Here is a 242,348-nt window from a genome sequence, read left to right as displayed (position 1 = left end):
TTATTATTTCATAGTTTTGCAGAAAAAACATGATGGTATTATTACAATCACCTAATTATAATGATGAATGGTTTGTATTTTTTATTATGTTTTTAACAATATAGTGTATAGTCATAAATCTTTATAACCATGTTAAATTGTTGATGGACACGCTGTAAGTTTTGATGACACGACTGAAAACATTTGTTAATCAAAATGGTAAATGTCAACTGGGTCCAACCAGGAAATTGTTTTTAATTAACCCCATTGCGTTAAAACGGAAACGATACTTTTACACGTATTTCTACACTTTCATCTGGTTATAGACCGTTAGCGTCACGATGCAGGAGACATAAGCAAGCGTCTGTTGCTAGTTAAGGAAGGCGCAAAAAAAACAAACGTAAAAATGGAGAAACAGGAATGATTTTTTTCTGCTGAATCTGACAGCTCGATTGATTTTAGGCAGTCGAGTTTTTCGATAGCTTTTGTGCCATTGGCATAATAATGGGTTGAATCTTTTTACAACTGTATTTTCAAAAAACAATCATATAGAACATAATCTTAAAAATGTATGATCTAGTTTTTATAAAAAGCTTGGCGGATCCTTTCAAAATAGGCTTTATAAAAGGCATAACTATCCTGTTGCTAGCAACGCACTGAAGCTTACCAATGAATTGGTTAACAAACCAACCCTCCTAGTCCCAACACAGAAGTTATCATCACTAAAAATTATAAAACCCGAAACAGCACTGGTCATTTGTCAGGCCTTGGCTATACGACATGACAAAATTTTTGTATACGGCGTTTCAAATTTGTTGACCAAAAATTAAATCAGCTTTTTCAATGGATTGTTTAAGTATAACGATCAGACTTGTATTTTTATATAGTTTTTGTTTTATTAAATCACGATGCAAACCTGTTTATTTGCATAACTCCAAATGCAATGAAAATAACTTTCATGGTGGGCTGGTTTACATACCTAAGATGTGAACTGATAAGAGCACATTTGAAAATATACCGGACGTTGTTAAAAACTTCTTAAACTGGACTAAAATTACCGGAAGCATCTTATTGGATACGAAAAAAATTTTATTTGCATATTGCAATTTCATAATTTCAACATTGACAAGAAGAATAAAAGAATTGAAAAGTTTCATACTTATCAAAATCAACACAAAAATAGCAATCTAGATGCCATCTAGAGGTTTCGCAGTTTCCGGTTCCTTCCGGTTTAAAAGGATTTCCTCAAGCACATTTTCATCAACTGTCTGCCAATGAAATTTCCTTTGGCAAGAAAATCTAAAATTTCAAGAAAACGGTTTTTTATAACTTAATGAAATTTTGCTGAATTACGCGGGAAGATTTTACTGTATACATCTATTTATGTAATTAGTGTAATTTCAGTTGAAAATCCTTTGTTTTAGTTATGATTTCAATTGTATCGATTCTATCAATTATATCATCTTAATTTTAATGTATACCTTTTAAAAAATGAAATTAATACTTCTAATAAATTGCCCGTATTAAGTTCTGTAAGTGGCTTAGCTCCTAACTTGGATGATTGCCATTGGTAGAACTTTCACGGGGAAAAGTTTGCCAAAAATTCAGTCTTAAATGGTGATGGTGGCGAGGAAAGGTGACGCAACAGTCATATATCTCAGCATCCTACATACGTAATGAAAATGACACGTCTGGAACTTAACTAGCATGTCGTGATTAATTTTAACCAGATTTAAACAACGTAAACGTTAAAGCCATTGAAAAGTTGATTACGGTCCAACCTTTTGCTAGCGTCGTGCTCAGTAACTAGGAAGCCCATGCAAGCTCGCTAATTTGGAACAATCACGTTTCTTGGCAAGGAGTCTATCTCGCATCCTGCAGCTTTCATATATAAGAAACATACAAAGAGCAAGTTTGTCATCAGCAGCATTGTCTGGTGGACAGGACCCAGGCAAATATCGGAGGTTTCATTAATTCTGAAGCATATATTGGCGTCAGGTGTTTTTGCGATTTCTGATACATTAAGAATGAATAAATGAAATCCAGATTTAATATATTGAAGGTAACCAGTGCTTCTGCAATGTGTGTTAAAATCAATAAATTTGTTTGCTATTAACAATAACAATTTTATATATAGAAAAATGAGATTATTAGCTTAAAGTACAAAACCACGGTAACATAGTTAACTGGGCGCAAAAAAATGCAATAAAGACAGCAGCGTTAAGGGTACTGTAGCAAATATTTTCAGACAAAGTTGCGGGGTGGCAAAGTTATTCCTTGGCAAACTGGTAGAAATCAGACCATTTAGAATTCAATAAACGTGATTTGATCGTTTGGATGCAAATTTTTTCAAGAGAAACGTCTGGCTGACTGGCAATGCACGCCAAACCGCGAGATCGATCGTAATTAAAAATGCATTGTTCTAATCTTCCTTAACTGACTTCAAAAGGAAGAGCACTCGCGTTTGTGTCTACTTAAGATTTTTGTAATATTTACAACAAAAGTATGCAAACAATTCTTTTCATGCAGGATCTTAGAGTGACATTGGTAAGTTTTTTCTCCAGAAATTAATACAGTTGTGTACTGTACGTGCAAATCTAACTACCAAGATGAAAACCATCCTTGCTACATTGGCCTTGACTTGCCTCATTCTGGCACCACCACCTTTTGGTAAGCAAACTTTTTTTTAAATTTTCTGTTCAGATTAGCTCGTAATGTAAAGTATAATGGCATTTTTATTGTCTATTTCGAGTTACTGTATATATTTTAATAAAGTAACAATAACATGATATGGCAAACATTTAACGAAACAATATATATTTACATTACCCAATTGGATGTCAGAGAATTGGCAAGTTAAGTTTATACATTTTATCAAAATATTCTTCCACATATATTAATTCCTTTATTTGACCATTTTAATTGTTAGTTTGTCGTCTCTATCTTTGGCGGTTATATTTTCCGAGGTTTTAGCGCCTTATCAGCAAAACAGATAAACATTTCTTGTATCTAATGACGCTTCAGCACTTCAAAATCTGAATAAAAGATGAATCTTGCACGAAACAAAAGTTATTTTAACAAGTTTAAAGAAGCACCAGGGCTTACAAACCAGCCACTATATACTTAACAAACACAAAACGTCTTAAAATATAATCACGGTTTCAAACTATAGTTAAACTTAGCGATTGCTTTTTCAGATATACTAGCTTGTGTATAGCAACTTTATATTGCAGTGTGACTGGATCTTCTGCACAGGCTTCAATTGTAGCTTGTTTATGACAACATAGCTGTACTTATTCGTTGCCAATTACTTGAAATAAAATAAGCCTTTCCGCATCACGAAATTGACAAACATGATTTTTGGTTTCTGCCTTCATTTTTTGTTCAATAACATTTATTTTACACAAGCCATGATTAAACACGCTAGCTGGTAACTTTGTAACGTTTGGTAATCGAAAAAGATTCCTTTTGCTATTAATGAAAACGTTTTCCTTCTATGTAGTGACATCTGCCGATCCTATCGAAAATGAAGTGTTAGGAAATGTCACCCATCATTCGTCCGGTGAATCGCTGACAGACTTCTATCTTGCAAAAATATTGAAAGAGAATCAGATTTCTGCATTTAGTCTTGGGAATTCTTTTATCAACAGGGTGAGGACCTATAAATGAATTGAAAAGAAAGATAAAGCCTCATATCTATCAGCTTGTATGTACCAATCAAAGTTTCCAGCTAGTTTCGGTGTACAACTGCATGTCATGATCAATTTTACAAATTTGTCATATATGACTTATATGTCAGATTGAATAACTTTACTTTAGTTTTAAGCCAATAACAGCAACTGATATATGTTTCTTTTATAGAAATGCGACGAATATTGCCGCAAAAATACGTCACTCAGATCATACAACGGCGATTGTGACAAAAAGCTTTTTACAGGTAAGTTATAACAAAGGGCAGTGATTTACGTGTTTTGATTTGTATTTCTTTTATATATCTGCTTCAGGAGTTATTATCTTGAACATCTTTAATTCTCAACTGTTCTTAAAATTTCAAGGGCATGTTTGTATTTGTTCCAAAGTGTTCGAAGAAACATTAAATTTAAAACTAAAGTTTTAAAATTCATTAATCAAACACTTTTTGTTTGTTTTCAGCTCTGTGCAGATTTTGTCGTCGGGTCAAATGCGGTTCATCAAAAGGGCCTTTACTTTAGATGAGTTTCAAAGTCGGAGCATTTTCAAAACACATTAGCATTTTGATCATTGATATTTCTCACAATTAACCAGGACCAGCTGTTGATGCACTTAAAATGTATAGAAAATGTACTGATAACTTCAAACGGACTGAAGTAAAACCAAACTTATAATAATCGATGGCAAACTTATATTTAATATAAATACATTATTATATAAGTTTATAGTTTGCTTATAACAATTTAGCATGCAATCAGAAAAGTTCGCAATAAAATGCATCAAATGTTTTTGAGCACTTGTCATCATACACCATAAACGGGATTTAATAAAAGACACAAAGGTTCATTTTTCGGCTTTCAATGGAATGTGTTGAGCTAGCGGCATACAGTTGTGTTCCAGCACATTTTAAACCAACCTACGTGTATTGTAAATGTACTCTAACCGACCAGTTTTCAAATATAATGAGCGTGAAAAGAAAGCCATAAGTTTCGATTGAAAACTCGCTAATATTGACCGGCGTGAAGCTAGTTCCCGGTTCCCTGGTTACTTATTTACAATTCAAACGAGTCATTCATAAACTCACTTGCTGCTTGTTGTAAAATTTACAATTGAAAATAAATTCATAAAAATTCAAGTAAATTGGAAAAAAAAATTTTCGCCTTGTCCTTAAGTTAATGTAAATTAAAAAAATACCGAATTTCATGATCATTATATCTTAAAAATTGTCATCGTTTTAGTAATACTAGCAGTATTAGTAGCACTATGTGTTTACTTTAAGGATACGTATGATACAAGAAAAGTAATGAAGGGGTGGACTCAGCAAACCATCACAAATTAAGAACACAAGCGCATTGGACCGAAACCATTTATGCTTTTTCTATAGTTACGTCTTGCATGCGAATTTCGTCACAATTGCCGTTTTCCGTTTCAAAATTGCTTAAAATAATACCACAGGCCCTTAACGAAGACTGCTCTTTGAAGAAGTTGTCCCATTCCGACTTGGAGATGGTTTCGTTATCTCTACCGCAACCTCCGCCATCGTACAAGTCGTCGTCATCAACTGTCCTTGTTAAACAAATATAATCGAGTTCTTTAGGATTAGAGCAGTAGTTCCCAACCTGAAGCCAGCAAAGGTGGTGCAGGGGTACGCGAGTTATACTTTAATTCTTCATAAAGAGTTTATTAAGTCACAATTTTGAAGTCGGAATTCACAAGATAGGAATTATTACGGCCAGCTGTCCGCAGGTAGAAATAGGCTGAGAACCATTGTGTTAGGGCAACAAAGTCTACGACGCGAAAATATAAAATCAAAGGATTTGGTTTGCTTTTAGTTTTAACGAGATACTTCTTGCTTCTTCTTGCTTGTGGAACAAAGTAGTGGTTCCAGAGCTGATAAGCGATAAAATGGTTCAATCTTGTATCAAACAACAAATTCTCAACGTAACCTTTGAAGGTATTTGGTAGTGGCGCAATGTCACGTCGAGTCGATGATTGACGATAACAAAAATCACTCAATTATCTTTCCCTGTGGCGGACTGGAGATAAATTCTAACAGATCTTGGATTTGTAAACAAACCTCGTTATCATAATCTATAACGTTATCAGACTTTCTATTAAACTTTTTTCTATTTTTTCTACACACGCATCCTATAAAAGACTTTCGAAATGCTGTAAAACCATTTGTTACGTCTTGCTACTGTTACTGAGCTCAGCCTGCGCAGAATTACTACGAAAATGGGAAAGAAATTTCTGCCACGGCTGAAGATTGCTATAGTGGGTACTTCGGGCGTCGGGAAGTATTCGTTGAGTCATCAATTTGCAAACGGCTGGATTGCTCCCAGGGATTCTAACGGTAAGTTGGGTGTGATGTAGTTTATTGTGTGACGGCATTTCATCAGGAGAACAGCGCATCCGACAATAATTATACTATCTCTACAGCCCTTACAGTAAAATAAACTCTCGTTTGATGTATGATTTAACATCCCGCGACTTTGTAACGATATTGCAAAGGGTTTTATATTTTTACTATAGTATTTTTTACTTTTTACGTATACGTTTGGGTAAATCTCTGTTTTTGACTTATAATTCACAGAACCCGGTGACAATCCTTCCAAGATCGTCCAACTCGACAATGGGAAATATGACCTCGAAGTTATCGTCTTTCGTGACCTGGACGACGAGAGGTTGAAAGACTGTCAAGGCGTGATGGTCGTTTATTCGGTCGTGGATAAAGCGTCGTTCCAATTCCTCAAGACGACGGCGCTTCAGAAACTTTTCGAAAGCCTCAGGTCGAAGTCTGAAGACGCAAGTAACGACCCAGAAGGGACAAGAAATGACGGGCAGAACCCGGTGAAGACCCCGACAAGAAATCCCGCCCCGGCGGGCCTAAGCATACCGGTGGTGCTTGTGGGCAATAAAGTGGATGAGGCTGAACTGTCCAGAGAAATCGAGCAAGATGTCGGTGATGCATTGTCACGTGACTTGTCGTGCGTTGGCTTCTTTGAGACGGCGGCAACTTGCAACGTTGAAGTTCCCAAAGCTTTCCGTTGTCTTCTGGCGGAAATCACAAAAAACTTAGGCGTGGAGAAGAACAAAAAGCAATCGTTCAAGAAAAAATGTTGCATTATATCTCGAAGGTGCACGAAAAACTTTGACTTATGTTTTCGTTCGTTTTACCGTGTTGTTAACGCACATGGTTGTTATATTGCACGTTTTACATTGTGATGGGCTTTTGCAACGCGAAAGTATTTGTTACATTTAACATTGCGGCTTCGTTTCTATCTGTGTCGGTCCCGCCTTACTGCTCAATAAAAGATCTTTGCTTTCAATCCAAGCTATGCTCTTTGTCTCACTATTGTTTAGCCATTTGCATTAAGCTTCCGCCATTTCACCGGGAAAAATCGCGCATTCCTAACATAAATGTTATGATATTCTGACTTAAATTGTCCTTGGAGGGTTTTAGTGTTACCGGCTTTTTTTAGTGCTGGTTTGAAGGAACCTGCAGTTAACTATAGTATTGTATTTCAAAACGGTAAAAAGTAGGCACGGTAGAATGTCTCGTTCGACAACGGGCAAGGCATAATCACATTTATCAGTTTTTTTATTATGATATCATACCATACCGTTGCTATACTGGATATAAAAGCAGATTTTTAGTTATAATGTATAAACTATTATAACAAGACTTCAGTTGTTCTTTGATCATATAGTTATAACACGTGTGTTAAATAATTAATTTACCAAAATGCAAAGTGTGATAATACATCGAAAACTGGAGATATTTTTGCTAATGCAAAACATTCTGCTGAAATATTCTGAACCCATGCTAAAATGTTTGTAGTTCGACTGCACACCGTACTGCAGATATAACGCATTCTACAGGTCAAGAGGTAGCTGTCCTACTAACAAAAGACGACGATGTAAGTTCAGTTTTGGCTTTTAAGAATTTTTTAATTTTTTGTAATTAATTTTGTTTATACAAACATCTTACCTGACTAAGCAGTTACTTAAAAATTGTTGTATTTGGTAATTGCAAACACAGAGCCCTAAAACGCAAACTATGAGCCATTGACAATTAAATAATTCTTGCTTTTATGGAATCATTTTTTTTTCAGTGCTTTGTCAGGTCTACCGATTCGTCCTTAAATGCAGAACAATATCGTCGAATATTGGACCTTAAATTATTTCACAATCACAAATATTCTTTCACGGTCACAAATATCATTTCATGTGACATTATTCAAATATTATTCCGGTTATTATTCCAGCGTAAGAAAACTGCCAAGTGTTTGTGCGTTTGCTGATATCAGGTCACTATATAGGTCATACTATGTTTTGGGATATATGCTGTTTACAAGATGTGAATGTCGGTCATCGTGTGTCTTGACCTGATAGTCTATTATATGTAAACTTCCACTTATTATTTCATAGTTTTGCAGAAAAAACATGATGGTATTATTACAATCACCTAATTATAATGATGAATGGTTTGTATTTTTTATTATGTTTTTAACAATATAGTGTATAGTCATAAATCTTTGTAACCATGTTAAATTGTTGATGGACACGCTGTAAGTTTTGATGACACGACTGAAAACATTTGTTAATCAAAATGGTAAATGTCAACTGGGTCCAATCAGGAAATTGTTTTTAATTAACCCCATTGCGTTAAAACGGAAACGATACTTTTACACGTATTTCTACACTTTAATCTGGTTATAGACCGTTAGCGTCACGATGCAGGAGACATAAGCAAGCGTCTGTTGCTAGTTACGGAAGGCGCAAAAAAAACAAACGTAAAAATGGAGAAACAGGAATGATTTTTTTCTGCTGAATCTGACAGCTCGATTGATTTTAGGCAGTCGAGTTTTTCGATAGCTTTTGTGCCATTGGCATAATAATGGATTGAATCTTTTTAAAACTGTATTTTCAAAAAACAATCATATAGAACATAATCTTAAAAATGTATGATCTTGTTTTTATAAAAAGCTTGGTGGATCCTTGAAAAATAGGTTTTGTAAAAGGCATAACTATCCAGTTGCCAGAAACGCAATGAAGCTTACCAATAAATTGGTTAACAAACCAACCCTCCTAGTCCCAACACAAAAGTTATCATCACTAAAAAATATAAAACCCGAAACAACACGGGTCATTTGTCAGGCCGTGGCTATACGACGTGACAAAATTTTTGTATACGGCGTTTCAAATTTGTATACCTAAAGTCATATCAGATTTTTCAATGGATTGTTTAAGTATAACGATCAGATTTGTATTTTTATACAATTTTTGTTTTATTAAATCACGATGCAAACCTGTTTAATTACATAGCTAGAAATGCAATGTAAATAACCTTCATGGTGGGCTGGTTTACACCTAAAATGTAAACTGATAAGAGCACATTTGAAAGTATACTGGCCAACAATATTCAACAATATTATTATTACAATTACCGACAATATTCTTCACAACTTGCTAAACTGGACTAAAATTACCGGAATCATCTTATTGGATACGAAACAATATTTTTATTTGAATATTGCAATTTCATAATTTCAACATGGACAAAAAAAGTAAAAGAATTGAAAAGTTTTATACTTATCAATATCAGCACAAAAATAGCAGTCTATATGCCTCTCGGGTTTCGCAGTTTCCGGTTCCTTCCTGTTTAAAAGGATTTCCTGACGCACATTTTCATCAACTGTCTGCCAATCAAATTTCCTTTGGCAAGAAAATCTAAAATTTTAAGAAAACGGTTTTTATAATGAAATTTTGTTGAATTACGCGGGAAGATTTTACTGTATACATCTATTTATGTAATTCCTGCAATTCCTGTTGAAAATCCTTTGTTTTAGTTATGATTTCAATTGTATCGATTCTATCAATTCTATCATCTTAATTTTAATATATACCTTTTAAAAAATGATATTAATACTTCTAATAAATTGCCCGTATTAAGTTCTGTAAGTGACTTAGCTCCTAACTTGGATGATTGCCATAGGTAGAACTTCCATGGGGAGAAGTTTGCCAAAAATTCCGGCTTAAATGGTGATGGTGTCGAGAAAAGGTGACGCAACACTCATACATCTCAGCATCCTACATACGTAATGAAATTGACGGGTCTGGAACTTAACTAGTATGTCGTGATTCTTTTTAACCAGATTTAAACAACGTAAACGTTAAAGCCATTGAAAAGTTAATTACGGTCCAACGGATTGCTAGCGTCGTACTCAGTAACTAGGAAGCGCATGCAAACTCGCTAATTTGGGACAATCACGTTTCTTGGCAAACAGTCTAACTCGCATCCTGCAGCTTTCATACAGTATATAAGAAACATACAAAGAGCAAGTTTGTCATCAGCAGCATTGTCTGGTGGACAGGACCCAGGCAAATATCGAAGATATTCCTTAATTCTGAAGCATATATTGGCGTCAGGTGTTTTTGCGATTTCTGATACCTTAGGAATGAATTAATAAAATCCAGATTTAATATCTTCAAGTTAACCAGTGATTCTGCAATTGCTGTTAAAATCAATAAAATTGTTTGCTGTTAACAATAACAGTTTTAAATATAGAAAAATGAGATTATTAGCTTAAAGTACAAAACCACGTTACATAGTTAATTGGGCGCAAAAAGTGCAATAAAAACAACAGCGTTAAGGGTACTGTAGTTAATATTTTCAGACAAAGTTGCGGGGTGGCAAAGTCATTCCTTGGCAAACTGGTAGAAATCACTCCATTTTATAATTCAATAAACGTGATTTGATCGTTTGGATGCAAATCTTTTCAAGAGAAACGTCTGGCTGACTGGCAATGCACGCCAAACCGCGAGATCGATCGTAATTAAAAATGCGTTGTTCTAATCTTCCTTAACTGACTTCAAAAGGAAGAGCACTCGCGTTTATGTCTACTTAAGATTTTTGTAATATTTACAACAAAAGTATGCAAACAACTCTTTTCATGCAGGATCTTAGAGTGACATTGGTAAGTTTTTTCTCCACAAATTAATACAGTTGTGTACCGTACGTGCAAATCTAACTACCAAGATGAAAGCCATCCTTGCTACATTGGCCTTGATTTGCCTCATTCTTGCACCACCACCTTTTGGTAAGCAAACTTTTTTTAATTTTCTGTTCAGATTAGCTCGTAATGTAAAGTATAATGATCCGTTTAATGTTTATTGCGAGTTACAGTATATATTTTAATAAAGTAACAATAACATGATATGGCAAACACTTTACGAAACAATATATGTTTACATTACCCAATTGGATGTCAGAGAATTGGCAGGTTAAGTTTATACATCTTATCAAAATATTCTTCCACATATATTAATTCCTTTATTTGACTATTTTAATTGTTAGTTTATCGTCTTTATGTTTGGCGGTTAGATTTTCCGATGTTTTAGCACCTTATCAGCAAAACAGATAAACATTTTTGTATCTAATGACGCTTCAGCACTTCAAAATCTGTATAAACGATGAATCTTGCACGAAACAAAAGTTATTTTAACAAGTTAAATGAAGCACCAGAGCTTACAAACCAGCCACTATACTTAACAAACACAAAACGTCATAAGATATAATCACGGTTTCAAACTATAGTTAAACTTAGCGATTGCTTTTTCAGATATAGTGGCTTCTGTATAGCAACTTTATATTGCAGTGTGACTGGATCTTCTGCACAGGCTTCAATTGTAGCTTGTTTATGACAACATAGCTGTACATATTCGTTGCCAATTATTTGAAATAAAATAAGCCTTTCCGCATCACGAAATTGACAAACAGGATTTTTTGTTTCTGCCTTCATTTTTTGTTCAATAACATTTATTTTACACAAGCCATGATTAAACACGCTAGCTGGTAACTTTGTAACGTTTGGTAATCGAAACAGATTCCTTTTGCTGCTAATGAAAACGTTTTCTTTCTATGTAGTGACATCTGCGGAGCCTATCGAAAATGAAGTGTTAGGAAATGTCACCCATCATTCGTCCGGTGAATCGCTGACAGACTTTTATCTCGCAAAAATATTGAAAGAGAATCAGATTTCTGCATTTAGTCTTGGGAATGCTTTTATCAACAGGGTGAGGATCTATAAATGAATTGAAAAGAAAGATAAAACTTCATATCTATCAGCTCGTATGTAGCAATCAAAGTTTCCATTTAGTTTCAGTGTACAACTGCATGTCAAGATCAAAGTCACAAATTTGTCATATATGACTTATATGTCAGATTGAATAACTTTACTTTAGTTTTAAGCCAATAACAACAGCTAAAATATGTTTCTTTTATAGAAATGCGACGAATATTGCCGCAAAAATACGTCACACAGATCATACAACGGCGATTGTGACAAAAAGCTTTTTAAAGGTAAGTTTTACCAAAGGGCAGTGATTTACGTGTTTTGATTTGTATATCTTTTATATATCTGCTTCAGGAGTTATTATCTTGAACATCTTTAATTCTCAAGTGTTCTTAAAATTTCAAGGGCATGTTTGGATTTTTTCCAAACTGTTCTAAAAAACATTATATTTAAAACTAAAGTTTAAAAATTTATTAATCAAACACTTTTTGTTTGTTTTCAGCTCTGTGCAGATTTTGTCGTCGGGTCAAATGCGGTTCATCAAAAGGGCCTTTACTTTAGATGAGTTTCAAAGCCGGAGCATTTTCAAAACACATTAGCATTTGGTCATTGATATTTCTAACAATTAACCAGGGTCAGCTGTTGATGCACTTAAAATGTATAGAAAATGTACTTATAACTTTAAACGGACTGAAGTGAAACAAAACTTATAATAATCGATGGCAAATTTATGTTTAACATAAATACATTATTACATATCGTTTTCTTATAACAATTTTAGCATGCAATCAGAAAAGTTTGCAATAAAATGCATCAAATGTTTATGAGCACTTGTCATCATACACCATAAACGTGATTTAATAAAAGACAGAAAGGGTCATTTTTCGACTTTCAATGGAATGTGTTGAGCTAGCGGCATACAGTTGGGTTCCACTACATTTTAAACCAACCTACATGTATTGTAAATGTACTCTAACCGACCAGTTTTAAAATATAATGAGTGTAGAAAAGAAAGCCATAAGTTTCGATTGAGAACTCGCTAAAGTTGACCGGAGTGAAGCAAGTTCCCGATTCCCTGGTTGCTTATTCACAAATGAAACGAGTCATTCATAAACTCACTTGCTGCTTGTTGTAAAATTTATAATTTAAAATAAATTCATAAAAATTCAAGTAAATTGGAACAAATTTATTTCGCTTGTCCTTAAATTAATGTCAATCAGAAAATATAGATATAACTTATATACCGACTTTCATTATCATTATATCTTAAAAATTGTCATCGTTTTAGTAATAATAGCAGTATTAGTATAGCACTATGTGTTTACTTTAAGGATAGGTATGGTACAAGAAAAATATTACATCTTACTGTTACGAATTTTGTTCCTCAGGAATTGTACGGTTGCTTATCATCGTGTTTTCGTTTGAAGCTTTTTTGCCAATTAGCACCTTTTGGGAGTTTGTTCTTAGCTATTTTGATAACATGATTTGGCACCCTCGTCAAATATAAAGGCAGTGCGCTTTTTGGGGGGGTTGGGGTGGGGGTAGTAGGTATCTGGTTTTGACTAATTAAATGTGACATTTCAAAGATCATCGGTTTGTTTTATTAGCGTGATAACGCTACACAGCATATAGTTACTCATAGTTCAGGGTGTTACGGTTCACCGTAAACGTGAAATTAAACTTGACTTCACGAACGAGAAAATTCTAGTTATATTAAGGTCAGGCTATAAAATGGCACTAAGCGTAGTTTATTATGATATGCCCTCTCAATGACATTACTATGCTTTTGCTGATATATCCAAGAATTTGATTAGTCCGTAAGTAACCAGTAGCCTACTTAAACGTTGTTAATATTTTAGTTTAGATTCGAAAAACACAACTCAACTATTAATTTACCTCTTTCCTTCATCATACTGTACTCAAATTATGTTTATTTAATGTCATATTCTGTAATATCATTTGGTCAGATAGGCAAAAAGCGAGATCACTGTTAAAAGAAGTTTAGTGGAGCATATATACAGTCGTGGAAATGCGGTTCACTTCGTAGAAAATACGCAAGTGAGGAATTTATTGAAATAATTTTATTATATGTAATTACGTAGGTATACACGAGTTTATTAGTTAGTGAAAAGACGTTGGCTTACGAGTTACGACCATTTAACCAATGAAACGAATCTATTTTGAACATAATTTCTTTGAAAATCGAGGCTGTATTGTGTCATAAACATCGACTATTGCAGCGGAAGACGAAGTGCCGACCTGGTTTTGCGCTAACTGCTGATGCTAAAGAAGAGATAGTGACACCAAGTTGACATCTCATTGCGGCAAAATCAACCGCACAAAAGTATAGTCATTGCGGACCTCCCTAATTAAAGCTAATACTATTTTTATTAGTTTACAGTAAAGCGAATTTTTACCCAATTTTAATATCACTTTTTCTGACGTGCCTGTTGTCAACGATTTGAACGTTAAAGTTTTCAGATTTCTTATTCTCGATTTATAAGCGTAAGTGGTGTTTAATCTTAAAAACCGGCATACATCACCGCGTACACCGGCGCCGAAGGTATTCATCATACAGTTAATCAAAATATATGCATTACCAACGACCGGCCATCATACCTTCCAACCTTATATACATGTCAAGTGTTTTGTTTGGAGTGCAATTTACAAGGTGCAATCGTAACGCCCATCAGCTATTCCGACATTCAAGGCTAAATTAGTGCCTTGCTGATACAAGAAGGTATGTGAAACGCTCAAACGATTGAAACGTTTGTACAGCAAGACACGGTGAATATAGTGCTTAAGTTATTGGTTCAATTTATAAAGAACACGATAATCAACGCTCGAAATGTATTTAAGATAAACGTGTTCCGATGATACATATTCCTGTAATGTGACATCTTGAGTGTACAGACAAGAACGAGCTAAAATCCCACTAAAGATTGCAGATAACCAAACACCGAAAACTTACCTGGCACTGTACCAGACATCGTTAAGAAACGTGAAGCTTTTCAGGTTATTCGAAAGGAAACGAATAACCCTTCATCACGACACAGACTGTAACGTTTCCGCTCCTTGCTTATTATGTTAAAAAAATGACGAGAAATCATTTTTTCAATTCCGTGAACTGAAACGCTGCAGGATGTGGTAATGATGTCCTTGTTCTGAAGCTGGAAAAGGCTGGTTTTAACAAATGGAAGTCAATTGCAATTTCATTTTTTAATTTCAGTCTTTGTTTGGCTTATCTTGAAAGTTTAATTTTCTTTGGTTTATCTTTGCTATTGTGGCACAAAGCGGTCTGTTGCATTTCAAAGACGGTTTGTTTTGCTTTACACACTCAATATACCACATTTAGCTCAAATGTATGTCAATCGAAAGCTTGGTTCTCATGAGACCGAGATGTTTCTTATTTCCACATCCCTGATATATTTAGATAGTTTTTCAACAGACACCACTTGGTAGTGCTGTTGTGTTGAATCTGAATTTTTGTATAGCGCTGCATAACTTTGCATATCGTGTCCGTGTGGTAAAACTTATTGGTTTAAATATACTGATGTACAGTAGGTCAATTTGCCAAAAAAACAGAAATGTTAAGAGATTCCCATATCATGTGTGAACATTATTACTAACATTTCACTTTCCTTCCAATGAAAAAATGTTTTGATTAGCGTTTTGGCTTGATTCTCCTGTTTCATGCTTTTGTTCAAAAACATGTGAGTTTGAGACCAAAAACGATCGAGTACCAGTAACGGAAAATCTTCATATTGCATTAATGTTCCAATTTTTGATTAGGTATTAACAGGAGAGTTTAAGAATATGTGGTAACGATTAATCAAAAAATTTAATTAAGCACAGCGGTCGGTTAACGTGCGATTTCTTGATTGGGCAGGGCGCGATTCCAAAATCCGTTTTTTATCAGAAAAGGTCTGTTTTCACGTGCATTATCGTTTAGTCATTTGAGTCCGTTTGCGTCAACAAGCTAATAACTTCCAAAAATGGTTTATCTTCCTCCAAAAGAAATAGGATAACAATATCGCTCGGATAGCAGAATGGCAAGCACATAGGCCAAATCGCAATCACATGTGCAGCTGCGGCCTCTTTCAGTGATCTCCATCACGAACATTACAATTAAGAGCATCACACCAATGCAAATAAAGACGGCTTCCTTGTTCGCTTATTGCTCTTTTGGATTTCTGACAGCTTATTTTTTTATAAAAAAGCTCTGCATATTAATCATTCTTAATTATACAATCAGCTGTCATCAACCAGGCTAATTAGCGTATTGTGCATGCTTATTCCATTATTCTAATCCAGACGTGTCCCAGTTTTCACGATTTGACTGGCACCAAGTAAACCATTTCCAAGTACAGATGCAATCATTGTGTACTTTTGTGATCACGGAAAATTTATGCAAAAGTTTTAAAATTTTTCTTTTTCAACGTTTGGTTGGTCGAACCGTGTAAAGTCCTGTTGAAACGATCAACTGTAAAGACCGATAAAAGGTTGGTTGCTCACAGACTCATTTTATGAAGCGCAATCACGTGTCAATAACAGCATTACTTACCTCTCAAAGCCCATGCATATAAAATAAATGTAAAATGGAAATGTAAACTTGTAAAATGTAAAAGTGTATTGCCACTTTGATTACTTTTGTTACATTAAATTACATTGATTACAATTTTAAGTGATGTTAGAACTGGACAAAAGAGCAAAATTTGACGGAACAATTCTCAGGTAGCATAAGAAATTAAGCATGAATAGTCTATTCACAGGCGTGAATTTGAATGTTGCTTATTAGGCGTGCGTGTAATGTTCATTTTATCGTATTTTCAAGCCTAATATTGAAAAAATTAAAAATCTTTTTTTGAAAACATTATGACATGATCATAAAAAAACCAAGCCCATATTCGGATTCAGCGCCCCGGAATTTACTAAATACAACCTCATTAGTTCTTGAAGTTTTTTAAAGTTGAAATTTTGTTGCACATTGTTATATGCGTCATGAAATATTTCATGCCGTAAAATAATTTGTTCTAGTTTGAGAAAAGTCCAGAAATTGAACGTTTTATACTAAATCTAGTTAATTTCAAAATCTAATACTTCTTAAATAAAAAAAATTCTTATTTCTCCTTAAAAGAAAAATATTTAAATTGAGCATAACCCTGTGGTTTGTTTCAAAACGGTTCTTTCTAATTAACGCACTTGTTGCTTGAAATTTAAATGAGATGTAGCGGTTTAGCGCAGTTTTGTTTATGCGACACTAAAATGTGATCTTTAAATCAGCAAGTATACATGCCATCTCAAAGTTTTAAGCCCAAAAGTAACCATGCATGCCCATGCACCTAGTGACAGAAACAGTTCATGCACAGACAAGTATCCTATGTACTATACAGGCAAATGTTTTTAAGGAAAAATCAATTTCACAAGGGATCGAGAAAAGAAAATAAAAGGCCAGTATTTCACCTCTTTATTCACAAAGGTTTTTCTTCTAAAGTTTGGCTCAATCCGTATATGACCGACTCGCATAAACGTGAAATGAAGTCATATAATTTGGAGCGTCTGTCGGTGACTCATCATCTTTGTCGTGAAGGAGTTGCTAAAGAAGTTCGCTTTAACTTATTTCTAGGAACTACGATCGATTAATGTCTGGCTATTGCTTGCTGGACTTTGTTCAAAAATTTGCTTTCGTCTTGGTGCCAAGTTGATATCGTAAAATCATTTCGTCGTGTATCAGCGTGGGCCAGTGTGTGCTGATGACGTAGTTTATTACGCAAAACTGTTTGCTTAACCTTCTACCAATCACTCAACTAAGATCGAAATGAAGCCAAAATATGCTTTTAAAATTTTGCAAATTACCCAAAGATACAGTGGAAGCTTTTGTTAACTAAAATATAAAACCCGAAGGCGTAACATAATACGGAATCACTTCAGCACTTCTTTTATCAATAACTCTCAATCTGCATTGATTTAGCTCACAAACACCTTCCAGGCAAAAGTCTAGACTTTAGACAACATGATACAGAACATTGCTTCTTATCAAACCAATTTATTTTCAAAATAAGGGAGAAAATATCAATTGACGAAAGTGATTTTCAAGTTTCAGCATTTTTACATTATTGGTAATGTATTACGTAAATGTGATATGGCCAAATACTTCCTTATACTCTATCTACTGACTGTATAAATTAGCCAATTATTGCAGCTTTTTTCTGGAAATGAACAATATATTACGGCACTTTGTAAACGGTATTAAAGTCGGTATTCAATCAGTTTGCTTGAAAAAGTGGAGCGGGTAAAGCAGGAAGAAAAGATATAACAAATTATATTTTTGCACTGGATAAAAAAGCGGTTTCTCTTGGAGAGTGAACAGTTTAATAAGCATACAGGCTTAGGCATGGTTTATAATGCTTGCAAGCAACAGGGTAAGAAATGTTAAAGCAGGTTTTGTTCTAAATTTTGCAGACGTGCAGTACCCATAATAGACCTTAGGTCGGTTATAATATTTGAAAGTTTTGTGAACGATCGAAAGAATGAAGACCTGCGTTATCGTGTTCGCATTTCTCTGCTTTGTCTTGTCAGTCAACGCAGGTGAGTGAGATGGCTGCCAGTTGCAAGCGATTCATCCTTAACCACCTGCATGTATAAACATCTCACTATATGAGACTAATCGACGTCGGTAAAAATTACAACATATAACTTTGCAGTTCCCGCACCACAATTAAACAAAGATTCTGAAACAGAACTCGCAACAACGGCAGCAAATGTTGAAAAACCTACGACTATACCCCGGCCCAAGAAATTTATAGTAAGTCAAAAACGAAAACTAATGCATCATTATTACAAATGAGAGTAAGATTTCGCATGTAATTAAATTGTTCTTTGGTTATTATAACTATAAAGAAATGTATGTAAATTTTTCAAATAATAAGTGCATAATGATTTAAAAAGTTGAAAACTGCATATACACGTTTTGATGAAATTTTTTTATCATACTTTATAGCTCGACTGCACTCCATACTGCAGATACAACGTGTTCAATAAGTCAAGGGATGGCTGCCCTACTGAAAAACTAGGACGATGTAAGTTAGACTTTGGTATTTTAAGTTTTAGTAATATACAGTATTTTTTAATACTTTTTACTATACAAACATGTTACGTTACGATAAAATTACTTAAATATTGTCGTTTTAGATAACTGCAAACATTGCAATAGAATTTACAATTCATTAAATTATCAATAAAATAATCTATATGTTTTAATCGAATACTCATTTATTTTACAGTTCTTTGTCGGGTCTGTCGATACGTCCTTAACTGCAGAACAACATCATCGAAAATCGGACCTTGAATTATTTCACAATCACAAATATCATTTCATGCAATTGATCATTATTTATGTGATTAGGATCTGGCCAGGGTAAAAAATGCCAAATACTTGTGCGTTTGTTTATAATGCGTAACTATATACGTCATACTCGCTATTTTGTGGCTTAACGTTTAAATGTAGCTGAGTGTCCTCAATGAAGCGGCATAATCCGCTATAGATAAATTTCTTGCAAAGATTTGCTAAAAAAAAAATAAAATTATTAAAAGCAATACACAATTTTATAGAAAAACGTTGTAATACTTTTCAATACTTGGTTTGGTTTTGATGTCAGACTAAATATGTTAATTAGGAAAAAATAAACCCCTGGATGTCTGACACCTGACACAGTGTCAATACTAGAATATGGTATTTAATTTTTTTGTTGTTTTATTGCCAGGCGTTTGTAGAAATTTTGAGGAAATATATCTTTATAAGACAAAAAAAATATTATCGTGAAAGCGATGTAACTGTTGACTGATCTACGTATATAAGGTATATATCAACAGATCTGTAGCTTAATAAATTAATGCTATGAATTGATTGATTGAATTGATAAAACACTACACATTTTAATGGTTTGCCCTAAAAAAGAACAGTTAAGTAAATTGGTAAATGCTGACTGGACCCAAATCGGCAAATCGTTTTCAGTCAGCTGCAATTCGTGACAACAGAAACGATAACTTTACACGTATATGTCCGAACACGCTAAACCAGGGGTGGGCAAACTTTTTGTACTGAGGGCCACATTTGAAAAAATGTTGCAGCCGGCGCGCCGCACATTCTCATTACAAAGTAGGAAAATTTACCCGGTGTGTAAATAAACGCATATTCATATTAAACACAATTTTTGTATTCCACACTCAGTTACGTTTAAATCTATGCAATCATCATCACAAAATTTAATGAGACTTGTGCAACTGTTCACAGTTTTACGGTTACGGTAGGCCTACGGTAGCCGCTACCGTAATTGTATTTTATGATCAAACAATTGAATCAAGCAATGCGTGAGAAGTGTATGTTGCAATACATGCGCGACTGACGTGTGTGTGTTTACGCACTGAAAGTGAAGAGAAAAACACACTCGTAAAGGGAATAATATTTTGTCATGTAACCTGTTTAATTAAAACAATAAGTGATGAGTAGGAGTTTCTGCAAGTGCCGGCGGGCCGCAGAAAATGGACCCGCGGGCCGTAGTTTGCCCACCCCTGCGCTAAACTAATTGTACACTGGCACATTGATAACGTCACGTTGCAGGACCTTTACGCACACGTCTATTGATAAGTCAGGAAATATGCCCCAAACAAAAGTATGGACATGCAAAGGGCAAGAAAGATTTCTTACAAGCATCTTTCAGCACGTCTTTTGTCAGTCTTCGTGTTCAGACTCTTTTGCAGCAATTTTATCACGTTGCAAATGACTGGATCATTCCTACATTGCTGCCTGCTCGTTGTTGCATTCTTGAAATCTTTCACCTGTCTGTCCAGGAAGCAGACAACGTATTTTCGACGTTATGCATCGTTGTCTTGAAGTTGTCAACAAGTTTTTTTGCATTACATTTGTACAACGTCAAGATAATGTTCTATATATAGTTTCCAAATGTTATTTCTAGAACGTTAAGTTAAAACTTCCCTGAAACATTATAAAACAAAAAATACTAGGATTTGGCTAAGACGTTTTATTTATTTTCTACGAAAATTATATTTAGCCGTCTTCGAACACTAGTTGTGATTGGCCTACTAATAGCGAAAATGTTTTGCAACATTTATTTGTATAATCACTGTATGTGATTAGTACGACCGAATTCCAGAAAAAGATCCTATTATTATTATTGCTATTAAGATCCTGCTGTTACTATCACAACTCCATATTTATCCCTTCGTCCAACATTAATCCAAAAGACGTGTGGAATGAACGCTTTAAACAATAAAATGTCAGCAGACAATTCATGCAAATGCAAATTTTTTTATCCATTTCGTTGTATGAAGCATGGTTAATCATTGCTATCCTATACACATGCAAAGCATATTATAAACACTTGTACCTTCTTTTCTGAACAAGGGTGTTCTGCACAAAGGTTAAATAGCGGAGAATCTATATGCCAACTCTTACAGGTTTTAAAGAAGAGCTTTCGCTCGATCTCACCTGTGATATCAATGGCGTAAAAAAAAAATACATTATAAAATCAGACCCCTGGCCCTAATACACTTCGGCATGTTGGGATTTTGTAAAAGCGGATAAACGTCTACACAAGACACTATAAAACAAAATCGTATAACATTTGAGAAAATTAATAAAACAACTGGTCTGGATTTATTTGAAAAGATGTCAAATAAATCGAGGCGGTGGAGAAATTTAGAAATATTCCGAGAAACAAGTAAGTAAACATTGTTTGGTATAGAAATACAAAGAATTAACTTTTCCAACAAGCTGTTCCGTATATGAAATTGCCCAATAAGTTCATTTATATGAAACGGGTTTTATCTCCTTTTCAAGTACAGTGAGACCTCGTTAATCCGGACCACTTCGTTTCGTCAAAAAATGTCGGTTTAGCGGGGTATCCGGATTATTGGAAAGTAAAAAATCAATCAATCTTGCAAATGCAGCACCGTGTTCGATACGCAGTATGCACCTTACTCCAATTCTAAGTACCGAGTTTCTGGCTGGACAGCAACTAAAATAAAATTATATTTTTTGTATGATCCGACCCAGTGTCGAACCCCCGAACCACCGTATTAAAGACGAATGCTCTAAGCCAGAAGTGACGAACATGCGGCCGCAAATCGGTTTGACAACCGCTCTTGCATGGCGAAGCATTCCGGCGGGACCAGCAGTCTAGAACTTTCTTAGGCCTGTTTCCAATTTTTGCGCAATGCGATATCAAAAGCTGATAGCACGATTGAGTCGCAGCAGTATGTCTTCAATAGATTGCCGCACTCAACCTATGTAATGTACGTATTTTTTTGCGACCGCGGAAGCGTTGTTTGTTAGTGTTGATGAACAATTTATTTTTTCGTTTCTAAAATACTGTACAGTATTTCATAGTATGACTAAAAAGCTGTGCGGCTTACTCAGCTGTAACTGACAAAGTGGCTTGCCACAACGAATAGGACCGTCACCGCTGCTACAACGTCATTATGCAACGCAACGTAATTATGCGTAGATAATAATCGGCTATTGTTTCGTCAACAAACTAACAATACTGTATTAGGACAATCGTGAATCATTTTCGCTTAACTGTTAATAATCCGGTTTATCGGATTTTATTGCTATTGATTTAGCACATTTGTTCCAAAACTTTTGTGTCGGAGTCGGACAGCGGGGTTTCCGGATTAAAGGGGTAAAATGCATAGGAAGAAATCCGTTCCCGGCAGTTTTGTGTCGGATAGCGGGGATTCCGGTTCATCGGGGTCCGGATTAACAGGTCCCACTGTACTTCAATAACAACAGCAATAAAATAACAAACAATATTTCACATAAACATGCAAACTGCTTAGCAAGTTTTACTGTTGTAAAATGAACTTTCAAAAACCCGTCTCTAAATGGTAAGTAATTTTAATGGCATTTCATGATGTAAGACAGGGGTGACGAACCTGCGGCCCGCCAAACAATTTTGTGCGGCCCACCAAACGATTTGACAAACGCCCATACATGCAAGGCATATAGGACTTATAGGAATTTTAGGGTTGCCATACCGTCCGGAAAATTCCGGACATGTCCAGAATTTAGGGTTAAATTTTGCGTCCGGGAGACCAGCAGTCTTGAACGAAGCGTCCGGTGAGACCAGCAGTCTTGAACTTTCTTTCACCTGTTTCTAATCTTTGCGCAATGCGATATCAAAAGCTGATAGCACAATTGAGTCACAGCAGTATGTCTTCAATAGATTGCCGCACTCAATCGATGTATTTTTTGCGGCCGCGGGAGCAGCTAAAAATCTGCCAAATGAAGCGGTTGTGCTTGAATGCTAATTATTATGCAAAATGTTAAAACAATTGTGCGGCCCGCTTGCTCAGCCGTAACTGACAAAGTGGCCCGCGTCATCGAATAGGTTCGTCACCCCTGATGTAAGAGCATGGTAATAACAAGCATTTTTAATAAGTAGCTTTGACGAGACACTATTTAACAAAGCAAACCATCCTATTGTCTATATATATAAAACTATATATAGACAAAACGTTTTATCCCGCACGGAAACACTCCACGATCACAAGATGTCTTAATTTAGTCGAGAATATATTTTTGTCGTCCGAAACATTTTGTCCCCGCAAAACAACGTTTCGCGACACGCTTGACAACTTCCTTTGCTTTACTTAATTGCTTAAGATTATTTGCATACTGCGACGTTATATGGGGGAAAACACGTTTCTGCGTGTTTCTGCTTATACAGAATGACTGTATATATAGCTCCGAATTTACTGTTTCCAGTTCACTTTAGTTGAGGAGAATTTTCAGAAGAACATTATTATTTTACTTGCTGTTTGCCAATGAAAGTTCTTTAAGTAAAACTTATAGTTTAATTGAATTTTTTTGAGTTTTATTTGGAGAGATTAGATGTCGATTTCATGCAACATGCTGCTTAATTGTAATCTTAATTACCCCAAAAAATTCCGTAATTTTAACAAATCGTAACTAAGTTTTTTAGTTAAACGTTGATCAGTCCATTGCTAAAACTATAGTAGAAACTTTGACATTACTGTCAAAATTCTAAGTAATCTTTAATTCTAAATAAGGGTGGTACAAAACTGAATGAGTGATAGTAATTTACAGAGCCCTGAAAGAGAGACAGCAAAAAAGAGAATTGCGCGTCAAGAGTACAGTGGGAAAATGTTCTCGAAAAGTTTGTGAAAAAGTCATTTCTTGTCTGCCGGATATAAAACAGACTGCGCCAGCATAAACGTGATGGGACATGTTTGCGAGTTTGGATGATAAGTTCACACGAATTAACTGGCTGACTGGTGGCAAGGAAATTACAAAATTGCATTGCAAACTAGAACGCGAGATGACTACATGAAAAAATCATTGTTGTTATATAGATGAGCATGATTGTGTCTGCTTGTGGTTTTTATAAACACTTGAAACGGAAACTTCTTAGATGCCTTTAAAAATTTTGTTTTTACAGGATTTTAGATTGTATAAACTTCTGTGAAAGCTGTTGTTTTAATTGATAAATTTGTAAGCGAAGATATCTCCAACAAGATGAAAACTATCTATTCTTTATTGGCCGTAACTTGTCTCATTTTGGCATCTTTTTCGAGTAAGAAAACATTTTTCTGATTCTTTTCCGAATGAATTAAAATGTAAAATAAGAATATATTCATAAAGTTTAATGTTATGAAATATATAGCAATGACATGATAACACAATAAAGATCATAATGCAACCAATATTTAATATATAAGCCTCATATTTAATTGATTCTTGATTCAAACCTAAGCGTCTTGAACGATGAATCGTTCATTAATATATTGTATATATAGTGCATTTACGTTCGGCATCATTAGGTTTTTCAAGGTTCTGGTGTCTGTTTGGTGTCAGTTGTAGTATATGTTGAAGTTAGCGATCAATTGTAAAATTGGTCTTCTAACCAAATCCTCGGTGATTGGTGATCTTAACTTTGCTCTGGTCAGCAAACTTAGTAATCTTTGCGTTGTTTGTAGTCATTTAAAACTTTCTTTTATTTGATCGTACGACTTCATCGTTGAAAATTTGCTAGAAATAATATATGCGTTTTGCGCCTTAAAATATGTAAACATTTTGTTTTTTTCTCTTAATTCTTTTTGTTAAACTACATTAGGCTTCTTTTATGAATATGCTTTTAATCTATTGTTGCCAGTAATAGAGTTATCTATGAAGCGATGCTATAGTTTGCACGGTGATAACTGATAAGTGATAAGCAAAACAGGTTTTCTTTTGCTGTTAATGAAAACGTTTTCCTTCTATGTAGTGACATCTGCGGAGCCTATCGAAAATGAAGTGTTAGGAAATGTCACCCATCATTCGTCCGGCGAATCGCTACCGGACTTCTATCTCGCACAGATAATAAGAGAGAATCAGATTTCTCCATTTAGTCTTGGGAATTCTTTTATCAACAGGGTGAGAATCTAATTAATTGAAACGAAAGTTAAAAAATATAACAATCAAACGTTTTATTTACTTTCGGTGTAAATCAAGAACAAATAAATGTAAAGCTAAGCAGATGTTGCTTCTTTTTAAACCAATAACAACAACCTGTACCCATGTTTACCTTAAAGAAATGTCAAGAATATTGCCGCAAGAGCACAACAAACCGATCATTCGTCGGCGATTGCAACAAAAAACTTTTTCCAAGTAAGTTATAGCAAAGAGCCAAAAAATTGTACCATACATATAGATGTGATATTTACAGTATGTCTTCTATATTTTTACAACTTTAATTTCCACTTATTTTAACTATTTATTGAATATATCAGCTCTTTCAGAAAAATTTCTTGCAAATCTGTAAAGTTTTCAAATTTTCTAATCAAGCATTTTTTTGTTTGTTTGCAGTCCTGTGCAGGTTCTGTCGTCGAATCAAATGCGTTTCTACAAGCGGACCTTTACTTTAGATGGGTTGAAACACGCTACAGCGTTTGAAAATACATCAGCATTGTGTAAATTAATTTACTTTTTCCATATAACTGCGCCAGTTGTGGGTTAATAAGTATTTCACATATATTTTTTTTATTTTTTTATTTCGTAGTTGATCTTTAATAAAATGTGTTTATCCTTGAACGCATTAAAATAAAAGTTATAATTATCGTTAGCCGGTGATTAATGTTTAATGATTAATAGTTTAATAACCGTATAATCACTAAAATATGAGCAAAAATGTGCATAAAGTTTGACAATTGTTTTTGAGCACAATGTGCATGCCCTGTCATCATATACTTTGAACTGATAACTTAATAAAAGAAACTTGAGGTCTGTTTTCATCATATGTAGTGCTATAAATAATGCAAGTGACATATAGTTGTGGATTTGTGTGCATAATGTCTGTAAAAGTGCTAGAATCGCAGTTGTCGTGGAAGTGTGCCGTTTGCATATATATCTCCTCAATCAATCGATTTATAAAGTTGGACATGAGAGCCGATACAAATAGCTTCCGGAAATGACTGAATAACGTAACGTCTCGCCCACTGATAATCATGACAATTGAAAGCAGTAACGAGTTGCTGCAACTGCATTTCCAGTTAAATTCAATCACGAAACATTGATTAAACATTACTGATAGAACGATTGCACAAGGTTCGCTTGACATGAAAGGTAAGACCAAGGACCATCAAGTGTTGGGTATGCTGGGATTGGCTTGGCATCTAGCATTTTGTCATTCCATAACCTCAGCGGAAAAAACAAACAAAATAGAATAAACACATCCTGTAGAGCAGCAGTGAGCGCTAACTTTAACATTTTGGCTTTATTGATGCTACAGTTCCCATAGGAGTTATTATTCCCACTAACTGCAGAAAGAGGTTGAGATCAATATTATAGGCAATTGTTTTTAGCAATATAAAGATGTGCAATATTCAAAAAGTCCAAAAATTTTAATTTAAATTTACAAGCCTTCACTCATTTGATATTTCAAAGAAATGTAAACAACTAATCTCTACGCGAACATGTGCTGCACCTACTTGTTGCATCCTACTATACTGCGACATTATGTAACACGTCATCCTTTACAATTCTTTTGCACAAGTTGCACAAATGTTTTCGTTTTTTTTGATCGCTTTGTGATCTTGCATTATAAGCATATCTGTACTATTTTATTTACTATTAACGGTGAAAAATGAAATGTCAAACGGGTTTTGCGCTAACTGCTGATACTAAAAAAGAGATTGCGATATCACGTTTGACATATCACTACCAACATGAGCAGTGCAGATGTCACGTCTTCATGAAAAATACATGCGTGAGTAGACATATAGATAGCCGATAATCGTTTTCTCTGGAGTCGTGCAAAAGAATCAGAGCTTCGTATAGATCATGGATGGTTATAATGAAAGTGTAGCCAAACCAGGGAACGAAAACTTGCAAAAATACACAGAGTCTAATAACAGCTTCACGACTGACACTGACCAAGTCATCGTCAAGGGTCAGGCAATCAGGCTCGGGCAGTTAAAAAGACTGCCATGTAGGGAAATACAGCTGTACGATTATAATCTTCAAAACTCGAAGGTTGTAAAATAAATCACCGTCACCGCCTAAAACTCATTGATTCAGTATAAGGGGACAAAAGCCGACAAACAACTGAAAGCCACTTTTTATGAATGAAGCCTAAAGCGCTTATATTTACACTGTAGAACACAAAACGTGACCGTCCTTTGTACCTTCATCGCTCCCGCGTGTTCTCACTCACACAAAATCGTACAGCAGTCATCCTCAGTTGATCACACTTCACGTAAAAAAGTCAGGCGCTTGAGAGAAATTATTGCTTTGGGGTACACAAATAAATACCAGAAAAAACACGCATGCATTCAAAACGCATTTCAACTGTCATGCATAGGGATTATGTTTGAGTATTAGAATAATGCACTGTGAGTATTTTATTACAATTTGTTAGGAAAACGATAACGCAATTGAGGAATCTACTTCTGCTGAATGTAACGGTATAAAACACATATAGGCTACGTATAAGGTGACACGGTGACTATTCATTAAATGCATTAGCTAATGCTACAGTAGTGAAACAAAAACACTTACAATAACTTAATATTACTAAATATTAATTACTGTTACAAAAACAATAGTAACTAAAATATTCGTTACAATTATTCAGTTACTTTTTTAAAACGTAAAGTTAGTTACCGGTCACCCGGTTACTTATTAAGTTACTCATTCCTAATCTTAGAAAGGTTGTTGTTAAAACACTCACTTCAATGTAAAATTATACAAATTTGTGTAAATTTGAATAAGTTCGTATAACATCATAAAAATTCAAATAACTTTAAACCCTTTCAAAAAATGATGGAAATAAAGCTATAAATTCAACTAAATTGATAAATTCAAACAAGATATATTGTATTTCCTAAAGTTTAAAAAAATTATATAAACTCAAATAAGTTTATTCGAACTCATATAAATTTAACTAAATTCAAACAAAGGAATTTAAATAAATGCAAAATAACTTAAAATAATTTCATGAAAATTTATTATTTGATATAAACTCAAATGCATTCTTTGAAAGTTGAAATATCTTTATTTAAAATTTAATAGCTTTTTATAACCTTCAGAAAACTTACATGAAAATCATTTAATTTTGAGTAAATTTGTGCAAAATCGATTAAGTTCATACAAGCTTATATAAATTCAAAAAAAACGAAATTTATGTAAATTCGTGTAAATTCCAAAAAAAATTAAATATTACGAAAACATTAAACAATCTCAAATAATTTCAGACACACGAAGCAGGCTCTTGTAATTCATAAATGTTAAAAAGAATTTTTATAAAATTAAATAAACTTTATAACGTAATCTACTTTTTTTAACATTTTAGTAGATTAACATGTGACATGTTATTTAGGGATTTTTACGTCAAAATTTTTACCCCGCAACTCTATGAATCAGGCAGCTCATTACAGCTGCCGTCGTTTTGATTGTAAAATATCCCCAAAATCAAACATTTCCATTTTTAGGAATAAGTATGTTTTTTCTTACGTAATAGATATGCTAAACTTTCGAATCCAAAAACTTCAGTCGTCTATTTATCTAAAACGTAGACGAAATTGGTTTTGATTCAGACTTACAAAAATAAGTCCTTTCGGAGTTATTTTTAACTCTGTCAAACAAGGTTCTGTTTTACTTTGGAGATGATGTATCTAAATTTACACACTCATCGCTCTAAATTTAGCCTAATCCTGCTATGTTTAGCGCAGCTTGGTTTACGCAACATATAAACATAACCTCCGGATACGCAAGTAGATTAAAAATTTTTTCAAAGTTTTGAAATTTTTAGAGCCACAAGCAACCTTCTCCTTGCAGCACGCACCTCGTGACAGAAACTGATAACGTGCAAAGCGCATGCATATTAGCCTAAGGCTTTTGGCTAAAACTCGTAATGGAGAAATAACCCTGTGGCCGCATGGGTTATGGTTTTTTCCGGGAAATAGCGTTTAAGCTTTCCCGGAAATGCTTATTAAACTATTTCTAGAAAATCAGAGTCTTTTTTAAGAATATGTTCCGCAATAATTGACACTTTTTCGAAAAAATTCTTACATTTTACTTTGCGTGCAAATCTGTACAATTAAGTAACTCTGTTTTTGCAGTTTATGCTGATGCTTGAGGATGACTGTATAGTGTATATTTTCCACTAATGACGCATAACATGAAAAATTTATTCATTATTTTGTAAATACCGTACGTTTTTATTAATCTAAGTGGAATGACTTGGTCACATGGCCAGCAAAGATTTGTCATATATTTTATTTTTATATATTAATTCACTTCCTTCATTCAACATTCGGGAAATATTATTAATATATTATATATATATATTTATATAGATTATTATATATATATTGTATTATAGAAAACATTTTATTTTCGTACTTTAATTGTTTCTATTTATAAAGCAACTTTCACGCAAAACTGAGGAAATAAAACACATGAAGCTAAAGCTCGTTAACTCCGTATTTGAAAGCATTTTTTGCTAAAGTTTACCTCAGGTCATTTCACCAATTCGTGTAAACGTTAAATGAGGTCATAATTAAAAGCGTCTGTCGGTGTCAGATTCATTTTCCTTAAATGGAGGCGACAATTGGCTGCAGTCAATACCTGGAAGGTGGAAACCCATAAAGGAATTGCTAAATTGTTCTATCCCATTTCTGGGAGCTGCGTTCATTTTGTGTCTGACAATTGTTCGTTTAATATTTTTAAGAACCTTTCATCGTGTTGCCAATTAATTAAGATCTTGAAATCATCTCGTCGCCTGTCAATCAAATGTCAGCGTGCGTTGATGGCGAGATTTATTCTATAAATTTTTTTGATTGCGTCACTTTCAATCATCCTGCCAAAACGGAGGTGGAGCCAAACGCTTTTACAGGCTCGAAAATTGTGCAAAATTGCATTTAAGTTTCATTCAACCGACATATACACTCATCCGGAGGCGGTAACATGTATAAAACATTCACTTCATCGCTAGTATTATAAATTGTTTTTATTTTACATTGTTATAACTCAAAAATTCATCTCGATATAGACTTAAGTCCACAAGACATGATATGTAGTAATTCTTACTTTGAAACTAGCCCATCAGTTTCAGAATAGAAGTAAAAGTTGGAGTTGACAAAAAATGGTTTGCAATTTTTAGCCATTTTACGTTATTCTGAGCTTATGTCTCTAAATATCTCGGAAATCATGTCAACATCCATGTATGAACTCTTCTTTATTTTGAACTCCACTATCGCCAATTAATCTGGTTTTTAATATCAACGAGCAATATGTTACGTCACTTTTAAAAACGGTATATATTTGTCGGTCGTTTAATCAGTTTGCTTCAAACGGCTTCGGATCAAAGTCCGTCGTGCTGTAGCAGAAAATGGAGGATATGTAAAACAAGTGGTATTTTTGCTCTGGTATAGAGAAGAGTTTTACTTGTACTTTGTACAATGAGCGTAAAGACTTTTGCATGTGTTACATTACATTTAAGCAATGAATGTGTTTAAACACATTTATCTTACTGTAATACATGTTCGTTTATTAATCTTACAGACTTGACTTTATCGCTTAAGAGTGTTACACAAGACATTAATTATATTACATTCACTATATACAATATATTAATTATTTATTAATGTGCAATTAATACAGTGTATTAATAATGATGTGACCTAATTTGTAGTCTGAGCAATTAGCTTGCCGACTTATGCATGTGTTACACAGTAGTAGCAATGAATGGATTTAACGTAGCGTATGCATTATAGAGAAAGCTATAATAAATGTTAATTTTTTTTTTTAATTTTTCAGACTTCAGACATTAAAACAGCGCTAATAGCGTGCAAAATACTTTGCAAATTTTAGTTTTTTATATTATATTTGAAAGTTTTGTGAACGATCGAAAGAATGAAGACCTGCGTTATCTTGTTCGCATTTCTCTACTTTGTCTTGTCAGTCAACGCAGGTGAGTGAGATGGCTGCCAGTTGCAAGCGATTCATCCTTAACCACCTGCATGTATAAACGTCTCACTATATGAGACTAATCGACATCGGTAAAAATTACAACATATAACTTTGCAGTTCCCGCACCACAAGTAAACAAAGATTCTGAAACAGAACTCGCAACAACGGCAGCAAGTGTTGAAAAATCTACGACTACACCCCGGCCCAAGAAATTCATAGTAAGTCAAAAACAAATACGAAAACGTGCAGTGTATCATATACTGGCAATATTGCACTTATAACATCATCAGACACATATCACTTTAATTTTTTATACTCAATGAAAGTATGAATGTGCGTTAAACTAAGTTTTTGTTCCCTTATAAGTATAAAAAGTTGGTTATAGTTCATCGACAACAAAAAAATATGATTGAAAGTCAAAAAATCGAGATAATTTTGCTGATGCGAAATATTTCGATAAAATTTCACGGTTTACTTTGTAGCTTGACTGCACTCCATACTGTAGATACAACGTACTCACCAAGTCATGGAATAGCTGTCCTGCTAATGACAAAAGACGACAATGTAAGTTATAGTATGTTTTTTTTCACCCGAATAAACAGATGAAGCGCTTCAAGAGACCGATAGCATGTATACAGAAACCAATGCCACAACAATCTTTAAGATATGTTTGTTTCATGCCGGCGTGTTGGTTGTTCATTTCGCTTTTTCGTTTCAAACACCCTGTGAAGGCTAGAATAGGTTTATCCAAGTCGAACCGATAAGCGTCTCGTTTGTTATTTGCAAAATCGTTTTGCACTTTGCCCCACACTCAAAACTGAAAAGGTAGACAAAGCAAGGTGGTGTGTTATACCTTCTTCCAGATTCTGACAGTTTTCATGCACCTTAACCGCGTATATACATGCTGTCTCACTTGAAGCATATAAAATATTTGATCCGGCTGTTTTTTAATTTTGCTATTTATTTTTTTATTCCTATACAAACATGTTGCTCGACTGTGTAGGTATTTGAATGTTGTTGAGCGTTGAGCTAATTGTAAACACAGTACTGCAACTGTGCATTGTGTATAGTGCACTAAAGTATAAACTGCAATCTAGCATCGATAATAAAATACAGTATTTCATGGTTGAATTGAATGCTCATTTATTTTACAGTTCTTTGTCGGATCTGCCGATACGTCCTCAAATGCAGAACAATATCATCGAGAATCGGACCTTAAATTACTTCACGGTCACACACGTTACTTTGTTTAGATCATTATCCATGACTTTATTATTTTTTTACCATCTGACCGGTGAAGGAAAGCTGCCAAGTGTTTGACTATTTTGGTCACTCGACAAAATTGTCATGCATCATATTTTTTGTGATTTAATGTTTAAATTAATTTAAAATAAATTAATTTAAAATTTAATGTTTTTGTTTACTGTAAATAATTATTAAGTGTGAGGTTTAATTTATTTTTGTAAACGCTGCCTATATTTTATTTTCTTGTAGAGTTTTGTAGAAAAATATAATGCAGTTATTAAAAATATACAAAACTTTGTCGAAGAGAGCTTTGTATTATCTTCAAGATTGTATGTTTGGTTTTAACGTCAGAGTGAGCACAGGTTTTTGGAAAAAAGGAAACCGTCAAATGTCAGCCGCTGTACTGTCAAGTTTATAAAGCTGATAAAATATTGCTTTTTTCAGGGCACTTGTAATTTTGAGCAAACGTTTTTATATACGACGCACTATTAACTAAACTTGAAATTCAACTCAAGAAAATCGGTTAAATAGATTGATAAATGCCAACTAGGTCTGGTACTCAAACCGTTTTCAATTGGCCTCCATTACACGGAAACGAAAAATTTTCACGTATTTTCTCTAAGGTCTTAGCTCTTCATAGATTGCTAACGTCACCATGACGATGCAAGATACCGACGCGCATGTTGTTAGTCACACGGATTCCGTAGAAAACAAACATAAAATACAAATCGAGGATTTTGTATGTGATCGTGCTTTTTAGTCGGTTTTGGAACAATTATACGTGATAATTGATTGAATTTTTTTCTATAAGTTATTTTGCAATAACGTCAGTATCTACTGAGATCGACACAATTATAATCATTGTGTAATTTCCGAAAAGATTTTTTCGCCGTCCCTTGCCCCAATATTTACCCATAATGGGGTAAGAAATAAAATGCACAAAACAATAAAATAAAATACTAGCACGCAATATATGTGATTCTTGATTTTGATGATATTTGTTTCGATAATATAATCAGTATAGCTATAAACACGGTTAAATTTTGTCATTAAAAACGCGGCATATCATGACCGTTCTATACTTTTGGATATCTTCGCGACCAGTCAGGTGTTTCATAAAGGTTGTGTCGCCGAGAATCTTTTCCTTTGCGATCAGCAGACCCTGTATTGAAATTTAAACGCGGCCCCTACGACTAGACTTTGCTTCCTCTCAATATCATATCGATAGATTGAAATTAGACACAAACATTAGAAGCAAACAACAACAAAGACAATACATTAAAATCAAACGAGTTTACATGATAGTTTGGAAACAAATGACAATTTAGTCAAGGCTGGTAACTTGTCGTAGCACTTGCTTTTTAACCTTTTTACTGTAAATGTAAACTTAAACTTTGCACGCATTTGTATTCCGTTTTTACGCATTTGACTCACAGATCGAATCATCATGTGACAAGATTACAAACAGGGTCTTAATCAATTTCAAAGCTTTAATTATTAATTCGCTAGCAACAGCAGAAGTTTTAAAGGTCACGTGGTGATGATTAGACTAAAATTTATTAAAGAGATTAAAAATTTAATTAAATCAAGAAAAACTTTCATGCTTGATCGGTCACGGCACGTTTCCTTTATTGCATTTCATCAAAAAACTTTGTTTTCTCGTATACGTGGTCGGTTCTAGTCATTTGAGTTCTCATTACTTTGAAAAACGTCTTTCCATCTTCCAATAGACAGGATCACAAGGTTCTGCTCGATTTCGTAACAAATCGGCAAGCATAGGCCAAAAAGTAAAGCATGCAAAGGCAACTGCATGCGTGCAACTTCATATTGATTCAAATCACGCATTTTGCAATTAAGGGCATCAAACCGAGATAAACAAAAGGGCTTCCTTGTGCACTTATTGCTCTTTTGGATTTCTGACAGCTTTGTTTCAAAAAAAGGAAAACAATTTAGACTGAAGATTTTTAACTACACAACCAACAGTCGCGGCCAACAATCTTGGAATATTTTTGCATGTTTCTTCCATTATATTTATTTTCGCAAATTGGCCGCCTTAATTAAGATATTTTAAAATATTCCAGTAATTATCAAAGACTATGATCACGTGCAATTTTTGCAATGTCATTCAAATGTTTTATTTATTATTATTAAATTACTGGTATGATTCGTATTGATAAGGAATTCTGTATTCTTGGTCACATCTGCCACTGCTGACGTCACACACCGTACCAGCTGGACAAGCAAAGGCAACCGGGTCGAGGTAAGAAGCGGTACACGTATAGAAGGAGCCGCAGTTCCGGAACACTGGTGTGCCGATCTTTACGTTTCCGTGGCTAAATTCTGCAAAAAAACATCAACGTCGCATCATATAAACGTTTAAAAATAACAATTAACAACGCTGCCGGTGCTGGTATTTTCTTTGGTTGCTGTTGTCGCTGAAGCTGCAGATGATGAGAAACTGGTGCTAACAAGAATGTTAGCAACGGTTGTTAACAGGCTCCCTTTTGTGGAAGTTTCCGACCCGACTAGGTTTAAAGAATCGTCCACGATTTGAACATCTAAATAACCGTAGAATTCCTCTTGTTATCCCAGACCCAGACCCAGACCCAGACCCAGACCCAGACCCAGACCCGTATTTTCCGTACCTCAAAAATTTAGATTGTTCCAAGGACACAAACGAAATTCAAAGTAGCTGTTGTGTGGAGTCGTGATCTCAACTTTTACATCGATTTTTTTACCAGGCTGATATTTTCGATATAAGGTATAGAATGGAGAGACTCACAAGGCAAAGCAAGCTGTTGAAAAGGGCTTTTACGGCTGAAAATTTCAGGACATTAATAACGCTAAATGTAAAGCTTAATTATAACTAACGGAGAAATAACCATGAAAATAAATGACGACGAAATCCAAACATTCTCTACCGTATTGCCAAGGCGTGTCTGTGTGTTGCGATGAAATTAGATGACTCATCAGTTGGGCCAAAAATAACCAACTACAGTACTACACCCTTTTACAATTCTAACAAATGCCGCGTGCGAAATTACCATATCAAACCGGAAATGGACCAGACGTCACAATACAGACTAATTGTCCCATTTCCGGTGAAAATTTAAAAAAGTAATGGAACAAAGGCTATCACGACATTTGAAATTGGGGCCTGTCACTTATAAAAGTAAGCATGATCTTTCACGGAAAAACGGATCTTTCAGGGAAAAAAGTTATTTTTGGGGCTCTAAATCAGTTTACATTTTAACAAAATAGCGTAACATATTTATGCAGACTACAGCAAAAATTCTGCACCGATATGGTTTTGTCCCAGTTGGTTAAATCTGCTCTCAACCTTAAACAAAACTGTGTCAATGTATATGTTTACGCCACGACTTTCTTCAACGCTTTGATCAACTTTATATGCTAATACAGCGCCGCCCACAAACATCGCGTAAATAGCCTGTTTTATATTTTATATCATTAATGTGTGCAGTAATTTACGACCACGATTCTTTTCGAACGCACTTACGTTTGATTATTTGTTTCGTATTCATTTACTCACTTCAAAATTTTTCTTCATTTATTTTCAGTGGGCGACAAAAAATAACGTAATAAATAAGTGGTTAATTTATAATACTGTAATGAATATAATGTCAGGAAAATGCTTAGTTCTCGAAAAGCAACAGTTAAAAGAGAATAATGCAAACAATAGCACGTATACATTCAATCCATTTGATGAGACGTCATTTTGAGTGAACGATGTTTCGACGTCGACAGCTTTTATTATACCGACCGGAAATCGACATCGAGTTAACCGAGACCACAAAAGATGTGCTCAGTGCATGTAGGACCGCCTGATTCCGCATTTATAAGTGTAACGGCAAAATTGGCAAATAACTGCAACACAAAAAAAAGTTTTATCATGTCTACTTTATGAAAATGCATTAGCGATAATAGCGATATAATAAGTAAATTAGCGATAATCGTGTACTAGGTTATACATAAGTAACAGCATTACACACTTTACGTGGCGCCTTTCCCTTTTGGTTGTACCTTTACTTTTTACTTCAATTTTATTAAAGTTTAACTTACACGGAAAACGCTGATAAATGCAAGGTGTCAGATAATCCCTAGTGACGCTGCTCATCAAACAATGGCTTGAACAGTCGACCTGGCCATGTAAAATATGATAAGAATGCTTCCCGGCGTTATAGAGGTATTATAATGCAAGTACAGAAAACGATTGAATTACCATAAAGCGGCCGATGGCAACGGGTATAGCAGGATATTTGAATTTGATATCGTCATCCGTTTCTTGGTTGGTTTGCTTTTGTATAGCAACTTGTTGATTCGTGTAACCTGAAACAAATTTAGCATTCAAATTCAAACACAGCTTAAATTCGCCCCAAAAAAGCATAGAAATAAAACGTTCAGAGTTATACACTAAATCATTGAACCACTTACTTGCAGCAGAAGAAGCAAAGCTGGCGATAATGCAGCTGAACAAAAGCACAAATTTCATCTTGCAATGAGTATAAAATAAGAGAGGAAACAAACTTGCTGACATGCAACTTCAACCGGCAAAGCTATACCTTCCGCATTTGATAAAAGAACTATTTACTAAAAGATTGTCTTTTATGAGTCAGAAACATTTACACATAGTTTTAGGTGTCTGATGACAGTATGATAGTTTGATATGTTGCAATTGTCTGTAAGTGGAAACGAATGGCAAGAGACAATGTCTTCGATTGTTATCTCAATATATGCTTGAATAGCAGTAGCTTATACAAATTGCTATAAAGTAATAGAAATGTCGCTTCCACTTGCTGTACGTCATACGGCCTAATTTTCGTGACCTTGCAGTGATGAAAACACAAATCAATCTCATAACCCAATGACTTATGGCGTAAGCATCTCAATTTGGTTGAAAACAGATACAGACGGTCTCATTACGATAGTGATCGAAATGATATCGATCTTTTTTGGATTTTCCCAATTTTTTTGTGATTGACGTTATTAATATAGATAAAATAATTTACAACACTTTATAGAGATAAATATAGATCTGTTCTAACTCCAGTGAATTATGATGTTACAATAAAGCGTCATTAAGCACAGAATAAAATTATGTAAAATTTTTAAAATAGTTTTTGAGTTTAAACTTTTTGTTTGATCTATAACAACTATAACAAAGTATGGAGAATAAATTTCATTTTAAACTAGTTTAAAGGAACATCGGGACAACCTCACAGTGGCCAGTAAAAAACAGACAATTGGCACTCAGCAGTCCTGTGGTGGGCGTGCTTTTTAAATCAGTTCATTTATTTTAACAAACTGATTATTATGCCCTGCAGCTTGTATACCAGTTGCCGCATGGTAATCCGCCACTGCTGGCCAGTAACTGTTTGAATAACGTATAGGGAAAATGGGGAGAAATCCTAACATCTTGGCACTCGATGTTACATGTATGTTGTGAAGGTATATATCGTAAATATTGGGACCACATCACAAGGTTTAGTCGATTGTGAATGTGAGGACGTTTTAAGGCGGTCGTCTTCACATCGTATCATTTAGCCGTAGGTCTGTATTTCAAAAACGGGGCTATTCCACCATTAGCGTATTTAAAGGTGGGTACCATGCCCTACTCCTCATGAACCCAATTTTTTGGGCCATCAAGAGATTTTCACGTCTTCGTTCTTTTTCGTTCATCACATTTCCTTTTTTGTAGTTGTACGTATATTGTACGTGTGAATATGAGAATACATTTCACATAAAGCCACTTTAAAACTGTTTTTGATGCGTTTAAAAGCGGATTTTCTAAAAGTTTTCTTGCATTTGCTGAGGTCTTTATTATCGCCGTAGACTGTAGAACGTTTAGTTCTTGCGTTATGCCAGTGTATCTGTACCAAAGCCTGTAAGTGCAAGTTTGCTGAGCTTTGTAAAAATTTTGCATCCATTTTTGCCTTTTTTTAAGCGTTCTAACGACATTGAAACGTAAAATTGTCGTTGCATTGTCCATCAATAGGCCGTGCACTAATTGCGCATGCAGCTGATGTGATGGCGTAGTCTGTCTCAGTGTCACTGCCAGGTAACATACTGTGACTTGGGATCATAACAAAACGTTTGCACATTCTTCCACAAGTTAAGAAAATACGCAAGTCAGCATGTAACTTCAGGGATAAATACCAGTAGGCTGCATAGGTCATCAAATAATTTTGCAAGTGGTTTCGAAAACCGCAGAAACGCTATTTCTATGCATGCCGTGTATCTTACTTCGCATCTTTTCGTAACACCAACAGCAGCAATACTCATTTCACTACAACAATTCATGAATCATGAGTAAACTGCATCTAGATGAATTAGCTGAGTTGAGGGTTAATGAGGCTGTACATTTTTAAAGTTAACCATTACGGCCACATTTAGTTAGTTATGTTTTGTTTTTACAACATTTTATACACAACAAGCTTTACGTGTTGGAAAAAATGTGGTTTGTTATACCTACTCATTTTCGGTAGCATTTCTACGTATATGTTCCTGCGTAATAATTTAAATCAATTTAAAGTCTTAAGCGACACCTGCGAGCTCGGCAGATGGTGCCAACAAATAGATTTTCAGTTTTTGCCGTATTCCATGTATTTGAGTACAATTAATTTCGCGTTTTGCCAAATTTTTTACGTTTGTTCTGTTAAGCACCTAATTACCACGCTTTTTGAGCTCTTGTGTTAAATGAATCTATTCATTACATTTGTTTCTTTTCGTTTCTTGATTTAGTTCCTTTTATTGTTCGATATGATAGCTATGACTTGGTTGTTGGATAATTTAATATGCAAAGTTGCAAACCCATTGATTTCATGTAAAACAAGCAAAATTTTTATTGTTTCATTTAACACTATTTTTTCATCCAACAACTTATGGTAATGGTAAACAACTCAACATGATTTAAAGTTGCAGCAGCTTACAGGCCACCAATAGTTTTTATTGATTTGGTAGCGTCAAATCGACGCCATTAATTTGGGACTCCCCCTCCTTTTATTTGGATATCTTTCTCAGCAAGTAAGCCGCACAGCAAGTGAAGTAGGCCTAGATGCTACATTTCTCATTTCTTTGAGATTTTTCTGTGAAAACATTCCGTGTGTGAAACAAAGTTTTTGTTTTTTGATATTTGTTTAGGCTAGCCTGTAGCGTAGGCTGATAGGCCTAGTAAAAACCCTAATGCTAATGTTTGATTCTGGTAAGTATTGCCAAATCATATTTAGGGATGAAAGAAATCAAATGCAACGTACATCCACGAAAATTTTGGCTGGGCCAGAAATGCATAGGCTAACAGAACAATATATAAATTTCGCTTATTGCTTTTGCTAATACCGCTTTACCGGATTTTGTATATACCGTATTACATTTGTATGACTCTAAATTATTTCATGAGAGTTATAACGGACCTAAGCAAATTTTGAACTTTTGTAACTGGACCTTTGCTAAAAATAGTTGAGTAGCCCTGATGTAGAAGTAGGCTAGTGAGTACCATAGTACCGTATTTGCTGCTTTATCATCCAGTGTGGAAATTGTCTAGGATAGTAAACAGTTTAAAAGTGTCTTTTGTGAGATTGCAATGGCGATGACGGATAGAAGCAAAGCTCTGCCGAAAATGTCAACGTCATTGGCAAAAACGTTAGGACATCGCAATTTTGACCCAGAGAAATGTAATTGACTGTTGTGTTACTAATATAGTATTTAACTATTATAAATAAATAAACAATACTTAAATATATAATATTTTCACACATTTTTGATAAATATGTTTCGAGACATCTTTATTCTAGTATCTAATACCAAGGTCTTGATATCTGAGTTTTTCTATTATGCACAGATACATAATCGTCTGATTATGTCACCTATAAGTTTCATTTATCTTTGGGAAGATGCTATAATGCTATGCTAATGCTATGCTTTAATGCCTGGTTCAGATAAAATCTTAGAAATTATGTCACTCTTGTTACAGTTGCAAACAGCATTAGTGCACAGTCTGATGGAGACAAAGATTTGCAAGAAAATCGTCAGCGAATACAGGCACTTGGTGATGAGACTGCGCAAATTCTAAAGAAGCAAGTTTATCACAATTACCAGCAATTTATTGACACTGCAAAAGAGATATCATGTACGTAAAATATAGTACTACTTGTTACTACATACCCAGTACTAAATTTCTACTAATTCCTAAAGTGCTTTTTCAAACTTCTCCGCTTTAGAGCAATAGAGTGTGCCATTATTCTGGAATAATTTTCTTTTTTAATCTGATTGCAGTTTTGGAAGGTGAAATGTTTCAGCTAAACCACATTTTAACTGAGCAAAAACATCTCATGGAACAAATGACATCGATGTTTGCATCCAAGGGAAGTGGTAAGAAAATCAGTGATTTTTGTGCCATGAAGTTTATGATCAACAGGCAAGGAATCATGTCCTGATAATTTTGAAGATATTATCATGACTTGCAGATGATCTTGCGAAGGACGATGGGGCAAAGCAGCAAGCTGACAAGGAGCAGGAACAGAGGAAAGTGATGTCAGCTTTGCACAGCAAGTTGGACGGATGTGCTGTAAGTCTGCAGTTTTCTGTAGTCCGTAGTTTCTAGCTATTTAATGAAATTGATTTGAATTGTTCCTGAGATTATGCAAATTTGATGAGACTGTGAAAAACCACATATGAAGTATTAGCAAAAATCATGTGATTATGATTATAAATAGCCTACATGGTTCTACTTATTGCCATGCTGGGATCAAGGAAGAGACCTATCACCTGTTGGCTTTCAACTTTCAATTCAAGTTCTTTGCATAAAAACTTCGACCCAATACACAAGCCCTAGATGAAAGTTTGAATTCACTCTGAAGCCCAATTCATTGCTTTCTTTTGTCCAAAATGTTCTGCAATTTATTGCAGTGCATCGACATATAAACTTACTTACTCGTAAAATATATACTCACTTTTAATCCTTATGCCGTAAATATATCAAGCGTTGTGATTCTGTATAATTGTAGAACATCTTGGAAGTCCCAGAAAGATTCTTGGTGCATGATGGTGACGTCGTGGAGCTGGATACGGATTCTTTCAGTCCCATGGGAAAAATCCATTTATTTCTCTTCAATGATTGGTACTGCGTTACTGATAACATGCTTACCTAACTTATTGATTGCTGAATTAAATATATATTAACTTTATTGTAGTTGAAACACTAACTGTGTCACCATAATTTGGGAAAGTGATTTTTAGACAATAGTTATGCTTATTGATAAATGCATATACAATCTGTATTGATCCACAGTGTTATGGTGACTACTTGGGTACCTGCTAGACGTGGCAGTACTGTTGCAGGAAAATACAAATTTCAAGTTTTGTGGGAATTTGACACTGTAGCGGTTGTTAATGCAAGGGATGTAGGCCGTGAGTACTTTTAAAGATGGTTCATTTCACTGCTTGTATTTCTGATTTGCCGGTTTCTTTTATTGCTTTTATTTTGTGAGATTCATTTTATAAATTTGTTGCATCGATCAGCTAGAGAAACGGGATGCTTAAGTTTTGATGTTATTGTTTTAGTATTTTTGTCTTATTATTATCAAATACTTAATGAGAAGAATTTTTAGAAAAGAAAGTGCCTGCTAAAAGTAAGTTTTGAAAAAATTTGATGCAACATGCAAGTGCATGTGTCTATTTCCCATGCTCGCATTACATACAAAGCAATGGTGTTTGAGTAATTTCTGGTGGGACAATTAACAAATGCTCTGCTGTATTGTTTTTGGCAACCACTGGGTTGTTATATCAAGATTATAGGTTTTAGGATACTGTATTTCTTTGATGTTTATGGATAAATCATGTAAAACACAAAAAAATATTTTCAATTTGTTGTCGTCAAGGAAATCCAGTATCGATATACCCGCAGGAATTTAGCGTAAAAGTTTGCATGCTACATTTTAGAACTTCAGCACGAAGTAGAAATTACAAACTTTTGGTGATGGAAATTTGTTTGTTTTTAATTGGTTCATCAACAAAGTTTAAATTATTAGACATGATAAATATACTCATTGTTATTAGACAGACCCAAATTTACTCATGTTATGGTTGTTATGTGTTATCAGCCACAATGTAATCAGGAAAACACTGTAATTTACACAAACGACTGGATGAATTATCACAATCTGATATCTAATGTTAGATGTATGCAATAGCATGTTGTCTAGTTTATACTTACTAACGCAGCTATAACAGTTTAATGAACACAAAGTATGTTTTTTTAAAAGTAATTATCAATCATCGATAATTTTTTTCCTGTAATTTAGTAATTATACATTGCTTGCCCAAAGAACAGTGCTCTCCACAATCTGTATACTTTTAACTTATATACTGATATGTTGTTTTTCACCAACAAATGTATATATTTTTCCTTCTATAACTATGGAGTTATTAAACATGTAAGAATATTTTGTACATGTTACAGAAATAATAACAACCTTACTAACTAACCAACTAATGTACCATTGTTAAAATTTTAGATTACTTGTACTCTTACTGGCTATATAAATTGGTGATACCACAGGTGTTGGAGTAATGACTTATGCTGCAAATATGTTGTACGATTTGATCTTGAAAATATTTGACTCTACAATTACTTGCTTACAATTGTGACATTGTAGCTTCAAAAACGACAAAAATTTTCTTTTTTCTGCGTATATGCTCTTACTTCTTTACCAGGATATTTGTATTTCACATTGTATCTGTGTCAAAATTAAAATGCAACTTCAGTTTACTCCGGTATAATTTTTAGCTGTGAAGAATGCATTCAAGGTGCTGATGTTCCCGGATGCCAGGATGTTCCAATGCGAAAACGCAAAGGAGAAGGTGTATGAATTGAATTGTTTATGAGTAAATATAGTCCGTTTATGGTTATGAAATGTACTTGCTGTTTGGGTTATCCGTTCTGCAAAATCTTGGAAAATTCCTTTGTGGATTGCAGACAGTAAGCTAGGTTACTTTGTGCTTTTAAAAACTTGGTTTCATGTACTAAGTATACTTTAAACATAAAATCCGAAAATTTACGTTAGTCTTATGTTCAGAGAGAATGGCTTGAGATAATGGATGCAACAAAGCGTGATTTTCTCAACCAAAAAGACAAAAAAGCAGATCCTCCAACCCTTCCGGTTCCCATATCCCCATTGAATGCATATAATCGTAAGCAACATCATATTCCAGGTTGTCTGCTTTATTTATTCACTTGTTAAACTCAACAGTGTAGCCATTACCCCAACCTAGTAAAACACATCAGAAGATGTAGGATTCTGTTCATTTCTTTAAATCTTTTCAAGATGATCATCTGAAATATTTTTTGAAATAGCGTTTGCAGAATTGGAAGTTCCCTCATCCCCAGATCATGCTGTCGCTGATAACTCTTCAACTCAAGATGAAAGACTGCATGTCGACTGGCTCCAAGAAATGCCTGAAGATTTAGACGTGTACATTGCTCAGAGAAACTTTGAGCAAGCCGTTGACTTGATTGGAAAAAGTAGATGTTTTTGCAAATTTAATTTCGCGAAAACAAAAGCAGCTAGCCAGTTAAATATTTTTTCTTTTCTAGCCAAGACGTTTCTAGCAGATATTCCAGATTCACCAGCGAAGTCAGAAGTCGAAACCAAACTTATTAACCGATGTGACCAGTTGGTAGAAGTGTTATCAAGGTATCATTTAACTTTTAGTTGCGCTTATGCAGCAAATTCTGTTTGCTGTGAATGTATAAAGCTTTAATATGAGTTTTTTGTCTTTTAAACTTGTCTGCTCTTTTAAGTTCTACTTCTTTCGTGTTTCTATTTTATCATTTGGAGATATGAGGTCATCTTATTTGTCCTCCAGAGAGCTTCGAACTTCACCTGATCGTAGTTTGAGAGGTGGACCTCGTGTGGTGAGAAGGCCTGTCTTGTTACTGATTAAACTTCAAGAAATTTCAAAGGTAATGCAAGCATGTAGACTTTATCTAATAATTAGAACGGATAATTTTGCTGAATGTGTATTGAATTGACTTTATGTACCTTTTTGCAGACAAAAAGTCATTGTCAAATGCCAGTTACACGTTTGATGTAATATAAGAATAAATAATGCCACGTTTCTGTTACTTTCAGGCCTGTGATTTGTTTTTAACAAATCGAAGTAGTGCAATGGCGTATGCAGTACGTCAGCTCCGGACAGAGGGTTCGTTGTCGTTATACATCAGCAAACTCTGTAAGGTCTTCTTCAGTAATTTAGAGGAAACAGCAAGAGAATTCAGACAGGCTTTTGACAAACTTCAGGGCTGTTATTCATGTAAGTTCGTTTTTTGCTGAACAAGATATCTGTATTGAGGTTGCATTAATTTCAGAAAACTTCATACCTTGGAAGTTAACAACTAAGGGTCGGTCTGCCATTATGAAAGACTTGACACCCTTAAAATACATCTAATTCTTTGCCCACGTTCTTCAACATTTATTTCTACTTCACAGCATTTGTCGTCTGGTCCTGTCAGGAAATTTCTGGGTTTGTTGACATTTTTTCGCAGCAAGTGTTTGGAAGAAATGCCGAGATTACTGAAGTTGCTGAATGTGTGCAAAATGCCCAGGCCCATTGTTCAAAGGTATTCTGGAAATACGATTAGCAATCAGATATTATGTTAAAGTTCTAAGATTTTACTGTATTTATATTTAGCCAACAACTTAATATATCTAGCTCTTTATCTTCACTCAGCTGTTTGCATTATGCAAATTAGTAGCCCCAAAATGGCGCCAAAAGGCATATTTTATTCTTGGGTATGGTTATCTGTTATATCAGTGTTGATTTTGTGCAGCCCGTAAATACTTTCGAAGTTTTAGTACGCCGTATTTTGCAGTGCAAAATTCGCAGTTTGTACAGTAAAATCCATCTGCGCTTTATTTAAATGGGTTGCATTAGCCAAAGTCTGAGATAAATACAACATCATTGAAGTGAAAGTCAATTTGTGATTGTTATGGGTAATGCCGTAATGCTTTTTTACGGCTAACGTCACAGCATTGTGTGGCGATATATACATGCGATAAGTTTAGCATTTTGTTGCAAGCACAGTCATAAACAAGTATAGAAGGTATCAAGGAATGCGTTATTAGTGATGCAGCCAAACATTAAGTCGGATAGAACAGTGGATAAACTCAGTCCTTTGCAAACATTGGAGTTTCTCCTATTCGTTGCCCGCAATATTCTCCTCAAACCTTACTGTGGCCTTTCATGCTCACAGCCTCGGACCACCCTGGGTTATACATCCCGGTTTTTTACTAAAGATAAAAGTTTGATATTCTATATTGCAGCTCCACGGCCTTGGACTTGACTTGAACTTTCAGCTCAACAATCTCTTGATGCCATCCATTCTGTCAGTATTGACCGGTCATAAGCAGAAGATTATTGATGCGACCAAGTTACGAAACTCGGAGGAGGTTTGGAAACCTTCAAACATGGTCACTCCTCAGGTCGTTAAGGTTTTATTTCTTGAAGTAAGTCAATTAAAATTAATACAAATTTACCAGAACTTTACCTGCAGGCGACGGAGAAGTTAATTGACGACATGTTCCGTCTCGGGGTGAAAGATTTCGAAAATTACTGCTACGACGGTTGCTATGTTCGTTTGACCGGTTCTACCATCGCTTTTACGCGAGCAATTGTCAGTCACGTTGACAGCGCTGTAAAGGTGAGGAAAACATCTTATACTAAAGTTGTAAATTTTCAACGTCGATTTACCGCAAAATGCACGAGCAGTTTTTCATTTTTCGCCCTTCCAAGTCCGTTGTCTGCAAGCTTACGACCAAAACTCTATTTTTTATGTATAAGCCAAAAGATTTCCCTAATCTTTCCTAAAATAAAACACAAGGCTTAACCATATAGCAACTGTACAAGAGCTACAGCAACTTGTTAATTAGTCTTTAGTTTGCGCAAATAGTTTAACTGGCAGCATTTGTGAGTGTCGCTTCTGTCAAATTGAAAATATAATTAACCCGTGTAAAGAGTAGTCAGCTCCCTCATCTTTTCACATAAATGTTTTATAATACTAGTTTTTGTGTTCAGATGCTGTTACGAGAAATCGAAATACACATCCTCGCCGGAATTGTGGACATCATGAGGTCATATACAGAGTTCACGGCGGGGTCAATCCGTTCCGAATCCGGCAGGCAGGAGAAAGCGAAATTGATCAGGGAGAACGCCGCTTTTGTTGCAGATTCGCTCATGCCTCTTCTCGAAGCAAAAATACAGGTTAGTTCGTATTATTTGTCAATAACTTGTCAAATACTTTGCTTGTAATGTTCTGGTCGCTAGTTAGTCGGATGTCTTGCGCAGGGCAAAGCGGCGGTATCCATGCATTGGTTTGTAGTGTTGACTGTTTTTGCCATTAATTATTCTCTTGTGTCAGCTATTAAACTAAATATAATAGTATAATATAAACGATCCCAAATAGTGTTGTTTTGTTGCAAAAAAATAGAGGTTTCAGTCGTTATTTTGTTGTTTTTTTTTTAGAAAAAAATTCATCAGTCACCGCGTCAATTCTCTCGTCTGCGTAAAGAATTCATCAAAGAAATATCGTCATAAAAACTAATTCCGAAATTCCATGAATAATTACCCTCGCTTACGTATTAATACTACTTTTGATGAAAACGTAAAATTTAAATCTTTTATTCTTCATTTGTGTTCAGAATTTTTTGGCCCTCTCCTCACAACATCGTGCTGGATAGTTATAACCTAGATATTTTCCTGTACTTAAGTACTCATTTTTCTTTACTCTTGTTATCTGTAGTTTTTAAAACAATCATTGACCTGCAGTTATCTTAACTGTATCAGCCAATAGAGTTATGTAAAGATGGTTGAACTGTATTTGAGCGTTACTGCACATGCTTTGTACCCACCCTACCCCATTATTGTAAGGATGATCGAAATGCGTATTTTGCTTTGCTGTAGTTCCATTATCGATGATTAGCTTTGAATTATCAGCGTGCAATAAATCTGCTATTCTCTTCTTACCCACAGAAAATTTATTTTCACTGAGTTAAACATTTAAGAGAATAAGGGTGTCCTAGCAGATCAAACGACCTTGATTGTATATTACATGCGTTTATTGGGAACTCATATTATAAAAACATTTTCGCCGCAATTTACTTACGAATCACACAGATCAGAGTGGAAGCTCATTAACACGACGCCTGAGGAATTTGCAAAGTTATCGAAAGTCTGATTAACCTGAAATTGGTAAAAGTGGCGGACTGTATAAGCGGCTTTTGCCCTGGCCACATCAGTTACACTTGAGCTATACAAACTTTCAAATTGTAAAGAGTCGAGTTAAGCGAATTACCGGGATTGTTAGAAATCGAGGCATAAATGCTACTCTTGCAAAGCTGTGATGCGGAACCAATTGCACCAATTAACACAAAAATGCTGATCACTGCAAGTACATTTTCTGTCGCTCTTCAGCGAATTCGAGTTTCTTTGGCCCACATGTCTGGATCACTTCCAAATTTTTCCTTTAAAGCCTGGGTTACTTCGTTGAATTGAATAAGAACTTTCTGGAAAATGTGAAATTGCAAACTAATAGAATGTACTGTAAATCAATGATACAAACTCTGATATTCTTCTCGTGGTTGATAATGAAAATGGATTTGAAAAAAACGACTAACAAATATTCATATCATTCGTAGATACTTATAACTAGGAGTGGTCCAAACCCGAATTTTTGGAAAAGTAATTAAAACTCTTTTGCTTTGGCATTGGAGTCGGTCAATAACGAAGCAGGCATCGGACACTGTACCTGTGACAATTCGACGAGTTGACAATTCTGCTGCATCTGTTCTGGTTTACTGGCTCCGGTGATCACAGAAGCAACTCGAGGCTGCGCTATAAGCCACGAGAGGGCAGCATTTGTCATACCGGGAAGGTTGTTTTCTTTACAGATTTTCCGGATCTCAGAAATTGCCTGAAATGTTTCTGTTTCAGCCCCATCTTGACCATGTCGTGAGTGAGGGGTGCTGCATGTAAATTTCCTTGTTCATAAATTGTAGAAACAAACTTGAGTTTTGCAAAACATTTTCTATCTTTTAAAATAATAAATAAAATCTTATCTTATTTCTGGAGAAGTGTTTCTTTAAAACTGATGTCCTCAAAGACAAAAAACAACGTCAGTTGGAAATTAATTCCGTCATCCACTACATTACATCACATCAAAAGAAAGCTCAATTTCCAAAAGCAAACGCACCTGTTGCTCTTGAAGTGTTTCGTTCTCCTCCTTCCCTCAGGTACGCTCGCAACATCCGGGAATTTTCCAGTTAGCAAACCCTGCTGCAAAGGGGAATATGCCAAAATGTCCACATTGTAACGATCACACACATTGGTAACTTCATATTCTATTGCCCGCCACAGCAAATTATATGGAAGCTGAAACAAAATTAGATGAAGAAAGTGAGTCACTAACTGAAGCGTGGAAATAAATAATATCAAGCTATGGATACTGCACAGTCTCAGCTGGGTAAAGAGATAGTAATTTACAGAAAAACCTGAAGTAAACGTTTTTCTTTAACCAAGCATATAAAATTATAAAACATAGAAAAGTCACGTAAAAACAAAAATAAATATCAACTGACAATATTCATTCAATTGATTTATTAGCCGGTAACCTGGTTTGTAACAGAAATTCCACCAGCTTCATGCATTTCTTTAAGGGAAAGTGGGCCAAAATTTGACACAGCATAATATCGTATTTTACCAAGAGATTGCTGTCGCTTCAGTTCTTTTACTGTTTCGTTCATATCAGTAATCATAGTTGACTGGTGTACCTGCAAGACAGCATAAAGAGAAAAATTTCATTAACAGCATGAATATCTGCCAAAATGTGTAGATAATAAGTTGCAACTTACTTGATACAAATCAATGTAATCTGTCTGCAATGCTACTAAGCTTTCATTCAATGACCTTTCAATGTCTTCTGCTCGGTATGCTGCATTATTAGGCTATAAAAATAAAAATTGTAATGGATTGGATTATGTAATGAAGCACGTTATTGGAAGATGGTCACTTCATTTTAAAATTGTTAAAAGCAAGTGGCAACACTTTCTGTTGTCGATCTTGAAATAACTGTAGTATTTTCTGGGCAAAGAAAGTAATATCAAAGTTAATAACGTCACACCACGAAAACAGATAGTCGTAAACCTACCATTCGATTACCAAATTTTGTGGCAACAATTGCGTCTCTCCTTCTGCCTTCCAAAGCTTTACCAAGAACAGTTTCTGAAGCGTGATTATTGTAAGCTTCTGCCGTGTCAAAAAAGTTTACTCCAAGCTCAAAACACTTATCCACAATTGAATATGATGTCTACAGAAAACAAGAAGAAGCAAGTAATATTTTCGTTATTAGGTAGTACAGTACAAGATATCACAAGATCAAGTGTGCAGAAACTTATATCAAGTAATTACTTAACAACAAATGTAACGTAAATACCTTTGGGTCTTGGCCTTCCCAAGTTATGTCACTTTTTCCATCATTGAACTGCCAGCAGCCCAAACAAACTGGTGAAACTTCTAAATCACTGTTGGATAATTTAACCTTTTTCATTGCAATATTGTCCTACACCTTGTGCTTATAACAAAAATACCAACTTGGAACAAAGCAAGCATTGAACTTCAAAATATTTACAGACAAAAACTGTTAACATAAACTTGCTGCCAGTTTCAAACAGCTTTAAAATGGAAGACAATGCACTTAACCTCCAGCTATACTGCTTATATATTACCGAAGTAATCAGCAAATAACAGTTTATCACCAATATAGATGCGATAGTGTTGTTTCAAAAGGTTTTAACAATTTAGTAGCAAAATGGCACAGAGTAATACAAAAATCTTTATGAAAGGGGGAAAACTCCTTTTAAACTTGCCTTAACAGTTCTATCAAAAAGAGTAAAACCACAATACAAACCAGTACCTTTGCTAAAGAATAAATTTTTTAAACTGCAAGTGTTCTTTGCAACACGACACTTTTTAAATGAATTGATCAAATTACTTCCTGTGCCCAGAAATACAGCAGCATGCCACCATAACAATTCCCTTGTGGATTTCATTTAACTCCAAACAAACGTGGGATTTTTGATAAAAGTTATTGAAGATACATTTGCAATTACTGGTAACAAAAGCAACACATCGTTTCATCACAGCAGCAAGTTATGGCACATCAAAAGAAATGTTTCGCAACTCATTTAAGCCATCAGTCAAAATGAAAGTGTTATTTTTTCGTCCATTTGTTCATAACATCATCCCACGGTTCTTCATAGTCATCATCTGTCCATTTGTTAAAATATTTATTCGGAATCAGATATTCCATGTCTGAATCTCGCAATTTTTTCACATATCCCTTCATTTCCTGCAAATATCTGTCCTTGTCTTCATCTGCAAGTATCTGGTATTCCTACAACATACACATGTGGAAGCTCCTATGTATGATTGCTGTTTTTGCCAAAAGAAACACAGTAGAAATATAGACTAAAACATCAGGCAGTTGGTGCAGAAAACGGGTAAGAACTGAAATTATACCATTGTATTAAAAATAACAAATTTATCACAACTACTGAGGCACATATATACTTTTCTGTCTTCCTCATCCATATTTCTCCATTCCACTGCTAGCATGGCCCACTTTGATGTGATCTTCTGTTTTGGGTAAATTGTTGTGGCATCTTGTAATATCCTTGTTTTGATAAACCATGCGTAAGGGTTAAGAGGACGCTTTGGCACGCCCATTGAAACCTTTATCTACTCCAAAGTATATAGAATTGATAAATCTATTGTCTGTTATATTGAAAGAGCATAAACATAAACTACAGCACATTTCACACCATAATTAATACCAATAAAATAAATTTATGTAATTGTGAGCAATATCGAACTCTTAATAACAAGCCATTAAACAAAAAAACATGGAAAGAGGAAAAAACCAAACCAAACCAAATAGTATTTGCAACAAAATACGTATTAAAGATCTATTAGAAACTGACAAATTAGCTTACTTTTTTATCTTTTCTCTTTGCTCGAGCAACGCGCTTTTCCTTGCGCTCCAGCTTAATTTGGTCCCGTTGAAAATCAGACAGATCTTTGACGGCTTCTTTATAATTATCCATGATCTCATTTGCTTTTTCAACATATTTCTGAAAAGATTTTATTAATGGGTTGCAACAGGAAAAGACTCCAAAAAGCTAAATAGGTTCTATATTTTATTTAACTGCATTATTAAAACTTACATTTCTCTCAAACTCAGGAAGCACTTTCCATTCGTTGGCAGCTTTCTTCATAAACAGTTTTCCATTTTCTACAGTTGAGAAAATTAGGTCATGAAAACTTGAAGAAAACGTAATCGTTATTTTACATCCAGTTGAAAATTATTTTAATACCTGCAAATTCTTTATGCTTGTCTAGCAAAAAAAGACCAAAACTTGATGGTGGTCGGACAGGCTTTTGCAAAGTTTCTTGCAGCTTTGAGGTTTGGTGAAACAAACATGCCCTTCTGTACAGAAAGTTTGTACTGTTTTAAAATATAATCTAACCAGTACTGTGGTATCATGCATTAGTTTGTCAGATAACAACCAAAGCAGTCTAAGCTTCTAGTTTATGAAAGCACAATGAGCATATTTTAAGCATAACGCTTTTGTTGACCATACAAAAATTTGTGTATGTAAAAAAGCATCCATCTGAAGAAGTTAAATAAAAAAAGCTTGTATGTGCATTTGTCATGCTTTATGTCATACATTTGCTGAAGGAATATCATAGTAAAATCAATGAAAACACCAAGTTAATACAAAACAAACAACCAAACACTTACGCCAAAGTTGACCTATTCAAAGCAACGCCAGCAAATCTTTGAAGAATCAGTTCCATTCCAACGGCAATTCAGTACTGTAATAAATTTCTATTTCTTTAATTCACTGGTTAAAAATAGCTAAGAAAACAAACATTTCATTTTTTAAATCCACTAATTCTTAAAAACAGTCTCTAAGTATAAAATAATTAAAAGTAGTCATTATAAATGCACTTCCTTAGTTAGCTAATACAAACAAATTTTTTTATCAAACAGTTTTCTTTATGCAGCTCTTGAGTTAAAAACCATATAGAAGAGCAGAAGTTCTATCAAAAAATTCCACTTTTTCAACATAACCAGGTTGGCTTGTAAGGTTAGCTGTTGAAAATAGAAAATCGGGTGGCTGAACAAGGTTTTACATATAAGCATAATCCATAGTGCAATGTGCAGCACACCCACACACGAGACTCGTCAACATGCACGCCGAACTTTTACACATTCACGACGATTCATATGAAACAAACCAGAAAAAGATGGTTGCTTGAATGCAGATTTATAAAAAATAAGAGCTAACTTCATTGCACAACATCACGTTAAAATTTATGTCATTGCATGTACAATTTTTTGTCGAAAACTGCCATACCTTTCAGGTGCCACAATTTTCACTATGAAATTCAGCCGATAGGTTACAAATTTGATGGGGTTAATACAAAATAATTATCAACAGCAACAGTGAACTTGTTGAAATCTGAAGGGAGATTTCGGTTCGGTTCAGAATTAAAAATTGAATGCACAGAAGTTCTGTCCAAGGGTCTATTATACTAGTGCACAACCACAGGATGCCTTTGTATACTAGACCCTAGCTGCTCAAATTGTGATGTCATCTGGTTGTGCGCTCTATACTAGACCCCTGTCCAAGTCATTAAGTGCGGCATTGGAGCTAATGAAAAGCAGTATTTGAGTGCACCTACTCTAAACTCTGCAGTCTGGCTTGTGAGAAGTAGCTGATGTGCACATGGATGGTTAAAATAAAGCCTCACCAATATGAACACTATCCTAGGGATCAGAATCCCATTTCTGTGGCCAAGGTGAGAGCATGGCATCAGGGCCATCAGCTGCACAAAAAGCATGACAATGATGGCGATATTTTAAAATAGCACAACTCAATGGATTTAACATATCATATTTGCATTTACCAACATAAAATCAATTTAAAATTTTCCCTAACTCCTGGATAGCAAATAAGTGGGCATGCTTCTGCAAACATGACATACGAATTGACTATTTCACCATATGTAGGTCACGTAGCTTGTTGTTAAAGATAGGCAATAGGCAATTAGGTTAGAAAAATGGCAGAATGGATATACAGTATGCAAAAGTTGATTTTAGCTGTAAAAGGTTTTATTGGAGTTAGATTTAGGTAAGGTTTAGGTTAATATGTTATAATATTTAAGCTAGGTTGACAACAAACTGAGAAAGATAGCTTCGAAAGCACGATTTTTTCCGGTGAAATAGTGGCAGCCTATAAAATAATAATATAATCAACCAGCACCTAACAACGGATCCCCTTGAAGTTATGATGACAAAAAGTGTTTGCATCAAGGTGCTTTCCCTAAACCGCAAATAAATTTAACGTTTAAAATTTAAATTGTTGTCGTTGGCACAGTACTGCGTAAAAACGCTAAATACCCAGATAAAAGTTAGCTTATCGCAATTGCGCCAATATGTTTTTCTATGCGGTAGCGAAATTAATGCATTTGCCTCCATAAATTTTATGGAATTTTGACACAAAAAATTTTAATGCTAAACTGCATTTAAGAACATACTCAACTGGGGCTGCGGGCTGACAAGTACGCCGTGGGCTGAGTATTGTATTGCATTGATAAACAATACTCATCGTCAAGTGTAAGTCGTGCAAAGACTTGTCTCAGTCCGAGGATAAAGATTTTGGCATTATACCGTCATACGTTCGTTGGTTGTCTGTGAGCGTACTTTCTGTTTGACCATTCTACAAAGAGGTTAGCGCAATCTTTTTCGCTCCTAACAGTCAATGGCGAAAAATAAATAATACAATGCTAATGCGTGATGCAAGTCAAACCTCAAAAAACTGGTTCGGCTTATGCTTATTCGAAACAGAAACATGCGGATAGATCGTTTCATTTGGGGTACCCTTTTTGCATTACCAAGCTAACTACAGATCTGTTAAAAATAATTATGTCATACTTAAGGAAAACAATTTTTACGTTTATGTTTTGCAAAAGTCCAAAATAGCGGAGTAGGAAATCTTTCTCGATCTCTCACGATCTTTAGGAACGCTTTAGCGCAGCTGTGAAAGAAATACTCTAATGCTATAGCATAGGTTTCCTCACCTGCCATCGATATCCATTAGTTAAGCTTCATGCAGGAGACGCACAGAATCGGAGCACAAACCTACACGTTTTTCTCCCTTACAAAAATTCCACCTAATAGTCCAGTGTTCTCCTACATCAACAAGTAAAGTAGTTTTGATTCTGCCACTACTCTGCCCACTTGGGGATGTCAAACATCGCATCTTATGTGCCGTTAGCAGAGGTGGGCAGCCAGTACTTTGAAACTACCATCGGTAACGGTACTTGGCAAAAAATGTACCGACGTTTCCGGTATTGGGTAATATTTTAAAAGTGTAGTTCGGTACTTTTTGTGTAAAAAAAGCTGCTGCCAATGCAATTTTGGCCGTTATTATGCCCTCGGTAAAGGTTACTCCAGATCAAAACATATGTGACGTTAATCGCTTGCAATTTTACTTGTCATTTCTAGATTAAAAAATCAACAGATGCTGAAATTAGTATTAAGGATTAATTAACGTATTTTTGAAAACATACTTGTTAAAATTTTGGAAGTATCACGTGAAAAGTACCGAGTACAGGGACCGACTGAAATTTCTTGAAAAAAGTACCGACGGTATCAGTACTGAAAAAGTACGGGGTACAGTAATTCGGTAGTACTAGTTTAGTAGCGCGGTAATGCCCACCTATGGTCGTTGAAACACTGCCCAAAATATCATGCCTCCGTTTAGTCAGAGAAACGGGATGGATTTTCTCTTTGGGTGGGTTCTGTGGTTTTAAGTAACCAATCGCCTGAAAATTGCGAATAACCTCTCACTGTGATTAGGAATAGTCAGCTTCCACAAGCCTTTGGTCATTGACCTCACGATAGCAACAATCAATAGTTTACAATGAAACATAGTTTTTCAAACACGTAAACGAAAAATAGTCAGCAAACAACGAAGCAAAAAACGCCTACAGTACTATCCCGAAAAGTACTTCAATTTCATGGATAACCACCAGATGTTGCGCAGATGCACTAATTTTGTCAATAGTGAAGCCTTGTGTAAAGCGTTAGATCAACCAGAAAAAATATGTTCGTCAAACAAGGGTCTATGTAATGTTTGTCGAATTCAATCTTGACAATGGTTTAGATATTGTTATCAGCCAATTTTCAACTTTTCAAGTTAGAAAAATTGCAGTGATGACTGCAGCAACTAAAATGTACAAGCAACGAAACCAAAATATAGTTGAAAATTGTCTGAAGGCCCACTTATTGTTGCAAGGGAATAAATCGATCCAAAAACGCAAAAACTTACCACAAGGGACAAGCAAACCACTGTAACTTAATTAAACAAAACAGCTATTGAAATTAACAACTTTTCACCAAAAAACGTTGTTCACCATTCCCCTTGTCAATCATTTTAAAACAGCTACTATTAAAGTACTTTCATACAATGCGATGATTAAACAAACGTTAAATACCATACAATCCGTAATGGTAACCCAAATTAGGTGCATGCAGCTGGTACAGTTTGTTGCAATGCCAAACTTTTAACTTAATAATTGTATATTAAGTGAGTGTATTACTTCCAGGTTTTCCTTCAAAAAATTAACTTTTGTATCCAAAAGAAGCATCCCAAAAGATAATTATCATCATAAAAACAACGCAATTCGTTGCTAATTTGCTGTACAACTTTCAGTACCACTAGGAAACAAGTGTTTGCATGGTGGGTTAGGCATAACATGGATTGCAAGTTGAATAATGCAGATACACTATGTACAGTTATTGCTTTAAGACTTTGAATAGAATTGCCAATAACAGGGTAACACGTAAATCTGGTCCCAACATTAATAAATTTAAAATTGTTCTTTCATTCGGTCGTTGATTCCAACAGAACAGTCCAAGTATCATACAACGAAGCGATTTTTAACTGTTGATCCAGTTTTGCTTATTGTGTCTTCATGGGCCTGAAGAAAGATTTAAGAACTTAAACTAAAATATTCCTTATGGCAAAAGTTGAATTTAAGTTTAAGTTTAAAACAACTAACACCTGCATGGCATTTTGTGTTAATGGAATGTAAGTCATGTTTCAAGTCGGAGTTTACGCTACAGTATGTTTTTACATTCAAACGCACATGTACTGTGCAGCAGAAGTTTAATTTACAGAATTTACAAATTGTACAGTACCCTGTACGCACCTGAAATCCTATTGTCAATTTCTTTGGCAACGTTAATCGCTTTTTGTAAATGTCCCTGAAAATTAAAATTACAATTTTAAAACTTGGTATAACTGCACACATAACCATACAATAAAATACTACTATAAATGCTGGGACCGGTGAGACATGTTTAATATTTTCTTATCTGTAGCAATATTTTAGTGTTATCGTAACTAAAACACAGCAAAACTCACCCAATATTAATAATGCTATTTTTGCTTTTATAATCCGATGTCCATATTGCCGCCTTATCTCCTTTGTTTCTTATTTGCACGACACCACCGTTAACATAATCTGAGTCTTCACCAAATCCTTCCCCGATTAAACAAAGTAACTGATAGAATACATCGGAAATTTATAAGTTTTTGGCTCTTTCACAAGCATCACAACAGATTTAAATAAAATAAGTTTGTATTGCTGCAAGCTATAGTTGTAGTAGAAAACATACAGTTAAAGATTAAAATATCTGCTGTTTCCCTCAAACCAATTTTAAAAGGTTACTTAAAGTTTTCCAATAATCACTTACTGTTTCCAACCATATTTTATCAAGCTCGCTAGTTCTCTGTTGACGATTCAATTGCAACATCCATCTCCCACCCTTTCGGTTTGCCGGGTCTTCCCACATTGGTTGAATACCATCCTGCATGGATATATTGCATGTTTAAGTGCTACGTTAACATATATTAGCGATACACTGTCACAACACGAGCTTGAATCGAACCATACATATCAAACACACGATTTGTTTTTATATTATTATAGATGGTGAAAATTGCAGACTCTAAAGACATCACCTTAAAAAGATTATAATCGCAGCCGGTCTGTAACTTGCTTGATAGTTGTATGTGGTTGTATAACCTTTAAAATTTCAAAAACAATTACAGTTAGTGATAAACGCCTTTATACAGTAACTTTCATCCAATCTATGATTAACAATTAGTTTAAAAGCTTACAAATAGCAACTTTGTATCAAATAAGCCATGTAACCAGTTAATTTACTTTCATCCACGATCTTAAAACATAATAAATATTGATACTTGTGTTGGTATTATGTAAAACTGTACATTTGTAAATATTAAAGTATAGACCAGACGTGGGCAAACTGCGGCTCGCGAGCCGCATGCGGCTCTCCGGCATGTTTTTTGTGGCTCTTCTAGTCGAATCGTAAAATTCCAAAAAATGTAAAGGCTACCAAGAGTACCGTTTATGAAAGTTTCTGTGTAATTTTTCTTTATTTAGGCCAGCATTTCGTTTATGACGTAACACTAGACATCGATTCCGACATTGTTTTCAGGTATAGATTCTATACTCTATGGCAAAGGTTGTCAAAATGCACCTCACCAACATGTTTTTATGGGTCTTTTAGTTAAAAAGTAATATCCCAAAATGACTACTAATAGTATAATAACCAAATTGACAATCATTACTGATTTTGCGGCTCGCTGGTGTTTATATTTTTCCGCAAGTGACTCTTTCATTGAACAAATTTGCCCACCCCTGGTATAGACAGTACATAATTATTTGCAAAAGTTCACATAATAATATTTCCTAAATATTTTGTTACAAAAACATACGCCCAGAAATCTTCGACTGTGTCAAATTTAGTTACAAGTCGAAGGTTGTCTTCCCATTTTTTGGTTCGATCATTCTTGAAAAACCAAAGTGCCCACCTACAAAACAATTATGCATTAAGTATAAATATAGTACTGCAATGCTTGAGCCTGTGAAAAAAGAAACTTTTAGTTAACAAGCGTTTAACAGTTACACTAGTTTGTTTACTAGTTAAAAAGGAAAGCGTTTTCATTGCTATACATATGCCTGGTGGTAAAGCACATTTATTCTCACTTGTGTTGTAGGGGGTGCTTTATGTATTGCGCAAGATCTTCTGTGGGGTCTGGAACCTTAATTTGCTCCACACAGTCGACATCTTTTATCGCGACTACACTTTTGTTTTCATTTATATCAGTCACGGTTTGATCTTCAGTTGACTTCGATTCAGGATCTTTCACAACTGCTTCTTCTGGCTTGTCCACCTTGGACATGATTGTTAAATAATTGTCTAGCCTTCTTCTTTACAAAGCTCTATCAACTTGACTAGTTTTTTAAACAAAATTAGAGATATGGGAGGTGCAAGTGTTTCTCAAAATTTAAGACAATAGCAAGTCCTCCAGCCTACCACTTAAGTTTCTGTAAAAACTAAAATGCATACAATTATTAAAAAGATTGATTGGTCCCAAGAAAAACTTCAGTAGCAAGGCAAGCACCAAGACATGGTTTTGAGTCCACTTTGTAGAACAAGTGCCAGGAGATTATGACACTTTTTATGCATGAAAACACATGATGTGGATTGTGTACAACATAAGATATGAGAATGGCTAGCATTGGAATAGGAGTGTTGTGTCAACAATAAAACTACTTCATTGTGCATTTGTCACACTCTTGAGTTCAGCACCAGCAATGAATCATACTAACTGCACTGTAAGATGTAGTATATATAATGTTAGGAATAAAATATTGGGAACTGCAGATTATCTATTCAAAGAATAAATACAAGAGCCAAGAAATAAGCAATTTGTTTATAAACTGTAAACATTTCGAGTTTATACGGAACTCGTTTTCAACGCAATACAAACGACCTAGACGAACTGATCTATTACTTGTTGTTGGTACATATTACATATCTCAGTATTCAGTTAGTTGTTAACAAGGTAAATACCAATACTATTACCGCAAAAATAGCACAATGACTGGACATAACTTTAATGCAAAGCACCACTGCATATTGTGGGTTTACCTAGGTGCAGTAAGAAAAAACAGAATCATTTGTTTCGGTAGCCAAGTGGTTAGAGAACTGAGATCGCAATAATGTGACCCGTGTTCGATAACCAGGGCAATATCATTGTAATGCTCTTGGTCAAAGCAATAACGACAGTTGCTCAGACTGTTAATTGATTCTGATAAAAATTCTCAAATTCGAGCAAGACAATATAAAAAATCATGATCATGATACCATATTGTACAAAAACAAACAGATTATTATAAATTTGAATTCTAAATGACCAAATTAAAGTGGTAACCCAGGCTGTACTTTTATGTGGTGGTGGCTGTATTTATTTAACGTTTAAGCACCTAGGATAAAGTGCTTAAACGTTAAATAAAACAGATAAAACCAGCAATTTTTCCTAGACAAAACATTTCCCCAGGAACATCCTTGCCAAATTTTTCCACATTCACACTAAATCACAATAAACAATTGTAATTTGGCGTGAACGTATAAACGTTGGACATGAACGTTAGTGAGTCTTGTGTGGGTGGAGTCAAGCTGGCAACAAACCAGGCAAGTATGATTGTTCAAGCGCCAATTCTGAACACCAGAGGGCAATATAAAAAATAGTTTCCTTATTTACTTGATTGTGAGCTATTTTGTATCATAATTATTGCAGCTTGCAATTGAGGGCTGCTAATATTTTTATCTGGCACTATTTTGTTGATTATTGCACACTTTATCAACATATCTCTTTTATCTTTTCTGTATCAGAAGCACTTTGCCTTTATCACAAAATAGATCAACACATGAAAGATCGAGGTGTAATACCAGTTGATTATGGTGAATATGCGCATAGGTTCTCTCGGTTGCTGAGGCTTACCTTATGTTCAATAGTGTTGGATTTTAGTGGGTGTCTTAGTGTCATGGCAACCAAATTTTGGATTATGCATCCAATATTGAGCTCAATGCATGCCCACTAGGCACCCATTAATTTTTAGGGATGGGTCTTCAGTGCACAATGAGGTTGCCAATGTGACTGATGTTTGGATAATGCCATTGTTTATGGTGTGATCTGTGCCAGGCTATTCTCCACACACAGCATGAAAAGATTGTATTAAGAGATGTATTTGGAAACAAATCAAGCAATTGTGACCAGACCATTGGAAAGAAAGAGGTTTTATGAAATGTTAGACTTAAAAAAAATTTGAAATTTTTTGAAGAGTATTCATTTTTACATAGACACCCAATTACATTCGCTAAATACAGTTAAGGGTATTCACTGTTGAAGAATGGCTTATAAACAAGGGTTTGAAGTCGGCTTACAAACAAGGGCAGCTTATATTAACTTTTTAGCACAGTATATTAATGCGGCTTAGAATCGATGCCAGATTACAATTGAGCCAATATGGTATGTTCAAGTGATTTCAAACATACCCTGACAAGCTTATTGAAACTATCTTTTTCTTAATTTTACCAACCAAAGACACTCTCCTTGTCAACATCTAAATAGAATGAGGGAAAGGTGCTACTCCAAAATTTGCACCTATGCATGCATAACTTTTTGTGAAAAACTGCTACACTAATTTTGTTTTTAAAGCCATTGTTTTCATTAGCATCTTAATCAGTCATTTTTGTTGTTTTCAGTACATGAAATGCATGTAGACTCTGTACTTCAAGTCATATAAGTGCAAACATGTGTTAGGCACTTAGAATGTGGTTGTTTTACAAGTGAACATTTATTATGTTAAGTAAAGCACTTTAGCGGCATGTGGAAAATTCTGATTTAGAGCATGATTTCTTTGGTTTTAAAGTTATTTTACTGTAGTATAAAATTTGAAATTTTGCATTTGTATAAAGCAATTCTAAAATATTTGCAACAGGTAAGTATGTAAGTATTCGACAATGTATCATCTCTAGCTTAGATGTTAGGTATGCAGTTTGTTATCATACATCTTATTGAGTAACATCATTATGGTCATCAACAAAGCCAGATGTATGAATATATCATGTGAAAGCGTAGGTCTACAAGAACAAGCTCCAAAATTAAATGCTTTAGCACAGGGGTGGGCAAACTACGGCCCGCGGGCCGCATGCGGCCCGCCGGCACTTGCAGAAACTCCTACTCATCACTTATTGTTTTAATTAAACAGGTTAGAATTAGATGACAAAATATTATTCCCTTTACAAGTGTGTTTTTCTCTTCACTTTCAGTGCGTAATCACACACACGTCAGTCGCGCATGTATTGCAACATGCTTTCAGCAACTAGCCGTACACTTCTCACGCTTTGTTTGATTCAATTGTTTGATCATAAAATACAAATACGGTAGCGGCTACCGTAGGCCTTTGTGATGAAGATTGCGTAGCTTTAAACGTAACTGAGTATGAAATGCAAAAATTGTGTTTAATATGAATATGCGTTTATTTACACACCGGGTAAATTTTCCTACTTTGTAATGAGAGTGTGCGGCCCGCCGGCTGCAAAATTTTTTCTAATGCGGCCCTCAGTACAAAAAGTTTGCCCACCCCTGCTTTAGCACTAACTGATAAAACTATGAAATTAACTGAATATACACTAGGCCTATATATAGTTTTAAAGTTAATCTGGAAATGATTCTAGCCTAAAGCAACAGACTATAAAAAAATCCCACCATTCTACTTTGCGATTGGCCCATCCCTACAAATCTATAACTGGAAAGTTTGGCATTTTTGGAAAAGAAATGAAGAGTACAAAGACAGAAATATACAAATTTTGGGTCTAGTATACAAGTGCACAACCAGATGACATCACTATTTGAGTAGCTGGCATTTAGTATATAGAGATATCCTGTGGCCGTGCACTTGTATACTAGACCCCAGATTTTAGCCTGACAGCGTTCAGTAACGCTTCAATTGTTTTTTATTCATAAGAACTTGGTGTGAAGATTAAAAAGTTTGGCATACTCACGTCAATGAATTTTATTAGTGCAAGTGCCACACATTCCATTGTTGCCTAGGCCTTCGAGGTAGCGTTTTCGATTCTATCCTAGGCTAACTAGTCCTTATATTCAATAAATTATAACCAAGCTAGCGGTACCTTGTGCAAAATAATTAATCGCATAAAAATCATGCTTTCATGACAAGGATAGCAACTAGTCTAACTTCTTGCCTTTGTCATGCAGATTCGTAGCCTTATGGCTACCATACATCAGTTAGTCAGCAGGCTATAGCAAAAAACCGTGTCTGACAATGCTTTGGCCAAGAACAAATTATATTTCCTGCATAAATACTGTTCCTCACCAAGCTTATGTTTTTGTACACTTGGCGTAAAGTAAAATATGAAAACTAGGTTGTTTCTTATTAACACAATGGTTCGCGACGTTGAAGTTTAAAAAACTAACAAAAAGTGTCCTAGCACGTGGCTACGAGTAAATTACTTAAGGCGAAACATGGGTTTCTACATTACTCGTGCGTGTTGAGTCACGTGACCCGGCATGTCAATGTGTCGTCATAGTCTCTTTTGACCAAATAAATAAGTTTTTTCAAGATAGTATTTTTTAAAATATTAATTTAGAAAAAACATTTATATTTGCACAATATTAGGGCGTGCTTTTTTTATTACTTTAAGAGATTTTTCATAATGGCTAAACCTGGAATTTGTCCGCCATCAACCAACTGGTCCACCTCATTAGCGGTGGGATATACTCCAAAAACTGCGGCTTGGATTACAGCAAAAAAAGATTCATGTTATGCTAACCCTAAAGCTGGTGTAAGTTTATCAAAAGTACATTCACACATGAGGCAATTACGGGTTGTTGTTATAACTCTACATGAAAAGGCGGACCTTATCAATAAAGAAATCAAATTACTAACCAAGGTAAGATTTTCGTGTCAAATATCTTTGGCTAGATACATTTTTAAACTCTTATATTATGTAGATAAAAAAAGGAATAGCAAGATGCCTTCACGACATAAACAATGAATTGAGCTCCAAACGCACAGATGCCATGATAAAGCGTCCACGATTTGTAAAAAACAGAATGCGTGAGACTTTGGCGTCGTTCCGAGAGCGAAATGACGACGTCGTGCGAATGGATAGAAAACAAATGTTACACGCGCAAAGAAATCTTAGAAATCAGTACAGTTTGGTGCGAGAAGAGCTCCAGGTACAAAATGAGGTTTACTGGTCGACAAGTTGCTGACACAGTAAAGTTTTCAATCTTTTTTTTCAGAAACTTGCCATCATACAAAAGCAAATCACATATACCATACTAGAACGATCTCGCATATTGAATATGTTTCCGGACATCATCGCGGCATCAATGAAGTATCGAGATGACATGGAGGATATGCAACGTCGAAAAGATTACGTAAGCGATTTAATTTTCACACTTTGCGTCAGATACCAAATTACTGATCTTTAAACAAGCTTTGAAAAGGCGAATGATTTCTTTTCCAATGATGTACGGTATTATAGCAACACATGTTTCAATACGTGTCAAGCAGACCAGGTCTGTACAAAGCTAACTGTACAAAAGAAGAACGAAGAAGGCCAAGTCAGCCCCGTCACAAGACACAACAGCGTGCAAAGAGCGCTAGACCTCAGGTATTTTTCTGTTTCACACTACTGGTCATCGAAACCACAAATGAGCTTAAATACTGTAATAAGCTTTTTGCTAAGATGTTGAGTTATTGATACATATTGCAAAAATTTATGCAATCGCCTTGCTATAGAGCAGTGTTTCTCAACCGCGAGTTCGCGGACTCATTTGAGTCCGCGTAAGGTTTTTGTGAGTCCGCAAGCCCATTAATTTACCGTAGGCCTATATAATTAGGCATAGGTCATAATTTTCGCGACGGTTCTTCGCCTCAAAAAGTAGGTGTCGCAAGAGATACCTTGGCGTGTTGGATAATTTTGGTAATTACGACATCCATTTGTTGGTAATTTAAAATAGTCTGATTAAGAGCCTTGCTTATTTCTTATGTTACGCTAGTGGCAATCCAATTCCTTAATTCTTTTGTTCTATTCTCCTTCTTCCAACTCCTGGCGAGCAAATCACTTCCTTTTTTCTCTTTTTTAAAAGGAGTTCCCAAATGTCAGAGCTTTTTTTGTTTCTTTCCTTCTCTCGCAATGCAATTTCGCCTGCGCATGGCCACTTTTTGAAAGAACAGAAACATGAACTTGTTGATCGCTTTAGCGATGACAAATGGATTGCCAAATTGCTTTTCTTTGTTAATTTTTTCATCCTTGTGAACCAATGGAATGGCTCTATGCATGGAAAAGACAAAACTATTTTAGATGTAAGAGAAAGCATTGATGCGTTTAAAGTTAAAATAAAATTGTGGATACATCGAATGGAAAGTGGGAAGATGACTGCTTTTCCAGCGTTGAACTTATTTTTTGAGGAGAAAAATATTGAGTTGCGCGGTATTTGTCGAATGTTTCTGGAGCACCTCAATACATTTGTTTTTGAGCTGGACTGATATATTCCTTACCTAAATTAAAACAAGATATTTAACTGGGTACGAAGTCCTTTTGAGGTGTCAGCATTAGAGGTGCATTCAGAAATAGACTGCATTTCTGAACAGTTGATTGAACTGCAAGGTCGACAGATGTGGAGAGACAAGTTGAAAACTGTTTCTCTGACTAAATTTTGGGCGAATGTTCTATCAAAGGAACCTAACCTTTCTGACCTCTACAAATAAGCAGCAATAGCTCTTTTTGCGTTTTCCGACTACATAGCCTACTTGTGTGAAGCAGGATTTTCAACTTTAGCTATGCTTAAAACCAAGTGCCGGAACCAACTTCAACTAACTTATTTTTTATTCTTATTACCTGAGTCCGCGAATACTTGTGCTAATGGGAAAATAGTCCGTGGGCCAAAAAGGTTGAGAAACACTGCTATAGAGTATAAGTTAGACTATAGAGGCTCGCTATAGAGCGATACTAATAAATTTTCCCTGTTTAAATTGCCGGGTTTGTAATAACTTATTAAATGTTTGAGTGCAGCGTCCCACAGCGGAAACAATTGCTGTACCGACAGTGAAATCGGAAGTTGCCCTAATGAAACAGCCAAAAATTGCCGAAGGAAACCAAGCAAAGTAAGACGACTTGTACATACGAGATCGTGTGTTGTGCGTCATTTGCAAACACGGTTCGTTCCCTGTCAAATCTCTTTGGTAATTTTGTTTCAGCATGCGAATGCCAAAGCAAGCTTGGGGAAAGGATGAAGACCACTGCTTATGCGAAATTAATGTTGGTGCCTTTACAGCAATGACGTCAGAATGTCACGAGGTTATTATGTCAGTGGAAGAGGTAAAGCATTAGTTACAAACGCTTTTTCCGTAGCTTTTAACCTTTGTCTAATTTTGATAATAATTTCTATTGACAGCAAATAGGTTACACGTTATTTAGTAAGCCTAAACAAGAAACTTCATTCAAGCATATAAAAAATAAAAAGACGAATTTGTTAAAATTTTTATTATATTTTTAAACTTATATAAATTTACTTTATTTTTTTATAAAGTAGCCTAAATAGAAATTAGTTCAATTAAAAATTCTTAATCCTTTTACACATTTTTGAATCATGATTTTTACAACAGGATGCAAGGAATTTAACAGGTGGTTCACTTGAACTGTTAATAAGTAGCTCTGTAACTAAATATAAGTAACCACAAAACCGGTAACTAAAGCCTAAAGTTTTGAATAAGTAACTGAACAAATTCAAAAGCCGGTAACCAAATTCATATCGGTCTTTCAAACGAAAAATTAAAATTTGTGTACACGTCATAACCAGTCTAAACGCAGCCTACGCTTTTTCTAGAAATAGCCTTCTCAAACTAATTTTTTTTGCATAGTCCTATCGTGCATCTCGAGTTCTTCGCAAGACACTCCTAGAAGTGGTGGAGGAGAGTCTTCTTGTTCCATCATCCAGTAAGGAAGCAGAAAAACTGAAAACTTCTCAACATGGGAGATTTTACGGAAATGCATGCGGAGGAAAATGTCCGAAGAAACGGAATATCGCTAAGTGGTTCATGTAATAAATAATTCAAGCAGACATAATTTGTGTATAATGACCACATCGCATACGTTTTTATCTCAGATTAGTGGGATAGGCCAGTTTTAAAAGACAAAGCTGTTGGTTGTAACGGGGGTTGCATTGCAATTGACATCAGTGGTTGAATCAGGAAAGTTTTTTGCGTGATTGCTACATCTTTTCGTATAGGTATATAGTTTGTGATTGGTTAGGCAAAGTGCTGTAGTCAGCCTATTTGAAAATTTTTATTTTCCGGCCGACATTTATAATGTACGGTAGAATAAAACCTTATTGCTCAAATAATCATAGGCAAAATAATTAAAACTCCGTAATAAGAATCCAAATTGAAATATTTGTGCAATACTTCGCCTCTACAGTATAATTAAGACTAATCTAAACTCTTAAAATTGACTGAAAATTACTGAATTGTAGACAAACGTTTGTCTTTAATCTGCTGTCTCTTACGGTGAGGTTATTTTGGTGTAGTTATATTTACCTGTTCTCTACATGGGAAGACATTAGCTTAAGTTTAATTGTCGTTATCATTGGAAAACTAACACACAGCCGACGAGGTTTTCACAAGAACTGCACATATTTACTTGTGGCAGACAAACATATCATCTCCAGTAAGGAACATAATATGAAGATTGCATGAACATCGCAAGTGACAATAAATGCGGTACGGCTTTACAAAATTCTTACACAAAACATTAAATGCTATCAGGGTAACTTATCCAAGCAATGATATTAATAAAATACAGCTACTGATTGTAGAACTAAGTTAACCAAATTTAAATAAAATTAACATACGGCAAACTCAAAATTTAACTGGCTCATATTAATATGAAATGATGTTGCGCAGTAAGAGGTTGCCTGAAATACAAATTACTCACAATCTCAGTGGCTTGCATAAGTATTACAAAATCTAATTGGTCTTAACAATGGTTTAAAAAAGCTACAAGAGTAAGACAGCAATAGAATGATATTATACAGCCATTGGTCAACATAATGTTCAATGAATTTCATCACAGAAGAGTTTCAAGCAAAAAAGCAACATGAAACAGAGAAATGAATATCAAGTACTTTTAACAAACTCCACAATACATACGTGCAATTTATATTTTAAAATTTGAAAATGGTGTATTTTGAAAAAATCGTCCATATTAATATCATATTGGAAAATACACATGGCAACGAAAAACTTAAATTCAAAAGACTTAGATATCTAATTCTATCTTCTACTTATCAGTAAATCAAACTTTTATGTAATAGTTACTGATGTAAATCATTAATCAGTCGTACAAATATAGTATTATTTAGATATACTGTATACTGTAGCCAGCAAAATTATATAATAGGTTGCTAAAGCACCATAAAACAGAAATAGTAGAAAGGTTTTTACTTCAAGTATAGCCGAGACGATACGTAATATTTAATATTGGTTTGGTTTCAAACAGGATAATGCTCTGATTTCAATAAACTAAACTTTAGCTAGAATTAACACAGCTTCTCATCTGTTAATTTTCATAATTCGATACCATCCTAGATAAAAAATATAAATACAGAGTTAATTCTTAAAAATGATAATATCAAAAGATACTAAAGCGAAAGGATTGTATTTACCAGCTTGAACGACATTTTATCTGACTGCTGTGCATTCGCAGATTGTGTGACAGTGTCTTTAGGATCGACTTTAAACGTATCCAAGAACATCTGAGGAATGTTAGGTCCGTAGTATATTTTTGCCGTTTGACCAAGGGACTCAATTCGTCGAAGTTCCAGATACTGCGGTGTTAGCTTGATCTGAAGATGATGTGAACAGAAAATATTCAGTAATTTCCCAAATTGAAATGCCACAAAAGGACGATGATCCATTTTTCAAAAAAAAAAACATCAAATAAAATTGCAGTAATACAAATGAATGTTGATATTATGTAAACACACAGCATTCGCTTCAGCTTCTTTAGAAGCTTTGTAACAGTCTGCATCTGTTCTGGCCTTCATTCGGGCAAGATGAGAAGTATCTGTAAAAGGTTGCTTATATGATGACCGTTAAACAAGTTTGGACAAAGCTGAATCTAAAACTTCTATAGCCAAAGTAAGAAAACCTTCAATTTCAGAAATTCGTTTTTGGGTTTCTTTTTCCATGACTTTTTGCTCATACTGAATTTTGGCAACTTGGGCTACTTTTTCCGCCTCTGGAAAAAATAAACATAAATGTAGAAGAAAGACATGTCCGACTTCTCAGAAAATGTCGGAAATGAAAGTAAAAATTTACCAATGACTGCTTTCTTTCTTTCAGTTTCTGCTTCTTTTTCAACAACTTTTTGCTTTTCGTTGACAATCAGTAATCTTGTTTTCTCAGCTTCCCTAAAAATCATCAAAATGTAAATGATAGTTAAATATAAAACTTTACATACCATCTAAAGAAAGTCTTTGCACAACTTGTGTTAATTTGTGACAAATCACAAAAATTTGCAAATTCAATTAAGCATTCATTTAATACATTGTTAAGTATTAGTATCGGAAACACATATCTACAGAAAGTTGACGGCAAATAGGTAACTAGCTTCACTGACAAATCAGTATACTGACTATTGACTACTGATACTGTAATGCGTAGAGTGTTCTTTAGCACACACATAAGTTCATAATTCTTTCGAATCATCTCTGGAATCTTAGGCTTTGTGACACGAACGGCTTGAACAAAGAGTCCTGGAGCCATTTCTGTTAAATCAACTTGAAGTGCCTTCTTCAAATTCTCATCTATTCGATCTGCAAGTTTATAAAAACGAATTAGATTTAGATATCACATTGGACAATGCTATAGCTATAACAGTTCAATACATGAAGTGAAAATGCGTAACTCAACTTGACTTAAGTCAAAACGTCAGATTACTCAAAAATGTTTTTCTGATCTCCACGGCATAATGGCACCCAATATCAAAAAATGTCCCAAATGCCCACTTTGTTATTGTAACGTAATTAACATCATGATCAGCTTTGTTGATACGTTAATTTTGACAAGTGATTTCTTCACCGATTAGATGAAAAAACTTGAATGTGAACATAATTTAATGGCGCGCCTCTTTAACTAAGTGAAATTAAATTTATCAGAAAAGCTATACAATAAATATGATGGTTTACTGATCACGAAGGTAGATGCTATCACTCGCTCTGAGCTTTGGATATTGGATAACCCAGAGTGGTTCTTCAACTTTGAGTTAATACGTTTCTACTGCATATTCAAAAATGACAAATTCGAAATTGATGCTCAAACAAAGAATACCAGAATTAGAAAACTCACCAAACTTTGCGATATAAACTTCTTGCAAAGTATGAACCGAACAAAATTGGTTAAGCTCATGATGAACTTTGTTGAAGATTAGAGTTCTGTCATAATCTGCTGTGTAATTGTGAACAATTTCATACACAGCAGCACTTGATAAAATATTCACAACTTCAATTTGATCGAAGTAAATCATAACACCTCCACTGCAAAAAACACATAAACCAAAAATGACTACAAAACTATATGAAAGCTGCTAACACAGAAAATTGTATGAAAGTTCCAAGATATACAGCACTACAATTTATATGTACCTGGTACCACATGGAACATTTTTGACTCTATCAGTTTGCAGTGTAGTTTGCACGGTACGGAACGATGTGATAAAAGGCAACATCAGGTGATAGCCTGGTCCAGCAGTAGTTTGTAAAAGAGCACCACCCTAAAATCATTTATAGTGAAGGACTATATATACTTCATAAACTGAAATATAAAACTGAGCATAACTATTTTGTAGTACAGACCTATATTTACATTATGCATATACAGGTAGGCAACAATTGCAAACACTAATATTTACTAATCACTTACCCGGTAGTAAACTGCAATGTGTCCTACACAGCAAAATATATTTTAGACTGCTAAGATTAAAATTTTTTAATTACAAGCAGCAGCCCAATACGTACTATATCAAAGAATTAATTAGGATAACCAGCTATAATACACATACCTTCATCGACCTTGTGCAAAGCAAAATTGACCATGATTCCAAACCCAGCAATAGATATTGCTACAAGAGCAGCAACGTTTGGCATGTTGTCAGCTTGAGGTGAGGGATTCAAACAGTCAACAACATATATATATATATATACTGATATAATAACTAATCAAGTTTCTAGTTGATAATGAACAAAAATTGAATAAATTTCAATAAAACTATATATATACGATGAAAAATCTTTGTTACTTGGCCCATATGCTCATACTGCCATATCAGTCAGATTGGAAAACAGACAACAACAAGAGTTTTCAATGAGAAATCATACATGTAACAGGCTTAAATTTTAACTGGACAACGTACATTGCTACATGAACTCTTTTTTGCTGGCTGCATCCATTTAATTGGCAAAAAATTAAGTTTGTTTTTAAAGTGTTTTTTCTCCACCTTTTACTAGTTCTTGGGATAATTGAAGAATTAATTACCAGCAATGACGATCTTACCTACAAGCAATTTCATTGCCTCATTTCAAATATCAAAACGACTCGTTTCTTAACTACAGCCAAAAGTTAAAATGAAACCCAGCAAAATTGAACTATTAGCAATTTGGGTTGTATTTTAAAATTGGGGAGTCAACTTGGCTTTCTGCCTATACAAACTTTAAATTACAAGGTAAATAAGGCCTCTCTCAGAAAATTCAAAATGACAATAATCGGTGAAATAATAGTAACTTTGTTATATGTTCATTTAAAAGAGTAGGCCCAGGAACAATTTATTAATACATTGAATTTCAATGACTAAAGTCACCAGTCTGTACTCTGCAAGAAATTAAAAGGAAAAATATACGTAACCTATACAACTTCAATTAACTTGATTTTATCCACTGAATTTCGGGACACACAACGTATGCACAATCGAGTATAATGCAGAACTTTAAATCAACCTCGTTCAAAGTTACACAAGCATGGCATAATGATCTTTATTCTTGAACTGAAAAAAGTCTTTGCATAACTCAACCCCGGTTACTGAAATAGACTCTGTGCAAGTTCCGATTGCCAGCCTTATTCTTAGTTTAATGAATGGAGCCGATTGGAAAGGCGTTGTCTTCCACTTGCAACTGTGTAAACATGTTTCTTTTCTTCTGACAAAATTTCATGACACCACGCCAGAAAAAGAGAAAAGCTAAAGCTAATACCAATATGATATCTATGCCAGTGGCATAACGACATTTGCTCATTGGCCACGTCAGATATCTCCAGTGCATCATACAAGTTGTCCTAACAGGCCAGGTCAAAGGCACTACAGCGATATTGCGGAACTGGCTGACTGGGTATTGTGTTGCCGTATCTATAATACGTAATGAAATACCTATAATATAAAATATAGAGCAAAACGGGTTTTGTACCAGAAAATTGAGACAGAACCCAATTTCTGTATCATAGAAATTTTCCAGTCTGCCAGTACAGTAGGGCCGTAACGAACATGGAACACGAACTGTATTTAATTCAAAGCCAACTTTCGAACCAGTCGGTTACGGAGCCGACATAGGCTAGTTCAGCACGACGGGAAGATCTCCGGTGTTCATTTATTTCGATCTCTGACCAGTGGAGTACTGGAGTTCCTAATGCCCTATACCGGAAAGTTTGCTTTCAGTGGGCTGGATGATTAATTACTGGCGCAGAGGGCAACTTTCGGCTCCGGAGAAATCCGGCGCATCGTGCAAACTTTCCAGTGGGGCCTATTTATAATAGTTTCAACTTTCAAGTGAGATCGGAGATCTTCTAATCCATGCTTGTCAAACTCCCGGCACGCGGGCCACATCCGGGCCGCTTTACAATAAAACTTGGCCCGCAATGCTATTTTATACATTGAACTATTTCCGGCCCGCGAGATCATTGTACAGTATAACTTACTTTTTTTATGCAAGAAACAAGATTATAACAAATCGCACAATGCAGCAGCACAACAGTTGCCCCATCATACGATAGAAAAAATCGATTTATTCTAACGCTCGTAATCTGGACTGCTTTTTTCTTTATTGTTTGTTAGTTCTTTAATGCTTTTGCAAGAAGATGAATGAAACATAATGATGTAAGAGAAGAATAACTTAATTAAAAATAGCCCAGTCAAAAATCGTCACAAAAATCAAAACTTTATTTCGTTGGTATTGTTTCGCTGCCTGTTCCAAATCATGTACTCGTGTCACGAAACGTTCAATCAAATTTTATCCTTACGGCCCGAGGCGTTAAATAAGTTTTGAGTTTTGGCCCCTGGTGCGATTGAGTTTGACACCCCTGTAATCTAATCTGAAAGCAAAATCCAAAAGAGATTTGCTAACGCATCGACATCGCGCTATCGACAAATTACTACAGCTACAACCGCTACAATCTACTTTTTATGCTACAAAATACAAGTACTAAATATAATTTTGTACTTAAAAGCATAGGTTATTATGGCCTCGAATACAAATTTTCCAAAGAAAATTAGAGTAAAAAACTACATCAAATTTTTATACTTTTCACTGAAAAAGAAATACCAATAGCAGCTGTACACGTAAACCAACAGTATAAGTCTACGTCACTCATCACATGTCGGCTGGTCGTTTGAAAGAATCACGTGCGATGCAGATGATGACATCCATGGAAAATTGACTTGTAAAACTCATACAATTTGAAATCTTAAACAGTAAGAAAACTGATATTTTAAAAACACAGTGAACATGTGCAAAACCTGAAGAAACGCTTTGGATTTAGATTTTTTGATCTTGATAACGTAGTGGCAGCTGGGGCAAGCGACTAAACGGACTCACTGTAGCCGTACCTCGTTAAAAGTCGAAATGAATAAAACATTACATCAACACTTCCCTCAAGAGTGAAATGTGAAAATGTATTTTAGGTTCGATAATAGGTCATTATAGTTTATTACTGTACACTTTACGTCAGCCCAGTTACTGATGGAAATTACCAGTAGTTGTGCGACTCCATTGCGTCATTAACTGCTGATAGAAGCATTTGAGCAAATACTCGAATAAAAAAAAATACAGTCACAACAGGGAAATATATCAAGTCGTGAAATAAAAATAGTTACGGTCGATTCCAGAAAGTGCTAAAGTTGCTTTGAAGTGCTGGGGTACTTCGCTATACGTCATATAATTACCCCCCAGAATAGGATTTGCTACAGCACTTGTTTTGCAACAAGAGGTTTGTGACGCAGAATACTCTCCGGGATCGATAACTAAAGTAACTTAGATCCGCCTTTCCAAACTCTATAAATAATCATGTTGTGACAAATCTGGTACCATTAGTCGTGGTAGGCAATCAAGGTTCAATCTGCTTGGCTTACTTGAAACAATGCATCCGAGTTTGCAGGCTTGCTTTATTAGGCTTCCGTTATATTATTAACCTTAATACGGTATAAATAATAGTTCTGTTTCAGATTGCGTAATGGTTTGATGACCTTGCATCTTATATATGACTTTATTATGGTATTTTTTATTAAAAGGCAGCAAATAATAAGGTATCACTGAGTAAAAGTTTTGTAAGCCAGTGTAACTTTCAACAAAAATGTTACTCGGTAGAGGAACTGTCGCCTTTGCAATATTTTTAGCACTTTTTGTTACATTTACGGCATCAACTGAAGCATGCACCTTAATGACGTCACCAAATTCGTTCAACTTGGGGGATTTTCTCAATTTGTTTATCGGAGACGATTGCGAACAGCCAAATTTGAAATTTGACAAGAAGTCGGAAAGGTGGGTAGAGGAATGCCCAGATGTCAGTGGATGCCAGTTCGGAAGTGACGACGGAGGTAAGTAGACCTACAGTCACCTTCTTATTCACTACATAAAATGTCCTATAGTCTTAGACAATATAAAAACCTTAAAATTTTAACCAACCATTTGTTTACATTTTGCGCGTTCCGGTTTTTGTGTGAAAAAAGGGCGACAAGCGAATACCCCTTAAAAGGAGTGCGCTCGTGGGACAAGTCCTTTTACATTGAAAAAAGAGAGGCCGCTCCTAAAAAAAGAGCGCGCGCTCGTACTCGTGCATCTCTGCATGTAGACTCTTCAAGAAAGCACAGTATATGATTTTGTTTAGTCTCAATTGCAACTAATTGTGCTACAGATGATGACGTATGTGCATCTTGTCTTCTTGGGCCGGAAGAAGAATGCGGAGATTGGCTTGGAAAGTGCGGAGACGGATTGTTGTGTAATTACGGATCTGTTTTTGCTTGCACTGGAAAGTGTGTTTTGGAGGCAGATTTCAATTCTCGCGAGGAAGGAGAAAAATGCGGCTCCTTCGACGGCCAGTGCGCTAACGACCTCAAGTGCCGGGTTGATTCTGACCCTTTCGCTTTCTTCACTGGTGGAGAGTCAGGTATTGGCGATTGTGGATTGCTTTATTCAATCACATTTCACCCTACCGACCAGAAATGATTTGCGTTGATTGAAAAGTGAAAACTATGTTAAAAAGAAATATCTGTGATAAAAAGCATATATAGGTTTTCAGACGCCCGCATATCTTGCATTTGCAGGCGTGTGCGTAACAGTAGAACAATTTAACTCGCGTGATCTCGGTCAAACCTGTGGTGAGAGTGCTGGAACGTGCAGGGAAGGTCTGGAATGTCAACCGGGCTTCTGTCCATGGGAGCAACCAACTTGTCAATCACCGCGGCATGACAAACCAGAAGAGGTTGACCCTGTGCCTGGGATGTTGGAAAAATTATTTTCGCTAAAAAAGAATCCGGAGAAGGCTGAGAATCGGACCGAACATGATCAGGTGGTGGATGAGCTGATGCCAGATTTCATCCTGGAAGAAATGGCCATCTTGGAGAAGATTCTCGATTCCGAAATCGGCAAGCTGAACGAAACGACTCCAGGCGAAACTATTGAGATTGTCGAAATTTCAGAAAATGGCGACAAGCCTTTCGTGGTTACCATGGAACTGATGAATGACGTCCCCGATGAAATGAATTCAAAGAGTGATGATGACAATGAAGACGAAGAAAATACATCAGATGATCTTCAAAGCGACGCAAACCAAAACGAAAACAAGATAACTCTTGTAGATATTGCGCCGGATGCTGACGTCATTGCAGATGACATGTCAAGTACGTCACAAAACAAGGAACCGTACGTCATAACCCTGATGGATCGAGACTTCAAAGAATCTGACGATTTCCTGCAAGTGTTTGACCACATGTCAAAGTGAAAAAATTTAATGAAGTGTATGTTGTCGCTATGCAGACTGAGGTGAAATAAATCTTTGTATATATGGAAAATCGGCGGAGACTTTTACAGCGCAATCTTTGTGATTTGTCGTCTGTAAATTTTTAAACATTTTACATCCGGTGTAAAGGGGCATGGTAATAAATGGCAGCAGACTAACATGATTTTAAATAGAAAAAAGACCATAAGATTCATGGGAGAAAATAATTTATTTTTCACCGACAATCTGAACAACATGGACATTTAAAGTGCTCTGAAAACAATAAACAGCTTGCATGGTATGACATACTGCAACAGATGGCTTTATAAAATTCTCGGCATCAGATAATTAATGTATGGATGGTACCAACAGTCCAGCAACACGTAACCTTTGCAATACATTGTACCGAGATCAATTGCAAATTAGAACTGTGAAACTTCAAGTAATGTAGTCAAACATGGAAACACTTAATATTGCTCTACAATTTCGAAAAAGAAATACGAACAAGCCAAAAGTTAAATAGGTAAATTGCTATTGATATAACATACAAAAGTGACGTCACTGAGCTGTTACGTCAGAGCGCGGTGACGTCATTGAAATATAAGGCGGTAAGAAAGGCACAAGAGAACAGAAACTTACAACACGCTTAATAGTTTTCGTGCAACATTTATGTTTGGTTAATAACTGCGTGAAGCTGGCTGCCTATTGTGAAGTTATTTATTTATTAACTTAGTTAGTTAGTTATTTGACAGTGACCACCATTTTAGTCTGATTCCTCGGTTAGCGGACTGTTTAACAGAAACTAAAATCCGGAGAGTTTTTAGTACTTTTGGCAACATAACGTTGATTTAATTTTTGGGCAAGTGCCTGATATTTAATGAACCAGAAAATAACCAGCCAATCTCACGCACCAGTAGAACGTACCGGAACACTCGTCGCTAATTAGTCATGACAAGTTCAATACAGAAAAACGTAACACTCTAAAGCATTTTATATGAACAACAATCAAACAAAAAAGTCCAACAATGAAAAAAGGGTTTACTTTTTAAAGTCAACGAAATGTAGTTATAAAAATGCACCGTAAAATACAATATTAGTAGATGGGTTAGCGGCACTTGCAATGACAACAAGCAAAAGTAAGTGTAAGCTTCATACTTAAGGTTAGATGTAACTGGCAACACTACAGAAGCGAGACGATCACTATGGCAGCGACAAGAGCAACGGTCCAAATAATAACTAAAACACACCGCTTTCAGTACAATTTGTTACGAAATTGGTATAACACTACTCGGGGCTTCTTATACAGCTGCGCGGTAGGACTTTGTTCTTGCCTTGGTCTAAGATTGAAATGTTTCTTCTCTTGTCCCCACCGGCAATATCATATGTCGGAACGACTTACTTGGACGCGTGACGTTACCGCTTGATGACGCAGGGACCAGCGTTGCTTTCGTCACAGCATGGTGGACATTGCAGCGACGCGTGTTGCCTCTGGCCGGGTTTTCTTTCGAAAGCTGCGGTGGACAGTGTCCCCACGACGATATGGCTCAGATTTTAAAACTAAGGAGTTAAAAGCATAGATAGGAATAAGACAACCGCGATGCTGCGTGATTGTTCCACAGTAACTATCTATAGCTTTCAACCATAGCCTACGTGTTTAATTTCATCAAAGAGCCGCAAGTTAATATAATTGTTCAGCTAAACTGTCAAAATACGAAGCATAAATGGTGACAGAACTTTATCTTATCGTGTGGATTTCAAAATTTCTTAAGAGTTAAAGCATCCAAAATACCTTATCTCAATGCTTATTACTATAATAATAATAAAGTTGAATGTTTCTACATGTTCGTCGACTTACAGTTAATATTATCTTCGATTGCTCCGTCTTTGCTCTCTATCGCTCCTCGATCCTTCCTCTGTTTGTGACGAAGTTCGTTGATTAGATTCTGCTCTCCGCTCTTCATCTTCTTTTCGTCGTCTTGCCTCTTCGACTTCTTCTTCTGCTTTAACTCCTGCTGCTCCATAGCTCTTCGTTCCTTTTCGGCTCGTTTCTCCTGCAAAGAATGAGACAAGATGATGCCATCCCCACTCCCGTTGGTTCATCCCAAATTTCAGGAGGGTGTTTCATGAAGAACTTATCAGAAGGTGGAATAACTTCAATCTTACATCAGCAATCCTCCAATCGTCCAAATCCTTTTCAGCCTTCTGATAAGCTTTAATGAATCTATCCACCATCGGGAAGAAGGTTTCGGGAGGCATCGTCTTAGGGGTTTCCCCAAAGTACTCGACAACATTCTTGTAAGCTTCCTTGGCTGTTTCGGCATCTTGGAGAACCTGAAAAGTAAGGTTATGTATAGAAATATGAATTGAATGAATTGAAAGATGAATTGAAATATGAATATGAAAAACGAAATTTAGCGCAAGATAAATGAATAAATACCAAGGCCCAGTATAGGCAGGTTAAGATAAGAATTAGAGATTATATCACCAGGATTGTTCCTGGTCAATGTAGCACCGTATTTCTTACTTTAGTCACTTTTTCTTGTGATGATTCAATGAACCCTTCCAAGACTGGATGTTGATGGGTCTCGTATTCATTCCTCGTTAAGTTCATCCCATTTTTAATGGAATTGACGTCTGTGACAATGTTGTCCAGTGAAACTACAAAAGCAATGAAACGTGGTAAGCAAAGTAAAGCAAAAGTTGGTAAGCAAATAAAATAGGGGAAAATTTATTCAGCTAATAACCGCTTAGCGGCATCAAGTGAATAAAAGACTTGTTAATCGTTAACCGAAATAAAAATTTGAAGAACATGAAGAAAATTTGAGGAAAAATTTTTTGTAATCCATCAACCCGTTGCTCTGAAAGCCATTTAATGCTCATTATTTTCCCAACGAACTTAAGAGTCTAGCTTGATATAATTTGCCAATGTAATTAATTTCATCTCGATTATTAAGAATAAACAAGTTTTACATCAAATTAACAATGCGATTGACAATTGATGATTACGGCAGCAAAGCGCCAGCTAACGGTAACGAAAACCAGCTAAATTCCCAAGGCTACTTCATACACACATTTGAAGGGGACTAGTACGGTCTACTCATTACATTTACAGAAAAATTAGCTAAATGGTAAATACATAATATGTTGGAAACTCTTTGATGTTTGCAAACTGAGTCAGCTTGGTAATGCACAAAACTATGAACTTGAGACAAGTTTTTTCTCACCTTTGCAAGCTCTATCGACGTATCTTAGTTCATTATAGAAGTGCTTTATATCAGGGTAATAAGTTTCAATCACGTTCACAATGTAATGCAGAAGGGTTTGCTTTTTGTCCGTAGATTTGGTGTCAATCAACTAAAACGGAAAGCGTTCAATGACCAAGTTAAAAGTGTTTCTACAATACAAAGGTATACGCAAAATGCTTCCCAAACAAACGATGAAAAATATTTTACAAGAATTACAGCTACCAAAGTAAAAATTAGACTGTGCATTAATTATATTACAAATTATGCTTTTGCAAAACTACAGTAGTTAATACCAAAAAAGAAATATTCATACTAAGCACGTACGGCGTCGAGACTTTGAAGCTTGAACCCATACACGGCACCTCTTTTGGCGCTGTTCATGTAGTTGCCAACAGCAAGAATTATCTCGAGAACTCTCTTCAAATTTGACGAGGATTTGATGGACATGGACGCCGCGATAACTGCCGCAATTTGTGGTGTCAAAGTCATGACGCTGTCGTTGAAATTTCCAAGGAAAATCATGATGTTAAGTCGCTGTTGTAATCTCTCGACTCGGCCAAACTAAACAATAACAGCTAATAATAAATTGTTCAAATCAAGCGCGTTGGACGAAGATAAATTGTGAAGAAAAACGCTGATTATTTCCGAACACTATTTGCGTTCATTGATGGTAAGAACAGTGTCTTAAAACATGCAAAAATTGTTTTGTAGGACTAAATATACACGTACAATGCTAAAAATATGTGTATGTGCAATTTTGTAAAATTAGTCGTACATTGAACAACAAACATTGTAAGACCATTAACAATTTACCAGCCACATAAACTTGTCTTCTGCTGCGAGGGCGTCAAATGACTTTCCTGATTTTTCATAATCTTTAAAAGCTTTTAACTCCATCTCGTTTGGGATGAACCGCGGCAACATTTCAACATATTCGAGGGGCAAGGTGGAGAGGTCGTAACTATACACGGAGCGGCAGATTTCGTCTGTACTTGAGCCGATCTTGCGAAGGGTAATGGCTAGAAATCAAAGACGGTGATAAAATTAAATGTAACACGTTACAGGTATAGTTTTGAATTATAGCTTAACAGTACTTTATTATAGTGGCAACCATAGGAGGTACCGATGTAAGTACCAGATAAACGTACTTAAACAGAAAGAGTAAAGTGAAAGGTCTGGTGTGCCATTTCAAAGGCATGGGAAGCACAAATATTCAGATGTTGATTCAACAGGGAGGCAAAATGACAATGAGTCTATAGCATTTTCCCGAAAAACAATTTCCATGAATGATAATATCCTGCATGACCTTATCCCGAAAGCCACGAATCCCACAAAAATCTTGAATCTATGCAATGCTCATGGTTGGGAGTATGAATTCAGCCAGGAATTTAATATTGAAAAAAAATGTATTTCGGGGAAGGGGCTAGCTGGTTACGCCATAAAAAAGACTAAAAGCCAAAATAAGTCTAAAATCTAATCAGATTTCATTTGAAAATAAGCAATATATCACAAAATTAATAATACAATAGCTTATATGGACTACATTTTGCGTTGACCTCAGGGCAGTGCAGGCTAAAACAGTCACTCAAGTTAATTCAATTCTTAAGGCAACGAGTATTATTTAAGTTATTCGTGCATAATTTTTCTTTATTTTGGTTGTTTACACTTTTCAGAACGCATTACTAATAGTTTTTTTGTTATCAGTGCAAGTGACTGATTTACTCGCAATGAAAATTTATTTATTTGATGATGTTTTTAAAACGCCTACTCTTGAAAGTTTAGAAAATAGCAACAAAGACTTACAAAGATTTCTGGCTCTGTTCACGTCAATAATGGATGCTCCTCTCCTCTGCTGAGCTTCAGCGATCTTCAGCAATCTGGCACGATCCGCTTCCGTATCCTGAGCTCTCGTTTTAAACATCTCCTCAAACGCTCCCAAATCAAGCTGTTATAAAGCAGGAGAAAAGTTCAACTCTTAAGCGCAGTGAAGAAAAAAAAATGATAACTTGGGGTATTTGAAACAGACTTGTTGTACCAAATTACTGCCGTTAGCAAAACAAAAAATGAAAACTACAAGAAGAAATGCATTTTGTTGAGTTTAAATTAACCACAAATCCTGTAGAAGATTTTCACTTATTCAAACAAATTTCCAACCTCGTTGAGAACAGAATCATCATCCAAGTCGTTAAATATTGTCCCGGCAACTTGGTTTGGTTTAAGGGCACTCCAGTTAAGCACGGGCAAGCGATACTTTGTATGATGTCGTTGCTTCGCTTTAAGACCGCCTGGAAGATTCCCAGGAAAGTTGGGCACACCTGGCACGCCTGAATTTAAAAAAAAAAGTTAAATTTTGAGAAGGTGCTAATTATGAAATCGGCTTATCATGTTTGGAACAGTATATTCACAAAAAATGTTCGGGTATAGAAATACAGAAGAAAATTTTAATACTGCTAATTGATAAACTGAAACAGAACTTTGTGTTGGCATGTTATATAATTGCACATGTGACGTGACATGCACATATTATGAGGTGACCGCATGCAGAAGATACGACAGCGCATTTGATCTTAAATAGTATCTAACTTTGCTGGGTAATCGACGATTTTGCACAAAAAAACAACTTTTTAACATTGGACTAAGAGGGCATGCAAAATAAAACACAAGATGCAACTGAGACCATTGTATAAAAATGAATTTCATAAAATGGAATTAAGACATGTGGACAAAAAACAATAAGTCATGCTAGAATCCGCACAACCACACATCTGTGCTTACGTGTGTTTTCTTTCTTTCCTGAATCAAGTGCATGATGATGAAAATAAATGAACATAAAACTTGAACTCAAAAATGAATTACATATAATTAGAAGAACGTGCCAATGAAAAAAACTCACAATCGTCCAAACAAATAAACTATCAGCAAGTAATTAAAATTTTTTAAAACAAAATTAAATGAATTTAACAGCTATTTTATTAGCACTGCTGGGTGCACACCAACTAAATATTTTCTCACCTCCCACTGGGGGTGGAGGGGGTACTCCAGGTGGTGGTGGTGGCGGAGGAGGTGGAGGAGAAGGTCCTCCAAGGGATAAATCTCCACCTCCACCGCTGGTGCCGCCACCAATGAGAGGAGGCGGGGTGGGAATGGATGGCATTTTACCGGAACTTTGTATGGCGTCCTGAGTGCATGAAATGAATAAAAAAAATGAAAGTGATAGCACAACAAATAATATTTTTTAAACAAGTTGCTGAAAAAGTATAAACAAACCAACTTTTTTCATACTAAGCTTATTTAAAACGATTTGTTATTTATTAATTATTAAAGTTATTTTTTGTTGACAACAGCTTACTTTTGTTTTCACTTTTATTCCTCCTACATTATCAGGTGGTTCATTACCAGGCAGCCCTGGCATTGGGGGAAGCCCCTTCAAAGGTGTTTTGTCACCCAGAGCGGGTGCATTGCCCAGATGATTGCGTTGTTGTAGCAATTGCTTGTTGCTTGCATCAAATGCTGCCTAAATTAAAAGTAGAAACATTTTAGTCCTTTCCACAAACCTGATTGTAGCTCATCGTGCTTTTTTAAAACGTCTTAATCATTTTATGGTACGTAAAATAGACCATTTATCGCAAGCCATTAATATTACAATTACTGTGTGCAAAATAACAATGATATAAGAAAACAACAAGCGCAAGCACATTGCAGGGTCACCACACCAAAATGTTTTTGGGAAAAAACAATTTACGCACCAAAAGCCACTGAATTTAATTATCTGCATAATGCACTGTTACAGTCAAGCATTGACCCTGATATCCACAAAGAACAGCCGAAAGCCTTATTAAAAGCTTTTCAAGTAAGGACATGCTTTCAAAGCAAAGGATGGTAAACTTTACAGCTTTAAGGTTGGATTGAATAGATTTAGGAAGTCTGCCAATATCCACCAAACAACAATACTGAGTTGCACTGTTTCAAACAAAAGATGGGAAGTACAGCTTGGACAATTTTGTCTTTGACGATCCATGAAACCAGATGCAAAACACAACGGACAATACCAAGTAACGACAAAAAAGATGACATGCAACAGAAAACAAAATGCAACCTGAGAGTCGCACAGCTCATCTTCCCAAATAGTTGGAAGATCGGAAATTAATTTCTCTTTCAGTGATGTATCAGAGAAAGAGTTACACTTCATCACTGCATTGCTTTGACCAATTGGTGGTAAAACCAGATGGCTGTTTTGCCATTGATCTGATAGGGGGGAGACACCAAACCAACTTTCCTCAACATCATTTACTACTTTACTCAGTTTATCTGTCATATCTTGCTGCAGTTTTTCAGAGAGTTCTGCAGCTGCTGGTTTTTTCACATTAGCATGAGCCCTTGTCACAACACTATCCCCTATGTTAGGAAGAACCGCAAATTTTGTTGCAGTAAGCTTGCTACTGTTGGATGCAGAGGATACCTCACTACTCTGTGAAGTGCCCTGATAGACACATTGATCGGAAGATTTATTTGAAGAAAGAAGGAGATTTGAATCATTGTCAATCTTTTCTGTGATGGCCCAAGGTGGAGGAGGGAAGTCAGGTTTCAGGTCATCATCTTTTAAGACGGCTGGAAGGCCGTGGAGGAAGCTGAAATCCGGATCAATCAAAAATGAATTGTCGATTCTGAGAAAGGGGTCTTTAACTGTAAAATCAGTTCGATCTTCCAAGAACATCTGTGGATCAGGAGCACCTCCAGATCTCAACTGCGTTTTATAGCTTCCATTCTTATTTGCATTAAATGGTGGCTCCCAGAGAAACACATTATCAGATGAAACTTCACCACTGCTGTGGGCGCTTATCGTGAACGATGCAAGTGATGATGATGATGAAAGCCGATTATTTTTTTGCCATTCACCAGCCTGATAAAAATGCTTAAAATGTCTGATAGGATCAGACTCCATAAAATGAGTAAAATTCCACATACTCACGGGGTCACCAAAATCAGCCGATTCTTCAGTCGGATCGTTTTCATCTCCAGGCTAGTCCACGTAAGCATTAATCAAAACATTTCATCAACACAACAGTTTGCATCAAATGAATAAAACAAACAAGATCACATTTGTTGAAAGTACAACCCAGTGTACAGCATAGTGCAAGTGGTACTTAGTTGTTATAGTACTGATTTCAAAAGAAAAATTGTACAAGCAAAGTCTTTATAGCAACATCTAAAAGTATACTATTACACACCATATAAACAAATCAGCCAAAAGCCACCAGGGTCAGCTAAGCTAGTTCATTCAATCAATATGGATTTACAAATGTTCACACTTGGGTGCAAGGTGCAATTGCTTAAAACTTTCAACTTAAAGCCCCTAAAATCATGCAGCAGTTTTTTGGTCAAACTTACTTGTGAAAAACCACCAGCGGGAATGTAGCCTGTTTTCTATAACAATCATACATTACAAATAAATAACTTTAGCATTTCCATACTTATAAGGTTTTCATTAAATAATAAACAGCTTTTGGAAAATATCTCCTTTAAAGATAGTAATAGGCTGACAAAAATAAAAATACTTGTATGTGCAATGACCATCCAATTGACTTTTTAAAACTATTAAAAAGAAAAAATTACTGTTTTATGCCATAAACATTTGCAATGTCAGGACAAAATCAAATCTGTTCACATTCAGGGAAACTTAGTAGCAGTAGTCATAAATATGTCAGATGGAAATTTTGCATAAGTACCCCAATGGCAAATCAATATTACATCACTGTGGCATTATGCTTTACATTAGGTTTTCAGTTACTCAAGGGAATACCTTTATAGCAGTGAGTTCACTCATGTTCGATGAAAGTTGCTTTTCCAGTTGAACGATTTTTGTCATATTCTCATATTCTTGTTCTTGAAACTTTTCGTTTAACTAATGAGAACAAAAAATTGACATTACAAAGAAACCTTTGCTTTTTAAAATTAACATAATCCCTGTAAGGACCAAAGACTGATTTTGATTCATAGAAAATTGTTTAAACAGTTTGCTTTTTGACACACAACGTCCTCGATTTTGTGCTTGGGGTCATTAAAAGTTCATAGTTACATCTAAGAGTTGTTCCTCAAGGTGCTCGACTCTTTCCAAAGCAGTGACTTTCATCTCAGAATCTTCAAGAAGTGTTGAAACGTCAAACATGTTGTCGAGGTAAGCCTGGATTTGAACCTTTAACCTGTCGCTTTCCGTATTTCTTAAGTCCTGTGAAATTTTGGGAAGTGGTAACCAAGCATCTACCTTTCAACTTGGCAATAGATCGTTTATGATAGAGTGGATAAAAGCTGGTCACCAACCTCAAGAAACATGTCAAGTCCAAGCAAAGTGAATTCATGTTGTAGGTGAACACGAAAATTCATATCTTCAACGGAATGTACAACAATATTTATGAACTGCATACATGAAACCTGAAAATATGTTTAATTAAAATGGTAACCAAAAAGGAAGCAGGATACCGATATAGTTGATAGAAAGAAATGACGCATCACTGCCAACACATTGCTATGCATCAAAGTGCCATCCAAAAAATACCGGTCAAAGTCAAACTTGTGTTCAGCAAAGTATGTTACAAATTGTGCAGCAAACACTAAAAGATTCGTGGACAACAAAACCGTATGCTCAGCTAAACTACTTTAATTACTCATCATTAGTCAAGAAGAGCTCACCATAAAATCGATGTTGTCTGCCTCTGTTTTAAAGTAAAACATAAGGCGAGTGAACCGCCGCGGTTCAGTGCAGATTGCCTTAAAATAATCAAACGCTCGTAGAATGATGTCATGTCCACCACGCACCAAACAAACAGCGGCTAATAGTTCCAGCACAAGTGACTTGGTCCTAAAAGATTTCGCAACAATTTGCATTTTAAAATTATGCAGCAATTATGCAAATTATGCACTAACATTTTAGAATGTTCTAGCAATACATTATAACAAAAGGTATTCAATATTTTACAAAGAGTTCATGTAAGTTCAACCTCAAACTTCGGTTGTTGAGGCTGAGGGCAATCTCATTGATGCATTGCGGATGTGCCATGACAAGATTAAAGCCGTACTGGTAGTTCATGATCGCTCGCAAGCATGTTATGCAAACATGCACATCATCTCTGCAGAAAGTGAAAGAATATGCAAAAAACAAAAATTTAATTGCTGTCATTTACTTCATTTAATTACTAGCTATCATTGGCTTGTCTGTCTGAAATAAAAAGTTACAATATAAGTGTAAGGTAGCTTGCTAAGAATAGAAAATTCAGGTAATTCACCAGTTTAATTATATCCTTGGTTAAATTTACCTGTCTATGATTGTTCTTGAATTTTTGAGTGTTCTGCGGTTGGGCAAGGTTTGAGCTCGTGAGACTGACGACACCCCTGAACTGCCTCTTAAGCTCATTGTGCTGATACTTAAGTCACCGGTGCTCCCAAGATTCAGTGACTTGTTTGGTGATGACGAAGAAGAAGTTGAGTCACGACCATACCTTAAAATTGTGCAACATTGTTGAGAAAAATAACAAACTTTTGAGTATCGAGTATAAGGTTTTCTTCACTTAATTTGCACAAACGATCAGATGCTAAAAAGGTATGCCAGTCAAAGGTAAATTTTAAAGAATGTGGTACCAGCTACTTTGGAAATTGCAATATAAATGATACTTACACCATTGCATACTGTGCAAAGGCAAGGTAGTCAACCAACACGTCAAGCCCTTTGTTGTCTTCGTTTAAAAACTCTCGTACCCATCTAATGAATATAGATAATATTGGTTAACATATTAAAATACAGGAGTATCCTATTCATATGCATTGTAAAGAATGCATCTAAAGGTATGAAAACCATTTAGTGGTGTATGATTTTAGGGTGCCCGAAATCCAATTTCAGCTGAATGGATTGTCACTGGGCACCCAGTGGCCCGTGTAGTCACATCAAACACAAGTCACTTCATTTAAACTACAAAACAATAGCATGTGACACAGTCTGATTGTTGCCATTACATAACTTCTAAATACCAGGAACAAAACAGAAGGAATTAAAACAAAAAAGGCAGAAATACAAGAATTAAAAATCTTTTTAAAAGATCCCTTCGAAATTGGAACTATGTAGTATGTCTGCATTATCAGTTGTGATAGTTAGTTTTCACACAAATAGCGAGTTGTTGTTAACTGCAATTTCACAGTCCAATAGTTTCACACATTGGGCATAAAAAATTTTTCAGGGGGCACTCAGCTTTCAAGAGCTTGGGTACCAGTGGGTGTCCACTTAAGAAGTTTAAGGATATTCCCTACTCTGGGAATGGGAAAATCAGCTTTTCACAAGACAAACTCATTATTTATACACTGCATTTCAACCATTAACGTTTGCATAATGCATTTTACTGATTTGCAAGTAATTGAATATTCATGGGGGGAGCTATTAAATGCACACAGTACTACGACTACTGCTCAAGAAGGGATTAAGTAAGCAAAGAGATTATGATCTAAAAAAGCTTTTAAAGTAAATCCTGCAGTGACTAGAACATACAACGTACATAAAAGTAGGGATAAAAAATCTAAGATAACAGATCGCCTATTGACATGAAAAGTAACATGATCTCTATTGTTTGCGCAAGGTTGGTTGAATGTGATACAGCTTTATGATAAAAAACCTACAATCTCATTCCCTACAAGTTGTCAAACAAAGCCCGATGTAATCTACAATTGACTCTGCACTGACAAGAAGTCAGTGACCACTTGGAAACGTACAAACTACAAGCACGTTTGTGTGTATGCTTAACTATGTTGTCAACACACGGTAGAAGATTCCACACGTATAAACGAAATATTGATCAATAGTACCCTATATGATTTGTCCGTAATGAAATTTCCAGATCACGAAGGGTTTTTGTTGATTGGGCAATCCTTTTCCTAAATCTTTTTCTTCTGAGAGTTGGATCAAGGTAGCTTTGGAGAGCATCAATGTAGTGTGATGGAGGATGCTTTACTTCCACTTTATCCTGCAATAAAAAAGCAAAAAAAAAATTAAAAAGGACAGTTGTTATGTACAAGTCAACAATAAACCCAATAATACATAAAATTAATAACTGTACAGGTATGTACAGGTACTGATGAACATTTGAAATCAATGCATTAATAAATTATAGATATATATACATGGCACAACATTTATTTCCTTGCAATCAGCCATTAACGAGTGCAGTATTAGCAGTGTCCACATCATTCCTAGCATGTGTAATTAGGGTAATTGCTAATCGCACATATGTGTTTATTGGGAAGGATCAAATTACGTGGAATCGTGACGTGGGATAAATCGTGACGTGGGATAAAACATATGGAATAAATGCATTTCATCTTTGCTGCATTTATAAATCTTCTTAAATAATAATACACATCACTGTTAAATCTATTCATGAAACATTTATAATGCTATATACACTGGTAACTGTAGCCACTGTGATTAGATGACCACTCTTCAAAAATATAGAAATACTTTTAAAAGATCAACCATTTTTTACAACTAACTCCTCAAAATATACCACAACTTTAATTCAAAACCATTTCTGGGTTTATGACCTAACCTTATAAGAACCCAGTAACAAATTTTCCAGAAATGCTAGCACACCACGAAATGCCATGACATTTGATGTTTCATTCTACTTAATTATACAATTGGGCTAACATGCTTTGCAGGTCAAAAAACATATCTGTCAGCATAATGATATTGATAGACATAAACCTTGAATGCACTCTAAAAAACAACAATGTTCAAAATTTTGACATCAAAATTACTTAAATGCTAAGCTTTCAATATAAATTTTATAATTTTATTTATATATATATAGTATAATCATATATTGTATGTGTACTATATCTATGATATGATATAGTAAATACTAAATAGGCCTACATATTAAACACAGTGAAATTGTCTGAGAACCTTGCCCAATATAGAGTATAAAATACAAAATGCAACAACTAACAAAATGACATACAGGCTTACAGCCAACCAGAACAAAAACAATAACTGCCACAAGCACTGCTTCTAAATGCGTGTTTGTGTACATACATATAGTAACGACACACCAGTTGTTTAAAACACTTGTTTCATAAATAAATAAATAGCAAAACCTTGCAACCAGCATGACATCTGTTGCTGCTGTAAATAAAACATTTCATATGCATATATGAAAGTAACCTGCCTTTTTCTTTGTGCCAATTTTACCATTTTAAGTTACAATTCATGAAACAATCACTAGATAATCAAGTTTGTAGTTGCAATGAGAACAGAGTAGCAACAACGATTGAAGCAAGCTGCTATAAATTTGTTACTTATGTACTGTATATCATGTACATAACTGGGCAACATAAGACAAAAATACCAGTTGTCCAGTACAATTGCTAGTAAGTTAATCTAGCAGCTTTATTTGAGAAATGTTAAACCCTCATATAATGCTTATATCAACCTACAACAGTTTTAGCAATATTAAGTTTTGCAGGTTTAAGAGATATGAACAATAAAGTAAAATGTGGAACCACTCAAAATTTTGGGTGTATGATTGATGCATAAAAAACACATTAAAATGCCATAAAATTTGTCCAACCTAAGGTTTTGTTTTGGCCAGTGGGATGAGTTTTAGCTAAGACGATGTAAAAAAGTGGTGAAGAGATTAAAATAAATCAGACACTTACTTGGTCACAAATCAACTCCCATTTCTTTGTGTTATCATATTTGTTCAAGACTTTAACTTTATCTGGAGGTAGGTTCATGGAGGCCTGCATAAATATAAATGGTTACTGACTAACTTTATAAAAGATCGTTTTTAAATAACTAATGAAGTACATATGCATACGATGCTTACATGTTTGTTTTGAAAAATGAAAAACTTAACCCACTCACCAGAACTTTTTCAAATCTCTCATCAAGCTCATTTGTATCTGGCATAGGGAGCCTAAGTGGGACATTTCGAGATCTGTAATCGTTGATTCTTCCACTTTCAGCATTTCCCATCTTGCTTTTTTAAATAAATTAAATCCTTTTAACTGATTTTTCTTCTGTGCATTGATGACTTCCAGAATAAAGTTAGCAATAAATGGCTTTTTGCAATCAAGCTGTTTCAGAGCATCTGACCAGGATTTTCATTTACAAAAAAATACAATAAACTAATGCACTCACAGCATTGTATAAAATCCTATTCATTTACATTGACCTAGGCTCTGAAAATTACATAACATAACATGACAAATATTTTACTTATATGCCACATTTAACTGTGGCTGTGATTAATTTCATTTGACCTTTACTATAAAACTTATAAAACCAAACCCTTTACACTATAATCCAATCTACTGGCAATGCGTCTGGTTTTAAATAGGCTACAGCTACAGGTCAGACCGTCTAGTGCTAAACAACGACCACTTTAAATATGTAGAAAAAACAAGTTAACTAGCAGACTTCATTAAATAAATCAGCCAACGTAAAATATCCAAATAAATCGTTTCACACATGACGAATATTTTTTCTCCAAGTTATTTATACAGTTTTACATCACGCAATATTAGCGGAGTATAATAATCAGTGATCTTGTGTCAACGGCCCACGCCTTGCTAATCTTGAACGTGCCTTTAATGACATCTTCATTTAAAGAAATTATCGTTTTATTACGAGCAGTGAGGCCCCGACGTTCAATTGTTTAAGATAATGAGGTAGTCCTATAACAAGGTACGGCAAGTCGGCAAAATATCGGCATAGCCCGAAGCACAATCAACAATTTGACGAACTGCCAACAACTTTCTCAAAACGCCCATGTTAAGTTAGGCAGCGACACGACTTTCGTTTAATGGACTTTGTGATATCCGTCATCCAAATGATTACTTTGAAAATGCTATACATATTTTCTGAAGCCCTGCTATCATATCAGACCAACAGCTAAAACCAATTAAACTGCGATTGCATTAGTTGTCGATGTGTAGTCTATTTGGCCATGATATAACTAAACCCCTACGCATCGAAATTTACTGTATAAGCCGCGACAATTGTCTTAGTGAGCGTATCAAGATATAACATCAAACTTACAATGTTGTAACCACGAAAATAACTTCACAGATTTGCCTCCAACAGATATATCTTTCGTAACAACTAACAAACACGAAACTGAATGCAAACTATCTGCAGAGAATACGCCTATCGCAATGCGGGCAAATTACCTTCTTTTAACTAGTTCACGTTGCATACACAAATAAATTTGCTTCCACCGCAATTTTGACTGGATGCACGATAGGGTTAATTGCTACAACCGCAACGTTTCACGAATGTTCACTTGTTTATTACTATCTTTTATAAAGATTAATTCTCCAGCACACGGCGCGTAATATGCAAACAAAAGCGTTGTGGTTTCGCTTTCCTTTTATAAGGTTATCTAACGGTTGCGGAAGTGGTAATGTAAATGATGACATTGTTAACTTAAACGACAATACCACGTTGAATTACCCAAAACTACTAGCTATTTACTTAAACAATTGGTATGAATTTTCTGCTCAAAGACGTCTTCGGCAAAAACTCAAAAGTAAACTGTAAGATATATTAGTGCTATAATGCAACCTATAAGCTAGCATGCTAACAACGATGCATCATTGCACCGAGTTTCTCATGGAAATAGCTGAGACATCATTGAATTGAATGCAGACCGTGTAATTCCGCATCACCGTTCGAGCAGAAATTTCTACTCTGTCTTGATCATGACAACATAGCTGTGTGATTGACGTAATGTTTTAAGTCACACACGGCAGACGCTTCGAGTGCACTGTAACAATAGGTTAACTATGCCAAGAATGCAAACGGCACAATTTTGTCCAAAATAGGGCAGTAATGTTTACTAAAAATGATTTCAGAGCAGCAAGCTAAAGAAAGTTTTTACGAGAATCGCATTTGACTGTTTGTCAAATGACGTAATCATTGCAAAATCGTTGCCAAATACTTGAGTCAGAGTTGTTGTTAGTGTCGCGACAACGAGTTCAAGTGGTCGGATAATTGTCGTGCTTACTCGTTGAATCTCTGTTTCGAGAAGGTTTATTCAAACCTCTTTAAATGATGACAGCGTCACAGATCTTGTTTTCACTTTTGATATTTGTCGATAAAAAGACGTACTACACGAGAAAACCCCCTGCTTGGCTTTGAGTGACAAAAATGGCAGGACTTCAACATTCATCAATCGTCATAAATGATACCGGTTGTCAAACCTACGGGGGTTCAGAAACGATAAAAGTTAGTTTATTAGCAGTTAATGACTGCAGAAACTACGCAAATATACACTTGATAGTTAGTTGGTCGTAATTTAACCCAGTATTTTGTTACAGCGCTCTCAATAACGCCCTCGGCAAACCGAACCAGCTGTACCTAACCTAGTAAAAATAAGAACCAGAAAACCTGTTTTGCTCGCTTACCATACACTTGCCATATTCGTGTCGGAGAACGGAACTAAATTCATCATGGAGTGGTGAAAGTCGGCTACACGACCCTTCGCACATACTTGTAATGAAAACTATCATCATCTCCCTTTTTATACCCAACTGACAACGCAATTCATAAAAACTATGGACTTGAATGTACACTACTAATTTCTGAACATGTAAAATCAAAACAATGTTAAGTCCGCGTATATGATTTTTTCAAACGCCATTTTTTAAAATTTTTGTTATTATTACTGAGCCCTAACAATGCTAAGGAACTGCCGCGCTGTATTTCGCGACATAAACCTTTTCTATGAATTAAGATACGAACCTACCGAAAAACTTCTTCTCAACGACTCAACCACGTTTTGAAACATTTACAATCGGTATGACGTAATCTCATGTTTGCAAATTCAGCGATGAAACCTTTTGCGGAAAGGTTTTATTGTGAGCGCCAAGCCTGTAACCTCCATGTAGGACGAAGTGTGTCATCAATATCGGCGCGTTTTTTCAGACAGGGTTAGTTTTGTTCCACTGTTAGGAGAAAATAACATTGTTTGTAGGAGTTTCTGGAATAAATCATTCATACGTAGGTGGAAGAGGGACGGTTTGGAAAGTTTACTTTGGAATTATAGTGGTAGTCGACAAGTTGCAAATATATCTAAGATTGCATGTATGTTAATATTCGTACATCACTAAATTAAAAATTACTGTGACTAAAACTATAGTTTGGCAAAATTCGTATTTGATAAATAACTTACGCTGTCATGAGTTCCATGTACAGTACTGCACTTGTTATCAAATTAAAGGTTTCACTTGTGAAATGAAAATTAACTCTTTTTTTTATCAAATAAATACCCCTTTGAATAAACAAATCTTACCAGCCCAGAAAGCAACAAGTTAGCTGGATAATATTTTCAAACAGCAAACTGTTTAAGAGAGATTTTTTTCTATCCTTAAATAAATTAGTAAATTTATCGCCAAGCCTTTACAGTACCATTAAAATAATAATAAATCTTAAATGCCACATACAATGTATGACATATTCATTTACCTTCACTAATTTAAAAAATCTTCCCTTGGTATCAACTATCAATAATGGAATTCCATGAACACAATTCAGAAACTTCAATTTGGTGATATTCTGGAATCAATGCAGTCTCAAAAGGACTACATATTTAGAGAGTAGGCTACCTAAAGTACTGTGCCTGTATCAAATTCGAAAGTACAACCCACTTCAAAGAAATCAAGGTACAATCGTAACTGTTCTAAATGCTGAAAAATTTTACCTTCTAATTCATGTTGTGCTAACAGCAACGAAAAGTACAGTGCACAAAAATGCTTAGACACAATTACACATTAATGTACACAGTTTGACTTACCCAATCTTTACATTAATTGAAAATTGAGTGCACAGAAATTCTGCCAAAGTCATTAAGTGCAAAATAACACACCTTGAGTGTACTGTAGAACTGAAGCTCATGAAACGCAGTATTGAGTGGGCCTATGCCAAACTCTGTAGTAGGGCTCAGATGAAGAAACATCATCAGAGACATTTCATTCAAAAAATGTATTTCAAGTCGTTAAAGTCGACTGAAGTCATTATCACACACTCCGCCTTACACTACAAAAATGCCAGTTAAACACCTATTAGCTATCTGCGCCTATATATATTGTATGTAGGCTGCATTTCATTAAAGTACAAGGCTGATAGAGTACAGCTTTAAACCAGAATAAGGCATCTTGAACTCTTTTATCATAATAGTCATGTCACTTGCTTCTGTTTAGTAAACGTTGTAAACAGTTCCAAATTCGAGCAAGGCTGTAAAAAACTAAAAAATAGAACAAATTTATAATGAACAACGCAAGAGGAGGAGACATTGCTTCAAGTAGTGCAAAAGAACTCCTCACCCTGCAGATAACAGGATAAATATTCTAATGCCATGCCATAAGCCATGTGGGAAAGAAACTTACAGCACTCATACCGTACTGTATATTTATATAGCCTGTAAACTCGATTTCCAAACAATATCTAAACGCAGGCGGGATCTAGCCTAGTGCAGAAGTGCACTGTAACCAGATGACGTGACTATTTGAGTAGCTAGTATACAAAGGCATCCTGTGGCTGTGTACTTGTAAACTAGGCCCCGCAGGCGCGGGCTATACATAGGCTATCTGTATCGTCATCTATATAGCCTAGTATACTGTAGGCTACTGTACAGTGCTAACAGGCTAAACCTAGAATAAGCATATTTCAACTACATCATTAAAGTCCATAAACTTTAATAGGGCTATATCCGACCGGGTTATCAACCAATAAACCTTGCATCATAGTAAAGTTTATACCAAGTCTGCAATCTGCATATAGCAGGTGTCGGCTTCTTCTTTTTGAGCATTTTAGTTGGCAGCAGCGTTGTTGCATCTCTTTCATGCAACATTGTTGCACATGCCTATAGCTTCTTGTCCTTCCTAAGTTCCTACATATGTCTACTTGCATGGGCTATATAGGCATACCAATATGCCACCAGCACAACGTTAAATAGGTTTGAAATTCACGCTTCAAAAATTGTGTGGGCAATTGGTACTTTGGAAACATACTGTAATTCGCCTTTTACTGCTACCTTGCGGCACTCAAAATTAATTACTATTCAACTCGGTAGCGCTATGAAGCAAAATTTTCTAATAAAACCTGAAAAATGGTTTCAAAAGAACATCAAACTCTGTCTCTGTTTCCAAATCAATTATTAAGGCTCAAGAGTCGATTAAGTACAAGTAACCAAAATATTCCTAAATTATTTTAAGGATTATTATTTCTCAGATTAACTTCGTCTTTCCTGCAGTGTCAACGCTGCCAATACAGCAATGTTAATCTGTGACTTCTAATAAGCAACTATAATTGAGAAAGTTTTATTACAAGAACAATACATCTCAAAAGCTTTGTTGAAAGCCATAGTACATTACACACTATAATCATTTAAATATTGCTAAAGCAGAAATGACAAGAACAATTTCTAAAACGTGGATCTAACAAATTTAAACGAAGTTCATATTCTTTAGCAGATTTAGTGCTTCCGTCTTCTGGTAAAGAACTCCGGTAAGAATAACTTCACAGGTTTCAAATAAGGTGTTTATTAATATAACATACAAAACCTAAAAAGTTTGTTCAATCAGGTAAAAATGCTTGCTCCTTCTGACAACTTAGAAAACAAGCCAACTGATTTTAGACTGCAGAAATACTTGTCATTGTTTATCAGATTGTAAAAGAAAACAAAGTGCAGTGGGTGTTTCAGGTGGGATGTTGCACATTTGAAAGAAAAAAAGTAATTTCTGCGGGAAAATTTTCCTTTGTGTCTCTCATGCAGGAAGTTGTGGTAACCCAAATTCATCAACCGCCACTCCTTCCTAAAAGCAAAATCATTAATGAAACATACAGCTTAAAAATCACAGCCTCACTGAGAAAGGGTTGGGCTGTTGGCATTTGGTACTTTTAGCAATTAATTTTGAATTTGGTTGAACCTGGTTGGCAGGAAGGGATTCCCCAAGTTCATTGGATGGAGCGTTAGGAGCAGCAACTTCATCATCAAGCATTGAATCTTCAAACATATCATCACCAAGAGCATCCAATTCTGAAAAAATGACAACCTTTGTATATTGAGTGGAAACTTAAATGTTTCTAAACAAAATCAGTGCAAAATACACATTGGCCATATCAACCCTGTTGACTGCCCAAACCAATAACTTTATGCACATTAAAAGTCACTGACAAAAATCCTGACAACTATAAGTTCCTTAAAAATGAAGAAAAGCACTCCGTAAGGTTACTTGCGAAGGTTGGTTAATCTACTGTTAAGGTTATTATGATTAGCATACACAATTTATCTCTGTCTATTTGGGAAATATTATACATTCAAATGCTGCAAGTTATTTGTCATTATGTGAGGTTCTCCAACGTATAGCAGGTCGCTACAAAGCAACATAAAATCTTCCCATACAGTGACAACTCACCAGCATCAAGATCAGCTTCATCAAGATCTGGCATCCCATATGATCTACCAAGTGCATCTTGTACTTCGTCTGCCATCTCCAGCATATCTTCCATATCATCTTGCAAGTCCTGAAACGAAGCAAAGTGATCTACTACCAACACATCATATTTATTTGAAATAGGATATCACTTATGAGATTTAATTACTCCAAAATACAATTTCATGGAGTTGTAGTTTTCAACGCTCAGCTAATAACAAAACGCTATGCAAATAAGGAACATGGTTTGGTTGTTTATATATTTAGTTGTTTAGAACAAGGCTATTTAGTTTACAGATACACACACTTGAATTCAAACTATTACAATTCACTAGTTACATGTTTCATGGTAATCATACTTCAATTTTATTAATATCAATTTTCTTATGTTCTTTCTTCATCTGTTTAAGACCCGTCTTCATAGCAGCCACTGTAGTCTGAGTATCTTTCATTGTTTGTATGGAGTAGTTAGTTTGTTCCATGTTGAAACTCTGTTGCATCATGTTGTCCCTTTGCGACTCATACCTTAATGTTTTCAAGACATTAACAACTTGCAAGTAAGTTATTATCCCATTAATCTTATTCCATTTCATGAAGTACAATATTTACACCTAAATGCTAAATTTGAATGTTATCTATAAAATCTAGATTAGAGATAATTCAAAGGCCTGAGCTTGCCTCTTCTTCTGTCGCAGAACCATAAGAGCTTTCTGCTTCACTGCATTTTTGGCGGGACCGTTACGCATTTTCTTCATCTGATTCTTGTATTTAAGAAGATCTGCATCAAGTTTTGCGACTTTCTTCTCAACAGAGTCAGTTCTATCATCAATCTGCCAATAAAATCAGTGAATATTACCAATAAAAAACAAATTTCAAGAAAATATCCACACGCAGTCTGTAAAATATTATTTAATAACTTACACCAGAAATACAATCTGTAAGATTAGGAGGTGGTTGTTTCGCTTTTGATCTTCCAAAAATGCGATCCATTTTGAAGCAGTGAAAACAAATTATAACACAAAAAGATTTACAAGGAATTTTCTTTCGACTTGATAACAGAAATCAAAAAAGTGTAAATGTGCTTGAAGAAAGAACTAGCACTATAAATTTATACTGCATAATTCAAGCTGCAAGCCTTAAGGTTAATGTCAAGTACAAAAGACACTGACAGTGCAACTTTAATAAACCCAACAATACCACTATGCTAATAACTTGCATGTTATAACACAAATAAGACTTCATTTAGGCTATGTTTTGCTTATTAACTGCAGAACTACCATTACTGATAAGCAGAGATGGGCACGAACGTGCTCCTATTTTACGACTATCCGATTGCCGCTCTTTCTTTTTCACAAACAACACTTTGGAAGTTTCATAAAAAATGAAATTAAATTGGAAATCTAAATATTTTTTGACTGCTGTGAGACTAATTTTAAGCTGTGAATAAAGGAAGACATTTTTGAGACTAACTTAAGGCAATTTACATGTAACCACCTGACGTGAAGATGGTGATAATAGGGCACATACCTTTGATTTGCTAAAAAGAGCGGGAGTGGCAAAAAGAGCGCTCTTTTCTTAGCGAGGAGTAACACTCTTATTTTTGGCAAGGAACAGGAGCAACGCTCTTTTGAAAAGAGCGTTGCCCAGCTATGCTGAGAAGCAAAATTACATTTAATGGATAACCAACTGCCTGGACTAACTGGATAACAAAAGCTGCCAATTCCTTGAAGATGCAAAACATGCACAATGACAGAACACAGGTCAGCTTATGGGCCATTCCCAAATTGCTAATTTTTAATTCTGCTTGTAACCTATACCCCGACTGCTAAGTCATGCAGTTTTCAACGAGAAAACATGGGTGCAAAGACTCATATTTTGGTGCAATGGCATGCACTCCCTACAGGAAAGTTGGTATGATGTGTCGAATGTCTTCTACACAACAAGTTGGCGTATGTGCCAATAGAATCAGCATTTTGTTCATATTTTTAAACTTGTAGATGTTGGTGTGGCACAAACTTTGGTGGCAAATTTATTAGCGAATATACCAGATGGACTAAATGCAAACTTTCTAATAGGGCATGCAATGAAGCTTCAGTTCTCTGTTTACTTATTTTAAATTGGTGAACAAACAACCGATTTTGCCTGGCTTGCCTTCTATAAATTGGTATGAGGAGGGTGTAACAGTTTGGTGTGCAGGTAGTTTACAAGTATAAGTAAGTGTATAAGTTGAGTGTAATACGTGGTTGTGCCACACTTCCACTATGAGCCTATACTGGAATAGTGTAAAAACTTGTCAGTCCAACATAAATTGTCATGGCAATTTACCCCGACATTTTGAAGGTCAAAAAAGTGAATACATACACACCTAAGATATCAGATGTATGTTTAATATAGCTTCCATATTCCGGGTTCATTGTAATCCTGCACTTGTAATAATTTCTAAATACTCAATCTGGATATATGGAAGTGCAAAAACAGACCACATATTTTTCACAAATAAACGCTGTAACTAAAAGGTTTTAACTAAAAAAGCAGAATATACTGTATCTTGTATCAAAACGATAGCATTCTAAGGGTTAACTTTTATTAACTCGACATCAGCTTGCTTTATGAGGTTTACTATGAAAATGTGATAGATAAAACTTATACTGACATACCATTTCTTCCGGGGGAAACTTTGTTAATAAAATAATATTCTGTGTAGCACAGCAAACAGGAAGTTACCTAACTGAAACTAAAGAACCATTAAAGCTTAAGTTAGCACACCGACAAATGTGATAGAGCCGAAGGTACGCTCATGCACTCTCAGTTGAAGATGAACTAACCAGCAGGCCTAGCCACCAGCCTGATGGTCTTTTTTAGTTTTACTCTCAAATATCAGGATCGAGTACTGAGGGTTACTACGTAATAATTTCTTTTCTATTATCTCAGAACTCCTTTCCATTCGGCCTTCAAATCGGTACAAAAGTACAAGACACCCCACCAGACCAACTTTTCGCAACTAGGCCTAACTGTTTCGTACGGAAAATAAACATTATTGATCAACCAAGCATACAATCACTAGAAATAAAATTCACGTGATGTGATGACAAATTGCTACGTCACTCTGCGCGTGATCGGCGTAGAAAACAGTTTTAATGAAACGCACTTGTGATTATGGCGACGCAAAATACCAGATCAAATCAAACATTTTACTTAATTTTTGAAGTATGGGTCACATCCGCACATGACATGTGACGAATTGAAACCTTTGTGTTTGGCGGGATTAGACAAGAAAGATAACGATCGATACTTCCTATCAGACCCCAGAAGATTCGCCATAATCAAACCCCGTTCGGTCATAGACATAACACCAGCTGGAGTTCAACATGAACCAACTATATCTCGATTATAAAAGAAAATGTTAAACAGTTTGTTGCCCTATGTTGAACCATTTTCGTTTTTCTCACTCTACGGTTGGACCAATGCAACGTTTGAACACTAAATTTCAACAATGAAAATACGTCTTCAACAAGAATCCAATAGGTAAACAAATGGGACCTTAGGAATCGAGAGGTACTGTACTGAAAAACATCAATACAGTCATTTTAATTTCAATCGGGTTACGCAGTATAAAAAGAAAAAGCAATCAGAGTTAACTTTTAATAACTGAAGCTAGCTTTTCCAAGCATTAGTTTATTTCATCTGATTTATGATGGCAAAAAATTTGCCATGATAAAAATTAAATTTGACTTAAACTTCAAATTGGCTGCCAGGCTTAATTTAAGGAATCTTCATAATCTTACTCGTTTATCTTATGCAAAATTTTTGTATCATGCAGACATGTATTTCTGATGCAGATGCAGACATGCAGTAATACATTGTAGTTACGAATTGTATGTTTGAGGTGTATTTCTCTAAATTTTTATAATGTAAGTTATGATAATATCTCCGAAAGTTTTCTTGGATTTGGTGGTTGTGCTAACCATTATTCATTTTTATCATTTTGGTACCTTGTATGTTTAAGCCCTTGGGTTTTACTGCTTTTTCCCACTCATTGTTTGCTTGTCGTTTTGTTATTTCATCATACTATAGTGGTTAGCATTTTATTTTTTGTTCTCCCTCAGACAATAATAAAAATTAATAGGCTATATATTGTATACAGTATATCAAGACAAATTGTTACCGAATTTGGAAAAAGCTAATTTGGTGAACGGCTAGCCGGGTACACAGTTGATATTTTCTTACCATGCTAAATGGCAGCCAGTGAAGTAGACACTTATTTTACTGGCTGTCGTTTACCAAAGTAGGAAAATATGAACACAATAAACAACAATTAAGCTATAGTCAGTGGATTAAAATGTATGCTAATTTTGAACTTAAAACAACCTACTAATTTTTCTAAATTGTAAATTAGCTAAAAACTAATCCCTTCTGAACCAAACTCTCACTTTTTATAATTAAATTACTAAGCTAGACTGCATTATACAAATTACTGCAAATTACTAGCTGCAAATTGAAATAAATGCTATTTTTCAACTTAAAATTACATTGTTTTTTCCAAAGTCTTAATTAATTTAAAGCTAATCCCCTCTTGACCAAACTCTCACCTCTCAAGACTAAATTAGATCAAAAATAAATTCGGACAAAAAAAATCAAACAATAGCAAGATTTAAACCAGAAGTCTCCAACATACGAGCCCCATCATTAACCACTACGCAACCACATTGCTTTCTTCCCCTGTGTAAAACGAGAATTATAAACCCATCAGTAAAACCTGCAGGTTACGGTTGTATGATTCAGCAACTGGAAACAGAAGTCGATTACATCTTCCTAAGATTAGCATTGGTGTGCATTCTTGCTGTACAAACTCGGGCTAATCAACAACGCCCTTCCTTAGTGCTATGGCCACCAGAAACCGGGCTCTTGCCCAGGATGGGGTTTCTGCTACGATGGGTTGCTTTTCCCATCCATTGATGTACAGCACTGAAACAATTTTCATTCATCAGCTGCTTGAACACACGACCTGCTTGTCTGCTTAATTTTCGCTTTTTCAAATTAATGTTTTATGGATTTAACTAATTATAGGTTTAGTAGTCGTGCTAGTTGTTACCAGCAAATGTCAAAGTTATTTCTCTTGAGCATGCTTTAGTTTCAGCCTTTTCGGTTTTGTCACTTTTTCCTGTTCATTTACCCGTGTTAGTAACAACTGACTTGATTTTTTGTCTCCACCGCGCTTTTGGCGAAAATTTGGAGAATTTGGAGCTGTTCACTTGGACCGCTGAACAGAAGCAAGCGTCAGTCGTACCTTGCTTAAGGGTATTGCAATGGTAGCACAACTGGGAATTTAACCTGGCTCACAAATTTACGAGTCAGGCACACCAACCACACCGAGCCAGTTGGAGCATCTGTGAATCTTATCATAAGATTTAAACTATGTCACATAATCTTAATCTGGGATTGTAAATTTCCATGTATTGTGTATTAGTTTGTCAAATTAAATTTGTTATGTTTGTACAGAATATCTTTTTGTTAAAATATATTGTTTTGTCGGTTAAAGGTTGTTAATCCCAGTATGTGAACTGCACTGGTGCCATTGAAATGGTCTATTTATGTCAGATATTGGCTGATGTTCTTTCTGCTTATGTTCTAATCTGTTAACGGAGTAGACGTTATTGGAAATGGATGGCAGTGATTTTATTTATCTCAATCATGCGTCATGCACAATGAAAAAAATACAAGAACATTTGCAAAACCAGCAACTATGTGATGTTGTCATTATTGGTAAGTTTAAAGGTGGATACACACTTCAAGCCAAGTGTTGTTTACGTGTTTCCAAGTTGTGTATTTGTAAGCATGTTTAGGAAATGTTATTAGGTATTTAGGTATGATGTTTTTACAAGCGAGTATTGGGTTGTGTTTTCATTGCATTATTGAAACTGCCAAAATTAAACTTATTTTGAAACAGGAATGTCTGAGCACTTCTGATTTTTCTAACTTATGGCAAATTACTTTTTCATGATGCAATGCATATCAGTTTCACTGAGTAGCTTAAGGCAATGGAGTGGATAAATCGGTGTATCACATCTTTATTTTATGCAGCTGGGCCAAAGCGGATACCTGCACATCGCTTGGTTTTGTCATCGGTATCCGACTACTTTAAGGCAATGTTCAACAATGATGTGCGAGAGTCTCATGAAGAAGAAGTGACAATCAGTGATGTTGATGCAGATGCTCTTGAAAAGATCATTTCATATATGTACACAGGTAGAATGCGGTAAACAGAATTAGTATTTTTAGACATTTTCTTGGAGCCAAGTGCGAAGATAAACAAATACCTTGTATATTTTACTTGAATTATTTTTTTGCTTTTTTTCCTGAATCAGGAAGACTGGAAATGAGTGAAGAAAATGTGGAGAGAGTTCTATCAACTGCCAATATGTTGCAACTGCATCCAGTTGTTGATGCTGGCTGTAACTTTTTGATGAAACAACTTCATCCGTCAAACTGTCTTGGGATACGAGCATTTGCAGATCTACAAAGCTGTCATCGCCTTTACAAAGAAGCTCACGTGTATACCATGGTTTGTAGTTCTTTATCATTTGTGTTCCATGCAACCAGACAAAACTTTTTATCCAGATGTTTACTCTACATTAAACAAGATGTGATTTTTAGACTCTGTATATAGACTACTCTAGGCATAATGTTTATGATCTATGATTTGCAGTATTTTATTTCAACATTTTAGGAGCATTTCACTGATGTCATGCGAAATCAGGAGTTTGTTATGCTTCACTTTAATCAGGTGCACGACTTTCCATTATCGTCGTTGTTAGTTACCAGTAATGAATTTATTCTGTCATGGTGGTCAATGTTTAATGTCTGTAGAATATAATATAATGACTTCATCTGGATAAACATTGCATAATGCTGTTTTACTGATGTCCAGGTATGTGAGTTAGTGGGAAGCGATGATGTTAATGTTCCAAGCGAAATGACTCTATTTGAAGCCTTACTTATCTGGGTGAAGCATTCAGAAGCAGAGCGAAAACAGCACATGCCTGAGTTGCTGTCACACATTCGACTAACTCACATGAGCAAAGAAGTGAGTCATGCGGTCATTAAACAGTATTTTTATGGCTTTTTCCCATTTCAGACGTAAAAAGGATCTTGCTAGAGTATTATATGCCCAGAGAATGTTTCTGCATGGTTGGTGTGTACTGCAACTTCTGCTTAGTTTCTGTTTTTTTTTTCTGTTGCAGTTTCTTGCTGATAGAGTACAGACAAATTCCCTAATTAACCAGAACTTACCATGTGAACACCAGATTATTGCTGCAATGAGTTACCATATGCTTCCTGCGAGGCGTCCTTGTTTAAAACCACCAAGAAAATCAACGATGGGTCATCTATATGCCATTGGTGGTATGGACAATTCCAAAGGTATATACTGTAATTGTGCATTATCTTTCAAGATAATAAAGAAATCCAAAGGGTATACCCAATAGCTTAATTCAAAAGGTAATTAAAAATTTTTTTTCATTATTTTTGATTAAAAAACGATCATTTACTTACTATGATAGTGCAGTGGATGTCGATGTGCAGGGCAAGGTTTCAATTTCATACATCGCCCTTTTGCAAAGCTTCCCCTATTTAACCACAGCATCTTTTCCAATCTCATTAGAATTGATTTGGTTGTTTAAAATTTATACTGATGGTTCATTATGTCTGACAGTATGGTTTTTGTTTTATGTATTTAGTTTTAATGAAATTATCAGCGATGTAAGTTAAACTATCTGACTAAATGGAAGTCTTTCGATGGCAATGCGAGAATCTTCATCCCTAGGTTGCTTGGCACTTATTACCTTTCCTTCCCATGTGTTTGTTTCACTTTGTTCATTGTTCATATCAGACTAAACTTGGCTTCTTGACCTGTGTAAAGCAACACAGTAAAATAATTTATTGGTATTCAGCTGGAGAACAGGTCTTGCTGCTGCTGTTTCTTTCTACATTTTAGCCTTGTTGATTAACTAATTGCTTTTTGCACCACCAGCTGGATTCTCATGTAAGTGTTTGTATGTGTGACAAGTGGATGGAGCATGTCACCAACCTGAACCTGACTGCATGCCGTGCAGCTGTTTTCGTTCATTAGTATTACAGTGTTCTGTTATGAGTCATATAACACAGAAATTACTGCTTCATTTAAAGGAAACTTTGATATATTGTTCACAGTTCATTTGAACGTGATGTTGTAGATGGAGATAACATATTTATGTGTGTGTGTGACCACATTGCACTTGCTAATCGTTTTCCTAAGTACTATGTCCCGTTTTTGTCTTAGGGATCAAAATGTATCTTTGCTTAATTTGTTTCTGTCTAAAGGTGTGCCTGCTCAGATTTAATGTAAACCTGGTAAAATTTATCACCATGTTGTGTAATTGGTAAATACACTGGAATAGTAGTTTACAGATATGACATTAAATACAGTTTAATGCTTAGCATGTTGGTTTAAAACGATGTATATATTATATATATAATGTTTTAATGATTTTGTTTGATCAAAGTGTAATCGGATATGTTGTGTACTTAAGGTTTTTTTTCAAAAAATTAACGACAACATAGAACTACTTGTTACCACTATGTGCTAAGCATTAGTACTTGGACTACTTAGACTTAGACTACTTTGAGTCACAGTTTTCACATGGGTTCACTAACTCACTGAGGTTTAATTATCACCGCTTAGGTTATGAATTATGATTCAACCGCATTGAATTGAGAGTTTCCATTGTGTTTAACAAGCATCACAGTTGTACTCAAAATTGTGCTAATAAGTTAATAGTAATAGCTTATCATTTAGACATAGCTAAATTCACGACAGATGTTTGAAAAGGACTAAAACATTACAGTTCAGCTATTCTAAATCATCACCAAGTTTTAGCTTTACAGTGCAATAATAAAGTCAATTTAAAAACACAGGTGCGACCAGCATTGAACGTTATGATGTCCGCATCAATCAGTGGACCCAGATCGCCCAAATGACTGGCAGACGACTGCAGTTCGGAGTAGCGGTTCTGGAAGACAAGCTATATGTTGTCGGTGGCAGAGATGGTCTCAAAACTCTGAACTCGGTTGAATGTTTTAACTCCAGAACAAAGACCTGGAGTGTTATGCCTCCTGTAGCAACACATCGACACGGGTTGGGTGAGCAGCAGGTTTCAAGTTCTACCAAGCAACGTTTAACATTCGTATCAGCAGCTTCTTGAATGACATTGAAAACAGTGTGATAATTTGAGACAACTAATGCTGTCTGTACACATAGTTTTCAATAGGTTTTGTCAATAGTTATGTTGCAATGATAAAATGACTGAAAGTCTTCCATTGAAATCTACAGGAGTTGCAGTTTTGAGTGGCCCCATGTATGCCGTAGGAGGTCATGATGGCTGGAGCTATCTCAACACCGTTGAGAGATGGGACCCGCAAGCAAGAGCGTGGAACTATGTTGCACCCATGTCCGTATCTAGAAGCACGGTTGGCGTCGCAGTTTTGTTTGACAAGTAAGAATGTTTATGGAAGGGTACGTTACATCAGTACTCAATGAGCGATTGCTTTTATTTCTCAACCCCAAACGTGTTCAACGAGCAGTCGTTTTTCTTATCTTAAATTTCAACCAGTTTTCATAAACACCTTGAAATAATACTTATGTTCACATATCTTTTCTCTTTGTAGGCTTTATGCAGTCGGTGGTAGAGACGGCAGTTCCTGTCTGCGCTCTGTGGAGTGTTTTGACCCCCACACAAACAAGTGGACAAACTGTGCCCCCATGTCAAAGCGCAGGGGCGGGGTCGGTGTTGGTGTATGTGGCGCTCATCTCTATGCAATTGGGGGCCATGACGCACCTGCCAGTAACCAGATGTCTAAGTTGTCTGAGAGTGTGGAACGGTAAGGACCATATATCTCTGTTTACAGTTTACTAATGGCACTGTAAATGCCTATGCCCTATAGTATAGCTTTGCTCAATATCGATAGGTGGTGATAAATAATAACGACGGAATTTCTTTTCTAGATACAGTCCCAAGACTGACCAGTGGACCATTGTGGCTTCCATGAGTGTCCCAAGGGATGCAGTTGGTATTTGCGTCCTTGGTGGACACCTGTATGCTTGTGGTGGCTACGATGGTGAGTAACTAACATGTGCAAAGCACTAAGGAGTGTATAACAATACTGTAGTATTTTAGATTATTTACATTTTGCAACCGTCTTTTTTTAAGTTTCCAAGCCACATTTTTATTTCAGGGCAGTCCTACTTATCAACGTGTGAATCCTACGACCCGCAATCAAACGAATGGACGAAGGTCGCACCTCTCAACACGGGAAGAGCTGGAGCCGTTGTAGTCCATGTGCGCAACCTGCTATAGGCTATTGATGATCTTCGTCTGTAGTCAGTACCACCCAAGTTAGTGCGGCTTGCTGCTTGGATGTTTTTATTCACTTGTGAGTTTCGCTTCCAACTTCGTTTCCATTCTTCTAATTGCTGTACCATCACGTAAACACAAGTTCTGTTTTTCACCCGCATGTGGAAACGGTGTTCGTCTTCATATAGTTTTACTTTGTCACCCTGCAACTGCAAACGATGTTTATTATCGCTTCGGGCACGTTCGAGTTCTCACTTTTTTACGATCGAATTATGTTATCTCGTTGTAAATAGTTTCATTGTGTTCTATGGCAATTCTTTTTTGTCTCTAATACGCAGTCTGTTCACTTGGAAATTTGTGTTTGCTTCGTATGGCTCTTAGCTCGTTTTTCATTCCGCTGTCAAACTATTACATTCGCTGTGCGAAACGGATGCGTTTGTATCGAAGTGCATTTAAATTGCAATACAAGGCCATATGCTATCTTTGCGATCGTATTGCCGATTATGAAAGCTGAAAGTTAGACACAACGAAGTGGAAGAATTTAGAAAGGTCTCCGAAACACTAGACTAGATCCTAAACCAGAGTATGGTAATTTAAATGGAGGTGATGCAAATTACGACGAAACCGTTTCTACAGTGACCATAAAACTAACAGTTAATGTTGGAAAATACGAAGTTATACTTCAACAGAGTTGCTTCCGGTAATTCAAGTAAGGAAGTCTCCAATACAAACCACGCAACAATAGCGTTTCCAAAGCAGTACAGTTTTGGCTACTTTTTTATCCCATGCCGAAGAACAGTGCTGAAGGGCCACACGCAAACTGATTTTGCGTATCACAAATCTTTGCCGGAAGTGCTGCTGCTCTCGAGCAAGCTACCTCACTTTGCTGTACAAGCATGTTGAAATGCGTGGTTCAATATGGTCAGAAAACAGCAAGCAGCAATTGGAATTGGGAAGGTAAAACTTTTAGTGTTTATAGTCGAGTCAGAGCTTACACACAAAAAGAGAAAGGAGACATGTCAAATGTTTGCTCAAATGCTCGACGAGGTTAAAATGAAAGAGGTTTATTTTTCGGCCATTTTCGTTTTAACTTTCATTGTTATTATATTTACTTTTTCGCTCGGTCTGTTGTATCGAAGACCTTGCAGACGTTGAGTGTTAGTTTAAGACTAGAAGTAAAGGTAACTGAATCCATATAAGCTAAGCTATATGATCTTCAAAATGACCTCCGGGAAGTTTAGCAAAAGTTTTTGCCTCTACCACTGTAATAATGGACTAATAGTGAAAGAAGGAAGAACATTGAGTTTCATTTCGAAATTTCCTTAGCAAAAGCGATTTTCATTGTTTCTTTACAATAGCTTATTTGCATGAACACAGCGAAATCATAACTTATTTCTTTCTTATACGAATGGACAACGTTTTATTGTTAGACATGTCTGGTGAAAAAATGTACATAGCACATCTCATAAGTATGTTGTGCTACATCTTGGCGTGTAATGGCAGCCTAAGCGACGGCACAGTAAACACGAAGAATCACGAGTATTGCGTGATTGGTGCTGGGCCCGCTGGCTTGCAAATGGGTTACTTTCTTGAACGAGCGTCAAGGGATTACGTCATTTACGAGAAAGGTAACCTATGCTCTTTAATTATTATTCATCATGGTCTACTAGTTACTTAATTATGTTCATCAAATTACTCAAAAACTGTTACTTAATAGAAATATTTTTCATTGTTTGAATTTAGGGTCAAGTGCAGGAACGTTTTACAAGAAATACCCGATTCACCGCAAGCTGATCAGCATAAATAAAAGATTTACTGGAAAAACCAACAAAGAATTTAATTTAAGGCACGATTGGAATTCTTTGATCAGTGATGATGAATCTCTGAAGTTTACAAAATATTCCAAAGTAAGCACGAACTACCTTTTCTTGACTAGACATCCTAAATATGTTTGCAAGTTGTCTTATCTTATATTGCAGCGAATATTGCCACATGTTTTGTTGTTACATTCTTACAAGTTTTATTGTTTTTGTAATAGCTAAATTGCCTTGATGTTTTAGGAATTTTTTCCCGATGCAGACGTTCTTGTCAAGTATCTTAACGACTTCGCTACAAAACTCAAACTTAACGTACAGTACAACACGGCTGTTGGTGGGATTAAAAAGATATCCAACGGTACCTTGTTTCACATGTCGGACCAGTTGAGCAACCAGTACATTTGCAAATACTTGATAATTGCAACTGGAATTTCAAAGCCAAACATTCCTAAATTTGAAGGTAACTGATTTGACTACGGGACGCTTACCAGAAAAATAGTTCTGGGCTTGTCGTAGTAAGACACATTGCACAGCCTTCAAATATATTCTCAGCACCGTGACGAACGCGAAATGGAACCATTCCAGATAAGAAATTTAGATTTATATGCCATCATTGCTAACTATTTCGTTTGCACGGTGTTGTGAAATGTAACCTCACACTGGCGCTTTAAGCTACGTACTTCATAAAGATATTTTTAGTCTTAATCTGTAAAATGAGTTAATAAGAAATAAAACAAACAGAAATTGTAGGCTAATAAATTACAAAAAAAGAAACGTTTTTTGATTTTTTGATTTTACTTCAAAAAACTATTTTCAGGTTCTGAACTGGTGCAGGGATACGAAGATCTCTCGCTCGATCTCGATGAATATGAAGGTCAGAGCGTCCTTATACTTGGAAGAGGGAACTCAGCGTTTGAAGTTGCCCAGCACATAATGCCATCGACGAATGTTATTCACATGCTGGCCAGGTCGCGAGTTAAGTTGGCGTGGGCAACGCATTATGTAGGTGATCTAAGGGCAGTGAATAACGGTTTGCTGGACACTTATCAACTCAAGTCACTTGATGGTATTTTCGAAGGTATAAGCTTGCAACGAAAATCAGATTTGTTTTGTAAACAATTAAACGCTAAAATTTCTACCATATTTGCAAAATCAACATAGGCCTACTCTACTTCATACAACTGTCTATATCTGCAACATATATGCGATTTCGAATTACGTGTAACTGCGCATTTGTTCTTTCATCATTTTTTATTATACATCAGGTTTTTACTCGTATATGACTGCATACAAACATATAGCGAATGTGTACGCAACGGATGTTCCTAAAACGGGACTTTTCATTTAACAGGTGATGTAGAAGACCTACCTGTTCGACGAAGTGATTTAGACGGAAGACTTTATATTGACCAACCGGGTGATGCCGATATCATACCCGGTGGAAAAAATCTTGAAGGTTTGTGTAAAAGAAAACTCTGGTAAAATAACTCTTGTAAGGTGGGGGGGGGATCGTAACCCTCTGTAAAAAGATTTTAGTACAACAAAGATAAACAATTTTTAATGCTTTTCTACTGTTAGATTTGGATAATGACGCAACAAGAGAAGGATATGACCGCATAATTCGGTGCCTCGGTTTCAACTTTGACGACTCGATCTTTCATCCAAATTTTACAATTAGCAGAGCAGGGAAAGGAAGGCGAAAAAAATATCCTAAAATATCCCATTTCTATGGATCAACCGATTATCCAAACTTGTATTTTGCCGGTATCGTAGCTGACCTAGTTTACAAGCTGTCCGTCACACCATTTAAGAAAATGCCTGAAAGGTTTTAAAAATGGGTTTCTAGGTACCAACACCCACTCTTTGGACCTGAGGAAATCAGCTGGTGCATTCATCCATGGCTACAGATATACAGCACGCACGCTGCACCGGATTCTGGAATGGGTAAACCACGGGATAAAGTGGCCCCACGTACATTTTACTAACCTTCAAGATCTGACACCACACATCATTAAACGAATGAGCGAGGTTAGACATGTAGTGTACAGCAGTACTGTCAGCAGTGTTAATACGATGACTGTAAAGACAACAAAAATTCCGTACTGGAATTTTTTTACTTTCCACTTCTTATGGCATAATGAGCTACTGCAAATAACACTTGTAAATAAACACACAGAAAAACTTTGGTTATAAGATACATATATGTTATACACAGGGGTCGGATATTTATCAAATGTTTGGAGTGTTGTGTGATGTTGTGCTTTATAACAAAAACAAAACTGAGGCGACATATTTGGAAGCGTTTCCTTGTTCACTTGCTCCCAAAATCAAAACAACTTCTGGACATGAAGCAGATCATGCTTTTATGATGATCGCTCTTGAGTATGGTAAAAATTTCTCCGGTCCCGGAAAAGATCCGTTTAACGAGGAAAGGGTTACATCTATTCCATCAGAAGCTCACAGGAGCAATTTCCTTCATCCTATTTTGTATCACTACGATCGGCGAATAACGATAGCAGACCAAGTCACAAGGCCCAAAAAGTGGATCCTCCCAGTTCCGGATCGGATCCACCACGTACTGGAGGACTTCACGACCAAGTTTGATGGACACGAAACTCACATCCTCGGAGTTAGGCGTTTTATAGAAATGAACACCGGACAAGATTTACGTTTTTTCTTCGCCGAGCAATGCTTTATGCTTGCCCTGACCACCACGTCCCTGCCGTTGGGTTGTCGCCCACAAGTGAAACAACCTTCGTCACAGTTGGTGGCCACGAATCCCTCTCTGAGGGCTCATCTGGATAAGATGCCGCCGCATTTTCTTCCACTCCGTGTGTTCCCTTCAGACGGGTAGATCGATATTGCGTATTTGATAATTTGAGGTTCAGTTCAGGAATCTTCCGCTAACTTGGTTTTTTTAAAGTGGGCATGAACGTGTGAGGCCGCAAAATTGAAGATCAAAATTTAAAAATTGGTGTAGCTTACTTTTGTATGTTTTTGTCAAAATTTTTGCTCAGTTTAATTTAATGTTTGTACTTTCTGCAGTAACAGCTGGAATTACGTATATTTTGAAATATTGTTGAGAAAAATAAAAACACGTATCTTTCCCCAAACAAAAACATATCCCAGGCGTAGCATATAGTGCTGTTTACTGCCATTCAAAGCAAACGTTTTATATATTGGTGTAAAATCAACAGTGCATTAAATTTTTATTGAAGCAGATGATAACACATCAAAATCACATCTTTTCCTGCAATTGGTGAAGTCAGCTGTCTTAACATACTTAAAGTTCAGTATTATTAACATGACTCGTAAGAAATTAACAAAAACTCATGTCGTAACAACGCATTCTTTGCACACAGTATTTAAGTTACAACGCTTCACTTATTTCACATAACGCATGATTTGTTTAAAAAGAATTGCATAAATAACTATGCTTGTAGCACAAATCTTTTTCAACTTCAAGCAAATTTGCAGCATTGTAGAAATCACAATTATGAAGGTGCAGTTGTCAAATGTTAAAAGCCTACTTTCCAATCAGATGAATTAAAATTGCTCAATTGCTTTTCTTTTCACTTGAAGAATCACCCTTGAGTGCCTTCTTTCTCTGGGCGAACATGTGGCAATAAAGCTGGGGGAAAACTGTTCGAAAGCAAATTAAATATTATTTACAATTAACACTGAGAGTTATGCTTTGAGTAAGTTGCGTTAATACTGGGTACAATGTTAGACATATATATGAAAAAATCAATCATCATTGAAAAGTTTCTATTATAATCAGGGTTGCCATACCGTCCTTATTTTAAAGGTACGTGTCTTAGAAAGTATGATTGTCCTTTTTTTTCTAAGAAATGTCCTTATTTTCACTTGCTTCCTTATTTTCGTTCTTATTTTTAGGGCAGAGGTTCGTATTTTGGGCATTTTGACACCTTCAGTATACCATTTTGTATCACAGAGATACCAAAATTAAGAACATTTTTGAGGAACATTGGTTGCTTTCTCTTGTTGTGCACTGTTTAAGGTGGTATTCATCTTTCGCTTCCTAGTCGTGCTTATTTTTGAGTTGAGACCAATGGCAACTCTGATTATAATGCTATTTCAAATATTCAATGCGTAAGTTACAACTTACATATTAGGTAGATAGGAAAGGTGCACATTAAAACAATATGATAATCCACAGCAAAGTTAAACACATTAGGTAGTCTGATTGAATACAATCCACTTTCGCGGACTGGTTCCAAGCTGTTGTAAATTGTCAACGTTTCACCCTATTAAAAACATTAAGTGTAGGCTCCAAGTTATATATGAATAAGGAGGATTCGTAAATCTAGCTTAATTGCTTTTAAGATATTAACACGAAAGTCAGCAATACCAAGCCGTTAAATTAAAATTATCAATGATAGAAATTAAAAATTCTGTCCCTACCGTTACTCCAAGGGGATAAAGGATGATGAAAAGAGTATATCTGCAAAGTTTCAACAGAAATAACTTTGAAAATTAATTTTTTAAATCAATCCCGGAAAGGTTTCGTCAGCAAAAAATATTGCGACAACATAATGTTAAGGTAAAAACCTCACATCCCAGGGAATGAAAGGAATGCATTTTTTGCAAATTATAATAGAAACTTAAAGCTAAATTGTTCAGTTTATTCAATGCCTAAAAATATAAGAAAGTTTAAGCAATACTGTACATAACAAGTAATAACGCAAACTTTCAATGTACCAAAAAATAGAAGGGCATCTACCTCAACCAAAGAATAAACCTGGGTGTGATTCCTAAAAGAATGAACGTGTAGAACAAATATCGAATGATCTCAGTAATAGTCCAAGCAATAAGCAGCATTGGAACACCAATGTTATCTTGAACCTAAATGTTAAATACATTCTAACTGTATATTCTCATGTATCGGCCTGTGGGATCACATCATACAAATATAATTTATGCCATAAAGGGCAAAGAATCTACATAGGAAAATACAAATTGCAATATGCTAAGTCTATCAGCGTGTATGTTACCTCCACTACAGGCCAAATAACTGCCCATACGATACCGACTCTTGAAAAGACTTGCAGAAAAGTGAAGATGGCATTTGATCTTACTAACCCCACAATAGCATGCAAGATCTGCAGAAAAAGTTTTTAATTGAAATAAGAGAAAATTTTAATAAATAAAAAATATTGCAATGCACTGTGGCATTCTACCTCCAATATAGCAGAAGTTTGAAAGAACAAAAGCTGTCTTTCCACTTGATGATATAACCCCTTGTTTGTACCATGTTTAATGAAATGATTGACAATTCCAATACCAATGACAGACCACCTGCATTAAATGTCAAGTATATGTAACTATTCGAGCTAGACACCATTTGATCAAACAGAGTACTGCAGCTGTAATCGATGTAAAACAAACACCTCAACAAAACTAAATTTCAAAATTGACATGCACATTTAAAACAAACCTTAGAAGCCAAAACAATGCATTCACACATGTATGTTTTATTCAATACACAATGCATACGTTCAAATGCATACAAATTGCGTAAATCGAAACATTCATTAGACAATTTACTATTAACTAGTAAACTGCTTCATACTAGTTATTGGTATTCGAGTTAATTAATGAAAACATTACAACAAAAACATAAAAGTATCAGTAAACGACGCCAACTAACGAAATTTCATTAACATTGACAAGCAATTAAAGTTTGAAAGAAGTCCAACATCACAACATACAAATGCAATTGGGTTATAAGATAAGCCGAAGAAGCAATAATCAATAGCAGCCATAATATATGCCATAGAGAGAGAGAGAGAGAAATGCTCCTTTTGTATTGAGTGTGGGTAAAACTCTGTTTGTATAATATTTCACTTACCCTGCAGTCATTGCAACATTATACAAGATTAACCAAGCTTGGGCCACTGGGTTAGTTTTTTTAGCATTAGATGACATTTTAAATTCTATTTCCAATGATCTGTTAAAACATACATTTGCAAATACTGTAAAAAGTTGACATCCCACTGTTCAAATACTATCACTTTAAATCAACCCAACGTAAAACGTTGGGTTCGAATTTTTCGCAGGCAAAAACGTTCAAATTTTGTCACATTTGTAGACAATTGCAACATGTAATGTTCCACTGTTCCAAATCTGCTGTTTTTACGTTAACTATTCAACTGTCTGACTTGTTTCTTGCCACTGTTAGAATATGCTACTAACTCAAAAATAAGAGAACAGGTTTTGGCACCACACCATTCGTCCTGCAAGGACCAAACGAAAATCTTTTCATATCGCGTAAAGTAAAATAAAGAAATTGACTGCTATGAAATATGGGATAATTTATTTGAAAATAGTCTCGAAGGTTTCATTTTCCAATGAAAAAATGTTCGTTTTTTTAATGAAAAATCGTTTTGGAGATGAAAAAGTGTCTAACAAAGTTCTAACAAAACGTTTCCGTATTTGACCTTCACGAATAAGTGGTTGAAGATTTTATGAAGTAAATTTTAAATGCGTTGGGGAAACACCTAAAACGATTTCTAACAGCGTGAACTGTGGTCAAAGATGAAATGAGGTGAACTGTAAGCGAGATCAATTCACTTCAGTGTTGCTATTAAGTTAACGCCAAAATGGTGAAATACAAATGAATCACAACAGTATTTTTTACAGAAACCAGATTACCTTAGTCCAGTCCTCCATCCATTTGTAAAATAATTTTGGATCCGAATGGTATGGTTTGATGATAATCTTTATCCTCGGACTGAAGAAGGTTTTTGCACAAATTAAAACCTGGCGATGATTCCTCATCGCTCGAGTTCCGGATATCGAGTTAAACTTTGTACAAGTTCAGATTGCCACAGATTTTTTATATCGTATTGCCCGAATTTAGAACTGTTAACCTGAACAGGAGCAAGCTTCCTTAATGCCTTGCCCTTGGGCGTTAGAATGTTAGCGCCACTGGGTATCGAACACGAAGCACTCATTATTGCGAACCCCACCTCACGAGCTTTGTCCGCTCGGCTACAGATCAGACAATCAGATTGGATGTGATTTTTTGCAAACCTAGATACGGATTATATAATCCTTTTTCTTTTGTGGTTTGCCAAAAGATCCGAATTTGTACTTCCACATGTCAAATTCGTTCCCATATTCTCTCCTGCAATGTTTACGCTGTGGTGTACTTGTTTGCTTGTATATAGGCTTACCATACGTCCCGTTTTAGCCGGGAAAGTCCCTCTTTTTAAGGCTTTGTCTCGGCGTCCCGCTCAGTCAACCCAAAGTCCCGCTTTGGCATTTAGTCAGCCAACATTGCCCCACACTACACGAATATTAGCATGCTGTGATAGGTCTGCTTAGCCAACTTGCTGAAGAGTGATGCTCGATGCGTGTTCTTGTTTCGTGGTGTTAAATGTGAAAGTAATTGTTACGTCATTGTAACGGGTAATTGGTCCAGTAGTGAGTTTATTGTTAGCGCATTCGCTAGTTCAGTAATAGTAGGCTAGTAGAAGGTGATCTTTTTGCAGTTAGGTTATGGCAAGAACTTATCTCGTTCCGGTACTTGTTTGCATTTCCTTCTGCAAAAACCATTTGAATGTGAAAGCCCTTACCACCTGCAAAATTAACACTGACTTTTCCTGCTGTGATTTGTATGAGAAAATAAAGTCGAATAAAGACTTCTTGAAGAAAGTATTTTCTACAGAAAAGTATGATTGGACGATTATGTAAATTTACAAATGCTTGAACATTGTTTTGTTTCTTAGTAAAATGAATTATTTTAGTTTTTCTTGGTGTCTTACTACTTTAGTTGTCCCTGACGATACGAATCCAAAATAGTTGCATACTCCTAGTAAAATATGAACCACATTTATCTGATAGGGTTCGTTGTTCTGAAGCGTCCCACTTTTCAATCACAAAAATATGGTATGCCTACTTGTATATAGAACATTTTTTGTTACAAAACAGTTCATATCGTGACTAGTTAACAGGTTATTTTTATTTGGTGTGGAGAAACGTCTGTAAAGAGCGTCTGGGAGACTCTAGTCTACGAAGTAAGCCTACGTCTAATAAAGCGACCACTATTTTGAAACACGAATTGTGATGAAAATCACATGAAGTTTTTTTTCGGCAAACAAACGCCCTTTCTAGTGCTCGCTTCAATTATATCTACAAGCAAAGCAATTTTTGCCAGAAGTTCTTTTGCAAATTTACCACTTGTATGACGCGTTTGCTTATGACGTTACCATACAGTAGGTGGGCAGTACGGCGCTACTATAGCCTAGTACCGAATTACTTTTTTCAAGAAATTTCCGTCGGTCCCGGTACTCGGTACTTTTCACGTGATTATTTCAAAATTTTCACAATTAAGTTTTTAAAAATACATGTTAATTAATCCTTAATACCAATTTTAGCATCTGTTGATCTTTATTAATCCAGAAATGACAAGTAAAGTTTCAAACGAGTAACGTCACATATGTTTTGACCTGGAATAACCTTTACCGGGAGCATAATAGCGGCAAACATTGCACTTGCGGCAGTATCTTTTACACAAAAAGTACCGGTACCGAACTACATTATTAAAATAGTCCCGAATACCGGAACCGTCAGTATAATTTTTACCAAATACCGGTACCGTTACCAACGTTGCTTTTAAAGTACCGACTGTCCACCTCTGGACGTTACGACATATAACCAACATGCTTGGCGATCAATGCTTTGCCAACTACTTCAGAAAAGGTCTAGTTCAGTGTGCTTACTGAAAACTTGAAAAGTTTTCTTTGTTATGAAGTCTACTTGTAATAGCACTAGCCCCTCACTTTTGGTTAGCTAATTTCTTGTATGCTGTGCCTAGTATATTTTTTACTAAATTAATCAATGCGAATCAATTTATAGCAAAATGGCCCAAAAATGGAACAAAGCATAGAAAATCTGTTTACTTTTATTGTCAAAACGCAGCAGCTGTCATTTCATGCATATTGCCAATGACATTTCTTCAAATATCAAGGTTTTATTTACTGCTTTTTTTCTGTGTATAACTGCAAATTAGCTAAGTGGCTTCATAAATGTCAGAATGTTAAACAAACATGTCATACACCACAAATAACTAAGATAAGTAAAAACAATAATATTCACAAAACAATAGAAGACAAAAAGCAAGTAATAGTAGCAATGCTGATGTTTGGAGTGAAAATAGTAAAAAAGCAAAACAAAATAAATGACAGGATTGCAATAAAGGCCGGCAGCACATAACCCGCACGAAACAAAACCTCCAACAACCATCATGGTATGGCCAAATAAAGTTCATATTGTGTTTGTGCAATAGAATGCTGGCGGTTTAATCAACATAAACGTATGGCATTGTACAAAATATGGCCAAATCCTGAGTAACATCATTAATTAACTTCACAAAGAAAACTTTGGATTTGAAGTATGCCACATAGCCTACCATACTGCATAATATATGCGCAAATATGCTAGTCCCAGTTGGTCAGCATAAAAATATAAAAAGTAAACACATGCGCAGTAGTGTGCACTATACGTGGCAGCTTGCAGTAAACATCAAAGTTAAACAAAATAGAAATAACAAGGTAAGATAACAAACTTATTAAATGAGTTAAGCTAAAAGTCCAGCTGATGAAAAGAAATAAAAGAACGAGTTACTTGATCGTTTTTGGAAAGAAATGACATTCAGTAGATGAAAACAATTAATGATGTGAGAATAAATCGGCTTAAAAGTCAAGGCAAATGTGAAATATAAACAATATTAAATATTTGCACTATTTGATACATCTAACATCATGTTATTTCTGTAAAATGATGTGGCGAGGAAACTGCAGAAGCATAAGAAGTAATTAATACTACATTAGAGCAGTCAGCTAGTCACGACAGAAAGTAATAGTACCTTCTTTAAGTCTACATTAACACCTCCAGCAGCCTGGACTTGCTTCTTTTACAGGGGAATTGGCCTGAAATGCCTGTCAAATATGAAACTAGTTATATCAATAAATAGACTAATTATTTACTAATATTAATAGCAATAGGGATTAATAGTACTGACAGACCTTAGTAAACTTAATCATTTTTGGATACCCAATATGTAACTGTCTTTTCTCAGCCAATCATTGCTCAACATATTAGAATTGATCACAATAATAGAATAAAACTCATTCTTATATATATATTGAAAGTCAGTGGCCCCAATAGATGAGCTAGTTGTGGTATTGCATGAAGAAAATTAGCAGCAAATATTTGTTAAAACGAGACTGGCCAATATTTTAACAGTTTGTTAACACCACTCTGCTACTTAAGCATGAAAACCTATTTACATGTATGATAGCTCTGGTAAATATATACATCTTGTTAATAGAAGATAAATATCTTCTGACTGTTCCATTCATGTTCGTTATAATGTACCTTGAGCTAATGAGGTTTAACCTAAGAATGATTGTCAGAAATAAAGTTACTTAATGTCATAAAAATTTGGACACAACAGAGTAGAGTTAAGAGCAGCTTTTACTGCGTGAATGAAGAGCATACAACAATTTATTCCTTGCTATTGTGTGTATATGCAGGAATCACCAACCTTAAATTTTTTCCTGAGTGCCTGCGTAAAAGCAGGAGTTAAACCATCTCCAGTGGTGTGCTCTAGATCTCGCTTGACTAGTGGAGTGCCTCCAGGACTACGCACAACATTTGTTTTCTTCAGTTTCTTTATGAAGTGTAACAATAATATAAGTTGTTGGTTATCATAAATAAGCCATTAAGATACTTATCACAACCATTTGCAAGTTGACAAAAACGAAATGTCACCACAAAGATGAGGTTTTACATGAGATAATTTTGGTGTTTTAAGAATGTGTTGTTCATTGTCTCCAACGTGACTAGGTTGTCTTCGTTTAAGCTGTATATTCTGCAGGTCCTTCAGTGTAACAAGCTGCGATGATTGCTACAAAACAGAAGATCTTTGTTATATTTGATACAGTAGATAAGCAAGCACAAAGCAACAACCCAAAACAAGATTAATATGCATAAATTGCATATACACCATAAGCATTGCACTTTACAACAAATTGCTAAAGAACTTGCAAAATGAGTTACATTATACCTGCAAATTGCTTCTTTTAGACGACAAACTCTTCTTCAATTTAATACTTTTCAGATCACATGCAGTGATGGCGGGGGATTTAGGAACAGTGCTCTATCAAGGTATCAAATATAAGTGTGAGTTAGGGGCAAGTTCTAAAACATGCTAGCCTTAAATCAGAGAGCAGTTGTCAGTAAATATACTGGTGAAAGGATTTGTAACAATATGCAGTCATGAAGCAGTTATTGCCATAAGCAGCAAAATACACAAATTCATTGCTTACTAATGACGAGGATGGCGGTTCTTATTACGTCGCAATAAAAGAAACAATAGGGATGAATCAGTTATTTTATTGAAGTATGAATAGAATGCTTCACAGTGACAGACAAGTAGAGTAACAGGTATGATTATAGCGTACTTAAGTGTATAACATGAACATTTTGCGTTATATAAGCCTAAATTAGCTTACCTACAGTACACAGCTCAGTGTTGGCTTTAGGCTAGCCCGGTACTGGTAACTATGGTAAAGACAAGAATGCTTTACCAGTTTATGTACTGTCATCTGTAACATTCCTAGGCTGAAAACAACCATTACCTGCTACTAATCACCTACCTGTGGAGACATATTCTATCCAAAAAACTTCAGCTAGCCTACCATACCTAATACATATCCCTATCATCAGGCATATTGTTTTTATATTGTGATATCGTACTGACCACCCTTTCTGTCATAATAGGACGCCAAATTTATGATACAATTTTGGCAATCCAGTAACTGCTTATCCACTACATATTATAAAGATCGTTTCACCAGTATATTTAATGACAACTAGTCTTTGATTTAAGACCAATATGTTTTTGTACCTGCTCCTCACTTTAAGACATATGTATGTTACTTATCCGTAACAAGAATATTTAAAACGCTATTTAACCTTTGATGTTGGAAGAGCAACCTTTGCAGGAGGAGCAACAGGTGGAGGCGGTGGGGGAGGAGGAGGAGGAGGTGCACACGGCGGTGCAACAATTAAGCTGATCTTCTTTTCAAGTTCTTTCTGAATCAATTTAATCTGTTTAGACATCTTTTGCACTTTATTTTCAAGATCCTCAATTCGTTGGTTGATAAAGGACTCATTCTTAAAGCTTTCAGTGAAAGTTTTTTGCTTGTGGTTGCCAAATAAGGCAGAAATGATAAAGCACAAAAAATTCCAAAGTCTCCTAAAGACAGAAAGACTTTTTTGGCTGCATTCTGCTTTTGTAATGGGCTGATTGTTTAAATGTTGTTTATTTCCAACTCTAAAACAAAAAAATTAATGTCAATGTAAACAGAATATGGTACATTTACGGAATTAACATAACAATTGCACAAAAACATTAAAAAAATGACACTTACTTTCCAAACCTTTTTCTATGCTTCAGGTGTCGACTTTTAAGTCTTGATTTCATTATGCTAGACAGATACAAGACAGGCACTGTAGTGTAATAGCACTCTACAACAAACAACTAATAAGTTAACCTGCATAAACTAAATACCATAAAGAAAAAGATCTTTTACCCAAGATACACCAAATACAAGAAGTACAGAAATTAGGTTTACTAAAATAAAACCAAGCTTATCAAGTTTTAATGCAGATGCTTTCTGTAAACCTAATAACATTTAATATTCCAGATCAAGGGTTTTTGGGTCTCTTTTACTTTTGCATTCCAATATCAAGATTGAGTGTACTTATTTCGTCGTAATTTCTTTTCTATTACCTCATAACTCCTTTCCATTCAGGCTTTCAAATTGGAGTGCAAGAGTACAAGAGATCAGTTTTCAATCTTTTTAACACAAATCAATTCTTCATCATTGTTGGTTCTCTCCACTTAGCCAAGTGGTTCTCAAAGTATGGGTCGCGACCCAAACAAGAGTCACGAAGAGTCAAAGAATGGGTCGCACCAAGGCGATGCAAACCTGTGTTTGTAATGAAATACATTGTTCTATAGCAGGGGTGGGCAAATGTATTCAATGGAAGAGCCATTTGCAGAAAATACAAGTACCAGAGAGCCTCAAAATTATTTCAATACAAAAACGGTAAATAATGCAAGTTCAGCAATAATAAAAACGAAACGCATAGTTTTCTTCCCACTCTAGATTAAAACCTCTGTTTCCATCTTCACATTTTCGTTTTTTGCTAGCATTAGATGTCATCGTGTACGTTTTGCAATGTATTTAAGTAGACTAAATTGAGCTAAAGCTTACTGTCTTAGCAATGAAATTGCGTTGACTTGCTGTTAACTAACTCTTCGGATTCTATGTCTAGTGTTACGTCATAAACGAAATGCTGGCCTAAATAAAGAAAAAGAGAAAAACGTTCATAAACGGTACTCTTGGTAGCCTTTACAATTTTTTTGGAATTTCACGATTCGACTAGAAGAGCCACAAAAACCATGCCAGCGAGCCGCAGTTTGCCCACCACTGTTCTATAGTAAGTGGATTACATTGCCAGGGCTTTTTTTTGTGTGTTTGTCCGTAGTGTAGGCCCATAAATACTTGAAAAAGGAGTAGATTGCTAACATTGCAAAGAACTTAGCAACTTAAGCTACTGCAAAAAAATCATCCATACAATCGTTATTTTTTCGTGTTAAAATACTTAAACTTGGGTCGCGAGATGTTCACCAAACTTGGATTTGGGTCGCACTAAAAAAAAGTTTGGGAACCGCTGACTTAGTCTTTAGCTGTTTGATGTATCAGTACATTATAATGACAGATAAGCGATCCTTCAAACATAAAAAATCCAGTCCTTCAGGGCTGAGAAGTCTAGCACAAAAAAACTGAAACCGTATGGTGCGATTTTATCTTATTAGCTCAGCGGTGATACCTCAATGTTCGAGCTCCAGTTACCGAGCTTACCTTTTCGTATTCCACAAATTTGGTACTGTTTAGTCCCATAGTCATAGTGTAAAGCATATAGCTTAGGAACTGTACCCTCCAACTGGAAAGTACGTCAGTTTCCAAACTTTGGTACTGCCAGCATACTTTTATCTAGATAGATTACCTATAAATTACCTTTATCTTTAAACTTATAAATCAACCTATGTTGCCAGTACTTTTGAAGTTGGCGGTCAATCGGCCTCATCGACATCTTTCATACGGCAATAGTTACCAAAGCAGTATAATCATGATCCATAAGATTATATTTAAATAGAATATACAAGTTAAAAACTCAAATTTTGTTAATAGATAAGCCTTAAAAATTACTTTTTCAATTTATTTAGTTTCTTTATCGTAGTTCAAACAAACGTTGCAAACATTTGCATAAAGTTTTAACTCAATTTTTGTTATAAAATGGATTTTGAAGTCAATAACGTCATTTCAAACGTAAAATTAAAATCTTGCATTTACCAAGATACATTAAGTATTTTACGAAACCCAATCCTATTTTACAATGATATCAATTCTCTTATGATCTTACTAATTGAATTGTTGTGCGTTTTTTCCGGCGCCCTGAGCGAATTGTTCATTAGTAGTAACGACCACGCGCCACATATGGTTTGGTATGATAAATAATCCTTATCCTTCAATGAGGAAAGTTTGTGCACGACTTAAACCCGACGATGATTCCTCATTATTCGAGTTAACTTAGCCTGTTAGCCACATACCGCTAATGGACTTTAGTCTAAATCTTCAAGGACGGAGCATGGAGGGCGTTTGCTACCCGAAATGAGTTTTTTTTTGCAAATAAAAGCGCATGCTACACACAGAACATATGGGCAGTATTTTTTCAAATGCATGCTTAAGTGTTTATTATCTTTTGAGTGATTTATCATTCTTAAAGAGTCAGTGAGTCAATCTCGTCAGAGTATAGCACAGTATTTCTAATATTAAAATAATTGTTTGCTTAATACGTTAATAAAGTATTGCTCAATAATGGTGTAATGTGGCGCGTAATAGTGTCGGCACATCGAAGTACCCTTACTATAATAATTGCAACTGTTTTAGATATTTTATTGATTAACCAATAATTGTTAATAACACCATATAAGTACTGTAACTAAATGGATAATACATTGGCATTACACAAATACCCTTACGCTCCTAGTCTTATTTCGTCAACGTTGATGTTACACGCCATGTTTTAGTTTGCGCGCCTTGTCGCAAGTGCGTCTCCTTGTGTTAATGGGTTGATGCAAGATGCCACGCACATGTGTTTTGCATTTTCGTTTAGATTGTAGAGTTATGTAATCTTACAAAAAGTAGGACGCACATATTAAAGGTAACAGTTTTTAAGGATTTTCAGTAAAGATGGTGATTGCTGACGTAAAGAAGAACAAACCCGTCCGGTGGAATAAGAACAAAAAAAAGAATTGGAGAAAGAAAATCAGTGTTTCGGCAATAGAAGATGCCTTAGACAAAAAGAGATTGGCTGAACGAACTGGTGGTCCCTTGGATGAAAAACTCGATAAAGAACTGTTTTCTATCGAAAAGCATACTTCACCAGTAAGTAATGTAAAACGAAAGCGAGAAAGATGCCTAATGGTGGATAAAATTATTTCACCGAACACATGTATCCCAAAATCTATTTCAAAATCAAATGTGGCCAAAATCAGAAGGCAGAAACAACGACGTGAAAAGATAATCGAATTGAAAGCATGCTCAAAGCAAAAGAGTAATAAAGCTGCTACTTCAAATGTTGTAACAGATATTCCTTTGGACATATGGAGCAGAGATCCTGTGAATCTCAGAAATGATGTGTTTCATCAAACTGAAATAGCAAAGCACACAAACAATGTAATAGGAAAAGCACAAGTAAAACGTCCAGACCACTTGCTTAAAAGGCCATATCCTGATAATGTAGCAGTAAATGTTGCTCACCCTGGAGCATCATATAATCCGTCTCTGGATGCACATCAAGAGCTTTTACGCAAGGAAAACAAAAGAGAAATACTAAAGATACGTGCTGAAGAAAAAATAGAAAGAGCTGTGTCAGTTGATCCAACAAAAATTGCAACTGTTGAAACTGCAAGTGCTGAATTATTGGAGGGATTGTTTGATGGTGTTGAAAACAAAGAAGAGAATGAAAACAGTGACCAGGATGAGGCAATGGAACTTATTGTCTGCAAAGCAAAACGTCAAAAGACACTGAAAACAAGGAAAAAGGAAGCGATCCGTAAACAGGAATTGCGTGAAAAAGAAACAGAATGGGCCGATAAACTGAGAGAAAATCAGGTTTTCTCTGCCAAAGGTATCCTGAAAGAAATTCGAGACAAGGATGAGAAAATTAAACATAAGATGGCAATGAAAAGTACAAGAAATATACGACCTACACTTTCTGCAACAAAATATAAAGAACCAGATCATGACTTGCAACTAAGCACTGAAATTAAGGGTTCTTTGCGTAAATTGAAGCCCGAAGGAGACATTTTATTTGACCGATACAAAAGTTTACAAAGGAGATGTATAATAGAACCTCGTCAGAAATTTAAAGCTCCCAGAAGAAAATATAGAGTGAAATACCAAGAAAAGCGGTCTTTTCGAGAAATAGAACTGTAGTTTGCATCACTATTTTATTTGGTAATGGTATTTCGTCAAAGTGATTTTATATGAAATGATTCATTCAATGTGAATAACTAAACTTGCTTTTCATATAAAAACTAAATTGTGATTAGAGTTTTCAGTGTTTACCATGGCTTCAAAGTTGTTGGTTAGAGTTTAAAAAGCAAATGTATTTTCATTTCATTGCAAAGTGGACCATTATCTAAGTGAATTTAATTGTATTTGACACAAAACTCTCAACCTGGATTTTGAACTTGTAATATAATGCTTGTAATTTGTTTTCAGGAATACTTTATGTGTTAAAGTTAAATAATCACACATATACCAAGTGAAAATGGCATCACTGTTGAAAAATTTAGGTAGCTGTCATTACTCCAATCGAGGATGCATTTCAAACATATTTGGATTTGTGAGATCATTTCAAACTAATGAAACCAGTTATCAAAAGCCAAAGACTGGAATCCTTCTTTTGAATATGGGTGGGCCAGAAACTGTAGGTGGTGTATATGATTTCCTGCTACGACTGTTCTCTGATCCCGATCTAATTCCTTTACCTGCACGTAGTCGACTTGCACCATTTATTGCTAGGCGAAGAACTCCAAAAATCGAGGCTCAGTATGCTGAAATAGGTGGAGGATCACCGATCAAAAAGTGGACCGACCTCCAAGGCAAAGGCATGGTAAAGCTTTTAGATGAAATAAGCCCAGAAACTGCTCCACATAAACATTACATTGGCTTTCGATATGTTCCCACTTTAACTGAAGTTGCTCTGGACCAAATGAAGACAGATGGTGTAGAAAGGGCTGTGGCATTCACACAATATCCTCAGTACAGCTGCTCTACAACAGGTAGCAGCTTGAATGCTATTTTAAGACATTATAAGAAAAACTCCGATGACGCCAAATTGATGAACTGGAGTGTCATTGATAGATGGCCCACCCACGCCGGCTTGGTTGATGCATTTTCAGAGAGAATAATAGCTGGTTTAAAAAAATTTCCTGAAAGTGTAAGAGACAAGGTGATTATACTCTTCTCTGCACACTCATTGCCAATGTCAGTGGTGAACCGTGGAGACCCATATCCGGCCGAGGTAGCAGCAACAGTGAGTCGTGTCATGGACAAAATAGGACACACTAATTCATACAGGTTGGTTTGGCAGTCAAAAGTTGGGCCTATGCCCTGGCTTGGTGCACAGACAGATGATTCAATTAAAGGTCTTTCAGAAAAAGGTTTTAAAAACCTTCTTCTAGTACCAATTGCTTTTACAAGTGACCACATTGAAACGCTGTATGAACTAGACAAAGAATATATTGAAGAACTAGGTAAGGAGGCTGGTGTTGAAAACATCCACAGAGCTGAGTCACTAAATGACAGTCCGATATTTATCAAAGCGATGGCTGACGTAGTGAAATCACATTTGGATAGTGGGACTGTGTGTACTCAGCAGTTGCCACTCCGATGCCCTATGTGTGTTAATGAGGCATGTGGTCACATGAGGAATTTCTTTGTAAATGGTGTGATATAAAATTGTAAATTTACAATATATCATGTTAAATCTATATTGCAATACCCTGTTTATATAATTAGAATATAATTTTTAGTTGTGCCATGTCTGAGCCTGAAGATGTTTACTTTGTAAATATAAAAACATTTATTGAAAACATATGGCTTCTGTTTATGGTATTACTTTGGCGCTAGGATTGCTTGAAAAAATTCTTTGCTGTACATATAGAAAATTTGAGGTGTCTACTGTATGCACAAGCAACTGTACCTAGTAAACACAGCACTTCTGCAGAATATATACATTGAAGCTGTTCCTAAGTTACACTTTTACAGTATATTAAAACATTATCTTAGTGTCATTTTATATTATGTTACTAATCTATTTATAAAAGGCTTAAAATTCTTATCGTTTGATGTTTCTTTCTTGCTCTGAAAGGTTTGTATAATGATAATAAAAAGTCAGGACATAATAAATCAAGTTTTTCTTTTAAAAGCAGTCTGTTGGTCAATAAGCTTTCTGGATTGTCATGGTTTGAACAAGGGTGTTATTACATGAAGGTAAGTAGTCAAAAGAAGCAACTAAACTACTTTTCCTATGGGATTTCAAGTTGCTGTGAATACAACTGAGTTGAACAACAAATACTCAAATGTCAGCATTGGGCTTTTAGCCCCAGGCATTTCAACACACATAGCTATCATTCCGATGTCATTCATTGTTTTCTGCTCAGATCCTAGTGGTTTTATTTATTTACCAACGCATTTGTTTCATGTTGTAAAATTTATTGAGGTAACAGTGATTGAAATGTACAAAAAATTTCATTATCCAACACAATCAATTGCAATTTGCATACCGTATTTACTTGATTGTAAGCCGCATGTGATAGTGTTAAAAATTTAATGTAAGCCGCCCTTGATTGTAAGCTGCATGTGATAGTGTTAAAAATTTAATGTAAGCCGCTCTTGAATGTAAGCCGCATATACCAACTGTTTACACGCAAAGCTGAAACTGTTTAAAGGTTTATTTTAACTTTCACGCTCATTATTGTCATTGTCATCATCATCGATAATGTCAACGAGATTACCGACATTTTAAAATGCACGTCACAACTTCACAATTGTCGGTATCAGACAACGCAGTACGGCAAAACATCTAATCTATGGCAAAGTCGACAAGGAAAAAGGCAAAAAGAAAAAATGTAAGCCGCCTTTGATTGTAAGCCGCCTTTGATTGTAAGCCGCCTTTGATTGTAAGCCGCCCTTGAATTTAAGCCGCAAACATGATGAAAAAAAAAACTTTGTAAGCCGCGGCTTACAATCAAGTAAATACGGTAACTGAGAAAGATTACAAAGACCAATTTGTTTCATTTATTAATATGTCATACAAAAGTTCAGGGTTAACTAATGTAGCACTTATAACTGTAGTGGCTTGGGTGGCATTTTTTTATAACATTACACCATTTCTTGCAAAGTATCTTCCAACTTGTGGGTGACATTAATGAATATGTTTCTTTTTACTTTACAAATTTTTACAAAAAATGGTGTAAAGCTATTAGAAAACGCCACCAAAGCCATTGCCACTGCATAATAACTTTTATTCAGTTACAAATGGTAACCTTAATCATCCAATTCCTGTGTAGGTATTTCCCCCCTAGTGTCCTTGATTTGTTAAATCTAAACATGTCCCTCCAAAAAGATATCATTCATTAACTTATTGCACAGAAGTCATCTAAAATGATTATATTTTTGTTGGCAGGCGGAAACTAAAAAGATTGTATGCGACATCACAAGGATTGATCAAAATAATCAATTAGGTTATTTTTACATCACAGACACTTGACAGGATAAATTTGGGTCGACGTCATGTTACTGTCTCTGGCGCAAAACTGAAAGTTTGTGAAACCTGCGCATGCTGCACCTATGCAAAAATAAAAAACTATATCAGAAATGGCAATATGGTTGTTACATCAGTGATAAATGGTGATCAGCTACAACACTTTCAGTTATTAAAATTGCTGATTTATTCAACTCTATTGAGGGTAAACTATTTCTTAATTGCTTCCTTTCCACATCTTGCAGAAGAAAGCTGGATGTCTGACACAAAATGGACTCAGTGGTTAGTTCTGGCCAAATTAAACTTAGTTCTTCATTGAAGATCGCTATATTTTGCTTGGTTGGCTGAGCCTTTATTGACAAATCTTCATGGTTTCACTCATCTGATGATGTTAAGAAAATACACAACAAAACCAAAATTCTTAAAAGCTTACCGAACTTTCCATCTTTCGTCACAGCAACAACACCTCCATTAAACGTCGGATACTTCTTTAGGATTCGTTTTATGGAATCCTCTGCAGCTATTGTTGGGGATTCCCCTCGTCTGAGAGATTCCACAACCTGGGTTGGAATAATAGATGACTTGGAAAAATGAAGTGACAAGTTTGAAATACAGGCTAGCAAAATATAACCTGATATGCTGGTAAAAATCGCATCATAACGTCACCATCTCCTGTGGCAACAGCAGCACCGATGTCATCATCAGCATATGCACCAGCTCCAGCAATGGGGGAATCACCTACTCGACTAAAGTATCATTCAGCATGGGCATGAGTTTTAATTCCAAACACTGCACATGATAAGCATTTGTGATTTTTACCCTGGAACTTTGTGCGTTAAGCCATTTGTAGACGTCCCAACGACAATGTTTCCTTTGCTATTGATTGCTACCATGCCTATGGTGTCATGATTCTTCTCATTAATGCCAAGTGTAAGACGAGAAGTGTAGAGATGCTGATTTCTATCAGGGTTAGGTGTATATGGACCACAATGCTTAAATGGATCTGGAGTAACATTGCTTCTAAAATTCGGCTGACAATTGTTATTTTTCCAGTCTTTCCAGATCTAAATATAGGTCACTTTGTAAAGGGTAAAAACAATGAAATTTTTTATGTTCAAACTTGCATGCTGTACAAGGTTTCCTGGAACATATAAAGTTTTTGCATTAAGTTTTCAAAAAACCGACTTTGGTTTAGATGAATTAAATCATTTTATTTGCTTTCTGAGGTACCAAACAGTTACTTGTTACATTACAGGTTACTTTTCTGGTTAAAATAAATGTTAGTAAATATTTTAGCAAAAAATGATTTGGACAGTCACAAAGATTAACGTTCTATGTCATATCTCAGTATGAATTTTAAGCGTTGGTTAAATTTAAAGCAACCAGTGATGTGACAACAGTGGTGCAGCTTTACATTTCACCACTAATATCACCATGCAGTGTCGGCAGGGGTGTAGTAGAGTGGGAACGGCGTTCTCACAATTTTTTCTTACGGGAAGTGCTGTTGGAAATTTTGTTGTTGAAAATGGTTGGGGGTTCCCAAACTTGGCTATTATTTAAAAAAATATGCGTTCCCACATTTCCTTTTTCAGCAGTACACCCCTGACTGTCGGCCTAGCATATCTCAAAGTGCAATAGAAGCAAATTTTTGTAAAATTGGCACCTTTTTCGAAAGAATACAATGGAAATTTCAAAATTGACATTTAAGAAATAGTACAATACCATTCAAACATTTAGTGCATTACCATACCATACAACAATTTGAAAAAACATATGAATTAAAGTCATAAATAACCTGAAGCGAGCTATTAGTTTCCAGAGTCTCTTCTCTAAATCCCATTTCGACAGCAAATTTTGTTGCCAATTCTCCAACCAATAAAGTTTGTTCAGTGTTTTCAAGCACACGACGTGCAACTCCAACTGCATTTTTCACATTTCGAAGGCAGCCTACTGCACCAACATTCATGGTAGTGCTGAAATGATCATAAAATAAAAACGTTCACCTTGACACAGGCATTTCTAAACTTATAAGCCAGATGACTGCTACTATCTCCAAAATTCATTAGCCTAAACGAAACTAAGATATGCTATGTATATATTTAAGTGGGTGCATGCAACTAACATCAAAACTGTTTAGTCTTACCCATCCATAATCATAGCATCTAAAGTTGTTTCTCCATTCTCATCAGGGGATCCCCCAAATCCAACCGAGCCATCGCACTGATCAATTTCGCATTGAGTACAGCCTTTCTCAACGGCACTTATCGGAGAAGAAGCTGCAACAAGTTCCTTCCAAGCTAAATGCATAGAAAGCCACTTCTGTTTCATAATATCTCCGAAAAACACAATTTCTGCTTTTGATCTATCATTAATGCATTTATTTTCATAATCACTGGTACCTGCATCTGTTGCTTTGGGCCATGGCCATGTGTTTATCACGAGAGGTGGTTTTGCTTCAACTACACTAAACATTACAAGCACCTTGATCAGATATAAAAGCTGTATGTGAGTTGAAAAAATCATTTCTATAAGAAATATGTACAATCTAAGGGATCAAATGATTTAAAAATTAAGTAAATATAGTCAAAAAAATCTCTATATTATGTTTATGATAATGTATAAAACCCAACCAATATGAGACAATAATCACTACAAATTATTACACCGCAGTTATACACAAACGTTACGTAGTCAACCATTGGTTCTCAATATCAAATAACATAGAAGTATAAGTAGTTACACGAACTTTTCATCTGAGCAGAAGAAGTGATTAATTCCAAACAAATGTTTAGATTAACATGCACACATTATAAATACTTGACCAATGACTATTACATACACATTTAACTAAATTTTTTCTACAAACCCTGCACTTTTAATTCACAAAAACAATTATCATTTCCTATTCATGAAAGGTTTCATAAATTCAATATAAGCATTTTTCTGTGGTGCAGCAGTTGGTATAAAATGCCCACCAGTGTGGCGCACAATGGTTTTATTGGTAAAAGCATCTAATAAATCATCACTCATTTCTTTTTGAATGACTTGATCTGTGTCACCAATAACATGTAATGATGGAATGGTTATCGGTACTTCGTAGTAGCATTTATGTTGGCTTTGTCTGCTTTTAAACCCAGCAAAAAATACAGCAAATTTTAAATTTTGAAAACGTTCATCCCCTTTCTCTTTTAAAGAACAAATGATTGAAAGCAGACAAGCACCTTGGCTGAAGGCAATGATACCATCAAACGGTCCATCTTGTTTCAAAATCTGACATACTGTTTCCAAAGACTCCTTGAATCCAACACAGCAGTCTGTGACATCTTGCGCCACATAAAGCTTATTTTCAGTTGAAAACCACCATCCAGTTTGCTTTGAATTTTCTTCATCATTATCAGCGCTAGGAATGACGTTTGGCGCTGTAATGTAAACTAATTGGCAATATTTCTTTAAAATCTTTCTGAGGGCACCAGTCTTGTCTCTAAATATCTTTTCCGTCTGCCTATAGCCATGTAAGCACAAGACTTTCAATAAACCGTCACAGGACATAACTGTAAAAAGTATCAAAAGCAGAGCTATGGCAAATTAATGAAAAATTTTTTTCCAATCTGTTGCCAATCCATAAACTATCACGTGAAGTTTAGCAAGAAAAACAAAATAATATGTTAGACTGAAATACAGTGATACCTCGTTAATCCGGACCACTTTGTTTCGTCATAAAATGTCGGTTCAGCGAGGTATCTGGATTATCGGAAAGCGAAAAATCAATCAAGCTTGCAAATGTAGCACCGTGTTCAAAATGCAGTATGCACCTTACTTCAATTCAAAGTACCGAGTTTATAATGACATTTCAGACATTATTATGCGTAGATAATTGGCAATTGTCAACTATTTACTGTATCTAGGACAATCGTGAATCATTTTCGCTTCACTCTTAATACTTAATATCGGTTTATCGGATTTTTTTCCTATTGATTTAGTTAGCACATTTGTTCCAAAACTTTTTTGTCGGAGTCGGACAGCGGGGTTTCCGGATTAAAGGGGTAAAATGCATAGGAAGAAATCCGTTCCCGGCAGTTTTGTGTCGGATAGCGGGGATTCCTGTTGTTCGGGGTTCGGATTAACGAGGTCTCACTGTATAAAACAACGATTAAAACTGGAATCTAAACAAAACAGCTTTCTCTAGTGGCCAAGCTGCCAAATGAAGCGCAATTCTTGTGGCTTATATAACTTCATTTATGCTTTGTGTTTTTACATCAAACGTAAAACAAAAATCCCCGTTTCAGTTCCGGGGATACACCTAAAATGATCTTTAAGCTATCTTGCGACCTATCATTTCATCAATTCATCATCTGCCATGAATTAAATGAAGAAAGTTTACACATACTGGCTTTGCAAACTACAATCAGTATCAGGCAAACGTGTTGGAAACTCGCGCCGTCCCTAGTAAAGTTAAACAACCCACAGTTTGGGAACGTCTGATACAAGCAAATCATAGCATAAAACCTCAATCGAGGGTGATGGGCGATGGCACCCAACGGGATTGTATCCAACGTAATTCCACTCACACAGGACTGTACTTACAAGGATTTGCACCCACACAAAATTGCAATTGCACCAACACGAAATCAGAGGCGTACCTAGGCTTTTCAGTGCTCGGGAACAGAGAAAGTATGTTGAGAACAGAGTCAGTTGCTACCTCACCTGTCAAGATATATGAGTAAAACGAGAACCGAATGGGTGAACTATCTAAAATGCGCGAAGCGCAAATTGGGTTTTTACATCTCAAAAAAATTGCTTTAAATAAATGTATTTCAACTTTGCAATGATGTATAGAACTATTGTGTGTTTGTGTAACGCCATATACAACGATTTTGATGCCGTGTAACCTTCTGCGTGAAAAATTATAAGTTACACGCATTCGTGTAGGCTACCTTCAAAATTTAAATTATGAGTCCAGGGTTGCCGTCTGGTGAGCAGTGACTGACGAGACTCCGCAGTGGGCCTGCATGAATACATACGTGTCCTGCAGGATATAATGGAAGTTATTCAGTTCCTTCGTTTGTTATCTGCGCGCATGTAGGCCTATACAGAAAGGAAACGAAAGCTAATGTAATCGAACACTTTGACGAAGCTGTAAGTTGTCAGGAGACCTAATTAATGGACAACGTTAGATCTACTTTCATGATCGTTTCTTATGACCATACACTGTTTAAAAAAATTATTGGCTGCTAAAGCAGGAACTCCCGACTGGACTTTAAGTGCTTTTGCCGATAAACAATGAGTTATATTAAAAATCTGGTTTTAAAAGCTTGCATTTTAGTGGAGAGTTGAGTGAGGACTTTGTTAGGTCAGTGTTGCAAACCTACAACAGAGCACAAACTAGAGCCTCATAGAGGTGTGCCTAGTTCAAAAATATCGGATTAGTGAGAATACGAATAATAAATATTGATATTTATGCAAATAGGAATCTGTCAATTTTACCCATTGTCCTTCATCAAATGTGCTTGACGAGCAAAGAAATTCATACTTGAAATTTTTGCTCCAATCATCAATGATAGAAATTAACTTGAATCTTGCATATAGGTAGGCCTATACCTACAAAATTATGGTAAAACCTTACCGTTTCTAAAGCTGACCAAATAACCAAAAGCTGTTTTACTCAATTGCTTTAGGCCTATACAAAAACGGATTCAATTTGAATCTGCATGCAAGATTTGTATACTTGGGGATCAGAAAACAAACTGGTCGATATTCGGGCGTAATCTCAGAATTCGTGTTCGATTTGGTATAACTTAGGCTACAGCGCAAAAACAGACAAAACGTAAACCTCAGCTAAAACCTTTTCTTCGCAGTTATTTATCTTTAATAAAATTTATAATTTGTTATGCAATATTTTAGGTGATTTCAGTGCCACCGTCCCTCAGGTCTCAGCCAAGTTATCAAAACTAAACACGTAGGTTATGCCGAAGATATGAAACGACGTGCACTACTATCGAGTGGTCTCTATTTTACTCAATTAAACCAACACGTTTTTGTGGTTTCATGAAAACGTATTGACTTAATAGAATGAAATAGTGACAAGGAAGTTCCGCCTTATAACACTAACCTATATTAAGGTTGCCATACGTCAGGATTTTCCCTGACATGTCAGGGAGTTTAGTGTCCAAATCTGCGTCAGGCAGAAATGCTAAAATGTACTTAAAAGTCCGGGATTTTTTAAAATTGTATTTTGCTCCAAGTTTTTCTAGGTTGCCACCTTTTTTCAAACTTTTTCTAGGTCGCGAACATTTTCAGCTCGTCAAAACTGTCTGCAACTCGTTTATGACGTAAGTTGTTTAGCCTACTACCTTTTAAGATAAGATTTAAGATTTTTTAGAAAGAGATAAGATGACCATTGAGAGAATGAAAGGAATTTTAACACTTTAGTACAATCATGTCTTGTTTAGAATTTTATGTGTTTTTTTAAGTCCAACAAGAGCTTGTTGAAAAAAATCAGATCTTGTGAAAATCAAATTTTGTGCTAATTTTCATTTTCATAAATGTTACTGTATAGAAGAAAATTTGCATTCGTGTATTGCAATGCAACGTTTCTTTGCTGTTTTGTATTGTTTCGTGTTTATCCTTCTTTCACAAAAAAAGCAATGGCGGCAATGCACTTTGGTAATAATCTAAAGTTGGTCAATGCAACTGAAGTAAATTTGTCAGGGATTGTGCATTATCAAATATGGTAATCCTAGCCTATATACCCCTTTGCCTACTTAGCCAATAGCAAAAGTGAAACAATCTGACATGAATCACGGTAGTTGCATCGCATGGCTTTCCATTGCCTTCTTGGTACGCGTTTCGGCAACGGAAGGCATTGTCGAAACTCTTGGTCAAAGAGTTTACCCACATGTAGGCGATGATGATATGTGTATTGACGACTCTACCAGCGCTGACGGGGGGATCCTGGCACAAGCTAGGTTGGTCGTCGATCTTGCTACAAATTAAGCTGAAAAGTATCATTTTCCAAATACTTTCTTTCTGATGTGATGAACAGGACACAATTTTTCTTATTTACTATACTTCAGATTTAACTATCCTTGGGGAATTGCGTATGACGAACAGACATGGAATGTATACGTTGCTGATTGTGGTTGTGCGGATACTTCTAAAGAAAATGATAAAATCCGACGCATAAACCTTAAAGAAAAAACGGTTTCTACTGTATCTGGGTCGTCCCAAGGGTAAGGTCAAAAACGGTCACCTACAAAGCTATCTGAGCAACTCAGGATAGCCATGCAAATCGCCTATTTGTTGAAACTTCAGATTCAGTTGAAATTTCAGATTCGAAGATGGCAATGGTGAAGTGGCGAAGTTTGCTCACACAGCCGGCATGGCTCTTGATTCAGTAAACAAGAAAATGTATATAGCCGATAGCGGAAATGACGTCATACGAGCAATGGATCTAAAAAATTATGAAGTATCTACTTACGCTGGCAAAGGTCGTGAAAAAGGATTTCTTGATGGCATCGTAAATTCTGCCAGGTATTTGGTAAAGTGTTTGCGTTTTCGTTTAACGGGCAAGCAATATTTTTCTTGCACTGTGCTTACTGTTTTGCATTTAAATAAAAATAATGTTTGTATAAGGTTTGACAATCCACAACAACTTGAACTTCACAAATCAACTAAAAGACTCTACATCGCTGACACAGATAACCACGCCATCAGGGTGATCAACATGACCGGTGCCGTTCACGTCGTACGAACAATCACAGGTGGACCAACGCAAATCGGCTATTTGGATGGTTCCCTAACTGAGGCGAAATGGCAACATCCTACCGGGATGGCTTATGACCTAAAAAATGACATTCTTTACGTTTCCGATCACTACAACCACGTCATAAGAAAGATAAACTTTCAAAAAGGTTATGTGACCACTATTGCTGGCACTGGTAAAGCGGGTTCACTGGATTCAAGGTAGGTTCGCTTAAAGGAAAAAGTTAGGCTGTTGTACTGTATTTTAGCGCTCTTAAAAGTATTGAAAAAAGGTCATCTTGTAACTATTCATTTATTGGCTTATTGCGATGTTTTAGTATCTCAGGCGGTGTATTTCTCAATTACCCGGAGGGTCTGGCGTATGATGGTCGATACAACGTACTGTACGTTGCGGAATTCGGAAACAATTGCATTCGCATGGTGAACCTAACCAACATGAGCCTACGTGTTCTGGCCGGTAACAAATTGGGAACACGAGACGCGATAGGAAGAGACGCTCAGTTCTATCACCCGACCTGTTTGACCCTTGATCGGGCTAACATGTTGTTATACGTTACTGACCAGTACAATCACCGAGTAAGGACTGTGACGACATTGGGCAATACCAAGCAGGCCGATTCGAAAAACATGGTTTTCAAGCATCTCGGGCACGTCGACGCCTACCGGGATTACTATGTTCACCACGGCACGACCCTTTTAACAAGTCTATACCTCCTGGTGGCTTTATTGTTTGTCTTCTTGCTGCTTTGTTGTGCGAGGCATCGATACGGAATCAGGGCGTTTGCAATGAAACTTGCAGGATATCAGAGACTGAACAAACACCAGAGATTCGTCTGATTCGTGCATCTTCAGCGCTTTTCTCGTGCTTTGCAATGGAACGTCTTGCCCATTTTATAGTTGATGTCAGGTTTTTTTCGAACAGGTCTTGATATGCTAATTTATTGGTTTCCACGTACAAGTGCAGCCTGTAATTAACTACTGTAATTGTGTCACGATTGGTGAAAAGTAGTACTAAACTGAACAAACACATTAAAACTTCATGATTTCCCGGTTGTTCCAGTCTATTTCAACCAAAAGCTCTTGCTGTAAAGATTGTCTCCAAATGAATTATAACCAGTATAACATCAAAGATGAAAGCATAACAAACCCGTTTTTAGTATTTTATTCGAAGAGTTACTTTTGCACTTCACCGCGCGTTTGGTCGAAAATGGGCAGTAATTCAAAAATGGTCAAGAAAACGATAAAATTTGTAAAATAAACCGATAAAATCGTAGTGACAACACAGTTAGTTTAAAATAAAACGAAAAGACTGAAAAAACTCCATTGGCAAAAACATCAAGTTTATACATAATTTCAAAAAGTATAAGAATTAGCGAGGAAGACCATTTCAGATGATGTCATTGAAAATAAAAGCGCCTTCTACAAAAATCAACCAGAGAAAGTCACCCGAATACAATTGCTACAGGCAGTCGATGTTGAAAATTAATAGTTTTAAGTGACGAGCCATAATTACAACGTAACAATCACAACTGGATACGTGAGCGTTATGAAAATTATCGCCACATAAAAGCCGAACAGCGATTGTCTCACAGAAAAATGCAGTTAATTATATCAGACGATGTTGACATCACACCACTAACATTACAAGAGCGACGGAACTATAAAACGTTAGCGCTCACTGGTTGATAAACTGCAGCAGAAAAAAAAAACGAAAAAACGGTTCCAAAACAAAGTTAAAAACAGAAATGTAGAGAAGGTGACATGACTACTTACATTGGAAGTGTCGATTTGGAGAAGTAAACAGAACAAAAATGTAAGTCATTGACTTACCCAAACACACAAGGACAACAAAAAGCAGAACACGGGCACAATGATATACGAGCTGTAGGTTATGGCAAAACATGCTTGACATTGCACACTTAGTAAAGGACAAACTTGCAGATACGCAACATGCAAAACAAAATATACAAATTTAAATATTAATCTCTGTTAAGTTTAGCCGATAGCTCAGTCTGCAGCCTTTCCACCGTCACCACGCGCAAACACTTTAGTTCCCAATACACAATCTATGGTTCCCCTTTTACATTTTTTTAGTATTACATGCTGTGGTTTAACGGCAAGCCAACCACAAACCAAGCAAAAACCGGCAAGCAGTATCAGTTTAATATACACCTACGACAACACTATGACATAAGTCACATAATTCACTTGCTAGGTCGCGGCCTAATTCAACACGTTATACCGTAAAGCTTTCTTTCAGCAACAGAACCGGACCTGACATAAGTTATGGACAATCGTTATACAGCAGTTTCTTTGTGATATAATTCCTTAAGGCAACTTGTGGGTTTCATGATAAATAAAAAGCAGTACTGCAATGATATCAGTTAAAAACGTTGTCTGATTACAAGACAAAAACAAGACATGGTAATTAGTTATGCTAACAAGTGCAAAGCAAATTCTTTCGACAAATGCAAGTGGGCAAGTGATAAAAAACGTTTAAAACGGCTTTGGTAAGACAACAACATTTTCAATTCAAGCTATTATCACTACTGAAGTAAACTACTGTGGTATAAATGTTAAGGCAAGATGTTCACAAAATATGTAGATAGGTGCATAGCAGCTAGAAACAGACGAGAAAGCGGACAAGAATTCTGTCAGAAAATTATTGCCAACATGCTTGAAATGTTGTTTTTCGTATTAGGAAGTTTTGCGCACATTGTTAACAAATTATGAATTGCGTCAGATCACACACGCTCTGTGTATCGAACAGGAAATGACGAGGAACACATACACACAACCATAGTCCATATAACACCACACTCAACCCAACCATGATTAAAGCATCTTTGCAATCGAAATTTTCAGACTCTTCGGGTTACACGCACTTGATAGGTAGCCGGGTTCTCAATGTTTTTTAGTCTTCCCTGTCACCAAACATAAACGATCGCGTCCATCCATATAAAGTTTTGATAATGTCAATGGTGTCAGCGTGTATGAATCACAATCGGCTATGTGGGGTACGCTATTTTTGGATTCTGAAATTAAACTACTTCCAGCAGTAACCAATACTTGATTGCACTCAATAAAACAGTAAACTAAACACTAACGAACACATATAACATAAAAACATTACACAATCAAAAAGTATATTAAAATACAGTATTCAATATACTGCGTTGTCAGTTTAGCAGCAAATAAGCAATGGCCAAGCAAAGCCATAACAATGGGAGTTATAAAAACCGTTTCATTGCAGATATTCAAAATTATTTAACTTTAACATCTCTCATAATACACCTTCATCAATAAGTTCATTCAATCTCAAAGCAATCTTGCTGAGATGTGGGCGATATTTGCTGTCAGGCTCAAAAAGTGATTCAAGAAATTCAGTATCTCCAAGGGCGTCAAACACTGAGTTGATTCGATCTTTCGACTTGGGTGTGAGGTGGGATGCTACAAGCTGCTGGAGAATGGCCCGTTGTTCGTTGATTTGTTTGGACAGGACATATTTATCGAAGGTGAAGTCAACCTCGTAGAAACTGACTATGGTCATTGCTGTCATTTTGGTTTTCTGTTGCATTTTATCCGCCAGCTTCAACTCATCACAGGTGAACTGATCATTTCTCTGTAAAACAGCGACCTTGATCATGACTTTAATGAGGTTCTTCACCAACTTTTCGGTTTCTTTTTTGTTGCCAGTCCGTAACTTGTTGATCTTGCAAAACTCATCCAAAATGTCAGCGGTTTTCTCATCTATGAGCATTTTGGTCAAGTTTTTTGAAGCCATTTTGCCCAGGATCTTCTTTTGGGCTTTCAATGCTAAATCTTTTGATTGGACTTCGTCACCCATTTTAGGTCAATTAAGCACAAAAATTTTAGGCAAAGCTGGAAAATTTGTAGCTGAATAGATATATATTCAGCCAAACTATTAATGACTAACACCACCTAAATACTGAAATAGAAAATAGAACAGAGTTAACATGTAACTGTAAATGGCAAGTTTGTTATACGTATGATACCTTTTGTAGACCTTTTAAAGATTCTTACAATCCTTCAAATAACTACATGCCCAGGAAATGTTAATGTGTGTTTTCTATGGAAACTAAACACTTAAACAAAGCTCCCCAGTCAAGGATATAATGCTAACAACAAATATGTTGTCTACATGTAAGCATAATTATGTAGTTTCAGTACGTTATCTAAGTTATTTTAAGGCAAACTCAAACAATTATAGAGTACACAGAGTAAACACGCACACTTAGCACAATGTAAAGGTTTCACTGCTGGGAAACAAAACCAGCCCTTTCCGCTAGGCTATTAATTTCACTCTCAATTTGCCCAATCAACAAGACACTCTTAGATTATAACAGAGTTGCATATACAGGAAACTAAAATGTCAGTTTGATGTTGCTTGTTGACTCAAAATGGATAATAGTTCACAACGATGACAAGACACACTGCTTGCTTTTAGGCGCAGAAGGCCGTATGATGCTAAATAAATAAATAAGTTAGAGGATGATTATAGTACTGTAGTGGGGAATAATACAACGAAGTAAACATTCAACAAGACATTAACCGACTATGACATTTGTTCCAATTCCTTTATTGGGTATATAACACATTTATTGTTATATTCGTTTTACTGCACATGTCGTATTTTTCACTAACTAGCATATAAGACACCACTTGTACATATAAATAGCAATTAACTACATTGAGGTATCATTCAAAGCTGTATGAAGATTTTCTAAACACAAAATAATCGTGTTTTCAGTCAACTCACTCCATATTCAGCAAGTTTTCAATACCAAAAAATCCCACAGTATGAAATCTAATTAAATATTGATTTTACACATCACTGATAATGTTGGTAGCTATTTGCATGACGTTCAAATACAAAACTTGCATGTAAATGCTTTATTTTGACTATGACATTTCTAAATTTCAAAAGAAAACAACCCAATTAAAGTGCTGCTAAGTCGATACAAAAGTTAACTTCTAGTCATGTAACTTCCTAGTTCCTACCACAGCACCTTCAAATTACAACAACGTAGTAATAGCATATTATGAAAGTATGAGATCCTGTTATGACTAATGCGATGCATCATATATTGTTTTTAGGAATTGAATAGCCAATGAGTAGCATGCCATGTATCTCAGTACAAGCTATGCATTTTTAAGTGTATAGTACAAAACCAGATCAAATTATCGGTGTGTTTGTGAGATTAGTTTTGTGTTTCATAGTGATAGTGTTAAAATGTTAATTTTATTGCAAATAAACCTGCATCTAAAAACCAGGAAACTGTTAAGCAAGATCGGCGAAAGCAATGAGGTCACTGACAAGAAATCTTTTTTTAAATCCTTTTGTTTTGTGATTACATCATACTTATTTACATAACATTTCCATAATTAGTATGGCATTTTTTACTTATTTCTAGGGTCAAGCAAAACATGACCAAATCTGCTCATACATAAACATTTCTGGTATATAATTTAATACTGACAAAAATTGCCATGTCGTTTAACTTGTGCTTTGGGTGTATTACAACTTGTAACTAGATTCACTGCAGCTACTACAACAGAAATTCAATAACCAAACCACTAAACAAATCTTAAAAATATGTATTGGTTTTTTGTCGATTTGATGGTGTAATGGAAAAGTTATGCTTTGAAATTACACATTCCAAGTTTGATACTTAGTGTCCTACACCATTGAAATACCCTTGAGTGAACAACACTGACCTAGTTGCTCCTGTTCAGTGATCCTGTGGGGTTAAGTTCGGCATTCACAATTGCTATTGTATGAGCTTATGTCCGATGATGAATGGAAGTTGGGGTTAGAGTTGAGCAGCCAAAGGGTAGTGCTGTCATCCAAAACTTGCCAATCATGTGTTTTGTAAGGATGATAAGCATAGTAGATGGAGAAGTCACATTTGATATGGTTTGCAATTTGCTTCTCTGTCGAGTTTGTGTCACATGCACGTAGGCTGCCTCAGTTATAACCACTCAAAATTTGTTGAGAGTTGTGTGGCCATAGTGGAAAGTGTGCTACCTATGAGATTCATCAACGTACACGATGAATTTTTTTATCTTCATGCCAATTTATAATAAAAGTTGGTTGTTTGTACACCAATTCATAATAAATAAGCAAAGAATTGAGGCTATGATGCACGTCATCACGCCGAAATTTGCGTCTTTGCATGCATGATTTTTCGTTGAAAAAAGCTGTACTTTGCCTATCAACGCCTGTATGCAGGTGGTTAAACTGTATTTATGCCATCTTAATTCTTAGGCCAAAGGATATAGTTTTGTTGGGTGGGAATCAAAAAGAAAAATGAAGCACGACTTTCCAGCTACTCTAGTACTCCATGTTCCATTTACAGGTTTATATTTAATCCAATATGTCTGTAGACTGTGATAAATTTCTTGTGTCCTTATGGCGAAATTTGCACTATTGACTATGGGAAATAAACACTTTCATAACCCCACTTTTTGTTTTCATTGATTTGAAAATGTAATGAGTACGGACTACACATACTGGAAAGTATAGCAGTTTTCGACAAGAAATTGTGCAAGCAAAAACGCAAATTTTGGCATGACAACATGCACCGGAGACTTATTTCTTTGTTTATTTATTTATTATAAATTGGTGCTTAAACAACTAGCTTTTTAGTTGGTTTATTAAAAATCGGCGGGAAGATAAAAAATTTGGCATGCGCGTTGATAAATCTGGTGCGTGTAGCTGCCAAACCTTTTCACCATGGCCTACTACTGACTATTCTTACCAGCACATTTAGAAAGCCTGAAATTGAAAACAGTGTTTCGCAATTCCCACTTGGCCTGATTTCTTCCTTTCAGCCTTTTAGGCCTAGTGAGATCCGATATTGAGTCTACTATACAAGTGTACAACCACATGAAGCCTTTGGTTGTGCACTTGAACAATAGGTTAGACCCCCGATATTTAAGCTATTTAATTGTTTACTTCTTTCCTAATTTTATAACAGATGTTTTAACTTTCGGCTAGCCTATATAATACGTCACGTAGCTTCTGTTATGTGAAATAAAGTTAAATTTCTTTCAAACAATTTTCCTTTACTTAAACCAAAAAAATAATAAGTACTTAATAATCTTTGCTCAAACTCTCTGAAGCATAAACCATTTTTCCTATTAGCGTATCTGGCCTATCATCCGTTTTAAAAACTTTCCTAACCTGATTCCACATTCCACAACAGTCTGGGTTTTAAGGGTTCATGTACAACAACGGGCGACACAAAAGTTTGTTGCTGGGGTTGCACATCTGTGTTCTGGCTATAATTGACTGAAAAAGATTGACTAAACTAAAAAGAAAGATAAAAAATGTAAATTTTTTAAAAGGCATAAAATTCTTTTACAACGTACATTTTCTGGTGCTAATAAATTGATCTGACCCAATAGCTTACTTTTCGCCTCCTAAAGTCGCACCATACTTTTCACTTATTTACATTCAATAGCGAAAAACAAACGGTAGAACAATTTTCACCTCGAAGGGATTCGGGAATCTGCCGACAGACCTATACGTAAATTGCTATTGTAGACAAATATATTGGATTTGGAATAAGTTTTTCAAAATTATCTTTTCACAACTTAGCAATAACGTAACATAAAGCTTTTGGATTTGACTTTTCAATTTTCCTGTACAATCATCATGTTTCTTAGTACTGTGCCCCCATGAAACGAAGGGAGGTAGGGTGCATTTTTTAAACACTTGGTCAAAATTTTCCGCATTATCCACTCTGCTTAAAAATCAAGGAAAAGATTTAATTTTGAAGCCTCAAAAACCTCGTTTTAAAATGCTTTTAAATGAAATGTGTATTCATTTTTCACATGCAATGGCTGCAATTTAAAGTGTAGTCTACAATTTTTTAACCGCCGTATATAACGATTTTTTTTTGATACGGCGTATACTCGCTTATTAGCCAGCATGATTTCTGGTAGGCTTATAGGAAGTTATAGCCGATAAGATGTCAAAAACAAGAAAATGCAATGATAGAGAATGAAAAAAGGTGCTTATAGACAAACAAATTTGGTTTGTGAGTTGGGCCATTGCTCAATTTTTACTCTATACGCTAGTGTGCTTACACCATTAAGCGCTTGTAAAACGTTTATAAATGGCTACGTTTTATGCAAGCGAAATAAAAGTATTATTGTAATTTCAAAAACAGTTTTAAATTTTTGCCAAAGCAATTACGTTTACTCATCGAACTTAACTCTTGTTTCTTTTGTCGGCTGCATTCCTAAAGCTAATAACTTGTAGCTTTTGATAAAATCTTGGAATATATCCGCAATAATACAAAAAACATTGGATTAAATTTATGAACTGATTGGCTTCCAGGCGGTTGTGCTAATTGATCCAATTTGTTTTCTCCGTCACAGCAAGAAAATTAAAACAGAAAAAAACACGTTTGTGATTTCTGAAAACAAGTTAGGTTCACCACGATGACTTAAAATTCCAACACGGCACAAAAATCAACTTTTATTCATCCACTTGCTTTTCTTATATCACATGAAGGCAAACATTTAGCAGTTGAAAAAATAAGACATCTGTCCGGCTTTTTCCTTTAAAACTACTGCATCAAACAAATATCGTCATAGCCTTTGAACATTCATTTGTAACAAAGTGTATGTAACACAATCCGACGTTTACAATCAATCAATTATTTTATTTTTCGCCAAATGAACAGGAAAAATTGACAAAGCCGAAAAAGCTTAAAACGTGTTCAAGAGAAATAACGTTGATATTTGCTGGTAACATCTAGCACGGCCACTAAACCTATAATTAGTTAAATCCATAAAACATATAAGTTGAAAAAGCGAAAATTAAGCAGACGAGCAGGTGGTGTGTTCAAGCAACTGATGAATGAAAATTGCTTCAGTGTTGTACATCAGAGGATGGAAAAAGAAACCCACCGTAAAAGAACTACCATCTTGGGCAAGAGCCCGGTTTCTGGTGATCATAGCACTAACGAAGAGCGTTGTTGATTAGCCCGAGTTTGTACATCAAGAATGCACACCAATGATAATCTTTGGAAGATGTGATGACAATACTGCTCGTTTCAAGACAGAAACTTCTCTGGTACATCGACAATGATGTACGGGCATCGAAAATGATGTACGGACATGGACAATGATGTCCATAATCATTCTACATGCTGGGACAATGCACTACTCAATGCCAGATTTATGTTTTCTGAACGCTTTTCTAGTTCGATGCAACAAAACCTTAATAGGATATATCTACAAACACAACATGCGTCAATAAGCAAACTCTATTTAAAATTACCCCTTAATATGTGTTTGGACAAAAGAAAGAAATTTTTTTTTTATGTTGCTTACTTAATCTATTTAACAATGCAAATATTGACACGAGTCAATTCAAGACTTTTTGGTAATTTTCAAGGTAAGGAATCAAGTCAAGCCAATTGTTTTTGAAAAAAGATGACTCAAGTCATTAATACACGGGTGGAATAATTTAGACAGTAATAGAGTAGGCTAATAGTGGAAATCTATCTTGGCCAAGGGCATTACAACAGTAGCGCTTCCAGGTATCGAACACGAACCACATTACAGCGAGCTTAACACTCTAACCACTTGACTACTGAGCCGAATCAAATACAGATTTGAGGAAAACTGACCTCTTCCTGAAATTGACCTGAAAACGCAATTTCATGACTGACGTCTTTTGCAGCCATAAAAATTCTGTATCTACATATATATTTGATGTCTATGTGCACAACTCCAGAAACAGAGATCGCAAATTTCTTTTTCGACAAGTCAACGAGGGGCTGGTAAGGTTTATTTTGCACTTTTGTAAATTATCTTTCAAGTTGAAAACATTCTGCCAGTTAATCTGTAGGATATGCTACACGTACGCTGTATCCAATATATAAAGGTTATCGTTGTTTTACTGGCAAATATCAGGCGTTTGAAACTGTTTGTTAACAAAGTTAGAAGTTACCGGCCAGACTGAATCAATATGGCACGTGCACTTCGGATAATTTTTTGTGTGCAAAACAGTTCGCACGGCACACCTTTACACCAATTGGTTACAATTGCCATGCAATATACGTTATTCGGCATTTATCGGATATATTTTTGAACTGTTTTCATAAATTTGTGGATTATAGACCCTTTCCGAGTAGTTGTCTGGGTGGCAAGATTTTTTGATTGCCCATACTCAAAATAAAAACTGTCAACCCACTTTAATTCTGTTTTAAATTGAAAGTGTTTTTGGCATGGGATTGTAACGATATAACTCAGTTAAATAACATACAAATTTCTTTACACCAGGATGTCAAATTAAAACTGAACCTTTAAACCGGTTTAAGCAGATGTTTTTTTTACCGAAGTATAGAAATATGAATACGTTAAAAAGCGATTATACTAGTTAGTGAATTGAAATGTATGCTGATTTCAACTTAGAACCATGTACTAATTTTTCCAAGGTGTAAATTAACCTAAAACTAATCCCCCCAGGCCCAACTGTCACTTCTTTTGAATAAATTACCAAGCTAGGCTAGACTGCGAATTAAAATAAATGCTTTTTTTAACTAAAAATTGCATTTTTTTCTACAGACTAAGTTAATTTAGAAGTAATCCCGTCTGACCCAAACTTTCATGGTTAAGTTAAAAATAAATTGAAACTAAACAAAGAAATAAAACAATAGAATAGAATTAAACTCGAGGCCTCTAGAATGCAAGCCGAAACGTTAACCACTACGCTGCCACAATGTCTGCTTTTCGCTTTATGGAATGAGAATAATAAAGCCATAGGCAAAAATCTATGGGTTACTGTATTGTGATTATGCAACTTTAGTGCACAGATACGATGAAATAATCACTTCGCAATATGTGTGGTAGTTCTTATTTTACAGCAGTTTCAATCCTATGCATTAGATTTGATTGATGTGACGTCTAGATATGTGGTCAGCGAAGCCTACGACGTAAAATGCTTAAGAGTTTATGTGTAATTACAGTAATCCAGTTCATATTTACAGCTAGTCCAATTTTTACACTTTGGTTGAAATGCCAGGCAAAATATCACCTGTATCGCGCTGAAGATACCATGCAAACTTTTACTCATTTCACGCTGGCCATGTAACGTTACCTAATTTCGAACAAAACCATTGTGTATGATTCAATTACTGTAAAAGAAAAAGTAGGCAACATTTGTTTGTTATTTTTTCTTTGCTGTGTTAAATAATTCATATGCTACTTTTTTGAGCTAAATCTTTGCAAGTTGTTGCCCAGTTTCTATTGTCAAGTCTAGGTGATTTAAAAACCTTGTTACCCCAAACAGGATGGTGGCTGTAACTGAAAGTGTAAAGTATAAAGTTATTCTAGAAGTATAAAGATCCAAAATTGTTTCGGTAACCTACTTAAGCATGGTAAAATAAATTTTAGTAGTGCTCACTCGCTGGACTGTAAACTAAAGCATTTTTTGACAAGATCTTAGAGTTTGCTAGGTGTAGGAGAAAAAATTGAGAAGATGCAGTTTTGAAGTTTCTAATGAAAGGCCTATAGCACCCTTTTTTGGTACTATAAGTGTAATCTCTGAAAAAAGATCTATCTTGAGACCTCTCTAAATACCGCTAGAGAACTAACAGACAATGATGGAAACAAATTGTAACATTTACCAAGTCCAAGTCTTGACACATGCCAAGTCACAAACTAGTCACTATTTATTTTTTGTTTTAGGTCAGTAATAGATGGCTTTCTGAATACTCATAATGTAAATATAAGCATAAAATCTAATTTTATCCATTTGTGATGCTTTTGCACATACCATAGAATATATTGCTTAGCCTAGTGGTTTTTGAATGAGTTCTTTCACATATATAAAAACTGATTCTACAATGATTTTGAAACAGCTTGTTAACCGCTAGTCTTTTCCGCAAACTTATTTCACCTTTAATCTCTTAAATTTACAAATACTTGCAAAAGTACTTTGTGATACATTTGGAGGAGCTTTGTCTTAAAGTGATACATTTATTAGATTTACAAAAATATAGGAAAGAATAATAAATGCCAAAATAGTTTAGTATGCTGGAAGTTTCATTTGCTACTCTGATAGTGATTGTAACACATACTTAGTTTACTTAGAAGCATTTGACATTGTAAAATTTATAAGATTCCTTTAAACTTGATTTTACTTGCAGATCCAAGATGGCGGTCATTCACGACATGGTTGTTGGTCTTAACAAAGGCCACAAAGTTACAAAAAATCCACAGAAACCTCGTCAGAGCCGACGAAGAGGGGTACGTTTGTCCTGTGTTATTAACTTAAAAAAGCTTTGATTTAAATTTCCGGTTAAAATGTATTTAATGCGAGATTGATTTTAGAGACTCACAAAGAAGAGCAAGTTTGTGCGTGACCTTGTCCGTGAAGTGACAGGATTCGCACCTTACGAACGTAGATGTATTGAATTGCTTAGAATTGGCAAAGATAAGCGTGCATTAAGATTCTGCAAGAAGAGGGTGAGCATTACATTATTTTCATCTCTGTTGTCCTGTGCTGGTGTGTGGCGTCATTGTAATGTACTTACTACCTTTTCATATTCTTAGCTTGGATCTCACATCCGTGCCAAGAGGAAGAGGGAAGAGATGCAGGCTGCTATCCAAGCCCAAAGAAAAGCACAAAAATAAATTTGCTCTTGTTTTTGTGGTAATACATTTTCAAGCAAACAGATGTGTTGTATATTTAGAAACAATCTAGGAGGTTTATGAAGCAGCCAAACTTCAATTAACGGAAATGTAAAATGTATGCAAATTATTCCATTAAGATGCAAGTTTTTATATAACATATCAACTATACAATATATGATACATCATAATTCATAACACTACTGCTGTCTTCCCAATAAGAAAATTAGAACGCTCGTAAGGTCAACTTGTACACACTCATCAACACGAGTTGAGAGTATCATTCAAAGTTTAAAACTTCAGGTTGTCCATCTAAGTTGCCATTCTCAACATTATCTGATTGGAATTGATGCAGTTCCTTAAACGCTGAATATAAGCTAAACAGCACATGCAGTGACTGTATTCTGCTTGCATGCACAGGAATGTCTAGTATGGAACAAACTATATCCACATATGATTGTAAGGAGCAATTCAATTGCGCTGTAGGAAGTTCAGATTGTGACAACAACCCCTCCATTTCTGGAGGCCATTCTTGCATTAGATCATCAATGTCTGGCATGCGCTTTTTGTAATGAACATTTTGCGGTGGTTTGGATCTATGTAACTCCTCCATGCTTTCAACCCATGTGTCAATTGCCTTTGGATTGCGATCTGCATCCTTTACACTCCGCACCTGCATTGCACGCACCCCTGATGTCTTGGATATGCTCCGAAGCTGCAGGTCCAACACAGTGGGATCTGACTGTTTTGCACAAGGTTCATCCAAAACAGACAGGCCGAGAGTACTTTCTTTGTTATCTGGCCGAGGTACTTTCAAAAATGCATCGATATCACCAACAGCGGGTATATAGTCTGGATTAAATGGTTTCAGTTTATGTTCAAGGTCAATTGTTTGAGGTGTATATCTTGTGATGTATTGAAATAGCTCTTTGATCTCCTGACTTACTGTCAGATGATCATAATCTGCAGGATCGTAAGCACCTTCAATTGCACCAGCATTGTCATCATCATCCTCAGTTGATGAGGAATCATCATCCTCTTCTGAGTCTTCTTCACTAAAACTATTTTGCCCTGTGCCACCAAGGGATTGTTGTGCCTTGTCGTCTGGGCCCAATTCTTTTCTATGTGTAGAAAATTCTTTCATACTTAAATCATCAGACGGGCTTGGCTCTGAAGCCATAATGCGTTCAGGTTCTCCACGACCAACTGAACGATCAGATGAAAGACCCAAAGGGGCTGGAGATTTTCTTGGACTTGGACTATACACACTAGCAACTTCCTCAGAATCGTTAACTTCTAAACTTTCGTCGTAATGTTGATTTATCACCAGTTTTGTCTCATCCCCAGAAGCTGCCATGTGCAACCAATTTCAACTTGTTAGAAATACTTTACTATCTTCGCTCTGTTATTCAATACTATTAAAAGAAATTATAATACAACAAATTTATTATAACTCGATAAAGTATAATTACAGCTTATAACAATGATTGGATCAAGGTACGGTATAAGAAAAGACATGTGTGTATGTTTTCTGGGGATAAAAGCATTGTTGGAGATGCCTTAGGCAGTCGTATATGCTAAAATTTTGCTTTATCCATGATTTTGTTGGACCCTAAGTAATGGTTAAAAAAGTGTGTTAGACCAATCAGAGGCCAGCATGGCCGGTGTTGTTTTTTTAGCAATTTCACTTTACAATAAAATAAACAAACAAATTAGGCCTTTTTACAAGCATACATGGTGCCTTAAGTTTTAAAAAACAGCTCTGTACTCTATACAACAGAATTAACAGTTAACACCATTTAAATCAGAAAGAAAATTCACAATCACAACTAAAGGTATTCTAAGAAACATATCACTGTTCCTTGGCCAGACAGATATAACATGTGGTGTGAAATCGATGGACAAAAAACCTCATCACAATAAATCGTAACAGCTGAGTAGAGTTCAAACAACAAAATAAACTTGAGTTCTGCCAATCATAAATATCCAACAAACACCAGAGAGCTTGTTAAATGTCTTTCCTTTCAATGATATGAGGTTATATTCAATATTATTGCCACAGTTCTATTAAATTTAGTATGTTTACACGCAACTTTGGCATCTCAGTTGAGTGGACCAAGTAGGACTAACGATCCAACAGGCATAACAAAGCACGTCTAACCAACACTCCCAAGATCTCATTTAAAAGTGCCATGCTGTTCAGCCTGGTTCACTACACTATGATCAACATTCCGTAAATTATTGTTGTTTCAATATCCCAGACTGAAAAGTATCACACACATTTTGATAAAAATCATTTGTGAGGAGATACAAACTTTGGCGTGCGCCTAAGCTTCAATCTTTTGTCTAGTCATTATAAATTGGCCTTCAAACACTCAACCAACAAGGATGTTTTGGTTGTTTAAATATATAGCGTGCGTTCTGTACCAGGGATAAAACGGAAGAGCAAAGTGAGTTTGCAGTTGCTATGGTTGTGCTAAGACGTGAATGGGCTATGAGCTTACTAACATGGAATGCACCTTGGAATGAATGCCATGGTTAGCATGACTGGCTCGTACACTTGTAAGCCGAGTACAATTCTAGGGTGGAGTACCGTTGTAATAACTGTGCGCGAGGCATTTAAACAAGCTTGTTTCTGTTCAGTGGTCTTGGTTAACTGCTCCAAATTCGGAAAATATATTTACGAAGTGACTATTTCACCGGCGTCCGTATACCAAACTTGCTGAATCATAATATGGTGACCGGCAGATCTTTGCTGATGGGTTTATCACTCTCGTTTTATACGATGAAAGAAAGCAATATGGTAGCTTAGTGCTTGGTGATGGGGTTCGTATGTTGAAGGTCTCGGGTTCGAATCTTGTTATTGCTTGACTTTTTTTGTCTAAATTTTCTTTTGATCTGATTTATTCATGAAAGGTGAGAGTCTGGGTCGAAAAAGATTAGTTTCAATTAATATAAACTTTGGAAAAAAATATGATTTTAGGTTGAGAAACAGTTTTTATTTTAATTAGCAGCCTAGCTTAGTAATTTAATCAAGAGAAGTGAGAGTTTAGGTCAGTGGGGATTAGGTTAAGGTTAATTTACACTTTGGATAGGTTAGCACGTCATTTGAGAAATTGAAAGTTAAAAATAAGTATACATTAAGTAAGTTAAGTTGAAAATTAGCATACATTTCAATTCACTGACTAGCGTAATTGCCGTTTATCGTATTCAAAATTTCCTACTTCGGTGAACGAAAACCAGTAAAATAAGTGCCTACTTCACCGGCCGCCGTTTAGCGAAGTAAGAAAAATATCAATTGTGTAACCGACTAGCCGTTTACTGAAGTAGCTTTTTCAAAATTCGGCAACCGGTGAAATGAACGCTGCCATATACATAAAACTCGACTGGAAAGTATGACAATTTTTCTTTTAAATCGGGATGGTGAGTAAAATATTCGGCATGTATGTCAATAAATCGCACATCTGCAGGCACCACACTTTCCACCATGCCAAGTACCTTCAGAGAGTTGGTAACCTATATAGGAAATTGTTAAATTCAGAAATTTGAAACTTTTAAATGCCATGGACTATTCTAACATCATATAGCCCAAGGAGTCTAGTGCAGAAGTGCACAACCAAATGATGTCACAATTTGATGAGCTGGGTTCTAGGCAATATGGAATGTACGATTTTTATGCGCCAGACAGCATAATTTTAAAAGACTGGTGTGCACCAGTAGGTAACCAAAAGTATGCGCTAGTGTGCACCAAAAATTGCTGTTTGGGAATTACTTAGCTTACATCGTAGCTTTTTGACCGATTTTGTGCACAATACTTTCTTTCCGAACAAGGGTTCTAGCATACAAATGTACCCTGTGGTTGTGCAATTCTGTACTTGACCCGAAGCCTAGCCTCAGAGCTTAGGGCCAATCCTAATTCTTTGTCAATCATTTAAAAATACCATTTGACTTATAAGTCAGTCTGCCTGAGCCTACATACCGCGGCTAATCTACAAAAAGCCAGACTGCGTTCTTTGCATACTGCAGAGAAAAATTTCGATTTTTTGTTATGCGCGGTTGATCAACGTATTTATTGGTTTCGTAAGAAAATTACACAGATGTACCGATATGGCGGTACAGTACGGCAGACTGCTAGGGGTTATCTCCCCAATGGAAAGGAGTCAAGTTTTCAATAAGTACTCATGAATAGCCATTTACACTGATAATCTGAATGAATAATACCACAGAGCCAATACCTGCGCTATACAGTACACTAAACAATATCATTTGACACCAACCAACGTAAAAAAAGTTCCTGAAATTAATCAGTTGGAATTTGTAATGTTCTGATCTTTTGTATGTTGGAGACTACATTACCATAGAAACGCTTTATAGAAATCAAATTCACTATTAAAATTAGTATTATTTTGTCTTAGCACAGGACAACTGAGAAAGGTATTTGACAAATTAAGGTCGGCCATGATTCCTTACTGTTCTTGCCCTGATTAAGGAGCTTAAATGTGTGCATCTTTAATGGATTCGTTTTTAAGTTTTTTTGTGTCCTCATAGAATTAAACTTGCTTATTGTTTGATCTGAAATCAAGCACGTTAGGCTTGGGCCTTAAATTTACCTCAATTTATATTTCACAACATGACATAGTTTTATTTCGCCTATAGCTCTCAAGCTTGTAAGATCCAAACAACATTGTTGAATATTGCGCAAATGCTGTACGCGATAACCAGGCCCGTATCTAGCTTGGGGGCAGAAGAAGATACGGGGAACTGGGGAAGTGATCCATATGTGATCGGCAAGTCAGTCTTCAAATTCAGACGTCAGTGTCGAAATTGAGGTCAATTGAAATCAATGTGAGGTGATAACTAGTATAAACTGATGTCTACGTTGATATTGTAAAAGCCATTGCTTCTGTAAATTGAAGCATGGGTCGAAATTGGAAAGGTCACAACTTGTTTAAACTGAAGCCTGTGTTGATGTTACAAATAGGGCTTTGGAGCAGGCGTAAATGTTAAATTGCTCAATGAAGACAAAACATTTATTTCTGCCCAAAGAAGTGTTCAAAATCCATTCGTACGAAGGAATAATATTGCCTCTATCAAGTCTTTTTTCATCGGGCATCTTAAATCTTATGGAATACATCGGAGCCGGAGCTATTTTTTGAACTGGCTCTAGCTCCTGCTCCAGCTCCATTTGAATTTCACGTAGAGCTTCGGCTCCGGCTCCAGCTCCAGCTCCGTTGAAAATGTATGGCTTTTGGGCTCCGGCTCCGGGTCCAAAGCCCTGGTTACAAAAGTTATGGGTTCTATAGCGACGGAGCTCGCCTTCCACTTGATAATATCCTACGAGATGCGACCGACTTACACCCAATGGTAGTCAAAGTAGCCACATAAGTTAATTCAGTAGAAGAATTATCACTACGAAAAAACCTACTCCACTACAAATAGAAGTATTATTGTTAGTTATATCGTAAGGTGTTATTTGTAATATAGTTCAATGTTATCGCTATAGTGTGTATACGCTATAGTCGACATATCCTCACATCAAAACTTAGTTCAAGAGAACGTATAAGAAGCACGATTTCCCAATGGCAATAAATACTCTACTTATTATCGGATTGTCACTGTTTGTCTTTTATTTACTTGTTGGGACCTCAATACCCTGCCCTCTTCTGGCTACAGAAACGGCTTTTTAAATTTCTTTTGTGCGGTTTTATTTAACTATCAATTTGTAGTGTAGGCTACTTAAAGGTTTTCATTACCACTGTAATCAAAACTAAGTTACCGCAGGCCTACTTCATATATTTTATTTCGGTTGTTGATATCACTGTCTTCAATGTTAGTGAGCATGTCCTTTACATCTCCCAATACTTTTTGTTATTTGTAATATTTTGTATAAATTCGTTAAACGAAGTGAACTATTTTGTGGGTTTGGTGGCCACGCTATGACAAATTAAGGTTCGTTTGTGTATTGCTTGTGTGAAGTATTACACAACAAACTCATCTGTCATAATGACCGCGTATGCTGGCGGTAATTGTTAGAATATGAGCGAGGACGATTGATGGTTGATGATTTGTTTTACTTCTGCTTCGATGATATGAGTTCTCATTTCTCAAACGACGTGACTATGCTGTTAGTTGCTTAATTCGAAAACGGTAAAAAGGGAAGATTGCAAACATTACAACAGTTTTTATATGTGGCACACCAGTTCAATCGAGGTAATTTATCTGACGTCATTTAGGAGAATTCAAATCCGGTCAACAACTGAATTGCAAGATCTCAAAATAAAATTTAAACATTTCAAAAAACAACTCGTGACTCGTGACGTAATCGTCACAACGCTAACCTACCATCATATAGCCCAATTGTATTATTGCTATGTTGCATGTTTTAAGATTTTCGGCTTTGCCACTTTTTCCTGTTCGTGGGCTTGTGTTTTATTGTGCTATAACTATAATGGTTAGCATCGTAACTTTCGCTCTGCACAATTAAGGACGAAAAATAAACAATACAATACAATCTCAATGAAGTTACTTTGCTCCGAAGTGCTCGCCATCCTGACCGCTGGCGACAGGGCACCACGTTCAGTTACCGAAAAAGTTAGTGTTTTCCTTCTTCATTGTTCCTATTAGTATTAGTCGATAGTTGTCTTTTAGACAAGAGTCAAACAAACGCTCTCTAGGCTAGAGACGTCTCTTGAGTCTCCACATGAAGATGTGACTGCGCTACGGCTGCGGTTTTCCAATAAAATCTGAAAATGAACTCAACTTAGCTTCAGTTGTGGACCAGGAACAGCTTGACAACATGTATGGACTACATATAGATAGCATAAGGTCTTTTTATTCGTTATAAAAGTTAAATGGAAATATCCCAAGTAAACGTGCAGATGATTGCACTGTTTGTCTTAACTTATGTTATTCGGACTTAATTTACCTGCCGAATTAATGATCTGACTCCGTGGTTGCGTGCGGTTAGAATGCTCTAACCTTACGTCTACTAACCGCAAGTTCTTACGATTAACAGATACCGTTTATCGGAAGCAATCCTTTATTGTAGGAACTATACAGGTTCCGAATATAATACAATCACAAACTTAGCATTCACCACGTAAAACAAGTCTAATGAATTACATTTAACACGACTAACGTAATACGTTCGTACGATTCTCTATCTCTGTCTGCGCCGTTACTCGCGTATCAGTTCGAGTTTATAAAGCGGACCGATGTGAACGGAAATATTCAACACAATATACACGAACATTTCAGAATGTGTGAACGATAAAAACAAAGCGTTGGCAATGGGAACTACATTCAGTTAAAACTAGGATGTTATGAAACCACCTGGTAACGCACTAAACGGCGTTTTCACATAAAGTTATTTAGAGCAAGTTTCCAAATATTACATCACGATTGCAGTTTTATCAAGTTGCAGCTGCAGCCAAATTGCATCTGCAGCCAAATATTAAATGCTAGCTGCAGTTTTATCAATGAACAATGTTTCAATAATTAAATGGCGCATATGTTTCCACAATTGATATTGTGATAAATATATCACTTAATATAATATAAAATTGTGTACGACATAGAATTCTCGTCTATCGAATCAGCGAAGCATAACACTGCGTGACGTAATCGATGCTTCCCTCTTACTGTGCGTGCATTTTGATTCATTCAGTCCCTTTTGGTTTCTACGTTCAACGCCGCAACGTGTCTTTATGCTGTTGCTGTCACAGTGTTCTATCTTGATGTATTCGTTCAAAGAAGCTTCAAATATAATCAGATTATACAGTAGTCATTCCTGCGTCATTATTGCTGAAGTCTATCAAAGTTCACTGTTAAGTAATACACAAGGAAACAGACTTTGTAGTGTAAGTGGGTAAACCTTACAGGTTAAGGGACCATAAACCACTTTTCATTACAATATAATGGTATTGGAAGCGGCTCCCAGGCCGCTACAAACGTAAATTATTTGAAGTTTAAATTTAAGAGTGAGTAACTTAAACAGGTTCCAGAAAAATGTATATATAGTAATACATTTGTCAACTGTACCGATGGGAAGCGCAAAAAGGTATTGTTGGTAGTCACAAAGACCTAGATTTAGGTGAATCTCCAATTGGGTTTTTGTTGCCTTTATTATTTGATATGTTTAATTTAAGTGTTGTACAGTAGGCTACGTTTCGAGATCATGACACCTAACATCAATAATGCGGTTCGCTGTAAAGTGTAAACACTAGTTGTCTGAACGTGTCATGTAAATATGGCTCGTGAAAATGATCGGTGAGAATGGTGCGTAATAACATCTTAATAAAATGAAAAAGACATCTAATTTTTATTGAGATTATTTGACCCTATATAGGTCACGCAACCTGTTGTAAAACATAGGCGGTTAGGCTAAAAAAAATTGACCCAAACACGTCACTCAAATAAAAAATTTGAACAAAACAGGTGGTTCAAATGTGTCACGAACCTGGCTTAGATACGTAACGTGGCATAAAAGAATTTTAGTCAAACACGTAGCTGCCACAACTGTGGCTCAGATGCGCCATGTTGATGATTCGCATTTGTTATTAACTTTTTACCATAACAATCAATTCAGCACACTTTTATCCAGATCAGAAAATTGCCTTTATATGAGAATAAGTAATTCAAATAAGAATATTGTTTGCTGGTGGAATTGTTATTTCATCTCGCTGTACTGATAGTATTTTATTTTTTGTTCCCCACAATTGACAATTACGAATAGTAAACAATATAATACTATACCACCCTGCCTCTCTAAATCACTTACCAGCAACTCCGTGACGTCACCAGTAGCAGGGTGCTACTGCTATACCAATCAGCAAACAAGTCACATCTCCAATTGCAGGGTACTACTCAAGAACAGCAGGCTGCAATTGGTCACGTCACAAGAAATTTTTAACATGTGCTCAGTTAAAATTTCTATTGTACAAATAGGTGGTAAGCGAATTCCTTTCTATGCCCAGAAGCCTGGGTTTACCAACGTTTAATTTTGTTAATACCAGTGAAATCCTGGTATGGCGACTATACTATATGGATATGTGTAATTCAAAAAATTTATACCATTTCTAATAAACCAATCATTGTTTTTCTCTTCTGAAGTGTATCTCAATGTGAAACATGGATTTTAGCTTTTAATTATAAACTGATGTGAAGCACTTCTTAAAATCCAAGCAAGTCCTTCGGAGCAAAATATGACGGTGATCCCTGACAGACTGTTGAATGATGTTCACCTTTCATTATCAACCAAAAGGACCAAGTCTGTAAATATTAAAGGCAAATATGCTTATTATCATTACTGTTGTGATGATATTGATGACAGAGGCTGGGGTTGTGGATATAGAACTCTGCAAACCATTTCCAGTTGGATTTTTTACAATTGCAGAAATAGTAGCAAGTCCAACCAAATATCTGTACCATCAATTCTTGATATTCAAAGAGCCCTTGTAGCCATGGAAGATAAAACAAAAACATTTATAGGATCAAAGGAATGGATAGGCTCATTCGAGATATGCATTTGTATAGACTATTTTTATGATGCTTCCTGCAAGCTTCATCACATTCCAGCTGGTGAAGTAATTAACGCAATAAACATTTTAAAAAAACACTTTACAGAAAACAGCAGTCCGGTTATGATGGGAGGCGATACTGATGCATCTTCAAAATGTATACTAGGTGTTGCTGGAGAATATGAAGAAGATTATGAAATTCTTATTTTAGATCCTCACTGCTGTGCTACCGAAATTTCATTAGAAAATCTAGAAAAGCAAAAGTGGATTGCATGGCACAGTATACACTCATTAAGCCGAACATCTTTTTATAATTTGTGTCTTCCACAAGTCAAGCAAAAATAATAACTGCAAACTAATAAAAGTAAACACAATGTAAAATGTTTTCCATCGTTTATAGAATAAACATACTATGGAATATATATGTCTCATTATCATAGGGAATCATTAAGTGCAAATTAACCTTGAAGATGTGGATAGATAACATCATAAATAAAAGATTTATAATGTAATAATAACTTTAGTTGTTTTGTTATTGGACTATTTTGATTTGTCTAATCTGAATGAATTTAGGCAACATAAAAATACTAATAATTATTATCATTGGTACACTACTATGGGCATGTCAAACTGCCCAATGTTTGTGGGCCACATTTCAGTACATTATGTGACAAGGCCGTATCGCTTTGACTTGTATTTAATTGTTAACGTAACTCTTTTTTGCTCAAGAAAATATTAATCGCAATATTGTTGAAACTTAAACATATTTATGATGTTGAAAATACAAAGCAGCTGGTGCTTTATAGGACAACCATGATGGCAACTAGGCTTATATTTATAGACAATAGTATCACAGTGGTCATGTTTTCATAGATTAAACACAGCACACCAGGCTAGAGCTAAACAATCATTTTTACAACCGCATAGTGTATGTTTATGCCAAGTTTACTGCAGTTGTCCAGTGAAATTTTTAACCCAAACGTTTTTGTACAATATTAATTAATGAAATCTGGCCAGTAACTTTGAAAATGGTGTTGAATACAGTACATTTTTCAATAAGACAACAAAAATAGAAACTTGTTGACGCTGCACTGTATATCAAAGCAATTATTTTAGAAATTTGATTAAACAGATATGGAGCTTTTGAAAATACCTTCCTTTACTTTACTAAAGTTTTATAATTGAGAAAATTAAAGCATTCCTTGCATTGCTTCAACAATATATTTTGCATATCCTACAGCATACTTGGTACATGCATAGGAAATATTTATACCGTTATACGCCAACCAAAATGTTAAGATCAATATAAATGTTTATTACGACTTGAACATTAATGATGTAACTAAACTAGCAAAAATTCACTGTTACAAGATATACTCAACTTTATCTCAGTCTGTAAGCTTGTTGCAAGTTCTTCAGACTTTCCTCCGATGTGTTTTCAAGATTCGATTGAACACTGGCAAATACTTCCTCTAACTGTTTTCTTTCTTCCCCACTTAAGAAATCAAGTTCCAGTGAAAACCTTTTTGATTTGGTCATAATGTCCAAAATGTCTATGACTTTTTCCATATGAGTTGTAATGGCTGAGCATTTGTAAATAACATTTAAAATTTCACCAACTGGACATTCTAGATTCAAGCAATTTTGCAACAACATCCTTTCAATTCTCAAGAGATAATTCCATTTATCGCTATAAGTGGTACAAGTTCTCTTCCATGTTTTAAAAAAGTCTTGACTGTTTTTCGGGAGTTGTAGGTTAGTTGTAGAAGGATTGTTTTTGGCTTTAGCCCCTGTATCGCTAGCTGAGTTATTTGAAACTGGGTTCCATTTTTGGTAGTTCATTCCTCCAAGCTTATCGTGTCTTCCCAATGGTTTTATGTGTGATGCTGCAACAATATCTCTGAATTCATCATAGCTTCTCACTTTCTGATTTATTGCTCTAAACTTGGCGTCATTTTCGCGTTGGTATCTATCATCATGGGCAACAGCATTGCCAATTTCTTTTTCAAGCATTTTGAAATCAATGTCGTCATTAAAGTTATTCATGTTGCACATCAAAACAAGAGCATCTACACAGTAACTATAAATTATTGGGCTTAGTAGCGGAGTGGTTAAGATGCTGGTTCACAAAAATATTCCTATATTCAAAACCCAATGGAACTACCACTGTAATGCTCTTAGGCAAGGCATTAAAAATACATCTGTTCAGTGATTACAGTTCCAAATACAGATAACAGAAACCAAAAAACATGTATAAATTTAAATCAGAACTTGTACAAGCTGTTGACTAGCTTTTTAACCAGCGGTAGTTAACATGTTCTTAAAGTGGTTACATATGATTACAGTCATACAATGGCTGTTTAAATTGCAATAGAGTAATGCTGTATTACGACCATTGCACATGAGTGCTTGTACTATATTTTACCGTAAAACGATACCAAAGTCGAACTGCCAATATGCATTGTTATATGATCGAATTGACCCTATTTCACTAACGTCCGATATCGTATGGTTTGAGGTTCGACTCAGACCAATATTTAGTTATTTTTTTCAAATTTATTTTTCATGTAAATTAGTCACTAGAGGTAAGAGTTTCGGTTCGTAGGATTATTTGTAGTTTAATTTACAGTTTTTAAATCATAATATGTGGTTCTAAGTTGAAAACTAGTATACATTTCAATTCACAGACTAGCCTAATTATGGGTTAATGTATTGGCATATATCCACTTTGGTAACCGGTGGTTAGTAAAATAGCCTTAGAAGTGTCTGCTTCACCGGCCGCCAGTTACTTTTAAAAGTAAGAAACCACTAATTGCATAGCTAGTTTGTCATTTACTAAAGTTGGTTTTATCAATTTCAGTAACCCGCAGCTGGTGAAATAGAAGCTGACTTATGTATTTTGTAAAAACATGGTATGATAATGTTAATCCTCAGACTGAGGAAAGTCTTTGCATGACTTCAACACCCAGCGATGATTCCTCATCGCTCAAGCCCTGGTTACCGAGTTAGCCTTTTGTGCAAGTACCGATTGCCACACAATATCTATTGTGAAGTATTGGTGATCGAAAAATATTTTGTCACCAAACACAAGATGGCCAGGGGCTGACTGTAACTCGGAAAAGGTGTATTACCCCCTACAGCCGGACTGCAAAGTATGGCTGTTTTCAGCAAGATCTTGGGTGCGCCAAACAACAAAATATGACAAGCGCAAAAATGCTCAGACGCAATAGAAGTGCACACTTAGGTGTGGAATTCCACAGTAATATATATGGTTTGAAATATGACATATTCAATCTTTAAATTCATTATATTTTTTGCCTTCTATGTGGTGGACGAAAAATCGTGCTGACACAGGTAGTCGCAAACATATTGGCAGTTATAACAATAATTTCAACCAATTTGACAGACGAATTTAGCAAAGGTTCAGGGGAAAAACGTGCGTTGCGAAATAATACGAGAATGTAAAAAAGTTACTGGTGTCAGCACGGCCACCAAGTTTTAAAAAACTTAATTTAAACACATAAATATAAAATAAACGTAAAGTTCATAGTTTGGCAATTAAATCAATCAATCGAAAAATGGGTGCACAGAAATCCTGTCCAAGTGATTAAGTGCAAAATAATGCACTTCATGACCTTAAGTGCGGCAGTGAAGCTTTGGAAAAGCATATTTAGTGCACCTATTGCCTATACCAAACTCAGGTCTAATATGCAAGTGCTCAAACAGATGACGTCACATTTTGAGTAGCTGGGCCCTGGTATACGCCAGTATGGAATGTAAGTTTTTTGTGAATCGGACAGCGTAATTTTGAAAGACTGGTGTGCACCAGCAGGCAACAAAAAGTGAGCACCACATGTCCCTACTTCGGAGTTAATTACCTTACAAAATAGCTTTTTACTTGCCGGACATGTCCGGTGCGCAACGCTTTCTTTCCATACAACCACAGGATGCCTTTGTATACTCCCGCGGGAGTAACTCCCCAAACTCTGCAGTCTGGTCCTACAGTATTTTAACTACCGTCTACTAGCCCACCATGTACAAGTCTGTTCAAGTTGGATCGAATTTTTCATAGTAATAAAGCATGGTATGGTTTATTTTTCGAATTTAAATGTGCGGAGCGAAAGTTAGGATGCTAACCGTTGTAGTTACAGCACAATAAAACACATGCTCACGGACAATTAAGTAGCAAGAAAAAGTTTTCCGTGTTTTTCAATTACGTAGTTTTAAATCTGCATAGGCAGATAGGCACAAATATTTGGGCGGAGGTGAGGAAAGTGCAATACGAAGAGAACCTGCGGTGCTTTTAAAGCTTTACGGTTACTAAGCAGGTCATAAACATCGTACATACAAAAGTCTTTCCATAAACTCTATTAGATTTCTATGATCTTTATTGTATACAGTATAAATACAGTGTGCTAAAGCATATCTTTTAATATACTATGGTATAAATATATGTATATGTTTACGATTTCTATCAACCAAGTTAGAGTTTAAAGATATCTTATATTTTTACCTGACATGCGTAATGAAATTGATTATTTTAAATGACAAACTTCTTTTAACAAATCGTTTAGACAGAAATTAAATAAAATTGTCGAAATCGTGACGATGACATGTTGCCAACCGTCACACTGCTTTTATTCCTGCACTGTCAAGTTAAAACCCCTCAAGAGATGAAACTAATGGAATTTCACTGTACTTGTAATCTTAAGATAGGTTGTGTGGCTGTGGATAACTTAATTTATGTTCCACGTCCTGACAGCAGAGCTCTACTGGTGCAAACACAACCTGCTGTTCATTGCACCACCAACAGTAGCCTGTTAATTTTAGAACAGCAAACAAAAGCATTGTTACTTGGGTGTTACTCGAACAATCACAGTTTGCTGTTCGTTAAGTCTTGAACTGCAGCCTAGCGTTACAATTACCAATAGCAGTCTGTCAATTACCTGTAATGCTTACAGTTTGTATATAACAAGGATGATCAAGATGAAAAATATAACATACGCTTTCCTCGCCCACACAACTTATCTTTAAATATGGTCTTTTTAAAAAAAATCCACCTCAGCTGCTCACTTTGTTGAAAATCTAAACTGCTATTGATTAGGTCACGAACAGCGGCCTGGTGTTACGTCACCAGCAGCAGCCGGGCGGTCAAGAAGCAGCACGCGATAGCAGGGCGCAATCGGAAAACAGCAGGGTGCAACGCCCGCTCTTTCGGTTACGACCCCGCCTCTATTTTATATCTATTGACCAGCCGCATCTTAGGTTAGTGTTAGACTATAGCTATACTAAAGGCTACCTAACAAACCTGCATGTGCATTGTGCACAGTAAGTGATTGCTGATTGATTTGTCTCTGACCTACAATGACAATGTAATAAACGAGTAATTATCAAATGAACATCAAATTCATACTATTTGATAGCATTTTTTAAAGTCCATTTTCAAGAAATGACAAGAGTTTTCTAGGTTCCGATGTGGTTTGTCTCAAAACAAAAATGGATGCAGCAACAGCCACAAATTTTCTTAATATGTTTGAGGTAGGCTGGTAGGTATATACTGTGTCTGTAGATATGTAGGCTAATTTGCACCAAAATGTATTGGCTTGGCCTCGAACTGTTGCTGATGTATGGTACATAGACTGTAAAGTTTGGCTTGTGCAGAGAATGCATTTCTTGCACAAAAAGTTGATCAGCACAAAGTTTCCTGTTTGTAAACTTAGGTACGCTATGGCGAAGGTAGAGCGGGTGCGTTGTTCCGTTGCTGACTCCTGACTCAGAAGGCTGTTATTTCTGTTCACTGTCTCCTTCGCTCATATATTAAAATGAATGAACACGAGGTTCTGAGTTTAACCTTTACTCAAACTCATGTCCTGCGCGCAGGCAGTGCAAAACGGAATGGGGCGGTAAAACGAACGAGCAGTACCGAAATCGACACGTGCTGGGAGCATCGCGAGGGTGCCAACCAGTGACAAACCAAACAAAACACCCAACGGCCGCTACAACGCAACATTACAAAGTGTTTTAAAAACTAGTGTGCATGACAAAGTCTTATTTTGTATTTGAAATAGTGTACCTTTATGGAATTTTGTCTGCACGAAATATTATGTTACTACAAGGTTGCAAAGCATGTGTTGTAACTTGTAACATTTTTTCAGCTAAACTCTTAATCGCCGTTTACAATGAAAATAACTCTTGAGTAAGAAAGGAAACTTGTCCAATAGCAAACAACACTAAAAACTGTTGCTCCAAAAAAACGGAAAACATGATCATTATACAGAGCAAATTTACAAAAATACAATAATTTACAATAATATCGGGCATCGGATATTTTCATGTCTTCCTGGCACTCACGTCATTGTCGATGTATGCATATTCAAACAAACTGATCAAACCATCTGACTGGACATGAGTGACGTATCTGATTATCTTCTATTTCCACTCACAACCGACTTATTTACAACCGACTCACCGATTCTTATCGCATACACCTGAACTCTGGTCCCATTGATAGAGTTCATTTTAGTGGGGTTTTTCTTCTTCCATCCAAACACACAGGTCGGTTCCATCTTGACGGTGGCACAACGCTTATGTCCTGCCAAACTATCAGCGTAACTTTTGTTTTATATTAAATGTGTTTAAATTGCGTGTTTTTGTGTTAAATTTTGTTTCGATAGTATGTTTGAAATTTGGGCTTGGTGGCCGTGCTGACGCTAATAACTTTTTTACATTCTCCTAATGGTCCGTAATGTACGTTTTTGCCCTTGAGGCCTTGTCCCCTTTCCCACATCCAATTTGTGGAAATTATTGTCAATAACTACCAATATGTTTGCGACCACCTTCGTCAGTACAATTTTTTCGTCCCTCACATTGAAGTCGAAAAAGAAAATGAATAATGAACTAATCGAAACAGATAAACTGAAAGACATACTTAAATATACAAATATTACGATGTGTTTGCTAAAAAAAACACAGCAATTCAATCTAGACTACTACCTTTTGTAATTCAAGCGAATAATTTTGTAGAAGAAAGCATTTCTTTTTCTGCGTAGCTGTCTGTTGTTTGTTTGGTTGTGATTTTTATACTAATCTGTTCGGATGCGACTAGAAAGCAGAAATTCTAGATGAGGAAACAGTCCCCAAACTCGACAAAAAATGCACTCTGGATGATAATTATAGCCTATTCCACATCAGAACTTGACAATGCTTAAGATTTTTTTACTTGACATCATATTTAGACTCTGCAATGCCCTTACGTTCAAGATATTGAGCTATCATATCTTTCTGAGCTTCTTCTTACTCCAAGTCGGCATCGGACTAGAATACTATGTTGGTTGTTTTCAAGGTAAGCTTATGATATACAAAGTGTATACTGTATATATCAAGGGGCAAGTTAATGTTTCCTTTAGACTTTTTTAAATTGGTAAGCTATTGGGCTTATTATATGTATTTTATATATTTGTGTCTTATGTTTATTCATATTTTTGCGTGTATACATGTTTACTGATATGTGTATTATTTTTCAAAACTGTGGTATCACATAAGTTCCGGTAATACTTTTCTTATTAGCATTGATCCTGACTTAGAAAATATGATAGACTCGTGTAATGTCAACCAAGGAGGTTTCATGAGCTCCCATGAAATAGATAGCAAAATTCAACTTCTTACAGGAATTGCTTCTGATTTATGTTTATGCATACAAGATGATTTTGATCTAATAAGGGTAATGCTTTAACAAAACATGAAATTATTGATAGGTTATTATATAAATTAATTAGTCAAACTTAGTTCATAATTGAGAAATTCTTTGTATGTTGCACAGAGAATAAATCGTTTTTAATAAATTTGTCAGCTATAGCATACAAGTATGTAATAGATTTTTAAGGTGTTTATTTAGCAAGTAAACCTAACAGCAAACTGCTAGTAACATTATTTATATTTTTAGGGTAAGGCAACTGCACGAAAACAAATAGCTTTCTGGGGAAATCTGCTATCTGTTGCAGCCAACATTTCTGATCACAATAAAGGTTTACATTTTATCTATGCTGATGTTATTTATGTTAATCATTTATTTTGGATTGAAATGTCTGTACATATGCTGATAACTTCCTTGTTATGAATGTCGAAAGGGCTACCTTTGTTTTTAACTTGTTAGAGCAATTATATGAGCATGACAATGAAATCTGCACGTTTTCGAAAGCTGTCTTAAGAACATGTGACATTAGCACTGTGTTGTCTTTGTCATTGCAACTTCTGTCCTGCTCCGTTCAAAGAGAGATTAGTGTTACATTGAAGACTATAAAGACTAGCAAGTATAACTTATATGTTTTAAAATCCATTCAGTTTTTGGTGCCGATTTTTAAGTTTAGTAATATTTTAACCCTATATATATGTATACACAAAACAAACTCTATAATGTTTTAATCACCACTTAGTGAAACATTTTGATTAGTGATTGGTATTCTGGCCTGATTGAATCTTACGAAAGTTCTTTGGTTTTAGGTCAATATCGGTTATTGCTACTGAAGATGTTGTAAACACAATTTCTAAACTTGAAAGTCAACTATCTAGGCAGAAAGACAACATCACAAAACTATTAAAAGAGGTGAGTTTTGAGAAAGAAGTTTTTGCAGAAATTTTTTGTTGATTCATATTTTTCTTCACAATTTTATTTTTGTTTGTGTAGTTATATAGTCAACATGAACTACAACTGTACCTTCAGCTGTTTGTGATCAACCTGAATTAGTTCAAGATTTTTTGTTGCTTTACATTAAATGCTACTATTTTCTAAAGTGGCGTGTACAATAAATAATTTTTATGAAATCAAATTGTAGAATAGTTGCCTCTAACTCCAATAAACCGTTTAATTCAATTTCGGTAGAACACTCTTTGAGCTAAAAAATCTAGCCATTGATACAATGTTCATACTCACATTATATCAACAATTTAAGATTTACGTACAGCTTCTTGGTACATACTGTTGAGTTTCAAGAACTTACCCTGTCTGAATTGTAATGTGTAAACAGATTATTTAGGTGAAATAGTATGATTGTTGTTAACAGAACAACAATACAATTCTCTATCAACAATTTCTAAACTGCTTTGAGGTACCAACTGCTTGCCACTGCATATTTAGTTTAACATAAAAATAAAGTGGCATGCGCCGACCACAATGAAAGTAGCATACATCTGTGTATAGCTTGTCACCGAGGCTTTTACCACCTTTGTCGCATGGTTTGCTAAGAAAGTCAATAAGATGTTTTTGAAATTCGAAGACTTGATAAATCATATGCTTGCCTAATTGGCTCACATGTTTTCTTCAAAGTTACAGATTACAAGTCAAAGATTTAAAAATAATCTTACAATCATATTTGGATTTCAGGAATTCAGTTCTAAAACAACTACATTAATTAACAATACAACAACTAATGCATTAATTATATTGTACCTCATGATCCAATTCAATGGCCATGGTATGGCTTTAAAGGTTTATATGACAGTACTTTAAAAGACATACTCGCTATTATACAACTTAGTGGCTGCTCGACTCATGCCCCGACATCTAGTTTGGGTGGCTGAGTATCATCATTTGTATCATTTGATGATGACGATTTAATTTAAAATTTGTTTTTGTGTTGATGTTTCATATATATACCGTAAAACCTCTATTTCACCGCCATGGCGCTCTATTTTTCAACTCTTGTTTAAAAGTGGCGTTCTATTAGAGGTGACGTTCAATTAGAGGTTGGCGCTCTATTTTACTGCTGCTTATTGTAACGTGATACTGCATTGTTACTACCGGTATGTTGGTTGGTATCTTTTAAATGGCTGCTTTAACTGCTAGATTGTGAAAACATAATCAATTGTATAATTATCAGTAGAGACCTGCTAATACAATTCCGCCGCTAAAAGTGGTGTTCTATTAGAGGTGGCGTTCAATTAGAGGGAGGCGCTCTATTTTTCTACCCTTCTTTAAAAGTGGCGTTCAAATAGAGGTGGCGGTGAAATAGAGGTTTTACGGTAGTTATTAAGGTATATATTAAAACAATATGCTTGTGGTGATGATAGGTTTGTAATTAAGTAGGCATGATTTTCCTGATCTTGCTTGTTTTATTTTGCAGTATTCTTATAAAGACTTTGCTGCTGACGAGACTTCTAAAACAGATAAGCTCAACCGCTCATTGAGAGTAGTTCTCAATGATTTGTGTCAGCTACAAACTACTTTTCTACAAACCCATGAAAACTTTTTTCAACCATACTGTGACAAAACTCCAGTAACCTTCAACAAATTTGGGCAAACACTACACAAAGTGAACTGCCAGTTAAAATCATATTTGCAGGTACGGAAGCCTTGCTTAGTTTTATTTTTTATATTTCATGTATTTCTGCTCATCATGTGGTATGAATGAGGTTTTGTTTCAGTTAATCGACACCCTGAAGAATATTAAGGAAACTAATGAAGAAATCAGCAACCCTCATTCTGCTTTTCAGGTTCAATTTAATATGCTTTGTTGAAGTAATAAGCTTTGTAGTTATTTCGTTTGCTCTGATTCATAAGACATGATTGTCATTCAACATGAGAACAAATATTAGAAGAAGTTTCTGAAAATGAGTTGCATTGTTTATTGACTTCAATGTTTTTTCTTCATCGTTTTTAAGAGGGAAGCTTGGGTAGTTATTGGATCAACTTCTCGAGGCTGACAACTGACGTGAGTCATGTGGAACTTCCAGGGACCCCAGTGGTAACTTAATCATTGCTCGTGCTTTTGCACAGGCAGTTAAAGAAGATGTGTACTGTGAACTTCACAACTCACACAGTTCTAGTTACACAATTTCACAGTGTGAAGTATATTTAGCGTTTGTAATGTGGCCACTAAGAACTTTGAAAAGATGTTGTTAGATTGTTTTTAAAAAATGTTCTCTTGCTCGTACAAAAGTTTGTTGCTTGTTTGGCAATTTTGTTTTGTTTGTTGTCAGAATGAAGAACGTTTTAATACTTAATGATGATCAAATTAGGAGTAAAGAAAAAACTGTGAACATTCGACTTCAAATACTGATGAAAAAGTTTCACCTTTCAGTGTATTTAAGTGCCTATAGCCTACTTTATTTAACATTCACTTTCACGTATTTGCATTACGAATCGTTTCATTGAAAACTCTGGTTCTTGAGACGTAATCTGTGAATAGTTCTATAGTACTTGAGTTACTCATTACGCCAGATACGCAGTATTGTGGAAATTTTGCATTGAAAAATAGAATATCGATCGATGAAAGTGGTTAAAAGATACAATTCTGAACATTCGAAAATTCAGGACACGTCGGCTATTGACAGGATAGGTTTCAGACAACAATAAACAGTATGAGATTGATAATTATAATTGTAATTAGTACTGTAGTTTTATCGGTTCACAGTGAATGTCGCCGGGATAAGGCAAAAGCGAAAAGTTGTGACATACGACAGCCCTTACTATAAAATATGATTATATCAATATCATACCGTTTAAATGGCAAGGGTTGATGGTGTTAGCCAAGAAAGGCCATAATGAACAAAAACTCAAAACCATTTATTCATTACAAGAAAGGTGCAAAGTTTCAAACCGTTTCTGTACATGGATATGGCGCAGCTGAGCCATGAACTCAGTATTACAGGTGTGCAAATCGGGGTCGAATGAAAAACGCGTAGCAATGCCGATGTTTGTGGTAAAGCGAAATGTCGGCTAGTCTAGTACATGTTTGCCGTTTACACTGCTTGCTGGGTTAGATTAAATAAATAGGCTAGAGCTAGATATTCAGTTTAGTCATATAGCTTACTGTACTTAAGACTGTAAAAAACTGTTTTCTGCTCAACCTGATCAGCCGAAATGGTCCTTTATGATTGCGAAATTTTCAATACCGCTACACCGTATTTAATTCAATTATCTGGTTTGATGAACAACTTTTTGCACAAGGAATTTGGATAATGCTGTTTTATACCATTATTATTAATTTGGGTGGTAAGTACTCTATTTCATTAGTGAGTACACTTGTTAAGGAATTATTCCAAGTAATATAATAGGTTCAAAATTATTAGATTTCGCGCAATGTGCATGCGGTTATACAAAACGTATTTTTAGGATTATTGTCTCAGTAATGCACTGATATTAAAACAATCAAATTATCATTACCAATCCAAAAATTATTTTTAGATTATCTTTAATGATTTAGTTGTAGCCTAGCATGATGATTAGCTAAACTGAAGAATATGGCCGATTTTGGCTAGAAATCTTGCTTGCATTGACTAACATTGTACTGTAGCATGAATTACCAGTATAGATTACACAACCTACTTTCTGTAGTTTGGCCTGTTAGGCCAAGTTATAAGTTTATTAGTAGTTGAAACCTTGTTGAATAGTTAAATAACTTCATTGTTAAACATTTAATTTGGAATTAGAAGCCAGTGAAAGACAAACAGAAATATGATGGGCATGTGGCTTTGTTGATTTTAAACTTGAATTTTCTATATGTATGTTATGTAGCATTATAGCATGTATAATTTATATGAGAATTGGGCTGCTTGTATGATATCTATCTATATATATTTATTTGCTAAAATGTGTCATATATGTTACTGGAGATAATGTTGCATAATTATACTTCCACAGCTAAGTGGGTCTCGTATTCAAGTGCATAACCACAGGATACTTTTGTATACTAGACCCCCGCTACTCAAATTGTGACATCATCTGGCTGTGCACTTGTATACTAGACCCAACTATGAATTCAACTAATATCATTTATCTTAATGATGCGCTTATATATATATATATATATATAGTTGACACAATGTAGTAATTTTTCTGAAATGTGCTTTGAGGATGATATGCGAATATTGTCTACTTACTTGTTGATATCAGTTAATAAGCTTGCAATGACTAATATGCATAACTAAAGTTTAGGTCTAGTGCACAATCAAATGAAATCTCAATTTGTATAGCTGTGGCCTAGTACACAAGTGCATCCTGTGGATGTACACTTCTACACTAGACCCTAAATATTTTACTACCATACGATATGAAAAAATGCCTTATATAAAGGTTAAATTTGTTTAGAGGTATTAAAATGGTACTGGAAATGTAGCTAATACCTGAAAGTGTGCTAAACATGTTGTAGCACTAGCCGTAAAGGAAAACCTGAGTATTTACTACTGTATTTAGCCCACATTGCTTTTAACATGCATTCCTGCATAAGTTTGTACCATAGTTGACAGATTAATTATTATTTATGTGAATCCACAGAGTTTACTAACAAAAGTGCATTTTTGTTCTTAGAAGTGTCCAATTATTTTAAACATGAAATTTACTTCACATAATTTAAAAAATTGACTTTTGGTCAAACAATTATATAATATATATAATAAAATTACATTACATACACATTACATTTATACAACTATCAAGTGAAAAAGTATATGGCAAAAAGCAGTTGTAACTAAAGAAATCTTTTGAACGGGAATTTAAAAACCAACATACAAATCGAAAAATTTTATGACAAAGCTGTCATAAAAAATGCAAAAATTGACCACAAAATAGGTGGATCTGAAAGTAGCTAAAAAACATGGTTTATTTAAATACTTTTCCTAATAAATATAAATTAGAATCAACTTTGAGTTTATCTTAATAAATATATAAAAACACAATTGATATCTGATGTGAATTTTGTCATTTGTTGATTTTAAATGTACCAGAATGAGCATAGATAATTATCGAATATTTTTGTTGTAAACACTGCAAATCATATCAGATACAGAAGTTTTGATTTATTTCATAGAATGTGGTGAGCTAGTATGATAGAACCAATGAAGTACTGGTAAAGAATTTATTTTATCTCTCTGTTTAAGGATATTATAATGTTTTATTAAAATGTCTTCATCACCAAACATGGTAGCATCGATTAGCTGTGATTTTTGCATGAATTTTTTTCATAAAAAACTGGTCAGAAAATGTCTGTGGTAGCTTGCATTTAAGCCAGTGGTGCACTACCTCATATGGGATTGAATAGTTTACGTCATATCCGGCTTTACGATCGTGATATACAAGGTATAAATTTTCTGTCATGCCGATTACATGCATGTCATGAACCATGTTAATAGTCATGCAATAACTGCTTGAAGTGAAGTGATTGAATTAGGTGGGCTGTCATATCCTGTTAGTAGACTTTACCTCTTGGGAAGTCATTAAATGATTTCACAAATGTTGGCTGCATGACGTGTGTGTCAGAGTAATTTAATACTGGTATTTTAAGATGTATACTGATATGTCAAGAATTTATATGCATTTAAAATGTTGGTGAAATGCAGAGGTTTCAGAAATGTAGGAAGCAGTTGTTGGAGAAACCTAGCCTAATCATAAAATAATATCATTTTTTGTAATTATCATCTACGCTTTTTAAGCTAAGAAGTATGTTATGTATGGGTGAATTAAAGGTTACATTTCAGTTCTTTGTACGTTATGACTGTTGGGAAATGAGTTTGTTTGCTCAAAACAAACTTTAAGTGCAATTTAATGTAAATATAGTTCAATAAATAATGAGTCGTGTATTTGTCATTTTCAAATGACGCAAATAATGACTAGTTCGGAATAATTAATGCTGAACAATCATTTTAGAAGCTATTTGTAAACTGTCTGAGTGCAGTTATGGTAGGTATGTTGGTGAGAGAATACATACGGTTTGCATTTGCTGAGTATTGTTTATATTTATGCTCACGCTATTAATGCACCTATTCAGATTAGTCAAAATAATCTTTCTTGTTATATTTAACATGTTTTTGGTGTATAATGTACACAGAATATTTGTGGCTTAGGAAACTATTAAATTGAAATCATAAAACAATGGCAAATGTCGGCAGTGACTCGTGGTTGGAGCAGGAGCTTGCTGAACTTGATGAAGCGGAACAATTTATTCAGCAGACCATGTCAAATTTTTTACCAACTGGGAAAGCAAGCAGCAATTCAAAAGGTACGTTTATTAAATTAAGATTATTTTACATAGTGAGTTGGGATGGTGAAAGTTGCACTTGGTGCAAGTAAAAACGTGACAAGTTTAAAGGAATCCAAATTGATTCAAAACTATTGAGCTAAGGCTAACATTGCTGGAAAAATAAATTTTTAGTGATCTATTCCCACAATCAAAAATCAAGTTACTACTCATTAATTTGAAAATTTGGCTTGCAAAATAGAGTTATCCAACCAACAGAATGTTGGTACCAGATTGAAATATGTCAAAAGATTCATGCCTACTTGAATTACTTAGGCGTCTGGAACATGAATTGTGTAAATTATGTCTTAAATGCAAGTTTAACATGAATCAATCATAAAAGGCAATTTGATTAGCAATTGAATTGCTTTTTGGCAATCCGGAATCGTTAACGTTATGCTGTTCACTGTAGCATTAAAATAAAGCTGTTTGATCTTTTGGCGTTTTACTGCTTAAACATGCCTCTGGCTATAACGTTTTTATGAGCTTGACAAGGTCGTATAATATGAAGACTTACTGAATTAATTACATACAATTGGTTTTCATTCAATCAAGATTCTCTGTATTACTGTATACAAAGCAGTTGGTAATGTTGCCAATTGTTGCTTATCTTTTGAATAACATTTTTCGCATAAGTTTAGACTTGGCGTTGGGAAGTTAATATTACGGCAGAGAATTTATGAGTTGAACGGTTGAATGAGGCTTCCTGTCTCGGGTCTCACTAATTGTGTCAATAAATGAGGTTCAGCAGACGTCTGGGTGATCTGATGCACTCTGCCGTTAGGTGGCAGTAAGGCGTGTTAAATGATGAAGCTCAACCATTTATGATTTACCACGGTTTCTCTGTTGAACATCCCAGTATTAAGATATTTAGGATACTGAGTGTACCAGTAATCTCAGACAGCGATCTACTCTCGTAAATATTCACTAAAACGATGGAATGTTATTTTGCTGAAGTATTCTATCGCTATCTAACAGTGGTGTTTATATATCTTTTATGGCCAAATACCAATAGTCTAAAGCTCTGAACTAATCTACAACGGCCAGGGAAAAGTGGTTTGGTGTTTAGGAGCTTTGTGATGTTTCAGCAGTTTTCGACATGACTTGTGACTCGTTGTTAAGGAGTGGAGCATGAACAGTACTTTAGTTTCCCATCGGGTCAACTAAATTGTTTACTTTTTCGCGGTCTATTATGCATTCCAAATATTTCAAAAATTTCCTCTTTGCAAACAACGGCCGTTAGCTTGCGCAACCCCTCCCCTACAAGTTAATTTGGAGTTTCAGAACTTCTTAGGCCAATTAATTGACAACTCTTTAAAGCTTCCCTTCAAAGATTAACCAACTCCGTCTGGTCGTCTGCCGATGTAAACAATTAGACAAGTGGTCCTTGAGTTAAGACACAGTAACGAATGGAATCTTTTGGTCGCCGATTGACAGGCTTTGTTCTATTCTGGTCAGGCTCGTGTTTTGCGGGGAGCGAAATGTCATTACGAAGTATGGGAGTTACCGCCGAAGAATGTTCTTCTTTGTAGAAAATTGCTGATAATTGTAACCGCCTCTTTTTATACGGGTCGAGCGTAATTTTACACGCAACTCTCGATTTTTTCGATCCCAGTAGAAAGAGAGGGTTATTTGTTGTTAGGCAAACTTTACACAGCCAGCTCTTGAAAGACAGAGGTTCAAGATATATGATAAGCGATTTTGGCTTTCAAGCTTTTGAACTAACAAAATGCCAATGCTATAGGAAGCGCTTCTGCGCTATTCTATTTAGTCTTTTGGTCTACTTAATTATTGAAGTTCGCTATCACAGGCAGTGATTGTCTTGTATTGTAGTCGAGCATAAGGATAATTCATACATACAGCCAGTTGAAATCTACGCAATTTGTAGATCCTAAACTAGATTCAATTAAATTGAATGGCTACTACCGTTGACTGCGATTTTAACCGCATAAAATATAAAAATTAATCGTGCGAATTGGAACAAAATTTAGTCATATTTTTTGGCTAGGGAAGAATGTCGCGGTAAATAAGTAAAATGTTATAAAGACAGACCTCGCATATCAACCTTTTCAAGTTTGTTGAAATTTTAATGAAATACCGCTCTCCGGCTGAAAAAGTGGATTCACAATTGTAAAATATGGCCTAGTGCTAGTGGGCGCGATACCTTGTTCTTTTACGTATGATTTTCTCCCACTTCAAACGGCAGTTTTGTTTACCTGTTTTAGTTCTAAAGATGGACAACCCTGAGACAAAGAACTAGCCCTTACGATTATTATCAAGAAAGTCTCAACCACAGCAAGGCTTGTTTTACCATCCAAACAGACAGTCATGTCGTTCTGGCTCTAGTTACCCATTTGTTGTTGGGGCGCTTATGGCAACGTTTGCTCTGATTTGTACAGTTACCACGACCGCGGAACTCGCTTTAAAATCATAAATCAGACTTATTTGGGATTCCCGTTGCTTTGTCAGCTGCGTTCTGTTTGATACTGTCGTGATGTTTGCGCTTGTGAGATGTTCGCCTACGACAGTGTCGCAATTTCGCCCGTTAGTCAGAGCATGAAAGAATGTAATTATTTTAGATTTTCGCGTATCAAACATCGTCATTATACTATTATGAGGTTTTTCGACTGCTTTTGAATTTACCCCGCAGGCTTGTTTGTGGTCACACCAATCGTTTCACACAGAGGATTATATTAATCCTTCAAGATATCACTCAATTCGAATCGAACAAGTTTCTCAGCAAACAAGCAAATAATCATTTCTAATCGTCTGGGTTGTTTTATCGCCCGCTTTTTGGGGTGTAAGATTATTTAAAAACGAAATATTCATCCTTTTATGAAGAAAATGTTCGTGGAATAATACTGGGTTCATTTGTTTAGTGCAACAATGTCACTTGACAAAATTTTAAATCCTGATGTCGGAAAGGATTTCGTTGTTGTAGTACTTATAATAATTGGATGTTTGTTTATGTAAGATTTAGTCGCAGTGCAAAACCAAAATAATCGAATTCAAGCAGTTAAAATCCAAAATACGTGATAAAGACATGGCTAACCCGCCAAAGATTTGAGCGATAACAACGTAATTGTAAAACACCGGGATAGAATGAATAAGGCATGCTCTACCCTTTTAAGTCGCTTTTATTCCTAGTGCCCTGTCATCGTTGTCTGCAGCCACTGTCATTTGCCCTTTGTTCAAAATTCCATCTCTCTTATAAGTTAAGCGATAAGGTGATAACGGTCTTCCCCAGACGTGATTACTTTTTCATTCCGGAAATATCTGCACGTGCTGAAAAATTATTGTGTTTCCTTTGACGTTATGACATGATATATTACACATGGCGTATTACGTATAACATTACTTGCAGGATATCTCGATTTAGACGTTAGTTTTGGGATTTTGTGTAGTCACAAAGGTCAAACCGTTTTTGGTTCGACCTGTCATCTGCACGCCTTATGTAAACGTTTACTCTCTACGTAAATCCTCACCAAAAATAATTCGAAACGAGTTTAGATTTTCTTCTTAGAATTGGGTAGGAATTCCGGGTCGTCCTCACAATAATACGCACGTGAGATGGTGATTGATTTTAAAGAAAAGAACTTTAGAGCAATAATCAAGCTGTGTTGTCATTTAGTTGAGAGCATGTGACGAGTTGGAGAAAGTATAACCTCGAAGCCAAAAAGAAACAAGTGCCGTGATTTTTAGTTGACTTACTTTTGCTTCCAGATGAGTTGTAGGACTTACGTTCGTTGTCTTTGGTGGAACCATGTAGGAAACGAAGTTGGTCGTTAAATTAGGAAACGCTTTTTGAATATCAATCCACCATCGCCATGATGTTTTGCAAACACTGCGTTTGATAGAAAATGAACGGTAAACCTCTTTTAACGATTAACTATGCAAACAGTAACGAAGCGTCTTTCTGTCTGTCAACTCTGATTCAGGTAGTTTGGGCGTTATATACGGGGATAATTGCGATGTATCAGTTGGCAACCCATTTTTTCGTTATGTAGGTTTAGAAACACTCGAAATCGCGCGACAGCAAAATCAATAGCATCTTCCCAAAGCGGTTACACACTGGTAAAAGGTGTGGATTGAAAGATTTGGAAGACGTGTTAGCTGCTGCGGCAACCGCTTTACGCTGCGGTCTGTCCGGCAAAGAAGATATTTGTATTAAATCGTGCATAGTTGCAAGTGCAGTTCACCCAATGTCTTGTGCTGTGTTGGTTGCTGGTTAGAAATTTCCAGTGCATTTTAAGGCACATGTGTCAGCGCAATGCTTTGCTTTGTGCAGCGGTTTTTGGTTGATTAGTTAGGATTTGTGCGTGTTTGCGTTTTGCAGATATTTGTTGAATTTTTTTCATCCGTCATTAAACATATTTTAAGCATTTCGACGGGTATAAAGATAGCATACTGTACTATAGCAGAGATATAGCAAATTTCTGCAATCGGCTACTTTGTGTTTACAGGTAAACAGTTAATCGAATTGCAAAAACACGGAAACAGTACCGGATATGTAGGCATAACTACCATTGTTTGAGTTTTACCGCGGAAGTAATACTTATGCTTCTGCCGGTGTATGAAAGGAGTTGCAGACAGGTATTTAGATGCGCTATATATAATTAGATGCACCGGCCACAGATTTGCTTGTCTCAAATCGGCTTTGAGACCAGAACCAAACCAGTCGTAAACTCGCGTAGTTGTTTTCACAGGCAGAGCTTTGTAACGGTCTAGTAATCGCACTAAAACGGTAGAACGTCCTAGAAATATAGTATTTATTTCTCGAACGCTGTGAAAACGCCGATAAACGCTATAAATTTTACTCTTGCAAGTAGAGTATGTTTAGGTGTTGTTATCCAAATTACCGAGTATGGTTGGGTAAGAGCTGTATGTATAGGAAACAGTTAAAAGGAGTTTTAACTAAGGAATGAATACGGTCTATTCACTCTATTGTCAGATAAGGAAAGTGAAAAATCAAACCTTCGCAGCGGGTTAGTAGAAGGGTAAGACAGCGAACGGCAGTGAAAAGCCATTGGGAAAATTCATTGAATGAAATTCACCATTTAGCAAAACTGTCTGAAAGGATTTGTAACACATCTGAAATAGCATTAAAATGCACAGTATGTTGGAAGGTTGATTTCCTTTCCATGTTAGGGGTCCTTGTGGATCTAAATTAGCTTTTAATGTTCAACCTAGTTTATTGCTACAAGTCTGACAGCCATATCTGGTCATGGAAAACGTGGAAGATTATGTCGCACACTTAGTAACGAATCACTTGATCCATATCACGTGATTACCTTTTCCTGATTTCCCGGTACGCTGTCTCATACAGATTTACCTTTTGTGATCTTCCGAGAAATGGACGATCATTGATTTTAAAGCATTTTACCGTTTTATAGAGCATAGATTTGTTTAGTGCAGGGGTCGGCAACCTTTTGCACTTAAAGAGCCATTTTAACCGATATTCCACAAAATAAAAATCACTGGGAGCCGCAAAACTATTTTCACAATAAAACGAAAACGACACTCTGTAACAAAACTGTCATTTGTCGCATTTATAAAAGCAGTTAATTCAGTAAGATTTAATTAATGTGATTTAATTAATGTGATTACTATAATGTGCTCAGTGAGATAAAGACGCGAGTGTTCTTCTGTTTGTTTCTACTGTAGCAATAAAATTAATAAGAGCCGCATCAGAAGGATGAAAGAGCCGCATGCGGCTCCGGAGCCGCAGGTTGCCGACCCCTGGTTTAGTGCATGTGAAGCGATTATTTCGAAGGGATTTATATAACGCTGTGTGATAATGGAAAGACCGTTGAGCACGTCGCGTGAGTTTGTCTCTGACAATTGACAGTTTAATTTCGTTAAATTCCTCTTCTAAGGACGATTTAAATAACACTTTTGCAATTTATTTACGCGAAACTAGTCACGTTATCAAGCACTAGTCACGTTTTGAAGCAGGCAGTGTTCCATTAGCTGCGACGCATGGTTGCAACTGGCTTGCTGTGGATTTCACATCCATTGCCAGTCGCCAACGTCTGATATGCCACTATCACTGACATTGGTATATTGTCCGCTTGTTTGGGCAGAATTTCTTTATAGTGTAAAACAGCAGCAAATCGCACCAGTGGTGAAATTTCACTGGCAAAGAACAGCTAAAAGGTCAGTTTGAGGCGGTAAAACGCAGGGATTTTTTTGGCATTTTGAGTTCAGAAGAAAGTCTTTTATAATTCGGAGATGCGTTTTTATATATGACCAACAGAATAATTTCATTTGCTGAAATAAGTTTAAAATGGCTTGGATAATTCCATCAAAGTTTTAAGTGCAGGTATCTTTGCCTACTAAACTAACTACACTGTTGATCATATTCATATCTTGATAATGTAATACCTTGATAAATTTCCCATATTAATATAATTTCTTAAATGAAAATAGAATGGACGCTACATAATACAACTTGAACGCATAGCCTGCAGTGCATCTTGCATAGCTTACATTGTGTTAAATAGTCGAAAAAATTCATGATTGCGTGATAGATACAATTAAATTTTGTGCAAAGTACTTAGGAGCAGTCTATTTATAACATTTCAAGTATATTTGGAACGGAAAACGGTACTTATCGTTTCATGCAGAGTTTGCTTAGAGCCTTAGACGTTTGAGTAATTGATGAATTGAACAGATTGAGCTACCTGCCCAGCACAAACTTAAGTACGGTTAGCTATACCTGGAAATCTTCAACGCTGAGTGCAAACAAAGCGGTCATACTTCTTTTTTTGCTTTGTTTACATTCTTTTGTTTTGCGCCTTTGTGTGCTGGAGTATGGCAAAGTGTGCAACATAGTTTCCATAATACAGTGTTACAAAATTTTGTGCAAATTAATTTGTACTAGGGTCAAGAGTTTTGGATAACAGTTATTTTTAATATGCTGTTTTGCAATTATCCCAATTACTGCATCTTTCACCCTCCTGAGTATTTTACACGTCGTTATTGTATGAATATTATCTAAGTTATACTTGTCAACAGAGTTTAAGTTATTCAAATATTTATAATATTTAACATTATCTGAGTGTTGACATCAAGCTAAGGGCCTTGTGCTCTACTCCCAAATTCTTCAAGTCTTATTAAATATAAAAAATGCTCAAATTTAAGGTGAGTGCTGAGCAATATATTGATGTTATTTTTTTCATAATATAGCTACTGCAGAAGTGAAGGGATATGATCTCAAACCGGCTGGCCAATCCACCCAAGTAAGATCGCTCTTTTCTGAATGGTGGTGTGCATGTTATGATATGGAACGATGCCATTATAATCTAATATTGAATGAATACCGACGACCACGGGATATATTGTTATTAGCAGTATAGTCATAATAGTTTAATATGTTTTAATATAACTCGGTATACCGAATTCCATTTGAACTCTTTATTATATCCCAATTCAACAAGAATCTAATTCTTGCCAGTTTGCTTTGTATAAAAAAGTCCAGTTTGCAACTCAAGCAATTTCAGTTATGAAACTACTTTCCAATAGATTAAGAAGAGTTTTGTGAATGCATTATGTAGTAGCTGCCATATGTTGTCGTGTAGTCCGTGACCGATAGGAATTCTTTTTAAGCCTGTAGTTGCAGGCCGTGTTTTATTACTTGTAATATACAGTATTTCGAATGGCAACGAACATTTTACAGACATGTACAACGAAATTAATGTTTCTTTGCCCTACAGTTGGCTTAACGCAAATTCAGTGTGTAATGTCATTTTTGATAAGTGCATGATCGTGCACATATGAACATACTTAATGATACGTAGCCCACTAGCGTAGGTAATAATTATCTTTTTATAACCCGTGGCCATGTGCGCAAAAGTTTAAAAGCATAATTGCTATGCGCGACTGCGTACCTGTTAGAGGCAATGCTTTATGAAGTATTATCTAGGACCAAAAATTTCTTTTTTCGAGTACGATCTTTTATCTTTGAAAAACACTTGGTTATGGTTGCTCCATCTCATGAAACAATATAACCTATGATTGAACACGTTCTTTGCATTCTTTGACTTCCTTAGTTATATAAAGCCACGAAAAAGTTAGTAAACACTTGAAACATATGCCATCAGAAGTTGAGTACACAGTTTTTACTCGATAATTTCATGAACTGTTGGTTGTCTAGTTTTAAGCCGCTAACCTTATTTTCCTATGTGTTCTTGCTGGTTTGCAATTTAGCGCATGCCTGTTCCTTTGTCTGTCAAGGTTAAGTATGGCATGCTTTGAGAGGTATCAAGTTATACCTTGCGTTGACTTTTCTTCAGCTGTGCGCTTGCGGTATATATTCCGTTAGTTTCTACGGCTGTGCTTCTCAACCCCTGGGTCGCGACCCAAAAGTGGGTCGCCGTCGCCAATTAAACTAGTCCACAAAGCCGTTCGATAACTGAGTACCTTACTCTATTGTTGTCTATTAATTGCATATTGACTGTTTGTTGACATCATACTGCATTGTTGCGTAAACACAAGTGAACAAGCATGGTGATCATTATTTGCTGTGAGACTTTAGATTAGCTACGTTCGAGTCAAGGCTACATATTTGTTAATACCCAATTTTTGGGTTAAAACATTGGGTCGCCTCAGCATCGCTATTAATTTACGTTTAATATTTGGATCGCTGCAAAAAAAGATTGAGAAGCACTGTTCTACGGCATGGTGAGCGCATGACGTTTTGAAGACAACTTACGCCTTTTCGTGGACACAGCGTTGTCTTTCCAATAACCGCAAGTCGGCGCTGTACACAGTTCTTGTTAGCTGCTTCATATATGACGTTTAAGGTTATGCCATTGAGCGAGTTACTATAGCGCCCTAAGGTTACCATATATGGCCTGGCTTATCTGCCTGATACGTTACGGACAATGATCTATTTGTTTCAGCAAGCGAAATAAGCTGCGCGGTTAATAGAGCAACCCATCAATAGTGAAATGTTGATGGCATACAATTCAAAGTACAAGAAATTAGGTGTGCGCTTTTGAATCTGCATAAAGTCAGCTCGCCACCAGAAAATCTATTAACCAATAATTTTGTTGCTGAAAATAACCAATTAATAACGGTCAATAGCAATAACACCGTTTATCACGAATTGCCATAATATCAGCTTCTAACTACTCCATAATACGCCGTTTTACGTGAAAATTCACACCCTGTGTATCCCGTTGTTTTTAATGTTTTGTAAGCCGATCCTGAATTACACTAATGTTTTCGCTTGATTGAGATTTAGTTATTCGCGTAAATGCGCAAGTAGTGTGACGTCACAATACGTTCATCGTCATGGACAAGACCGCACCGCGGAATTTGAGTATAGATGACGACTTTTCCGAAACGCCGACGAAGTGTTTGCGAGACAAGGCCATATTTGGTGCCTAGACAAGTACGGCATCGGGCTATATAAGTGCGGCCTGTAGTAAATAGCGGGCGGTGTTGTCATATTTCTGATAGCTCGAAAAACAACGGTACGAGTTAAATTACGTTTGAAGACTTGAATTACGAGCATTTTGTCAAGGATGTTATGGTGACATGTCGTGGTTTTAGAGTGACAGGCTTCCAACTATTGAAATGCGTAAAATAGCTTAATTTCCAGTATGGCAGCGAGCTGTTCATATTATGTCGCACAGTTCTCTGTATTTCAGATACAATTGAATGCAGTTTTTGTTTTTAACGAATTATATTCAAATATATATTCGCAGTGCAGCGCTTTTCCCGCTCAAAACACTTTATATGGTTGAGAACCCGCACTTAAGTGCAAAGTGTTTTGGTGAAAAGTGCCAGCATATCATTACGTAATCAATATAATTGTGGTTTATGGGCTGAAATGGCCACAGTTCGTGACAGATTTAATTTAAAGGCAACCTTTGCAGAGCTCAGTTAGGGAGGCTGTGACGCCTGAACATGTCGACTTTTAAGTTGTGGTCAGTGTTAATAAAATTATATCTTTAATTGTAAGTGAAGTTGCGTTTATATTTGATCAGGTGGTGCAGCCTAAGTCCCCGACTGATGTCGATAAGTTGACAAACCAGCTGATAGCTGGACTAGATACTGGAAAAGACAAGGACACAGGACACTACGACAACTTCAGCTTGCCGCCTCCACCCGACTTGGATGATTTGATCCTTCCGCAGGTTGTTAGAGTAAACTTCTGTGCAACAGCGCTATGTGAAACACATTATTCTGTATTTGTGATAAATTTATACCTTACCAGTGGTTATTTAATTAATTTAATAACTTTAAGAAGGGCAGTTTATATTGCTTGAGAGATTTAGTTGGATGCCGTAAGTTGTGTTGATTATGAAATCACTACAAGAGTTTGTGGACATAGTTGGAATATTACACAAGACTAATTTTTCAGCAAAAGGAGCCAAAAAGCCCGGATCTACCACCTCCACCACCTCCTCTTAGCACTTATCCTGCTCCTGTTCCTGCACTTGCACCACAGCAGGTATATATATATATATATATGGAATGATCTCTTTGTATTTTAATGCTTTTTTGAGTTATGTGTAGTAAACCACCCCAGGTTTGTGACAAATAATTTTTCTTTTCACAGTTTAAATGCATTGTTTTCTTATCTGGATTATGTCTGTGTTTCTTTTGATATTACGTTAATATAGATGAACGTTTGACAACATTTTTCTGTACTAGCCTAAGATGGATACCATGTCCAAACCTGCACCCCCGCCAGTTCTGCCCAAACCTTCAAAATCAACACCACTTCAACCCCAAAGGAGCAGTGTGACCATTGTAAGTAACACATCTTTGCATAGAAAATGGTATTGTTAAAAATTTAGCAATCTATTGTCAGTTTGCAGTAGTTTTTGTGCGGAGTAAGTCACATTATTTGTGTTGTTTTTCTCTCTTGGCATTGTAGCAGCTCAATAAAAAGTCACCGACAACAAAACCAGTCTCACAACCGCCTCCTGTTGCACCTGCTCCCACTTCGGCTCCTGTTGCACCAGCTTTCACCCCGGCTCCTGTTGCACCAGTTTCCACTCCGGCTCCTGCTCCGCCGGCAAGCAAGAGCGCTCCTGCTCCTGGGATACCAAAAGACGTCAAGAAGAATTCTGAAGAAGAGCTTGATTTCCTTACAAACAACTTGCTTTCGAATATGGACAACCCTAAAGTAACCATTCAATCAATCTTAAACTCTTATTATATCCAGCTAACTTTGTTTATCTTATTTTTTGTTTTGTAACATAATTTGCTTATTTCGGAAGTGGCTAGTTTAATTTTCTTGCGTACTCATTAGTCTCACAAGCTCTTAACTCGCTAGGACGAAGATTTCTATGGATATTGTGGCAAATGTAATGGTGTCGTTGAAGGTGAAAAAGTCGGCTGCAAGGCGCTGGACAATGTCTACCACATTACCTGCTTTAGATGCGTTGCTTGCAGTAAGTTAAATATCAATATTTGTTGCACATTTCATTTCTTTGAACATAAAGTTGTCTAGTAGAGGACGGGAATGTTAATTGTTCAGCTGCTCTATAGGTCGTCCACTGCACGGGGAACCTTTCTACGCGGTTGAGAAGAACGCATACTGCGAGCCCTGCTACATCGCCTCGCTTCAAAAGTGCACAGTTTGCTTGCTGACCATCACAGACAGGGTAAATGTCTGAAATCATTTCAGAGGCATACATTGTTTGGGCAAAGACATTGTTTGTTATTTACATGGCCATTGTTTTGTTCAGATCCTGCGTGCAACGGGCAAACCATATCATCCTGCCTGTTTCAAGTGCACCGTCTGTGAGACGAGTCTGGATGGAGTCCCATTCACACTGGATGATGACAACAAGATCTATTGCGTGGAGGACTACCATCAGTAAGTAGTGGGGCCTCTGAAACTGAATTTTGCATTCGATGGGCTTAAAGCTGATATTGTTTGTAATGAGTTGGTATTTTATGTGAATTTGTTAGTATTAATATTTAATTTTAAAATTATATAATATATTTAATTAGTTGATATTTTATGTGAAAACATGACGTCACTAAATTGGAGTAAATGCTCTAATTCGTCAACACACAAACTGAGCGTGACTTGTTTTGTATCATGGTTGATGGTCGACGAACAAGACAGGCATTTCATTCGGCTTTGTTAAGGCTCGCAATGACCCAACACCGCTATAGTGCCCGTTGTAGGCCTGTTTGAATTTTTCCAAGAGTTAAATTTCTTAGCTTGTTTTCCGTTTATCAATTTTTGATGTTTATTGCAGGAAATATGCTCCTCGATGCTCACTCTGTCATCTTCCCATATTACCGGAACCAGGAAAAGAAGAAACCGTGAGAATAATTGCTCTGGATCGCAGTTTCCATGTCAATTGCTACAAATGCGAGGTAACTTCGTGATCAAATTGAACTGTTCAATAATCTCGTCATTCAATGTGATGTGAACCGGTAATGTCGATGAAATTGTGTTTCATAAACTCGTCACTTTTGTTTCTGTAGAAATGCCAAGTTCAGTTATCGTCTGAGCAAGGATGCTTTCCATTGGATGACCACATCTTCTGTCGGGATTGCAACACCTACATGGTGCAGCAACTGGCCGCTTAGGACTTTCATTTTAAATTTAGCGCCGCAGACTACATGCTTATGCTAACGTCTAATGTCACCAACTGCGTCATACATACGCTGTAGATTGTTGTATTCGCCGCTGTACTATTTCGTCACGTGTGTGGCACACGTCAGCTTTGTACCACAGACACCAGCAGTGCCGAAGTTGGTCAAGTGTATGCCAAGTGCAGCAGAGATCAAAGTGACTTACTCTCCGTGCACCTAGTTTGATCTTTGAGTGTATATTACGAGCCTGCACCAAACTTTAACAGTTTTTGGTGCGTTTATGAGCTAATGTTCTCCATACACCCCACCCAAGTAAATACTGCATGCGGTGCTTTCATTGTACCTTTACCGAGAATTTTAATATCATTTAAATGATTTTATTTTAATCTTTTAAACGAGTTTTAATGAACAAACAACTATTTTTCTCGTTTTAGAGCACTTAACCACATTTTGTCATTCATTTTAACCTTGGCAATTAACTGAGCATTGTATTTTCGATTTAATTATTCCAAGTGATAGCGAAGTGCACTTAACATGTCATCATATCAGTACAAATGTGTCATAGAATTCTACCAGATCTAACTAACAGCATTCATCGTCTTCGAAACGTTCTATTGCAGACGTAGATATTTTCAGCCTACATGTAATCATACTATGTACGTTTGCTTTTGTACGTTATTTAAATCGAGCTGCTGTTATAGCGCGGAATTGAAAAAATTGCAGCATAACTTTCCAAGGTGGTGACCCCTTTATCTTGCTTTTCAATTTTACGCAATGCATTGATTTTTGATTGATTCATTGATTTTGATTGATTCATTGATTTTTATTGATCGGCGTATACCGAAGGTCAACGTTCAAGGATGACTTCAATCAAACTTCAATTACCGACGCTTTGATCCTATTTGATCAGAATTTCCTTGACATGTCTTATAACCAGCCCCTTTTGCCGTCGGCATGCGTAATTTATGAGCTCATAGCCTTATTTCATGACATGCTTTATTTAGTTGCCGTTGGTGAAAATGTCGCCTTGCTATAAGTATAACATTAGCAGCAGTTTAATGCGATACAATTTATGTCGTTTTAATTCTTTTAAGATGTAATTGTAGGATACTGTTTTATCACCAGTCCATTTTCCGCAGCAAAGACACATTTTTAAGAGTTTCTTATTTGTCGCCAAATGTGTCCTCAGTTCTTTAGGTTGCACACTTACCAGCGTTGCCATATGCTTTTTGCACCGAATAATGCTTGAATTGTTTCTAATTTGCGCCGTGCTTTGTGTGGGGCTTTGGATATTTCCACAATCGTTTACGCTCACAGTATTCATCCTATTTATACATACGCTATTAGTGATTTTCCTTGCTTATTGTTGTAATCTTTTTATTACGTTCAGACCTGTCTGCCAAAACGCGGTGTTTTACGGTTATATGTACATTTGCTTGCATTGTGTATGTTCATTGAACAGAACATTGTGATGAGTATGACTAATCGGCATTGTGTGAACTGTAAAGCCTTGAAATAAATCTTCTTGTAGTTATTGTTGGCGTCGTAGGCGTAGAAGGACGTTCCAAAACACTGGATGCACGCCGATTACTGACGCATCTCCACAAAACGTCATCTTCCTTGGAGAAGTGTTTTTTAAAGAGGTTATCATCACACAAGTCCAAATAAACTTAGCTTGTGCGATTTAGAATCATACAACATGCTGGCAATGATAAAGTTATTCTGTATTTACTTATCAGCCGATTGTCGATGTCAGCTTGTTAATAACGCTCTTTTGCCTGAAAAGCACATTGAAAAAAGCTGTTAAAAATCAGTAAAATTCTTTTCCGCATGACGGCAGTACAAAACCATACCAACCGTCAAAAAGCAGAAAAGTCGATGCATTACATCAGAAAAGGAAGGAAATCAATGCATAAAACGTGACAAAAATTTCCGGATTAATAGGAAGAGTGTGCTTGGGCACCCATCATAACAAACAACGACTCATTATTCCGCAAACAAATAATATATTTAGCAAGCGTTGGGCTTATACAGTGGTGACATAAGATTTTACAAGCCCAAAAGCTGACTTTTAATCCCACATAAAAGCTATTTATTTCCATTAAAAGTTTTTAACGCTATGTTATTGATTATGATTGCAACAAAGATGTTTTAGAAAACCTTTCATTACACAAACCTTAACGTTCTATACAAAATATGAGGATTTCCGGAGTCAGGAAAGTTTATTTCATGAAATATGGGTAAAGTTAACGAAGTGACTATTTTACCGTATGTTTTTCACGCAGCTTGTTGTTAAAAATAGGCTGTTAGGTGTAGATGAATGGGTATGCAAAATGTTGATTTTTGCTGTTTAAGGTTTTACTGGAGTTAGATTTAAATTAGAAGGTAGAGTTAGGTTAACTTTAGGTTACTATGCCATAATATTTAAGTTGGTTTAACAAGAAACTGTAAAAATAGCTTCGAACGCACGATTTTTCTGGTGAAATAATAGCAGCCCTAAGTTAATGCAATATTTTCGTTAATGTGACAGCCAAGCAACTGGCTATTTTTCGAACTAAACTAAAACTTTTCATCTGAACTTATAAATTGGACATGTTTTAACACGCTTACGTCGAGTCATCTGGCCTGCATATTTACCTTGATATTTACAATGTGACAACAACAAGCAATAGGGAATGGCGAATTTGGGGGCGTGTCGAAGAGTGACGACCTTCGAAAGGAGAAAAGAAAACAGCACGTCTGAGTAAGAACGTGCTGACGTAGAAAAGGTTAGTTCAAATGGAGTTATTTTTGTCACCGTTGATAATGGCATAGTATGAATTACTTTCAAGGTCGCCGACACAAAGCACATGCTTCTACCAGTCATCTGACGAAACCTAGCTGTAAACTAATGCCAACATCATCACACGCAACATATCTCACTTAGGATAAAGACCAACTGTCTGTTCTATATTTGCTCCAGTAATGTTTACGCCGTGACTTGAAAACGAAACTGGTATTCTTTTGGATTGATTAATCAATTTCGTCAAGCATTATTTCATCATGCATCATTCGCATTCCTAAACTTGGATATCGAATCGAAGCATATTTAAGGCAATACGTCATTCTGACGTCACGCTCACATGTCACATTACCGAAATCGATTGAAATTGCCCACGCCCTACTGAAAGCAAACAATCAAAAAGGGAATTCCAAGGAACAGTGAATTCCGGGAAGTAGCCTATATGGCGTATATAATACAGAATGGCTAAATTTCTATTACGTTGATAGTTTCTATTTCATTGATGGCTGGGTAATTTTAACTGCTGTGTTGGTTGATGCCTGTATGGTGTTTATGAAACTTTTCGTGAGAGCTTGTGATAGCTGTTTACTATTTATCTTTACAGCATTTCCTTTGTAGATGATAAACAAAAACGTTCTGCGGAAGTAATGCTTCTTTACTTCCGTCGGGTTACGTGCATTTACACACCTGTCAAACTGATTGTGTGAAGATTTTGTATTATATGGATTAACTGTAAGCGTGTTTTGATTCGAAGAATTGTTACAGTTTGCACGCAAGAAATAAACCGCCACGACTCTCTTTTAAAAATACTAAAAACAGACTATTCTCATGCTAAAGATTGTAGGCTAATTGACCCTATCGCTGAACTCAGCCGGTTTGAACTTTAGTGTAATACTAAGTAACAATATGGTAGCCTGAATCAGTTACTGATACCTGTCGCACTATTCTGTAACCCAGTGGGTTGCGCAGAAACCTACAGAGTTATCGACTGTTCCTCAAAAGATATACCTGTACCAATATTTGGGTAATTATGATTTGTAAAAATAACGATAACCGAATTATTCAGCTCTATCCAAATCGCATCACGACTGAGAAACTTGTTTAAGTTGTACTCGTACTGGGCCAGAAATATCGTATCATTTATTTTTTCGTTAGTCGTCGTGGTATAAGTAGAGTTAATAGTATGACATGTCGTACGTTATACTGTTTATTAGCTAAAAACTTTAGTGTGTGTTTCGACGAGTTCTACAAACTCGAATAATGTTGAAGAAAGTAAATATTAGTAAAAAAACGCCTTCTACACGCCTCTGCAATAAATAGCCGTCCGCCATGTGTACGTGGCAGGAGTATCGTATGGACTCGATTGGTTGAAATAAAAGGCGTGGGCCTAGCCTATTCAGGTGTGAGCGTGCTCAATGTAGAAAACTACTGAGTATGGAATCGACCAAGTAGTGAAGATTTAACTTGAAACTAGTCTTAGTAGGCTATTTTAAAAAATAGAATCTTTATAACCTGTTTTCTGCAAACTGAATTATAATTACATTAACGTGGTATAAGATTTCTGTCATACGTTTACTTATTTACCGGTACTGAATTTAATCTTTATATTTCTTGAACTTTATAGCGTACTGTATACATCGCTAAAAAAATAAAACAACTTATTTGAAGTGACTTTACTGAAAATTACCTACCTCGAATATTTACACGGATATTGAAACGAGTTGTCTGCGTATTCACATATTGCTGTTGAATTATTTCATCAATTATTGTTGAAATTGGCTGAGCTAAAACTAAAAATGGGTGAAGGCTTGGTAGAAGACAATTCAGTAAGTTCAATTTACTTTTTATTCTATACCACGCTGGAAAGTTTGCAGTGTACAGTTGATTTACTTTACTTTATACTTAAACATTTGGTGAAAAATAAATCATTCAATACTTTGCAAACTTTTTACAGTAACAATTTATTTTTGATCGTGTACATGGAAAAAATAATTTTAAAGATTTAGCTTACATGTAGATAATAATTGTTCCATTATATAACATATGAAAGGTTATTTCCCTCGTTATGTGTGTACTCCCCATATCTTAAATTGCTGTATGGCATTACATGATGCTGGACAAACAAGATTTGAAACTCTGTTGTTTACATGGGAACATCTTCTCTTTCCCCTACAAGATTACTTGTATATAATTACAAGTAGCATGCAAATCTGAAATTTTCTGCTCAGTTTCCAAACTTTACACAAAGATAAACTGACGCCAAAAACAATGCTGCTTGTAGTATAAAATTTTGAGTTGCGCTATCAGTTGTTGCTAAAATTCATCTTTTTCATGTAGGCATAACACAGAGCTGGGCTAAAATTTATAAGTTATTACCTGGTTGAACTTATTAAGAAAATTAATTTCACTTGTGGTACTCTACCGGGACTCTTATCTATTTTGTTGCGTTCTTGACTCAGCTTTCTTGTTTTTCAAGCTAATATTGACACAACATATTGTGCATACATGTGCACGTAGCTATCATCTAAATATTTATTTAGTTATTTAATTGGTTGATTGGTTAATATTTATTTTACATACATAATAGGCCTAATTCTTATATCGTTTTTTTTGTGTATTTATGCAGAAGCCAAAAGCAACTTTTCCACTTATTATGGGGGTCGCGATGGCTGTTATTGGGTCTGCTTTTCAATATGGATACAATATTGCAGTTGTTAATGCACCTGCAGATGTAAGATTGAGTGTTGTTTCATATTTTTTCTCAATGCAAATGACTTTCACTTTTTTCGTTGCCTTATTGTTCTCATATATTTAGGAAATTAAAGATTATTTCTTTGGTCCATTAAAACAATGTGAAAATGTGACCATCATTGATTTGAATGCCACCACTGCACCCTGTGTTGTAAGTATTTTGTAGTTTTTGCTAAAAAGATGTTGATTACTCGTACTAAAATCAAATTAACGTATGTTCACAAAATGAACAAAACTTGTGGGACATAAACATATATATAGTTGCAGTATTGACATGACAATTTTTTTCAAAAATCATACATTTGCACAATTTTAGGTGAATAAAGACCACAAATCTTATCGGGAAAATATGTACTCATTAGCAGTAGCAGCATTCCCTTTTGCTGGTATGATAGGTTCCCTATTAGTGGGCCCAGTTGTAGCAAAGTTTGGCAGGTTAGTTACATTTTTGCAAAGTTGTGAAGCAAACTCACCAGTGATACAATGTCTGCAGGACATTATACATAAATAAATAATTAATCAACAGTAGGTTTGCAATGATTGATGGTGTCTTTTACTTCCGCAGCTACTGTACGTAATGTGTGACTTTCTCACGTATCTTTTTGATTATGTAATGATTGTTTCTTCTTTAGTAATGTTTAATAATAATAATAATAATAAATGAAATATGCGAAGCATACATACATTAGGATGTTTCATTTTTTCACCATTTTGGAATTTAAAAAAGCTTGGGGTCTCCCTAGGCGGTATTTTGGGCACAATGAAAGAATCTAAACTTCTTTTTGATTTATGATGTCATTTTGAGGTTGCACCCCCTTGTTTGAAGTTTCAGTGGAAGTACATTGTTCTAATTTGGCGATATCTCATAAATTCCAAAATGGTGAAAAAATGAAACATCCTAATACATATTGTTTGCATGTTTTTATTATGTTTTCTTTCCAGGCTTGGTGGTTTAATGATCAACAACCTCATTTCAGTTCTTTCTGCTATTTGTTTGGGAGCAGCTAAGCCAGCTGGAAGTTTTGCCTTAATTGTCATCGGAAGATTTCTCATTGGAGTTTTTGCTGGTCAGTTTTATCGTACTTTGGTTTGTTTACTATGAATTGGAGAACACATTTATCCGATAATTGCTTGTCTAAGCAACCCTTAGGTCATCATTTCATTGTACCATCACCTTATCTCTTACATAACTCATTCTGTTTATCATGTATTTTCTTGAATGCATAATTGAAATTCTATCCAAGAGTTTATGTTTGTTCTAACTTACTTCTGTTACATGATTCAGATGGAGTTGTGTTTGTGATAGAGGGTAAATACGGTAGTGATCTGCGCTCTACTAAATTTTTATTATATCGATGGCCTGTATTGTCTGTTTGTCCTTGAAATACCTCCTGTGGTTGTGGTTCCTGCTTTTTATTAAAATAAAGTTCTTCAACAGCCAACAATTCCCTTCACGCACTCAAGGAGTAAGGGACATGTCCTTTGTGTTGAAACATAATAGCTTGAATTATTGTTTTAGTTATATATATTTGAGGCGTGTTGTAAATCTTTGCTATTGGTCTTCAATAATAATCTTCATAGTACTTTCCTTTTAGTTATGAATACATTATAATAAGCATTGTATTGATTAATTATTATTAACAAACCATTTTAAAAATATCAATTTAATAGGTTTTGTAAAAAGCTGTAGTTTGGTGTATTCTTTTGGTTTTAGTTGTTTTTTTTCGCAGATAGCAATCTGCAAACATCACGGTGTTGTTGTTAAAAGCCAAATGTGCTGAGTTGTTTGTACAGTTTTGTCTATTTCTTTTCTTTTGTTAGTTTATTGTAAAACAGACAACAATTCTTCAGAACAGGCAATGTTGTGTTATAGGTTTGGCAACTGGTGTGGTCCCAATGTACATAGGAGAGATATCACCAAAGGAATGGCGTGGTGCTATTGGTGTTTTAAATCAACTTCTCATCACTATTGGAATCCTGGTGGCTCAAGTAAAATTCTTTGTTTTTTGTTAAAAATTTTTTGCTTTTACAATAAACCTAATTCGTGCCCTTCATAGCTAACATGCTTCAGATTTATACATACACATTACCCTTTTTCAGACCACTTAACTACAAATATGTGGTTGCATAAATTTAATACGTTCAAATATATTAGTTTTATCCTTGATTAAAATAAAAGTTTACCTGTGACAGTACTTATGTTTATTGCGACCAATCGGTAATCACAGATTTCAATCATTCCCACTTTAACCTACCAAATCTTTTTACCATTAGATATACCGAATGCTATATATTGATTATTTTACTTTCTTTGAAACCCCATTGGTCCATTTTACAGTTATTTGGATTGCAAAGTGTGCTGGGCACACCAGATCTTTGGCCATTCCTCCTCGCTTTTACGTGTGTGCCATCGATTCTGCAATCAGCATGCTTTCCATTCATGCCTAAAAGCCCTAGGTTCCTTCTTATAGATCAGCAAAAAGAGGATGAAGCCAGAAATAGTAACAAAGATAATTTTATACTATAAACCTCACTGGACCATTTTTTTTATGGCTGGTAAGAGAGCTGTAACTAAGATTTTATGTTTCTTTACAGCGCTAGTGAAGTTGCGTGGAACTGACAATGTTATGACTGAGATGGAAGAGATGAGGACAGAGGCAGCTGAACAAGAGGCAGCCGGAGCACTTTCCATTCCACAGTTGTTCCGTGAACGCACAGTGCGTTGGCAATTAATCACCATTTTGCTTATGATGGTCGCCCAACAACTTTCTGGCATTAACGCTGTAAGTTTCTGCATTTTAATTCAAACTTACTGTGTATACATTTGTTCCGTACATCTCTTATATACCCGGCTTTCATCTTTGTTCATCTCACATCTTTTGTTTTTAACATTCAGTAGTTATTCTTGTGGGGAATGATGCAGGTTAAGACACACCATGTTGATTCTGACTCATTTCCTTAATTTTTTGCATAAATTCATAACAAATAAAGACTTACGAAGGGCAATATGATATTTTTACACAACAAAATTTTTCTGTGATCGGATTGGCTGTATTTGTGGGTGTGTGTGGGGCGCAAAAATGTGGGCTTGACAGGATATCAATTGTACTCCTTAATTAGAAACCAAAAATGTAAACTGGACATTTTACCGGTTGAGCCAGATTTTTTGAAATTCCGTTGTGACGTTGATGCCCTTTATGAATGATTTAAGGCTGAGAAAATTTTCTTGTAGGACTTGTTTCTCTGATAATGACTTGATAATATGAATCATACATGTAAGTCATGCTTTGATCCTAAGCTATGCCAAACATAACAATATTAATACAATAGTTACAGAAACATGTGCGGCTATGCAGCAACTCTGTTCTTTTGGACATAGCGTGAAAGGCATGGCTACTGATGAAATGGCATATTGCAGTTAATAAATCTCATAATACTATGCGGCTGATCTGGAAACTGTAAATGAACATGAAAACATGACAGCATACTTGTCTACGTTAACCACATATTTGTTAAGATAACTACTGTCCCACTTAAAATACATAGCCTGAAGACATTAGTCTTGTTTGTAGTGCTAGAGTTAAAATGAGCTGGTGTTGGATGGTATTTAAGTCTTACCACTCCCTGATGCCTTGTTATTATTTTTCTTCTCCAAAGTAGTTGTCAGTTCTTTGAAGCAATTGGCCACTTTTCATAGAACTTAGCTGACACCTTGCTTTTTGATTGCTGATTTATGGATAACAGCCTGTAATTTAAGTTGGTATATACAAAACTTATGTCTTGCTAGACACTAAAATCGATGTAGAACGCACACATCAATTGAAATTGCATGGTCCACTTCATATTTAATCGGATTTATGCTTAACAAATTACCCAGAACTTTTGTCCTAAAATGAACTTAAGAGTTCTTTTTGATCAATAATAGGTTTTCTTCTACTCTAACAAAATTTTTGATGCCGCTGGTATTCCGAAGGGAAATCCGCAAGACATGGCCTCAGTTGCAGTGGGTTCTGTAAATGTGCTTATGACCATTATCTCGGTGGGTTTTTATTGTTTGTGGATTTGTTTAGTGTTTGTAGTAAATGTGAAAGTTTCTTTCATTAATTATTTTTAAAAATCCACTTCAAAGGTTGCCATAATTGAACGTACTGGCAGAAAAGCACTGATGGTGTGGGGATTTGGTCAAATGATTTTCTGGTGTCTTGCTCTCACCATCATTTTAAATCTTCTTGTGATCACGGTAAGATAGGCCTTAGAATGAGACATTCCTCATTTTTTCCGTGTTTAGTTTTTTAAACAGTATTTTGCTCTGTAGAAAATTGCATGGATATCTTATTTGAGCATCGCTTGTGTTATTGGATACATCGTTGGATTTGCTATTGGCCCAGGCAAGATTACACATGTGATTGAAATATGTTTAATTAATACTGTTTGGTATTAATTGTTGTATAACGGCTAAACATTTAAAAAGAAATTCCAGTTCAGGCTCAGTAGTGTTTATCAGAGTAATACAATAATAACGACAACAATTTTAGTATATCATAAGAAAGTAGAGTCCATAGCAACACTATTATACTAACACCGAAACTTCACGAACTTCCACAGGACCTATTCCATGGCTTATCACCGCCGAGTTATTTAGACAAGCTGCCCGTCCCCCAGCATTTATGGTCGCCTGCTTAGTCAACTGGACGTGTAACTTTATCGTAGGGATCAGCTTTCCATCTGTCGCTGTAAGTCTTGCCGAGATTTTATACAAAGTTGTTGATTACGTCCTGTCTCAAAGGAAGCAGATGTAGAGTATTTTCTTGTGTTGGGTATTGAGTGGTTAGCGGCGCCCATTATTGATGATGGAGTCTACAAACTCATTGAGATGTTTACAATAATCCTGAGATATTTACTCTACAGGATTTTACTGGACCTTACGTATTCATCGGTTTTATGGCAGTCTGCATTTTCATTACTGTTTTCCTCGCAATAGTAATGCCCGAAACAAAAGGCAAAACTTTCCAAGAAATCAGCAACTTGTTTGCCAAGCGGTGAGTAATTAAAACCTGTACCATGACTGTTTTCAACGAAACATGTAAATGATTCAATCATTTCCAGGTTTCGGGCTATTTGATTATAATGTGTTTGAATCATACAACCCTTTGTTTAGTTTCCGAGTCAGATCTTAAAGCGCGCTTAATTTTTGTAGAAACAAAGTTCCTGGAAGGGCCAGCGTGACACGTGACCAATCTCAAAAAATCCCGCTTAAATCGATGGAAAACCACGTGGAGGAGCAGGTCTAACGGTCACTCAATCGTAGTAGCGCTGAGGTCTATACCATATCGGATTACTGTACTAACGTATTTCACTATTTATATACTGGTCAATTAAAAACGGCCGACTTCCGTACTTTTAAAACAACAGACATTTCATGAATGTTTTGTTTGGGCATTTGCCATGCTTTTTCATGTACACAATTTTTTTTGTTTTGAAATGGCTGCAGTCTTTTATACTTTTTTTGAACACAAATTCGTTAAGATTACCTACAGTAAACTCGAGTATACGCCTTTGTTTACACCTCGCCCTTATAACAAGTTTTCCACGTCATGTAAATTCGTTCCATAAGGTACACGATTGAAAGCTTTACCTTGTGAAAAGATATAGTGCACTTGCAGTCAACAGCACATTACAAAACGGGGAATATTGCATTTTACAGTCGTGATTATTATTGTAGGGTTTTATAGTGCATTGATGCGCCATTTATCATTACGATTGTGCAGTTATTTTTAAGTTACTGTTTAAGTTGAGTTACTTTTTAAGTTAAGTTTCTGTTTAAGTAATTGCGTTTTATGCTCACTGAAATGTTTTATTTTGGTATAAACTGTAATTTTTGCAAGACATAAAATTTACCGGTTCGTTATTTATTAATGTAAACCTCAATTTTTTGTCTGATGCGGCGGTAAAGTGTGAAATTATATGAACCAAAACGCTACATTGCTTGGTCTAAGACCGGCGATGCGGTTTTGCTTGTAGAAATTGTAAATAGTGTGTGTATTATTGTATAGTGATATAGTGTGTAATTGGTGCTATGTATTATATTTATACAGTGTGCTTAACAAAACCTTTCAAGAAAGCATGCCGCTTTCATTTTCTGCCAGTGGTAGAGTCCTGGTGTCGCTAAGGCATTGGAAATCATTTACAATAAAGATTTCTAAGAACTAAGCTCGGTCCTATTGATTGCCAAACGTTTCCTGGTTCTAATCAAATGCCCGAAACAGTCACAATACGCAATTACTCTGGAATTCTATAGTTCACAGCTTGTTTCCTATTTCATAAGAACTGACAAGCGATGTTTGTGCGCTGCAGAATCTGGTTCTGAGAAGTCCCGAGGGTTCGCTTTTTGCCGTATTGTATTATTTTTGTTAAATGTCGTATCGTATTAAGCGACCATTATCAAAAGATATGATTTTCCGCTCTTTCATTTTTCAGCGCGGATGAATTTAATCTGGTCAAAATTGTTGTTGATTATTTCTTAGGAACTACAGCAGTGATTGGTAGGCTCACATTTACGCTGATATTAAATTTTCTCTGTGAAAATCCGGTGCTTTTAAGTTCCACAGTCATATACTCCCACTGTGTATTGACTCTGGTTTGTTTTCGCATTTTCCCACGTCAATGTAACACAGACCGGTTCCAGTCGAGTAAAAACGAAAATAAATATGCGAAGCGTCGAATACTTCGCTATTTCTACTGTGCATCATATTTTCGAGCTTCTTTTCATTTCGATCCCCGGGGTAATACCCGACAACACCATAAAAATATCAAACTGCGGTTAATTTGACACCAACTATATCATATTGCTATAAACAGCGTCATGGACGGCAGCTTTGCGTCTTTCTCCATTCTTAATCGTACGGACATGTTACGTCGATGACCTACTTATCATCCCCATGTTCTGAAAACGACTTCGCGCCAATGTGTTTATGACGTCAAACCCTGAGTAACAAACCTCTCGGCGCAATTAGTGTTCAGTACCTTTGGAATGTCTTTAAGTTCTGTTTACTTTGTTATGCTCGCAGATACATTCCAATTCTAAAACATTAGGTTAAACACTGCGTATAGAGTAGACCTACATTCAAAAAAAATAGCAGTTTGTGCACATTTATTATAATGCTTCTGATACTACAAATATCAATACGTTGAAATAATAATAGACGACATAGGATTTGCCAGTACGTTGGTGAGAGTGAAGCATGAAAATCATTTTGAAAAATATAATTTGGTTCAACTATACAGGTTATAACCCGTATACAGAAGCACGTCATTGCAAATTAAATGATATGAACAAAAAAGACTTGCTACATAACTGATATTGCAGATTACATTAATTTGCCTATAAGCGATATACAAACAATAATATCTCAATAGCTGGAACTAAAAACTGCACGTCTCCGCATTTTCAAAGTTTAAACAACAAAGTTACTTCTAAGTGCTCGATTTTCAAGCTAAATCACTAATCAATGGGCGATGTCGCAGTTACCGCATTGTGACGAATTCTTCGGACGAGGTAGGATGGATGGCAACACAGTTGTCGAAGTCGGCCTTTGTGGCGCCCATCTTTATAGCCACGCCGAATCCTTGAAGCATCTCATCGCAACCAACACCTTGCATATGCAGACCAATGACCTGGATATGTTACAACATAGCGATATAGAAAAGATAATGGACTATAGATATTAATCTGTGTATGTGTGTGTGTTGTGGATATTTGCTAGATTATATTCATGTTTTTGAAGGGCATTGAACAGATCGAGTGTCAAGGAACGCACTGATTGATCGTTAGGAACGCGGTAGAGATGTGTCGTGAAATACTATCAAATTTAAACAAAGTATTTGGGCCTTTTGTTACAAGAAGCGGCAAATAAAAGGACGCCCTAAGAGTAAACACAGTGCCAGGGCAAGACAAAAGTTTGTTGTTTACCTTTTCGGTCGGAAGTAAGCACACGAGTTTCATGAGACATTTTTCCTTCCTCTGTGTCATTGCATAGTACATTGGGGTGAACGAGGCTTTATAGATTTTGATATTTTTGTCGCCATGCTGCTTTCGCGCCTCCTCTAAGAAAATAAAGGAACACTGCTGAATGAAAGACCTAGCGCAAACAGATCCTTATTTTGATATCAAGCCAAAGAGATGGTCGAAAGTGAATCCCCAGAGAAAAAGCTTGATGACATGCTATTTTGGAATGTATTACATACTAATAAATACTACGTAACCATAAGAAAAGTTACCCTCAGTGAATCCGATAGTTCCTATTGGTGGATGACTGAAGACAACGGTTGGAATATTCTCGTAACTCAACTTCAGATTCGTCTCATTGTTGAACAATCTGTGCGCCAACCGACGGCCGGCAGCTATGGCGACTAAAAAGAACAAGAAAATCTGTTGACTTTCGAGCAACAAATGGGCATAAAGTACCTTAAATTGTGCAAAGTTTACACGCCAGATTCCAATTAAGAATAGTATTGGCGCACAAAGTAAACTGATACCTGGCGTGAGTAATTGTTTTCCTTGCACATCGCCAACACTGTACACGCCGGGGACTGTTGTGTTTTGAAATTCGTCTACTTTTATATTTCCTTTCGCGTCTAATTCAACACCCTGTGTTGAAGAAATGTACAATGATGACGTAAAACAATTGGAAAAACGCACAGTAGTGAGGACCTTGAACTTACCACTTTGTCTAGTCCGATGTTGGTGTTTGGATTGCGACCAATTGCCCAAATCAAACACTCGACATCATTCACGACAAGTGTGCACGCGTCGCCATCTGGTGGCGAGCTTAATATGGTGACAGACAGCTTTCCAGAAGAATCCTTGACAACTTGTTTTACCTACGTAATATGTATGAATAAGCAGAACATTTAATACGATTTAGTCGAGGATTAAAGTAAAACTGAACAATTAAAAATGGAAAAAGATTATTTTATGAATTGTAGAGTTATTTGCGCTCACGTGCGAAAATTTGTCGACTGCGATTCCAGCATTTTGCATTTCAAGAGTGACGTTTTCACTGATCGCTGAATCAAAGTTGCGCAGAGCTTGGTGTCGTCTTATCACGAGTCTTGTTTCAGAGCCAAGTGCATTCAATATTCCGGCAAGCTCCACAGCAATGTAGCCAGCTCCTACTACGACCGTTTTTCTGGAAAAAGCACAACAGGTTGTAAATGCATCGCGTCCAACGTACATCATGCAAAATAAATACTCGAATCAATTTAATTATTTGTCATTGTATACAAGTTTATTAAGTAATGAAAATTATATGATTTGCAAATTACACGTAATGCGGAGAGCATTACAGAAAACACTTGCATCAGACTGCAGTTGTAGTTAAAAAACGTTTTCAGTCAAAACAACACAACAGTATTCTGCAATGTGCATTATAAAATATCTGTCGGTCCTTACTTTGGCAAATCTTCTAGGTCAAAAAATCCATCGCTTGTAATTCCTAAGGATGCACCTGGTATCTCTTCCTCTGATGGGAAAAGCGCATAACCACCTGCACATAGAATTTATAAAATATAATTGTTTGAAACATGTGTGTTAGAATGAGTTGATGGATGTTCATAACATAACACACATATATATAAGGTGTGTTTAAAAAAATTACGGAGTTTTGGGCTTAAAAACACATTTGAAAATTTTTTTTATCGCCCTCAAACTATCCCTTTAAGTGTTAACTCATAACACTTAAAGTCGTAACGGCAAAATATAGAGCTTTAAGTAACAAAATCAATTACTCTGCTAAAAAATTGCACTCCTCTGAAAAAATATCAACCAGGCTAATTTGGAGATAGCATTGGGCTCGTGACATTACAACAACCAATGTAACGTAACACACAGTGCGACTTCAGGAAAACTTTGAAGTTAAATTCATCGACTTGACTTGAGTCACAATTTTAATCTGACTCGACTTGATTCGAGTCAGAAAAAACTGGCTTTGTTAGAACACTGGTTTCTACAAGTGCTACTAGCACATTTGAAACATTTTCTACGGAATGCTACATGAAGTTTCAATATTTCACTGTTAGATTGCATTCAAAAACTTACCAGTTGCGATCAAAATATTTGGAGCAGAATATCTCTTTCCAGCAACCGATATCACAGGATAAGGGGATTTTTCTCCTGTGAAAACCCCATGGCCTTGGATGTGGGAAACTTGAGCCTAGAAATTTATAATTTAATTCAAACCACTTCAAACACGTTAATTGTTGATTAAATGAATATGATTAAGAATTAAATTCACTTAAACGAGGCATGACTTGCAGGATAATCGTGGTATGCACTAAATGAACACGACTTCTGCAGACAGGAAACGCGAGCTCATGCTGAATAAAAGCAGAATATGTGCCCACTTCCCAGCAGAACAGATCAACTGTTCTATCTTACATAGCGTTTACAGCAATAAGAAATCAACTAAATGTAATATTTTTTTTCCATTTACCTTTTCCAGATTTGCTGCATAGATGCCATTGAGTCTTTTTATGTACGCGTCCCTTTTTTCTTTAATTGTTCTAGAGAGAAAGCAATTTTAAAATATGAACATTTAGTATAAACTAGTAAGCTTTAATAAAATTATTTATCTACTTGCAGTTTGTTTACTTTCAGCAACTTTGTGGTATTTCAAAAACATTTCAACACTACCTACTCTTTATGAACATTTGTTCATCATGACATAGGATTAAAAAGCGGCACACCTAACATTTTATTTTTATAATTTCTGTGTTGAATATTATTGTCAAAGTTTGGTGATAAAATAAATATATAGTACAGCCCTGGGGCTATAAAATTTAAAATTTTCATTATGACCAAGCAAAATTAATCAAATGAATATGATTTTATCATAGATACCATATTTATTGTGGCGCATGATTTGCAAAAACCGTTAAATGTTAATGAAAGCATTAAAAATTATCCCTAGATTTGCCAACTTTTTCAGTCAGGACTCACAAACTTACAAACTGCAATTTAAAAATGGGTCATTAGCTACAAAAAAGCAATATAAGTGTGTCTTACTTCCATGTGAAAGTAACAGGCTGTGGTACTGTAAAACCATAGTCAGCGTGATCATGCAAACTTTCAGCATGACTTGCAGTGTAAAACATAACCTTCTTTGGAACGCAGCCAACATTTACCTGCAACAAGAATTATGACATAAATAAGGCTCAGGTGGTAATCTAGTTTGCCAACCGCTAAACTTTATGGTAAAACTATAGCAAGTTTACACCTTTTTAGTAAACTTTAATATCCAATATGCAAATTATGCGAAGCAAAATCCACCACATCAACCCTACTAACAACAAAATGTTAAAATGCCCTTAAAATCGTCAAGTCAAGCCTTAAAAACGTCAAGTTTTTAAGGGCTTGCATTGTAACTATGGCAGTATGATTTACCCAAACATCATCTTGATAATTTTCATTTCAATCTAATACCATAATTTTTAACTCAAAAGAAGAAATCTTTAAAAATCTGAAATTACTTATGTGAAAAAGAATCTTAAGTACGAAAAAATGAATGGAAAAGACCGAAAAGTATGGAAGTTTTCAATAACATATCATGTGCACGAAGGTTAAAACCTTTAATGAAATGACAAGATTTTCTTTGTAACTTATATGTTAATTTATGATGAAACAGCACTCAAACAACCAACTTTGCCTTCTATGTTTACAATTTCGCATGAGCATGAAAAAATTTCGCTAGCGAATTGATGAGTCTTATGGGTGCACTTTCCATCAGATGATAAGCAGAAAAAATGTCAACTATGATATTTCGATACTACAAGTACTATACTGCTAATGCTTCACATTACACCATGCCAAATTTAACAAGGCTTCTACTGTAGTTATTCACCAGATTGCAGAGTATGGCCATTTTCAGAAAGATGAGTGCACTAAACAACCAAAAATGACAAGTGCAGAGCGCAAAAACGCTCAGAAGCAATGGAAATGAGCACATAGGTGTGCAATTACACAGTGCTGTACACAGTTTCACTTATTCAATCTTTAAATCAATTGAAAATTGAGCGCACAGGAGTTAAGTGCAAAATAACACACTTTAAGTGCAGCACTAAAGCTCACATATTGAGTTTGTTTATACGCCAAACTCTGGTCTGGGTTATTTGAGCAATAGAATGGAAGTTATAACAACTCTTGATGAGAAATCTTTAGTAGCTTAGAGAGACAAAATTTTGGCACAATAGACTGCACTGCAGGGTCAAAGTACAAAATAAATTGGCATTCAAACAAAGACTTTGCTTATTTTTTTATTTTAAATCAATATGTAATTCAGAATTTTGGCATGTACATTGGTAATTAATAAGTGTTGTATATCTGCCACACATTTCACTATGGAGGTTAAACAAATTTGTTATGAATCCATGATGTGAGAACCTCAACATTATATGATATTTCAACCAGAAATTAAATTAAGTCAAATGAAACTGGTATGCCTACTTTTATGTAACATGCAATGAGGTTGCAATGGCTAGAACAATTTACAGTTTAAAATTAATAATCTATATTACTTAGTACAATACCTCTATAGTTTCAGACATTCATACATGTCATTAAACCATCCTTCATATCACAAGTACATTAAGCATGGACAAGTATAAAAATGAAACTTTCATTTTCCTTAAATAATATGAAATAATACAACCACTATCAAACAAGGGGTCTCTCAAACAGCTTGCACAGGTGCACAACCAGTTGTCACAATTTGAGTAAATGGAGCCTAGTATACAAATGCACCCTGTGGTTGTGTCTTTCTGCAAGGTAGACCCCAAAGAGGACTAAATTTCAAAATAATGGATATGTAAACAATTTATTTTGCAGAGAACTACTTACGCAGGTTCCACCCAATCTTCCATGCTCGATAATGGCAGCAGAAATGCCAAATTCTGTTGCCCTTCTCGCACTTGCTATGCCGCCAGATCCAGCTCCCAAAACTAAATAATCGACAGTTGTGATGTCCTTGCTTGATTGCATTGCACTTCGAGATATGTGTCCGCTAATAACACGAATACGTCCAAGCAACTTTCCAATCGAAGCCTGCATTCAGTGAGCAAAATCACAATTGTCACACAAACTTTGCAAAATCTGAAATGCAGAAAAAATTGCTGACTCACAATCACGCGGCATTGTTTGTGGTGATGCTTGCTGCCCTCAAACGACAAAGACAACAAGCCGCATAGTCAACGCTAACAGTAGGTTTGTAATGCATACTGTATAACTCTCCAGTTTATCGCGACTCGTAGTAATTGCCTTTGTTGTACAGTTGCAAGTTTGTACAAGTTAATTTCTTATTCATAAGTCTCTGTCATCACTGCACATCATAATCACATTAAATAGAAAATGTTTGTTTGCATTTAGTTGGTCCACTATGGTTTACAAATGCAAATGAACCAAAAATAACGAACAGGCTTGGGTAAACCAAAGTATGGGGTTTTATAGTGAAGTTACGCATTTTGTACAGCAAGTTATGTCTGTGATGCATAAACATAATTTTGAAAATCAAGCTTTTTTTAACCGGATTCCAACAAAATAATGTAAAAGCACACGATTAAAGTGCACAAATGCTATGATGATTGCGTGAGGGCGCAGTAAACGGCTAAAGGGTAAACACATTTATACTGTCTGTTGTGGTGAATAAACTTTAGAAGGTGCATTGCTCACCTCGTGTTTATCTGATTGGAAGTACTTTGTGCTTAGCAAGGCTTGCCGCTTGCTACTTTGTTTAGCATTTACAGCTTAGCATATCGCTTTATTTTCACAAAAAAGACTGGGTATGCGAATAAACGTTATGATTAAAGAAAGAAAAAATGTATCTAGGGAAGCTCGAGAAATAGTGGTACAGCATGTGAGTTACCAGTGGATCCAGATATGAGAAGCCGAGCTTCGATAGTACAAATATCACAGCACAAATAAGAGCTGAAAACGATTGAAAATATTGTTCCAAATCGGGTGAATTAAAAAAATCTTCCCAATATGAATCCTTGAAAATGGGAAGTGTTATGATGTAAGCTATTGCTGTGACGTAATTATACTATCAAGATACTTTATGTTAATGCAGGCGATCAATATTAGAATTGATATCGTTAAATTGCATCATGCAACCAAGTACGAATTAAGACAACCTTCAGCTAAACACGGTGTAATGGAATGGTTGTCCATTGCAGGGCTTCCCAAACTTTTTTGCTCGCGACCCCTTTCAAACTTCTGAAGTTTTCCGCGACCCTTCACCTTTAAATTGATTAGCAGCGCGAAATATACATTAGTCATTAGTGACATTAAGTGAGATGCAAAGACTGAATTCAAGCAACCAGTACTCAAAGCCTACTTACTACTTTACACATATGTAGGCTACTGGAAACAAAAAAGCAAACACATTTATTCTGTGTGATTGGTGCGACTGCTTTCTGCTACAAAGCAAGTCCAGCCGTGGCTCAATATATGTTAATGCTGGTCTCAAGGCGGTTTCAATGTTGATTAGGCTGGAACGATATTTTGTTTTGATTGTATTTTGTACTTCGTGTAAAATTGGTATACGCTCTGCGACCCCTGAAGTTCGTTACGCGACCCCCAGTTTGGGAAGCCCTGGTCTATTGTACCGTAACCTGTAAGGTTTAATCACTTCACTACAATGTTTGGTTGTCGAATTGTTTATTGCGCTCGATGTTATATGAGTCTCATAAGGTCGTTGTCTACTTTTGTCAACCTTAGACTTAATTGTTCACCTTAACGAATTATTGATTTGTGAAGGTGACAACAAAGTTGTCTAATTCGACACTGAACTTCTTCAAATTGAATACAACAGTAGTTTGCACAAGAATGACAACTGTATATACTGATTATATTGAAGCTTCTTTGAACGAATACATTTAGATAAAACATTGGCACAGCAGCTACAGCAAAATGCTACTGTGCTATTTTCTTAATACACGAATTGAATGAATGACTGTGACTGAATCACGTAACATAGGCATGCACAACAATGTCACGACTAAACAATGAACACGAAGTAATGACTACACTAGGCGATACAATATTCAATCAAAAACAAAAACAATGAGCAAGAAATAGGATATCACTTGACACAGAAACACAATGCTTTAGCTTCTTTGAGCAGATTCACGTTTGATGAAGGCGATTTCCGTAAACAAAACTCTATACAATGTAATATTTCCTTATGCTCACAACGGTAACAAATATATAATATTTTTGAAGAAATACTTAAATACCAGTGGATAGCCAAGCGGCGGATAGATCGATACTGCATAGGCTAAATGGTCTAATCCAGGGATGTCCAACCTTTTATTATAGTGGGCCGCATTGTCACTTGAAATAATTGAATGGGCCGCAAAACCTATTAAATTTTAAGAAAAATCGGTACATGAAGTACATACGTTTGTAGTGAAAATGACTAGCGGGCCGCACAAAAATCTCAGGTGGGCCGCACTGCGGCCCGCGGGCCGCAGGTTGGACATCCCTGGTCTAATGTAAGACAGAAAGTTAGACACGTTTCGCTAGTAAATCATTTAACCGCTGGCACAAAACGTAGGCCTATTGTAATTCCAAGGGTAGCTTTTATTTTGTTGACTGAGATATATGTGTATAGGCTAATCTAACGTCGTCTACCGCACAACCTCATCGTTTTTTATACGGTTGGTTATGTTGTTTGTTTGTTGTTGTTGTTTGCCAACGTGACAACGACCAAAATGAATGCAAAATGTAACTAAAGGGCAGACGTCCGTTGTTACAGGTAAGCATGATATCAAAGAATAATGGATAAATTTATTTTCCGAGACAACATGACTGCGGAAACTTTGCGGGAAACGCAACATGCACTAGATCACAAAGCGAGTTCATTGTATTACAACACAATTCCTTAAAATTTTCTATCTAAAGTACAAAGCTGTATCTTACTCTTTTGTATTCTATCCGGGAAGGGAGCGCATAACACATTGAATTAGATTATTACTTCATTTAAAATTGCGCCTATCGTCGGCTACAAATGCATTCAAGGGGTCGGAGTGAAAACAGAAGAAAAAACCTTTTTCAACAAAGCTCGTTCAGTGTCTGTTGCAAGGGTGTGGAAAAATACGAAGGTAGGTGAGAAAGACCAAGTAGATAATGACCATTTAGGAGTGCGCTGCCCTTTACGATTGAAAAAACAGACCAAAGAGTTAGACCAGTCGTTTTTAACCTTTTATTCTTCGTAGGCCCCCTGTTCACCAATAAATATTTTAGATTGCTAATTGCAAAACACTTTTTGCTTCATTGCTGCATGTGCAATGGCTTTCGCGCCGCTAATTTTTCAGAACAAGCACAAGCAACAAAACGTGAAAACGTTGTGTCCTGCTTTGGATCGCCTTCCCCTGCTGCTACACTACAGCTCAAGCTCAAGCTCAAGTTCACTAGTGAGGCATCTGCACGTGGCTCCCGGATAACACGTTGAATTTTAAAAGACAATACAGTAATGCAATTGACGTTTATTAGTCATTTCAACTTGGTTTAGAAACTGGGGAAACGCACAAAACACACATTCACACAATTAATATGAATTCATCCATTTATATGCAGGATAAATAACAGGTTCATTAACGCAATGAAAATACGTTTTCTATAAACTCAAACATTCACACAACTAAATTGCATTCATCACTTGAGTTGTTTTACTTGGTGTAAAGAAACCGAAGTATCAAACCGTCGAGTTATGCGAACCCTAATAAAACTAACTGGAGAACACATTAAATGTAGCCTACATAGGCTTAATTCTGCGGGAATCGAAAAAAATATGTCTCATTGGGCCAAGCTGACGAACTAAACGAAGCTCTATTACAGGCCAGTTATACTGTATTCTTTTATACTTGATTAGCCGGTGCACATTGCACACATATGTTGGTGCAAGGTTGTTAGTGTTGGTGCATATCAGCCATTTAAAATCAAATTACGCTATCCGGTACGCAGAGTTGATTTATTCCATACTGGCCTACTAAGTCTGCGGGCCAACATAGCGTAAGGTTTCAAGAAAATGTACCGTTTAAACTTTAAACATACCGACATGTTTGATAAATACTGTGTGTTTATGGCATATATGAAGATACCTATTACTACTAGTGCGAGTGTGAATGGTCATGGCTAGCTATAGTGCTTAGCATATGCTTACCTTTTCAGGAAAAATCAGGCTATAGGTGTGCTTCTGTGTAGAGTTGTGCTAACAAATAATGTATAGCAATGTAAGGCAGTTGTACCAGCAGTCCAGGACGTCAGAATAATCTTTAAGCTACTTATGCGTTTGTTTGTGAAGACTAAAGACAGTGAACTATGCCGATTCTCACTGCATTTTTTGTGTTTTAGAGTTATCAATTTTTCTAAATTTTGTTTGAAGCATTTCACTGGGCCTTATAATGTATTAAATTTCATGATCAGTTGTTTTGCTCTCATACTTTAACATGCACCCGTTTAGTGATGCTGCATCTGTTTTTTCTGGGAAAAGTATGTGGCATAATACGTGGTTGAAGTTTTAGGACATTTATATAGTTTGTACAAAATAATTGCTTATTCATCAGCCTATTTAATCACTGCACGTTACAGTGGGTCCACTACAATTTACAAAACGCAAATAAACTAAAAGTAACCAACCGGTTCATAAAAGCATGTGGGGGTTCATAGGGAAGTTACACAATTTGTGAAAATAAATATATCTGCAATACATAGGCTAAATACAACTTTTTCGTCAGTGAGCAAGGAAACGAATATAAAAGCGCACGATCAAAGTGCGCAAAACCTTAATCGATTGCGTGAGGGCGTAGCGAACAGTTAAAAGGTAAACACATTTCGTACCGTCTATTGTGGTGAGGATGCGTTGCTCATCTCATGTTTATCAGATTGGAAGTATTTTGCATCGAAAATATAGGTTACGACGCACTAAGGATTTAAAGTTGTGCAGTTGTGCTCAAAGACCACCCACCATCCAGATCCAAGTACGTGACCCAGCATGGAAATGTAGACGCGTCTAGCATATGGCTTCCAGAAAATGTTTTCAATGTCTGTCACAGTTAAAGAAGACTGTTCGGCTTTGCTTCCAAGAATGAGTATTGGATGATATTCAGTTTCAGGCGGATTTCCCGCCTGCCAGCAAATTTCTGAACCGTATGTCATTTGTGGTGAAGGGGCGATTGTTTTGCTGTTAGATGGGGGATTGATGAATAAAACTAACTTCCTACGCGTTGCGTTGTTTTTGCTTGATTAATTTCTTCATTTAAAATTAAACGTATTTTTTATATAGGGTAAATAACTTAAAGCTTACCTGAGCCACTTCAAGTCAAAACAAGTTAGCCTATAAATTTTTAAAGCTAGAATTATTTTCATTTGTTCTGGTTAATTTTAAATAATCTTTGTATTCGTCATTAGTTCAGACAGTATAGCGTCATTAGCTGTTTTTAATCGGACCAACTGAATCAAATTTGTTTGATTACGTTTCACCAAAGCTGCAAGCCGGAGGCCACGTTAAGGCAATCCTGAAAGTTTAGCAGCAATTCAAATGATGAAGCTCTTAATTTGTTTGATTTTAATTTCTAACGGCATGATAACCATGCAGCAGGAGCCAGGTGGGCAGTTAGATTTCTCTGCTTTTACTTATCACGATTTTAATTTTTCAAAGCGCGAACAAACACCGGTACTTAGACAAAATTTCTTTTCCAGCAAGTGACTTTGAACATGAGGGTTGTTTCAGCTATTCCAAGGATTTCATGTACAATGTCGACCCAGGAACTGGACACAAACGTTTGGCTACAGCGGCTGATGCGAGAAGCGACGAAGCAGCTAAAACCTCTTGCTTTGACGTTGCAAACACGCACCATATTAAATATTTCGGAATCCATAACAAAACCTGCCTGGTTCAGTTGTCCGATAAAACAAGGTATAGGCCTATATAGTTATTTTGGAAATGGAATAAAAATTAGTTACTTTCATGCAGACGTTATCAACGTTGACTGGCTCGATGTTCTTTGTAGATTTGACAAAAATGGTGAAGATTATTCCTGTGTTAATGGAGTGGGAGGGCGTACTGGCGTTGATATCTACAGGAACCTTCAGTACGGTAAAAAAGTTTTCGTAAAAGCGACATTATAAGTAAAAGCGTCCAAGTATAGAACTAACAGTGGTGCAAAATTGGTTATGTTTTATCTCTTTTCTGTTGAACGTGTATAAAAATTACACACTATTCACAACAAGGTTTTCTTGTTTTTAGACCCTACATCCGTGGAGCAGCCCATCAAAGGTATTTGTATGACATAACTTTTGCATGATGGGAGGTATAAGTTGTTGACAGGAAGACCGGTTCGTAATATACTTCCGCCCAAAAATATTGCGTCAGACCCACACATCCTGCAAAGAATCCTTTTTGTTTATTTTGCCCGGACTCTGGGCACCAATTGTTTAGCTAGAGATTAATTTTTTGTATTCGTTACCAAAAGCATGTATGACAATTAATCTTTACTACGTCACATCCTGGGTTTAAATGTGATTAATTGGGGGTTAATTAATCAAATACAGGCTGTAACTTAACAAGGACGATCTTTTGGTTACAGTTAGACTCTGGTTGTAAACAAAACAGCCCCGTTAACAACACTGGGTTATAACAGACTAATATTCATAAACCTAATTGATCAGTCTTAAATTCAAATTAAATTAACTTTTGCAGGCAATCACGAAGGCAAAGAGTACACTATCCTAATGTATCCCGCTTTAAACTTTGAACACGCTAATATCTTATGCGAGCAAGAAGCAGAAGAGTTGGCTCAACTTGAATCATTGAATGAAATCGAGTTTTCAAAGACTTTGTTCCAAAACGTAGCTGATTGGAGAAAGAAAACATTCTGGGTCGGAGCGAGCCGAGACCAGGGTAAGATATTTGATTTTTTTTCGATATTTTACGGTAACCTGAAATATTTTATTTCTATTTCCTTTCAGGAAGTAGATTCTATTGGGGAAAGACCAAAGTTGCTCCAGTCTATTTGACTGGAACCGATCAAAACTGGGCAGACAATCAACCCGTAGCAGCAAGCGGCAACAACACCAACTGTGTTGCCATATCTGGTTTAGATAACCTGAAGTGGATCGCCGACGACTGTGGGTCTTTCAGTAATTATCCACTCTGTGAACAGTTTTATCATCACCATGATGACGGTGGGTAATGAGTATTGACAATTACTTGTGTAAAGATGCCGTATAAAGTTAACATCATGCACGTTTTAAGCTTCCCGACTTTGCTACTTTTATCCTGTTCGTTGAGTGTTTGTAACCTGCGAGCATAGGCTATATCTTGTAACGCTTTGCTACAAAAATAAGGCTATAGCATTACTTATTTTCGCTCGCCATAGTCAATGGCGAAAAAATAAACGAAACTATAAAGCTTAAAATAACAGGAAAAATGTTTTCATTTTAAAACAAAAATAAAGATGATGAAACTCAAGGTGTTGTTTTGGATCAAGGCGACCCAAATGTTGATGAAGAAATAGAAAATAAGGACAATACCGGGTTGGGAACCATCGATTGTCCTCTAGGGCAAGTTGCAAACACCGATGGAAACTGCATTGACGGTACAAATCTGTCTGAAGTTTTAAGTAAAAACTTGACTATTTTTCCAGGGCTTAAAGTACCAATCGATACCTGTCTATCTACTGCTGGTTCATGAACATTCAAAAAAACTTGTTCCAAATTTATGTTACAGAACCAGGCGCCGCATCACAAGACATTCAAGCCGGCGATGCCGCTGTGCAGTCGTCTCAGCAAGATCCTTCGAGCCAGTGCTCTCCAGGCTATCGCCTCTCAAAGTATGGCGGTTGCATCGGTTAGTTGCGTTCACAATACAATTGTAATATGCTTTATTTGGATCGTATATTACAGCTCGTTTTGTCGTTTGTTCAGATATTGACGAATGCGCCGGGAATCCTTGCGGATATGGCTGGTGCGAAAATGCACCAGGATCATACAAATGTGTTTGTTGGCGTGGTGTGAGATGGGATGCTACAAAGTAAAGAATCAGTTTCTTGTTTGGTCGACTTTGCCATGTCATTACTTCCATTTTGTGTTAGGCTTGGTCATTTCTTGTGTCTAATCCAAAATGTTGTCATTGTCAGTACTAAATTTGAGTTTGCTGATTTACCTGCGTTTTTCCGGTTTAGAAAAACTTGCGTTGACATCAACGAATGCGACGATCCGACCTCTTGTGTCGGAGGCTCTTGTGAAAACTTTATGAGGACCTACGCTTGTCGATGCCCGCGAGGGTATCACTTGAATCACGCCAATACAACTTGTGTCGGTAATATACTGTCAATTTCTCAAATCTGTTTTGTTTTTGTGTTGTTTTTCCATGCAAATTCCATGTCACAATGTTACACATGTTAGACACCGACGAGTGTGCGAATCACGAAGACATCTGCCACATAAACGCAAGATGCATTAACTTGGCCGGCGGTTATAGGTGTGAGTGTATGAAGCAATTTATTGGAGACGGTATCACCGACTGCAGGCGTAAGTATACCCAACAAGCATGGGGAAAACTATCAGTAGCTTTCGTAAGCTGAACAAATTTCAAGTGTTGTAATCAAGATTAAATATATCCTGTCACGTTTATCCCAGGAAATATCCGTTTATACTTCCCCCGTTACCTGTTATGTGTCACGCAACGCACTGTTACTCGTCTGTAGACCTCATAGCTTCCTGTTTTTCATAACCTGTTTGGAGTTAAATGTTTTTTTGCAGTCTCAGCCCTTGCAAGATCGAGTTTTCAAGTCACCTGTCATCCTAATTTGATGAAGATCAAAGTCGAGCCCTGGGTCATTCAAGTCTACGGTTTGCTTACCTTGAGAGACACAAAATGTGAGGGCGTTAAAAAAACAATTGGAAATAGTGAATACTGGGTGTTTTCAATCAGACATTTTTTGGCCGACTGCGAAAATATGATACAGGTAAAGCTATTCCGCAAGCATTTTCATAGTACTGAATTATTTACTTTGATTTTACAGATACAGCCTACCTCGCTAAATCTATTTATTTAATTCATGCACTTTACTGAAGCACACGTTACGATTCAGCAATAACTTATCAATTCAGTTCTTTTTCTGTTGACCACATTAAAACTAAAACTTATATGATTGTACATTCATTGAACCCTATTTGACTTAATATTTTTAACAATGGTTTCCATATTATCAAATTCATAGAAAAATGAAACGCATTTCATCTACTCAAACGTCCTCACCAACAAGAAATCAATCAGCAATGGTGGTGGTGTGTCATCTGGCAATACTCTAGAAGCGCGCTGGAGCTGCGCGTTTAAATCTAAGAACTTGCCGACCACATTGCAGAGTGGTCATGAAATAGCGTGAGTGAATGAATATACAGTGCCTAACTTTATCACAACTGATAAGCACTACTCGGTTGTCAAATTAGACTTTTTCATTGAAGATACCAACAAATGCTTTTTGTAACGGAACAAACCTCAAACCCACAATAATGCTTCGTATGTTCAATGCAGTTTTATTTTGCAGGGGCGTTGGGTTTGTAAACTTTCACTATGGACAACCCAACCGTAATGGCGTATTTGAAGGACCCTACAGAGCTCCGATGAGGATACCAGAAGGTGGAGACGTAGTTGACGGGAGTCCAACTGTTTATCCTGATCTTTTGGACGCTGCTATGGGCCCTTCTAACTACAGTTTAGATGGGGAAGTACCAGACGATTTTGTACCGGAGAGAGCTCCCGTTCTGGAAGGAGTTGAAATTGCCGGAATGCCCATTTTACCCCCGGTTACTCTGCCAAATGGCACAGTGGTTATTCCCGGTAAAAACTACCCCTTACCGAAATTTATAAGTGACCTGCTTCCAGATATCGACAGGGATGAACAACCCGGCATTAGAGTGCTAGATGCATCGTGAGTTAGCTGTTTAATTTTTCTTCAAACGTTACTTCTTCTCCGCAAAAGCTAATTTATTTTGCAAAGTTTTACAACAGGATAAAAATTTTTATTGTCTTGTAATAACGTCTATCCATATTCGACCAGGTCACATGATCTTAACAAGCTGGATGGAGTAGGGAAGTATTTAATTTACATGTGGCCTTACACTGATGAAACCTACCTGCATATTGAAAGAAAAACAATATACAAAACCCGTGACGTTCTGCACATTCGGGTATGAACCATTTAGCGCTTTGAAATGTTTTCGTATAATCAGGAAACCGCAACTCAATCAAAGCTGAATATGGTCGACGCTGTAGTTGGCAACAAAACTAATGGAAACCATGGCTATACGGTGCCACTATTCATCATACATTCATTCATTCAAACTATTCATCATTCGTAAGCTTGTGCATGTTACATTTGCAGGCATTTGTTAGTACTACGGATACCCGGATCTCTGTAATAGCAACCAACTGCTGGGGAACACCTCTCAGTAACCCATCTAGCTTGCCCTCGATACAGCTAATATCGAATGGGTTCGTACAGAAACATGCAGTGCACAATATTTTGTAGCGATTTTACCAGAACGCAGTATTAATCATACTGTTTTTATCTCCAGTGATTTGTTGATTTGATGTGATTTGGTTTTATGAAATTTTATTTATCGATATTTTTCTTCCAGTTGTGCCGTCCCAGATGTACTGCAAAACTCGATCGAGGTCTTCAGTAACGGAGAATCGAGGGCCGCAGACTTTAAGACACAAATTTTTAAATTTAAAGGCCACAACACAACCTTCATACACTGCCGTGTTGACCTATGCGATCTCTCCAAACACGACTGCCGCCCGGTATGTCAGAATGACCGTCTCAGGTGACAAAAACTGCGCTTTACTATTTTTAACATTTGCCTGTTTTGATTAGCGATGCTCTGAGACGCTCAATCGCCGAAAACGACGATCAGTTGACATGGAGGTCGAAAAAACATTGTTTGAACTTAGCAATAACAGTCTGGGTCACGAAAGAATCACAATTGGCCCGTTCTACATCAACTACCACGAAGGTAAACTTCTCCAGCAATGAGTGTTGTAACAACACGCAACACTGTTGTTAAGACTATTGATCATTAACTTAAAGCTATGACATCGCTCGGTCAATTGTTACGTTATTCTATTGATTCCATTATGCAGACGAAACCGGTGCAGAAGAGCAACAGAATTCGCCATTGATAATCGTGATTCCAATCGTAGCCTCCGTTGCTCTCATTGTTATTGTTGGAATAATTGTTTTGGGCTGCGTGCGCTGCCGCGCGATGAAGCAGGAGAGAGCTCCCAAGAGAAGGGTCGCTAAAGTGCACGAGGAAAATCTTCTTGCATAGAAATCGAAGGACTGTTTTGTGAATTTTTGAATCTTTGCTTTTGTCGTGTTTGTAAATTGCTATTGTTTACTAAAGAAGGTTCATGGTTTTCAAGGGTATTACTTTTGTGTTAACGTTATTCTACTGTACATAAGACGGGAAAATCCTCTAACGTCGGTTTGAAAAATAATGCAAACGCAAACTAAAACCTGTTTTAGGGAAAAAAGTTTAAAGAATGAGTAAAAGAGGTTTAATAAAAACACAATGAAAGTGCTTTATTGTTTAATTGTTTCCACTTTCTTCTGCTCCGTACGCTTTGTTAACTGCTGTTGTAACTTGTAAGTATATGTTTTGCTGCACAAATGTTTTTTGTCAAATAAAAATCTGACAATTCCTTGTTGGTATGATTATTTTGTCAGATTTATTTGTGAAATGATTTTGAGGATCATTCATGTTCATTTCCGACTCATTTTTATGAATAAATGATTTTTTGGTCAAGTACCAAGACTTTTGTCTATGCAGTTAACAACATATGTTAACAAGTTTAGTGTCTTCCTAACTCATTCTTTGCCTTGTACTTTATTGCCTTTCAGGCCAAAGTCCGAATGCTTTATTTACCTGCTCCATTCTAACAAAAGAAATTTACAGAAAATACAGAACACGCGTCTCAGGTAGAAAGCCGGGCAAAACAAATATTTAGAAAATACACCAGGATATAAAAGTCAGCCACATAAAACGAAAAAGTTTGAAACTCACTCAACACCTTCACACCCTTGTAATCCCCCTCACAGTTTCCCCTTCCAAAAATACCTAACAAAAAATCACTTAGAAGGGGAGCGGCGGTTTTTTTAGCCAATCATGCAGTTTAAAACCGTTTGCGCAATTATGATGTAATGTGAATATTTTTTCTCCAACTTGAGACAACTGTCAATATAGTCTTCAATGTTAAGCCAACTATTAATCACACAATAAATCGAATGCAATATACATTGAAATTACTAGTGGTCAGCTCAAAACCTTATACAAGAGAGATATGAAGCAATGATCAAACGCTCATAGCAATTCACAACAAAAAGCATGTTAAGATATTTTAAAAGATGAAGCATATATATGCAATAGCTCATTCTTATGGAGAACCAAATCATTCTACCATTTTTGTAAACTACAACGTCCTGTATGTCTAGCTTTAGTTAAGACCGGCGTGAAGCTGATTATTATCTGGCAAACTATTCAATATCGGTAAATATTCTTATCATTTAAAAATAAATGAATAAGTAGAGAGATAACATGTAACCAATTTCATCTCCAAACAAGTAACTGATGAAGAAACTACTTGAAAAATTACCAGATTCTTATTTTGATCAAGTAACGAGAGAATCGGTAACCAGCTTCACGCTAGTTTGGAAGTGCAGGATGTCATGCACTTTATAATAGCGATTTGGCTCGCCTGCGGTCGCTAAATAGCTAACGACCATTGATATGTGGCCAAACCAGTGGTTATATAATAAAGGAAGTTGTGTGTTTTTTATGTTGTTGATTTGCACAGGCTCAATGGCTACATCACACTAGAGATGAATGAACAGTTTTCTGATAATCGTCTGAATCCGAATCGCTTCGAGATTCCACATCACTCAGCAAGTGCTGCTCACTGTCGCGTGTACTTTCTTCCATTTCTGATGAATTGTTCAACGCGTTCACTTCGCGGTCTTGCATGGTTCTGTGCTGTTGGTGGAAATTAAAAAATCTGGCATATTCTTCACTGTCTTGCTTAATTTTAAATACATTCATTTCACTCGATGTTCAATCTTTTACAGCCCATCATTTATGTTCAACTGAAACAACTTAATATTAATAAGTATACGAAATAGATATTTACCTCTAATCGCGAATGCACACTTCCGTTGTAAGCTGTCTTTGGTGCGGTTTCTTGAGTTTCTCGAGTGGGTTCAAATCGTCTTATCTTTGATTTTACGCTTTGTCGGGTACAACTGGGTGGGTATTGGCAATCGGATGATAACCGATAATTCGGGCTCTGAAACAGCTCACTGGATGCGCTCCTCCTGTCTGATGCGGAAGACACGTCTGTGGAAGTTGAACAGGAGGACATTTGCTGGTATCTGGAAGCTGGCCTCCCGCGAATTTCCCTCATCACGGGAATTTCAGGAGCGGATTGAGAACCTGGGCCACCTTGTAACCTACAATTGTGCGGAGACATATTAGGAGTACTGGCGGCGTTGATAGATCCATTGGATCCGACGATCATATGTGTGCTCTGACTTTGAATGTTGTAATTTGTTTGTGTTTCACTGCGGTTGTTACTTCTTCTCCCTCTCATAGTAAAGTAAAAACGACCCCACAAAGCTGGTCGATTGTCTGTAGAAGTGGCAGGGGCAGCACTGTGTTTGGTTACAGAGTAATGAAATGTCATAGTTCTATCGCTGTTAGTGGTTTGCATGACCAAAAAATTATTAGAAATAGCAACTTCTATTGAACGCACCTGGCCCGCTCTTATCAAAACGTGCTCTCTGTCGATAACAACACAAGGGCTGGGACGATTAGATTGCCCATTACATTGCAAGTTTAAGTAGAAGTCATCACCCAGAGACATGGAGAAAGTTTCGTAAGGAATGATAATCTTTCCCCCGTGAAGGGGATTAATTTTTGAAAATGTTTCATTGCTATCCATAACATACCAAGTGATGCTTTTTTCCTTATCGGACAGATGCTCTTCAAATCCTACCGATATTAAGTCTTTCCTTAAATTACTACTTTGTGCTGTTTCAGGCTGTGCTACGTAGTCAGAAAAGTGCTTTAGCTTAAACGAAAATTTTTTGTCTTTAGTAAGACTGCAGTTGGAACCCTTCAATTTCTGCCACGCATCCTTTTCACCGTTTTCTCGCACAAAAACCGTTAACGAAACAGGGGGAGAATCGCTTACAGGCCGATAGCATGTGTCAGCAGTTATCGTACAGGGTTTTCGGAACTCAAGCCCCGCAGGCTGGCAACGTAAAGCTTTAGATATGGCGAAGAAATTCTTGTCATCATGGTATATATCCTTGCCCGGCAAAGTTTGCAGTCGAATATTGGTTACTTTGGCAAGTGAGCCAGGAGGAAATTCAACAGTAAAGCAGTCACATTTCAGTATGCCACCAGCTGGTCCTATTTTTGATTCTGAAAAATGTTCATTCTGGCTTGAAGGTGTTGAAAACTGATTGATATGATTAACAGCATTTTCCGAAGAACACTGTGTGGGTATGCTTTCATTTTCGTTCAGGGCTGCGTCCGGTTCAGAAACACATATTTTTGTATTTGCCTTCATGGTGTTTTGTATTTTCAGACGATATCGTCTAACAATGTAGCACACTACAAATCCCCCAAAAAGGAGCGAAAGGAGTGCCGCAACTATGACCAGAGTCCGATGGTAACCAATTGCACCGTTTGTTACAGCGGTTGTTGTAGCTTCAGCAAAGCGCGCTAAATTTAAAAAGAACTACGCTTAATTGTTTTATGCATGCATGGGTTACAGAAAATAGAAAAGTAAAGGGTAAATTGCAATTTTGGATTAACCGTATAGAGGCCTACTACGTTAAAGAGCATAACAACTAACAAAAATACTGCAATGTACAGTTTAAAGCCAATATCTAATAATACCAACCAGTGCTAGTATTGGTGGATTGCCTGAAATTGATTGTAAAAACGAGTATCTCTATGACGATATAACTTATTTCGATTTTGGAGCCATAAACGTCACATCAGACAAGTAATTATAGGCTAAGCTACAGGGATATAGGCAAAGTAAGCTATGGATATAGGCAAACGTCAGCTTAGAAGTTTTACACAAAGCGCAGATCCTACCTGAGCTTGCTGTTTGCATCTTGAGTGTTATTTTGGCGATATTGAATTAGCGCTGGTAAACGTTTGATAAGTTCTTCGAATATTCTGTTTTCTGCATGTTGAATGTTTCGCTTCAACTTTACGCTGAAATAAATTTATTTTAATTCAATTTTTTTAAAACCCTTTCTTGTTACAAGTTTTCTTCCGAGTAATCTTCCAACCCTGTTAACAACACACGGTATATTACTATTATGGGTGAATATAAAGCACACTTCAATGTTGTTAATCATTACCCTAGTCAGGTGGGAAGTTTGACGATTGTTTGATTTGAGTATGAATGTTTTAGTCTATTACTATTCGTTATGTTGCAATCACCAAGCGCCAGTAGCCAAAGTGATGTCTACTTAAGAAAGCAGAACTCATCAGATCGAATATACAGTTTTTTCGAAATAAATGTTTATTTTATTATTACCAAAAGTTTTTCTACAAACATGAAATTTTGCAATGTGTTTGGTAGTTGCGAAAACGCAAACAGACTCTGGGCTCAGTGCTTGCACTACGTAGTTCGGTTGCTCTCTAGTGACGAATCAAATCTGCCGTACTGCAACGTAAGTCTGCTTTGTGTGTGTACGAAAATAGTGGTCAGACGATTCAACCCCGGACGATTCAACCTGCGGACGATTCAACCCAGGACCATTCAACCTAGGACGATTCAACCCCAGGACGATTCAACCCACGGACGATTCAACCCATGTACGATTCAACTCAGGACGATTCAACCCGCGAACTTTTCAACTCGGGACGATTCAACCCAATGACATTTCAACCCACGGACGATTCAACCCACGGACCTTTCAACCCACGGACGATTCAACCCGCGGACGATTCAACCCACGGACCTTTCAACCCGCGGACGATTCAACTCACGGACCTTTCAACCTAGGACGATTCAACCCACGGACCTTTTACGTACTTATGGCTTAGGTTATCACCAAGTTACTTTGCAGCCAATTGTAAGCTTAATATTGGACAGTCTAGACTTTAGAGTTAAGCCATCCTGAATAAGCCTGTACGTCGTGGTTAACGGTTATAGACAGGGTTGCCATACCGTCTTTATTTCTTTATATATTTTCTAAGGTCTGTGTCTTAGAAAAAATTTTGGTCTTTTTTTCTAAGAAACATCCGTATTTTTACTGGCGTCTTTATCTTTGTCTTATTTCTGGGGCAGAGGTTCCTATTTTGGGCATTTTGACACCTTTAGTATACCATTTTGTACTAAAGGTATATCAAAACTGAGAACATGCAAAAAATGTCTCTTTTTTTTGGACCATTGATTGCCTTCTCCTCTTGTGCACTGTTTAAGGTAGCATCCTTCTTTCGTTTCCTAGTCGTCTTTACTTTTGAGTCCAGACCGATGGCAGTCCTGGCTATAGATATACATCAGTAGTTCAAGCCGGCTATCAAAAAGACGAGCTCGTTGTTTCCCAATAGCAACATTGTCGTTTAAGGTTTCTACTGTGATTACGTAGAATTTAAAGTCCGCTAGATTATGTAACTTACTCATTTTCCGGAGAATGTCGATAATAATCTGATGATCTGCGAACAGTATGATGTGACGAAGCATTACGATTTGTGTGGGTACATTTCCGCTTCGTGTGGCATGTTCTTGAAAACATCCTCCATCTGTCCCGTTTATTGCCACATCTTAAGTACTTTTCTATGATGTTGTCTTCGTGCAACGGTTTCTTTTCGCGCATACACCTTTCTTGACTGCTCATTTTGGAATATAGTAACATCAAATGATGTTAAACCTGAGCATATTAGTACCTATAACACAGTTTCCTAGCTGTATCCATTGTATTGTTTGTGATGTAATAATCAGAACATAAAAATATCAGTCTCAAATGTACAAAGAGCAGAAAGTATATGACAGATTGCGTTCATGATTATTGCCAAGCTTGGGGTTTATTTATTTCCAACAACGTACCGCGACACATGAAAGCTATGACGGTGTACAACGTGTTGCCTGACTTTTCTTACTTTGACATTATTGAATAGTCAGGATCAATCTCTGCTAGGCAACGCTAGGTAGCATAAAATAGGTGAGAAATGTGCCTGTTTTTAGGTACTTATGTACTGTAGAGTAGGATTTTATAGCTTAGAACGTCTCAAGCTATACTTGTTCAAACAAACAATGGTGACAGTGCCCGCAAAGGGTGTGACAAATTATGAAGATTCGATTTTTTGCGGCTGCAAAATTGATATTGGTGTAAATCCGGATCTAAACTGTTAACTTTGCCGATCTCGCTAGCACAAAATTACAGTCACCACGGTATCGTGGCCACACTTAACTACCCATGAGCATGTTTTAGTGGTGGCTTTTCACACGGTTTAGTTGTAATTATTAACTTCCTATTCTATAATTATTAACGCCTGATTATCATTTGTAATCAAAAGACCGTTCTATCAATTAAGTATGGTTACAATTCAGTTATCCACAATTACGAAACAAACCAAAACATTCTTTAACCTCAATCATATAGGTTACCACTGAAACATTAAAGTTTTGCTACTTGTAAAATGAAGAATTCGACTGATGCTTCATATGCGGATGGAAAAGGTCGACTGGCAGCTGTTCAAAAGCAGCCAGTTCAAGTATTTTTGGTTGTCACAATATTCAAGGGCTGCAGTTAGGCTGTATAGGTGAATACCAAAAAGAAATATCGAACCAAAACCGAAACTTTTATTATTCAATCATATTGCATCCAAACCAAATCACGCGCAAATTCCAACTGATAATTGCGGCAAAAGCTGTCAAATATGACAAGGTGCTGGAGAGAGAGAATCATCAAGAAGTATGCGGCTTGTCTTTGTCACCGCCTTCTACCCTTGAACTTCTGTTTTTGCAAGTTGGGGGCCGAGACTTTAACCTTACCTGGCATATTTCTCGAAAGATCGTGATCCTGAACAGAAAAACACCTTTTTGTAGCTATTTTGGGAATTACTCACACAATCATTGTATTTGGCAACAGCATTGCCGATGCGTCGCAGTACGTAAATCATAACGTGACTAAACGGCACCTTGACGCTGCGAAAATGGTCTTTTTCTTGCTGTGTTGTATCACGAGATATCTGGAACATGTTGAGTGCGGTCTTTGCAGCTGTTGAAAATCATGAAGAAGCTTAGAAAATTACGTGAACGATTCCTTGATGGTGGGTGCGGAAAGTTAAATGCTTTTAGATATTTTACAAAGTTATACATCACTATATGTACCTTTTCCCTTCTTTCCGGTACCCGGTGTTAACTTAACCTTGAACCTACAAATTCAAAAACATACAATCAATTCATAATGCAGCATAAACAGCGCGCAAGGTTTCAAATTTTGAGCTACTTTTGCGGTTTCGGACGAAGCCTTCAAGGTAAGCCGGGGTTAATAACTAAGTACCGGGTGGCTCCGTCATCTTCGACAGCCTTGCCTCCGGCTACTTGACAAAGCCGCTTAAAAACATGCTGACCGCGGTGCTGTATGCAACTACAGAGATGACCCGGATAATGAAATTTGAGCAGGAAAATTACAAGCTGGGTTATCTTACTTGTAATTTTGCATGGTATTGTACGGAGCGCAAACCGGTATCGCAAAAAGAAGGAGATCGTCGGCGGCGGGTATGCCGGTTAAGGTATCTAGTATGTCATCAACTTGAGTGACAGTTAAGTGCTCTGCCTTCAGCACTAATTCCTTTTCTTCGTCAGAATTGGCATTGGCTTCGCCTGACAGAGTTAAAAACCAAGCGTGTAAACAATTGATGTTTCGACTGACACCTACCATAGGCTATATACCATAGCCTGTATTGTTGGCACGTGTTTCAAGCCTAGTTTTGAAATACAGCACCCAACAAAACAAATATTTTTAGACAAACAAACATATTCAATATTGGGAGCGAGTTGATAAACAATCTCTCGTGAAAATCAATCCTTAAAATTGTTTATACCTTGTGCAATATTTTCTCGTTGTTGATGAACCTTTTTTTCATGCTGAGGACCTGTCAGCAAACGATGATTTAATCATAATGTATTCTATACTATTATACTGTACATCCCAATTAAAAAAGATTAAGAAGAAAGTTGTGTGTAGAAACACAACAGAAAATGCTACCTGGAGGTTTCTTTTTGACTTCGGGCTCTTTACTTTTCCCTTTTTTGTCTTTGTTTTTCGGTGCTTTGGCCGACTGTAGAAAAGATCGGCATTTAATAAACAGCATATACAGTAGTTTAGTTATGCTGTCAGTTATTTACGATATTTCTTTCTATTTTCATCATCTTAGAAGGTAGCATGACATATACCTGCAAGATTTCCATCATCAACTTTTTGTCCTCTTCGTCTTGGTCTTTGTATTTTTCTTTTATCTTCTTAAGTTTGTTCTGCGCGAAGTAACGTAAAATATCTGATGTGCAAAAAACCTGAACCCGGTAACAGTAACAAACAGTTCCTCACACTCTCCCAATCACGATATCACTGGTACTATTACCTTTTTCCCTCTTTTAGCCACGTTTTGCTCAGGCTGCTGTTCGATTGAAACCTGCAATAAACATACATGGAAAATAAATCAACATTACAAGTAAAATATCAAGACATTTTGCCGTCAGCTGCTAAAAAAATAAAACCTCTTTTTGGTGGGTTAATTTGGGTCGTGGTTCCTGCGAGGAAGCTGGAGGTTGAGCTGTTTCCTGATGTTGTGTTTTGCGCATCTTTTTTTGCTCACGCCTCTGTTTCGCTGATAGTTTAGGTTTTGACGAATTTTCATTTGCCTAAGCCAATAAACTATTTAGAATTTTTTTACATGTAGTTGTCGCTATACGAAAATAACATTTCTTATAATAAGCCAGACAAGAATTGTGTTTAAGCCATCATCACACATCACCTTTTCAACTTTGAACGGCACCGGAACATCATCACCAAGATAAACAACAGTTTCATCGTCTTTTTCATCCTGATAAAAATGCATCAAATTAAATAGAACCTGCTCTCTTTAGGTAGTGATAATTTTGATCACGTGTAGTAGTTTGGTAATAGACACGTTTGTATTAGTAGATACCGTATTCTCCTGAGTTGCAAGTTGGTAACGGTCATCAGTTTCGTATTGTAGTTTAACTATAGTGTCGGGATAGTCAAAGCTGACAATGGAGCCTTTTGCGGGATCAGTCTGAGCTGTCACTTTAACATCTTTAATTCCAGTAGCATCAGAATTATCCTTGAGAGAATGTTCCTCATTTTGAAGTTCATCCAATGCGTTATCCGTTATCTTTTCAGTGCTGCTTTCATTTCTGTGATCTGCAACAGTTTTTATCGCTTGATCAATATCCTCCTCTTGAGGTACTGTCTTTCCTAATGGAGTTTTAACTTCCAAAATCTCATGTTTGCCATCTTTGTCTTCTTCATCTTGCGATAAAATTTCTGAAAATTCCCAGGAGAACAATTTTTCAGCTGAAATTTCTAGCAATCTCTTTACACAAAGATATTGGTTAAGACATGCAAACAATTATACGGTTGTATATCATCTGAGTGACAGTTCATTTGAGTGACATAATTATGACATAAATTATTCATTAGAGCTGGGGTTCTTAACCTTTTTATAGTCGTGGCCCACTTTCAATGCTGATCACCTAAGTTTTGGACCTGGACCTGGAGTTTTGGGCAAAATCATATAAATCATTATCACTTAAATCATATAATTTGATCAAACAACAATGCTAATTTGGACGTTACAAAATTGTCACCAACTAAATAAAACTAAAATTTTCACCAACTTTATAATTTTCCAAATAGCTCTGTGGCCCACCTCAAAATGCTCCTGTGGCCCATGGCCCACCGGTTAAGAACCCATGCATTAGAGTGACATAATTAACCCTAACCCTAACCCATTACTGTAGTTTGAACAGTACTTACCAATGTGTCACTCAAATGAACTGTCACTCAGTTGATCAACTACCTAATTATTCATGGGCTATCTTCTACAGAGGTTGAGATCAAAGCAACTTACCTAACTCTTCTGATGCATCATCAGCAATGGTGGATTCCTCTTCAGCTTGTCTTATTCTTCTTTCATTTTTGTGTTTCCACACACAAGTTTCATCCACCTGTAAAAATAAACTACTCTTAGCTGGAGCAAATCGTAACCTCAATAAACATCGCTTCTGTGGCTCATCTATTACGTAGGATCTCTTATCTTATGCTAAATGCAATAAGACGGAATATTTCTGTATGAACTTGACACCTTACTTTGAAGAGAAAGCCAAATCCATATACAAGATACGAAGGTGGTAAAAAATTTTTCTTTCCTGGAAGAAATATATAATTGACAAAATCATGACCATCAGCCAGCATATATAAAATCATATTATATTTCTTATATTTAATCATATCATTCAATCAAATCAAAATTGAAATTGTATCAAAAGTCAATAAAATCGTTACCAGCAGAAAAGAAGGAAAAGCCAAAATAATCACCTCGTATTAAAAAGCTACCGGTGGTTAGGTATTCACCACTAGGGGCAGTTTTTGACACCTGGTCACGAAATACCCACCAAGCACTGGTAACAACCTTTGCGTCCCAAGCAGCACTGTGACATATTGCCATTGTTCCTGCTTCATTTAATGTCTTTGGTGGAACTGGAGCGCCTAGAAAAGGTTAGAATGTTAAAATCAGAATTGTTTGTACAATTCAGACAGCAGCCAGCAAAATTTTTTACTTGCCAATTACCTGACGGGTTCTTGATAATGCAACTGGTAGCGCCATGTAAATCAGCATGCACATAAATGTCATCTGCGCACAGATATAATTTGTCATGATAACTTTACAACAATAACTCTGCTAAGCATGTTGATCACAACCTAAGCTGTTACACTCAGTAGAACCTGAACATTATTATGGTTGCTTCATACCTGGACCGAAGTACTTCTTCACCAGGATTTCATTTTGCTGAGCGTCCCTCCCCCCAATAACCAAATAATTTTCTGATGAGATAAACCATAGAAATTTCTCGAACCAGAATACTCTGAAAATAGTAAGTGAAGCCAGTTTTGACACAAAGATTGCTGTTAATGAAGCCCAAGTTTATGTCACTTCAATGTGAACACTGACTTTCTTGCTTTTTGAATATTCTGAACTGTTGCTGCTTCCTTTAAGGTCTGTTTTGTTTTCTTCTCAGCCGACTTGAAAGCCTACAAGATTTAAAATAAGTCAATCTCATTACTTGGCTCTCATGGGAAAGAAAACCAACAAATTTTCAGTTAAATACGAATCATAGTAACATAATATATACAGAACAGATGTTCATGATTGTGCTAAAGCACTCTGCAGTGAATCCTGAAAAAATTAACTCATACAATAGCTCGAATTATTTTTAACTCAATAGCCTTTAAACAGCAAAGACAAAAGAAGTAATTTTAGCTGCGTCTACTTTTGAAGAAGCATCAATGGTTCTTTGCTCTTTCTGTGCCGCATGCCTCTTCTTGTTGTAATATCTCTGTGCATTAGCATATGCTGACAAGGACAAATCAATGTCCACTTTATGAGGTTTGCTTTTAGGCTTCTGTGGTTGTTCAGCTGCTTCTTCATCGGAGCTATCCAAGAAGTCTGAATCATCGTCATCATCATCAAAACCTGGTTCACTGTTATAAAAGAAGTTCGGGCATGTTTCTAATTTATTTATTTGAACGTAATTACATGACAAATTATATTAAATAGTTTTAAGCTTCAAAAATCACTGGACAGAAGACTTAAGCAGCACATGCACAGGTGTAGTATACTTTACTGGTTAGTGATTAATTCAGCTATATAATAACATTACCTATACTGATTTACGTAACTGCAGTCAAAAGCACAAAGCTATTTGATAAATCGTCAGCCAAATTTAAAAAAAAAACAATTTCCAACAAACAGGTCAAAATATTTGAATTAATGTCTGTAACTTTAATACAGTTTTGGAGATCTGCAAAAATTCTTAAGTTATTTACATTCTATGATAGTCTCAATTTACCAGTTGAACAAAACACACCTCAGTGCCATAACCATAGAGTTTGTTTCAAGCTTCAAGCTTTTGATTGCCTTTGCAACTGGATCACCTCTCACTTGGGCATCGGCCACTAAATCTCGAATCTCGTTCCAATCAACTTGATTTGCTATTGCACTGCATATAACTTTGATGGCTTGGTCAACCTGACAAGGTGAAAAATTTAGGTAATCTAAAGGTCAAAATTTATCACACTGCAATTTGCTGTAACCAAAGCTTGTGCTTTTCTTAAAATGTGTACTAAGGTTCAAGATAAATTACATTGATAAACAAGAATTTTATATTAGGACGAACTTAGCGACATCATTATGCAGTATGAACATACCAAATCCAAATTGGCTTCGATGATAAAAGCTTTCTGCTTATCTACATCCTGTTCCTTCCTCAAGCCTTCGAGTCTGGTTTCATGATCTCGTCGAACATTTTCTAACTTCTTCATGGCGGCTCGCTCCTTCTGTAGCGCTTTCATGTCACTTTTTTGAGACTCAAGAGAACCATAGAAGTCATCAACAGCCTAAAGAGATAGCACTGTTACAATCACATGTATCAATATACAAGAACGTGATGCCAAAATATAAAATCAGAAGGTTAAAAAATGCACATTTCTGACCCTATTTAGATAAAGTACCAGTGAGTATCTTAAATATGTACTAAGATATATCGCATGCCTTGTTAAAAGAGTCAACTTTCAAATGAGGGCCTGTTTTGTGCTGTTCAAATAGGAACGGATGGAACTCAATGTTTGTCAGAAGCTCTCCCTCTGACCTTTTTTCAGCTTTTTGAATTATGCAACCCTGTGAACAGAAATATATATTAGATGTTGATCATATTGTGTTAAAAATACACATGCTTCAGCATTCTATATGAGTAGGCTATATATAGTATATATATGCAGTGTAGGGAAATGCATTCACTTGGCATTGTCCTGTTTTTGCTTTTTCAATGCAATCTTCTGCTTCACTTAAAGCAGCATGGAGTTTAGAAACATCTACAAAAAGCAGTTCATTACAAAAAACAGGTTTCACATTAACTCATTTTTTATTACAACTAATGTTGACCTCATTTTAAAAAGTACTTTATAAATAGATTCAACCAGATTAAACTAGATTTTTCTGGTAGGGATAGCTAAAACTGAGCCCAAAAAGATAAAATTTGACATCCTGTGTTTAAACGGATATGAACTGTAATATCCCACGGAGTTTTAGTGAGTGCCTAAAAGAAACTGAACAAAAACCAAGATGTATGATAGTAAACTCATTTTTCTTAACCTAAACCAAAAAATAACCCTTAAAGAAAACTCTAAAAGTAAGTAACAGTATTTGGAAATATGCATTATTGGAAATATTATTCTTCCAGCAATATGTTGAAATAATCAATCTATATTCCATTTGAACCAAAACAAAACAGTTTATGCCAAACGTGGATGAAGCTGAAAGTATGCTAGACTAAATGTCAGCATGCAAATCTAAACTTAACACGGTATTTTTGTTTGGCTATTGAATGTAATAAGGGATTCCAAGTGAATTTAATCCTGGTCAACTTAAACCCAGCAACCTGATCTGGTCAACTCACAGCAAGTGAGTATTTTGCTGTAGGGTAAGTTAGTCTCCTGGGAAGTCTTGCAATAAAGTAAAGTTTGTTTAACTGTTAAACTGCATTTAACACTTAGTTGTTCGTATAAACATTTTGTATTAAAATTTGTTAGAATGCTTACCTGCGTTAAATCAACTTTCAACTCAAGCTAAGAAAAATTAAGCCTTGAACATAAGTTACTGGTACATTAAGAATCAAATTTTACTGTGATGGCAAAAAGATTAGTTACAACTTTGGATATCCTGTACATTTGATAATGGACATCACTTGGTGAATTAAATACGATACCAGCTGTTAAAGCATCAAGTTGTTATGTTTCTATTTATCCATTATCCCAGATGAGATCATGTATGTAACATATTAAGACCAATTTCTAGCCTAAACTGTGGGGAGTGACAGTGACGTTTGTGATAACAATCAAAATTGATAGCTAAAACTTTAAAAAAATCACACATTTTGCTCTATATGAAAATAATATTTACCATGCTTAAGAAACAAGTGATCGTGATGAAAAACATAAAAAGAAAAAAATCAATTGCAAATATTGCCAAAAAAACGCTGAAGGAAAGATGTTTCCTAAACAGGCCTTTTACTGTTGAGTACTGATTATTACAGTGCAAAAGCATTGTCATTACAATCCTTACTGAAATAAAAGTAGTTTTTCAATCAGAGCAATATCTCAACTTTGTGTTTTAGCAGGATTTTACCAACCACAATTTAATTCACTGAAAATGAACCAGCTGGGGTTGAGTTCACCAAGGTTAAGCTGTCGGATGATAAAATAATCAACCACCATAATAGTTAGCATATCTTAGAGAACCGGTAAACTAAAGTTTCGTAAAACCTAAACCAGATACAAACTGTTTTAAACCATACGATAAACCATTAGCAAAGTACCATAAAGATCAAAGCAGCAACTTACCATTTGGAATGTTTAAATCTTTAAGTTTAACATTTATTGAATAGCCAGCAACAGCCAAACAATGATCTATGCAAGGTGCTCCATAGGCTGTAATTCAAAAAAATTATTCTCATTTCAATTAATTTCGCTCTTTAATGGAATAAAGTAAAACATGTGCTAATTGTAAAACTGACTTTCAACATTAAGTCACCATGTAAACGACTGAGTAAATGTTTCAATAGCTCTTACGTAAATGAGGGTTGAGTATTCTTTTCAGAACATGGTCTGGGTTTGCTTGTTGCAAGATTTCATTTATTCTGTCACATTAAAAATTGGACATTGGGCATTTTTGTATAAATAAATATGTACTGTACATACAATTCAAAATCAACAACAATGTTAACCTGTCTTCACTAATCAGTGTCTCTACTGGCCGAGCTGTATGCTTGGGATAAGGTTCATGTACAGCAAATTTCACATCGTCATTTTCCTGAAAAAATTGTGGACACGCAAAAAGTGATTAAACAATCACAAACCCTATTCTACTTTCAAGCAAACCTGCTTTGTTGTCTCGTTCCCCTTATTCACAACATCCTTGCGAAATCTCAAGAGATTTAGAATGATATACTGATAATCTGTTAGCGCGATGTTTCCCTAGAAAAACAAAATAAATGATTCAGACCATGTTGCAGACTGCACACACAATAAACTTTTTTCCAGCTGAAATGTATCTGCAAATAAACAGATGAATGATTTGATTAGATTTACCCTGTCGTATAGTTCAAGTATGACATGATATGCAGCTTCATCTGATCCAAACTGAAAATCAACTATTCTATCCATGCCTAGCTGTGTAACAGACACAAGTCTCCGTCCACGTAGATGCTTTCTAAGCTAATAAAATGAATAGGCAGTCTTTGACTTTGTTAGAAAAAATGATAAACACAGCAAAACTCTCCTAATTCGAATTCGTTTAAAATGGCAATTTGTTTACTTCATCACATTTTGTCGGTGACAACAGAATTGTGTACATTCTAACTTGCTACAGTTTCTTTAATAAAGCAATTTTATCATGGGCTATGCACAAATGTGAGCATATACAAGTAATCTATATTTAAAGACAAGTCAAGTGATAAACACGTTTTATCTTTTGTGTTGTTAGTGAACATATTTTGATTGTGTGAATAAGCGTGTAAATATACTGTATAAATTATTAGAAGATGCATGAACTCATTTAAATTGCAAGTTTAAATTAAATGATTTGATGCATGACTCATTTTAATGAATGCAAGTGTTTTGCATTTTTGTGTCTTCTGGTTTTATCTGTTTGCATGTTGTGGCAGTTTGCTTAAATTAGCATTTATTTGTATCCTCCTCAAGGTGATAAATTAGGTAATATGTACTGCATATATTTTAATATAAAGCAAGAAATATACACAGGAGTCACCAGTTATCACATTCCAATGCCGGTACCTGATACATTTGCAAAACTATAAGAAACAATTATTGTTTAATCAACCTCAATATTTTAACAATTTAACAATAATTTATGATAATTAATAATTTAATCAATCTTTATTTCTAAACAATAACCTTAACAGAAAACCCAGATGGCATAGGATTTTTGGGCCAGTCAAAATCAGACAAGTGCATTCTTGTTCCAGACTCAACCAGCAGCATTATTTTTTCATCAGTTCTAATAAATTCACGTCAATAAAATTGATCAAAATAGAAGCAGTTGCTATTCAATAAACGTAGACCACACTACACATTTAAATGCTAAAGTATGAGCACACTAAGTATGTTACCTCGTTAACTTGAACAAATAAGTCTTGTGATCAATATCATAAACGTTGACCAGTCTCATGCCAGAAGCTCTGAAAATCATTAAATCTGTTACATTGCAAATTAATAAATATTCATCTATAATTATATCCAACATCTATATCGGCGAATAATGTCTGTAACTGTTAATAACACTTACAATAACATAGTAAATTTACAATAACTATTGAATTAAGGATTTAGAGAGCAAGGCGCATGTTCCACTTTTCATGTGTCCTTTGTTCATTTCAATTTTTGTCACAACTTACGGAAAGCATAAATATTTGTTAACACTAAAGTTTGAGATAACAACAGCAATGGAAAATAATGAACTAGACATTATACATATAACTATGGGGAGAAATGTGGCAAGCCTTCGAGCCAAAACATGCTTTGTGAAAATACATATATACACAACTTATAACTTACAAACTTGTGCAGCTATATGTGATTAACTAAAATAAAAGACTGTTGATAGAGACAATAGTGTACCGTTAGCAAATATAGCAACCTAAGAATAATGCAGTTATCCCTAAACCTTAATTCTTGATAATTTAACTTGGTACCAAGTGATGCTAGTGTAATAACAGTATAACGTCTTTACGCAAAGCAATAAAATTGCCTGCTCCTGTTCAGTAGTGATGCTGAAAATTGTAAAATTCGAATCTAATTTTTTCAATCTAGCATATGAAAATGCATTTAAGTATCTCTTTATCGGAAATAAGCTTTATAACCATCGCTTGCTCCAGCGGCGAGAAATCATTACTGACTTTTCTTTGGCACATTGGAAAGTTTGTTAAGTGCACAAAGGATTAAAATTAATTGCGCTTATAATGGCCGTTGTTGTTATGTCTTTTAACGGGATATTTCTGACCCAAAAACGGCAAAATTTCCAATCTGGGTCATACCATACACGTATCATAGCACTAAAAAGTGTGGACGCACAAAAATCATCAACAGCACGCGAAACTTTTGATTTTCACACTGATTTATAACAAACAAACAAGGAAAGGCATATTGCTGAATGCCAATTTATAATAAATAAACAAAGAATTGAGGTTCCAGCACATGCTGTCCAGCCAAAATCTGCATGTTTGCATGCACGATTTGTTGTGAAAAACTGCAACATTTTTCAGTCGTAGACTGACAGCATATTTAGACAAACTTACCTTTTATTTATTTCTGGAAGAATTGCACATATATCCAACGTGCTAAATCGAGTCTTCATGCTTAAAAGTCCAGTTTGATGGTTTTACATAAAAGTACTGACTTAAGAAATAATTTATATCTACGTTCATATAAACAAATTGGGCAGACTCAGACTTATCTTGATACACGTAACACCGCTTAAGTATCTGTATCTTCCATCTGGATCACCGATATTGGTGCGACTGCTTAGCCTACAAGCTCTTGGCCTTTGGAGTATATTAGAATGCGCTTATAAAGACCACAGATAATACGACCCACTTTATACAAATATTTTGTTACAGTCCGGAATTATGCCAATAATAATACTCTCCGTTTTTATTAAGACCAGTTTTCGGACAACAATAGCACTTTCTCAGATTACTCTCTCAATTTTTCGTGTCAGTTATGCCACATGCATTCTAAATTCACCTATTGACATCGACTTTCATGTTGGATGTTGCTGTATAATGTTACAAAATAAATGATAAATTCAATGTTTTTTTTCATTTTGTGCATAACTGTATCGATCCTGGTGGGACTGAATGGTACTGCAACAGTTAATCATGACCAAAATGATCTGGTCCCAAGGTGGTCATAAAGCAATTGTATTTCCTAATTTGGTATTAATATTAGACCTGAACAGAGACGAGTACCAGCCTATCAACCGAGTACGTGATGCCTACAAGATTTTAATTTGAAGTGCAGTAAAAATTATTTGAAAATGGTTAAAACATTTCATCTATTTCCTGAAGAACTTATACAACATGTTGTAGGGTATTTCCCAAATGTGATAGCCATGAACATCACACCCATTTGAACTTTTACTCGAAATAACGGAAATCAATGCAGTTACACGCTATGCAGCACATTCCAGAGACAATTTGTACGGTCAATGTGCAATTAAAGAACACTGTACCTATACTTTTTAAGCTTTCGTTTTTGCAAAACACAAATAGTGGTTTAAAACTTAAATAAAATGTATCTTTCAATAGCCTTTAAAGTATTGCGTGAAGCGAAAGTATACGCCCACTAGTGTTACATTAAATAAAACATGTCTGCCAGTTTATTATATACATATAAATATCTTACAAGAAGTTCAATTTGTTTCAAATGTGAGAAATTAGCTGCAGTTTAACTGCGCAATGATTTGTGACACTTGAAGTTACAACCAATTACACCAAATGTGAGTTGGGGATATGACGTTTTGCTACCAGATAACCATGCAGTTCATAAATATACAAATACACATTTTGGTTGCACAAATCACATAATACAATTTTAGATGTTAAGTAAAGAAAACGTAAACATTATCATTTTAAACATATTATTGGCTGGCTGCAATGGGTGTCTTGTATGAATTGTGAGAAGCAAGCATTTTCTTCAACTCTGCAATGGCCAACCCTGGATTCAAGCCCTGTAGAGCGAGAATGGTATAAAGTCGACGTTAGGAGCTACAATAAGGCATTTCAACAAAAAGCTAACAGTGGTATATTGCAAGTATCAATACAAGCTACTGCACTGAAAACATGACTTTTCAAAATCTAAAAGACACCCTGACCTTTGGACAAGTCTTTGTACAATTCATAATAGTGTGACATTTGTATAACGAAAATGGGTCATTTAGCTTGTCTAAACGCTCGCTTGTGTACTCATCTCGGCTGTCAATAATCCATCGATAAGCCTGAAATGCAATCCCGACCAAATTAGTATATAACTATCTCAATTTTTATACGTAATGTGTTCATATATGATTTGTTAAGTGTCACATGCAGAGATTTCCAATACTGACCTGCATGAGCACTGCTGGACCTAGATATTTATCTGAACTCCACCAGTAGCTTGGACAAGAAGTTGAACAACATGCACAAAGAATGCACTCATACAACCCATCCAGTTTTTGCCTGCAAAATGTAAAGGTGGTTATTTGGACAGGTCAGCAGTATTCTGTTAACATTATGAATGAAATAAAACACTTTCATTGGTAAGTAACGTAACATGTAAACCAAAAAAAATACATTTTCTCCATCTTGGGTTATCTTGATTAAAGTAAAATAATTTATGCCAAGGTGAATCATAACAACGTAAAGTAGTTGGCTATTCAACTGTAAAACAGAATATAAATGCTTGCCTGTCTTCAACTGACTGGTAGTTTTCAACACCCAGCTTAGTGGAATCTTTTTGCTTTAGGAAAGGTTCTATTGAGCGATACTGGGCATAAAAATTATTCATGTCCTGCAAAAAATATTTCAAAGCTAGTAGAATTGGTATTGATAAACATTACATAAATAACTGTATGGAAAACTACATGTTTCTTTTTAGGGCTAAACAGCTCACCGGCACCAAATCTTTCACAACATACATATGAGGAAGCGGATAAATCCTTGTACTCTTCTTTGGATTGGGATCAATTCGCCTAAGAACATAATTTAAGTTAACAAGCAAATTACATCACATTACACATTAAAAATATATTACATTTTCAAAATATATCTGATAAACTTTTATTAAAACTTTCACATTGATGTTATTAATCACACTAATCTATGACATTCATAACTTACGAAAGACAAGCCAAAGTGTTAATTCCACCAATATTCATGGCACAAGAGCCGCAAATACCTTCCCGGCATGATCGACGAAAGGCTAATGTTGGATCCTGTTCATTTTTTATTTTAATCAGCGCATCCAGAACCATAGGACCACAACTGCAATGATGGATATTAAGGTTTGTAAATAACACACTTAAACATAAAAATATTTGCATCATCATAGTGTTTCACAATCAGTCTGGTGGTGCAATCTGCAATTTTTCCATACAAAAAAGTGGTTCGGTAGTAAAACTCACTCATCCAAATCAACTTCGTATTTCTGCATAACTGGTAATGATTTTCCTTCAGGATTCCATCTGTAAACTGAAAATGTTTTCAACCGTGGTTCCCGCCCTGTGTTTGGGGCAGCTGCATTTGCTGAACATCTCACCACCTGCAAAGAATGATCACACTTGAGAAAAACATAAAGCACTTAACTATTATATAGCTAAAAGGTTTACTGGTCTTGTCTGTTAGCCCAGGTAAACATGTTGTACATCATGTTACTTCAGTCCTTCAACAGTTTTAAAATTTAATAGTAATAATTAGTATTCAAAAGAAACCCATTTAAATACTACACTGTATTATACAATATAAAACGGTATACCACTTAACTAACCTGTTTTCCAATGGAACCAAAGTTTAATCTCTGACCGGATTTTCGTAACACTGTACGAGAAATACCAAACCCAGATGCCATTTTAATATCAAATATATAAAAACACAAGCTTTTGTTTTCACAACATAGGGCTTAAGTCATGGCAGATAGAAAAGAAGAAAACAATGCATTATCAGTACATATAAGCTTAAGCTAGATCGATGTAACTTGGTAAAATCTCCAGAAAAATCAGAGATGAAGTTAGATATAGATAAAAATCACATCTTGGTGCAACTATATTGTGTTACTGAAACCACGGTAACTACAAATTCACTTTCCTATACTTTTTTCCCATTGTTTAATCGAAGAAGAACACATTTCCTCATTTTTTTAGAGATTACAGTTAGCATAGTACGTCTGTGGATACTCATTATGTCATATGAAGGCCAAACTGATCTTCAGCGATATCGCATCAGATTGGAAAGTTTGCTGTTTTGAGGTGAGAAATACCCAGTACAATTTAAATGAAACAATAACCGTTACATGCGCAATTAAATTTTATCCCTCACACTCTTAGCAAACTTTCCAATCTATAGGTATCGCATGCAATGCACTCCACTCTGGGACTGATAGATGATCCTTTCATTATTATGCTTACTATTAACTGTGTATAATTCTGGGCAAATTCAAACTCCAGGTTTTACAACATTTCCTATGTATAGGACAATTAGCTTAACCTTTCAACCAGTGGTGGAATTCAGCCGGTTCGTGCGAGCCGGTTCTTGGAATTTTAATGACCTCCGCGAACCGACTGTTAACAAGCGTATGTATAGGCCTACGTGTAGCCCTATATCGACCCCCGCGTCAATATGGCATGCTGCTATCCTAGTGAGAGAACCGGATGTTAAAATATTTTAATCTCACAACAGCTTTCAACCCATTAGCTTATTACGGTACCACTAACCGGTATGAGCCAAATACCTGCCAAACTGTACTAAAGCCCACCAACAGCTTATAACAGTGTAAACTATACGGTAAGCTAAACGACTAGGCTACTGGATTAGGTATAGGCAACACTAGACCTTAAAAGCTTCGAAAAGTACATTTATCTTTTAAAGGCTGTAAACTGGCATAGGCTAGTTGTAAGCGAGCTGTGTTTAAATAAAGAATGATTGTAAATGAAGTCAATGTTTGATCAAACCTTACCTCAGAAATAGCCTAAGACCTTGCAGTTGCAGTTGCATAACAAGCTGTGACATCAAGATTTAGGATTAAGCCTAGCTTGTCAACACTTTTCAGGGTGACCAAAGAAAGCAATTTACAAACAATTGAACTCTGCTTTTAGACTGTGCAATATGATGTTTATGAAATTACATAACTTCGGTTGACGTAACAGTGGCCTCAGTACAGTGTGAATGTACAATGGATAAAATTACAGACGGTGAGTTAGCGACCCTTAATGTATGCTATTGAAAAGAACCATACTGGTATTTTAAACGCTATTTAACATCTTTGTTAAAAAAGAATCTTTGTTTTTACAGTTGACTGTAAATTTTTTACTCTAAATATTATAACAAGCCTTTTGGGCTGTTAACATTCCGAGTACTACAGTATTTTGTTACTTAAACATCGGAGTGTATGACGGTTGAATAAAAATAAACAACATAAAACATGGCGAACAACTTAGAGAATTCATAAATTTGAACAAATGAATCAACAGTTAAACTGATTGTAGTAAAAACTTGTAGAAACTCTGAAATTTATTTTATTTAGAATTTCTTTTAAAACTATAAACCTACTCAAGGGTTACGTGATAGTCTAATCATGGTCTAATTCTAATGCATATCCTCCGAGGTCAACGTGAGATAACAGACCAGTTTCTGAGTTTCGAATGTTTATATTTTCGTACGGCTCTAGGTCGATTCTACCATCGGACGATTCAACCCGCGGACGATTCACCTCCCGGACGATTCAACTCCCATTCGATTCAAACCGCGGACGATTCAATCCGAGGACGATTCGACCCCCGGACGATTAAGCCCGCGGACGATTCAACTCAGGAAGATTCAACCCGCGGACGATTCAACCCAGGACCATTCAACCTAGGACGATTCAACCCATTTACAAAAACGTCTACGCAGTTCGTTATCAGGCACGGATGCCGCTTTTACCACTATACCAATACACATCTTGTGTTGAAATAAAAACAATTTTATGTACCGTGTTGTAACTAGTAGGCCTGCTTAGCGAAAAACAAATAAAGCCTACACGTCGATTAAAAGTCAAACCTTAGAAACAACTGTTTGTTAATGGAAATGAAGATTTCCCGCAAAAAAGTTTGAATCGGGAAATCGAACATTTTGAGAGTAGTATAAGTCGCTTGTCTCCAGTCAATTTATTATTTTGAAAATTAACGAATAGCCTTTCGTATAGCAGAAAGAGGGATTCTGTGTGCTATAATTCTGCTTATTTCGTTGTGGTTAGTTTGAAGTTTGTACCTGAAGAAAATACGGTAGAATTGCAATGGTACCATAACCTACTGTATGACTACTATTTCGTATGCGGGGAACCACTAAAAAAACTTTGCAGGCCTGCAATATATTGTATATAACAGGCCATGCAAAATAGTAGCATACCTAACTAAGTATAAAGATCAAAATTTTCCCTATACCGGAACAATTCAAATACATAAAAGTAAAACAAGTCAAACATGAGCCTGAGATTTGTCAGTATAATTGATTTCAATCTTTAAGGATAGTTTTGAGTGTTTGAGATGATTTAGCAATAATCCTTAAAAAAAGAAAAAGAAAGTAGTAAACTTACGTATTACAGTAATTATACTGTAAGTTAATTTTTATTATCCCGGCGTTGTTGTTGTCGAATGTTGTCGAATAAACAATTTCAGTTTTATTATCGGACCCCATACAACGGCATTTTTTTTGACATTTTGCAGAAAAGCTAAGGGCAGGTGCAAGGATTTTTTGGCAGAACACAAGAAAAAGTCGAAATCAAATTCACATAAAAATAACGAAGCAAGCTGCCGTTTGGACCTCTGTGAGATTTTACGAAGATGGCTGGGCGCGATTGTCTGTATGATAAGCTGGAGCGAATTGCTAAACATCGTCTTGCGTTTGAGGTATATACTAGACTACTAGAGTAAAGACTATATACTCGTTACACAATCTCTTGTTGCTATCCTTAGCCCGATTAAGCTTATTATCGAGATTCTCCGCGAACAAGCAAACAAAATCAACAGCTTTGAAATTTTAAGCCTATTATACATGAAGTCGTATATCCAATTGATTAAAAATCTGCTTTTGCTGTAGATAAGATTATGTTGTAAATCAATAACATAATAATGCATATTTGAGCAAAGTGAAATCTATTTCAACCACACGTTGATTTTTCATTGGTTGCGAAATTATTATGGGTCGAAAATTTTGAAGAAATATTGCAATCTAAATTGCTTTGAAATTTTAGTGGCTTCGGCAAAACTTTTTTTTATCTTATTATTGTATTTATCGGTACCAGGCGTTGTAAAGTTTGTTGCTATACTGTGCAGAAATTTAAAAATGTTAGAAATTGCCCTGGGGTTTGCTAAATTATAATAAGATAATATCTGCGGTAGAGGTTTTCTCAAAACTCATTAAATATTAGATTAAAGTCGACGGCTTATACAAAACAAATGATTGAAGTGTTCGATTAGCTTTTACACAGCATCGTTATGCACACGTATAGCAGATATAAGCTAGATAAAGGCCTAGTATCAACTAACAATATACAATTCAAACCAGCTCGCATTTAGCTCCTTTTTTCATTTATTGTTTCATAAAAACAGGGTGTACTGATGCAACATTAATGTTTCAGAAATAACATAAAAGGAAAGACAAAGAATCACATGTATAGCCTCCAATAGCATAAGTTAAATAAAAATAGCCGCGAGCTTTGCAAAAACCAAATTACTCACTCAGAATTTTGTCAGAAATAATAGGACTGGATTGGATATTAAAATATTTATCGTTACAAAAACATTCCCAATCATACAAAATCAAGTACGAGGTGGGTGAGCTTATACTGTTTTCTTTCTTATCAAAAGATGGGATTTTGGATAGATTTTTCACAACGTATTAGAAAAATTGGTCGCTTTTGTCTGTCCCGAACTCTTGGAAATGTATTTTTGCGTACACTCTTCAACACATGTATATTATTTCTAAAGAGTGCATGAAAATGTTCAAGCAAAACCAGCTGGTCAGAGAATAACAAATAATCTTGAAAGACTCAGCGTGGTGATTTTACTGCCTTTATAATAAAGAGACAATTGCAGCATTGTCAGATAACCAAATTCAGTCGAGGTCGAATATGTAATAAACAGTTCAATAAAAGGCCTAGTTTTTTGATATTAATTTTTAAATAAAATTTCTAATGATATTAAAAGACTACGCTCAATCTCGTGTATAAGATACTTGAAGGTCGAAGCTTCTACAGTAACCTGGCCATTATAGTTTCTAAAGTTCTGGCGAAAAAATTCATAGTGCAAGATTTATACCTAAACTTTCTTTATTCATCAACACATAAATAAGCAAATAAAGCCGAATAGAAGTTTCTCGACTTCGAGCCCAATACAAGAGTTTGTTATAGAAAAGTATATATGAAACAGTAATGGATTAGCACTGTAAAATGCATGCTTGTTAATCAAAACCTTTCGCTTTACCGGAAGATTTAATAACAAAGGCCTGAAAATTGTCTAGAAACGATTAAGCGAGAAAAAAATTGATTGCAATTAAAAAAAACTTGATTAAAAAATTGTAATAATTTCAAGCTCGTCTTGTTCAATAGCATTGATTTATGTACGGATCTATCCACGCTTTTATAATTTGATTTCAAACTATATACCAATATCAGTCAGCCAGCGACATTTTAAGCTACGTATTATATTATAGCATATACTTTTGATTTTTTACATGTGGTAAATACTACCAACTTAACTCAAACCTGTTCGGCTATATGCTTATTAAAGTTTTTCCGTGTGCTGAATTTCAACATAAAATTCGGCGAAAAAAACACCTTAATTTCGTGTCAGTTTCTATAATTACGGTACCTGATTTGTGAAGTCTTTGAACAGGATTTTGGAATCGGAAGAGGTTGCGTGAGAACTCGTACGGGATTCCATTGAACTAAGGCGACCATGCTGACTGTGAATGAACGTATGAATGTAAACACACTGTAGATCCACTATAGGTAGCAAATGTTGATAACTGTGTGAGCTTAATTTAACCATTCATTCGGATAAATTACCAGTCAAAAATTCTTATAAACTAATTGTTAACATATAATTTAGTGTATTAATAAACACGAATACTGTATGAACATACGGTAATTGTCAATACAAAAACGACAAAATAGCATGAAAACAAGTACAGAAAACTGACATTATACGTGACGTCCTGGCTTATGCCGGGCGCTAAGCTAGTACTGGCCGGAAGGTATAATTGGTTAGTTACCGGTTGCTGAAAATTAATCAAGTCAATTGCAATAAAACTTGTGGTTGACAACACGTTAGCACTACGTCAGTCTCAAGCCGTGAGTGTAAAACTGTGGTCG

The 242,348-nt window shown here is 35.9% G+C and overlaps 38 protein-coding genes across 50 annotated transcripts; 20 read left to right on the top strand and 18 right to left on the bottom strand.

The window, feature by feature from the left end:
• The first annotated feature begins 2,488 nt into the window (after positions 1-2,488).
• Positions 2,489-4,515, top strand: LOC143465486 (uncharacterized). Its single transcript, XM_076963812.1, has 4 exons — positions 2,489-2,649; positions 3,482-3,630; positions 3,841-3,916; positions 4,132-4,515. Exons 1-4 carry the CDS (start codon positions 2,589-2,591, stop codon positions 4,188-4,190), a joined length of 345 nt encoding a protein of 114 aa, XP_076819927.1. The 5' UTR covers positions 2,489-2,588; the 3' UTR covers positions 4,191-4,515.
• A 1,357-nt stretch (positions 4,516-5,872) lies between these two features.
• On the top strand, positions 5,873-7,815 carry LOC143466193 (ras-related protein Rap-1-like). The gene is made up of 3 exons (XM_076964829.1): positions 5,873-6,022; positions 6,263-6,806; positions 7,785-7,815. Exons 1-3 carry the CDS (start codon positions 5,905-5,907, stop codon positions 7,813-7,815), a joined length of 693 nt encoding a protein of 230 aa, XP_076820944.1. The 5' UTR covers positions 5,873-5,904.
• Positions 7,816-10,635: 2,820 nt separating this feature from the next.
• LOC143465487 (uncharacterized) lies at positions 10,636-12,549 on the top strand. The gene is made up of 4 exons (XM_076963813.1): positions 10,636-10,772; positions 11,600-11,748; positions 11,959-12,034; positions 12,250-12,549. The coding sequence occupies exons 1-4, from the start codon at positions 10,712-10,714 to the stop codon at positions 12,306-12,308; spliced, it is 345 nt and encodes a 114-aa protein (XP_076819928.1). The 5' UTR covers positions 10,636-10,711; the 3' UTR covers positions 12,309-12,549.
• A 5,332-nt stretch (positions 12,550-17,881) lies between these two features.
• Positions 17,882-19,654, top strand: LOC143465491 (uncharacterized). Of its 2 annotated transcripts, none has more exons than XM_076963818.1 (4): positions 17,882-18,335; positions 18,488-18,552; positions 18,748-18,826; positions 19,031-19,654. In XM_076963818.1, the coding sequence occupies exons 1-4, from the start codon at positions 18,278-18,280 to the stop codon at positions 19,093-19,095; spliced, it is 267 nt and encodes an 88-aa protein (XP_076819933.1). In that variant the 5' UTR covers positions 17,882-18,277; the 3' UTR covers positions 19,096-19,654. The 2 variants fall into 2 exon arrangements, with proteins under 2 accessions (XP_076819933.1, XP_076819932.1); XM_076963817.1 differs by having other exon boundaries at positions 17,916-18,335; positions 18,452-18,552.
• Positions 19,655-24,208: 4,554 nt separating this feature from the next.
• On the top strand, positions 24,209-26,060 carry LOC143465488 (uncharacterized). The gene is made up of 4 exons (XM_076963814.1): positions 24,209-24,364; positions 25,055-25,203; positions 25,362-25,437; positions 25,636-26,060. The coding sequence occupies exons 1-4, from the start codon at positions 24,307-24,309 to the stop codon at positions 25,692-25,694; spliced, it is 342 nt and encodes a 113-aa protein (XP_076819929.1). The 5' UTR covers positions 24,209-24,306; the 3' UTR covers positions 25,695-26,060.
• A 5,060-nt stretch (positions 26,061-31,120) lies between these two features.
• On the top strand, positions 31,121-35,195 carry LOC143466192 (uncharacterized). The gene is made up of 4 exons (XM_076964828.1): positions 31,121-31,240; positions 31,357-31,457; positions 31,722-31,803; positions 35,077-35,195. The coding sequence occupies exons 1-4, from the start codon at positions 31,183-31,185 to the stop codon at positions 35,193-35,195; spliced, it is 360 nt and encodes a 119-aa protein (XP_076820943.1). The 5' UTR covers positions 31,121-31,182.
• An 874-nt stretch (positions 35,196-36,069) lies between these two features.
• Positions 36,070-37,064, bottom strand: LOC143465747 (uncharacterized). Its single transcript, XM_076964207.1, has 4 exons — positions 36,937-37,064; positions 36,725-36,831; positions 36,565-36,643; positions 36,070-36,369 (listed from the first exon to the last, which is right to left on the bottom strand). Exons 1-4 carry the CDS (start codon positions 37,037-37,039, stop codon positions 36,308-36,310), a joined length of 351 nt encoding a protein of 116 aa, XP_076820322.1. The 5' UTR covers positions 37,040-37,064; the 3' UTR covers positions 36,070-36,307.
• Positions 37,065-40,007: 2,943 nt separating this feature from the next.
• Positions 40,008-47,519, top strand: LOC143464949 (exocyst complex component 8-like). Of its 2 annotated transcripts, XM_076963018.1 has the most exons (18): positions 40,008-40,172; positions 40,472-40,627; positions 40,774-40,869; positions 40,965-41,065; positions 41,505-41,617; positions 41,789-41,907; positions 42,108-42,128; positions 43,286-43,359; positions 43,575-43,689; positions 43,853-44,020; positions 44,093-44,192; positions 44,365-44,461; positions 44,631-44,811; positions 44,988-45,118; positions 45,822-45,980; positions 46,052-46,198; positions 46,573-46,758; positions 47,020-47,519. In XM_076963018.1, exons 1-18 carry the CDS (start codon positions 40,082-40,084, stop codon positions 47,089-47,091), a joined length of 2,127 nt encoding a protein of 708 aa, XP_076819133.1. In that variant the 5' UTR covers positions 40,008-40,081; the 3' UTR covers positions 47,092-47,519. The 2 variants fall into 2 exon arrangements, with proteins under 2 accessions (XP_076819133.1, XP_076819134.1); XM_076963019.1 differs by lacking the exon at positions 42,108-42,128.
• A 71-nt stretch (positions 47,520-47,590) lies between these two features.
• Positions 47,591-50,127, bottom strand: LOC143464951 (putative oxidoreductase YqkF). Its single transcript, XM_076963020.1, has 7 exons — positions 49,985-50,127; positions 49,700-49,858; positions 49,404-49,496; positions 49,164-49,322; positions 48,746-48,924; positions 48,302-48,518; positions 47,591-48,059 (listed from the first exon to the last, which is right to left on the bottom strand). The coding sequence occupies exons 1-7, from the start codon at positions 50,096-50,098 to the stop codon at positions 47,964-47,966; spliced, it is 1,017 nt and encodes a 338-aa protein (XP_076819135.1). The 5' UTR covers positions 50,099-50,127; the 3' UTR covers positions 47,591-47,963.
• LOC143464952 (transcription factor A, mitochondrial-like) lies at positions 50,123-53,833 on the bottom strand. 2 transcript variants are annotated; one of them, XM_076963021.1, is made up of 7 exons: positions 53,368-53,833; positions 52,352-52,425; positions 51,924-52,036; positions 51,774-51,841; positions 51,543-51,680; positions 51,121-51,288; positions 50,123-50,944 (listed from the first exon to the last, which is right to left on the bottom strand). In XM_076963021.1, exons 2-7 carry the CDS (start codon positions 52,405-52,407, stop codon positions 50,762-50,764), a joined length of 726 nt encoding a protein of 241 aa, XP_076819136.1. In that variant the 5' UTR covers positions 52,408-52,425; positions 53,368-53,833; the 3' UTR covers positions 50,123-50,761. The 2 variants fall into 2 exon arrangements, with proteins under 2 accessions (XP_076819136.1, XP_076819137.1); XM_076963022.1 differs by lacking the exon at positions 53,368-53,833 and adding an exon at positions 53,299-53,317.
• Positions 53,834-55,535: 1,702 nt separating this feature from the next.
• LOC143465714 (eukaryotic translation initiation factor 4E-like) lies at positions 55,536-59,068 on the bottom strand. The gene is made up of 7 exons (XM_076964160.1): positions 58,699-59,068; positions 58,428-58,523; positions 57,648-57,711; positions 57,380-57,493; positions 57,048-57,187; positions 56,833-56,887; positions 55,536-56,601 (listed from the first exon to the last, which is right to left on the bottom strand). Exons 1-7 carry the CDS (start codon positions 58,893-58,895, stop codon positions 56,542-56,544), a joined length of 726 nt encoding a protein of 241 aa, XP_076820275.1. The 5' UTR covers positions 58,896-59,068; the 3' UTR covers positions 55,536-56,541.
• Positions 59,069-63,177: 4,109 nt separating this feature from the next.
• LOC143465275 (uncharacterized) lies at positions 63,178-66,655 on the top strand. The gene is made up of 7 exons (XM_076963492.1): positions 63,178-63,475; positions 63,537-63,764; positions 63,831-63,968; positions 64,076-64,204; positions 65,609-65,700; positions 65,794-65,914; positions 66,457-66,655. The coding sequence occupies exons 1-7, from the start codon at positions 63,239-63,241 to the stop codon at positions 66,637-66,639; spliced, it is 1,128 nt and encodes a 375-aa protein (XP_076819607.1). The 5' UTR covers positions 63,178-63,238; the 3' UTR covers positions 66,640-66,655.
• A 494-nt stretch (positions 66,656-67,149) lies between these two features.
• On the bottom strand, positions 67,150-70,815 carry LOC143465706 (erlin-2-B-like). Its single transcript, XM_076964140.1, has 10 exons — positions 70,655-70,815; positions 70,516-70,538; positions 70,239-70,366; positions 69,943-70,130; positions 69,278-69,410; positions 68,914-69,005; positions 68,744-68,833; positions 68,580-68,659; positions 68,259-68,438; positions 67,150-68,177 (listed from the first exon to the last, which is right to left on the bottom strand). Exons 1-10 carry the CDS (start codon positions 70,737-70,739, stop codon positions 68,160-68,162), a joined length of 1,017 nt encoding a protein of 338 aa, XP_076820255.1. The 5' UTR covers positions 70,740-70,815; the 3' UTR covers positions 67,150-68,159.
• A 3,331-nt stretch (positions 70,816-74,146) lies between these two features.
• On the top strand, positions 74,147-75,987 carry LOC143464792 (uncharacterized). The gene is made up of 3 exons (XM_076962783.1): positions 74,147-74,449; positions 74,767-75,018; positions 75,176-75,987. Exons 1-3 carry the CDS (start codon positions 74,206-74,208, stop codon positions 75,850-75,852), a joined length of 1,173 nt encoding a protein of 390 aa, XP_076818898.1. The 5' UTR covers positions 74,147-74,205; the 3' UTR covers positions 75,853-75,987.
• A 72-nt stretch (positions 75,988-76,059) lies between these two features.
• LOC143464791 (formin-like protein 2) lies at positions 76,060-90,331 on the bottom strand. Of its 3 annotated transcripts, XM_076962780.1 has the most exons (23): positions 89,998-90,331; positions 89,790-89,873; positions 87,939-88,096; positions 86,764-86,847; positions 86,405-86,587; positions 86,090-86,218; positions 85,782-85,950; positions 85,413-85,523; positions 85,171-85,320; positions 84,895-84,996; positions 84,483-84,518; positions 82,444-82,608; positions 82,107-82,272; positions 81,870-81,887; positions 81,249-81,418; positions 80,898-81,039; positions 79,908-80,113; positions 79,419-79,655; positions 79,074-79,203; positions 78,374-78,507; positions 78,013-78,180; positions 77,705-77,900; positions 76,060-77,406 (listed from the first exon to the last, which is right to left on the bottom strand). In XM_076962780.1, the coding sequence occupies exons 1-23, from the start codon at positions 90,106-90,108 to the stop codon at positions 77,300-77,302; spliced, it is 3,156 nt and encodes a 1,051-aa protein (XP_076818895.1). In that variant the 5' UTR covers positions 90,109-90,331; the 3' UTR covers positions 76,060-77,299. The 3 variants fall into 3 exon arrangements, with proteins under 3 accessions (XP_076818895.1, XP_076818896.1, XP_076818897.1); XM_076962781.1 differs by lacking the exon at positions 81,870-81,887; XM_076962782.1 differs by lacking the exon at positions 84,483-84,518.
• Positions 90,332-95,437: 5,106 nt separating this feature from the next.
• On the bottom strand, positions 95,438-97,719 carry LOC143464721 (charged multivesicular body protein 5-like). The gene is made up of 6 exons (XM_076962658.1): positions 97,491-97,719; positions 97,248-97,399; positions 96,929-97,094; positions 96,552-96,660; positions 96,063-96,172; positions 95,438-95,948 (listed from the first exon to the last, which is right to left on the bottom strand). The coding sequence occupies exons 1-6, from the start codon at positions 97,557-97,559 to the stop codon at positions 95,901-95,903; spliced, it is 654 nt and encodes a 217-aa protein (XP_076818773.1). The 5' UTR covers positions 97,560-97,719; the 3' UTR covers positions 95,438-95,900.
• A 4,324-nt stretch (positions 97,720-102,043) lies between these two features.
• Positions 102,044-107,437, top strand: LOC143464720 (kelch-like protein 5). Its single transcript, XM_076962657.1, has 11 exons — positions 102,044-102,332; positions 102,651-102,815; positions 102,935-103,131; positions 103,297-103,353; positions 103,498-103,653; positions 103,811-103,988; positions 105,522-105,746; positions 105,937-106,099; positions 106,272-106,484; positions 106,609-106,721; positions 106,839-107,437. The coding sequence occupies exons 1-11, from the start codon at positions 102,230-102,232 to the stop codon at positions 106,958-106,960; spliced, it is 1,692 nt and encodes a 563-aa protein (XP_076818772.1). The 5' UTR covers positions 102,044-102,229; the 3' UTR covers positions 106,961-107,437.
• A 500-nt stretch (positions 107,438-107,937) lies between these two features.
• LOC143465565 (FAD-dependent oxidoreductase domain-containing protein 2-like) lies at positions 107,938-111,891 on the top strand. The gene is made up of 8 exons (XM_076963933.1): positions 107,938-108,585; positions 108,701-108,864; positions 109,018-109,234; positions 109,592-109,852; positions 110,126-110,230; positions 110,353-110,538; positions 110,621-110,802; positions 110,990-111,891. The coding sequence occupies exons 1-8, from the start codon at positions 108,366-108,368 to the stop codon at positions 111,626-111,628; spliced, it is 1,974 nt and encodes a 657-aa protein (XP_076820048.1). The 5' UTR covers positions 107,938-108,365; the 3' UTR covers positions 111,629-111,891.
• Positions 111,892-111,953: 62 nt separating this feature from the next.
• Positions 111,954-114,785, bottom strand: LOC143465566 (very-long-chain (3R)-3-hydroxyacyl-CoA dehydratase 2-like). Its single transcript, XM_076963934.1, has 7 exons — positions 114,647-114,785; positions 113,976-114,093; positions 113,790-113,897; positions 113,519-113,640; positions 113,200-113,239; positions 112,904-113,042; positions 111,954-112,416 (listed from the first exon to the last, which is right to left on the bottom strand). Exons 1-7 carry the CDS (start codon positions 114,721-114,723, stop codon positions 112,331-112,333), a joined length of 690 nt encoding a protein of 229 aa, XP_076820049.1. The 5' UTR covers positions 114,724-114,785; the 3' UTR covers positions 111,954-112,330.
• Positions 114,786-117,869: 3,084 nt separating this feature from the next.
• LOC143466057 (uncharacterized) lies at positions 117,870-122,906 on the bottom strand. Of its 2 annotated transcripts, XM_076964648.1 has the most exons (8): positions 122,739-122,906; positions 121,601-121,799; positions 121,239-121,335; positions 120,781-121,141; positions 119,870-119,962; positions 119,594-119,710; positions 119,348-119,473; positions 117,870-118,739 (listed from the first exon to the last, which is right to left on the bottom strand). In XM_076964648.1, exons 3-8 carry the CDS (start codon positions 121,289-121,291, stop codon positions 118,683-118,685), a joined length of 807 nt encoding a protein of 268 aa, XP_076820763.1. In that variant the 5' UTR covers positions 121,292-121,335; positions 121,601-121,799; positions 122,739-122,906; the 3' UTR covers positions 117,870-118,682. The 2 variants fall into 2 exon arrangements, with proteins under 2 accessions (XP_076820763.1, XP_076820761.1); XM_076964646.1 differs by lacking the exon at positions 121,601-121,799.
• A 1,084-nt stretch (positions 122,907-123,990) lies between these two features.
• Positions 123,991-125,669, top strand: LOC143465595 (ribosome biogenesis protein NOP53-like). Its single transcript, XM_076963978.1, has one exon. The coding sequence runs from the start codon at positions 124,131-124,133 to the stop codon at positions 125,376-125,378; it is 1,248 nt and encodes a 415-aa protein (XP_076820093.1). The 5' UTR covers positions 123,991-124,130; the 3' UTR covers positions 125,379-125,669.
• Positions 125,670-125,714: 45 nt separating this feature from the next.
• Positions 125,715-127,358, top strand: LOC143465596 (ferrochelatase, mitochondrial-like). Its single transcript, XM_076963979.1, has one exon. The coding sequence runs from the start codon at positions 125,716-125,718 to the stop codon at positions 126,904-126,906; it is 1,191 nt and encodes a 396-aa protein (XP_076820094.1). The 5' UTR covers position 125,715; the 3' UTR covers positions 126,907-127,358.
• Positions 127,359-128,409: 1,051 nt separating this feature from the next.
• LOC143465592 (N(4)-(Beta-N-acetylglucosaminyl)-L-asparaginase-like) lies at positions 128,410-132,059 on the bottom strand. Its single transcript, XM_076963973.1, has 8 exons — positions 131,937-132,059; positions 131,115-131,196; positions 130,859-131,012; positions 130,511-130,688; positions 129,535-129,779; positions 129,347-129,461; positions 129,149-129,275; positions 128,410-128,799 (listed from the first exon to the last, which is right to left on the bottom strand). The coding sequence occupies exons 1-8, from the start codon at positions 131,970-131,972 to the stop codon at positions 128,708-128,710; spliced, it is 1,029 nt and encodes a 342-aa protein (XP_076820088.1). The 5' UTR covers positions 131,973-132,059; the 3' UTR covers positions 128,410-128,707.
• On the bottom strand, positions 131,197-134,373 carry LOC143465593 (esterase OVCA2-like). Of its 2 annotated transcripts, XM_076963975.1 has the most exons (3): positions 134,200-134,373; positions 133,650-133,741; positions 132,270-133,419 (listed from the first exon to the last, which is right to left on the bottom strand). In XM_076963975.1, exons 1-3 carry the CDS (start codon positions 134,265-134,267, stop codon positions 133,280-133,282), a joined length of 300 nt encoding a protein of 99 aa, XP_076820090.1. In that variant the 5' UTR covers positions 134,268-134,373; the 3' UTR covers positions 132,270-133,279. The 2 variants fall into 2 exon arrangements, with proteins under 2 accessions (XP_076820089.1, XP_076820090.1); XM_076963974.1 differs by lacking the exon at positions 134,200-134,373 and having other exon boundaries at positions 131,197-133,419; positions 133,650-134,193.
• Positions 134,374-134,532: 159 nt separating this feature from the next.
• Positions 134,533-137,529, top strand: LOC143465591 (NHL repeat-containing protein 2-like). Its single transcript, XM_076963972.1, has 7 exons — positions 134,533-134,671; positions 134,996-135,044; positions 135,481-135,680; positions 135,789-135,944; positions 136,045-136,245; positions 136,348-136,677; positions 136,794-137,529. The coding sequence occupies exons 3-7, from the start codon at positions 135,508-135,510 to the stop codon at positions 137,311-137,313; spliced, it is 1,380 nt and encodes a 459-aa protein (XP_076820087.1). The 5' UTR covers positions 134,533-134,671; positions 134,996-135,044; positions 135,481-135,507; the 3' UTR covers positions 137,314-137,529.
• A 93-nt stretch (positions 137,530-137,622) lies between these two features.
• On the bottom strand, positions 137,623-140,447 carry LOC143465594 (tumor necrosis factor alpha-induced protein 8-like). Its single transcript, XM_076963977.1, has one exon. The coding sequence runs from the start codon at positions 140,321-140,323 to the stop codon at positions 139,760-139,762; it is 564 nt and encodes a 187-aa protein (XP_076820092.1). The 5' UTR covers positions 140,324-140,447; the 3' UTR covers positions 137,623-139,759.
• A 5,795-nt stretch (positions 140,448-146,242) lies between these two features.
• On the top strand, positions 146,243-149,195 carry LOC143465549 (large ribosomal subunit protein eL36-like). The gene is made up of 4 exons (XM_076963901.1): positions 146,243-146,297; positions 148,668-148,767; positions 148,852-148,986; positions 149,074-149,195. Exons 2-4 carry the CDS (start codon positions 148,675-148,677, stop codon positions 149,152-149,154), a joined length of 309 nt encoding a protein of 102 aa, XP_076820016.1. The 5' UTR covers positions 146,243-146,297; positions 148,668-148,674; the 3' UTR covers positions 149,155-149,195.
• Positions 149,196-149,197: 2 nt separating this feature from the next.
• On the bottom strand, positions 149,198-150,592 carry LOC143465548 (intraflagellar transport protein 46 homolog). The gene has a single exon (XM_076963900.1). It carries the CDS (start codon positions 150,506-150,508, stop codon positions 149,432-149,434), a length of 1,077 nt encoding a protein of 358 aa, XP_076820015.1. The 5' UTR covers positions 150,509-150,592; the 3' UTR covers positions 149,198-149,431.
• Positions 150,593-158,037: 7,445 nt separating this feature from the next.
• LOC143465603 (ufm1-specific protease 1-like) lies at positions 158,038-159,472 on the top strand. Its single transcript, XM_076963986.1, has one exon. The coding sequence runs from the start codon at positions 158,355-158,357 to the stop codon at positions 159,012-159,014; it is 660 nt and encodes a 219-aa protein (XP_076820101.1). The 5' UTR covers positions 158,038-158,354; the 3' UTR covers positions 159,015-159,472.
• A 399-nt stretch (positions 159,473-159,871) lies between these two features.
• LOC143465602 (dynein axonemal assembly factor 19-like) lies at positions 159,872-160,988 on the bottom strand. Its single transcript, XM_076963985.1, has one exon. It carries the CDS (start codon positions 160,722-160,724, stop codon positions 160,053-160,055), a length of 672 nt encoding a protein of 223 aa, XP_076820100.1. The 5' UTR covers positions 160,725-160,988; the 3' UTR covers positions 159,872-160,052.
• Positions 160,989-163,923: 2,935 nt separating this feature from the next.
• On the top strand, positions 163,924-169,938 carry LOC143466288 (HAUS augmin-like complex subunit 7). The gene is made up of 9 exons (XM_076964950.1): positions 163,924-164,207; positions 165,905-166,011; positions 166,236-166,389; positions 166,612-166,693; positions 166,822-166,978; positions 167,169-167,271; positions 168,788-169,006; positions 169,089-169,157; positions 169,326-169,938. Exons 1-9 carry the CDS (start codon positions 164,166-164,168, stop codon positions 169,365-169,367), a joined length of 975 nt encoding a protein of 324 aa, XP_076821065.1. The 5' UTR covers positions 163,924-164,165; the 3' UTR covers positions 169,368-169,938.
• A 3,533-nt stretch (positions 169,939-173,471) lies between these two features.
• On the top strand, positions 173,472-187,784 carry LOC143466286 (lipoma-preferred partner homolog). 3 transcript variants are annotated; one of them, XM_076964948.1, is made up of 11 exons: positions 173,472-173,659; positions 180,866-180,918; positions 183,673-183,822; positions 184,050-184,139; positions 184,343-184,441; positions 184,572-184,820; positions 184,971-185,088; positions 185,186-185,301; positions 185,386-185,516; positions 185,908-186,028; positions 186,140-187,784. In XM_076964948.1, the coding sequence occupies exons 1-11, from the start codon at positions 173,533-173,535 to the stop codon at positions 186,242-186,244; spliced, it is 1,359 nt and encodes a 452-aa protein (XP_076821063.1). In that variant the 5' UTR covers positions 173,472-173,532; the 3' UTR covers positions 186,245-187,784. The 3 variants fall into 3 exon arrangements, with proteins under 3 accessions (XP_076821063.1, XP_076821062.1, XP_076821064.1); XM_076964947.1 differs by having other exon boundaries at positions 173,473-173,659; positions 184,569-184,820; XM_076964949.1 differs by lacking the exons at positions 173,472-173,659; positions 180,866-180,918 and adding an exon at positions 180,678-180,820 and having other exon boundaries at positions 184,569-184,820.
• A 2,849-nt stretch (positions 187,785-190,633) lies between these two features.
• LOC143465043 (solute carrier family 2, facilitated glucose transporter member 5-like) lies at positions 190,634-198,286 on the top strand. The gene is made up of 14 exons (XM_076963171.1): positions 190,634-190,858; positions 191,659-191,763; positions 191,848-191,934; positions 192,100-192,218; positions 192,726-192,850; positions 193,657-193,772; positions 194,122-194,284; positions 194,379-194,566; positions 195,709-195,822; positions 195,913-196,023; positions 196,099-196,171; positions 196,389-196,516; positions 196,692-196,822; positions 196,981-198,286. The coding sequence occupies exons 1-14, from the start codon at positions 190,829-190,831 to the stop codon at positions 197,072-197,074; spliced, it is 1,584 nt and encodes a 527-aa protein (XP_076819286.1). The 5' UTR covers positions 190,634-190,828; the 3' UTR covers positions 197,075-198,286.
• Positions 198,287-198,916: 630 nt separating this feature from the next.
• Positions 198,917-204,935, bottom strand: LOC143465831 (glutathione reductase-like). The gene is made up of 11 exons (XM_076964328.1): positions 204,676-204,935; positions 202,846-202,964; positions 202,274-202,343; positions 201,880-201,994; positions 201,235-201,328; positions 200,785-200,971; positions 200,505-200,663; positions 200,319-200,430; positions 200,061-200,192; positions 199,753-199,886; positions 198,917-199,457 (listed from the first exon to the last, which is right to left on the bottom strand). Exons 1-11 carry the CDS (start codon positions 204,883-204,885, stop codon positions 199,308-199,310), a joined length of 1,482 nt encoding a protein of 493 aa, XP_076820443.1. The 5' UTR covers positions 204,886-204,935; the 3' UTR covers positions 198,917-199,307.
• A 4,500-nt stretch (positions 204,936-209,435) lies between these two features.
• On the top strand, positions 209,436-216,546 carry LOC143464889 (uncharacterized). 2 transcript variants are annotated; one of them, XM_076962929.1, is made up of 19 exons: positions 209,436-210,440; positions 210,535-210,751; positions 210,846-210,931; positions 211,082-211,111; positions 211,535-211,735; positions 211,804-212,019; positions 212,325-212,432; positions 212,564-212,683; positions 212,761-212,866; positions 213,018-213,154; positions 213,241-213,366; positions 213,598-213,803; positions 214,059-214,219; positions 214,386-214,769; positions 214,899-215,028; positions 215,223-215,332; positions 215,479-215,644; positions 215,718-215,856; positions 215,984-216,546. In XM_076962929.1, exons 1-19 carry the CDS (start codon positions 210,374-210,376, stop codon positions 216,169-216,171), a joined length of 2,898 nt encoding a protein of 965 aa, XP_076819044.1. In that variant the 5' UTR covers positions 209,436-210,373; the 3' UTR covers positions 216,172-216,546. The 2 variants fall into 2 exon arrangements, with proteins under 2 accessions (XP_076819044.1, XP_076819043.1); XM_076962928.1 differs by having other exon boundaries at positions 209,441-210,440; positions 212,292-212,432.
• Positions 216,547-216,737: 191 nt separating this feature from the next.
• On the bottom strand, positions 216,738-220,249 carry LOC143464890 (uncharacterized). Its single transcript, XM_076962930.1, has 3 exons — positions 220,006-220,249; positions 218,027-219,624; positions 216,738-217,872 (listed from the first exon to the last, which is right to left on the bottom strand). Exons 1-3 carry the CDS (start codon positions 220,022-220,024, stop codon positions 217,711-217,713), a joined length of 1,779 nt encoding a protein of 592 aa, XP_076819045.1. The 5' UTR covers positions 220,025-220,249; the 3' UTR covers positions 216,738-217,710.
• A 2,458-nt stretch (positions 220,250-222,707) lies between these two features.
• LOC143464820 (ribosome quality control complex subunit NEMF-like) lies at positions 222,708-234,224 on the bottom strand. Of its 2 annotated transcripts, XM_076962825.1 has the most exons (30): positions 233,543-234,224; positions 232,358-232,426; positions 232,143-232,245; positions 231,318-231,443; positions 231,108-231,203; positions 230,954-231,039; positions 230,799-230,866; positions 230,571-230,657; positions 228,970-229,043; positions 228,724-228,849; positions 228,381-228,569; positions 228,041-228,201; positions 227,444-227,654; positions 227,125-227,204; positions 226,926-227,038; positions 226,744-226,806; positions 226,491-226,661; positions 226,263-226,321; positions 226,024-226,120; positions 225,079-225,437; positions 224,905-224,973; positions 224,648-224,791; positions 224,512-224,562; positions 224,327-224,404; positions 224,139-224,211; positions 223,975-224,025; positions 223,579-223,753; positions 223,259-223,302; positions 223,066-223,145; positions 222,708-222,947 (listed from the first exon to the last, which is right to left on the bottom strand). In XM_076962825.1, the coding sequence occupies exons 1-30, from the start codon at positions 233,599-233,601 to the stop codon at positions 222,858-222,860; spliced, it is 3,252 nt and encodes a 1,083-aa protein (XP_076818940.1). In that variant the 5' UTR covers positions 233,602-234,224; the 3' UTR covers positions 222,708-222,857. The 2 variants fall into 2 exon arrangements, with proteins under 2 accessions (XP_076818940.1, XP_076818942.1); XM_076962827.1 differs by lacking the exons at positions 228,970-229,043; positions 230,571-230,657; positions 230,799-230,866; ... (1 more) ...; positions 231,108-231,203; positions 231,318-231,443.
• Positions 234,225-234,364: 140 nt separating this feature from the next.
• LOC143464821 (succinate dehydrogenase [ubiquinone] iron-sulfur subunit-like) lies at positions 234,365-236,928 on the bottom strand. 2 transcript variants are annotated; one of them, XM_076962828.1, is made up of 8 exons: positions 236,769-236,928; positions 236,407-236,561; positions 236,123-236,266; positions 235,896-235,974; positions 235,690-235,793; positions 235,351-235,462; positions 235,120-235,242; positions 234,365-234,975 (listed from the first exon to the last, which is right to left on the bottom strand). In XM_076962828.1, exons 1-8 carry the CDS (start codon positions 236,847-236,849, stop codon positions 234,886-234,888), a joined length of 888 nt encoding a protein of 295 aa, XP_076818943.1. In that variant the 5' UTR covers positions 236,850-236,928; the 3' UTR covers positions 234,365-234,885. The 2 variants fall into 2 exon arrangements, with proteins under 2 accessions (XP_076818943.1, XP_076818944.1); XM_076962829.1 differs by having other exon boundaries at positions 236,407-236,543; positions 236,769-236,924.
• Positions 236,929-242,348: the final 5,420 nt, after the last annotated feature.

The sequence above is a fragment of the Clavelina lepadiformis genome, chromosome 7 (genome assembly GCF_947623445.1).
Source record: "Clavelina lepadiformis chromosome 7, kaClaLepa1.1, whole genome shotgun sequence".
NCBI lineage: Eukaryota > Metazoa > Chordata > Ascidiacea > Aplousobranchia > Clavelinidae > Clavelina > Clavelina lepadiformis.
Note: the sequence above shows the minus strand (reverse complement) of the source record. Positions and strands in the feature narration are given on the sequence as shown.

Bases quoted from the DNA above. Each gene is read 5' to 3' on its own strand.
- LOC143466057 (XM_076964648.1), bottom strand. From the start codon at position 121,291: ATGAAATCAAGACTTAAAAGTCGACACCTGAAGCATAGAAAAAGGTTT. The intron at 119,963-120,780 runs GTTAAATAGCGT...ATACCTTGATAG, and splicing joins TTGCTCTTCCAACATCAAAG to AGCACTGTTCCTAAATCCCC. The intron at 118,740-119,347 runs GTTGGTGATTCC...CATATTTGACAG, and splicing joins CACTCAGGAAAAAATTTAAG to GCATTTCAGGCCAATTCCCC.
- LOC143465566 (XM_076963934.1), bottom strand. From the start codon at position 114,723: ATGTCATCTAATGCTAAAAAAACTAACCCAGTGGCCCAAGCTTGGTTA. The intron at 113,898-113,975 runs GTAGAATGCCAC...CTTTTTCTGCAG, and splicing joins AAACTTCTGCTATATTGGAG to ATCTTGCATGCTATTGTGGG. The intron at 113,641-113,789 runs GTAACATACACG...TTTAACATTTAG, and splicing joins TTATTTGGCCTGTAGTGGAG to GTTCAAGATAACATTGGTGT.
- LOC143466192 (XM_076964828.1), top strand. From the start codon at position 31,183: ATGAAGACCTGCGTTATCTTGTTCGCATTTCTCTACTTTGTCTTGTCA. The intron at 31,241-31,356 runs GTGAGTGAGATG...ATAACTTTGCAG, and splicing joins TGTCTTGTCAGTCAACGCAG to TTCCCGCACCACAAGTAAAC. The intron at 31,804-35,076 runs GTAAGTTATAGT...TTGTTATCCCAG, and splicing joins TAATGACAAAAGACGACAAT to ACCCAGACCCAGACCCAGAC.
- LOC143465565 (XM_076963933.1), top strand. From the start codon at position 108,366: ATGGACAACGTTTTATTGTTAGACATGTCTGGTGAAAAAATGTACATA. The intron at 109,235-109,591 runs GTAACTGATTTG...AACTATTTTCAG, and splicing joins AAACATTCCTAAATTTGAAG to GTTCTGAACTGGTGCAGGGA. The intron at 109,853-110,125 runs GTATAAGCTTGC...TTCATTTAACAG, and splicing joins ACTTGATGGTATTTTCGAAG to GTGATGTAGAAGACCTACCT.
- LOC143465594 (XM_076963977.1), bottom strand. From the start codon at position 140,323: ATGGGTGACGAAGTCCAATCAAAAGATTTAGCATTGAAAGCCCAAAAG.
- LOC143465602 (XM_076963985.1), bottom strand. From the start codon at position 160,724: ATGTGCAACATGAATAACTTTAATGACGACATTGATTTCAAAATGCTT.
- LOC143465592 (XM_076963973.1), bottom strand. From the start codon at position 131,972: ATGGACCGTTTGATGGTATCATTGCCTTCAGCCAAG. The intron at 131,197-131,936 runs GTGCTTGTCTGC...TATCTGATCAAG, and splicing joins TATCATTGCCTTCAGCCAAG to GTGCTTGTAATGTTTAGTGT. The intron at 129,780-130,510 runs GTTATTTATGAC...ACCTATATTTAG, and splicing joins AAACTAATAGCTCGCTTCAG to ATCTGGAAAGACTGGAAAAA.
- LOC143464821 (XM_076962828.1), bottom strand. From the start codon at position 236,849: ATGGCATCTGGGTTTGGTATTTCTCGTACAGTGTTACGAAAATCCGGT. The intron at 236,267-236,406 runs GTGAGTTTTACT...CCATCATTGCAG, and splicing joins TACGAAGTTGATTTGGATGA to TTGTGGTCCTATGGTTCTGG. The intron at 235,243-235,350 runs GTCAGTATTGGA...ATTGCATTTCAG, and splicing joins GTCCAGCAGTGCTCATGCAG to GCTTATCGATGGATTATTGA.
- LOC143465549 (XM_076963901.1), top strand. From the start codon at position 148,675: ATGGCGGTCATTCACGACATGGTTGTTGGTCTTAACAAAGGCCACAAA. The intron at 148,768-148,851 runs GTACGTTTGTCC...GATTGATTTTAG, and splicing joins GTCAGAGCCGACGAAGAGGG to AGACTCACAAAGAAGAGCAA. The intron at 148,987-149,073 runs GTGAGCATTACA...TCATATTCTTAG, and splicing joins TAAGATTCTGCAAGAAGAGG to CTTGGATCTCACATCCGTGC.
- LOC143465596 (XM_076963979.1), top strand. From the start codon at position 125,716: ATGGCATCACTGTTGAAAAATTTAGGTAGCTGTCATTACTCCAATCGA.
- LOC143464820 (XM_076962825.1), bottom strand. From the start codon at position 233,601: ATGAAGACTCGATTTAGCACGTTGGATATATGTGCAATTCTTCCAGAA. The intron at 226,662-226,743 runs GTAATTGGCAAG...AACCTTTTCTAG, and splicing joins CATTATCAAGAACCCGTCAG to GCGCTCCAGTTCCACCAAAG. The intron at 222,948-223,065 runs GTGCCGTTTAGT...TTTTCTGTTCAG, and splicing joins ACCATTTTCGCAGCGTCAAG to GATCACGATCTTTCGAGAAA.
- LOC143464889 (XM_076962928.1), top strand. From the start codon at position 210,374: ATGATGAAGCTCTTAATTTGTTTGATTTTAATTTCTAACGGCATGATA. The intron at 210,932-211,081 runs GTAAAAAAGTTT...TCTTGTTTTTAG, and splicing joins CTACAGGAACCTTCAGTACG to ACCCTACATCCGTGGAGCAG. The intron at 213,367-213,597 runs GTAAGTATACCC...GTTTTTTTGCAG, and splicing joins CGGTATCACCGACTGCAGGC to TCTCAGCCCTTGCAAGATCG.
- LOC143465714 (XM_076964160.1), bottom strand. From the start codon at position 58,895: ATGTCCAAGGTGGACAAGCCAGAAGAAGCAGTTGTGAAAGATCCTGAA. The intron at 57,494-57,647 runs GTGATGTCTTTA...ATATCCATGCAG, and splicing joins GCGATTATAATCTTTTTAAG to GATGGTATTCAACCAATGTG. The intron at 57,188-57,379 runs GTAAGTGATTAT...GTATTCTATCAG, and splicing joins ATAAAATATGGTTGGAAACA to TTACTTTGTTTAATCGGGGA.
- LOC143464949 (XM_076963018.1), top strand. From the start codon at position 40,082: ATGGCGATGACGGATAGAAGCAAAGCTCTGCCGAAAATGTCAACGTCA. The intron at 41,618-41,788 runs GTACTGCGTTAC...ATTGATCCACAG, and splicing joins TTATTTCTCTTCAATGATTG to TGTTATGGTGACTACTTGGG. The intron at 45,119-45,821 runs GTATTCTGGAAA...TCTATATTGCAG, and splicing joins CCCAGGCCCATTGTTCAAAG to CTCCACGGCCTTGGACTTGA.
- LOC143464890 (XM_076962930.1), bottom strand. The intron at 217,873-218,026 runs GTAAATATCTAT...TTCCACCAACAG, and splicing joins GTGTGCATTCGCGATTAGAG to CACAGAACCATGCAAGACCG.
- LOC143464951 (XM_076963020.1), bottom strand. From the start codon at position 50,098: ATGAAAAAGGTTAAATTATCCAACAGTGATTTAGAAGTTTCACCAGTT. The intron at 49,497-49,699 runs GTAGGTTTACGA...TTATTTTTATAG, and splicing joins CAAAATTTGGTAATCGAATG to CCTAATAATGCAGCATACCG. The intron at 49,323-49,403 runs GTAAGTTGCAAC...GCTGTCTTGCAG, and splicing joins ATTACATTGATTTGTATCAA to GTACACCAGTCAACTATGAT.
- LOC143466288 (XM_076964950.1), top strand. From the start codon at position 164,166: ATGGATGCAGCAACAGCCACAAATTTTCTTAATATGTTTGAG. The intron at 166,390-166,611 runs GTAATGCTTTAA...TTATATTTTTAG, and splicing joins ATGATTTTGATCTAATAAGG to GGTAAGGCAACTGCACGAAA. The intron at 166,979-167,168 runs GTATAACTTATA...CTTTGGTTTTAG, and splicing joins AAGACTATAAAGACTAGCAA to GTCAATATCGGTTATTGCTA.
- LOC143466286 (XM_076964947.1), top strand. From the start codon at position 173,533: ATGGCAAATGTCGGCAGTGACTCGTGGTTGGAGCAGGAGCTTGCTGAA. The intron at 173,660-180,865 runs GTACGTTTATTA...TTCATAATATAG, and splicing joins AGCAAGCAGCAATTCAAAAG to CTACTGCAGAAGTGAAGGGA. The intron at 185,089-185,185 runs GTAAGTTAAATA...GCTGCTCTATAG, and splicing joins CTTTAGATGCGTTGCTTGCA to GTCGTCCACTGCACGGGGAA.
- LOC143465595 (XM_076963978.1), top strand. From the start codon at position 124,131: ATGGTGATTGCTGACGTAAAGAAGAACAAACCCGTCCGGTGGAATAAG.
- LOC143464792 (XM_076962783.1), top strand. From the start codon at position 74,206: ATGTTACTCGGTAGAGGAACTGTCGCCTTTGCAATATTTTTAGCACTT. The intron at 74,450-74,766 runs GTAAGTAGACCT...ATTGTGCTACAG, and splicing joins GTTCGGAAGTGACGACGGAG to ATGATGACGTATGTGCATCT. The intron at 75,019-75,175 runs GTATTGGCGATT...TTGCATTTGCAG, and splicing joins CTTCACTGGTGGAGAGTCAG to GCGTGTGCGTAACAGTAGAA.
- LOC143465487 (XM_076963813.1), top strand. From the start codon at position 10,712: ATGAAAGCCATCCTTGCTACATTGGCCTTGATTTGCCTCATTCTTGCA. The intron at 11,749-11,958 runs GTGAGGATCTAT...TTTCTTTTATAG, and splicing joins GGAATGCTTTTATCAACAGG to AAATGCGACGAATATTGCCG. The intron at 12,035-12,249 runs GTAAGTTTTACC...GTTTGTTTTCAG, and splicing joins TGACAAAAAGCTTTTTAAAG to CTCTGTGCAGATTTTGTCGT.
- LOC143465491 (XM_076963817.1), top strand. From the start codon at position 18,278: ATGAAGACCTGCGTTATCGTGTTCGCATTTCTCTGCTTTGTCTTGTCA. The intron at 18,336-18,451 runs GTGAGTGAGATG...ATAACTTTGCAG, and splicing joins TGTCTTGTCAGTCAACGCAG to TTCCCGCACCACAATTAAAC. The intron at 18,553-18,747 runs GTAAGTCAAAAA...CATACTTTATAG, and splicing joins CCCGGCCCAAGAAATTTATA to CTCGACTGCACTCCATACTG.
- LOC143465591 (XM_076963972.1), top strand. From the start codon at position 135,508: ATGAATCACGGTAGTTGCATCGCATGGCTTTCCATTGCCTTCTTGGTA. The intron at 135,945-136,044 runs GTAAGGTCAAAA...TTGAAATTTCAG, and splicing joins GTATCTGGGTCGTCCCAAGG to ATTCGAAGATGGCAATGGTG. The intron at 136,246-136,347 runs GTATTTGGTAAA...TGTTTGTATAAG, and splicing joins GGCATCGTAAATTCTGCCAG to GTTTGACAATCCACAACAAC.
- LOC143466193 (XM_076964829.1), top strand. From the start codon at position 5,905: ATGGGAAAGAAATTTCTGCCACGGCTGAAGATTGCTATAGTGGGTACT. The intron at 6,023-6,262 runs GTAAGTTGGGTG...TATAATTCACAG, and splicing joins TGCTCCCAGGGATTCTAACG to AACCCGGTGACAATCCTTCC. The intron at 6,807-7,784 runs GTGCACGAAAAA...TTTTTTTTTCAG, and splicing joins TGTTGCATTATATCTCGAAG to TGCTTTGTCAGGTCTACCGA.
- LOC143465488 (XM_076963814.1), top strand. From the start codon at position 24,307: ATGAAAACTATCTATTCTTTATTGGCCGTAACTTGTCTCATTTTGGCA. The intron at 24,365-25,054 runs GTAAGAAAACAT...CCTTCTATGTAG, and splicing joins CATTTTGGCATCTTTTTCGA to TGACATCTGCGGAGCCTATC. The intron at 25,438-25,635 runs GTAAGTTATAGC...GTTTGTTTGCAG, and splicing joins CAACAAAAAACTTTTTCCAA to TCCTGTGCAGGTTCTGTCGT.
- LOC143465593 (XM_076963974.1), bottom strand. From the start codon at position 132,264: ATGTCCTGTGACGGTTTATTGAAAGTCTTGTGCTTACATGGCTATAGG.
- LOC143464721 (XM_076962658.1), bottom strand. From the start codon at position 97,559: ATGGATCGCATTTTTGGAAGATCAAAAGCGAAACAACCACCTCCTAAT. The intron at 97,400-97,490 runs GTAAGTTATTAA...TTTTATTGGCAG, and splicing joins TTACAGATTGTATTTCTGGT to ATTGATGATAGAACTGACTC. The intron at 96,173-96,551 runs GTGAGTTGTCAC...TCATTTTTTCAG, and splicing joins TGAAGCTGATCTTGATGCTG to AATTGGATGCTCTTGGTGAT.
- LOC143465706 (XM_076964140.1), bottom strand. From the start codon at position 70,739: ATGCCAAACGTTGCTGCTCTTGTAGCAATATCTATTGCTGGGTTTGGA. The intron at 70,539-70,654 runs GTATGTGTATTA...TTTGCTGTGTAG, and splicing joins TTTGCACAAGGTCGATGAAG to GACACATTGCAGTTTACTAC. The intron at 69,006-69,277 runs GTGTGTGCTAAA...GATGATTTTTAG, and splicing joins CGAAAGAATTATGAACTTAT to GGAAGCTGAGAAAACAAGAT.
- LOC143465043 (XM_076963171.1), top strand. From the start codon at position 190,829: ATGGGTGAAGGCTTGGTAGAAGACAATTCA. The intron at 194,285-194,378 runs GTAACAAAGATA...GTTTCTTTACAG, and splicing joins AGAGGATGAAGCCAGAAATA to CGCTAGTGAAGTTGCGTGGA. The intron at 196,172-196,388 runs GCAAGATTACAC...GAACTTCCACAG, and splicing joins TGGATTTGCTATTGGCCCAG to GACCTATTCCATGGCTTATC.
- LOC143465831 (XM_076964328.1), bottom strand. From the start codon at position 204,885: ATGCAGGCTTCGATTGGAAAGTTGCTTGGACGTATTCGTGTTATTAGC. The intron at 202,344-202,845 runs GTAAGACACACT...CTTTCTCTCTAG, and splicing joins CCTGTTACTTTCACATGGAA to AACAATTAAAGAAAAAAGGG. The intron at 200,431-200,504 runs GTAAGTTCAAGG...TCTTCAACACAG, and splicing joins ACATCGGACTAGACAAAGTG to GGTGTTGAATTAGACGCGAA.
- LOC143465548 (XM_076963900.1), bottom strand. From the start codon at position 150,508: ATGGCAGCTTCTGGGGATGAGACAAAACTGGTGATAAATCAACATTAC.
- LOC143465275 (XM_076963492.1), top strand. From the start codon at position 63,239: ATGGCTAAACCTGGAATTTGTCCGCCATCAACCAACTGGTCCACCTCA. The intron at 64,205-65,608 runs GTATTTTTCTGT...GTTTGAGTGCAG, and splicing joins CAAAGAGCGCTAGACCTCAG to CGTCCCACAGCGGAAACAAT. The intron at 65,915-66,456 runs GTAAAGCATTAG...TTTTTTGCATAG, and splicing joins TTATTATGTCAGTGGAAGAG to TCCTATCGTGCATCTCGAGT.
- LOC143464720 (XM_076962657.1), top strand. From the start codon at position 102,230: ATGGATGGCAGTGATTTTATTTATCTCAATCATGCGTCATGCACAATG. The intron at 102,816-102,934 runs GTAGAATGCGGT...TTCCTGAATCAG, and splicing joins CATTTCATATATGTACACAG to GAAGACTGGAAATGAGTGAA. The intron at 103,989-105,521 runs GTATATACTGTA...TTAAAAACACAG, and splicing joins TGGTATGGACAATTCCAAAG to GTGCGACCAGCATTGAACGT.
- LOC143464952 (XM_076963021.1), bottom strand. From the start codon at position 52,407: ATGGAACTGATTCTTCAAAGATTTGCTGGCGTTGCTTTGAATAGGTCA. The intron at 51,842-51,923 runs GTATTAAAATAA...TCTCAACTGTAG, and splicing joins CAAGCATAAAGAATTTGCAG to AAAATGGAAAACTGTTTATG. The intron at 50,945-51,120 runs GTATATATGTGC...TGTATGTTGTAG, and splicing joins TGGATGAGGAAGACAGAAAA to GAATACCAGATACTTGCAGA.
- LOC143465486 (XM_076963812.1), top strand. From the start codon at position 2,589: ATGAAAACCATCCTTGCTACATTGGCCTTGACTTGCCTCATTCTGGCA. The intron at 2,650-3,481 runs GTAAGCAAACTT...CCTTCTATGTAG, and splicing joins TCTGGCACCACCACCTTTTG to TGACATCTGCCGATCCTATC. The intron at 3,917-4,131 runs GTAAGTTATAAC...GTTTGTTTTCAG, and splicing joins TGACAAAAAGCTTTTTACAG to CTCTGTGCAGATTTTGTCGT.
- LOC143464791 (XM_076962780.1), bottom strand. From the start codon at position 90,108: ATGGGAAATGCTGAAAGTGGAAGAATCAACGATTACAGATCTCGAAAT. The intron at 85,321-85,412 runs GTTGGTGACCAG...AAAATTTCACAG, and splicing joins GACTTGACATGTTTCTTGAG to GACTTAAGAAATACGGAAAG. The intron at 79,656-79,907 runs GTAAATTGTTAA...GTTATTGTTTAG, and splicing joins AAGACAAGTTTATGTGGCTG to TTTGGCCGAGTCGAGAGATT.
- LOC143465603 (XM_076963986.1), top strand. From the start codon at position 158,355: ATGACGGTGATCCCTGACAGACTGTTGAATGATGTTCACCTTTCATTA.
- LOC143465747 (XM_076964207.1), bottom strand. From the start codon at position 37,039: ATGTCAGCAAGTTTGTTTCCTCTCTTATTTTATACTCATTGCAAGATG. The intron at 36,644-36,724 runs GTAATTCAATCG...TTACATGGCCAG, and splicing joins TTGCCATCGGCCGCTTTATG to GTCGACTGTTCAAGCCATTG. The intron at 36,370-36,564 runs GTAAGTTAAACT...TTTGTGTTGCAG, and splicing joins CATTTATCAGCGTTTTCCGT to TTATTTGCCAATTTTGCCGT.